This window comes from Scyliorhinus canicula, chromosome 5, assembly GCF_902713615.1.
Source record: "Scyliorhinus canicula chromosome 5, sScyCan1.1, whole genome shotgun sequence".
Taxonomy (NCBI): domain Eukaryota; kingdom Metazoa; phylum Chordata; class Chondrichthyes; order Carcharhiniformes; family Scyliorhinidae; genus Scyliorhinus; species Scyliorhinus canicula.
In genome coordinates, this window is record NC_052150.1 from 164,690,870 (window position 1) to 164,979,227 (window position 288,358).

Sequence of the window (288,358 nt, forward strand, 5' to 3'; positions counted from 1 at the left end):
CTATAGGAACATAAGAAACAGGAGCAGAAGTATGCTATATAGCTGTTTGTCTATTTGAGACTTAACTATCCTAAATGATGGAGCATCAACAACCCTCTGGGTTAGAGCATACCAAAGATTCACAACTCTTTGAGTGATGAAATTTCTCCTCATCTCAGTCCTGAATGATTAGCCCCTTATCCTGAAACTTTGCATCTTTGTTCCAGATTCCCTAGCCAGAGGAAACAACCTCACAGTATCTACCCTGGCAAGCCCTTCAGAATCATGTATGTTTCAATGACATCACCTATCATTCTTCTAAATGCCAGCGTATGCGCCCAATTTAATCAGCCTCTCATAGGACAATCTATCATCTCAGCAACCAATCTAGTAAATCTTTGCTCCGGTATGAAAATATCCTTCCTTCTTTGGGAGTACTAAACTGTATGCAGTCCTCCAGGTGTGGTCTCACCAAAGCCCTGTGCTTCTGTAACAATATTTCCTTATCCATATTGTGTAGCACGGTAGCACAAGTGGATAGCACTGTGGCTTCACAGCGCCAGAGTCCCAGGTTCGAATCCCCGCTGGGCCACTGTCTGTGCGGCATTTGCACGTTCTCCCCGTGTCTGGGTGGGTTTCCTCCGGGTGCTCCAGTTTCCTCCCACAGTCCAAAGATGTGCAGGTTAGGTGGATTGGCCATGATAAATTGCCCTTAGTGACCAAAAAGGTTAGGAGGGTTATTGGGTTCCGGGAATAGGATGGAAGTGAGGGCTTAAGTGGGTCGGTGCAGACTTGATGGGCCGAATGGCCTCCTTCTGCACTGTAGGTTCTATGTACTCTAATTCCCTTGCAATTAAGGTCAACATACCATTTGGTTTCCCAGTTGCTTGCTGTCCAGTGTGCTATTCCTTATATGAGTTCATCTTCTAAGTCTCTCTGAGCATCAACATTCACAGATTTCCTGCCTTATAAAGATCTTTGCTACTAACTCAATTATCTCATTCTGCAGTAGTGATATGGCACCTCCCTGGAAAATATGCATTGCAAATGAACTTAATCACTTTGTTGTACTTTCCTAGTAATTCCATCAAACCCAGGAAGTTCCTGTTATTTTTGTCGCAAAGAACCTGTCACATGAACCTTGGAAAGCAGTGTTATTTTTGGAAAGCTAAAGTATTATTGTCACTAGCTTCTCTAGAATGTTCTGCTGCTGTTTTGCCTTTTGTTTAGTCACAGGTTGAAGCTCATTGTCAATGCTATTACAGTATCCTTCTTTATCCTTTGCTCTGCTTTGACCTACATTCAGGAGGATTTGAAATAACTATTAGACTTTGCATGAGGCACGTGAATCTTTGATGAGATTCCAATTATTCAACCCCTCAAATGCTAAGGATGACTTTGGATTAAAGTCGAAGAGCTTACATAAGAAACAGAAAAACCCTGTCAATAGATTCTGAGTAAAGCAGCCAGTGCCACCTCAGGCCTTTTCAAGCTTTCTCTATAAAATTGTCTCTGAAAAATGGCAATTCTACTTCTCCCAAGGAAAATCCATTTCCTTCACTTTTGATCACCATTGATCATTAAGAGATTTTGAACTTTGAGCATTTGGTCATAAAGCAGGTTCAGAAGTAGCATTGCCAATGTCTATAATGGGAATAATAGAGGTCTTGTCATGCGACGGGTAGCATTCCTTGCCTCTGAGCCAGAAACTCCGTGGGTTTCAGTCCTGCCCCAGGACTTGGTGGTCAAGGAAGATGTGTTCATGCTGCAGCCAAGCTGGTTGACTACCAACCTGCAAATTCTTCCAACCCGTGCCAATGGAAGATGACAAGAGTGGGAGAGATTCCTTGTCAGCCTTCACTATCCATAGCTTCAGGCTACAACATGCATGTAGAAGTGCCTGTTGAGCAGCTTGGACTCCCCAGAGTAAACTGTAACACAGCACCATCATAATGGGAATTGTTTCATCTCTATCACTAGTGGCATGGTCATTATTCTGGTACAGATGAAGAATTTGTTGGGCTCTATGTGATTTTTGATCTGATTTGATTGATTATTGTCACATGTATTAGTAGACAGTGAAAAGTGTTGTTTCTTGCATGCTATACAGACAACACATACCGTACGTAGGGAAGGAAGGAGAGACTGCAAAATGTAATATTACAATCGTAACTAGGATGTAGAGAAAAGATCAACTCAATATCAGATAGGTCATTTCAAAAGTCTGATGGCAGCAGGGTACGTGACCTCAAACCTTTGTATCTTTTTCCTGACGGAAGAAGGTGGAAGTGATTAGGTCCGAGGTCCTTAATTATGCTGGTTGCCTTTCCAAGGCAGCGGGAATTATAGACAGACTCAATGGATGGGAGGCTGGTTTGCATGATGGACTGGGCTACATTCACGACCTTTTGGAGTTTCCTGTGGTCTTGGGCAGAGCAGGAACCATCAAGCTGTGATACAACCAGAAAGAATGCTTTCTATGGTGCATCTGTAAAGGTTGGTGAGAGTCGTAGCTGACATGCCAAATTTCCTTAGTCTTCTGAGAAAGTAGAGTCGTTGGTGGGCTTTCTTAACAATAGTGTCGGCATGGGAAGACCAGGACAGGTTGTTGGTAATCTGGACACCTAAAAACTTGAAGCTCTCGACCCTTTCTACTTTGTTCCCATTGATTTAGATAGGGGCATGTTCGTCTCTACGCTTCATTTTGTTGACATTGAGGGAGAGATTATTGTCGTCGCACCAGTTCACCAGATTCTCTATCTCATTCCTGTACTCTGTCTCCTCATTGTTTGAAATCCGCCCCATTACGGTGGTGCCATCAGCAAATTTGAAAATCGAGTTGGTGGGGTATTTAGCCACACAGTCATAGGTGTATAAACAGTATGGTAGAGAGCTAAGGACACAGCCCTGTGGGGCACCGGTGTTGAGGATGATCGTGGAGGAGGTGTTGTTGCCTATTCTTACTGATTGTGGTCTGTGGGTTAGGATGTTCAGGATCCAGTCGCAGAGGGGGGAGCCGAGGCCCAGGCCACAGAGTTTGGAGATGTGTTTCGTAAGAATAATGCTGTTGAAAGCTGAGCTGTAGTCAATAAATAGGAGTCTGACATAGGTATCTTTGTTATCTAGGAATTTGTTTCCCTTGGAAGTTGAATTCGGAGCCATCTCTGTACTTTTCCTCTGCTGTCTCTGCAGTGACTGTCTTTAACAAAAATAATTCACAGGATGAGGGCATTACTGGCAAGGACAGCATTTATTATCCATCTCTAATTGCTCCTGAGGAAGTGGTGGTGAGGGTGAGCCACATCTTTGCAGTCCATGTCATTTAGGTACACCCACAGTGCTCTTAAGAAGTAAGTCACAGGATTTTGACCCAGCGGCAGTGAAAGGAATCAAGTCAGGATGGTGAATGACTTGGAGGGGAACTTACAAGTGGTGGTATTCCCATGCACCTTCTGCCCTTGTTCTCCTAGGTCAGGTTTTTCAAACTCAGGGTCGCGACCCGCAGGTGGGTCGTGGGTGGGTGTTGGGAGGGTCGTGGAGCGATCGCTTGTGGCCTTCCTGACTGTGGGAAGACGTTCCCAACTGCTACAACCAGCTATGTTGGCTGCAGGCAGTCCCCGATTAGTTGTGGTGTTTGAGGGGGCAGGTAGCGTGAGGCTGGGCTGTGTGCTGGTCACTGCGAGCAGAGCGGTGGGGGGGGGGGGGGGGGGGGGGAGAGAGAGAGGGGGGGTGGCTGTATCCACATGGACACGATGCAAACAGTGGTGGCCCAGCTTGGAGCCCCGCTCTATTGCTCGTCCTTTGCACGTTGCTCAGATCGTTCCCCACCACCAATCAGCAGTATGCAACCAACGGCTCCATGGTCAATCTGTTCAACGGCCAGCACAATGTCCACTTTGCACTCCCACGGTGGTAAGTACTGATCAGGAAGTGGTCTGTGACTAGGGTGGATACAGTGAGAGGAAGCCAGGCCAGGTTTGTCGGAATACGTATTAACCAAGGTCAGTCAATAGGGCTGACATATGTGAACACTGGAAGAAACCTACAGTCATCACTTTATGTCGAGACTCTCTGGAAAACAAGAAGTAAGTGCTTTTGGTGAGAATGGAGCAGAAGGTGACTTGGATGTTTGGATAGTGCAATGCAGTGGAACCAGTAAGAAATAGTGTGACATTGTCTGTGTTGACAAGTTACTTCATCTCCCTTAAAGTCGTAGTTTGTAAAGTAAAAACAGGATTGTACTTTTCCTATAATTGTTTACATTTCTAAAGAAATGGGAATATAGTTAAAACAAAGGTTGTGTGTCAATGTAAGGATGCACATTTTCAACTGAAGTTGTTTTAATTTTTAGCACTAAAAAGTCATAAATTTGGAAAAACTAGGTCTTAGAAATAAAGTTTCAAAGTAAAAAAATGAATGCCGGCCGCGACCGGCCTTTAAATATGAACGATGAGTCTTTCTGCCAGATGCAGCGGCAGAGGGAAGTTCACGCGTCCAGCATGTCAATGCTTTGGGTGCAAAATTATAGAGATGAGATTCTTCCATTTTGTAGCTTCCAGCAAGCAAGCAACAGGACTATGTGAAGAACTGAAGATGGGTCATTTTGTAATAAGGTAGAGAGGTCCAGAGATACAAACAGACCAGAATCTCACAACTAAATCTACTGGAAAGAGCTTCTCAGGAGAGTCCATGGTAGGACAAGGCAATGTTGGTGTGAGCTGTATCCCAAGCTCCAGGTTCTCTGATGAACAAACAATTAAGAAGAAACTGAAATCGGGAGCAAAGCAGTATAAAGATGATTTCTTGAGGTATGGCTTTAATTGTGCCAATGCAAATCAGGATGCAAAGCCCATGTGTGTTACATGCAGGGAAGTACTGACAAATGAAGTTTAAAACCCTCAAATCTTCAAAGGCATTTGAAGACTAAGCATGGAGAGTTCGTGGACAAATCTCTTGATTTTTTTCAAAGCATGCAGCAAGAACTTAAATTGTCAGCTGAAGTCCTTAGCAGAGATGTAACATTGAATGACAAAGCAAGAGAGATGGTGAGGACCAAGTAGGCCCTTGTGCCGCATTAAAAGTAAGCAACTATGGTGCCTCATGAACGTCGGCCAGCATGGGTCCCGAAGGTCCGCCGGTTGGTAAAAGTGGGTCCCAGGGAGAAAAGTTTGAAAAACACTGCTCTAGGTCAGGCATTGTCAAACTCGGGGGCACAACCCGCAGGTAGGTCGCAGGCGGATGTCGGGAGGGTCGCGGAGCCGTCCGTCGCGGCGCTCCCGATTGCGCAAATCTGCGCGCAACAGCCGCAGCAGCCAGCTGTTATAAATGCCGGCTGCAAGTGGCCTACAAAATGGCTGCAAACATGTAAACAAAAATGCGGCCGCACTGCGCAAGCGTGCCAGATCATCGGCGCACATGTACAAAAGTATGCACATGCGCGCCGATGATTGGGAACGCATGCGCATTGCAGCCGCTTTTTTAAAAAACGGTCGCAGCTTTTTGTTTTACAAGTTCGGGAGGGGTTTATTCATTTTATTCATTTATTTTATTCATTTAATTTTTATTTTTTTCATTTATTTTATTCATTTTATTTTTATTTTTTTTGACAAGTTGGGGGGGGGGGGAGTTTATTTGATAAAATTTTACCAGAAAAAAATGCAGAACTTTAGGCAGATGGCGACTCCATACTTTACGACCTTCATCCAACAGGTTCCATTGGAGGAGTGTGTACGAGGGCCAATGGGACCCAAAACTATTTCCTCCATTTTTGTCAGCAGCAAACAAGGTAAGAGAAAATGGTGGGTCGCGCAGGTCGGCCGGTGTGGGTCCCGAAGGTTGGCCATTTGAGTCCCCGGAAAAAAAGTTTGAAGAACACTGCTCTAGGCAGTGGCGGACTGGCCAGGGTGTCAGCTTGCCCGATGGCAAGTGGGCCCCTGATGAAGTGGGCCCCCTATAGCAAATAAAAATGCAACAAAGAAACAAACACAGTTTTAGTAATAAAAAGGAATAAGAAAAAAAAGAGAACAGGACACAAATAAGCAGTGCATGAAAAGGAACGAAGCAGGGGAGGTAGTGGAAGGATGTGGAATAGGGGGGCCCAGGTCGGGCATAATTAAGGAAATTCCATGTTTTCAGCAAGAGTGTGTGAATTTAAAGATAAAGTTACAATTCGTGATTTGAGATGGTCGGCAACTTCAAAGGCTATCAAGCAGTAGTCTTGGTTCAGCCGGTACATCGGTCCGGGGCCCGGAGAGCCAAGAAGGGGCCCGTGAATCTCTGAAGGGCCCTTAAAAATTATAATTAATTAGATAAACAAATCTCCAACTTCTTTCCTGAGATTTGTATTCTAACTTAATAAAATATAATTGTTTTTAAAAAGAGCAATACCAAATAAAAATGCAATAAAGAAACAAACAAATAATCACTCAGTGTATGAAGGAACGAAGCAGTGTTAAACAGATGTGAAAAGGAGTGGGGGGGGGGGGGGGGGGGCTGGTTCACCCGGGTCGGACATAGTTGGAAATCCACGTTTTCAGCAAGAGTGTGTGAATTTTTATTTTTAATTTTTATTTAGATTACCCAATTATTATTTCCAATTAAGGGGCAATTTAGCATGGCGAATCCACCTACTCTGCACATTTTTGGGTTGTGGGGGCGAAACCCACGCAGACACGGGGAGAATGTGCAAACTCCACACGGACAGTGACCCAGAGCCAGGATTGAACCTGGGACCTCAGCGCCGTGAGGTGGTTGTGCTAACCACTAGGCCACCGTGCTGCCTGAGAGTGTGTGAATTTAAAGATAAAGTTACAGTTCGTGATTTGAGATGGTCGGCAACTTGAAAGGATATCAAGCAGTACATAGTGTCGTGAGGTCACCGAAAAGGAGAAGCGGTACCTTTGACCGTGAATCATGAGGTCAAAGATATTGAAGTGATAAGCCATGATCAGTAAACTCAAAGGGTTGCGACTTGTAAAACTACACTGGTATCAAACTGGACATGTTAACTTTGGTCGTGGGACCATTCTTAATGTCTTACTATAGTCGGACCAAACTTCTAAGTTTCAACAGTTGTCTCAGTTGCTTGCTGGTGTGAACACTGGACAGTGGATTGTCTCCTCTTCTGAAGCTGCATAGGCCACAGTAGTATTGACTAATGCACATAGCCTATTGAAGTGCAAGTAAGTTATTTTATATTTTTTTATCAAGTAGGGGTTTATCTGGCGTTCCTTCAAGTTATTCTCGCAATCATCAATATTCATTTTTCCCAATGTGGGCTATTTTTAATTAAGTTTTTATTTCAGGAATATTACCCCTATCAGCATGGAAAAGAAAAAGCATAAATCTGGGTCACTAAAACGCAAAGAACAAAAAGAAGCAGAAAGGAAGGAATCAGCCAAGCGATGCAGGCCTATTACAGAGTTTATAATACCACAAGCACAATCCACATCAATGTCCAGTTCTGCAACAAATAATCAAGAAGCAAGAAACAGTGCTCATGGTGATGATGCAATGACATGTGAGTTACAAGAACAGAGAAGAGCTACTTTGAATGTAGAGACAAATACAAGTGCATCCATTACTAATCAACCCAGGCCCAATATTTCTTCTGGCTTCCTTGTTCCGGTATCTGTACTGCCTGTAGTTGCAACATCTGAACACATAGCTTCAACTAGTGACAGGGAATCAGATATTCCTTCAAGCATAAATGACTTGGTTTCTGAAGCACATCCTGTAAATGAACCTACGCAAGAAAATGAAAGATCAATTACTGGAATCTTCCAATATCCATCACGAGCAAAGCTAAAACAGTTTTTTGCTGAACATCCACTTCAGCCACTTGATGATCTGCCATTTGATGCTCGTTTGTATGAGAGGAAAATTATGAATGACTCAGTCCCAAGAAAATGGCTAACATATAACAAAGAAAATAGATGCTTATATTGTTCATACTGCTTAGCCTTTGAGTTTCCCAACACTTGTAATCCATCACCCTTTGTACGTGGCTTTAGTGACTACAGGCGTATTAGCCAGAGCTTGACTTTACATGAATCGACAACAACACATGTCAGAAATGCTCAGCAATATATCAGTGTGGTTAATGATGGCACCTTAGATAAATTTTTTGCAGCATCACTAATTAAAAGGAAAGAAGAAGTATTGAAGCAAAGACGTATTGTCATGAGGATTATAGACATCATAAAGATGTTAGGCAAGCAAGCACTTCCTTTTCGAGGTCACAGAAATGAATCGGCCTACACTCTAGATAATGAGGTTCTGAATCATGGCAATTTTTTAGCTACAGTGCAGTTGATGGCAAAATATGACCCCATTATGGCAGCTCACATTTCTGCAGTGCAAAACAAGTCTAAACAAAGAATCAAATGATTAGAGCAACAAGGAAAGGCTCAAAGTAAAGGCCGTGGTGGACTTGTTACATACCTGAGTAAAACAACTATAAACATGTTAATCAAAATTATGAAGAATATGATACAAGAAAGAATTAGTCATGAAGTTTCTCAAGCAAAATATTATTCTATTCAGGTTGATTCAACACAAGATAATTCATCCATCAATCAGTTTAGCATTATTATTCAGTATGTGCTTAAAGGTGTTATCTGTGAGCGACTACTTTCAGTTGTGCCAAGTAATGATGGTACAGGACAGGGACTTTTTGATCTATTGATTGAAACATTACAGCATCTTAAAATTGACCCCCAACAATGTTTATCTGATAGCATAGATGGCGCTACCATGGCCAGTATAATTGTTTACAAAGTAAAATTGCTGATGTGGCTGATCAACATGTTCATATATGGTGCTATGCCCATGTCTTGAATTTGGTGATAACTGAAACAACAAAATGTTGTGTGCCTGCAGTTTCTTTTTTCAATTTGCTCCAGAATATAGCAACTTTTGTGAAAGCATCATACAAGAGAATGGCTGTATGGATAGAAGTTGTTGGAAAACATCTAGGACAAGAAAAAATGAACCGATTAAAGCTAATTGGTGAGACCAGATGGTCAGGAAAATCCAATGCAGCAACAACTATATTTGGACGTTTTGATGATGCCGCTGCCAGTACTTTCGTAAATCTATTGACATGCTTATCAATGATACAAGATTCAGAAAAGTTTGATGCAAAAACAAAACATGAAGCAAATGTTTTATTTCAAATTCTTCAAAAGTTTGAAACCATATTCACAGCATTTACTTACTTGTATATATTTGAAACTACAAGCCCGTTATCAAGTTATCTACAGACAAGTGGTTTAGATATGTTTACTGCATGGAGTTTGGTAGACTCAGCTACAACATAGTTGAAGGAACAGACAAGAACGTTTGATAATGTTCACAGCAAGGCTTTGGAATTTGTAAATAAATGTAATGACAGGATTTCACAGATGAATTTGGATGAAAATCAAACATTGGAAATTGATGCGTTGGAAACAGCATTGCCAGTTAAGAGGCAGAGGAAGAAGAAAAGAATGGCAGATGAGTTTGTTGATGATAAAAGAAATTCCTCAGATTCTCTAGCTGATTTTCGAGTACATGTGTTTAACCTAATAATGGATCGCATTGTCCAGTCACTAGAATCACGCTTTGTACAACACAAACAGTTGTATAAAGATTTGTCCTGCTTGGACCCAGCAAAGTTTAAAACTATTGCAGAGAAGGGCCTTGAAGATGAAGCATTGGAATGTATTATTAAGCTGTTTCCACAAATCAGCAAAGATCAAGTAATATTGGAATTGTTTTCTTTTGCTTCAAACTTTGATGTATTAAAGCTATTGCTTAATGATGGTGAGAATATGGATTCCAGTTGCAACAATTGTAAAATTTGCAGCACTTGCCCATCGTGTGTACTAAAAATTCTGGCATCCAACATACTTCATGACAAGGCATATGATAACTTTTATGAACTTTATAAAGTCATCTGCACACTATCAGTTACTCAGGTCCAATGTGAGAGGACATTTTCAAAGCTAAAGATCATAAAGATAGGTTAAGAAATTCGCTGTCTGAGGAGAATTTGGAATCATACATGTTGCTATCCATTGAAAAGGAATTGTTAGATGAATTGGATGTGAAGCAATTATTGGCAGAATCGCACAATCATCTAGCGAACACAAATGATTGCTCTTAATATAGTGGACTGCATGCGATGATCTATTGTGCTTTTGAACTATCTGTTAATGTGTAAGTTGTGCAGTAAACTTTAAAAATATCAACCAATTACTTAAAATTAAAAAAAAATTAAAAATTCAATTATAACATTCTGTATTTACATTTGGTATCTACTGCCAGTAATATGTACAGTACATGTACACTGTAATTACTAAGAAATACACATTTTTTCCACAAAAATTTTAATTGTACCCTTTTTTCCATATGTATTTTTTGAAAATTTGATTTATTCGTTATGAAAATTAAATGATAGCATTGTAGTTGTGGGTAGGCCCCCCTTTGTCTCCTGGCAACCAATATTTTTAGACCCAGTCCGCCACTGGTTATAGGTGGTTGAGGTTGTAGAAGTTGTTGTTAACGGATTTATCTTTTCCTCATGTCTGTGCCTTTCTTTGAGAAGTCAGAAGGTCAGGAAAGGCACAAGCCGAATGCGTGTCTTTCTGTGCACAACTCTTTTGAAAGACAGAAACGAAAACAAAATAAGATACAGGAAAAACATCAGCAGGTGGGCAGAGAAACAGAGTTAACCTTTCGAGTCCGGTATGAATCTTTTTCAGAACTGGACTACTGGAGACGAAAACGTCAACCCTGTTGCTCTCTGCCCAAAGGCTGTCGGAGTTTTTGCAGCATTTACTGTTCTTATTTCAGATGTCCAGCAGTTTTTATTCTGTCCAAGACAGGATGGGCCGAAAGGTCTCCCGTGCTAGATTTCGTGGCAATGAAGAGTGCTGCTGCCTGTCACTCGTGGGCTCGTTGAGGATGGACGACTTGATCCGTGTTGCTGAGAAAGTGCAGAACGAGCCCGTGAGCAGCGGATGGCGCCACAGCTTCAAGGCAGCGGAGCCGGGCCGCGCCTCACGGGGCGGGGTGGGGGCGGGGTGAGGAAAGGGTTAAATTGGCCCGGGGGGGGGGGGGGGGGGGAAGCTGCTTTGAATCGAGCTGAGGCTGGAGCTTGGTGCAGGCGGCAGCTGGAGATGTAGCCCAGCGCCACCACCAGCAGCAGCATTAAATATGGACGGTCTCTCGGCTGGACTGGTCTCGGCGTCCGCCTGGTCTCACTGAGAAATCCAGGGAAGGATGAGCCAGTTTTCTCGGTCCGCCGCCCTCCTGCTCTGCTTACTCGGCTGCAATGTGTGGAAAGCGGTCACTAAAACCTTACGGGAGCAACGTGCACAAGGTAAGTGCTGGCAGAGGGGAGGGTAGGGGGGATAACTCGAAGTGTTTTTCCAGTGGGCTCGGCGACTCCTTTTTATTGTCATTTGAACAAAAAAAACCGGGAGGGAGGAGGAGGGGGATCGGCTGAGGTGGGAACAATAAGCAACGTTTCTCTCCGCCTGTTGTTTGGGGGGGGGGGGGGGGGGGGGTGCTCAACCTTTTCAAGGGTTCCTATCCGGCCCATTTTCCCTCAAAAACACCGATGATATGTTTATGTAAGATAAAGTTGCAGCAGGAACGCTGATCTGAGATATTAGGATGCTGCAGGGATTCGTTACACTCCGGGAAAGCGCTCAGTCGGTACAACCATTTCATCGTTTTAATAATAAAATTAAGGGTCGGTCTGAGGAATATTTTAAGGGATTGTGAATTATATTTTGGGGAATCCAGATGTGCAATCCGGTGTACACTGTAAAATAAACCAATTGCTCTTGAAGTTGGACGTTAATAGAGGATCACAGCCGCATTTCCTGAGCGTCGGTGCAGGCAGGAGCTTTCACCTTTTAAATCCTCGTCTCTAGCGCCTTGTTCACACCATTGACGCCTGATCTTGTAACACGTCCTGTGTCAGCACCAGAAGCAGCCACAGACCAATGTCATTTTTAAAAAAAGTTTGTGTGTTTGGTGTGTTTCTGGCATATTGCGTTTTGCTGTGAAGCCTTTTCCTCCCCACAAATATACAGCTGAGGGAATCTATCCAAACCACACTGTCATAATTGTGTGATGTGGGCTCATCCACGCATGCAGTTTCAAAACAACAGTGGACGTGAAATATATACATCATATTGGCTTAAGCTAAAGTATTCTTCTGCTCGAGACACCCCGTGTGTTTCGTTGCGTTTGGAAGTTAGAAAATGGCAAGTACATATAATACATCCCAAAGTTAAAAATGAATCACTTTGACTCTGAAAAGATTTTTAGGGCCTAGCATGGCTTGGTTTTCCTGCACCATGATGGATGCCAGTGAAATTGTATCTCTGGGTCCAATGACTTGTCTTCTGCAGGTGAATCTTGGGAATTTCATAGTGGCATCATTTATGAATTTATTACATGCAGTAATGTGGATTGAAAAGATGAATGTGGCCTAAATTAATTTATTCTGCTGCTGATACTTAGCCCACGTTATATTTTCTCCAAGAGTAACAAGTTAATAGTGGTACAGCAAATTCCAATATATGGTTATGTCCCCTGTCCCTTTTTTAGTGAAGTTAATTGTTGGAAATTAGTTTGCAGGAGGAAGAAAGCAGATTTGGAAAGGTACCATTTTAAAAATGTTGAATTTCTTTGGCGTGTGTGCTGCTGGGAATGTCAAACCTAAAGTCAATTAAATATTTAACAGTCTTCATAAAGATAAGAATGAATCATAACTTATAGCGAGAAGACCTATTGGCAATTTCATTTGTTGAAGATTTTAGCATGTGGTGAATGTACTTAATGTAATTCACACTGTATGGTATTGTGTCCTTGTGGGCTGTCTGTGAGCCGTTGCGCGGCTCTGCCCACAGGGGGAGATGAGGAGCTTGTACAGGGCTCCACCCTCTGCTCCGCCATGGCTCTGCCCATGGCCCCTCCCACTACCAGAAGTATAAAGTGCTGCAGCCTTGTGAGCCTGCCCTCAGTTCTTCTGGTCGCAGGCAGGCTCAGTTGTAAGTCTATTAAAACCACTGTTTACTTCCAATCGTGTCTCGAGTGAATTGATGGTCACATCATAGCATTAATTACCCATAAATGGCAAACAGTCGGGACAGTTGTGCAAGTAGAATACATGCTCTCTGGTAGTTTCTACTTCAGCAGTTCATTATTGAATGGAATATTCATAGAATTTACAGTGCAGAAGGAGGCCATTCGGCCCATCGTGTCTGCACCGGCCCTTGCAAAGAGCACCCTACTGAAGCCCACGTATCTACCGTAACCCAATAACCCCCACTTAATATTTTTTGGACACTAAGGGCAATTTAGCATGGCCAATCCACCTAACCCACACGTTTGGACTGTGGGAGGAAACCGGAGCACCCGGAGGAAACCCCTGCAGACTCAGCACAGACAGTGACCCAGCCGGGAATCGAACCTGGGACCCTGGAGCTGTGAAGCAATTGTGCTAACCACTATACTACCGTGCTGCCTGTGGAGTCCATTTCTTATATTTTGTTATTGGGAGGTAGGGAATTTTTATTGTCTGTTGCTGAATTTTTATTGCCAAACCATAGTTGACTTGAAAAGATGGTAGGTCTGCTGGAACTGCATGGATCGTGCTAGAAATGGCGCCTGTGACAATGATGAAAGATCAATGGTATATGTCCAAGTCAAATGAGGATGCTTGACTGGAGTGAAACTTGGTGATCGCAGTATTCCAATGGTTTTGCTTGTGGAGCCGAAAGCTGCTGTTCAAATAAGCTTGGTGAATGGTCGTAGTGTATCCTGTTTATTACCTACAACAGCCAAAATGTGCTGCTGGTAGGGGTGGATGGTGTGTCCAGTCGTGGGAAACATTGTATATGATAGTTACTCCATCTGAGGTGAAGGAACATGAAGTGAATTGAGGCCCTTGGTCATGAGTCCTAAGTCAATATAACTACAAGTGTTCTCTTCACATTTCCTTCCCTGGGAGGACACTACTAAAACAAACAAGTAACCTAGCCAACTAAAGGCACATGTAAATGTTAAGCAGTAACTTCCATTCTCGTCACTGAGACAATGACCTGTGGATTTTACAAGTTGTGGAAGACTTGCGTTGTAAATCAGCAAATTAACTTCTGGGGAAATTTTTTAAATAATGCATAAATAAAAGTTTTGGTTCCAAGAACTGTTTGAATGGCCCTCGTTGACTGTAGAACATGGCATAATTTTCTTCCCATTCCATGGAGTGTGAATAAAATGCTTGCACCCCAACCCCCAAATTTTGAGTAGCCGAGTGAATGAAGGTGCAAGTAGAGAATTGAAAGTCAGAATTTGCATCCTCTAACTGGGTCACTCCCCTAAATCCCATTTTTCTCTTCTAAGATTGGATGAGGTTACTTCTGAAACTCCCAATACTATGGCCATATTTTAAAATCGCTCCCTTCAAGAAAATATTCATGATACAATCGTTTTCTATTGTATTATCCACTTACTGAATTCTTCTTTGTGATAGAGATCTGCGTGGTGCAATTCTCTTTAGGCAGTAGTGTAAAATGGATGATAGTTAATCAGGGGAGATGATGGCACAGCTGTATTGACCTAGGTTTGAATCCCACCACTGCAGATAGTGAAATTTGAATTCAATGCAATAATCTGCATTAAAAGTTCAATAATGACCATGAAACCATTGTTGATTGTTGTTGTAAAATCCTATCTAATGTCCTCTATGGAAGGAAATCTGACATCCATTCCTGGTTTGGTCCACGTATGGCTCCAGTACCACAACAAAGTGGTTGACTCTTAAAATACCTCCTGAAATGACAACGCAGGTGGACAAAAAATGCTGGCCTTGCCAGAGACAACCACATCTCAACCGCTTTTTGTTTTGGCCTTGAAAGTCCTTACAAATCCTACAAAAAGTCAGTGACGGGGGCAACAAGTGAGAGAAAATTTGCTAGAAGTATATTCCAGCAAGGTATTTCAAAAGGAACAGAGTAAATAAAGTGAGCATTGGACCTCAGTAAGAGTGAGTCTGGGGAGTTAATGATGGAAAATAATTGAACAGATTTTTTTTTGCATCTGCCTTCACTCTAGGGGAAACAAATAACATCCCAGAATTATTTGTAAATCAGAAGGTGAAAGGGAGGAAGAACTTAAAACAATTACAATCACTAGGGAAAGAGTATTGAGAAAATTATTAGAACAAAAATCTTACAAATCCCCAGGTCCTGATGGGCTTCATCTTACGGTGTTAAGTGGCTGCTGAGTGGATGCATTGATTTTAATGTTCCAAAATTTCCTAGATTCTGGAAAGGTCCCATCATATTGGGAAAATAATGAATGTGACTCCTTTCTCGAAAGGAGGGAGACAGTAATAGGAAAGTGCAGGTCAGATGGCTTAACATCTGTCATGGGGAAAATGCTTCAATCTATTATTAAGGAGGTTATAACTGAGCTCTTTGAAATCTTAATGAAATCAGGCAGAGTCAACATGGTTTCATGAAAGGGAACAAATAACGGGGATAAGTGGAACCAGTTGATGTGTTATACTTGCACTTCCAGAAGGCATTTGACAAGGTGCAACATCAAACATAAGGGGCTTGATTCTCCGTCGGCAGGATCCTCTGTTTCGCTGGCAACATACTCGCCCGCATGGATTTCCTGATGGCGTGGAGATGCCCACAATGGGCAACCCCATTGGTCGGCTGCCAGTACTGAGAATCCGCTGCCAGCGGGGGCGTGCTGCACCAGACAACCGGTGCGGCAGGATGGAGAAACTTGCCAGAGAAGTTATGTGGTAGGGGTAGCCTATGAGCATTGATAGGGGATTAGTTAGCGAACTGGAAACCGAGCACAAGCATAACTGCGTCATTTTTGGGTTGGCAAGAGTGGAGTGGCACAGGAATGAGTGCTGGGACCTCAACTATTTACAGTTTATACCAATGACAACCGAATGTATGGTTGTTAAATTTGCTGATGACACAAACGTAGGAAAGTAAGTTGTGAAGAAGACAAAAGGAGTGTGCAAGGGCACAAGATAGGTTAAGTGACTGAGAAAAATGTTGGCAGGTGGACTAGAATGTAGGAAAAGGTGAACTTGTCCACTTTGGAAAGAATAATAGAAAAACAACGTGTTATTTAAATGGACAGAGATTGAGAACTGATGTACAGAGGCATCTGGGTGGCCGGCTATATGATTGACAAAGTTAGCATGTAGATATGGAACGTAATTAGAAAAGCAAATGGAATATTTTCTTCAATTGCAAGGGGAATGGAATATAAAAGTAGAGATGTTTTGCTATAGTTGTACAGGGTGTTGGTGCGATCATTTCTGGAGTACTGTGTACAATATTGGTCTTGATATTTAAGAAAGGATATAACTACATTAGAGGCATTTCAGAGAAGGTTCACGCAATTGATACCGCGGGGCCTGTATCCATTTAGAGTTTGGGTGATCTTGTTGAACCATAATAAGATCCTAAGGGAACTTGAGAGCATGGATACTGGAAGGATGTTTTCCCTTGTAGATGTGATCAGGACTAGGATGCACACTTTATAAATAAGGTGTTGCCTATTAAGACGGAGACCAGGGGAATCTTTAAAACACTCTTTCCCAGAGGGCGGGAGAGACAGGGGGCGGGATTCTCTGTTGGTTGACGGCAAAATCGGGAAACACGATTGGGCAGAGAATCGGTTCTGACACTGAAATGGCGACAAGCACCGATTTGACGCGAAATTGCAATACTCCGTTGTTCGATAGCAGTGTCAATGCGTTCCAGAATGCACGTACAGTAAATGCCATTTGCATATTAGCGGGCCCGACCCGGTATTCTCTGGGCCCTCCGCAATTCTCCACCTCCAGTGGCCCAAATTCCCGACGGCACAGTTCAATTGTGCTTTTAAAAATCATGAAATTGCATCATGGCTGATGAGGGAGAGAGAGGAGGAAGGAGGCGTCAACGTGGGCTGGCTGGTGTGCGGGGAGGCCCTGCCAGGGCAGGGGGGACAAGGCCATGGGGCAGGGGTGACCCCCCCCCCCCTAGACTGAGGCGGTGCCCAGGCACGGACCTCCATTGCAGTGGCCTGCAAGGCCGACATCTTGCTGCACACCCCACTGACTATTTGCCTTGGCCCCTGGCTTTGAAGAGTGATACTGGCTGTATGGGTACCCGTACCCCACCCTCCGCCGTACCTCTCACCACCCAAGCGGCCACCACTCATAGGCGGGGCATCAGGCGGCCCACCCAGGGCAACACCCACTGCAATGGGGCACTAGGTGGGGGCCGCAGAGCCTACTGCTAGCAATGGCAGAGCCAGCTGATGGTACACCTAGCAGCAGGTATGGGCACCAGGACCAGAGGCCCTTATATGATGGTCACCAGGACCAGGGGTGCGGAGATGGGGGCGGGCATGCGAGGGCACAGCCTGCAGTGCCAACTGGGGCCATCATGTAGCCTGATTCACCTGATTGGACACAGGGGTACGCACATGTCGGCCCCTACATACAATGGTTATTTCATTTCAATCAACAATGGTGGCCTTTCTGCTGGTCACTGCAGCCTTGGGGGATTCTGTGTGGCTGTATGAGCTGGCGCTGCTTGAGGAGCAGGACGTTGCAGGATGGAGAGCCGGCCACCCATCAGGTCGAGGAGGTGGAGGTGCCAAAGAGGCCTTGTGTGTATCAGCAGCGCCTGTCATTCAAGGACCTGCCGGACTAGGCATGCCGTTCAAAACTTGGGCTCAACAGGGAGACAGTGCAACAAATCTGCCAGATCTTGGTGCATCTGGAACTGTGGCGGAATGGGGGAGAATATCCACTCCCAGGGGTCGTCAAGCTGACAGTCACCCTGAACTTTTACACCACGGAGTCCTTCCAGGCGCTGAATGGGCATTTGTCCAGGATCTCCCAGAGCTCGGTGCACAAGTGCATCCGCACTGTATTGGAGGCTCTATATGTCCAGTCGGCACAATACATCCATTTCAATGTGGACCGAGCCCACCAGGATGCCCAGGCAGTGAGGTTCGCCACCATTGACCGGATGCTCTGAGTCGACGGGACGCATGTACCCCAACGAGTACCTGCAGATGACAAGCTATTCTACACAAGCCGAAAAGGGTTCCCCTTGATGAACGTCCAGCTGATACGTGACCATCGGATGCGTGCCATGCACGTCTGCACTCGATCCCCAGACACTGTGCACGACACCTTCATCCTGACACACTCGCCGATTCCCGACATAGAACAGTACAGTACAGACCCTTCGGCCACGATGTTGTGTCGTTCATTTATTCTAATGTAATATCAACCTAACCTACACCCCTTCAATTTACTGCTGTCCATGTGACTGTCCAAGAGTCACTTAAATGTCCCCAATTATTCTGACTCCACCACCTCTGCTGGCAGTGCATTCCACGCACCCACCACTCTGTGTAAAGGACCTACCTCTGATATCTCCCCTATACCTTCCTCCAATCACCTTAAAATGTTATGTCCACTCGTGACAGCCATTTCCACTCTGGGGAAAAGTCTCTGGCTACCCACTCTATCCATGCCTCTCATCACCTTGTACACCTCCATCAAGGCACCTCTCTTCCTTCTTCGCTCCAGTTAGAAAAGCCCTCGCTCCCTCACCTTTCTTCATAAGACATGTCCTCTAGTCCAGGCAGCATCCTGGTAAATCTCCTCTGCACCATCTCCAGAGCATCCACATCCTTCCTATAATGAGGCGACCAGAACTGAACACAATATTCCAAGTGTTGTTTGAGAAGTCCCCTCCCACCCCCCGGGCTTGCTCCGTCCTCCACACCTCGCCGTCCATATCTCCATGCGGTTCTACAAAAACTGGCGCAGACTTTGAGTGCGGTGCCAGAGGAAGATCATGAGGATGGCCTCCACTGTGTCTGGTCTCTGCGGCTGTAGAAGTGAACTCCGGGGGCGGGGAATCGGTTGAAGAGGCCTTCTGGACCAAACGTGGTCTAAATGTTTGGGCTGGAGACGACAATGGGCTTGCACCTAGTAAGAGATCGGGCCCGTTTGTCGAAAGATAATGGCAGGAACCCACTGGGCACCACCAGCAAAATTTTGAATGAACACCGGGCCACCAGGTGCAAACTGCCATTTTCCTGCCGTTCTTGAGTGCTGCATAATTTGTGCCAATGTCCCCAGTCAGTCTAGTGTCTTTTCTTTAGGCCCTGTTTGAACAATGCATTGGAAGCCGCATGGTACGGAGTGGTGCGGATATGGCGTTATACCGTCATCTTCATGAACCTCGCAAACTCCTCACTTGTGAAAGTCCATTATGAGCACCTCGGGGAGGCCATGCGTGCTGAAAGACAAACGCATCCTCTTGATCGTTGGGCCACCTTCTCAATGTCGGCGTCGCGGCCTGACCACCAGAATTAACTACGGGCCAACATTTTCATTTTGGTCACACCCGGATGCCCATTGTACACGTCCTTTAATATCCGCTCCTGTCTTTTTTCCAAGACAATCACACGCGTCCCCCACAAGAGGATACTGTCTTCCATGCTAAATTCTGACAGCTTGGAGGAAAATGCCCGCAACTCGCCTGGGAGCTGTCTATGCTGCCCACCATACAGGACTATGTGCTGAACCTTTGACAGGACTGGATCCGTTTGGGTCCACTCACGGATCTGTGATGCCGTGACAGGCAAGGAGTCCATAAAATTTAGGGTTGTAACCACCTCACCTGTCTTGGGGGTCAACATGGGGCCAGTCGACAAAGGCAATCGGCTCAGTGCTATCTGGCTTATGCTCTACAGAATACTCGTAGGCAGCGAGCAACAAAGCCCAGCGCTGGATCCATGCGGAAGCAATGGGCGGAATTGGCTTATCTTTGCGGAAAAGTCCAAGCAGAGGCTTATGATCAGTCATGATAGTGACGTGACGGCCATAAACATACTGGTGGAAGGGTTTCACCGCAAAGACCGCCGCCAGGCCCTCCTTCTCGATCTGCGCGTACCTCGTTTCCGCTGCAGTCAATGTGTGGGAGGCGAAAGCTATCGGCCGCTCAGCTCCATTCTCCACCTTGTGGGGCAGGATGGCTCCAATACCATACGGGGATGTATCACACGTGATGAGCATATACTTTTCGGGATCATAGTGGGTTAGTAACCCAGATGACGACGATTGCTGTTTCACTCGCCGGAAAGCGGTTTCTTGCAGCTGACCCCAAACCCAGGTGTGATTCTTCTTCAGCAGAAGGTGCAACAGGGCCAGCGTAGTTGCCAGATTGGGGAGGAACTTCCCGTAATAGTTCACGAGGCTGAGAAAAGAACGAAGAAGCGAAGTGTCAGTCGGGGCGGAGGCCTGTTGAATCACACGCACCTTCTCTGCGACGGGGTGCAAATCTTCGCGGTCCACCCGATAACCCAGGTAGACTACTTACTTAATCTGAAAGATGCACTTTGTATGACGTAAACACACTCCAGACTCTGAGAAGCATCTATAAACACAGACAGTGGATACTCTAAAGGGCAACCGTGTATACGCATACAGGCCCCTGTGTGTATTAATAGTTGCATATGGCTGGGAGGCAGGGTCCAGCTCCAACTGGAGGTAGGCATGACTCGTATCCAATTTTGGGAATGAGTCTGCCTGCAAGCTTTGTGTAGAGTTTTTCTATGTGGGGCATTGGGTATCGGTCGAGCCGGAAGCCGTATTCACTAAGTTTATAGTCGCCATGCAAGCGAACCGTGGCACCTGGCTTAATTACTGGTACACCTGGCACTGCCCAGTCAGCGGAACGGACGGGCCTGGTAATACCCAAGAACTCCAAACGAGTGAGCTCCGCTTCTACCTTCTTGAGCAAAGCGTAAAGCACCGGGCATGCCCGGAAATAGCGCGGCGTGGCTCCCGGTTCAACCTGGATTCTGGCTACGGCCCCTTTCATCTTCCCCCAAAGCGGGCTAGAATACATCTGGGTACCACCATTGTACCTCCTGATAACCTTCCAGAACCTGTTTGAAGGATGTGCTGCTGCAAATGGTGCAACCAGTCCTGACCCAACAGGCTGGGCCCGTGGCTGCGCACCACAATAAGTGGGAAACGCCTCTCCTGGCGTCCATAAGGAATAGGGGTTGCCCGGTGTAGGTGGCCAACCTGGCCTGTGTATCAGTTAATGTAAGGGTCTGTATACAATGCTTGATGTGGTTGAATGTCCTCTGGACAATTACTGAGACCGCTGCACTAGTGTCCAACTCATACGGTCACTTTAATGGGGGCCACACGGGGAGCTGCCATACAATGCAGCTGCAGGCAGCCATGCTCCGCCTCCACATCCTCTGGCGTAGTCCCTGCAATTTCATCCAAATGGAAGGTACGGCCCCTGGGCTGGCCCCAGTTTCTGTCGGAACGACGGCGCCTCCGGCACCCCAGGACCTCTGTCCGCGATGGGGTCGGCGCCCACAAGTCCGACACGGACATCGTTCCTCGTCCATCGGTTCTGGAGAAGGCGGCCACTGGCATCGATCTGGATGCTGCCCCGCTGAAGTTACAGCAGGGTGTGGGGAGATGCTTTTGGACGGAAGGGGCTGCGTATCAAGGCGTGCGCCTCCATTCCCTGTAGCTCCAGCACTCCCCGTTCTGCGCTCTCTCGGGACAATGCTACCTGAATGGACTGTTGAAAAGTCAACAATGTCAGCTCGTCTGACAACTTCCTCTGGGTGGCCATATTGTTAATACCGCAAACTAAACAATCGCGTAACATTTCTGACAAAAGTCTTACCATAGTCACAGTACTCCCCAATCCTGCGTAGTCTGGATAGAAACTCAGCAAGGGATTCTCCTGGGGTCCTCACTGCGGTATTAAATCGGTAATGCTGGACTACTGTGGACTGGGTAGGGTTAAAATGTTGCCCCACTAAGGTCACAAGTTCATCAAACGTCTTGGTGCCTGGCGCAGCTGGATATGTCAGGCTCCTAATCACACCAAACATGTGCGGGCCACAGGCGGCGAACAAAACGACCACCTGGCGCTCGTTTTTGGTGATGTTATTCGCCCAGAAGTAGTGACACATCTGTTGTCTGTACTGGTTCCAACTTTCCAGCGCAGCATCAAAGACATCCAAATGTCCATAAAGAGGCATGGTGCAACAGTAAAAATCTTCCAACCTGTATCCAACAAAAATCCGGGGAGGTGGCTTCAGCAGTGTAGACAGCTATTCACTTTAACCCTCATCCCCAGTTTTGTGAGGTCCACAAAGAATCCAGCATGAGTTTGTAGAATCGAAAAGAAATAACTTTATTTACAATTTTTTTTATATATACAACAGCAGTACTCCACCACTGCTCTCTTCTCCAGCTGGTTCCACACTGACCAGCTTTGTTTATGCAGGTGACGCTGCGAATGATTTCTCCGCCTTCCTCATTTGGGGAGCTCATACTCACTAAGGATTGTGGGATTGCCATTAGTCCCCAGCCAGTAATAATCTAAGTTATAACCGTCAGAAAGGAATGTAATCCCCCATTGGTGTTGCAGTTCAAAATGTTTAGTAGTTATGTGCGGAAAGTTGATTCTGGTACTTGTGCAATAAAATCCTCTTCAATGCATCACAGATGGATTATATTGTTATCTTTGCATATCAGTGATCATAGTACAGAAAGAGGCCATTTGGCCCATCGAGCCTGCACCGACCATCCGAAAGAACACCCTGCCCAAGTCCAATCCCCCGCCCTATCCCATAACCCCACCTAACCTTTGGACACTTGAGGAGCAATTTAGCATGCCCAATCCACCTAAGCTGCATATCTTTGACCTGTGGGAGGAAACCGGAGCACCCGGAGGAAACTCACGCAGACACGGGGCGAATGTGCAAACTCCACACACAGTTACCCACGGTTGGAATCGAGCCTGGGTCCCTAGTGCTGTGAGGCAGCAGTGCTTGCCACTGTGCCATCCTTAAATTTATTTCTACATCAAAAACCTATGGGTATAAAAGCAGTGAATCTTACTGTTTTTCTTGGGTTTCAGGAGGAAGAAAGAACTTTCATTTATATGGTGCCTTTCACAGCCTTGGGATGCAGTAACAGTAGTTCACTGTGGCAGAAAATCTGCGCACATCCAAGTTCTCAAGCAACATTGATCTATAAATGACCACAATCTGTGACAGTGATGTTGATTTAGAGACAAATTGGGTCAGAACTCTGGGGAGAATTATCCCTACTTTCCTTTGAACAGTACCATGGGAACATTTTTATCCACTAATGGAAAATATTCCACTGCCAAACATTGATCTTTGTTTAAAAACACTCCCTTCATGACCTCCCAATGTCACACAGTATTTGCAATCCAAATGACCTTTTAAACTGCAGTAAGACAAATGACCAGTTAATTTGTTTAGTGATGGGTTGATGATTATTGTTGATTAGGTGGATGCCAGGAAAACTGCTCTTTAAACATCTATTGCATACATCTGAGCAGACAGCTGGCATCTGTTCAAAACCGAATCGCAATAGTATGGAACATCAAAATAGGCCATTCATCACAGCAAGTCCATGGTCCACTTGTGCTTCCTCCCAATTTTCCACACCTAAACGTACCATTGTAACTCTTTCCCCTTCTCCCTCTTGATTGTTGAGTATCCTTTAAATGCGAATCACTCCCTGTGGTGATACGTTCTATGTTCCCACCACTCTTTGGATGAAGGAATTTCTTCTGAATTCCCTGTTGGATTTCTTGGTGTGACCATCTTGTATTTGTGCCCTCCAGTTTTGCTCTTCCCCACAAGTGGAAAGATATTCTCTGTATTCCCTCTAATAAAGCCTCTTTCTTAATTCCACAGACCTCTATTAGGTCACACCTCAACCTCTTTCTCAAAGGAGAACCCAGCTTTTCCTGATGTAAATTCCCACAGGTGTCCAGTATCATCCTTGTAATTGTTCTCCAGTGCCTCCATATCCTTTTTGTAATATGACTGCCAGAACTACATGCAGTTCTCGAGTGTCATCAGGTTTAGTGTAACTTTCCTACTTTTCGGCTCTCTCCCTATAGAAAGAAAGTCTTGTGCATGCTTTGCCTTTTTATGGCCTTGTTAATATGTGACACAATCTTTAGTGGTTCGTGTATCTTTAGTTTCCCTTTCCCACACCTTGATTTGTACCTTTCAACTAATAAATGGCTGCTCTTTTCTCCCTAGCACTGTACTACCTCGCATATATCTGTGTTGAACTTCATTTCTCTATTCTGCAAGTTTATTCATGTTTTCCTGTGATTTGTGGGTGTACTCCTCAGTATTGACTATCTCTTCCATACCCCCCCCCCCCCCCCCCCCCCCCCCCCGGTATAAAAATGATTTTTATATCTGTTTAATTGTGAAAATTGTCTATATAAAATCAGTCAACAGAATTAGCTAATTGAACTGGAATGCATATTAACTGTCAGTCCCGGTTTCAATCCTAGACGTTGGATTGGCACTATAATTGGCCTTACTGTTCATAGGTTAGAAAATATTAAAAGATTGATTTCTTGGTTCTCTTTTTATGAAAAGGAATGTGCATATGTCAATTTTACGGGAAAAATGGAGGAAGGAAAATTGGGGAAATAAAATCCTGTTCTATAGAAATGGGGGGGGGGGATAAATAATCAGGGATTGGGGAAGTGTACAAGGTGGTAAAACCCTACCATCAATAATGTTTTTGACATCCTAAACTTATGTATAAGACTAAAAATATAAGCCGCTGGGGAAGGAAAGTACTCTGTCTCATCTAGTCATTGCGATGAAAGATAGTGCATCTCTGGGAGTACTTAATCTGCTCTGGTCTTGACCCATTTTCCTATCTATCCTGAATATTCCATCCAGCTCATGCCTGTTTGGCAGCTAGTCTGCTGCTCACTATCTATTTATATTAAAGATCAAATGCCCTGTTCTTTGGGGAGCTGCAGTGACTCTTCTACATTGATCATGGACTTTTTCTTGTGTTTTAGCTGAGATGTAAAAGAATGGTGATTTTCCATAATTATAAGGTCAAAATGATACATTTTCTGTTATTGCTAATCTTTAAAGTTGATGACTCTTATTAGTACCTACACTTTGACAACATATTTGTAAAAAAAAGGGGTTGGGCGGCAAGTGGTGCCAGTGAACCTTAATTGCATTTGTGAGTCAAATGGACTCAAGTCGGTATTAACAGTGACAATGAAAACTCTATCTTGGTATATTAAATGTTACTGGTTTGAGGAATGAGCTTGTAATTTGACAAGTTGTGCTCAAATTACCTGCAAGTGTTGTTACTGAAAACCATGTGGTTTCTCTAATCATGCAATGTCTTTGTTTCACTTTTATGGACAGTGAGATCCAAGGACTAGTTCATCTGCTATTCTTAGTGGAGGTTTATTTGCTTTTGCATATTTGTATTGTGTATGATACATAAAGACAATTATGATATTTGGATAGACCGTCAATTACTTGATTTAGCTACACATTTAAATGGTAAGATCTGATTTTGAATGTTGAGAACAGTGACCATAAGTTCATAAGATATAACACCAAAATTAGGCTATTTGGCCCATCACGTCTGCTCCACTATTCGATCATGCCTGATTCTGGCCTTAACTCCACCATCCTGCCCTTTCTCCATAACCCTTCAACCTATTACCTATTAAAAATCTGTCTAACTCCTCGTTAAATTTATTAATTATCCCAGCATCCACTGCACTCTCGGGTAGTGAATTCCACAGATTCACAACCCTTTGGGAGAAGTAGTTTCTCCTCGACTCCATTTTAAATTTGAAATGAAAATCGCTTATTGTCACGAGTAGGCTTCAATGAAGTTACTGTGAAAAGCCCCTAGTCGCCACATTCCGGCGCCTGTCCGGGGAGGCTGGAATTGAACCGTGCTGCTGGCCTGCTTGAAAAGCCAGCGATTTAGCTTGGTGAGCTAAACCAGCCCCTGATTTGCTACCTAAGACTATGACCTGCAGTTCTAGAATGCCACACGTCTACTTTATCAATACCTTTTATCATCTTGTATACCTCAATTTGATCTCCCTTCATTCTTCTAAACTCTATATAAACCTGAACTGTTCATTCTCTCTTCATGCACAAACCACTCATCTCTGGAATCAACCTAATGAACCTCCTCCGAACTGCCTCTCATGCCACAACATCTTTCCTCAAATAAGGGGACCAAACTGTGCACAATACTCCAGGTGTGGTCTTACCAATGCTCTGTATAGTTACAACTCTATTCCTTTAGCTATAAAGGCAAACTTTTTGCGGATGCTTGAAATCCAACATCAAAACAGAAAATGCTGTTTTTAAGCACTCTGGTTTGCCAATATCTGCAATATCTGGGGAGAGAGGAACAGCGCTAGCAGGTCAATGTGGTTTCATCACAACTGAATCTGAAACATTAACTCTCTTTCTCCATGGATGCTAGTGGACCTGCTGAGCATTTCTATAACGTTCTGTTTTTGTTTCCCCATTGCAAGCTGGTTGATTTAAAGCTGCAAGCATCAACTTAGCTTAGTTAATAGCTCAGCTGGATTCCAATTGAATTTGCATTCACAATACTAATTCAAATAAATTCTATTTTAAAGGAGTCACTATTTCTTTTTACTTTGTTTTGTTATTAGTCTGAATGTGATTGTTATTTAGTCTAAAAACAATATAATATTGAAGGAAATGAACTAGAAATAGGGTGTGCTGTCTATCCCATGTTGAAAGGGGAAAAAAACTTTAGTGTCTTTTATCTCTTCAGTGTCTTTTATCTCTTCAGTATATGCCATATTTCTTTATAGCCGATGATCATAATACTGCAAGTTTCATACTTTTAAAACAACATATATAATGTATCTGAAAATATTTTTTATTTTAACTGCACTTTATTGTTTAGTCCTACTTTTAGAATTTTAGAATTTTATGAATAGAAGTTAAATTTTCAATCTATATGATCTATGTACGGTTGCATACACCCCTTGGGTCGGTTGAAAATTAAAAGGAAACAATTGTAAAATTTCATTTTGATGTCATAAGGATCTTTAAAATGTTTTCATTCTGAATGGAATTTGGCATTCGCCATAAGAAAATTCTATTATTTAATTGACCTGTTGAAGTGCAGTTACTATCCCAGCACGTCAAATTACAATAGAACATAGAACATAGAACAGTACAGCACAGAGCAGGCCCTTCGGCCCTCGATGTTGTGCCGAGCAATGATCACCCTACTTAAACCCACGTAACCCGTATACCCGTAACCCAACAATCCCCCCCCATTAACCTTACACTACGGGCAATTTAGCATGGCCAATCCACCTAACCCGCACATCTTTGGACTGTGGGAGGAAACCGGAGCACCCGGAGGAAACCCACGCACACACAGGGAGGACGTGCAGACTCCACACAGACAGTGACCCAGCCGGGAATCGAACCTGGGACCCTGGAGGTGTGAAGCATTGATGCTAACCACCATGCTACCGTGAGGCCCTTCAATCTGATTTGTTTGTTTTTTTGGAAGCTGTGGAATCCAATCCCAGAAACAGAAGTTTCAGAAAATATAGTTACTTTTGGGAAAAAATGGTATATCCATGAATAATTGTACAAGGAGCTGCCCTACCCTTATTTCTTTTTTATTCATTCATGGGTGTGGGCATAAAAGGCTATGCCCATTGCTAATTGCCCTTGAGAGGGCAGTTAAGAGTCAACCACATTGCTATGGGTCTGGAGTCACATGTTGGCCAGACCAGATATGGGTGGCAGATTTCCCTCCCAAAAGGTGAACCAGGTGGGTTTTTACAACAATCGACAATGGTTTCATGGTCATTATTAAACTTTTTAAATTCTAATATTTTATTGAGTTGAAATTCCAACACCTGTCCTGATGAGCTTCGAACCCCTCAGGTTCCCAGATCATTATCCTGGGTCTCTGGATTCTAGTCCAGCGACAATCCCATTCTGGCACCACCTGCCCTTATATTGGTTCACAATCTTATTGAATGCAATTAAGGAACATAAGTGCCCTCTTTTCTGATCTGTATACCAAACACTTTCAGAGTACACTGTTTTAAGATTTATTTTCTGTGTCTGTCATAAGCATTGTATGAAAAAGGGCTAAATTATTGAACAATGAACTGGAACTATCCTTCCAAACGTCCTAATTCTAGGAAATTGCAAGTTACTTTGAAATTAAATTGTTTTGGGCATTGTGTGAAGAAGAAACTGCAGGTACACAACTGGTTTTGTCAGAACTGGTCCAATCTCATTATTAAATTTTAGTTCTCTTGGGTGAAAACTGGGTGCATACTGTTTTGACAGACATAAATAATTTGACCAACGTTCTGGTTCTACTGAAGATGTTGCTGTTAAATCGAGCATACTGCACAGATTGACACCTGTCTCAGTAATGGAGCCAAGGGATTTTCACATCTTGATGGAGGAGATTGTGTTACTTTTTTCTCGTTTCATTTTTCTTTTTTTCACCTCTTTTTAAAAATACTGTGTGGATGATATTGCGATGTTTTTGTGCTGTGGTAACTCGCATCAATAGGTTTGTATTGACTGAATACTATTTTTGCTTCAAGCTGCTAATTCTGTCCCATACCCCTGAATTCCACAACAGTAGCTTTCTGCACAGACTCCATCATTCTCCAACAAAATAAATGTGCCCTGAAACTTAAACAAATCACAGCCAACCAACAAACAAGACTGGGGGAGTTGTTTGGATGTTGAGTAACCTCGAGCTCCGCTAGACACCGTACCTACATAAAAAACTTCTAGTAATGGGTATGTTTTGCAATTGTGTAAAATATCTCTGCGTGATGCCTTGGGAATGTCACTTATATTGCTGACTTTCTCTTGCATATTCAATCTTTCATATATATCCCAATTTCAACCATATATTTGTTAATATGCACTGGTGGTGTAAAAAAGTTACAAATGTGTTGGTATAGAGACTGTAGTCTAATTTTAAATATCAGTTTATGTTGATGGAGCTGATATGGCTTTCCAGACTATAGGGAAATTAGACTTGTCTCATTGATCTGGAAGGATTTGAATGTAATCAAACACATAATCCTAGAGTCACTGACCTAGTTACGACAAGCTCAATAAAACATGTAAATAGTAATTCCTTTAACATATGGAAAAGTTTCTAATTATCACATTGTTTTCACCCTAATTTTATATACTGAACCATGAATGTTATGACACCAATATAGAGTATGAAATATCTATGACAAGATAAAATGAATTTATACAAAACCATGATTAGTCCAAAATTAGAGTATTGTGTGCATTTTGGTCACCCCATTCCAGAAAGCATACAGAGCAGATGTTATGAAGAGAGATTTCAAACAATTTCCATTGGAGCAGAGAAGGCCAAGAGATTGAATATAATATTTTTAAATTAATAAGTTAGACTATTCCTAATGTTGGGTAGTCTATGATAAAATAGTGTCAATTTTAACATTCTAAATTATCACTGAATGTGAGCGGAACAGTGAGAAGAAATTTATTGTACCAAATATTGGAATTTTTTGTTACAGGGAGTGGTTACAGATCCCTTCAGTGTTTATAAACCCCTTTGGTTTCATATATGGAAATCAAACCAACTGTGTTGAGGCGAATTGTAATAATAATGCCAGAAATATTGGGGAACAATAGTAAAGAACAATAATGGAATATTTAAAACTATTCAACATGGTGAAAACATTAGGAGAGAAGTAAAAATAATTAGGAAGGCAAAGAAGAACAATTAAATTATTAAAGAACATTAAACAAAATAGTGAAATATTTCAGAGGCAGTTTTTAAACAAGGGGGAAGGCATTAGGCAACTAAGGGACAGAGAGAGTGGGTAACTAAGTGACAGAGAGAGTAACATGATAGTGATATGAAAGTAACCAGAAAGATTAATTATTTTGCATCAGTATTTATTAGGGAGATTGATCAGGTCAACATAAAACGAAAAGATGAGATTCAAAATTATATAAATGCACTGAAAATAAGGAGGAAGGATAATCAAACTCAGGATAAAACTCTTGATCCAGATGGATTATATCCATGCATCTAAAAGGAATCTAGGAAGAGTTAGCAAAGGCCTCTAGGAAGAGATAGTTGTCACGATTCAACAGAAAAATTTCTTATGGTTGGTTTTTCAGGGAGTGTTCCACTGGCTTTGCCGGCGAGTTCCCCACCGCTATCCAATGACACTTGGGGTGGGATTCTTCAGTCTCATCCACCCACCGACCAGAAATTCCCACCCAAGGTCAATGGAACCTTTACATGGTCTGCGTCCCATTTCTGGCTGTGTTGTGTTCGAACGAGAGCACAACTTGGCCAGAGAATTGTGCCCAGTATGTTAAAACATTTAATAATATGTAGAAACACATGTAGTTGCTGAAGACTAGCAGATAGCTAATGTTATCTCTATATATTTCATAGAGCGCGAAAACATGTGAAGGGAACTATAGGTCAGTTAGCTTTCCTAAGTGGTAAGAAAATTGATGGAATCCCTACTAAAATAGCAAAACATCTAAGAACCATAAATATAATCATAAACAGTCAGCATGGATTTCTAAAGACAAATCTTCAGCAACCTCATTGAATTCTTTCACAAAGTAATGTAGTAGATCTAATTTAGTTTCCCAAAAGACCTTGATAAAGTACCACAATAGGCTAATGAAAGGTTTGAGCATGTGGAGTCAGCGGACAAGCAGCAGAATGGAAGGGAATGCTATGGTCATTGTTATGAATTAGAACTTAGAACAGTACAGGCCCTCCAGCCCACGATGTTATAGAATTATAGAACAGTACAGCACAGAACAGGCCCTTCGGCCCTCGATGTTGTGCCGAGCAATGATCACCCTACTCAAGCCCACATATCCACCCTATACCAGTAACCCAACAACCCCCATTAACCTTATTTTTTAGGACACTAAAGGCAATTTAGCCTGGCCAATCCACCTAACCCGCACATCTTTGGACTGTGGGAGGAAACCCACGCACACACGGGGAGGACGTGCAGACTCCGCACAGACAGTGACCCAGCCGGGAATCGAACCTGGGACCCTGGAGCTGTGAAGCATTTATGCTAACTACCGTGCTGCCCACGACCATTTATCTTAATCTAAGATCAACCTAACCTATACACCTTCAATTTACTGCTGTCCATGTGACTGTTCAAGGGTCACTTAAATGTCCCTAATGACTGACTCCACCAACCTTTGTGTCACCGGCAAACTTACTCACCCACCCTTCCACTTCCTTATCCAAATCATTTATAAAAACCACAAAGAGCAGAGGAGAATAGATCCCTGCAGGAAGCCACAGGTCACCTATCTCCAGACGGAATACTTTCCATCCATTACCACTTGTTGTCTTCTTTCGTACAACCAATTCTATATCCAGACAGCCAAATTTCCCTGTATCCCATGCCCCCTGACTTTCTGAATGAGCCTACCATGGGGATTCTTATCAAATGCCTTACTGAAATCGATATACATCACATCCACTGCCTGACCTTCATCAATGTGTCTCGTCACCTCCTCAAAGAATTCAGTGAGGCTTGTGAGGCATGACCTGCCCCTTACAAAGTCATGCTGACTATCTTTAATCAGACTATGTTTTTCTAAATAATCAATAATCCTATCTGAGTCCTTTCCAGTATATTGCTCACCACAGACGTAAGACTGAATGGTCTATAATTCCCAGGGATTTCCCTATACCCTTTCTTGAACAAGGGAACACCATTCATCTCCCTCCAATCATCCGGTACTACTCCAGTGGAGAATGATGACGCAAACATCATTGCCAACGGCGCAGCAATCTCCTCCCTTGCATCCCGTAGTACCTTGGGATATACGGGTATATCCCGTCTGGCCCAGGGGACTTATCTATCCTGATGCTTTACAAAATTTCAAGCACATCCTCCTTCTTAATATCAGCCTGTTCAAGCCCATTAACCTGGTTCACGCTATTCTCACGAGCAATAAGGTCCCTCTCTCTCTAGTGAATACTGAAGCAAATATTAATTTAGGGCCTCCCCTACCTCCTCAGACTCTTAGGCACAAGTTCCCTCCACTATCCCTGATCCGCCCTACTCTCGCTCTGATCATCCTCTTATTTCTCAGATAAGTGTAGAACGCCTTGGTGTTTCCCCTAATCCTTCCTGCCAGGGCTTTTTCATGCCCGCTTCTAGCTCTCCTAAGTCTATTTTTGAGTTCCTTCCTGGCTACCTTGTAACCTTTTAGAGCCGTGCCAGATCCTTGCTTCCTCAACCTTACGTAAGCTTCCTTCTTCCTCTTGACTAGAAGCTCCATTTCTCTTAACATCCAAGGTTCCTTCACTTTACCATTCCTTCCTTGTCTCAATGGGACAAAAGTATCCAGCACTTGCAGCAAGCGCTCCTTAAACAACCCCCACATTACTTTTGTGCATTTCCATGAGAACATCTGTTCCCAATTTATGCTCCTGTCTAACTGCAGTATAATCTCCCTCTCCCAATTAAGTACTTTCCCATGCTGTCTGTTTCTATCCCTCTCCATGACTATGGTAAAGGTCAAGGAGTTGTGGTCACTGTCACCAAAATGCTCTCCCACCGAGACATCTAACACCTGGCCTGGTTCGTTGCCAAACACCAAATCTAATATGGCCTCCACCCTAGTTGGCCTATCTCCATATTGAGTCAGGAATCCTCCTGGACACACCTGACAAAATCTGCTCCATCTAAACCATTTGCACTAAGGAGGTTTCAATCAATTTTGGGGAAGTTGAAGTCAACCCATGACAACAACTCTGTTACATCTGCACCTTTCCAGATCTGCCGCCCAATCTGTTCCTCCATCTCTCTGCTGCTATCGGGGGGTCTATAGAAAACTCCCAATAAAGTGACTGTTTCTTTCATGTTTTTGACTTCCACCCTAACAGTGTCACTCCCCCTCCTCTTTTACCTCCTTCCCTATTCTTCTTAAAACATCTAAACCCAGGAGCATCTAACAACCATTCCTGCCCCTGTGAAATCCATGTCTCTGTAATGGCCACAACACCGTAGTTCCAAATACTGATCTATGCTCTTAAGTTCATCTCCCTTATCCCTGATACTCCTTACATTGAAACAGACACACTTTAACCCATCCCATTGAGTGCAACTTTGCCCTATCAACTGTTAGGGCAGCACGGTAGCACAGTGGTTGCTTCACAGCGCCAGGGTCACACTTTCGATTCCCGGTTTGGGTCACTGTCTGTGTTGGTTTCCTCCAGGTGCTCCGTTTTCCTCCCACAGTCCAAAGATGTGCAGGCTAGGTGGATTGGCCATGCTAAATTGCCCTTTGTGTCCAATAAGGTTAAGTGGGGTTACTGGGATAAGTGGAGGTGTGGGGCTTAAATGGGGTACACTTTCCAAGGGCCAGTGCAGACTCGATGGGCCAAACGGCTTCCTGCACTGTAAATTCTATGTCTATCCTTCCTTACAGACTCGCTGCATACTATTTCTGCCCGTTCAACAGCTACCCTATTCTCTGATCCGTAGCTCTGGTTCTCAGCCCCCTGCCAAACTAATTTCAACATTCCAGAAGAGCTCTCGCAAACCTCCCGCCCTGGATATTGGTGCCCCTCCAGTTTAGGTGCAACCCGTCCTTCATGTACAGGTCCCACCTTTACCCCAGAAGGCATCCCAATGATCTACATATCTGAAGCCCTCCCTCCTGCACCAGCCCTGTAGCCACGTGTTTAGCTGCACTCGCTCTCTGTTCCTTGCCTCACTAGCACATGGCACCGATAGCAATCCTGAGATTACTACTCTGCTCGTCCTGCTCTTTAGCTTCCAATCGAACTCCCTAATATCACCTTTTAAATCCTTATCCCTTTTCTTAGCTATGTCGTTGGTGCCAACGTGCACCACGACTTCTGGTTGCTCACCCTCCCCCTTAAGATGTAGACTTTAAAAAAAAAAATTAGAGCACCCAATTCAGGGGAAATTTAGCGTGGCCAATCCACCTAACCTGCATATCTTTGGGTTGTGGGGGCAAAACCCACACAAACACTGGGAGAATGTGCAAACTCCACACGGACAGTGACCCAGAGCCGGGAGTGAACCTGGGACCTCGGCGCCGTGAGGCAGCAGCGCAAACCACTGTGTCACCGTGCTGTCCAAGAATCCTGTAGACTTGATCCGAGACATCCCTGACCCTGGCACCCGGGAGGCAACATACCTTCCGGGAGTCTCGTTCGCGACCACGGAATCTCCTATCCATTCCCCTAATCATTGAGCCTCGTATCACTATTGCTTTTCTGTTTTCTCTCTCTCTCTTCCCCCCCCCCCCCCCCTCATTCCCTTCTGAGCCACAGAGCCAGGCCTTCCCCGGTAGGTGTTCCCCCCCCCCCCCCCAACAGCATGCAAAACGGTGTACTTGTTTTGACCTGAACCTTGGGTGTGGCTACCTCCCTGTAACTGCTCTCTATCACCCCCTCTGCCACATGGATGATCTGAAGTTCATCGAGCTCCATCTAATTGGGCGTTCAGTTGTGTTCGGGTGGTGGGCATTAATCAGAGACTTGCCTGTGTTTGTTTATATATTAACAGTCCGAAACTTGGGTTGGAGGTGCTTGGTATGTACCATGTCCCCCAAAACTAAAATGTTTGTAACTATATAAACCAGTGTTCTATCCTTCACCACCTGGCTCTCAAACTAGCTGGCTGTAAAACAGAGAGTAGGGATAACGAGTGGCAGGAAGTGGGGTCCCACAATGATCAGTGCTTGGTCCACTGTTTACGATTTATATTAATAATTTAGTCTTTGTAATCAAAATCACTTCCTAAATGTGCAGGCAATGCCAGATTGCATGGTGGGGTGGGGTACGGCAGAGGATAGTCAATACAGACGGGTACTGCAGCAAATTACAAGACCTTGATAATTATATGCAGATTCTACAAGTTTAAGAAACAAATTTCAGCATAGACAAGTGTGGGTATGACATTTTGGCAAGAAAAATACGGGGGTCACACAATATATGGAAGATAAGAATCTAAATCAGGCAGAGAAGCAATGGGATCTCAGAGTAGAGATATGCAAACTTAAAAGTAGCAACACCGATTCAAAAGGTCAGCGAACCAGGCACTCGGGTTTACTTCGAGAGGGATAGATTTGAGATGTAGTGGGGTTATGCCAAACTTGCTACGAGCATTGTTAAAACCAGATTTGGAGTACTGATTATGACTCTGGTCACCATTAACACAGTAACTCCTGCCGGCGACCTTGAGGACATCGGGGATGCTGGCACGAATGCACTTGGCCTGTACTGCAGCTGCCAACACATGTGCAACTGTACCTAACCCCTTTCTGGTCACCAAGCGGAAGGAGTTCTGGTGATTGTAAGTTGGATTGCTATCTTCACATCCAGTGTCCCCTTTCCTCCTTCATTAAAAGGCTATGTTTATGTTAACAAGTTGGACAAGTGCAGGGATTTCCTGTACAGTCTTGTTAGCTCAGTTAGTAAATAATGAAACACTTGATCCCACGGTCATTGTTTTGATCCCTACATTGGATGATTATTGTATTCTTAAATATTTTAAGAATTTTTTATTTTTTTATGGGAACTTTCGGTTGTACAAATGTTGAAGCAAGCCATTAATAAATTTGCAATTGTTGGCCGGAATTCTCCATCTATTCATACCGGCGGGATTATCCGGTCCCGCTGCAGTAAATGGGGCTGGATTCTCGATTTCAGCGGCTAAATGCCTGAGAAATTACGGGAGTTTTACAACGCCAAAATCGGCACTGAATCTTCACCGATTCCGGGACTGGTGAGGGGCTAGCCTGGCTTTACCTGCTGATACGGGCGCAGAATGGCCGGGTCAGTGGCCGCACATAAGCACGTCGGCGGAGCGCCGGCCACGCGCAGACCCAGCCTGCCCACCTGTAACCCCCCTCACCAGTCCCCCCTGCCCCTGCCGAAGACCCCCCCCCCACTGGCCAGCGGACGGCTCCCCCCCTCGATTGTGGCAGTGCTGGACAAAGTCTGCAGCTGGCACGCCAAGTTTACGAAAAATGAGAGGGCACGTGTCCCACGCCGTCGGGAAGTCGGCCCATCGGGGATGGGATGGAGCATCGGGGGAGGACCTTGGGTGACGTCCTGAGGCCGTCTCGACGGTGTGTGGAGTACTCCTACTCCTCGAGTACGCCGTTTTTGAGGAGCTGGAGCATCGGAAAAAGGGCACCACCCCTAATTTCGGCGTAAAAATGGATTATTTGGCCGATTGCCAATCGCGATTTCAGCATCGCCGATCGGAGAATCCCACCCATGGAGTTTTGGCTGAGTGCCAAATTCTCTATTCTCTCTGGCAGTGGTGGCAGGGCAAACTCATTGGAAAATCCCAGCCATTATTTTTGCCATTACAAGGCCTAACTGTTAAAATGGTTGCTCTCTTAGTGGTTACAATATTTTCACTATTACCTACTTTAGTTGTAAAGGAGGCAGACACCAATCTGCAAACAATGCAGAGCTGCACCTGAAAGTATCTCAATGCAGGCTCTGACCCGGACTGCAGGGACTGGGGCTCCCACCTGGGGCTAACATTCATGGCGAGGGCAGGGACTGGGACTGTTTCCTGCTGTGGAGACCGATAGGAAGCCATGCCTTATTTCCTGCCCCTGACCTCATTAATGTATCTGGGGGTTTAGTGCTGGATTCAGTGGCAGGGTGGGCTTGATTGTGCATGTCCTGCCGTCATATATCTGGGTGCCATATTGAAAGGTGCCCCATGTCACTAACCCACCATTGTAGAAAGAAAATGGACCTCCTATCTCTTGGATGACACTAAAACTGGAAGATCCACCTGATAGATGCTCCTCCCACCCACTGCTGTGGTGTTCCAGGGTTGCTGGTGACCTCCATCGCGAAGTCAGGAAGCAGCCCCACATGTTATTCAGGTAAGTCCTGAATTCTGCATGCCACAAATGTCATCCTGGTAATCTTCCATACTTTCTCTAATACAATTGCATCCTTCATATAGTGTGGTGACCAGAACTTCAACAATGAGTAATTTATACATCTCCATCATGGCCTCCCTGCACTTGTTTTCTATGCCTCGGCTAATAAAGGCAAAATATACCATTTGCCTTCTTAACTAACTTATCTGCCTGTCCTGCTGCTATCAAGGATCAATGGACATGCACTCCTAGGTCCATCTGGTCCTCTTACTTCCTAATGTCCTACCCTTAATTGTGTATTCCCTTGCCTTGTTAGTACTCCCAAAATGAATCACCTTACACTCTTCTTTTCAGGGTTAAATTCCATTTGCCACTGTTCTGTCCATCTGACCTGCCTGTCATCCAAGTCTTTCCTCCTTGCCATTTACCACACCAATTTTTGTGTCATCTGTGAACATACCCCATTTTCCCATTCAGATCATTAATGTACACGACAAAGAGCAAGGGTGCCAACACAGATCCTTGTAGTACAGCATTGAACACAAGCTTCCAGGCACAACAACAACCTCTGACTATCACCCCCCACCACCACCACGACCTCCCGGCACTAAGTCCATTTTGGATCCAATTTTCCAAGTTGCCCTGGATCCCACGGGTCCTTACCTTCCTGATCAGTCTCCCATGTGGGACCATGTCAAAAGCCTTACTGAAGTCTATGTAGACTACATCAATTCACTGCCCTCATCGACACACCTAGTTAGATAAGATGTCCCCTTGATGAAGCCATGCTGAATATCCTTGATTAATCCTTGCCTTTCCATGTGGAGATTAATTCCGTCCCTCAGATTTTTTTCCAATAATCTCCCTCTCCAGATGTGTTCTGGTCTGGTGTGTTTTCCCGCTGGTGAATTAAAATTCTGAAAGATTTTGATAGAATAGGTGCAGATTTTGGTTGCGCAAAACTAGAGGCTATCAAAGAACAAAGAAACATACAGCACAGGAACAGGCCCTTTGGCCCTCCAAGCCCGTGCCAACCATGCTGCCCGACTAAACTACAATCTTCTACACTTCCTGTGTCCGTATCCCTCTATTCTCATCCTATTCATGTGTTTATCATGATGCCCCTTAAATGTCACTGTCGTCCCTGCTTCCACCACCTCCTCCGGCAGCGAGTTCCAGGCACCCACTACCCTCTGTGTTTAAAAAAAAACTTGCCTCGTACATCTACTCTAAACCGCGCCCCTCGCACCTTAAACCTATGCCCCCTAGTAATTGACCCGTCTACCCTGGGGAAAAGCCTCTGACGATCCACTCTGTCTATGCCCCTCATAATTTTGTAGACCTCCATCAGGTCGCCCCTCAACCTCCATCGTTCCAGTGAGAACAAACCGAGTTTATTCAACCGCTCCTCATAGCTAATGCCCTCCATACCAGGCAACATCCTGGTAAATCTCTTCTGCACCCTCTCTAAATCCTCCACATCCTTCTGGTAGTGTGGCGACCAGAATTGAACATTATACTCCAAGTGTGGCCTAACTAAGGTTCTATACATCTGCAACATGACTTGCCAGTTCTTATACTCGATGCCCCGGCCAATGAAGGCAAGCATGCCGTATGCCTTCTTGACTACTTTCTCCACCTGTGTTGCCCCTTTCAGTGACCTGTGGACCTGTACACCTAGATCTCTCTGGCTTTCAATACTCTTTCGAGTTCCACCATTCACTGTATATTCCCTACTTGCATTAGACCTTCCAAAATGCATTACCCCACATTTGTCCGGATTAAACTCCATCTGCCATCTCTCCGCCCAAGTCTCCAAACGATCTAAATCCTGCTGTATCCTCTGACATTCCTCATCGCTATCCGCAATTTCACCAACCTTTGTGTCGTCTGCAAACTTACTAATCAGGCCAGTTACATTTTCCTCCAAATCATTTATATATACTAAGAACAGCAAAGGTCCCAGCACTGATCCCTGTGGAACACCACTAGTCACAGCCCTCCAATTAGAAAAGCACCCTTCCATTGCTACTCTCTGCCTTCTATGACCTAGCCAGTTCTGTATCCATCTTGCCAGCTTACCCCTGATCCCGTGTGACTTCACCTTTTGTACCAGTCTACCATGAGGGACTTTGTCAAAGGCCTTACTAAAGTCCATATAGACAACATCCACTGCCCTACCTGCATCAATCATCTTTGTGACCTCTTCGAAAAACTCTATCAAGTTAGCGAGACACGACCACCCTTTCACAAAACCATGCTGCCTCTCACTAATACGTCCATTTGCTTCCAAATGGGAGTAGGTCCTGTCTCGAAGAATTCTCTCCAGTAATTTCCCTACCACTGATGTACGACTCACCGGCCTGTAGTTCCCTGGATTATCCTTGCTACTCTTCTTAAACAAAGGAACAACATTGGCTATTCTCCAGTCCTCCGGGACATCACCTGAAGACAGTGAGGATCCAAAGATTTTTGTCAAGGCCTCAGCAATTTCCTCTCCAGCCTCCTTCAGTATTCTGGGGTAGATCCCATCAGGTCCTGGGGACTTATCTACCGTAATATTTTTCAAGACGCCCAACACCTCGTCTTTCTGGATATCAATGTGATCCAGGCTATCTACACACCCTTCTCCAGACTCAACATCCACCAATTCCTTCTCTTTGGTGAATACTGATGCAAAGTATTCATTTAGTACCTCACCCATTTCCTCTGGCTCCACACATAGATTCCCTTGCCTATCCTTTAGTAGGCCAACCCTTTCCCTGGTTACCCTCTTGCTTTTTGTGTACGTGTAAAAATCCGTGGTATTTTCCTTAACCCTATATGCCAATGACTTTTCGTGACCCCTTCTAGCCCTCCTGACTCATCGCTTAAGTTCCTTCCTACTTTCCTCATATTCCACACAGGCTTCGTCTGTTCCCAGCCTTCCAGCCCTGAAAAATGCCTCCTTTTGCTTTTTGATGAGGCCTACAATATCTCTTGTTATCCAAGGTTCCTGAAATTTGCCGTATTTATCCTTCTTCCTCACAGGAACATGCCGGTCCTGAATTCCTTTCAACTGACACTTGAAAGCCTCCCACATGTCAGATGTTGATTTACCCTCCAACATCCGCCCCCAATCAAGGTTCTTCAGTTCCCGCCTAATATTGTTATAATTAGCCTTCCCCCAATTTGGCACATTCACCCTAGGACCACTCTTATCCTTGTCCACCAGCACTTTAAAACTGACTGAATTGTGGTCACTGTTCCCGAAATGCTCCCCTACTGAAACTTTTACCACCTGGCCAGGCTCATTCCCCAATACCAGGTCCAGTACAGCCCCTTCCCTAGTTGGACTGTCTACATATTGTTTTAAGAAGCCCTCCTGGATGCTCCTTACAAACTCTGCCCCGTCTAAGCCCCTAGCACTAAGTGAGTCCCAGTCAATATTGGGGATGTTGGAGTCTCCCAGCACACCAGCTCTGTTGTTTTTACTCTTTTCCAAAATCTGTCTACCTATCTGCTCCTCTATCTCCCGCTGGCTGTTGGGAGGCCTGTAGTAAACCCCCAAAATTGTGACTGCACCCTTCTTATTCCTGATCTCTACCCATATAGCCTCACTGCCCTCTGAGGTGTCCTCCCATAGTACAGCTGTGATATTCTCCCTAACCAGTAGCGCAACTCCGCCACCTCGTTTACATCCCCCTCTATCCCACCTGAAACATCTAAATCCTGGAACGTTTAGCTGCCAATCCTGTCCTTCCCTCAACCAGGTCACTGTAATGGCAACAACATCATAGTTCCAAGTACTGATCCAAGCTCTAAGTTCATCTGCCTTTCCCGTAATACTTCTTGCATTAAAACATATGCACTTCAGGCCACCAGACCCGCTGTGTTCAGCAACATCTCCCTGTCTGCTCTGCCTCAGACCCATACTGGCCCTATTCCCTAGTTCTCCCTCAATGCTTTCACCTTCTGACCTATTGCTCTGGTACCCACCCCCCTGCCATACTAGTTTAAAACCTCCCGTGTGACACTAGCAAACATCGCGGCCAGGATATTTATGCCTCTCCAGTTTAGATGCAACCCGTCCTTCTTATACAGGTCACACCTGCCCCGGAAGAGCTCCCAGTGGTCCAGATAACGGAAACCCTCCCTCCTACATCAGCTGTTTAGCCACGTGTTTAGCTGATCTATCTTCCTATTTCTAGCCTCACTGGCACGTGGCACAGGGAGTAATCCCGAGATTACAACCCTAGAAGTCCTGTCTTTTAACTTTCTGCCTAGCTCCCTGAACTCCTGCTGGGGTAGTTACCCAGAGAGGGATGTCATGGTGGAGCACCCTATCACAGGGAGTGGTTGAGGCAAACAATATAGATGCTATTAAGTGAAGGTTAGATAAGCATGTGATGAGAAGAAAATAGAGGGCTAGCCTGAGAGTTAACTGGTGAATGATGAGAGGAGGCGTGACTGGAATGTAAAAGCTGACATTGTCTGGTTGAGCTGATCATCCTGCTTCTGTGCCATATATTCTGTGCAATTTTCTGCAGGATAATTCTTTGGGCTCCAAGTTAAGTCTGCATATAGGTGTACAGACATGTGTGCACCAGACTTTTCAGCATTTGTGAATGGAAGGGTGGATTACAATAGAAAAAGCATCTCACTCCTAATTGTATTTTGTAACCTATACACTTTCTGATCTTGGAACAGTGATTCTTAATGAACAGAGTGGGGTTTGTTTAATCAGAATAGAAAATGTTGTGAAAATAGAATTACTGTTAATTTTTGACCAATCTAATCTGCCAGTAACCTTTTAAATTACTTGCAGTATTTGGTTCAGCTTACTGAGCTCCTTTGCACTCAAGCCCTTTCAGGTGAAAAGTGGTCTAATTTCCCAATGGTTATGAAGGTCAGAAGCTCCATATTTACATGATTCGCATTGAATTTAACATTTAATCATTCACAGCACAAGAGCTGCTCCAAGAAAATCACTTTTAGCCATGACCATAGCGAAAACTATTTTCTACAGTGTTCCACAGCAGCTGGAATGCTTAAGGCCCAAAAACCTCACATGTTGTAGGTAGCTATCTACTGTCTTGGTCTGTTTGTATCCAGAGCTGCCTTCTGTCAAAAAATCCAGGAATATGTGTGGTAGCAGTCATTTGTCCTTGATTTCCATTCAGTTTCTAATCATCCAGAACAGTCAGTTGGGGGGCGAGAATTTTTCTTCCCCCCCCCCCCCCCCCCCCCCCCCAACTTCCTCTGCCCAATCATTCTGGGGGGGGGGGGGGGGCTCACTTCCTCCGCCCAGTCATTCTGGGGGGACAAGAAAAGGTCATGGCCAAATTCTTCTCAACTTTGCCCATTGCCTGAAGTATGGTGATCCTCTGGTTAAAGCAGCCTATGGTCATCTGGAACTATGGCGACTTTACTTTATAAAGCCTGCATCCTATCTGGGATAGATGGCTCACTGTTTAATCATTAGCTTTTTTTCTTTGTTGATCTTGATCTTTGTGACTCGCCAGTGCCTCAGACAATTTGATTGACCTCAGATGCTCAGAAAGCATATGCAGCTTGCTTATGAGAGAAATAAAGTCCTATAGTCTACCACCTGTTATCTCATCTGTCTTTTCTACTATAGTGTATTAACTAGATTCACCTCAAAATGTTGCCAGGTCTTTTTGACTTCCAAAGAGAAGATTGAAGCAGTCATCACTCCACTCATCTTGGCAGATGTAGTATTTGTCAATTTTCTTGCTGCAAATAATATTTGGATAAATATTATTCGTTGGTAGCTTGGTTTTTGTGTCCCCTGATATGTTCAGTTATCCTCATCTGCACATTCATAGTTTGGGTTTGCATAGCTTGGACCCACATGGAATAACATTAAAATTGTAACAGCGAATGAGGTTCATACTGGTGTTTATTCCCCCTTCCCCGCAAGCACTGCTCCTAATAGTCTCCCCATAACCCTTTTGTTGTGGATATTAACAGGGTCTCTTGCTTTATTGATAATTCTAGTTGTACATTTCACAGTCTTGCAACTTTTTTGAAATAAATGTTTCTCCAGCTCTCTCTCTAATCTACTTTAAATTGCACTTTTATGTCTCTTATCCATGAGATCCCTCAATCACTGGAACTAGTCTGTTGTCATCAACTTTCCCATCCCATATCTTCCCCAATAATCTTGTATATCAAATCATGGTAAAAGTGTTCTAAAAGACCATGTACAGCACATCCATTAAATTTTTTTCCCATCCAAAGTATCTTGATTCTTTTCTGAAACCTGTGTTGCTTGTGTCTAGTTATATTCTCCTCATCTAGAAATTTAGTCCTTCAATTAGACAGCCTAAACTTTCCTCACAACAGAGATTAAACTAAATTATTCTGTTATGTAGATTGGCTCTGTCTACCGTTTTGAAAATGGGTACAATATTGTTCCCTCTCCATTCAACCAATGCACAACATTCAATCTAACCCTGAAATATTTCTTCCCTAGTCCTTCTGGATTCTTGGGTGTAACACATCAGGCACTGACAGTTTGAACTCCTTTGTCTTAACTAAATTTGCCAATACTTCCCTGTTTATGTGTAGTTTTTATATTGCAGTAGTTACTGTATGGCTTGTCTCTAGCTAATTCAGGATTTACCATTTCCCAAATATTGGGGTGAATTTTCCGTCAGCGAATTCTCCATTCTGCCGGCAGCGCACCCCGCCCCAGGTTTCCCGGTAGCGTGGGGTGCCTACAATGGAAAATCCCAGTGGCGGGAACGGAGATGCCCGCTGCCAGCGATGGTGACGAGAACCTACCCTCAGGGAGGTCTCCGAGGCAAAGTAATTCGACTCCGGGCACTAGGTAACTTCGGCGTAGACATAGTCAAGTGAGATTAATTACTCACTTGAAAGGTCGCATTTTTAAATGTAGGGTGGTTTAATTAAAATATACTTTTTAAATGAGTACAGCTGAGTGATGAGGAAGATCAGCAAGATTTATAAGCTCAGGTATGCAAGTCATTACAAATATGAAGGGAGGAGAGAGTTGATTACAACGGACAAGTTCAAGGGGTTGAGGGGTCTCGTGGAAAAGATTAACTACTCACTTGAATATGCCAATATGGATCACGGCCATTAAGGGCGAGATCCAGATCCCGACGCCTCGCTAGATCTCGCAAGGCGTAACAGGCGTCCTAAATCTCATGAGAGGCGTCTGATGCAATTTAATGGAGGCTGATAGATCACGCCCTCTCTGTTCTTTGTGCATCCCTGAATTAATAATCTTTATTAGTGTCACAAGTAGGCTTACATTAACACTGCAATGAAGTTACTGTGAAAAGCCCCTAGTCGCCACATTCCGGCGCCTGTTCAGGTACACAGAGGGAGCATTCAGAATGTCCAAATTACCTAATAGCACATCTTCGGGACTTGTGGAAGGAAACCCACACAGAGACGGAGAACATGCAGACTCCACACAGACAGTGACCCAGCCAGTAATCGAATCTGTGACCCTGGAGCTGTGAACCAACAGTGCTACCCACTGTGCTGCCGGTGAATTGGATTGCTGATGATTGGCAGTCATACCTTCAGCTGACAAAGCCCTAAACTTCCATTCCCTCATTCCATCTCTACCTCTCTCTTAATCCTTAATCATTTAAAACCTACTTCTTTGGTTAGATTTTTGGCCATCTTCCTTCGTAGCACCTGGCATGGTTCAGTACCAAATGTTGCTTGATAACAGTCTGGCAACATGCCTTGCACATTCAACTATGGTGCAGGTGTCATAAAAAAGTTGTTCAATTTTCATTTATTTTTAAACTCATCCATGGCCTTGTGAAACTGGAAGTTGTTGTCTTTTTTTAAAACAATTTGATTGATATGTTCCTTGTGTGGATTATAGGACTTTTTACCAACCAATGAATTAGTTTAGGACAGGATTGATGGACCAACACTGCTTTATTTGATTGTCCTTTTTTTCTCCTATATTTGAAATGTACATGACTCATTTTGTTCTACGTACTGTGATGGAGGTCAGAAAGGGATCTTTGCATGTCAGTGATTGGGAAGCTACTGACATGTGGCCTTGAAAGAGACTGCAGTATAAACAGTTAGTTATAATGGTGAGGAATGAGGATGTGAAGAAATCGAGCGGGGTGGAAGAAGAGCTACGACATGGTGGGGGAGGGGCAGACAGGAAAGGACAGTATCCATTTATCCTTATCATGTGAAATGGCTCAATTCGCCTAATTAATCAATTGAAAGCAGCATTGAATTCATAGGCATGTGTTTGGTTTTGTTCCTTGCTACATGTGTCCAGGAATTTACATTCTCATTTTGGTTTGAAATTAGGAATAATATTACTGACTTGGAGCGAGAAGTGCATTTATCATGGTTGTTAATAATCTATTGACTGCTTAAACTTATTTTACCCCTTTTTTGTTTTGCATAACAAGGCTTTTTGCAAAACTAATACTATAGAAAATAAATAAAAATAATACTATTTGGGGTTCGGCAACAAATGCTGGCCTAACCAGTGAAGCCTACATCCCATAAGTTTAAAAAAACATGTTGTGCAGACCTCACTACAAAACTTAATTCAGAATGGAGTAGGCATTTCTTATCTTTCACTCTGTCACATAATAAACTTACTGTAGTGCTGTGCAGAAACCACTTGAGATCGTGGAAAGGGAAGCATAAACCTAATCGCTGTTAAAATTAAGAGCAACAATTCCATTTATGTATGGAAAATAGATTAATGTCAAGTAAAATTATTTGTTTGATTTAATTTTTTAAAGTAAAGTACTTGGTGACTCCCAGCTTTAGCTCAACTAGTAGCTTCAGTATGCGGGGAGTTGAGAAAATTTGTTTTTCAAGTTTGAATTGCACATAATACTGAGCCATTATCCCAGTGGATAGCAAGGCTGGAATATTTCCATTGCAGCCTTCCAGCTTATGTTAATGTGAAGCATGTTCTGTAAGGAACAAAATCAGCCTGTGTTCAATTCCAGATGTCCTCTCTAGGTTTTATGATGGGAAATATTTTTCCTTGCAGTGGCTGAATGATCTGAGCTTCACTAAATGAGAGGCGCATCGATTGAAAGCACAAGATGACATGGTTTAGGAATAGCTGAGAACTGCCTGTGGATGACCTTATTCTGCATCCAATTCTTTGACTAACCTGACCACCAGGTACAGCTCCATCTGTGTCACAAATTCCTGAATATGTAAGCTCCAAGGGGAACAAAGGCTTTACCATTTGGACTTTTAAGAAGAAATGCAGAATCATTCTAATTCTTCACAGCAAATATCGGGATGAATCCTTGATAGAATGGGTCCATGCTTTCTAATTTGAATGTTACATTAGCCTTGTAGAGTAGGAAAGGCTGATTCTGACAATGGGGTAGTCAAGCATTTTTTCACTGTGGAATGAAAGAGAGTATAAATGATATTCAGTGTAATATCTAGGCTCGTGTTCTCTGGAGTTGCTTTCCAGTAAATAGTCATGTGCCGAAGTCTGATTCAGGGCTCATACGATTGGAATTGGTATTGTTCAATGTAGGAGGCAGATGTTTCTTGACCTCCATTACCACAATAACAGATTGAATTTATATAACCCCTGTTGTATCTTGGCTATATCTTAATATTTGCAATGAGGAATTAGAATGATCCTCTCCCTTATTAAAGGTCACGTGAAAAAGCATTTGCTCTACTTGGAAAGCGACACACCATGGGATCTTGCAAATTTAGTGCACAGCTGCACTGGTGATGTCAGGTTAGTCTTAACATTGGATGCTGTGTTAAAAGCTGAGGTGGTCATCTGCAGGCATTTACCAGCTAGTTGTGAGCTATAACATTTTGTGTTTTCCTCTATTCATCACGACCCCCTAAGGACCAGCTCAATTCAAATCGGCTTTTGCCACACAATGCATGCAAGGTACTAAACTGTGGCAGAAATAATTATAAGGACTCTTTGTCCTCTCCACGGCGCAGGCGGAATTTTGAGCCTGTGTTAGTCGTCAGCGTGAATAGCGACACAGTTAGAAAATATGGCGAGAATCGGGAAACGTAATTGTCGCCGGCTAGATCGCGTTTTCTGATTTACTTATCCCCACCCCCCCCCTTCGCTGGTGGTGTAACGAGAATCCTGCCACAAGAGGGCCAGAAAACATATTTTACTATATTATAATATTATTTCGTGAGACCTCCCCCCATTCACTGAATATTCATCAGCCAGCGTGATTTACAAACACTGTATAAAATCGAGAATCTGGTGGCATTACCTCCAAGAGGGATATCTGAGGTGAGTGCTTAGGCCGCCATTACCCTTCAGGGTGCCAGTCACAGGGGCAGTGGAGAGGATGCGGGGGACCCAGATAAATTCAACTTGGGGCTTGGGGGGGTTGTTCAGTATCGGAATCTAGGTTTAAGAGGGTCTGGCTGCGCTTCCGGTGTCCTCCTTATAGAATCATAGAATTTATTTAAGCCCTGTCCCATAACCCACTAACCCGACCTAACCTTTTGGACATTAAGGGGCAATTTAACATGGCCAATCCACCTAACCTGCACATCGTTCGACTGTGGGAGGAAAGCGGAGCACCCAGAAGCAACCCACTCAGACACTGGGAGAAAGTGCAAACTCCACACAGACAGTCACCCGAGGCTGGAATTGAACCTGGTACCCTGGAACAGTTAGGCAGCAGTGCTAACCACTGTGCCATCGTGCCACCCTTGCTGGGCTTGTGGTGATATAACTGCTGAGGGATTGTCAAGGCCACGGGTTGTGAAGGCCAGGCTGTCGTGATTAGTAGCTGCTGTTCAGGTTGGAAGGCTTGTTTAACCCGCAGCCCTTGCGAGCTGGGTGAATGAAGTGCCAATTTCAGTCTTCACAGTCATCAGCTGTGCCTCGTCTGTCACAAGCGGAAGTCAGTTGGCCTAATCAGGTCCCTGATCCTTCTTGGTGAGTGTATTGTACCAACTTAGTCAGCATTGCAATGCTTGAGTGTGCCACTGATTGGCGCCCAATTTGTCACCATTTTGCTTCGCTGCCTTTTTGTTAAGATCAAGCGTCAGATCCAAGCCCAAGATGAAGTGCAATGCCTTTTCTTGTCAGTTTGGGTCTTGTATGTCTCTCTTGTGAAGTCCATGAATTGGATTCAATTTGAATTTGAATTGTTTTTTTAGGAATAAGCAATCGGTTGGATTAAGGGCTTGCCTTTACCACTCTGTACATTGGCTCTGTAACTTTAAGAATGTAGTAAAAAAGAACATTTTTAAAAAAAGATCAAAATAGTTGAAGCCCAGCTGCTAAGCATTGACCTTCAAGGCTCATACCCGCATCTACACAATAGAGATGCTATTTCCCCCCAATACAAGGCATTATAGTGAATTCATTCATCACCCCGCTCGGGATGACCGGGAGGGGGGGGGGGGGGGGGGCGGTGGCAGTGTCTCCTCCTCCTCCTCCCCCCCCCCGGTGAGGTTAGCATGCATGTCCATTTGAATACTCTCCACTGCCGTCAAGGGTCGGAGTCAGGTGGAGTTGAGGGGCAATTGTGGGGAAGTAGCTATTGTGGACAGGGGAGGGAGTGAGGCTCATTGGAAAGCCAATCACATGGGTGGATATCCCTGATTCTGAGTGGGTGGAGGGTCAGGGCATTGTCAGGACAACTCACTGGTCACTTTGTTCCCTTCTTTTCCATTTTTTTTCAATCTGGAGAATCATGGAGCCTATTGAGTTGGAAATTATTTTGATTGCGATCAACCAGCAGCAGTGACATCAACGTGCTTCTGCACGTGGCCATAACCTGGGGGAGGCAGGGCTCATTGATCTTCTGGGAGCAGGGCAAGGGCCACCCCACCGGCCATGGGTGTTTCTCTGTAGAACTTCTACCGCCACATGTCAGAGGCCGAGTGCTGGAGAAGACTTTGTCTGTCCCAGGAGAAAGTTGACCACCTGTGCCAGGTGATGGCTGGTCACTCATTGCCTGTGGCCCTGAAAGTTACTGCATCTCTGAACATCTATGCTCTTTTCAGGGATACACGGGTTAACTGTACGGCATTTCCCAGTTAGCAGTGCCCAAGGACATAAGGGAGGTCGCAGATGCACTATTTGCGAGGCCCACGTGTGCATCAACTTAGATCAGAACCAAGCGAGCCAGGGCCATGAGCTTTTCCCACATAGCGGGTATGCCCCTGTGGAGGGGGACGGGGAGGGGGAGAGAGCCCTCCAATACAGCCCACAGAGCGCGTCCTACATCAAAATGGTCTGCTGCGCTCTGCACAACCTGGCACTGCAGCTGGGTGAGGCAGTGATGAAGGAATGCCACATCTCCTCTGATTTTTTAAAAATAAATTTAGATTAGCCAATTATTTTTTCCAATTAAGGGGCAATTTAGCGTGGCCAATCCACCTACTCTGCACATTTTTGGGTTGTGGGGGCGAAACCCACGCAGACACGGGGAGAATGTGCAAACTCCACACGGACAGTGACCCAGAGCCGGGATCGAACCTGGGACCTCAGCGCCGTGAGGCGGTTGTGCTAACCACTAGGCCACCGTGCTGCCCGTACATCTCCTCTGATGAGGAGAATGTCGAAGAGGGCAGTGAAGAGCAACTCACAGAGAGGGAGGAAGGACGTCAGGGGATGGCCATGGGGTGTAAGGTGATGGATTCCCTCATTTGACTCTGTTTGGTTACAACCAGGACTAGGGTATGAAGACCTCTCCCAAATTGGGGTCTCACTTCTCGCTACTGTGGGGCCTGCGAGAGGTCATTGACATGGTTGGTTGCTCCATTCATGAGCAGGGCGCTGCAGTACCTGACCAGACCCTGCCGAAATTGATGATGAATTGCAGTGAGGACAGCACGATGTTCATCTTAACCTTTGTCTGACTCCTGCCTGACAGAACTGAACATGATCTATCGTGAACTCAACGATCCAGGGACATAAAGAGGCAGAATAACACATTTTACCTAGTACTCGTTATCCAAGGTCAGGGGTCCCGGTGTGTTTTGCCAGCTCTTGCAGAGGTGGACAGATTCTCACAGGTTTCCAGCCAATGGAATCCTCATGACAAGAGAATGCTGGTGCACATGAGAGGCCTGAACGTTGGTGTGGGGGGAAACTTTCCATGGATGGATGTGGGGGTTCCTACGCCAAGAGTAACATGCCATTTAAAAAAAAATATTTCTTGGGTGGCACGGTAGGTTAGCATTGTTGCTTCACAGCGCAAGGGTCCCAGGTTCGATTCCCGGCTTGGGTCACTGTCTGCAGATTCTGCATGTTCTCCCAGTGTCTGCGTGGGTTTCCTCTGGTTTCCTCCCACAAGTCACGAAAGACTTGCTGTTAGGTGAATTGGACTTTCTGAATTCTCCCTCTGTGTACCCAAACAGGTGCTGGAATGTGGCGACAAGGGAATTTTCGCAGTAACTTCATTCCAGTGTTAATGTGAGCCTATTTGTGACAATAATAAAGATTATTATTATTATCATGAGAGTCGTTGGCTGGGCCAGCATTTGTTGTCCATTCCTAATTGCCTTTGAACTGGTGGCTTGCTGGGCCATTTTTGTGGGGGGCAGTTAAGGGTCAACCACATCGCCGCGTGGATCTGGAATCGCATGTAGGCCAGCCCAGGTAAGGAGGACAGATTTCCTTTTCTGAAGGAAATTAGTATGTGAACCAGATGGGTTTTTACGACAATCAGCAATGATTTCATGGCTAGCATTAGACTTTTAATTCCAGATGCAATGGTGGGATTAACTATATTTTCCATGTGGATGGTGGGAGAGACATGGTGCTGTCATTTTCACACCGCACAGGGATGAAGTGCTGAGTTTGTATAGGGGTTTGCAGAGCTGGAGCCATGACACGACACAATGGGTGATAAAACTGATTTTTAATGCTAGCTATTTATAACAGTGGTGCCTTTATTCGAATAGTGCTGAGGTTCACTTGTGCCACTAAGTGCCTCTCATTTGTTAGTCTTCCTCACCGTCCCGCTAAGTCTGGGTGTATCCCCAGGATCCACAGCTGAGGTTGAGGCGGCTCATTGGCATCCACATCCTGTTGCCTGAGATTACCTTGGCAGGCAGGGGGTACTCTGATGTTGAAGGAATTGGCCTGCTTTTGAGCAGCGCGGGTGTTGCTATGCTGTCTCCCTCTGTACCGGGCTGAGGTTTGTCGTTCAGAGAGGGAGATGTCGGATGGGCTGGACACCCTCGGGGTCTCCTGGGCTGCGCTCATGCAGATCGTCTTCCCTTCGGGTGCCTGGGCTCCTCCGTGAGATAGTAGCGCAGCTGGAGTAAGATCCAGAAGCCCCGCTGTCTTCTGGCGCTGACACTAGTGCCTACACCATGCAGTTGAAGCCCTACACTATGGTGCTCATGCCCTCAGCCACGGAGGTCATGAGTTGAACTATGGAGCCGACAATCCCCGCTACGGAATGCATGTTCTGCGCCAAGGTCTCTACTGCGGATGCCAACCCCGCAGTGTTGGCCTCATTGGGTGGGATTGACGACAACATCTCCTCGGACAGAAGGTGATGGGACTCGTCCAGTCGGCCTTGAAGTCTGAGAAGGGATGCTGCAATCCCTTCCTGATACTCGCTCACTGCCATTGCAGCTCCAAGACGACCGTACCTAGGGACACGTCCCCAACCTGGAGCCTCAACAGAGCCCTGGGCTCCAGCATCCTCCCGAATGCCAGATCCCTGGATCGTACCTGCCTCCACCTGCTGTGGATGACGTGCTTACCAGTGAGTGACCCAGAAGCATGCCTACTAGGTGTGAAAGGGTGCAGGTGACAGCTGTGACGCCTCTTCAGTGTTGATCTCCGCCCCTGCTCCTTGCTGGTGAGCTCAAGGGCTCCTTCCTCAAATGGGGTTGGGATCTTGAGCTCCAGCATCATTCCGGCCGGCTGTGCCTGCTCACACCTGTTATGCTCAAGTTCTGGGAGGCCCCTGAGAGTACTGATCAGCAGTGATGCAGGCTTTAAGACTTTGCAAAAGTTTTGTGGAGCATTCACAGATTGAAGTAATAAATATCAGATTTTTACGGGTGCTCCACAGTAGATTCTTGTGTTTTTTTGACTTGATTCTCCACTTGGTCAAAAGGAATATAAGCATATATTGTTTCATAAATGTGAATTGTGTTTTTTAATCAAAGGGGAGATGGTGGCATAATGGTAACATAACTGACTAGTAATCCAGAGGCACATGTTAATGGTTAATCTGGGACGTGTGTTCAAATCTCACTGCAGCAGCTGGTAGAATTTAAGAACAATTAATAAACCTGGAATTGAAAGCTTGCCTCAGTAATGGTGACCATAAAACTTTCATTGTTGCCATAAAAATCCATCTGGTCCATCAATATCTTTTTTTAGGCTAGGAAACCTGCCATCCATACATGGTCAGGCCTGCATGTCACGCTGACTCTAAAATGGCCGAGCAAGCCACTCCACTCGAGGACACTTGGGGGATGGGCAACAAATACTGGCTTTGCCAATGTTGCCCACATCTCATGATGGAATAAAAAAAGACAGTAAATAATTCTGCGACAATATTTTCAATTAGTTTCTATTTGCATATACACTTTTAGCATAAATATCGAAACCAGAATATTTCTTGAGCCTTCTGATTTTGTTTCCCAAACTTCCTGTGGGCCAACATTTATACATCAAGGGTAGCTATTGCTTTTGCAAAACCTGTGTTCCTCATAGTTGTAAAGTTGGTGCAACTGAGTGGAAAACTGGAAGAATAGGAACAACCTCAGTCTAAATCCAAACCATTTTTTCTGTTTTTTCTGGTTTATGACTGCTTCAATGTAAAGAAAGAATTGACACATCTTTACTTTGGTGTTGTAAGGCTGGCTCCAGTGTTTTTTATCTGACAATTGATTACACATGCAGAACTGTGATGATGCTGATGCTTCCTGTGTACATGGCTGAGTGATCTCAGGCTGCAATGACCTAGTTGAAACAGATGACCAGTTTAAAACATTGAACTATTCTCTTTCTTCCTGGATTAGATTTATGGCGCTTCTTTGCGATCTAATTATTTGCGTAGTTAAATCTTTTGCATTCTGTCAGGTTACAAAAATAAACATTAAGATAAAACCTTTGGCATGGTCATTAAATTTATTCTGACCTGAGATCAAATATTCAGTAGCTTTTTATGTTTCAAATCGTTACATAAATACATTTTTTTTAACCTAAATTGCAACTAACTGAGTACTCCTGTTATACAAATTAATTAGTCAACCTTCTGAACTTCGCTTTATATGATTTTTTAATTGTCTTTCTAGATATACAATTTATGTTTATCGGTGGTTAAAGAATTAAACACGAATTGGATGCAAAATGTTCCAACTGTAAATGGGTAACTTTTGATGATGCAGACATGAAATATTGAGTGCGAGTTAAATCCAGACCGTTACTATGTCAAAGAGATTAGAACCAAAAATCATAAATTGTAAGATTTACGATTGCTAAATTTTTGGGACTCCGTGACAACGTTTTCATGAACGAGGCTTGGCTACTACAAAGGAAACTGTGACCTTCTGCACACACTCTCTGCTAATGTTTTATTGCATGGGGCTGAATAGAGCATTCTTGTTACTGTAATTCACTCACTAAAATTGACACAAGCCTCTTGTGTTTTCATAGCTTTCAGATAGTGGAAGAATATACAATTAGTCAGGCAGTTTGACTTGAGCTCTTGCTGAAAATTAAACAATACAGGAGATTTTGCCTGATTGTGGAACCTGTAACCATACCTTTGTTACAATAAATAATATAGGGAGTGACAATTCAGTGACTCTCCTAATGCTACCAAATTAACTGAATCATCAATTTATTGAAGAGATCAGTTAGCCCCCTTTTTTTAATATCTTTTTATTGTCCCAGGTAGGCTTACATTAACACTGCAATGAAGTTACTGTGAAAATCCCCTAGTCGCCACACTCCGGTGCCTGTTCAGGTACACTGAGGGAGAAGTGCGAATGTCCAATTCACCTAACAAACACGTCTTTTGGGACTTGTGGGAGGAAACCAGAGCAACCGGAGGAAACCCACGCAGACACTGGGAGAACGTGCAGACTCCGCACAGACAGTGACCCAAACCGTGATTCTAATCTGGGACCCTGGTGCCATGAAACAATAGTGCTAACCACTTTGCTACCGTGCAGCCCACGTCATGTGGTGTTCCACTCTATCATTGGGAATAGAAAAATAAAGATCTTTTGTTGAATGGGCTCTGCCCCCTTTGAAGTTCTAACTAAGACAAAAGGCATTAAATGGGCATCATTCACCATTTAAATCTTAAATAATTAAAGATTGTAATTGTATCCACATGTGAATTGATTAGTTTATCACCATAATTTGAACAGCTTTAAGTTTCTGACACTTGGATGAACTATGAGACTTTCCCTCATGAGGTGAAAAATATATCTTGATTTAATACCAAAACAAATTAAGTAGTCTGTCTCGATACGTCTCCAGGAGGGCTGTGATCGCAGAGGGTTGAATGCGAATTCAGCCTGCAGTGAAATATCACTGCACCTAAAGGTATTGGTGCTGATCCTTACACTTGCTGTGCCATTGTTCTGCACTCCTGACTTTGCTGAAGTATTCAAAGTCAGAGCCAGGTCAGCTATTATAAATACTTCCCAGGCATCTGTGTCAGTATAAACATGTTCATAGCCCCTGATGGGGGAAAGGTGGAGGCGATTAGGAGAGTAAAATGTGGCACTGATGAGCCGCTTGTGGACACAAACCAGTGTCACTGACACAAATAATTGATACTATTGCCGATCAGCCAGCATTCAGTGAACTGCTTTTTCTGATATGGCAAACAGTCCTGGTTACTTGGGCACCCTGGTGGCCTTCCCATGACTCTGCATCTTGCTATGTGCTTGCTTTTGGCACCAAATCACAGAGGAGTACTGCTTATGTTTCTTAGCAGCTAGTAAGCAAGGCAAGAATACTGCGAAGATGCATTCCTTAAGAGACAGCCAGAGACTCAAATAGGCTGTGTCATATTGGACATGATCTCCCGACAGAATCTGCTGGAAAGAGCTGCTCAGCAGTCCAGCGCAGAGCAGAGCAGTGCTGGTGTTAGCTGTGTGCAGAGCCTCGGGGCCTCTGGTTAACAACTTACAAAGAAGAAACTTAACTCTGGAACAAAGCAGCATCAAGATGATTTCATCTTCAAGGTGTTGACAGCACCTTACCAACTGCTCCCGATGTTCAAGACCATGTGGCTCCTGACCTTATTGCAGCCTTTGTCTAAACATCGACAAAATAAGTGAACTAAGAGAGGAGATGAGAGAGATTGCCCTAGAATCGAGGCAAAATTTGACTGTGAGTGGCATCCAGGAGCCTCAGAAAAATTGGAGTCAATGGAAATCCAGGAAAACTCTCCCACTATACCGAGCAGACATAATGGTGGTTGTAATTGTTGGAGGTCAATCATCACAGTCCCAGTGCATCGCTGCAGGAGTACCGTAGGTAGTGTCCTAAGCCCAACCATCTTCGGCTGTTTATCAGTGACGTACCTTTCATCATAAGGTCAGAAGCGGAGATGTTAGCTGATGTCGATCGCGCACCATTCACGATGACTCAGCTACTGAAGCAGATCTGGACAACATTCCGGCTGGGCTGTAAGTGGCAAGTAACATTTATGTCACACAAGTGTCAAGCAGTGACCATCTCCAACAAGAGTAAATTTCCCCACTTAATGATTTCCCACGGTCTGCTCACCATCTACAAGGCACAAGTCAGGAGTATGATGGCATATTCTCCACATGCATGGATGAATGCGACTCCCAACGACATTCTTTTCAAAATAAATTTAGAGCATCTAAATTTTTTTTCCAATTAAGGGGCAATTTAGCGTGACACCTGCACATCTTTGGGTTGTGGGGGTGAAACCCATGCAGACACGGGGGGAATGTGCAAACTCCACCGAGACAGTGACCCGGGGCCGGTACCAATGACATTCTTAAACTTGACACCATCTAAGATAAAGCAGCCCGCTTGATCGGCACCTCATCCACCAATACTTGATCCACCACCAGTGCACAGTGGTAGCAGAGTGTACCATATACAAGATGCACTGCAGCAACTCACCTGGACCCCTTCAGGGTAGTCATCCGCTGTAGCTCAGCCTTGCATTTCTCCCTCAGCAGGGCTTAACCCATCGCGGCACATGCACTGCTGGTCTCGCATCTTCCTCTAGCTGTATGCAGTAGGTGAACGGTAGGGTACCAAACCCTTGAAATACCTCCAGATGTGTCTCGGAGATAGTCTCCACCCAAGGTGTGTCAGGAGGTGGCCATGCAATCTGCCGTGTACACCGTCTTGACTAGCCCAAGCTCTTCACAGGCCTGCACCCCAATGAGTGATTCACGCTCCGTAGCGATCACATAGATTCGTATTTTGTGCATTACGTCTTTGACAGTGTCATCGAGCTCACATTTGTCCAAGGTTGGGAGCTGATGATCATTGTAGTCCTTAAGGTTCATTCCTGCCGGAGCGGTGTGAGGTATGATCTTTAGCCTCTGCTCCACCTAGACCAGAATCAGGTTTGCTCTTGTATCAAGCTTGCACTTGATTGCCGTTCCATTGAGCATTATTGGGATCATCCTTCTGTCCTCCATGGTTCCCACATTTGCCTCACTGTGACTGTAGACTGCAAGCCTCACTTTTTTAAGGCCGGCCGAATCACTCGACTCATTCTCCATGACCATATCCACACCAGCCGATAATTGTTCTTTTTTTCCTTTTCTGGGCTCGTCTTCTGCCCGATCAACTACGCATTGGCAAGCAAAATGATCCTTCCTGCCACACTTGTAACAATTTCTGTTGAACGTCGGGCATCACCGCGGAGAGTGTCTGTTGCCACAACTTTGGTACAAAATGACGGATGTGCCCCCCCATTGAGACCATGGGCGGAATTCTCCGACCCCCTGCTGGGTCGGAGAATTGGCGCGGCGCGAATTGCGCCGCCCGACGCCGGGACACAATTCTCCGCAATGGTCAGCACGGCGCCGGTTGGGGCATGTGCCGACTCTCCGGCCCGGGCCGGCACGCTGATCTTCTGGGCTTGATGGGCCGAGCAGCCGTCCAGAAAAAGCTGAGTCCCGCCGGCGCCGTTCGAACATCCTCTGAGCCGGCGGGACCTCGGCGCTGAAGGGTCTGGGTGCGGCCTGTGGTGGGTGGGGGTGGGGGGGGGGGGGGGGGGTCCGACTCCGGGGGGCCTCTGTAGTGGCCTGGTCAGCGATCGGGGCCCACCAATCGGCGGGCTGGCCTCACTGCCCCCCCGGCCTCCTTTCCTCCGCGCTGGCTCCTGTAGCCCTGCACCATTTAGCATCGCGGCCGCCGCGGAGAAGAAGGCCACTGCGCATGCGCTAGTTGGCACAGGCTCAACTGCGCATGCGCGGACCCCGTGGTGCCGAGTTCAGGCTGGGATCGGCAGCTGGGGTGGCGGAGGCCGCTCCAGCGCCATCCTAACCCCCTGTGGGCCGCGGAATGGAGTCCCAGAACAGGCGCAGATGCCAGAATAAAACACTCTCGTTTTTACTCCAGTGTCGGCACTTAGCCGCCAGTTGGGAGAATCCCGCCCCAAGTTTCTTCCAATGTCTCATATCAGTGTGTTCAAAATGCCCGCCTGTAACGGGACCGCTATTTGTGTTCGGCTGTGTACCAATGCGTTCAAAATGCCATCCGAATCAGGACAATGTTTCTTGCTGAACTGCGTCTCAGCATTTATGACACCAGCATCGCTTCCCTTATTGGCACCAACACTTGCTGTGCTGAAGCCCCGATGCGCTGCATAGAGAGCTCACTTACCTGGCGCATTCTGATGGTGGTATCCAGCGTCAGGTTGTCTTCCCTTAACAACCGTTCTCGTAGCGCAACATCGAAGATCCCATAAATGATCTGGTCCTTGGTCATTGAGGATTGTAACTGGGCCTTTAATCGCAGATCTGTCTCAAAGTTGTCGAAGGAGTCCTTGTCTTTCTTGCCGCGGGAACGGAAATCGTTCACAAAGTCATTTTTCTGAGGAGAACAGTGGAGATCCAAAATTCGAATCACCTTGTAGCTCTGCTCTTCGTTCTCCAAGCCGAACAAATTGTACAGCTCAAGCGCTTGAGAACCTGCTGTCGTTAGCAGCAACGCAACGCGCCTTTCATCTGCCAGCACCTGTAGGCCATGGGCCAAAAGAAGGAGTTCAAACTGCTGTTTAAAAATGCACCAGTTTGAGTCCAGATTGCCTGAGACTTGAAGCCAATGGGGTACCGTCAAACCATCCATCTCACACTTCATCATCTTGCAAAGCATGGAGTGCCAAATTCATAGATCATCCGGTTAGTAGAGCGGTTGTTCATCTAGTTTCTTCTATTCCACCACATGGTTTGTCTTTTTGTGGTTACCTTTAGTTCTTCAGCACGCCTGGTACCATGTTATGTTCTATGATTCCCCTGACCATGAAGGCCCTGATCATGAAGGCAAACATAGAACATAAGTATTTATTCTTGATACGCAGAATGGTAGTCATGCAATTCTATGTACAAACAATTGTGTCACGTTGTAGTGAAGCTAAGGGGAGATGTGACTGTTCCATTGTCCGTCCTACTACCAAGTGCCCCTGTCTCACCCGTTCCCTGTGTGTGTGTGTATTATAGGATATGCCTATGCGCGTATCACCACTATCTGCTGTTTCTTATGTTCACATGTAAAGGTGTGTTCTGCAAAAGTGCCTTTCCAAGTGGCTACTTTCTTGAACTGATCTGAGCTCTTACAACTGAAGCAGACTGTCAAAAATTATGAGATTTTAACAGAAAAGACCTCAGCACGTTTTGAGAAGTCACTTTAATCTGCAATGTTTGGATTATAAATTTTAAACAACTTGAGTCTAAACATCCATTATTACAATATTCAAAAACTATATTATCCCAATTCACCACAACGGTGATACATTGAATATGCCTAACTCTATTGTTTTTAGCCGAATGAGAAGAAGTAGGGTGCCTTTCAATAATTTTTCTTTGAATTGTTTCTGCCAACTACTGTTGAGCATTCTTTCTGTTCACTTTGTCAATTTTTCATTTAAATTTAAAACTTTGCTCATTTTAGTTCATAGCTAAATGGTTGAGGACAGCTTTACATTGTAGCTAGCGCATGACAAACCATGTACCTAAGGAAATGGTCCAATGGCAAAATCCATCCTTTCTGTCTGGAGGCTGGTATGCACTGTGGAAAAGCTGCTGACAGGTTACATGTGGAGAAAATTCAATATTCAGTGACTGTTGGCCAGCTGGCGTGTAGCCGACGCTCGCAAAGTTTTACCAGTGAAATCAAATCTTTGGCAGTCTGCTTCAGTTGTAAATTGAACCAACTGTATTGCAAAAATGGTTTCTAGTTGACATCATGCACATTTTGTTTTTCTTTCCTGCTCCCTGGATCCAGTTTCAGATAGCAACTCCCGCACATTTAATATTCATAGAATCCAGTTGCCCATTATATGAAGCAAATCTTTTGTCTCCTGATTTATTGTGAAAGCAATATTCCATGTGAAGGATGAGTGGAAGTTAATAGTGCTGCCTATGATTCTGACATCCAGATCAGTTTCTATTTTCCTTGTTATGTAGTTGGAGTAATAATTTATTTTTTGACTATAGATTTTTTTTTAATTGTTACAATTCATATCTTTTCAAACATTGTTTCTATTGTGATTTTATCTGTCCCACTCATGATCAAGTTTAGCATGTATTGGGTTGTGCAGCCCAGAGTTAACATTTTCGCCCTCTTTGCAGCATTGCACTGGAACTATATTTTCAGTGTTTCTGGCCAGTTAAAAAGAAAATTTAAGCAGTGAAACCACTCCATCCAAATTAAGGTAACTAATCACATTTCTTTGTTTTTCTCAAAGCAAGGATATTTGACAAAATCCACATGGAGTCACTTTACCCAATTCAAACTTTGAAGTGTCCCTCGGTTAAGCCAATAACTGATTACCAGCCATATCCTTGATCTCCTGAAGTCTCTCCATGAGAATAGTATTTGTTATGGTGTTTCTTTATTTGCGCACACTAGGAGTGAGAAGGTAAATGGGAAAATACTGAGAAGGATGCTGTTCCCTTATGAAGGAGAACTGTCCATCAATCTTGGTTAAAAGAATTACCAAAGCAACAATGCTGTACAGTACCTTACAATAACAGAGATTTGCGTAATTCCCATAGGTTAGAATTCAGTTAGAATTGCAACATGGAGAGTAAATGCCAGGAAAGACAAGTTGAGTAGAGTTGCTGGTCTCTCTACTGTATATTGCCTGTAATAACAGTGTAACCCTGAGGTGAAGTTGCCAAAGTGGTGATTGTTTTGCAGTTGTTCATTTGCATTTTAAATATTTTGGTGCCAATCGAACTGAGCAACTTGGAATTAAATTAGCATTCAAAATTACAAGGGGTTTTGATAATGGATTGGAATAAACACTGTTTTTCTACTCTCATGAGGTCAGTAACCAGAGGACACAGATTTAAGAAAATAGCAAAAAATACATAGATCGATGAGGAAAATGTTGTTACGATATGGAATGCATTGTCTAAAAGGATATTGGAAGCGGGTTCAGTCGGAGCTTTCAAAAAGGGAGGTGGATCATTACTGGAAACAGCAGTGGAGTGGCATTTATGAGCAGGCGCAAGTATGATGGGAGAAAAAGCCTCTTTTGGTGCTGTATGATTCTATAAGTAAACTGTATTGGGTTATCAAAGTTTCTGACTGGAGTTTCTAATACTAATCAATATCCAACAATCTCCAGCATTCAGAGCATTGTGCCAGTGTCTTCACAAGAACGACAATCTCTTCCGAGTTTAGGGCAGATAGTTCTACACAGGACAAAGATGCAAACAGGCCTGTGCATGATAGCACCTCTGGTTAAATATCCTTCTGATGCTCTTGGTGTTCTGGCTCATGCCGTGGTGTTATGGAGATAAGGCGGGAAAGTGGAGTTGAGAATTATATTCTATCAGCCATGATTTCATTGAATGGTGGAGCAAACACGATGGTCCGGGAGGCCTACTTCTGCTACGTGCTATGGAGCTATCGCGCAAGAAAATGGAGAATTAAATATACTTGCCCTTTCTCTGCTTGCACTGTTGTTTCTGAACAGATTTTTTTCCAAGAAATTAAAATACTTCTAAAGGTAGGCAAATTAATATTTCAATGATGGGAGGCCTCTGAGCAATGGGTATTAGGTGCTTGCAAGCTGTGTTCCTGCCTATTGGAGTATAATCTGCTTATTTGGGAGGAAGAAAATGTCTTGGATAATTGGACGTTTATTGAGAAGGCCACTAGGAAAGAACAGAAATTGGAATACCATAAACCCCTGTGCAGAACGAGTGGATATATTTTTCTTCTTTTATGCCTACTCTGTAAGGTGTCAAGGACACTCAAACAATGTTTAAACATTAAAAAATCACATAGCTAGAAATGAGGTTCAGTGCATTTCTCTCAAAGGTGTAATCTGTAATATTCCAACATGCTCCCATTATTATTTTGAGTGATAATCTAATTTCGTAACTTGGTGGTAGATCCTGTGGGTGCACAATTTTTAGTTTTTGGCATTGTTGAGCACTGAAAGAATGCAATTTTCTCATATGTTGAACCCGTTATTTTATTTTTGAGGAGGCGGCATGGGAAAATCTAAAGCTTGTCTTCAAAAAAATTATTGCAACCTTCCTCCCTCAGTTTACAGCATGTTTAGTTTTGAAGGAAGGCTTGAAATGAGAGCTGACATAAAGAGAGCTCATTAAGGCCATTTTTACCAAAGGTATTCTGAATTGGGCTACTAGGATGTGCATGGATGCATGTGCCTCTTTCAATCCTGAAAATCTACGGCCCTGCATGCAATCAGTTTTATTTATCTAATTAGATGAATCTATTAGTGCATTCTTAAGGAGAGATTATTTCATTATTTTTATTTGGAAAGAGATATGATAATGAAATGAAAATCGCTTATTGTCACGAGTAGGCTTCAATGAAGTTGCTGTGAAAAGCCCCTAGTCGGCACATTCCGGCAGCTGTTCGGGGAGGCTGGTACAGGAATTGAACCGTGCTGCTGGCCTGCCTTGGTCTGCTTTAAAAGCCAGCGATTTAGCCCAGTGTGCTAAACCATCCCCTATATATAATTTTAATGCTGTTTACGACTGGAAAGGTACAATGCAGAGCACCATAATGGTTTTAAAATTGTTTTTTCTGTAACCAACATGTATGTAGATAGAGAAGATGACAAGTGATTATAATAAAACATGCCTGTCGTAGATAGCGTTTTTTAGATTTTTCAATTCTATTATGGAATAGAATTATGCATTATTTATTAACTGGCTTTTAATTAGAGGAGTGTTTTAATTTGATTCCAAACCATTGTTGACTGACTGGGATTGAGAACTGAAAGTGTATTGAGAGACTAACAGGGTTACTTGAACCCTTTCTAGTTTCCAGACTACTTTTTCATTTGAGTGGCTGGAAACTGTTAACCAAGTGAATGGCACTCAACAACAGAGAAAAAAACCAGTGGGAAACAATGAAGGCCTAATTAATGATGAAGTTTTGCACTAATAGAGTATGAACATCAATCATTTTCACCTACCATGAAGCATCTCCTTAAGCATGAAATACATGACAATTGCTCACCAGGAAGTAATATTAACAGACCTCACTCCCTTGATGGTTTATTCAGTAACTCATTGGTTCCTTTCTTATACCTTTATTAGATCATTATATCTAGTATACATCTAGGGATGAAAGTGGTCCTGCATATGTGCTGTTGGCCCATGTCTGTTCTGGTCTTTGCCGTTCTGGTGGGATAGGTGCTGGAAAGGGTATGTTTTGTATTACTGCTACGTGCAGAGGGAGTGTTACATTTTTAGCTGCAAAACCAATTGTGGAGGGTGTGCTGCATGCACAATACTTCTGTTCAGGGAGAAATGGATGCAGCGGTGGGGAAATAATAAAAATACATATGATGAAAGAGGCTAAATGAGGTTACAGAAAGCATCTTTTCCTCTCTGTTAATTGTGCTGCGCATTGTTAGTTTGAGATTTTTGTGCTGACCACTTGGGTAGATGGGCGCGATCTACCCAAATGGGGTCAGAGTCCCATAACGAGCGCGTATAGCCAGCTGTTTTCTGCCGCTTAGAGCGCTGATAAAACCCACGCTACCGACCGGCACTTTTTTCCCCATTCATGGCCTCAGTGGGAAATTCCCAGACGAGGCTGCACTTTTTCCCGTTCCCTACACAGGAGCTTCGCTCACTGGAAATCTGCGCAGGAGGAGGTTGGATGACATTTTTAAATGGTGTCCTGATCTCTCTCTCTCTACCCCCCCACCCGAACCCACAACTTGCCTATAAGGGGGTCCTCTGTCTCCCCCACACCCTTCTGCACCCACACAGGGCACCCTGGGCCCGATCCCCAATGTGGAAAAATGCCAGTTTAGCATTGCCACCCTGACAGTGCCACCTGGGCACCTTGGCAGTGCCAGGGTGCCAAGCTGATGGTTCCAGGGTGCCACCCTGTCCAGATGGCAAGCATCTAGTGGCCTCATCTCCCCGTTTGTGGACACCAGCACTGAACGGCACTCGCCCAAGGTCTCCAAGGTGAAGGAGTTAGATCCCTGCGCCTTGGGTTGGTCGTGGGGATGCATTTTAAAATGAGACTAGCTGTCTCACTTTAATATGTAGGTTTTCTAAAATGTGATCTACCCACAATGAGCAAGATTCACATTGCAACGTTGCGCGAGATCGTATTAGATCTTGCAGGGTTTGGTGAACCGGGTAGATCCTAGAAGAGGGATCTACCGGCTGCGCTGCCTCTCTGAAGTTATTTGGCTGGTAGATCGTGCCCTTTGTTGTGTTAATCCATGAGCTGGATCTCAACTGCTGTCTGACTACAGCCAACACAAAACTTGTGTTTCTGAAATCTTGTGCAGTTTGTCAAAATTTTGAAAGGAATGAACTGACAATACCCTGCTCTCTTCTAATATATTCAGTATGTCAGGAGTAACAGTCAGGAGTAGGGAGCAGATCCTTATGAACTGGTTTGAGGATGAAAGTACAGTGCCGTAACTTTCCCCAGACTAGTGGATGTGTACAGATTAACTCCCATGATACCTGATCACCAATAATGCTCACATTCTCATTCTAGTGCACAAAGTATTTTGCTGAGTGTTGTGAAGTAAGGAAGATTGTTTGCTCAGCTCCTTTGGGCTACTTGCTGAATACCATCCTCGGCTGGTAGGAGCAAGAAAAAAAGTAGATGATTGATAAAACTCATAGCTCTGGAGTGTTGTGGTTCATTTTTCAAACACTTTTGATTTTATAATTTTTGTGGCATTTTGAGGGTTTTGTTGGTGTTCTGTTGACAGGAATTTGGAAATTGTCTTGAACGGATTATAGGTTTATTTTTCTGTTGACTCTTCTGAGAATTTGCATCTTAACCCAGTTGTTCTTGCCAGGAGTTATTGATTTGTGCCATTTGTTATTAAGTGCAGATGATAATTAATCAGGGTCTTGCACTGTGTGTTAGTTAATATTAATGCAAAGCTGCTTTGCTCAACCAACATTTTATGGAAGTTTGATGACGTCCAGTGCATGCATTTCCTTCTGTGTTTGAGGTTGAAAGTAGTCCGTGCACAAACTGAAATGGGAGAGTGTTGGCCATTCCAATCGAAATTTGTAACCACCCGCCCTGCCCCCACGTTTCCTTTGTGGTGATTATGATTTATAGGGGCAATTTTAACTGAACCTGTTGGATGAGAAACTGATATGATTGGATCAATCATCCGTTTTACACCCCGTTCAATTTGACTTTCCTGTTGCTTTAATCGGGTGGTGTGTAAAACAGGTGGACCGTCTGATTGCCTGGGGAGCACCGGAGGCAGAATAAATTCCAATAACCCCAAATGTCTGTCCTTTTTATAATTGGTTCATTTGGAATGAAATTGTGTTTTTGAAATAAACAACACTCATTATCCCATGCCTTTCCAAATGTTCATTTAATTTCACCCAGCTTTGTGAACTTTAGTTCTTGAGATTCAGTAGCCTTGATTTTCAAACAATCATTGACTATTTTTTAATAACTGTAAATAATGTTAATAAAAATGAGATTCTGTTGACATCAGCTTCTTTCCATTCTGCTAACTTTGTTACAATACCTCTTCTCTATATTAATTCCTAGATTGGTCAAAAATCTTACATTTAGAAATTTAGTTGATATTTATTTTGTTCAGTGACAGAACAATGACATAATGAGAGTCTCACTGCACTGGTATTAAAATCGGAGATGTTCTGTTTAAAATTGAACAAATTCTCCTATGGTTGACATTTGATTGTTTTGCAATGTTCTTGGTAGCTTGAGGCCATTACGACAGGAGATATTGGGCGTGATTCAGCGGACTTGAGCTAAAGTTCGCTGAATGGCGCGTTTCGCGGGCACCGAGAAACATCTCGTTATTCAACGTCACTTTGCCATTTTCCTTGGCCTCAGAGAAGTTCTCTCCACTGAGGCCGCATGAGGGATTTCTTGCTGGGGAACTGAGGTCCGCCAGCAGGTAAGGGAGCTCGTAAATCGGGGTGCCAATTTGGAAGGCTTCCCCGATCATCTCTTCTTTCCTCCCCACCTGACCCGATCCATGGCAGTGCCAACCTGGCACCTTGGCAATGCCACAGCCAGAATGCCAGGCTGGCAGTGCCAGGGTACCACCCTGCCCTGTCCCCAACCACCCAGGGGTCTCCAATGGCCTGGGAGACCGTCCGAGATGCTGTAGCACCTGGTCCATGTTTGGTGAGCCAGGACCAAAACAACACCATGACGAGGTCTACCAGGCACAGCTGTTGAGTCCCACGCGTTCGGTGAATCGGCAAATGTATATTTGCATGAGCCATATGGGCTATTTAAATATGCTGATCTGGACCACGTCCAGTGGGGGTGAGGTCCAGATTGTGGCAAGACATTTTGATCATTGCAAATTTCGCAAGTGGCCTCTCGCAAGATTCAATGGCCTCATCCCGACACCAAGTCGAGCACGATGAGGCAGCTGCATCACGCCCGTTGTGTAATGTGTTAAACTCTAATCAGTAAAAGGGAATGCTGTAATATTTGATGTGAAATAATAATTGATCTGCTCTTCATGTCAACTGTCAAACCGAGGACACATCTGCATCTTCCAGTGGTTCAGCCAAAGATGATCAGGTTGTTAGCTGTGGCTTGCAAATATTCCTGCCTTGGTGAACTTTAAATAAAAAAAATAATTTTTCATTACTGTCACAGCAGTCATTATGTTTGCCCACACAATTCCTTGCATTCCGAACAAGACACTGCCATAGTCATAGAGGCCTACAGCACATAAAAGGCCCTTTGGCCCATCGCGTCTGCACTGGTCATAAATAAGTATTCTAATCCCATTTTCCAGCACTTGGCCTATAGCTTGTATGCCTTGGCATCACAGGTGCAGATCTAAATACTTCTTAAATGTCATGAGGGTCTCTGCCTCCACCAGCCTTTCATGCACTGAGTTCCAGACTGCCACCACCTTTTGGATGAAAAAGATTTTCCTCACATCCTCGCTCATTGGGCACGATTCTCCAAAATGGAGACTAAGTGTTCGCGCCGCCGTTAACGCCGTCGCATTTCACATCGGTGCGAAATGAGCACCGGGACAACCACAGGGGGCCAGCATGGCACTGGAGCGGTTCATTCTGCTCTAGCCTTGTATCCTAGCGCGGACTGGGGCGGCGCCAACCGACGCATGCGTGGTACACTCGCGGAAAGCTCCGGCCCCGGCGCAACATGGCGTGAGGGTTCTGGGGCCGGGGGGGGAGGGCCAGACCCCATCGGAAGCCCCCCCCTGGTGAAGGAGCGCTTTTCCCCGCCCCACAGGCCGCCCCCCCGACACCTCGCGCAGAGTTCCCATCGGCAGCGTCCAGGGGTGAACGGCACCGGCGGGACTCTGCCGTTTCCGCGCGGCCGCTCAGCCCAGCCCAAACGCGCCGGCGCAAATGGCACCGATTCTCTGCACCTCGGAGAATCGGCCACTGGCATTGGGGTGGCGCGGTTGCGGCGATTCTCCAGCCCGGCGTGGGGCTCGGAGAATCGCGCCCATTGTGTGAGATACCTTTAGGATATTTTAATGTAATGAAACTTGGAGGCAGGATCTGTTTTGAGAGACGAGTATGGAGAAGTCTTCTGGGTCCGTTTTATACATTTGCAATTATTGTCAAACTTGGTTGTAAATTTTACTAAGTTAGCACAAGGGCATTGAAAGATTTTTTTTTGATGGAATTTAACACTTCAGTAATACAAGCTAAAATTGATTCTTTGGTAAAGCTTTAGGTTATGGAAATACTTTTATTTTTGTTCTGGAAGCTAAGACGTGCTGCACTGGTGTTTCTTTGTTCTTGTTTGGGAGTCATGCAGAAATGAGGGGCTGTACTTCAGGCCAGGGTTCAAGAGAAATTTCATGCCTGCCTGTGTCATAATAAAACTCATTCTCCATTTGTCATGTCAGCATGGCAGACTGGATTGAATGAGCGTGTGTTTAACTACAGAAAGCGTCTCCTATTACAATACATTGATGAAGTCTTGCCATCTGTGCCTCTTTTGAAAACAGAGCAGGATGTATTTTTTGATGTTTTGTTTTGAATATTTTTTTGCTTGACCCACTTGGACCTCATTTCAACAAGCAAGTTCTGGAATTAATGTGTTGCTGGTGAGAGGAAGCTGAAAATCAACAGTGAATTGTTATCAATCACAGAATTGGTAAAGCACAGAAGGAGGCGCCGGCTCTCTGAATGAACAAGTTACCTTTTTCCCTGTAACCCTGCATATTCGTCCTTTCTGGGACAATCCAACTTCCCCTTGAATGCCTCAATTGAACCGACCTCCACCACAGTCTCAGACAGCGTATTACAGACCCTAACCACTTGCTGCATGGAAAAAGTTTCTCCTTGCGTCTCCATTATCAAGTTATTTTAAATCTGTGCTAATTACCTACAATTCTATGCTTTTGCGTTCTTGATCCCTTCACCAGTGGGAATAGTTTCTCCTCATTTGCTCTGCCCATACCCCTTATGATTTTCAATCTGCATCAAATCTCCTCTCAACCTTCTCTTCAAGGAAAACAGTCCGAACTTCTCCAATCTATCTTAATAAGTGAAGTTTCTTATCCCTGGAGCCATGAATCTTTTCTGTACTTCTCTAATGTATTTATATCCTCACAGACGGAGACAGTGCAACGTCACTAGACTAGTAATAAAGAGGCCCAGGCTCTGAAAATACTGGTTCAAATCACAACATGGCAGCTGGTCGACATAAATTCACTTCATTAAAAAAAATCATTTAATTATTTAAAAATCTGGAATCGAAAGCTAGTGTCCATAAAACACTTGGTATATTTATCACAAAAGGTTAGTTCAGCAAGTGATCAGGAAGACATTTCTGATTCTAGAACGATGGGGGTTATCTTGTGAGGAAAGGTTGAACAGGTTGGCCCTCTACCCATTTTAGGTTTAGAAGAATGAGAGGTGATCTTATTGAAAGACATAAGATCCTGAGGGGATTTGATGGGGTGGTTACTTGATAAAGTTTTCTCCTTTTTGGGGACACTAGGGTTTTCTGACTGCAGAGGCAGCTTGCCATTGGCCGGAGGTGGGATCTTTCAGTGCTGCCCATGTCTATGGCCTTTTGCATTGTTTACCAATTACGCTGCCAGGGAACCCGCCGCAGGGGAGGGGGACTGGATGATCCCGCCAGTGGTAAAGGGCTGGAAAATTCTACCCTAGATGGAGGGGACACAATTTGAGAATGAGGTCTCCTTTTTAAGATGAATATCAAGAGAATTTTTTTCAGGATTGTTAGGCTGTGGAATTATTTTCCCCCAAATGGATTGGGGGATGAGTGATTGAATTCATGCAAGGCTACGTTAGACAGGTTTTTGATAATTGAGGCTTTCAGGGGGCAAGCAAAAAAGTGGAGTTGTGATCATAACCAGATCGGCCTAGATCTTATCCAATGGCGCAAGAAACCTGAAGTACTGAATGGCCTATTCCTAATCGTATGCTCTGAAATGCCATTATTATTATAAATACCATCAATAGCGTTACTCTCATCAACCCGCGCTATTATTTCTTCAGAAAACTTCAGGTTAATTAAACATGATTTGTCTTGAGGAAAGCCAGTATGGTATTTGTTAACTAGCATAGTAAATGACATTAACCGTACAATTTCAAACAGAATAAATGCTAGAAATATGTAACAGCTCAATCACCTGTAAAGTGAGGAGTATGGGCCTCCTCAAAAATATGAGAGCTGCTTCATGCAGATCAACTAAACAAAATAGGGTGAAGGGGATGAACATAATGGCTGAAAAATTGTGCTTGAAAGTGATACAAAATAGTTGATGAGCCTGAAAGATGCGTCTAGCGCTTGCTGGAAATTGGGCCTGAGATTTCATCCAAATAAAGCCAACGAGCTCTAGTAAGCAGTGAACGTGCCATATAGCAGCTAGGTCCTGGGAGAAAGGAGGAGGTGACCCAACTGGGCTCATGCCCAGGCTATGAGCAGCCTGCAGCATTGTTTGGAATTAAAACCACTAGTTCTGAATAGTCCTGTTCCTTCTGGTTCCACATGGGTGTTAACTGTGACTTAGCTCTCAGTAAATTTGACCTGACGGAAAAGGTTGAGTTCAAGTATAGGCTGAAACTCCAGTTTTGCTGGCCTTCCATTTAACCTGCTGTTTCAACCTACATATGCTGTGTTGTATTGGACTATTGAGCAGTCTGTTCCTTCAATACTCTTGTGTTTTCCGCACAACAAATATCGACAGCAAACTTCTCCCTTCACCCTGCCTAATCAGATGTTATGAAAAATTGTAATTTAACATTTCTAAGACCTGTGGAAACTGAAATTTGTTGCAAAATTTCAAAAGACAACTCAATTTTTCTTTGAAGCTGAGCATTCTAAATTCACTGTTGCAATCTCAGCAAGATAACAAGGCACTTCTCCACAGCAGTTTTTATGTCCAGTTGCTCCCCTCCACATGCTCCCTGGGTCTTCCTAATCTCTCTTGGTTCAAATAACCTATCTGCTAAAACTGGGTCTAATCCTTGATGTGTTGGGTGCTCTGGATCTGTGAAACACATATAGGCCACCAACACTTAAAATAGTACAACACTATTTTATTAAACTATAAACTGTTTTACATACTATTACTGTGGGTTAACACCATGTTAGATTAACTAAAGACCTGTGCCTGTCCTAACCAGTCGAATCACTCAGCACGTGGTGAGAATCTGTGCTATAAACTATAAGCTCTTGTGCTTCTGAAAGGCTGCATCCCAAATGAGCGGGAAAAGTGATGCCCTCTGTCTTTATAGTGAGTGTGCTCTAACTGGTGATTGGCTGCGGTGTTATACATGTTGATTGGTCCTGTTGTATGTTCATCAGTGTGTGTGTCTGCACCATGATATACTGGTGTATATTATGACAATCCTTTTACTTTTAAAGACCTCTTTCAAAAAGTCTATAATTTTTTTGCATTAAATATATCTGCACTTTTAACCTCTTGAGGTGTCTAAAGGTCTTATACCAGGTTTCAGTTTACCATTCCTGAATATTTTCCAGGGCCTTGTATCTCCCAGCATGTATGGCGACCAAAACCTAAAACTATAGGCTTTGGCTAACCATGGTCTGTACTGAGAATAAAATCCATAATTTTTATATTTGCTATGATCATTTTATTTGCTTTTCTTCTGCAAATAGTTTTCTGTCTTTGTAACCACCCTATTAATTCCACTTGTCTTACTCAGCGTTTACTCAGAACTGAGGGGAGGTCTGGCCGCCATCTCCACTGACAGCGTGTTGCCATCTGCAAACTCTGGGCATGATGACAATTATTCCTTTCCCAGAGGTGAAGTATTTACAATGAGTCATTCCACCAGCACACTGGGTGTAAACAAAGCTCGTTAAAATGGAGACTGGTAGATTTTATGGTAATGCAACTTATATTTAAGCCTAAACTATGGTGCAGGTACCCCTGAGACCCTCTTACACCGCCAGTGTGGGAGCTTGGCAAGATCAACATTAGAAGTGAAGACTTTTAAGATTCAGAGTGACTTTGTGCTCCAGAAAACAAAACATTTTAATTGCTTAAATGTTTTGTAATGCTTTTTGGGAACTGCAGTGCCTTAAATGTACAACACCCCTGCCCCCAGAAAATAAGTTCCGAAATTTGTTGTAGCTCTGTGATTTGCCTGTATACTTTGAAATTGGAACATAACATGGTGTTTCCTGGAGCAACAAATGTTAATTGTACTGTATGCTGTGCTATCAAGTTAAACACTTGAGCTGTCCACTGTCTTGTTCCCCATGGGAAACGTAACAGCTTGCTGAGATTTGTGTACAGAGGGGTTTTTTGTTGAAAGTAAAGTCCAAAAGCCAAGCAGTTATGCGCAGTTCTACAATATGTTAGTCTTGGTTTCCAGAGAATTTAAGTGCTGAGGAATAAAATGGCAGAATCTTGTAAGACTGCAGGACATAATTATGTTTCAGTGGAGTTCATCAATCTGAGCATGCCCTGAAAAGTATAGTGTTGTTAAGTGAATGTTCGTGCGCTTCCAAAACATGTCATTTAGTAAGGTTTATATTTCAGTCGTAATCCTTGATAGTCAAGTGAAGTAAAACTGTTAAGTGGAACTTCACAACTGACACAGGAATAGAGGTTTCAAAACTCCAATGTCTCTTTTCCTGCCGTCCCGGTCTCATCCTGCACTGCGGGGCTCCTCACGTGCAGCCTTGGGGCGGGCATTCCCACCAGGGGCACTTTTAATAGGAAAAGAGTGCAGATAGGGAGAGCCAGGAATGACCCTGCTAATCCTGCCCAGAACTGACTTTTTAAAATTTAGATTGCACCCCTAGTGTTAAGAAGCACTTTGTCACGCACAAGTTGATCTGCAATAATCATTGGAGACAATGGTTTATAGTGATGAAATAGATGGGCCAAATGGCCATCCTCACCTATACATCCCTTTTGTGAAGTAATGGTTGTCTATGATCACAGGGAGTTTTCTGCCTGTGAGAAAAATTATGTCTGTTTAAAGCTGTGCTACGGTATTAGGGCAAGTGTTTTAATCTTGCTCACAGATGCCAGTTGCCTGACATCAATCTGATAAATACTAGTACAAAACACAATTTGCAATGTAGCAACAGAACAAGGGAATTCTCACGCAAAGCAAACTGCCTGAGGTTGTTTGAATTTTTCGACATATCTCAGTAAAGACATTCATGTGATATGCTAATTGATTGCTGGCAGTTTGAGTAAGTATTAATCTCTTTGTAAGAAACTATTTTTTGTTTGTTTTTTAAGCATTTAACTGAAATTTGCAGTCTAAATTGAAAATTTCCCAGCTTCCAGCAGGGTTTTCAGGGCTCCACTGCACCAGGAGATGAATTTAACTAATTAAAGAAAGCAGCTTAAACCAGTTATTCTGTAACTGGGGTCAGCTAACACATTAGTTTCGGCAGGATGCAAACAGACAGATTTAGCACAGACTGTGACTTTAGAGCCCTGGGGGTTGGGTGATTAGGGAGCTAGGTGAGGAGGGAAAGTGGGCGTTTCTTTGGTTTTGTCTTTTTAAACTTTTGCACCCTGTCCATGGGTGACGGTTTCCCGGCTCATCCTGGGTCTTCTCCTGCATGCCCGGTCCGTGAGGTCCTGGTACAATGAGCGGCGCCGGTACACATGGGGCCCCATCGGTGCTCCAGCTCCCATAGGGCAACGTGTAGAAGGGCAGCTCCCGCTACGGTGGCCAACATCGCTGGGTGATGCCCAAACATAACGGTCTGCAGGGGTGAGGGTAGACGACATGTCATCATTGCCCATACTCCCCTCCGCAGCTAGGTGCCATAGGCTGCATGGTCGCCACTGTTGCCAGCTGGCACCTGGTCAGGCAACACCCTCTCCCCATCCACAGGCACTCCCAACCCCGGCACCTCCCGCTCCTGGGCACCCCCATCCCCGACACTCCCATCCCCGGCACTCCCATTCCGGGCACCCTCGATACCCTCCCCGGCACCCGCAACCCCCCCCCCCAAGCCACGGCCGTGCCGTCTCCTCTCCGTGGCCACCCCACACCGACCCATACCACCTCGCTCGGCGACGTCAGCCAGCACGACTGGTTGACGCTGTTTCAGACCTACTTTAATTTACGCTGGCGTGACCCGCGGTCATGTCGGCGGGACATTGGCCCATTCGGGACAGCGATTTGCAGCAGCCCTGGGGTCCATCGCGTCGTGTCGGTTCTCGCCATTCTGAGAGGCTCCCGGGCTGCAGAATATTGCGTTGGAGCAGCGGGATGCATGCCGCATCCCAGGGATTCTCCAACCCGGCGGGGGGTCGGAGAATCCCGCCTAAGATGTCAGTTGTGGGAGTCCTCTTTACTCCTACCTTGTAGTTTCAATTCTAAAGGAAGAGATAATGAGAACTTGTCCGAAAGTACGGTGATGATCATGGATAATTTGGATATGCATATTGACTGGAAAAATCAGATGAGTAAAGGTAGTGCAGATGAGTAGTATAGGATAGTTTCTTGGAACAGCCCATTCTGGAGCCAACCAGAGAACGGGCTACACTAGACCTGGTACTGTGCAATGAGGTCAGAATAATTGATAACCTTATAGTGAATACATCCCTAGGTAAAAGCAATCCTAAGGTAGCCTTCTCCGATTCCTAATGCGCTTACATCCTAAGTTCAAACGTTCTGTTTTAAGGCGAGAAGAGTGAGCCCTAGACTAGTATTTTAAACTTAAATGGGGGTGATTATGTGGGGATGAAAGTGAATGGAGAAATGAAGTTACGGTCAGTCGAGGTGTAGTTGCAGACATTCAAAGGATTATTTCTGAATACACAGAATAGATGCATTCCAATGAGAAATAAAAATTCATGTGGGATCCACCATCGGTGGTTAACTAAGAAAGTTAAAGACTTTAGAAAAAGCATACGTACAATTGTGCAAAGATTGAACAGAATATTAAATAAAAGTAAGTAAAATGTCTATAGTCCCAGATGACCATAGGCTGCTTTCCCCTTTGAGGAGGAGAACTGACTGGTGGCAATTTAACTTGAGTATCACCACACCTCAGGTGAGGGGTAAGGTAGGGTCGGTACGGGAATTGAAGCCGTGCTGTAGGTCTCGCTCTGCATCACAAACTAGCTGTTCAGTTAACTGAGCTAAACCGGCCCTTGGGCAGAATATAAAGAACAGAAGAGTAACAAGGTTAATAAGGAGGGAAATATTACCTGCGAGGAAAAAGCTAGCTCGAATTATCAAAAACGATAGTAAGTGTTTCCATAGATAATTGAATAAGGGAGTTAACAAAGTTGTTCCTATAGAAAGTGAGTCTGGGGAATTAATAATGGAAAATAAAAAGATGACAGAGTATTTGAACAGGTACTTTGCATTGTACTTCACTATAGAGGATTCAAATTCCATCCTAGAAATAACCATAAATCAGGAATTGGGAGGGAGGAGCTCAGGAAAATTACAATCACCAGGGAAGTGATCGTTAGCAAACTGTTGGAACTGCAAGCTGACAACTTCCTGTGCCCTGATGGGCTTCATCCTAGGTGCTTAAAAGAAGTGGCTGACTTCAGGTGGTGGCCATGAGCTGTTATGGCTTGTTTAGCACAGTGGGCTAAATCGCTGGCTTGCAATACAGAACAATGCCAGCAGCGCAGGTTCAATTCCCGTACCGGTCTCCCCGAACAGGCTGAGTCGAGTGTATCATCGTCGCCAATCTCACTGCCTGTGGAGCAGTTGATGGAATTTATCAAAGGGCTGCTTAGGCACCATCAGCAAGAGATGCAAGAGGACTGGTCCAAGACCATTGAGGGAGCAGTAGCCCCTCTTTGCGGGACTTTGGAATGGGCAGGGAAGCATTTAGAGTCACAAGGTGCAACATTCTGAGAGGTGGAACGGGTGGTATCTGGATGTTGTCATTGGAAGCAGAGATGGCGAAGCTGGGACAGGCCTGCAAGGTGTTGAAGACAAAAGGTTGAGAATCAGGAGAATTGGTCCAGGCGGCAGAACTTCAGAATCGTGGGACTAATCGCCGGAGAGGGTGGAGGGAATGAGTGCCACAGGCTAGATGTCGAGGTTGTTCATGAAACTGTTTGAGGAGGGGGTTTACGACAAGGGCCTCTGTCACAGTGACCGGTGGGCCCTATCCACCTCAGGGCCAAGAGCTGGGGAGCCACCACGTTTGGTGATCATCCGGATGCACACATTTCAGGAAAAGGAGAGCATTCTGAGGTGAGCGAAGTCAGCGCAAGACTGTAGCTGGGAGGTCAGCAGATTCGGATCTAACAGTGTATTGGGGCCAACCTGGTTAAACGCCAGGCCGGTTTTAATAGGGCCAAGGCGGCGCTCTTTCGGAGCAAGGTCCAGTTTGGGGTGTTGTACCTGGCCAAACTTGGTGTGACATTCAATGGCAAAGAGCATTATTTCACAATGCCGGAAGGAGTGTGGGAAGGGAGAGGGCAATGTGCTGGTGATACTGTTGACTTTGTGGCTGGGTGAAGGAGAGAATGGAGGGGGAAAACATTTTGGGTGGGCCCGAACAAGCGGGGAGCTTGGAAGTGGGGAGAGTTTGAGTCAGGTTGGGCTGGCGAACCTTAATAGAGGGGGGGTGTTCAGAAAACCCCGGTGATGATAGTGACGTGGAACATGTAGGGCATGAATGGTCCAGTGAAAAGGTCTTGGTTGGTCGCACGCGGTTTAGAGGCAGATGTGGTCTTCCTTCAGGAGACACATCTGCGGGTGAAGGATCAAACACTGTTAAGAAAGGAATGGGTAGGGCAGACATTCCACTTGGGGTTTAGCTACAAGTCGAGGGGAGACACGATTCTGCCCAGTAAAAGGATGGTATTCGTAGTGGTCACTGAGATGTGGGATCCACGATGTAATGGTGAGTGGGGTCTTGGTGAGGTCACCGGTTCTGTTAGTGAATGACAATGAGCCCAATTGGTATAACGTGGATTTTTAAGATGTTGGCATCCATCTTAGACTTGGAGTCACATCCGTTGATAATGGGGCACGAAGTCAATTGCGTGTTGGACCCCAGGATGGATAGGTCGAGTGCCAAGTCAGGTATGGCAAAGGAGCTGAGGGTCTTTATGGAACCATTGGGGAGGGGGTGGACCTGTGGAGGTTTAGGCATCCGGGAGAGAAGGAGTTTTCTTTCTTCTCCTATGTACATCGGGTATACCCCTGAATAGATGTTTCCGAGGTTTAAAATGGGCTGAGCTCAGAAACCGTCGTGGAGATACGATTTGGTGCTCCAGTCAGACGAGAAGGCCTGTGAGAGAGTGGCTTCTATGATAAAGAACTGTGTGGAGTTCAACCAAATTGGTGAGGTCACGTCCTTCACGTTTTGGGAGATGTTGAAGGTGGTGGTTCAGGGGTAGGTTACACCGGGGCAGCACGGTAGCACAAGTGGATAGCAATTTGGCTTCACAGTGCCAGGGTTCCAGGTTCGATCCCCTGGCTTGCGTCACTGTCGGTGCGGAGTCTGCACGTTCTCCCTGTGTCTGCATGGGTTTCCTCTGGGTGCTCCGATTTCCTCCCACTGTCCAAAGATGTGCAGGTTAGGGGGGTTGGCCATGCTAAATTGCCCTTAGTGTCCAAAAAGGTAAGGAGGGGTTATTGTGTTACAGGGATAGGGTGGAAGTGAGGGCTTAAGTGGGTTGGTGCAGACTTGGTGGGCCGAATGGCCTCCTTCTGCACTGTGATATTCTATGCGCTATGTTCTGCCCTATAAGGCCCACAAGAACAAGGTTGAGATAATGGGGAGACGGAGGTTGGTGGGTGCCATTGTGGAGGTGGACGATGGTACTCGTTGACCACAGCCAGGGAGTTGTTCACAGAACGGAAGAAGTTTGATCTCATGACACGGAAGGCAGGCGGTGGGGCAGCTTCATCACTCAAAGGGAGCGTTTTATGAGTTTGGGGAGAAGGCCAGCCGACTGCTAGCCCATCAGTTGGGGCGACAGCCAACCATGAGGGAGATAGTGCAGGTGAGGGATGGAGCACGAGGGTTGGAGACTATGCCGGAGCGAATAAATGAGGCATTCGAGGTCATCTGCTGAGGGCTGTTTGGGACTGAACCCTGAGGGGAGGACGCGGAAAAGGGCATTCCTTAGATGGATTGGTATTCCCAGAGGTGGAGAGGGGGAAGGGACAGGAATTAGTGGCACCATTGGTACTGCAGAAGATAATGGAGTGCATCGGGTTGATGCAGTCGGAGAAAGTGCTGAGGCTGGATGACTTTCCGGTAGAATTTTATAAACATTTTTTGGCAGTGTTGAAACCCCATCTCCTGGCGATGTCTAACGATTTGTTGATGCGGGAGGGGTTGCTGGCGACGCTGGCGCAGGCATCAATCTCTTTGATTCCAAAAGAAGGATAAGGATCCAGTGGAGTGTGGGTCTTGGTCCATCCCCCTGTTAAACACTGATGTGACGCTGCTGGCGAGGTAGCTGGAGGGGTGTGTGCACCGGAGGTGGTTTCGGAGGACCAGACAGGCTTTGTTAAGGGGGGACAGTTGACGAGCAATATTAGAAGACTGCTAACTGTGGTAATGACTCCATCTCGGGTTAAAGCGACAGATGTTATTATATCAATGGATGCGGAGAAGGCCTTTATCTGGGTAGAATGGAGGCACTTGTTTGAGATACTGGGGCGGTTTGGGTTTGGTCTAATATTTATTTTGTGGGTGTGATTGCTGTATGCCGGCCCCACGGCAAGTGTGAGGATGAACATAATGAGTTTGGGTTGTTTTACGCTTCATGGGGGCACAGGGCAAGGATGCCTGCTGCTCCTGCTGCTGTTTGCGTTGGCTATTGAGACTTCAGCTAATGTGCTTTGGGCGTCAAGAGACTGGAAGGGCATTGAAAGGGGAGGTATGGAGCATAGGATGTCATTATATGCAGATAATCTGTTGATTTTTGTTTTGAATCCATCTACCAGGGGCTGGTTTAGTTCAGTGGGCTGAACAGCTGGTTTGTGATGCAGAACAAGGCCAGCATTGCGGGTTCAATTCCCGTACCAGCTGAGAATTCTGAATTATCCTTCTGTGTAACCTGAGAATTCTGAATCGTCCCTCAGTGTACCCGAACAGGTGCCGGAATGTGGCGACCAGGGGCTTTTCACAGTAACTTCATAGCAGTGTTAATGTAAGCCTATGTGTGACCATGAAGATTATTTATTTATTTTACTGCCATGTACGGGGAAAATAATGGACTTACTAGGGAAGTTTACTTTTCTGGTTGTAAATTGAATGTGGCAAAGTGTGACGTATTCCTGGTGAACACCCAGGGGAGGAGTGCTAATTTGAGAGCCCTGCCATTTAAACTGGTGGAAACAAGGTTTTAGAATCTGGGAATTCAGGTGGACCATGATTGGGCCACAATGCATAAGCAGAATTTGGCAGGTTTGGTAGTGGGGGGGTAAAAGGGATTTGAAAGGTGGGATACCGTACCACTGTCCTTAGTGGGAAGGGTGCAGACTGTAAAGATGAATATTCTCCCGAGGTTTTTAATTTGTTTCCTGTCCTTCCAAAGGTGTTCTTTCAGAGGGTAGAAAAGCTAACCTCGGAATTTCTGTGAGCAGATAAGACACCCAGGATCCGGAGGATTTTTGTGCAGAGGGAACGGTAAATGGAGGGGCTGCTGGCACTCCCAAACCTGCTATCTTATTGTTGGGCGGTAAATGTGGAGAAGGTGCAACGGTGGGGAGAGATGGGGTCGGAACGGGTACAGGTGAAGGAGATCTCCCATGTGGGGGTGTGCTTAAGGGCCCAGGCGACACGCCCCCTCCTGTTCTCCCTGGATAGGTATACCAATAGTCCAGTCAGTCATGGTGTCGTCCTTCAAGGTACGAAACCAGCCAAGGCAACACTTGAGAGTGGATGGTATGCTGGCCGTAATATGTGAGAATCATAGTTTCATGCCAGCAGGGTTAAACGTGATGTACCGGAGTTGGCATAAGGAAGATGTAGAGCGGATAAGGAATACGTTCGTAGCAAGGAGGTTCGCGAGACTGGAAGAATTGCAGGAGAAATTTCACCTGCCACTTGGGAGTGAATTTAGGTGCAGACGGGTGCAGGATTACGTATTTAAGCACCTACCCTCATTCCCTTAGCTACCAAAGTTTTTTTTTTAAAATTTAGAGTACCCAATTCATTTTTTCCAATTTAAGGGGCAATTGTGCGTGTTCAATCCACCTACACTGCACATCTTTGGGTTGTGGGCGCAAATCCCACGCAGACACGGGGAGAATGTGCAAACTCCACACGGACAGTGACCCAGAGCCGGGATTGAACCTGGGACCTCGGCGCCGTGAGGCTGCAGGGCTAGCCCACTGCGCCACCGTGCTGCCCTATCTACCAAAGTATACACTCTGGATGAGCTAGGCTGTTTGCAGATATTTATGGGTGGATGTTGGAAACCGGGAATGCACCAGTGGAGGAGATACGACGGAAATAGGTGGAGGAGCTGGGAATAGAACCTTTGGGGGGAGGGGGTGGGGTGACGTCATCCTGTGCCAGGATGTGGCTGATGCAGTTTAAGGTGATGCAGAGGGCCCATCTGACTTGGGCCCGCATGAGTGGGTTATTTCCCGAGGCTGAGGCCAAATGTGAGAGATGCCCGAGGGGGACCTGCGAATCATGTTCATATGTTCTGATCTTGCTTGAAGTTGGAGGGAGGATTTTGGACTCTATTTGTGGCCTTTGTTGTAGATTGTAGGGGTGAGGACTGAGCGATGCCCATTGGTGGTGATTTTCAGAGTTACCAGAGCTACTGGGGGGGGGGGGGGGGGGGGGGGGGGGGCGATGTTGTGGCCTTTGCCACTCTGACTGCCTGGCAGTGAATCCTACTGCTTTCGAGATCGGCAGCGCCACCGAGGGTGTCAGCGTGATTGGGGGATATGACGGAGTTCTAACAACTGGAAAATATTAAGCTTGCTCTTGGAGGGCCAGAAGAAGGATTTTATGTAAGATTGAGGCGGTTTCTGTCTCCATTCAAGAATCTGTTTGTCGCCAGCCGTTGTGGAGGCCAGGTATGGTGTTAGTAAGCAGGGAAAAAAGGGAAAGTGACAAACTGATCTCTTCTTGATTGTCTGATTTGTTGACTGTTTGGAATAAAATATATTTTTCAAAAAAGTGGCTCACGTGATAGTTGATGCATTGGTTTTAATTTACCAAAAGTTCTGGATTTGTAGAAAGTTCCATTGGATTGGAAAATAGCAAAAAGGGAGAGAGACTGAAAGCAGGAAACTACAGGCCAGTTAACTTGACATCTGTCATAGGGAAAATGTTAGAAGGTATTATTAAAGATCTTATGTCAAGGCGATCGGATAGAGTCAACATGGTTTTGTGAATGGGAAATCATTTTTAACCAGTTTATTGGAGTAAAATTGTCAATTCTGGCAGAATGAAATGAGAAAGAAGCATATTATCTAAATGGTGAGTGATTACTGAGCTCTTTTGATGTTGCGGGGACCTGGATATCTTAATATATGATTCGCTAAAGGTTTGTAAGCAGGGGACAACAAGTAACTAAGAAAGCTAACAGAATTTTATCGTTTATTGCCTGGGGAATTTAACCAAACTGTAGGAAGGTTATTCTTCAGTTATACAGGACACTTGTGAGATCACAACTGTAGTACTGTGTATAGCAGGGGTGGGCAAACTTTTCCGTGCAAGGGCCACATTCAAAAATTCACAATTCACAAAGGGCCGCATAGTATATTAAGTAAAATAATTACTTCACCCGGTTATGATTCTGGGCGCCTCATAGAACAGTACAGCACAGAACAGGCCCTTTGGCCCTCGACGTTGTGCCGAGCAATGATCACCCTACTCAAGTCAATGTATCCACCCTATACCAGTAAGTAACCCAACAGCCCGCCTCCATTAACCTTAAAAAAAAATTTTAAAAAAAAAATTTAAAAAAAAAAATTTTTTTTTTTTTTTTTTTATGACTTGGCGGGCCGCAGAAATACCTTTGGCGGGCCGCATGCGGCCCGCGGGCCGTAGTTTGCCCACCCCTGGTGTATAGTATTGCTCCCTAATACTGTTTAGGCTAAATAAACTAATCCAAGGAATGGCCAGGTTGTCTTACAAGGAAAGATTGATGTTGTGGCTTGTTTCAGCTGAAATTTGAAAGAGTAAGAGGTAACGCGATTGCAACATGTAAGATTTTGAGGGTTCTTCACAGGGTGGATATGGAAAGAATGTCCTAGAACAAGAGGTCACTGTTGACTCATAAGGGTGCACTTATTTAAGGCGGAGAATTATTTTCACTGAGGGAGATAGTTTTTGAAACTCACTTTCACCGTAGGCAGTTGAAGCAAAGTCTGAATGGTAGATAATTCTTGACAAACAAGGGGGTGAAAGGTTATGGAGGTAGGCAGGAGGTTAAAATTCAAATCAGCCATGATCTTTTTGAATGGTGGAGTAGGTTCAAAGGGCAGCATGGTCGACTCCTCAATTTGTATGTTTGTTTGGTTTGTTTGTAAGTATGTTCATATGTCCAAATCTGGACCAATATTAAGGGACTTCACCTGCCTTTAGCATTTATTGCAAAACCCAAGCACAATGCTAACAACTTCCTAATATTCACCAATAACATGTGGTATCTTGTTTCATGAAAATGTAGGTGGCAAGAATCCAAATCCTAAAAAGGTTAGGGGAAAATATCTGTGGAGAATCACTGAGAAATAGCAGAAATGGCCCTTCTTCAAAGAGCCAACTACCCGCTGATGTTATCAGTATAGATAGGCGATCTTCACAACCCCATGGTTTTTGAAGTGTTTGTCGTGGGTATTGATCAGGCTGCATTCTGCAGTTCTTCATGCAATCCTTCAAATTAGTGTTTTTCCATTTTTTTTTTCTTAGGACTCACTTTTGTCAACCGGCCAACTGGTATTTTCCCTGTTCATGGGAATTCTTGTTGTGTACCTGCTTCCTATATCTTTTTCAGTCAGCTAGAATTAACAAATATTGTTGGGTGTACATTCTGATTTTGTCTTCTCCCAGTAAACCTTACTGGGCAGTAGTTCTGATGAAAGATCATTCACCTGAAGTGTTGATACTGTTTCTCCCCACAGACACTGTTAGACCTACCGCTTATTTCTCCTATTTTTTGCCTTTATTTGATTTCCAGATTCTGCAGTATGCTGTGGAATTGTTTTAACCATTTCCTTCCATGAGAAAGATGTTGAAACAGAGTTGGTTGTTTTATTTCTCATGCTAATGGATCTTATTAGTGCGAAAGGTGGACACTTTTAGTCCTGTTTTTATGAAATGGCAGTCTTCCACTCTATCATTTTTAATTTCTAGAAAATGGGAATAGCATCCCTTTTGGAATCTTGCCAACTCAATAAACCTTTTGGCAAGAGCATTTTCAGTAAAACAAATATCAAATTGTGCAAGTACTAGTTGGGCACATGTTTCCAGCACTGCTGGATGAATATAATTGGTTGACAGCCCATAGTCAAACTTAACACATCTGTTTTTCAAAATCCAGTAGCTACAAAGCAAATAGTCAAACTTAACAAAAAACAATATGCATGAATGCACATAGGAGTTTAATATCATTTTATATGTTTTGAAAAGGATCCCTATCAGGCCTATCAAAGCTTTTGTTTGGAATCTGACTTGATATGTGTGGTTTAACAGCGTAACCAATATGAATTCTGGAAAGTTAACAGCACACCATATATTGAAATGGTTTTAAACTCTGCTGTGCTCATATTAGTTATAAATCTTACTCCCTGATATGGGGCGGGATTCTGCCGTAATCCGCAGGGCGGGCAACTCTGGCAGGACGGAGCGGCGTGAACCACTCCGGCGTCGGGCCGCCCCAAAGGTGTGTAATCCTCCGCACCTTCAGGGGCTAGGCCCACCCTGGATTGGTTTGGGCCGGCGGGAAAGGGGCTTGGCGGCATGCCAACCGGCATGAGAAAGATGCCGGAGGCTTCCTCCGCCAGCCGGTGCGAGTTGGTGCATGCGCGGGAGCGCCAGTTGTGCTGGCGTCATCCCCGTGCATGCACAGAGGGCTTCATTTCCGCACTGTAAATGGCGGACAGCTACATCCGGCGGTATGGAACAATAGAGTGCCATCGTGGGGGCAATTCCCGGGGCCAAGTCTGCCCGCGCCACCAGGTCCCGCCGATAAGGGACCTACTCTAATTTACGCCGGCGGGACTGGCAAAAAATGGGCGGGACTTTGGCCCATCGCGGGCCGCAGAATTCGGGCAGCCCTGGGGCCCATTGGGTCGCGTCGGTCCCCGCCATTCTCGGAGGTGGGTGGCGCGATTCACGCCGGGCCGATTTTTGAGGGGGCCGGAGAATTTGGAGGATGGCGTGGGCCGGATTCACGCTGACCCCCGGCGATTCTCCGACCCGGCGGGGGGGTTGGAGAATCCCGCCCATGGTAACTCTTACTCCCTGATATGGTAACTATCAGGTGGCAACATCTTGAGAGATCATTCTGATGGGCAGGGACGTGATCGCAGAAAGAGGGATCGCTATGAGAGTGAAGGGTATGAATAAGGACACTGGGTGAAGAAGGTGCTAAGGTAAGTGAACAAAGATCGGAAATTGGTTTGTAGGGTATGAGGAGCCATTGGATTTTTATAATATATGGGATGAAGAAAGTAATAGCCTTTGAACATTTTAAGGACACTGGCTACAACACTGAAAATAAGTTGTAGTTTATGGAAGATGGCAGTATGAGACTTGCTCCGAGTAGAAAAAATTGAATAATAGAATCTTGGTCGAGGCAAGCATTTTAATTATGAAATTGGTCTTTGTGATGGTATAGCTGTAGGGAAGGTACCTTGTTCAGATAAAAGAAACATAGTGACAGAACAGAAAATGGTGTGAGGGGAAATTGCACAAATATTGAAGAAAATCAGACAGAGCTGCTGCATGATGCCAGTCTCAATCACTTGTGCAGATACATTATCCTACACTCTGCTGTCTCTTTCCTCATTGTGTCAAACATCTACTGCCGTGGAGACACTGGGCAGACGGTCTGCGCTGCTGGGGAGTCTCTCAATTTTACTGTTTGACTTTTACTTTGTTGGTGTGGTCAACTTGTTACTCGGTGCACGATTACCATTGATTCCAGGTAGCTCTGCAAGACAATAGCTTTATCAATGAGGTAGTCCTAGCTAAAAGGGCAGCATTAAACCTTCAGCTTGCTGCTAGTAAGCTGCACTATTTTAAGCTGTTTAAACTCTGGAGTGCATCGAATACTGATGATGGCCTCGCGTCAACAGAAGACCTTCAAAAGATGCTAAACGTGGTTTAATATACTCGTGAAATGCATTTACAGTTGATTGCTGGATTTTACAAGTAACTGTTGCATCAGGTGAAACTTTACATGGCTGAATAAATTAAATAATTCTCAGTAAATTTTTAACCTTTCCCTACCTCATTTCTATGTCCTTCCAGAACAGTGTTTTAAGCAGCAGAGTCCATATTCATTTTAATGGAAGATCATTGGTGTGTTTATCCTGAAAACATGGTACCTATCGCCTCATTCTAATGCAGTTAATTTACTATTGGCATTTTGCATATTCAAAGTGCATATTGTAAAATGAATTGTAAGATGTTTATCTCCAACCTCGTATTGGGCAGGCTCATTCTGATGGAACTTAGATTCACCCACTTCATTTTTTGAAAAAAGTAATAAAATCAAATGTGCAAATCCATGTATCCATTTCTGTTCTTTTTGACCATTGTTCGGATTAATGGGAGGGGAGAGGTGGAGAAAAAGAGCTAGTTTGTTTTCAATAATCCATTGGTGACCCAACTTTCTCAATAACCTAATTTGGTAACTTTTTCCATATATTTATAACATGTTAGAGAAAACAATTTCTAGTTGGTTACCAAAAGACTTTCCCTTTTATAAATAAATTTTAAGTGGGCTGTGCAGACTCGATGGGCCGAATGGCCTCCTTCTGCACTGTATGTTCTATGTACCCAATTCATTTTTTCCAATCAAGGGTCAATTTAGAGTGGCCAATCCATCTAGCCTGCACATCTTTGGATTGTGGGGACGAAACCCACACAAACTCGGGGAGAATGTGCAAGCTCCACACGGACAGTGACCCAGAGCTGGGATCGAACCTGGGATCTCGGCGCCGTGAGGCAGCAGGGCTAACCTACTGTGTCACCGTGCTGCCCTAAGACCTTCTCTTTTAAATGTACGTCTTATGCTTCATTTCATCTTTGCACATACCAGAACAATGAGCTTTTCAAATCCACTTAACAGTCCTAGCTTTCTCTGTCAAATAAAAATGTACCAAATTTGCTCCTCCATCCTATAAAAACATCTATTCAGTGGGAAATGACCTACATTCAAGTTATCGCAACTCTTGGATCTGAGCCCATATTGAACTGAACCTCTCAGTAACCCATGCAAAATGTAGTCAAAAAATGAATAACTCAATGACTTGTAATAATTAACTGTTAGTCTCTAACATCAATCTGAATTTTCTTCATTGTCAATGTATGTGGCTAACAGTAAATCAATTTGACATTAATCAATTAAATTCACACAGCCAGTCATTAACATGAACCATTAGCAAATTGTTTTTTCTACAGGGTAAAATAATTTACAAATATGGTGGGCTGAATTTCCCGCTGCCATTGTTGAAAGCAGGAGTCAACCCTGCCGCAGTGGATGGCAAGATTGCAGGGCGGTAGTTAGTCAGAGGGAGCTATTTAACAAGTTCCCACCGGGACTCCTGTCGAATCGGGTTCAGCGGCCCGCCCCCAAGAGCTGCTGGCCCATCGAGAGGGCCAGCTCATCGCCAATGGTCACGAAAATTCAGCCCAGCATTTTTTGACCCTTTAAGTAGTAGCTCATGATTTTGACTGCTCACGAGGATGAGGAGAGCAACTGGACATCTCCCCTGATTCAAGCATTGAAGTAAGCTTCCAGAAGGTCACCTTCCCAACAATTCAACTTGGGAGTTCGTCATTCAAGAAGTACAGTGTCCCTAGGGTTATGGGCAGTATCCCTAGGGTTAGATGTTAATTGGGTAGTGAAGAATCAGCTATTTCTATTGCAGCAATTGTGAAAATTATTCTCCCTCCCTGATCCGTCTCCCCAAAGCATTCTCTAACTTGAGCACCATTGCTGAGCCCATTTCATGCGATTTCCTACTGTTAAGATTAAACTGTGCTGCACAGGGTGGGAAAGACTTGGCCAAATAAAATTAAGTATTCTCAATAAGAATGTGATTCAATCTTGACCTTCTCAAATGGCAGGAGTGTCAAATAGGTTTGAGGAACCATGATTGAGATGTGAATTGACTTGCTCCTTGAACCAGGAAAACAGGGAGAGTGGGATTCGTGTTCTGCTACAATGGTATATTAATTAATTTTGGAATTATATTCTGTGTAATTTAATAATAATCTTTTATATTCTGTGTAACTTAATAATAATCTTTTATTGTCACATGTTTGCAGTTACTGTGAAAAGCCCCTAGTCGCCACATTCCGGTGCTGGTATGGGAATTGAACCCATGCTGCTGCCAAGTTCTGCATTACAAACCAGCTGTCTAGCCCACTGAGCTAAACCAGCCCTTTAAACTCTTGAACATCAAGGATATAGGATATATAGGTGGGTTACTAATGCAATATTTCTCAATTTTAAATGATGGTTTAATATAGAATTGGAACAATGCTGAATACTGGCAGACAAGTATTGATTTTATTGATTTATAGACATTATCTAAAGGGGTCTGTATTTTAAGTCCTTTTCAATACCAGCTTACATTTATATATGATGTGGAGATGCCGGTGTTGGACTCGGGTGAGCACAGTAAGAAGTCTTACAACAGCAGGTTAAAGTCCAACAGGTTTGTTTCAAACACGAGCTTTCGGAGCACTGCTCCTTCCTCAGGTGACAAACTTTAACCTGGTGTTGTAAGACTTCTTACTGTACATTTATACGTCTTTACTGACGCTTTTAATATATAAATCATCTTGAAGTTTCACAAATCATAATGGAGAAGCTCAGGAAGGGAGAGGGTAGCAATCAATTTAATTGGAGGAGTGGATGAATTTTGAAGCTGGAGAGAGTTGAAGTTGTGAAGGGAATGCACACCTGATCACAATAAAAAGCAGTGGGGGTTGCGGGGGGGGAAATGATGTACTGGAAGAAATGGAATACATGTCTGGACAACATTGTGGATATACGGTGAAGGCAAGCAGGTGTGGTGCCAGTATAGGTCAGCAAGGGATATAGGGTAAGTGTGGCTGGATGCTTTTGGCAGAATTTAGTGCAAGGGGAATGTTATGATTGGTGGAGGGAAGGAGATCAACAAAAAGAATAGCCAAAACTAGAGTTCCTAAAAACATGCATGGTAGCGAGATTTCTCTGGTAAAGGGGCCAGAGGTGGCAGTCTGGCATGTGACAGTGCTGTTCGTACATTATCTGCTATTCAGTACATTGCTTTTGCAGGGGATGATTTTGTGCCTGCATTAACGGTGAGCGGGGTTGCCCCTCGTGTTTGTCAGTGGGTGGAGGTGGGGAGCGGGTGGGGGGGGGTAGGGCTTGCGTATCTTAGCACAAATCAGGGTGTCCTTTAAAAACAATGCCCTGATCAAGGCCAGCTCCATCAGGCACTACCCTGGCAGCATGAGAGCGAAAACCCCATCTCCAGATTTTTGCTGCGCACAGTGCCATAGAATCTGGAGTGAAAATTCCAGCTGCCGTTGGTTGTCTCGCCTCAGCCAGTACTCGCATGCAAAATTCCGCCCATAGTGTTGGTGCTCATTTATTTCGCGCTTCTCTCTCTCTCTCTCTCTCTCGCTCATTTCAAAAAAATTGTTGCGCTCCTTGGTGAATCTATTGATGAACACGTGTCTGCGTGGATCTCATTCTCACAACCCAAAAAGATGTACAGGGTCGGTGAATTGGTCACGCTAAATTGCCCTTTAATTGGGAAAATAATAATTGGGTTCTCTAAATTTAAGTAAAAATCTATTGATGAACACAACCAAATGTCAGTGAAGTAAAAGAAATGCAAAAGGGAAGGAAAATTTGCATACAAGTTTTGAGGATGTGCCTGGAAGGGATATGAAACCGAAAAATGCATGTGCTTCACATTATAATGCAGTCTTCTAAAGAAGGGATTTGAGTAATAAATATTTTATATGAATGCTTTAAATTAGCAGAACATATTGGATGCCAAGAGTTAAATCAAAGGCCAGCTTGTTTTGTTGACTCTTAGTACCTCACCATAAACCTGCTATTAGATCTGGAATAATGCCTTTAGCTCTTGGATAGTTAGCACATTACTACTAATCCAGGTAATAGTGTATGTATTTGCATCATGTAGATCATTGGATACATAGAGGATACTTCATTGACTTCACAACGTACAGTATTTCAACAACTTGACAGCATAACCACTGTATAGAAATAAAGCTCTCTTATATTAAGGTAAATTATTACAGATTAGATACAGCAGTTGCACACAGTCATGTGACTGCAGTTGTTTTGCTGCCAGTAAATTTTTTTTGAGCTGTAATAGTTTAACAGCATTTGTGGAGAATCACCGGGCTGGGCACGAATCATGCGCCGTCACCCTAACGCCTGTCCGCCGATTCTTCGGAGAGCGGAAAATCAGCGTCCACTTGGTGTCTTACCCGGTGGGAGCTCGGTGTGCATTCTTCCCGGGGCCGGCTTGGTGTGGGGGGGGGGGGGGGGGGGGGGGGGGTTGGGGGGGGGGACTCTGCTGTGGCTTGGCCCGCGACTGGGGCCTACCAATCGGCGGGTCGGACTGGAGGCCTCTCTTGCACCGCGCCAGCCCCTGTAGTCCTACGCCGTAGGGTTGTTGGGTTGGGGCCAATGCGGAGAAAGAAGCCATCGCGCTTTTCAAGTCTATAGATTATTTGCAGCAATTACTATTTTTATTTATCTTCAAATAATAAGTCTACTTTTGCTGTCCACATAGCCACTGTCAATACAAAGTTGAATAAAATTCCAATAAAATTCCAATAAAATTCCAATAAAATTGTTGGGTTACGGGTATAGGGTGGATATGTGGGCTTGAGTAGGTTGATCATGGCTCGGCACAACATTGAGGGCCGAAGGGCCTGTTCTGTGCTGTACTGTTCTATGTTCTATGACCCTGGTTTAAAAAGGTGCGGATGGGATCAACCTTGACTGAAATGCATCTAACTACAGTTAATATCCAGCTGAAACCCATTGTCTAGACTCGCATTAGAAGAATGGCGTTTAATACAGCATCTGTAGGGAGAGAAAAGAGCTAACGTTTCATGTCCAAATGACCATGTGTCAAAAAACTTTTCTCTCCCCACAGATGTTGCCAGACCTGCTGAGATTTTCCAGCATTTTCTCTTTTGGTTTCAGATTCCAGCATCCGCAGTAGCACACAACTTCACAGATAATTTATTTAATAAAAGCAAATTACTGCAGATGCTGGAATCTGAAACGAAAGAGAAAATGCTGGAAAATGCTCATCTTTCATTCTCACTCCACATTATAAATATTTCCCACTTTCTCCATCTTGTAGCTTTGACATAAAGTCATCTGGACTCGAAACGTTAGCTCTTTTTTCTCCCTACAGATGCTGCCAGACCTGCTGAGATTTTCCAGCATTTTCTCTTTCGTTTCAGATAATTTATTTGGTGGGAGAGTAAAGGAGGCCAGTATCCATTTTTGCAGTGTTGAGGAGGACAGTGTTTTTCAAACTTCTTTTTTTTTTTACTGGGACCCACTTTTATCATCCTTCGGAACCCACGGCAGCCGGCATTTACGACCCATGCTGGCCGATATTGGCGACTTACGCCGGCCGACTTTATTGCCACACCATTATTGCTTACCTACTGATGTGACCATCAATTCACTCGGAACACTTGGAAGTAAACTGTGGTTTTAATAGACTTACAACTGAGCCTGCCTGCGACCAGAAGAACTGAGGGCAGGCTCACACGGGTGCAGCACATTATACTTCCGGTAGTGGGAGGGGCCATGGGCGGAGCTGAGGGTGGAGCCCTGTACAAGCTCCTCATCTCTCCCTGTGGGCAGAGCCGTGCAACGGTTCACAGACAGAGCCCACAAGGACACAATACAATACAGTAGACACAATACAAACAGTGTGAATTACATTCACCACATTCACCCCTGTAAAAAAAATCAAGTCCGCGGGGGTGACGGGTCTACAGGTTGAGCTGGTCCGGTGGTCGCGTCGTCCTTTGGGATCGGCGGAGCACCGGGATTGCAGCCTCTTCGGGTGGCTGGGTGGTGACAGTCGGTGTGGATACGGGGGAGGACTCCGGGGGTGTTTCGGTCCGAGCTCCGTTCCTGACCGGTGTGACGGGCGCAGGAAAACTATGGGCGTGGGGGCGCAAGGCGTGGGTGGTTGGGTGGGGTGTAGTGTGAGGGGTACCTCGGCGGTGGTGGTGGAGGATCCTGAAGGCGCCAGATCCCGGAGGGAAACTATGTCCTGACGGCCGTTGGGGTATTCAATGAAGGCGTAGTGGGGGTTCGAGTGAAGCTGTAGTACCCTCTCTACTAGTGGGTCAGTTTTGTGTGTCCGGACGGGCTTCCGGAGGAGAACCGGGCCCGGTGTCCTCAACCAGGATGGGAGCAAAGCCCCCGTGGTAGTGCCCCCAGGGAAAACAAATAGTCGCTCGTGAGGGGTCTGGTTAGTGGCAGTGCACAGGAGGGACCTAATTGCATGGAGCGCGTCGGGGAGGACCTCCTACCAGTGGGAGGTTGGGAGATTCCTGGACCGGAGGGTCAGTAGGACGGTCTTCCAGACCGTCGCGTTCTCCCTCTCCACCTGCCCGTTACCCCTGGGGTTATAGCTAGTAGTCCTGCTCGAGGCGATGCCCTTGTCAAGCAGGTACTGATGCAGTGTGTGAGAGGTCATATCGGGGCACGGGATGGCAAAGGGGAAGCGGGAGAATTCATCTATGACGTTGAGGAAGTACACATTTCGATTGGTCGAGGGGAGTGGCCCTTTGAAATCGATGCTCAGGCGTTTAAAGGGCCGGGAAGCCTTTACCAGGTGGGCCTTGTCTGGTCTATAGAAGTGCGGTTTGCACTCCGCGCAGATCAGGCAATCCTTGGTGATGGCTTTTACCTCCTCGGTGGAGAAAGGCAGATTTCGGGCTTTGACATAGTGGGCGAGCCGGGTGACCCCCGGGTGGCAAAGGTCGTTGTGGATAACGTTTCGGCGGTCGACTTGCGCGCTGGCGCATGTGCCGCGGGACAAGGCATCTGGGGCTCGTTGAGCTTCCCCAGTCGATATATGATGTCATAATTATAGGTGGAGAGTTCAATCCTCCACCTCATGATTTTATCGTTTTTTATTTTGCCCCTTTGCGAGTTGTCGAACATGAAGGCAACCGATCTTTGGTCGGTGATGAGCGTAAACTTCCTACCTGCAAGGTAGTGCCTCCAGTGCCGCACGGCTTCCACAATGGCTTGAGCTTCTTTTTCGACTGAGGAGTGTCGAAGTTCCGAAGCGTAGCGGGTTCGGGAGAAGAAGGCGACTGGTCTCCCTGCCTGATTCAGAGTGGCGGCGAGAACGACCTCTTAGGCGCGCTTCCCACCTGAAAGGGATTCGTCCACTGCCCGCATGGCGGCTTTGCCAATGTCCTCCTTGATGCAGTTGAAGGCCTGGCGGGTCTCTGCTGACAGTGGGAATAGTGTGGTCTTAAATAGTGGGTGGGCTTTGTCCGCATACTGGGGGACCCACTGGGCGTAATAAGAGAAGAATCCCAGGTACCTCTTGTGGGCCCTGGGACAGTGAGGTAGGGGGAGTTGTAAGAGGGGACTCATACGGTCCGGGTCAGGGCCCAGGACTCCGTTTTCCACGACATAGCCGAGGATGGCTAGTCTGGTAGTGCGGAAAACGCATTTGTCCTTGTTGTAGGTGAGCTTGAGTTTCTGGGCGGTTTGGAGAAATCGGTGGAGGTTGGTGTCGTGGTCCTGCTGATCATGTCCGCAGATGGTGACATTGTCCAAGTACGGAAACGTGGCCCGCAGCCCGTACTGGTCCACCATTCGGTCCATTGCTCGTTGGAACACCGAGACCCCATTCGTAGCGCCAAAGGGGACCCGGAGGAAATGGAAAAGGCGGCCATCTGCCTCAAACGCCGTGTAGTGGCGGTTCTCCGGGCAGATTGGGAGCTGGTGGTAAGCAGACTTCAGATCCACCGTGAAGAATATGCGGTACTGGGTGACCTGCTTCACCATGTCTGCAATTCTGGGAAGGGGGTACGCATCGAGGTGCGTGAACCGGTTAATGGTTTGGCTGTAATCAATACCATCCGGAACTTTTCCCCGGTCTTGACGACCACCACCTGAGCTCTCCAGGGGCTGTTACTGGCCTCTCTGACTCCCTCACGTAGGAGCCGCTGGACTTCAGCTCGGATGAATACTCTGTCCTGCAGTCTGTACTGCCTGCTGCGGGTGGCTACTGGTTTACAGTTAGCCGTTAGGTTAGCGAAGAGTGGAGGGGGGGGTCTAATTTTTAGAGTCGCTAAGCTACATATAGTGAGAGGAGGTAGGGGTCCGCCAAAGCTGAGTGTGAGGCTCTTGAGGTTGCATTGGAAATCGAGCTCGAGTAAGAGTAGGGCGAGAGGTCGGGGAGTACGTACAGCTGGAAATTAGAGTAGCTGGCGCCCTGACTCGTTAGGGTCGTGACGGTGCGCCCTTGTATTTGGACCGAGTGCGAGCCCGGGGCTCGCAGGGAAGATAGGGAGCGAACAGCGTCTTACCAGGTCAGGATGTACAAAGCTCTTTGTGCTCCTGGAGTCGAAGAGGCATGGTGACTTGTATCTGTTGGCTTGAACGGACATCATCTCACTCTGGAGGTGCTTCGGACGCGACTGGTCCAACGTGACTGCGTTGAGTTGTGGGTAGTCAGAGGCTCGATCCGCAGTGCTGGAGTGGCCCCGTGACAACTGTCCGCGGATGTTGTAGTCGTCGAGGTGAACATCTGGTGATGGCCAAGATGGTGGCCCCTGTTGATCGCACGTGGCGGGTGACGAAGAAGATGGTGTCCAAGATGGCCGCCCCCGTGGATCGCACGTGGCGGGCGGCGAAGAACATGGCATCCAAGATGGCGGCCCCCATGACTCGCACATGGCCGGCCACGTGGGGGAGGATTGCCAAGATGGCGGCCCCCATGAGTCGCACATGTCGGGTGGAGGTGGAGTCGGCAGACGCGCTGCAACGTTGCGGGGCCTGTGGGCCTGCGAATTGGGGGAGCAATTGTTCTGGACTGCGGGGGAGTTAGAGGGTTTTGATTTCGCCAGGCATACTCTGGCATAATGTCCTTTGCGACCGCAGCTGCTGCAGGTCGCGTTGCAGGCCAGGCAGTGCTGCCGTGGGTGTTGGGGCTGGCCACAAAAATGGCACGCTGGCGCTCCATAGTGGGTGGGTGGCCGCGCGGCGCAGGCATGGGGCAGTCGCTGGTCGGGGATCCACGATTGGGTCGCTTGGTCTGCAGGGAATGAGTTGAGACTTTGAAACGCGACCTCCATAGTGATTGCTAGCGCTACCGTGTCCTCCAAGTTCTGGGCCCCTTTATCGAGTAGTCGCTGGCGCACATAGTTAGACCGGACCCCCACAACGTACACATCACGGACAGAGAGTTCCATATGCTGGGAGGCAGTTACAGCCTGAAAGTTGCATTCCCGAGCAAGGGCTTTTAAGTCGCGTAGGAAGTTCTCTAGCGACTCTACGGGGCGCTGGCGGCGGGTAGTGAAAATGTGTCGCGCGTAGACCTAATTTACCGGCCGCACGTACAATCGGTCGAGCATAGCGAGGGCCTCAGTATAGGAGTCGGTACCATTGAGTTGTGTAGAGATGCAATGGCTCACCTGTGCGTGCAGTAGGCTGAGCTTCTGCTCCTCTGTAGTCTCGGAGGTGTTCGATGCAGCCAGGTAGGCCTTGAAACACCGGAGCCAGTGTAGAAAAATGTCCTTCGCCTCTGCTGCCTGCGGGTCGAGTTCTAGTCGATCAGGTTTGAGGGCTGATTCCATAGTAGTTTTCTTAAGTGTATTAAATTGACATGACCATCAATTCACTCGGAACATGATAGGAAGTAAACTGTGGCTTTAATAGACTTACAACTGAGCCTGCCTGCGACCCGAAGAACTAAGGGCAGACTCAGGCTGCAGCAGTTTATACTTCCGGTAGTGGGAGGGGCCATGGGCAGAGCCGAAGGTGGAGCCCTGTACAAGCTCCTCATCTCCCCCTGTGGGCAGAGCCGCGCAATGGCTCACAGACAAAGCCCACAAGGACACAATACAATACAGTAGACACAGTACAATACAGTGTGAATTACATTCACCACACCTACCTCCCATGCATTGACTCTATCTACACCTCCCGCTGCCCGGGGAAAGCGGGCAACAATATCAAAGAACCTTCCCACCCGGCTTACTCACTCTTCCAACTTCTTCCATCGGGCAGGATATACAAACGTCTGACAACACGCACAAACAGATTCAAAACAGCTTCCTCCCTGCTGTTACCAGACTACTAAACGACCCTCTTATGGACTGACCTGATTAATACTACACTCCTGTGTGCTTCACCCAATAGCTATGTATTTACATTGTGTACCTTGTGTTGCCCTATTATGTATTATTTTATTTTATTTTCATGTACTAAATGATCTGTTAGAGCTGCTTGCAGAAAAATACTTTTCACTGTACCTCGGTACACATGACAATGAAGAAATCCAATCCAAATCTAATGTATAGTTTTAGCAGCAATGCTAGGAACTGTGGCACTCTGAGATTGAAATTCAGATATCAGTCAATGAAGTCCAATGCTCCTTTGATAGCCTGAATTCCGCTTGCAATGTCTGCAAATATTCCTTGCACTTACTGAATTCAAAATATGATCAAACACAAGCTCCCTCTTTGTAGCAGCATGACCAAAATCTTTAAAGCTTTTGTCACAACTGAAGTAATGGGGTGGAAAGATATTGGGGCTCTTACCCAGAGATTTGATGTTAAAAACTTATTCTGTTTCAGAGGAAAATGTTAACATTGAGTTCTATATTTGGCTGCAATGCTGATTTTTTACTTTTGAGCTTTGGTTTCCTTCAATTGGCAATGTGTAATGGAATGTTCAGACCCAAATATTTTTTCCATATCACGATGAAATACTTTCTCTGCCATATTGTCCCAAGATTGTTCTTTGGCAGACATTGCATTTAATTAACTCCAGTGACACAGAACACACAAGTGGCTGGGGATTGACAAAGACACCAACACTATTCTTAGTTTAGAATTAGTTCATCAGCACAGTGATGGAAGGGGTCCTCGACAGCGCTATCAAGTGCCACTTACTCAACAACAACTGGCTCACTGATGCTTAGTTTGGGTTAGCAGGGCCACTCAGATCCTGGCCCCATTACAGTCCTGGTTCAAACATGAACAAGAGAGTTGAACTCCAGCAGTGAGGTGAGAGCAACTGCCCTTGACATCAAGGCAGGATTTGAACAAGTATGGCATCAAGGAGCCCTAGCAAAAGGAGTCAATGGCAATTGGGTGGGAAACATTTCACTAACTGGAGTCGTACCTAGCACAAAGGAAGACAATATTTGTTGGAGGTCAATTATCTCAGTCACAGAACATCACTGCAGGAGTTCCTCAGAACATAAGAACTAAGAGCAGGAATAGGCCATCTGGCCCTTCGAGCCTGCTCTGCCATTCAATGAGATCATGGCTGATCTTTTGTGGACTCAGCTCCACTTTCCCGCCTGAACACCATAACCATTTATTCCTTTATTTTTCAAAAAACTACATCTTTATCTTGAAAACATTTCATGAAGGAACCTCAACTGTTTCACTGGGCAGGGAATTCCACAGATTCACAACCCTTTGGGTGAAGAAGTTCCTCCTAAACTCAGTCCTAAATCTGCTTCCCCTTTTTTTTTAGGCTATGCCCCCTAGTTCTGCTTTCACCCACCAGTGGATACGATCTCCACGCATCTATCCTATCTATTCCTTCATAATTTTATATTTTTCTATAGGATCCCCCGCATCCTTCTAAATTCCAACGAGTATAGTCTCAGTCTACTTGACCTCTCCGCGTAATCCAACCCCATCAACTCTGGGATTAACCTAGTGAATCTCCTCTGACCACCCTCCAGCGCCAGTACGTCCTTTCTCGGGTAAGGAGTTCAAAACTGAACACACACAAAAAGCAAAACAAAGCGTGTGCTTGGCCCGACCATCTTCAGCTGCTTTGTCAGTGACCTTCCCTCTATTATAAGGTCAGAAGTGGGGATAATTGGTGCTGACTACAAAATGTTCATCACCATTTTTGATACATTTACTCCTGAGATACTGAAGCAGTCCATGTCCATGTGCGGCAAGACCTGCACAACATTAAGGCTTTGTCTGATAAGTGGTAATTAACAGCCAAGGAATGAAAAAGATGGGCGGGATTCTCCGACCACCCCACTCCCCTGCCGGGCGGCAGCATGAATCCCGCCCCGACGCCGGCTGCTGGATTCTCTGGCGCCGGTTTTTAGGTGGGGACGGGAATCGCAACACGCCGGTCGGCCCGGCGATTCTCCGCTCCGTGATGGACAGTCCCGCCGGCGGAAATTACACAAGGTTCTTACCGGCGGGACCTGGGTCTGTGGGTGGCCTGCGGAGTCCTCGGGATGGGGTGAGGGTTCGGGGGGGATCTGGCCCCTGAGGGGAACCCCCAACGGTGGCCTGTCCCGCGATCGGGGCCCACCGATTTGCGGGTGGGCCTGTGCCGTGGGGCCACGGCCGGCGCGGAGAAGAAATCCCCTGCGCATGCGCAGGAATCACGGCAGCGGTTCTGGGAACACGCTGACGCTCCTGCGCATGCGGCAACTTGCGCTGGCTGGCAGAGGCCCTTCGGCGCCGGTTCGCACGGCGCCAACCACTGCAGCGCTGGCCTAGGCTCCGAAGGTGCGGTGGATTCCGCAGCCCCGGGCGGCCCGATGCCGGAGTGGTTCACGCCACACTTTGGCGCCGGTATGGCCCACCCGCCGGATACCGGCGAATCCCGCCAACTCTAACAAGCGAGAATCTAACCATTTCCCCTTGACATTCATTGGCATTACTTTCTCTGAATCCCAAGTTATCAACATTCTGGGGGTTACCATTGCCCAAACATTGAACTGGACCAGCCTTCTAACTACTGTGGCTACAAGAGTAAGTCAGAGACTGGGAATTCTACAGAGAGTAACTCAACTCCAGTCTCCCCAAACAAAGCCTGTCCAGCATCTACAAGGTCCAAGTAAGGAGTGTGATGGAATAATCTCCACCTGCCTGGATGATTGCAGCTCCAACAATGCTCAAGATGTTTGGCACCAATTCGGGGAAAAAGCAACCCGCTTGATTGACACCCAATCTACAACCTTTTTAAAATAAATTTCCAATTGAGGGACAATGTAGCATGGCCAATCCACATCCCCTGCACATCTTTGGGTTGTGGGGATGAGATCCATGCAGAGACGAGGAGGGTGCGCAAACTCCACACACAGTGGGATTGAATTTATGTCCTCAGTGCCGTGAGGCAGCAGTGCTAGCCATTGCGCCACCGCGCTCCCCCCCCCCCTATCTATAACCTTAAAGTATGAATTTCCTCCACCACCAATGCACAGTGGGAGCAGTGTGTACCAACTACACTGTGCACTGTAGTAATTCGCCAAGGCACTTTCAACAGCACCTTCCAAACCCACAATCTCTACCATCTAGGCAAAGACACAGATGCACTACCACCTACAAGTTTCCCTCTAAACCACCACATACCATCATCTTGTCTTAGCTGTTCCTTCGCTGCCACTGGCTCAAAGTCTTGGAACTTCCTAAAATCATTAAGAACTGCAATGGTTCAAGAAGGCAGCTCACCACCACTTTCCCAGGTCAGTTAGGGATGGGCACGAAATGCTGGCCTAGCCATCAGTGCCCTCATTCCATGAAATAATTTTTAAAAACCGTATAGAGCAAAGATGGTGATGCTGTTTAACAATAATATAAAGGCCAAATACTGTGGTTTCAGAATACAAAGTGCGGTTTAACAATATCTGTCACTTGCATCACATTCTGGAATGGAATCCCTTTGGATCGAAGTGTTCTTGTCGATGTCCATTTGGAGATTTGTTAATAGGTTGAACATTAGCATTGTACTTCCAACTGTATATGATTGAAATTGCCTTTCACAAAAGACTTCCTCAGCTGAATTTGTTGATTTGATCTGAATAGTTTTTAAAATTCTAATTTTGCAACATTAATTCTGATGCATACTGAGGCTATGGGTAATGCAATGACTGCTAATCTGTTTTATTTTGAAGAAACTAGTCAGGAATTAATATGTGCAGGTACAGAGATTTAGTCCTTCAAGCAATTAGAGGTTGTGAGAATGCAGCTGCCTTGGGCAGATTCATCTGATGGATCCCCAAAGACACGGCATCTGCTTTTTTGATTGAGACATCTAGCAAAGGAAGTCTTGCGAATATGCCTGACTGCAAATTTTTAAGTAGTAGCATTGAGAATTGCAAAGGTTAGCAATCCCCATTATCATGGATTTAATGTTTAGAAGTAGCAATGATACCGTTCAGGTCTATGGCATTTCAGTATAATGACTGTCATCTCTGTGCTTCATTGCAGCATCTTTGGGTGTTAAAAATATTAATCCACAAATGTATTTTCAAGTACCATTCAAAGCAGAATGACCGTGTCAGATGGGTGATGGTTGTGTTACCTCCCCTTCCCTCTTTGTTACTTGAGTGCACTTGATTTCATGAGCAATCTGCTCAGTTGTCAACCTGATATTCACTGCCCTACTTTACTGACCTACAAATGGAGCTGCTCGCCCATTTATTTGAACCTTATTTACGAATAGGAAGTTGTTTTTTGTTCCCTTTTGATCTATTTTGCTGTGCTGCAGGCTGAGGAAAAGGACATTGAATTTGACAGTTCAGAACAAAATTTGTGACTATTAAGCCTACATGTCTGAAATGCAAACCACATAAAATAGAAGAGTAATGTTTGAGTGGTTTGTGAGCGTTCTGAACTGAGGGATTGCACTGAAATTCTGTGACTCCCGTATCACTTCGTCATTTTTGTGCTTGCACCCTGTTTTCGGGGCTACGTAAGTCACATGAGTTGCTGCAGGCAAAGCATTTTTACTATTCTGACGCCAAGTTGAAACTAAAGCTCACTCTTTTGGATGTCAAAAAGATTGAAAAATGTAAACGCAACGAGATATCAATTAGGTGATGATGAGTGGATAGGTTAAAATTGAGGAAAGACTGAAGATGAGGATTTCTAGTTTTGATATCTGGGGCAAAGAATAAACAAAGGGTATTTTGTGTTCCCAAGTATGAAATGCAGAACATCGCTCATGTGTCTTATTGTTTGCATTCTCACCAAGATCTGTGTGTGCCCATCACTAGCTTTCCCCCCCCTCTCCACTCTTGAGGGTCTTGAGCCAGATTGTTTACTCTGGGTGAGAATTATGCAGGCAGGAGGCAGCTTCGAGCGGCAAGGGCAAACAAAGCCATTGAAGGACTACATTGACATTTCTCTCTACAGAACAATCTTAGAACAGCTTTGTGCGTGGAAACTTAAATGCATTTAAACATTGGGAAAGGTTAACCAAAGCATCCAGCAAAACATAAGGGCAAAGATGGAGAATTCATTTTTATTTATTTTGTTTTTAAAGTTAATTTTTGTTTTCCACAATTGTTTAAATGAATTGTGACTCATTTGTTTATTGTTTTCATTGGAAAGACTGTTGGAAATATGTTGGGATTGGTTGTGCTCGTTAATGAATCAAGATGATTTGATAGATGCTCATGCAGCTAAATTGGAATTAAGCCTAAATTGGGATATGGCTGATCTCCATATGAATGAATGCACCAGATGTGTCTCGAGTTGAAAAGCAGATTGTTGAAGGCTGTTAATATTCTCACCAAAAAATCCTTTCTGCAGATACAGAAAGAGTTAACTGTAAATAATGGCATTAAAAAGCTGATACTTGCAGGCCTGATCTCTATTCTTGCAGCACAGTGGCTCACTCCGACTTCTGTGTTAATGTAGTATTTTTATAAATGATTAATGCACTCCCTTACTGGGGTAAAATTCCTCTAACAAAACAGAAGATTGTCAATGCTGACAATTAAAGACTCGATAGTTATAGGAACTTGTGATTTTAAAACATGCAATTTCATTATCAAGAATGGTAAGGAAATATAGTTATTCTCTTTTTTTTCTCTTCTTTTCAAAAGAGTAGCTTCGTACATCAAAACCTGCATCTGCTACTTGGGAGAACAGTTGGTAATTTGAGATGGGGGATAAAGGAATATGAAGGAACCTAACAAGGCACCAGGGAAAATGTTTTTGCATCTTTTACATTGAGTAATGAGATGGATGGGGGAAGAGAGTGGCACTGTGTTCTGGTGTGGTGGTGGGATTGCTCAGCAACAATTGGCTTAATTTGACCAATGGCAGCTTTTGCAGAATAACCTGAAGCCAGTAATGTTTTTTCTTCTTCATTAATTTTAATGATGGACCAGCATTTATTGCCTGTCCCTCACTACCCTCCATTTCAGAGGACATTTGAGAGTCAACCACATTGCTGTGGATATGGAGTCTCATGCTTTTACAACAACAATGGTTTCATGGTCAGCATTTTAGGTTCCAGATTTTATATTTCACTATCTACCATGGTGGGATTTGAACCTGGGAACCCAGATCTTGCTCTGAGTCTCTGGATTGCTAATCCAGCGACAAAGCCATTGTCCCACTGTCTCCTCTGACATTTAAACAGTTTTTAAGGTGTTTATAAATAAAAATAAATTATGGGTGAGCAGTTCTAGGAACATAGGGGCAGGAATAGGCCATTCAGCCTTTGAGCCTGCTCCGCTCTTTAAGCAGATCATGGCGGATCTTTCCCCTGAACACCATCTCCCTACACCATCCCCGTATTCTTAATGTCACTGGTATCAAGAAATCGGTAGACCTCTGCTTTGAACATACTCTGACTGAAAAATCATAGCCCTCTGGGGTCGTGAATGCCAAAGGCTGCATCCACTGTCGAGAGGTGGCCAGAAAGGCCTCAGCAGAGGAGGTGGGCTGAAAGCTCACTCTTTTTCTCTCTCTCCTGGAACAAATCTATTCTCGTCTTCAGAAGACAACCTTACTAGAAATCTACCAGTGAAGTAAGATCTCCAATAATTGAAACATCTACAACATTTGACCGTTTCTACAAACCTGCCAAATCTGCCGCAACATTTAAAAATCTACACCTCAAAGACCATCAGGAGACATTGAACTGTATATTCTTTGAACTTTTTAATTGGACTCTTAACTTCCCTTGTCTCTGAAACGTGTGTGCGTGCAGGTATATGTTTGTGTGCTCTGAAACATGTGTGCATGCTCATATAATTGTGCGAGGACTGAGTGTTTGACGATATGTTTTTATTCTGGTTTAGTGGTTAATAAATTTGCTCTTTCTTTAACTCCAGAAAGTCCCATTTGGGCCTAAATAGTTAGATACATTCTGATTTGAAAAGGCATATTTCATGAAAAATAAGTTTTTATTGTGACCAACTGAGGAGATTAAATAAGAGGGGAGCCAGTTAAATCCTTCTCACAACACTACATATCTTCTATGTCCGGTTTATCTCTGAACAATGCAGTGATTATAGTAGTTCCAAATCTACAACAGGTTCATTTGCAATACTTTAAAACATCTCAGAATATACAGTGTTTTATACACATGCATGGTTGCAGCCAGAACCCAGGTCTTTTAGTGGGCGGGATTCTCACATTCGGCGGCAGTGTCCATGCCGTCGGAAATGCCGTCGCGTTTCACGATGGCATGAACGGGCCGTTGGGAGTACCGATTCGGCACTCTACAGGGGGCCAACACGGCGCTGGAGCACACCGCTCCAGCCTCCCATCCCGGCGTGAACTGTGCACCGCGCCAACCCGCGCATGCGCAGTAGCACCGGCGTCAGAGAGGACATGCGCAGTGGCGCCCATGAGCTCTCAGACTATCCTTGCTCTCCTTGCTGAATTGTTCAAATGCCACCATTCAATTGCAAGTTGTAGCACAATGTCAGATGCTGATGAATTCTATAACTTGCTGGGAACTCTGCAAGCTGACCGGATGGTCTCCGACCCACCCTATTGCTAAAATGCTTGTCCGGAATGTCGATGACTGACTGAAATGATCGTTGTGCATTTTGTGGTAGGATTTCTGTCCATTTGCTTTGTAAGTCATGAACGAGAAGAAAATGTTCATTCCTCGGACTTGCACTTTTCCAAAAATAGCTATTAGAGTTGTTACCATGGTTTTGTGGCTCATGGGGCTGTATGCTTCACCTGATGTCTATGTATTTACATTGTATATCTATTGTATGTCCTATGTTTTTCATGTATGGTACAATCTATCTGGACGCAGATCAATACTTTTCACTGGACCTCGGTAGACGTAACAATAGATCTAAATCAAAATCTAAAAGTCCCCTCAGGCAATGAGATTCGTGGTTGTGCACTAGTTCACTCAGTCACATAGTCTTCAACGATGTAAGATGCTTCATTATTATTGACATTGTCTGCAATAATGGTACGGCTCAACATTTCAGCTGCCCTGTTGTGAGGACCTGCAAGATACTCAACCATAAGTTATTTTGATGAAGATAATCTGCTTCCTTAAACATACTGAGAGTGCAGTTCCAATTGCATTTCCTAATGCCATCTGTTGTGACACATATTTCCACTTGTGGACTCAGATGCATGAGGGTTGCTGGAGATGCAATCTTCACCTCTTAACATTTCAAAACCAGTTTGCTGTGTGATTCTCCATTCCCAATGGGCATCTTTGTGCAGTAGCTTCCAAAGAGACTCTGCAGCCTCTGTGCCCTTAAAAGTTGGTAGAACCAAGGAACGATGCCAACGCTATGTTAGACAGTGTTGTAAGTGCATGAATGGCTTTCACATCGTCATGGGTCGGCTTTACTCCAGCTGATATCAATCTGTATCCAGGATTCCACGAATTTGCATTTGTCTTTGTAAAGCATCAATTTATGTTTAGTGAGTCGAGTGAGCTTTGCTGGTACGGGTTGATAGTGTTCTGGATCCAAGCATTTCCTTTTTTTTTGCAAGCTTATCTCTCAATCAGCAACTTAATTTGATGCAACCAACAGCTATAATGAATAATAATAAGTACGGTTTTCCTCCTTTGTTTAGGATGAGGACTTTGGGGTATTTTTTTAATGTGGGGAACTTGCCAGTGTATTTTTAAGCCATATAAGTCCTTCTTAGTTGCTGTTTACATTAAACATATATTTTAATGGAAGGAACACTACACACATGCCATCTCATTGATCGCATTTATCCTGCCCTTGCTGTAAAGGCCCTTATGTGATCATAGGTAAACCAGGAATAGACAGAAAAAAATTGACTATCTCCACTTAGATTTATTGTAATCTCACCAGAGCCAGGGAAATTTCCAATCTTAACAACTGGAAATGAGCTACTAAGCAAGTGTATCCAGTGTTGCCCAATTTTTAAAAAACATTATTTTAATTGAATCTGGGTGTCTCCGGCAAGGCCAGCATTGTTTGTCCATTCTTCATTGCCCTCGAACTGAGTGAGATTTTAAGAGTCAACCACATTGTCATGGATCTGGAGTCACACGCGGGCCAGACCAGATAAGGACAGCAGATTTAAAGGACATTAGTGAATCAGGTTGGTTTATACTACAATTGACATGGCTTCATGGTCACCATTAAACTTTCAATTCCAGATTTTGTTTTATTGGATTCAAATTTCACCATCTGCCATGACTGGATTCGAACCCGGATCCCCAGAGCATTACCCTGTGTGCCTGGCTTACTAGTCCAGTGAGTGACAAGACCACTACACCACTGCCTCCCCAATGAATCCCTGGAAAATTGAATGGAAAAGTAAACATGCTAAACTGCATGCTTAAAACAGAAGAAAATATCTTACACTTTTTTTTAGCGTTATAACAGCATGTGTTTTTCTGCAGCAAATAATTGCACATCAAAATTGGATTAAGACTGGTAAAAGTACAGAAAGAGGTGCAAAGAATGCAATGGAATCCAAATTTTTGAAAGCTCAAAAACCTCCAGGGTAAGAGAGCATAATGCCTTAGAAAAATAACTGAAGAAAGGAAGTTTTTGCTTCAACAGTGTAAGATGAATAACTATCAACTGATTGACTAGGTTGGGATTGTTCTCGCTGGAGTTCAGAAGAATGAGGGGGGATCTATATAAATATTTTTATTCTCCTTTTTCATATTTTCTCCCGTATTTACACCTATCAACAGCAACAGATATGTCAAACCCCATAACAATAACAACGATCCCATCTGCCCACCAACCCCCAAACATCAGCCCGCATGTTTACATAAACAAATTACAAAAAGGAATCAGGGATTACCCATAGTCATCCTTAATATACACAGCCCCCCTTCCCACCAACCCTGCCACCCATCCCCCCCCCCTCCCCCCAACTAATGTTCGATGTTATCCAGTTCTTGAAAGTGCATAATAAATAATGCCCATGACTTGTAGAACACATCCGAGCTTCCCCTCAGTTCAAACTTAACCTTCTCAAGGGTCAAGCATTCCAACAGGTCCCCCCGCCACGCCAGGGCACAGGGTGGAGAGGTTGCTCTCCATCCCAGCAGGATCTGCCTTCGGGCAATCAACGAGGCGAAGGCTACGATATCTGCCTCTGCACCCGTTTCCAACCCTGGCTGGTCCGACACCCCGAATATGGCCTCCCGGGGACCCAGGTCCAGTTTCACGTGCACCACCTTGGAAAACCTAAAAACCTCCTTCTAGTACTCCTCTAGCTTTGGACAGGACCAAAACATATGAACGTGATTACCAGCCCCCCCCCCCTCCCAACGCTCAGGCACATCTTTTACTCCTTCAAAGAATCGGCTCATCCTCGCTCTTGTGAGGTGCGCTCTATATACCACCTTCAGCTGTATCAGCCCCAACCTCGCACCCGAGGTGAAGGCATTTACTCTCTGGAGCACCTCACACCAGAACCCCTTCTCCATATCCTCTCCCAACTCTTCCACCCACTTTGCTTTTATCCTCTTCCAAAATAGCTCTGTACACCGCTGACACTACCCCCTTCTCCAGTTCCCTCGTCGTCAGCACCTCCTCCAGCAATGTGGAGGCCGGTCCCTCCGGGAAGCTTGGTATCTCCATCCTGGCAAAATCCCGAACCTGCATGTATCTAAGTAATTCTCCCTGCTCCAGCCCATACATCGCTTCCAGCTCCCTCAATCCTGCAAACTGACCCCTGAGAAACAAATCTTTTAGCGTCTTAATCCCCTTCTCTTCCCATTTCAGAAAACTTCCATCCCACTTCCCTGGCTCAAATCTGTGGTTCCCCTGAATCGGCATTTCCCTTGACCCTGCCCCCAACCCAAAGTGTTGGCGAAACTGCCTCCAGATTTTCAATGAAGCTACTATTACCGGACTCCCTGAGTATTTCCCCGGAGCTATTGGGAGCAGCACTCTTGCTAGTGCTTTCAGTTCCGACCTCCTGCACAAACCCTCCTCCATTCTGACCCACTGGGAATCAACCCCTCTGACCCAGCACCACACCGTCTCCACATTCGCCGCCCAGTAGTAGTACATCAGGTTCGGGAGACCCAAACCCCCTGCCTGCCTTCCCCTCTGTAGCAGCACCTTCTATGAGGGGGGATCTCATAGAGACTTATAAAATTCTAACAGGACTAGACAGGGTAGATGCAGGGAAGATGTTACCAATGATGGGTGCTCTGCATTGTACCTTTCCAGTCGTAAACAGCATTAAAATTATATATAGGGGATGGTTTAGCACACTGGGCTAAATCGCTGGCTTTGAAATCAGACCAAGGCAGGCCAGCAGCACGGTTCAATTCCCGTACCAGCCTCCCTGAGCAGGCGCCGGAATGTGGTGACTAGGGGCTTTTCACAGTAACTTCATTGAAGCCTACTTGTGACAATAAGCGATATCTGGGGCTGTTTAGCACAGGGCCAAATCGCTAGCTTTGAAAGCAGGCCAGCAGCACGGTTCGATTCCCGTAACAGCCTCCCCGAACAGGCGCCGGAATGTGGCGACTAGAGGCTTTTCACAGTAACTTCATTTGAAGCCTACTCGTGACAATAAGCGATTTTCATTTCATTTCATTTCGGACAGAGATAAGGAGACATTTCTTCACACAAAGCATGGTGAGCCTGTGGAATTCATTACCACAGGAAGTAATTGATGCTAAAGAGAAAATGCTGGAAAATCTCAAGAAGGTCTGGCAGCATCTGTAGGAAGAGAAAAGAGCTAACGTTTCTAGTCCGATGACTCTTCGTCAAAGCTAACAGACAGGGAAAGTGGGAAATATTTATACTGTGGAGTAAGAATGAAAGATGAGTCATAGCCACAGAAACCCTGGGAAACCGGGTGCTAATGGCCACAGAAACCAAGGGGAAAGAGTGCAGTTCCCAGAGTGGACAAAAGATGTGAAAGGTCAAACAGCAGGGAAACTAACATCAGAGGATGAACTGTAGATGTGGGGGGAAGGGAAGGGGAAGCAATCTCTCCGATATAGAGGAGACCTCATTGGGAGCAGCGAATGCGGTAGACCAAATTGGAAGAGATGCAAGTGAAACGCTGCTTAACCTGGAATGAGTGTTTTGGGCCTGGGATGTTAAGCATGGAAGAGGTAAAGGGGCAGATGTTGCACCTTCTACGATTGCATGGGAAGGTGCCATGGGTGATGGGAGAGGTACTGGGTATGGTGGAGGAGTGGACTAGATTGTCTCGGAAGGAACGGTCTCTGCGGAATGCTGACAGGGGGTGAGAGAAGATGTGTTTGATGGTGGCATCACACTGGAGTTAGCAAAAATGGCGCAGGTTTGCATATACGGAGGCCGGTGGGATGAAATGTGAGAACGAGGGGGACTCTATCCTTGTTCTGGGAGGGAGTGGAGGGGGCGAGGGTAGTGACGCGGGAGATGGACCGCACACTGTTGAGGGCCCTGTCCACAACTGTAGGTGGGAAATCACGGTTGAGGAAGAAGGAACACATTTTCGAAGCACCATTTTGGAAAGTGGCATCATCGGAACAAATGCGACGGAGGCGAAGGAGTTGAGGGAAAGGGATGGTGTCCTTACAGGGTGTAGAGTGCGAAGAGCTGTAGTCCAGATAGCTGTGGGAGTCAGTGGGCTTGTAGTGGATGTTCGTGGATAGTCTGTTGCCGAAAATGGAGACAGAAAGATCAAGGAAGGGAAGGGAAGTGTCTGAGATGGACCAGGCGAAGGTGATGGAGGGGTGGATACTGGAAGCGAAGTTGATGAATTTTTCCAGGTCCAAGCGAGAGCATGACGCGGCACCAAAATAGTCATCATAACTGCCATTTAAGCATTCCTTCACAGTAATGCTGCTGGACTCTGCTGATAATACGTAGACTTGATTATTTAAAGGATAAGTAAGGGACAAGCTCTCCACCTTTTGGAATAGAGGGCCTTATACTAATTGGCAAGATGTAAACCAGATTTTCATGAACCGATGTTGCAAACAATTTCCTGGATGCTAGTTCATCTACACCAACATGTTCGTTCTGTTGATGCAAGGCTTTGATGTAAATGTTGTCCACTAAATGTTTGCCTGGATTTGAGTCACATTGGTGAGACATCAATGTTATAGCATTAGCATCTCATTAATTGTGTATTAGGACCTAGATAACACAAATGGTGCAAAATTCAGCATTGAACCCATGAATCAAGATTTTTTTTTAAAAATGTACAATCAATACTAGATAGAATGTTGAGAACAGAAGCAATTTCCATCAAACATAACACGCATTGTACAGGGAATTATTTCTGAAACCTGATGAGTCATCACTTAATCCAATTTTTATTCCTGTACGCAGCATCATTTGTTTCAGCAAATTCTCAATCAAACCTCAAAACATACATGACAAAATTGGTCCATCTTTAGCAATTTTAAAATGCTGCAACAAATTTACTGTACTCTCAGAATCATAGATACATAGAAGATAGGAGCAGGAGGAGGCCTTTTGGCCCTTCGAGCCTGCTCCGCCATTCATCACGAACATGGCTGATTGTCCAACTCAATAGCCTAATCCTGCTTTCTCTCCATAGCCTTTGATCCCATTTTCTCCTCAAGTGCTATATCCAGCTGCCTCTTGAATATATTCAAAGTTTTAGCATCAACTACTTAATAAAAGCAAATTACTGTGGATGCTGAAATCTGAAAAGAAAGAGAAAATGCTGGAATATCAGAGCAGGTCTGGCAGCATCTGTAGGGAGAGAAAAGAGCTAATGTTTTGAGTCCGATGACTCGTACCAAAACCAAGCAATTTTTTAGGTATTGTTTAAGTGCTTTTCTATTTGCTTTCAAGCTTTGCCACATAACTCTACAGATTAGTAGTATTTGAAGTATAGCAGAGCGTGGCATATATAAGTTGCTGAAGTCGACGGCACTCAGAAGGTAAAACTGGCGATTGAATACTGAAGTAGGCATGCGCAAAAGAAGTCCCGTTTTGGGGACGTATAATTGGCTCTTTCTTGGCACCTGCAGCGCCGAGAACGACCCTGCTATAAAATGGGACTGTTGGTTTTTTCCGGCCTCGTTTGGGAATGCCCCACACTTGCCACACTTCCTGCACTGATGAACTCAGCATTAAATCTGCAATCTTTTACCTATAGCTCTTGCTCTAAACCACCCCAAATACTGGAAGCAATTTGCTTCTATCTATGCTGTCCTATGCTTTTTAAACTTTTTATAAAATAAAAGCATTTACTTATCTGCATTCCAACAAAAGCCCTCCTTCATTGAGATGGGTTACCATTTTGAGTATGGATCTTCTGTATGTTTTCTCCTTTAGGTTACAGTTTGATGCATTTTGAGTTTTTTCAAAGCATCTTTTAGATGAAAAATAGAAGTCCTTGTGCTGCCTATTCTAGCTCCTTGAGTTATCTTTTTCCACTGCCTTTTACCAGCACCATTTAAGATTTTCCAATTCTTATAGGAGTGCCTTTGAAATGGAAATTCCGCCCATTGTGGACAGGATCACTTTTTGACAAATCTGCATATTAAAGCGAGACAGCTAGACTCACCGTTTGCAAATTCCTGAGGTACCTGAGGCTTTGGGATCTTCGCCTCCGAGACCTCAGGTGAGTGCGGTTTGGTACAGGTCTCCACAAACGGGGACCAGACAGAACGGCACTTATGTGAGTCTCCCAGGGGATAGAAGGCCCCTAGCTGCATGCCCTTTGAACAGGGTGGTACCCTGGCACTGATGCCACCTGGGACCTTGGCTCTGGCACCCTGGCAGTGCCACCTGTGTGCCAGCCTGATACTGCCATGGTGGCACTGCCATCAGGCATAGGTGATGCCAGGTTGGGGCATGGGGTGGGGCCAGTGGACCCTACCATAGTGCGTTAGAGCTGGGGGTGAGGGGTCAGTGGTCACTTTCCCCACTAAGGTCCCTTGTACAACGTGAGTCATGTTGTATAGCTATGTGTTTCCTGGCGCTGCGAGTGCAGCTAAACACATTTGCTATGTGAATTTGATCCCAATTAGTTGAATCGCGCCCTAGGTCTCGTATGCATGCACCTTTTTTCCAAATGGACTTTCAGGGGCAAAGTATAATGTAGATACAAGAGAACGGTCCACAGAAGTTTGATTAATGTTGCACTTTTGTAGTCAATATTTCATGAAAATTTGTCTGCAAATCATTACACCTCTGTCAGCACAGCATAAATGAGTCCATAAAGCTTCAATGTCAACTCCTGACCTGCATAGTAGCAGCAAAAGGGTCTTGACTATGTTTGCTGCACTGACCTCCTCCTGTTTATGTGTGATCACTGACGTAGAATTTTATAACCGTTGTGAGGGGATTGTGCGGCCCAGGAAACATGTATTGAAACTTCTTTTTTTATGATCTTTTAAGGGAGATTGACTATAAATTCCAAGTACTTAACTCTCCACCCAAATTAACTGTGCCAACAGACCCTTGTTCTATTGAAACCGTTTATTCTACCCAAATTCACAAGAAACAGTCCCTCGTTCTATTTGAATTGTTTACATCATGATTTTTGTTTTGCGATCTGTTTTCAGATCAGTATGATAAAGTTCAGCGATGCAAACCAACCTTTTTACCTTGCCAAGGTATAAAATTGTATATATACCCTGGGGAGGTTCATCCAATTATAGCCCGCCTGTTGGACCAAATTAGTTTAAATGTTGAAGACTGCATATAGCAAATGTCTTTATAGGTCCAAGCAAGTTTTTTTCCCCCACTAATAAATACAACACACTATTTTCTCCCATTGGTTTAATTATGCTTTTTATGAGGACACGGGAGCAATGTCATGTGTTGCAGTATACAACTGTGGGATTCAAGCATCAAACCAGTCTGAAAGCTAAACAAAAACTTCATTTCTATCTTGCTTGTTCCATCTGAACCTACCTCAGAAAATTGGTCCCAGTAGAGAGTTTGCAGATCTCTGGCTATGGAAGGCACATGGGAAAGGAGATAGTTTAGCAGAAGATGTGGGAAAGGATACAGATGAATTAACCTTCGTGAAAGGATGAAATCAAAGAGAGGTAGGGCCAATACTTTAACTGGTTCATGAATGCAGAAAACCCAAGAACAAAGACAAAAGTGGTAGCGTAAAAATCAAGGAATGACAACTAGCAAAAATCTGAATAGCATTGAAAGGAAGGACACCCAGCAAAGCATTAGGACTGGATGAGATACTAGATAAAGTGTGGACCTGCCGAGATGAATATGGGATTCAGATTCTCAACAAGCCACCCAATTCTATTATAACTGAGAAGATCCCAAGGGCATGGAGTCAAAGCATTTCGGTAACTATATTCCAAGGGAAGGGAAATGCTCAAGGTTGCAGGTAAATTCCTGCCACATACCTTCCGTGGTGTGAGAGAGAGTCATTGTCCAGAGACAGAGATAAACAGTGAAAGTGCATGAGGTCAATTAAGATTCATGCCTGGAAGGAACACCACTGATGCCAGTTTTGTTTTCAGGCAAGTGATGAAATATCGGTAAGGCCATTGCAACATGAAGATTGTATGTATGACTGTGCACATAGAGCCTGATAAGTATGTGCGACTATTAAAAGACATGAACAAGGAGTGTCAGACAAGAGTAAGAAGCAGTGCAGGGAAGGGAGAGAAAGAGACTTTCAGTTTCAAAGTTAGATTGTATCAAGGATCGTCCCTGAGCTTGTTAATTTTCCTGATTGCCATGGATGTTCTCACTGAGCAAGTGAGACAGCAAGTGCCATGACCAATGATGTTTGCAGATAACATTAAGCTAGGGGCAGCAGGGTAGCATGGTGGTTAGCATAAATGCTTCACAGCTCCAGGGTCCCAGGTTCGATTCCCGGCTGGGTCACTGTCTGTGTGGAGTCTGCACGTCCTCCCCCTGTGTGCGTGGGTTTCCTCCGGGTGCTCCGGTTTCCTCCCACAGTCCAAAGATGTGCGGGTTAGGTGGATTGGCCATGCTAAATTGCCCGTAGTGTCCTAATAAAAGTAAGGTTAAGGGGGGGTTGTTGGGTTACGGGTATAGGGTGGATACGTTGGTTTGAGTAGGGTGATCATGGCTCGGCACAACATTGAGGGCTGAAGGGCCTGTTCTGTGCTGTACTGTTCTATGTTCTATGTGGTGGGGCTGATTGAAAACATGACCGAATATCTAGAGAAAAACATTGGAAGACTGATATGGAAAAGAAATTATGGACTCTCAGTTTGTGCCTAGATAAAAGGGCCAGAGTGAAGGTGTAAAGATTATGGATAAAGTCTTTCAGAAACTGAGTAGTTTCAAGTACCTGGGGGTTAGTGGTGGCAACATAGAGAGTGGAAGTGGAAATTAAGGAATGGATTAGCTCAGGTTGGAGTAATTGGTAGAGGTGCAGTGGAGTGTTACGTGATAAAGTATCGCCAAAACTAAAATAAGAATCTGCCAGACATTTGTGATACCAGCTATTGCTATATAAGGCCCAATTTTAACACTAAAAATAATCTTTATTGTCACAAGTAGGCCTAAATTAACACTGCAAAGATGTTACTGTGAAAAGCCCCTAGTCACTACATTTCGGCGCCTGCTCGGGTACACTGAGGGAGAATTCAGAATGTCCAAATTACCTAACAACACTTTTGGGGCTTGTGGGAGGAAAGTGGCGCACCCGGAAGAAATCCACACAAAGGGACAATCAAAACAACTCAGAGTGTGTTCTGGGTGGGATTAGCAGGATCGTTCCCAGCCCTTTTAGCACAGTAGCAAGAAAGGACAAACTCTGGAATCAGCACATCAGGGTTCAATAAAGATTTTTGAAGTATCGCAGAGAGTAGCCAAGAAGAGATTGGAATGGTATGGTCATCTGTCGTGGAGAGAGGGAGGAAATATGGTGAGATGGGGTTGGAAGAGGAATGGATGACTGACTGGAAGAGATGGAGAAAGATGATCACCCAGCATTGTGGTGACCCCAAGTAAAATACGAGAAGCCTGAAGAGGAGGATGAAAGTGGCTTGCAATAATGCCCTTTATTCCTGAGTTTCAGTTCCTTGTCAGACTTTGACGATAGACACTGAATACATAGGTATGCAAAGACTGATGTTCTGATTGTGATAAATTTAGCCGATAGAAGCAGTGAGTGCAATTGTTCCTTCCCTCTAATTTGTCTCAGGTGGTAGTAACATTTTAAAAAAATTCTGTAAAGAAACTACTCCTGCACCTGAGCTTCATAGCTTATATTAGTGCTGGACTTGTTGCCATAGAAACGGATCCTAGATCAGTATAAAGAGCAGGGTTTTTTGTTTATCCAAGCAGCTTTTACAATGTCTTTATAACAATGACAATACTGAACAAGGTCATTGATACAAGGATGGACCAGGGTAGATAGAAGTCAACTTGTCAAGGGGCCAGAGGTATAAGATTAAGTACAAGAATGGAGTGCAGGAGAATAATGTAATTCACTTCTAGTTTGAATAATTGAGGCAGAAAGCAAGACTAAATTAGGTAGGAAGTGAGGGAAAAGTGTTTGAATGGACATGAACAATATGGTAAATTGGATTTGAATTATTTGTTGCATTAGATGGGCCAAATGACCTGTTCCTGTGATGTTACTTCTGTGCATTTCTATGGAAGAATTTGACATAATTTTTACAGCAGTTACAAGAACATAAGAAATAGGAGCAGAAGTAGGCCATGTGGCCCCCTGAGCCTGCTCCACCATTCAATATGATCATAGCTAATCTTCTGCCTCAGCATTATTTTCCTGCCTAATCCCATATCCCTTTATTCCCTAGAAACCAGAAGTCTTGAATATACTCAATGATGCAACATCTACAACCCCCTGGGTTGTAGAGAATTTCAGAGATTTACAACCTTTTGAGTGAGGAAATTTCTCATCATCACAGTCCTAAATAATCAGCCTTTTTATTCTGAAGCTGTGCTGCCATGTTCCAGATTCTCCAGACAGGGGAAATAACATTTTTGTGTCTACCTGTCAAGCCCCTTCAGAATCTTGTACATTTCAATGATATCACCTCTTATTCTTCTAAACTGTAGAGAATATAAACCCGATTTACTCGGCCTCTTTTCATAGGAAAGCCCTCTCATTCCAGGTAGTTAATCTTTTATGGTAATGCCTCCAATGTAAGTACATCCTTCATTAAAGAGGGAGACCAAAACTGCACATTCTACCTGCGGTCTTACCAAAGCCTTGTACAATTGTAACAAGACTTCCTTATCCTTGTACTCCAATCCCTTTCCAATGAAGGCCAACATGCCATTTGTCTTCCTAATTATTTTGATAGCTGCAAGAACATGGAGGTACTCATACAAGGAATAAAAAGTCCCTCTGAACATCAATATTTAAAAGTTTCACACCTTTCTACTTTTCTGTTCTTCTGAACATTGCCTTCCAAAATGGTGCTCCGATCTGCGAGGAGAAATCACTTTAGGTGTGGCCTCGGCAGAGAGAATCTCCTGGAGGCCAAATAAAATTGCAAAATGCCTTTGAATAGCAAAATGTTTCGCAGCACAGCAGGCACCAAGAAACGCCCTGCCAAACATGCCCGAAACCAAACAGAAATGTTTAGGGCGAATCAGGCCCACTATCTCTGCAGCGACCTCTTTATAAACTCTGGGAGATATAGTCTATCAGCTGCTGGGTATTTTGTCAGTTTTAAATCCCTTAAATTCCTCTAATACTTTTCTTTGCTGATATTGATTACTTCACTCTTGGTTGCCTTCTGTCTGAAATTGAGTTGGGGATAGTAGCAGGTTGACAAAACATTGGGCGCGATCTTCCGGCCTCGTTGCGCTCTAACTCAAGCGAAATGAGACCGGTAAATAGCAGGAGAGGCCAAAAACAAGAACCGTGCCAGTTACCAAACAGTTTGCAATGCAACCAGCCCACTCCCAAAGGCAAATCTGGATCTCACTGTAGCACAGCAAGAAACCAATTAACACCACTTAAGCCCAATGTCCATCCAATTAATGAGAGTAACCTTGTATCCAACAGCCTCCTGTCATTTAGCAGCCTCTCCAGGAAGTGCTCACACTGGAGCCGATTAGTACGCCTTTTGAAAAATGTGAACCTGGCGGAAGGGCTTCTGTGGGGAGCTGAGGAGGTGAGTAACCATGTTTGCTCACAGGGAAAGAGCCCTGGGGTGCTGGACTTGCCACTCCAGTGCTCTGTGGGGTGGGGGTGGGCCTTTACTAGGGATGGGCGACCTTCCGCAGTGGTGGGCCGCCATAGGATGGGGGAGCGCTGGTGGGCAACTGGGCGACAACCACTCCCAGCACCACCATGCCAACCCTTGATTTGTTCACAAGTTCTGGGGCCACCCTGATCCCTGCTCCACTGACCACTCATAACCCCCATCAACGACCGAGGCCTCTGGCCGTGCGGCTGTAGGCTATCACTGATGGGGAATTGGCAGTCATGGTTAAGTGAGCACTTCACACATCCCAAGTGAATTTCCATGGGTGGGTGGGCCGTTTAGTGTGTGGGAATAATTGTCTAGAATTCCAATCACACCTTGATGAATGGACACTGCCTGAACACTGCGGGAGGTAACCCCACACATTCAGCAGCTAACATCGAAACACCCAGGGGAAGGGACATGGCTCCGGGGACATGTCCACGGTTGGAGGGTAGGTGCCACGGGTTTGGGGGGGGGGGGGGGGGGGGGGGGGGAGGATGCCTGGAGAGATGGGCCAAGGGTTTGGACGTTAGGCAGCTCTGCGGAGGAAAGTAACAGATGCATCATAGTGGTTGTGCACAAAGGTGTCTAATGTGTTTTACAATCCCCCACTCTCCCGATGGTGCCGCACTCCCAACCTCCCCTCCCCCGGGGCTCTCGGTGATCCTCAACATGCTTGGCCCTCCTAGCTCTACCGCTACATCTAGGTGTTTCTGCAGGATGCACATCTGAGATGGAGGCAGCCAGCTGCTTATCTTGTCCTGCGGTCTTCGATGCCCCTGGCGGGTGTCCTCTGGGGGCTCTGAGGCCGAAGGGCCCCGGCACTCTTGTCGACGGCATATGCACAGCCTTGCCGCCCTGTCCCGTGTGCAAAACGCAGCCACAGAGGGGTGGAACTCGAAGAGCTGATGGCCACCATCGCCACTCCATGGGATGGATCCAGGTAGCCACCTTGCACCCCCTCCTCTCGGACAGTGCCCATAGGGCCCTGGGGTTCACCTTGGGACAGAGAGGCAGTTGATGCGAGCCCCGGCTGCCCCTGCATCATCTGACTCTGCCAGCCCTGAAGGCTTCCTGATGTTTTCATCATCGTGTCAACGCCCTCGGCGATGCTCCTCAGTGACTGGGACATGTTCTGCAATGCCCACCTGTGACTGGTACAAGATCCACAGCGCCTCAGCCATTCTCATCTGAGAGTGGGACATGTCCCGCAGCACCTCATCAAGGTCGGCCTGGTACTGGGTGGCATGTCCCAGTGATTCGGACATTCTGCCGAGACTGGAGGACCTGCAGGAGAATGGACATGTGGGAGGGATGGGTCAGTCAGTAAGACAATAACTACTCGCGTTTGACAGGTTCCCTTGGTGTAGCCCGGTGGTTCCTCACCTCTATGGCATCCGCCAGCCTCCACGTGGGTGACTAATCTGTCCTCGGCCACTTCAGTCACCTCCAGAGTACAGTTCTTGAAGGAGGTGAGGATTCTTAACTTCCGCCAGACTGGGCCCTCTCCTGATGATTATGGCAGAGCTTTTCTGGAGGAGACCTAGAGGGAGCATCGGTAGCCACACGCATGATTCACACTGGTAGGGAGGTGGGGGTTGCATGGGGAGGTGGGGGGTGGATGCTCCCTTGTGGGGGGCGTTGGTGTCTACTCACTCATGCTGCCTAAGGTAGGTCGTTGACCTTCTTATGGCACTGGAGGCCAGTCCTCCTAGTCACACTCCACGAGCTCACATCGGCCGCCGCCTCATCCCAGGCAGCACTGGCTGCCATGTGGCTGACTCTCCTGGACCCTTGGGGGAACAGGATATCCTCCTGGCCTCCACAGCGTCCAGAGGCCTCTCTCGGTAAGCGTCCCCGAATCTTGGGGCTGGTCTCCTTGGCACCATTATTGCGAGCTGGCTGGGGTTGGCCGAGCAAGTGCAGCTTAGGTGCTGCTCGACCTTGATGGCGGGGGACTGGCAAGCATGGTCCCAGCGACTCAGCTGGTGAGCCTTCATTTGCAGCGAGAAGCCCATGAGGCCTCGTTAAGTGAACCAATTAACATTGAATTGTATTGCCGGCCTCGCTGGGCCGAGCGTCGGAAAGCTCGCGGCCAGTCCCGCTCGCTACAACACTTAGAAATATTTACGGAGGATCACGCCCTTTATCGCAATGGCTTCCTTCCACATATTTTCTGCATAATTTGAAGCAACTTGTGACTGTCTGGGTTAAGGTGAACCTACCCAGGCACTCTCAAATTAAAAAATTATACCCAGATATGTAGGAACCCCTCTTCCTTTAATAAGAAGCACAAAGCCACCCAGTGAGGAAACATTTATTCCACTTCCTATTTTATTTTCCGTCAAGGCAATGACATATGTTAGGATTAAACTGTTGATAACAAACTCTCCGATTCTTTACTTAGGAAGTCATGCTTTTGCATAATTTTGGAGGTTGTGGCTGTGGGAGGAATATCGCAGTTAAGGTTAATCTTGCTTTTGCCTAGTGCTCATCAGCACCCCTTGAATAATGATCTGGACTATTTTTGTGGTTTTCAGCCTAGCCTGAGAATTCTGCTGTACTTGGAGATCAGCTCATTCAGCAAGGCTTTGGATCAAACTCTGATGTATGTGACACAGCACAACATTATGTGAGCCATCAGGATCGTTTCCATAGAAATACTAATCCTCGCAGCAGGAGCTTTCTTTACTGTTGGGTGTAGTGATACTCTTGTGCTATTTATGTGTTCTTCTCTTCTGCTTATCTCATAACCATTGATTACAGAGCAAACCACTCCACATTTTCAATCTTCAGACACCTGCACATGATGTTGCATTGGAAGGCAGGCAGCTGATGGAGTGTTTTTATTCAAATTAATAAACGAACAGGAAACAAATATGACATTAGAATCTTAACATATTCCCAGTATAGTTCAGAATTTTACACTGAATTCATTTCAAGGTGTTGATTACATAACTTGCCAAGTCGCTCTCACTTTATAAATGATGCCTCAAGTTAAACAGCATAGATCTCAATAGTGATATTTAGGAAGTGGCAATCTAAAAGTTAGGTGATGGTCAAATAGCTATAGTACGAATGATATACAGATATATGGAATTGGATGCAAATGGAAGCTTGTTCTTGGTCGCAGCGTAACACATTGATATTGTGTAAAGTCTTTCTTTGAGTCAGCATGGTATAGCACGAACTTCATTGTAAGGGTATAAAGATGTGTGAGGCAAGGTTGCTTTGTTTGTGATAAATGGAAGATAATGATGAAAACTGTCTTGAATATTTAAGCAAATCATAGCATTTGCAGTACACAGTGCAGTGAATGTTATGGAAAAGAACCAGTCCTTGCGTTGTTTGGTTGAAATGCAGAGTATATTATTGTAGCCTAAACTCCGTGGGCGGGATTCTCTGAGCCTCCACGACGAAATTGTGCTTGGCGTGGGGGCGGAGAATGGGGCGTCAGACCGGAGAATCGCCACTAGTCGCGGGCGCACAGTTGACGCGGTGCCGGTCGAGGGCCATTGAATATAATAATAATAATAATCTCTTAGTGTCACAAGTATGAAGTTACTGTGAAAAGCCCCTAGTCGCGAAGAGGCCCCCGCAGCGATTCTCCGCCGACAAGTGGCCAAGTTCCCGCCGGCGTGGTTCACTCATGGTTCCACTGGCGGGAGCTCAGAGTGGCGGCTGCGGACTCAGTGCGCGGCTGCCCGGTGGTGGGGGGGGGGGGGGGGAGGGGGGGAGAAATCCAGGACGTCCAGGCTTGCTATCGGGAGTCACCGATCGGTGGGCGCGCCCACGGTCTGGGGGAGCCTATATTTAGGGGGCCGGCCCGCTGTGTGGGTCCGTCATGTTGCGTGGGGCCACCGCCGCAGGCAGCCGCCACGTGCATGCGCGAACCCGCGGACGGAATTGCAGGGCCTCTTATCGGCAGCAGGAGCTGCGAGGACTACTCCGGGCCCCTGCTAGCCCCTTTCAAAACAGAGAATCCTCTGGACTTTCTCCAAGAAAGTCCAGAATGATTCGTGCCCGTTTTCTCGCGTGCGTGGGGACATAGCCCCATTATTGGAGAATCCCACCCCATATCTAAGACTGATGTTCAAAATAACTTGCTAATTGAACTATTCAATGTTTGCTTTTCTACAAGTATTAAGAATTCTAAAGGAAAAAAAAATACTGCTGATGCTGGAATCTGAAACAAAAGCAGAAAATACTGGACAATCTCAGCAGGTCTGACAGCATCTGTGGAGAGAGAAGGCAGCTAACCTTTGGAGTCTGGATGACTCTTTGTCAAAGCTGTTCTTGCATATAAGAATGGTTTGCAGTAACCACACAGAGTGCCACACCTTTACAAACAAAATAAATACTGATATTGATTCATCAAGATTGAATGCATTTCTACAGGATATTGAACAGGATAATAGGACTGGCACACTAATTGTAAGAGTGTTTTATTTATTTTGGCTGTTATTTCAATTGTACATTGCTTACAATTAAGCTAAGTGATGCAAAGTTTAAGTTAATTGCACTGCACTTTCAGTATCTTGTAATACATCTATTATGCTACACTGAAAATGTTTACTTGAAAAATGAAAATGAAAATCGCTTATTGTCACAAGTAGGCTTCAAATGAAGTTACTGTGAAAAGCCCCTAGTCGCCACATTCCGACGCCTGTTCGGGGAGGCTGGTACGGGAATTGAACCGTGCTGCTGGCCTGCCTTGGTCTGCTTTCAATGCTAGCGATTTAGCCCTGTGCTAAACCAGCCCCTGTAGACCCTTGCTTTCGATATTAATTTTCTCAGAATAATTGATAGAAGCAGATTATGTTTTTGGAATCTCAGTTTTGACCCATTAAGGTAGTAGATTTGAAGATCCCATAATATAACTACATTATTCAAATATTCATAAAATTATTTTGGTTTCACTTCAGCCACGTATTGTACCGCAGAGTAATTTTTCCCCTTGCATGTATAAATCTCAGGTTTGGTCTCAGCTAAAGAAGGTACTAAGCATAGTCCAGGCTGTCCCCCCCTCAGGACATGGGGAAATTGGAGTGAGAATTATCACAGGCTGTTTCACATGTGCCAAAAGTGGCTGGAAACAGGCTTTCTCCCAACCCTCTCATGGAGAATAATGTGTGCCACAGGTGGGGATGGAGGCTTTTATGAAGATGGAGGCAAAATTTGAATTTTTTTCCAAGCCCAGAGGCACAGAAGCCAACTGTAATACTCTACTTACACTCGGCTGAGATCAACCGACACATATGGGGAATCAAGCCAAGGACATTCCTGTTGTTATAAGCTCTGTGTTACAGCAGATGGTGTATTTACCAAGCAATCCATGGGGGAAGAATTTTATTTTCCTATGTTATTCCTACTCGGGTTGCACAAATGTTACGCCCAAGTAAAACCTTTTGGTGGTTCAACTGTGACTCATGAATCAGTTAGAGCTCTACAAATCTGTTCTGAAGTGCATGCACACTGGATATAGTAAGTTTTATAATGAATGGTAATCAATTCTTTTCAGTATTTAGAAACTGGTTGCTGAACAAAGGTAGCAACATAGAAAGATTCACAGCAGAGATGAAAATCATGCAGCCCATCACATCTGTGCTGAACATTGAATACCTCTCCACTCTAATCCCATTTTCCAGCTCCTAGTCCATAACCTTGTGCTTTGCGGCCACCCAACTGCATATCCAAGTGTTTTTTTAAATTAAGAAGGGTTGCTATCTCGACCACCTTTCAGGCAGTGAGTTCCAGACCTCCTCCACCCTCTGGCTGAAAAAAGTGCTTGACTCCCCTCTAATGCTTCCAACAATTATTTTAAACCTGATCATTTGAATCAGAGGCACCTCGCCCCATTGGAGAGTGATACTACTCCTCAAGAATGGCCACAGTGAGAAGGCAGGCCTCCTTGATCCACTACAGCCAAAATGGGGGTTTAACCCACATCATTGGTATTATTCTGCAACATACTCTAGCCATCTAACCAACCCCTGGCTATTGACCTCTCTGCTAACAGAAACTGATCCTTTCCACTCTTGTCTAAGTCCCTCGTAATTTTATCCATCCAAATTAAATTTTCGCTACCCACCTCTATTCCAATGATGACAACCCCAGACTCTCTAATCTTTCTCCATAGTAAAACTCTACATTCCTGGCAACATCTTTTTAAATCTCTGCATCCTCTCTAATATGACCACCTCCTTCCTGTAATCTGAACTGTACACCGTACTCTAGCTATGGTCTAACTAGTCAGGTGTACAGTTCAAACATAACTTACCTGCTGTTGTAGACTATGGGCAGAGTTTTTAGGGGTGGCATGATTTCCCTCACTATCACCTGAAGAGTCAGTGGGGAATGCATCTCCACAGGCACTGGCTACCCCACAGCAATGGAACACTCTGTGAAGCATTAACTGGTTGAAACTGGTATTTCCTCCTTTCACTTGTGAAGGAGACACGCCTCTGAGAGCTGCCTTCAATCTGATTGGCCAGCAGTGCCATCAGAAGTGATAGCCACTGCTAAGGCTAAAGGTAGTACTCCTATTCTTAAATCCAAGATCAAGGATGACAGTGAGTGTGCAGGGTCCTTTGAGGGGGTGGGGGTAATGGGGAGAAGGCTGTGGGTGTCATGCTGGCAAGACCTGGTGGGGAGGGAGCACCTCCTTTGGGGGGGGGGGGGGGGTGAGCATCCAATCGGGAAAGAGGACCACTGATGGAGGTGCCCCCCCCCCCAATCCAAGGCCTGAGAAGTGTGATATGCTGGGTTTCCGTCACCTCACCATTTATTTTGTATTCCCATTTGTCGTTTCCAAATGTACTGCCTCCTATTTCTCCTGATTGAGTTCCATTTGCATCTTTTTTATGCCCACCTTGCCAGTCCATTGCTTCCACCTTATCAACTAAATGCACAATTTTATTTGATCTGCAACCACCTTAATGATACCATTTATCATTGGTGTTTACCATAAACGGCAAGGGTCCTAGTTTGTAGCCATGGGGAAATGACTTTAGAAGTACACCTGTTGACAATTACCTTTTGCATCCTGTCACTAAGGCAGTTTTCGATTCACCTTGCTACTTTCTCATTGATCCCATGAGCATTTAATTTTCAAAATTCTTGTTAAAATGCATATAGAAGACATCAAATGCATTACCCTCATTGACCCTCCTTCTTACTCACACAAAAAGTCCAATCAAGTTAATCAGACACGACCTTCTCTTTAAAAAAAAATCCATGCTGACAGTCCTTGTTTAGTCTATATCTCTTTAAATAATTTATACTTTTTCTCAGAGCTTTTTCCAATAATTTGCCCATCTCTGAGGTCAGGTTGACTGTCCTGCAATTACTTTGGCTATCCTTTCTACCCTTTTTTAAGCTCAGTTTACTGGACGGCTGGCTCATGATTCATGATGCAGAAGCCAAAAGCGAGGGTTCAATTACCATACCGACTGAGGTTATTCATTAAGGCCCCTCCTTACTTACCAATCTCGCCTGCGGTGTAGTAACCCTCAGGTTAAACCACCCGTCAGCGCTCTCAAAAATAGGGCGCAGCCGAGAATCCTCTGGGACTTCGGCAACTTTCATGTATCTTTTCTTTCTTTTTTAAAAGAAATCTGCAATAAGTCGAACGGTGGCATGCAAAATGAAGCTAGTAATTAGTTGAACTCCTACCAAGACCGTTGCACTCTGCCTGTTCTCCAGCACCACCCCTATACCTGGAGAAAATTGAACCCAAGCCCCCACTATTTCTTCCCATGCTGTGGTAGAAGTGTGGCCGAGAAGTTTTTGAACAATGAACTTTGTAAAGCTTTCTGTAATGGTGTGGACAGTGACCTCTTTCAGCTGATGGTGCTGCTTATTGCTTCAAAGTCAGCAGTGTTTTGCCACCAGTATATTGCACTAACGTCCAAATTTGCAGTATTTTCAAATCCTGCTTGGTCGTGAGTAGGTCAGGGTTTTTTTTACTGTTAACACTGCATCATCACAGCCTCTATTGTAGCGAATGTTACCCCACTGATTCTTCTTTGCTCAGTGTTTCTCTGCAGGACTTCCCTTTGTTCTGGTGGCAATCTGTCATCTTGCAGCTCCTATTACAGCTTCTGCTTTGTGGTTTGTGATAATTAACCTTTATGTTGCTATGGTTATAATACCCCCCTCCCTTGAGTATAGTCAGGCCTCAGCATATTAAATGGAAAGGGTAGGTTGAGTGGAGCCACCCTAGTAATGTTGCATGTGTTCTCCATGGGGCCTTTTTCATTCATACTACCGTATTCTAAGTGTGTTGCCATGGTTACACCAGTTTTAACTGCAAGTGTTGCTAAAATCTATTTGCAAATAGATGGGAAGAGCAGGGGGATAGTTATAATTTATGAATGATATTTAATTGTCAAGTCAACAACTTGTATTTTTCCTCCTGAATGTGAGTGTGTGTTCTGTTCATGCGGGGAATAGGTTGATAGAAGCCGAATAAAGCCAAGAAGATTGGCTAGAGGAAACGGACTACATGACTGAAAGGAGGTTATTTTATTTAGGCAGGGCAAAGGATAGCGGAGAAAGCTGTGAGCCTATCAGCTCCTGTCTCTTTGCTTACCTAGATTGATTATTGTCTCCTAGTGCATCAAGTATAAGGGGCACAGGGCAGCACGGTGGCCTAGTGGTTAGCACAACCGCCTCACGGCGCTGAGGTCCCAGGTTCGATCCCGGCTCTGGGTCACTGTCCGTGTGGAGTTTGCACATTCTCCCCGTGTCTGCGTGGGTTTCGCCCCCACAACCCAAAAAAAAATGTGCAGGGTAGGTGGATTAGCCATGCTAAATTGTCCCTTAATTGGAAAAAATAATTGGGTAATCTAAATTTTTTTTTAAAAAGTATAAGGGGCACGATCTACTGGTCACATTGCGCTCGACTGGGAGTACGGCATATCCGGTAGATGCTTGGAGAAGCTCCCGTGGGCTTCCTGGCAGCCAGTACACTTGACGACATTGTCCAGATCTTGAGAAGCGTCAGAATCAGGACCCCGCCCACAATGGGCATGAGAAAACTGTGCTCGCTTAAGTCGGTTATAACCTGGCTTCAGCGAACTCGCCCAAGATCTACCAGTCTCCCAGGTAGTCCTCAGCCGGGTGCTGTTCAGTACTGGTCCACACAAACAGTGACCAGTCAGAATGGCACTGGGGGTCGCCCGGGCCATGGGCAGGGTCTCCCGAGCAGGGGAGGGGGCCACCCGGGCCATGGGCAGGGTCTCCCGGGCCATTGTAGGCCCCTGGGTGGCCCTCCCCTGGAACATGGACACTGTGGCACTGCCAAATTGTCTAGGTGGCACAGTAAAGCTGGCAGGAGCACTGTCTGAGCACTGCCAAGGGTTTAAAAGTCTTCACCCCCAACACCAACTCCTCTGCTCTTGAAGCACCGCCAACCCCATTCTGCCACCTCTTGCATTCTTGTCCTACTTTGTTGCCTCTTTGCGGTCCTTTGATTCTGGTCTTTTTGACCCCTCCTTTTTCCAACATTGGTAGCAAAGCTTTCATGAATAAACCACTCTACTCTCTCCATCATTAGTCCATTACTGAATCCACAGTCTGAGTGCATGTTCTCCCGTCTCATTAATGAATCCTAATGATTCATGTCTGGAAAAGCAGAATAAACTAACCTAAGGCATCCTAATCTGCTTGACTCCTGGATTCCTACATTTACCCAGATATTCAGCAAGTAAAGGCTCATTTACTGAGGTGGCCTGTGATCGTAGAATCATAGAATTTATAGTGCAGAATGAGGCCATTCGACCCATCTACTCTGCACCGGCCATTAGAAAGAGGATCCTACATAAGACCATTCCTCCACCCTATCCCTGTAACCCAACCTAACCTTTTGAACACTAAGGGGAAATTTGGCACAGCCAATCCACCTAACCTGCACATCTTTGAACTTGGGGAGGAAACCGGAGCACCCTGAGGAAACCCACACAAACAGTGGGAGTACGTACAAACTCCACACAGTCACCCGAGGCTGGATTTGAACCCGGGTCCCTGGAGCTGTGATGCAGCAATGCTAACCACTTTGCCACCGTGTTGCCCATATGATGGTGAACCTGGGGAAGATATCTAGTATAAAAACCCAATTTTTAAAAAAAAATTTAGATTACCCAATTATTTTTTACAGTTATGGGCAATTTTAGTGTGGCCAATCCATCTACTCTGCACATTTTTTTGGGTTGTTGGGGCGCAACCCACGCAGACACGGGGAGAATGTGCAAACTCCACACGGACAGTGACCCAGAGCCGGGATCGAACCTGGGACCTCAGCTCCGTGAGGCAGCTGTGCTAACTACTAGGCCACCGTGCTGCCCTATAAAAACCCAAATTAACAACTGGCATTGGAATAGTCGTTCAGGGGTTGTGCAGTGAGGGATACAGGAGACACAGATGGCAGAATAGATGCTTTTGTTTTTAAATATGAGGGAGTCAGTGAACATTTCTATAATGGTGATGGGAAGGGGAAGCAGGTTGCTAGTGAGAGCAAAAATTAGATTGGGACTTGCCTTTTCTTCAATGATCAAATAATGGGGTTTGGTAAAGTGGTCAGTAAGAGATGGCAGTCAGGCGATTTACACCATGTGTACTCCTTAAGAAAGTCCAGAGTGATTCTCCAACCTGCAGGGGCTAGCAGGGCCCCGGAGTGCTCCTCGCAGCTCTGGCTGCGGATTTGGGGCCCTGCACTTCCGGTCGGGAGTCCGCGCATATACACGGCGGCCTGCGGCGGCCGCCCCATGCGACATGGCGGACTCATATCCCGGACTCTGATGCAAGAAGTAGGTCTCCCCGAGATCACACACGCTCAAGGATCGTTGCTGCCCAATCACTTGCCTGGCAGTCCATGAGGCACCCCCGGCGAAGGATTCAAATTTCATAATTTTCATCATTGATAATTTTATTTCAAATTTGATGTAAATAACTTGTCTCCCAGTCACCTTGGTGACATCTGAACTCGAGTCACCAGATCATTAGTCCAAGCCTTTAGATTGTTAGTCCTATAAAATAATCATGGTTCTACTGTACTAGGTGCTGTCTTTAATTGCTTTTTTGTTACAGCTCAGTTAGCTGGAAGGCTGGTTCGTGATGGAGTGCAATGCCAACAGCGTTGGTTCAATTTCTATACTGGCTGAGGTTATTCATTAAGGCCCCCGCCTTATTTACCAACCTTGTCCCTTGCCTGAGGTGTGGTGATCTTCCGGTTAAATCACCGCCAGTCAGCTCTCTCAAAGAGGGGAGCAGTCTTTGGGACTTTGGCAACTTTTGTGTTTATTTCATTTTTCAAGAAAAGGAATCAGTAATAATTTGAACGGTGGCATACAACTGATAGAAATTGACTTTTCTAGTCAGCTATAGCCATGAGAGTAAGGGAAGATGATAGAGGTTTAATTGAGAACTCATTAAAAATAATTAACTGTAATCATATTAAGCATTACTTCAGTGCAACAATAGCTGGGAATCCACTAAGGGTTAATCCAGATCATACACTCTAATTTCTATAATTTCTTAGGTTTCACATTAGCAAATTGCTTGAGATTGCAAGGTCAGTGATGTCAACTAGCTAAAAGGCCGCATTGTACGGTACAAATTGGGCGGCTGTCCAGTACGAGTAGTTTCGTTTCTATAGTAACAGTCTAGGGTTGATAATTTCTTAACAAAAACTGTGTTTTTCTAATTAAATTAGCAAGTGATGGAATGAGAAATTAGCACCAATATATTTAATTACATATATCTCTTAAATTGATGGACAGACAGTTTGGCCGAATTGGGTGAATCATAAATTAGTTAAAGCCAATCAGAAGTAAAAAGGAGGCCAGATCTTAAGATAATAACCTCCTTAACAATCACTTACCGGGTTGGAAAATCTCATTCTGGAATCACCCTATCTATATTTCTGAAACCTATGTCTTTGCTGCTTGCTTTTGCTAAATCACCATCTTTCTTTTGTTTAAATCTCTTAGTTATGTTATCCTGTGTATTATGATTTGAAGAATTACCACAATCTATAATTGAATGAAAACTCAACTACTGTATTCACTAAAGACAATCAATCTGGCCAGCTTGCTGCAGGGCTAGTCGGAACTTCCTAAATGTTGTATTGAAAACAGGTTTACCAGTGTCACAGCTGACAAATAAAGTACAAGTGGACTTAAGAACAGACGTGACCTCTTGTTATTTGGAAACTGAGAAGGGATAACGGATATTCAGGGTTCCGAATAGACACAGTGATCCATCAACAACTTAAAGCTGGAACTTAACTTAATTCCTACCCAGACCTAAATATTCATAATAGACATCGTTATAGAACATAAAACTGTACAGGACAGTACAGGCCCACTTGGGTGGCAACTTTCAGAGATCAATGGGCATGAACGCCGAGATCTCTCTGCTCCTCCACATTCTTCAGAACCCTGCCGTTAACCCTGTCATCCGCATTCAAATTTGTCCTACCAAAATGAATCACCTCACACTTATCAGGGTTAAACTCCATCTGCCACTTTTCAGCCAAGCTCTGCATCCTATCAGTGTCTCTTTGCAGCCTACAACAGCCCTCCACATTATCCATTATTATTATTATTATTCTGGTACTTAAATCTGCACAGTAAACTGGAGCTAGCTATTCTGGCAGGGGACCAGAATACAGTGTTCTCACCTTTCGAAAACTGATTTGAAATTCACCCCAGCTGAAAACACTTGTTCCTCCCAGGATGTCTAATGTGATATTAATTTGAAAAATATTTTCTGCTAGTCTGCTAAATGACAATAGCTATAAGGCCATATTTTAGATATATATTTAATGCTCCTAATTCCTAATGTCTGAGTCCACAGCACAGAAATGATCCATTATTCAGCACTAGTGTTGAGTCCTATATTATAAATATGACTACTCTTCAAAAATATTTTGTTGGCTGTGGAGCACTTTGGAATGCCCTGAGGCACTTCCTAAATTCAAGTTTATCTTGGAATCATAGAATTTGCAGTGCTGAAGGAGGCCATTCGACCCATCGAGTTTGCACTGCCCGTTGGAACGAGCATCTTATTTAAGCCCACACCTCGACCCTATCCCTGTAACCTAGTAACCCCACCTAAACTTTTTTGGACTCTTAAGGGGCAATTTAGAATGGCCAATCCACCTAACCTGCACATCTTTGTTCAATTGCTTTGAAGTTTTTTCCCTTCTTATGAATTACACAAAAGTTGTAAGTGTGAAGTGGAACTGTTATGCTGTTGTGTAGTGTGAGATTGTCTTTTTTTTTTACTTGGCTAAGGCGTGTTTGTTTATTCTAAACAATGAGTTTTTACCTGGAATCCAATCCATGCTGTGTCTGACCTTCGTGCTGAAATTTATATTGTCTGTCTAGTGCTCCATACTGCTAACATCTGCCACCCAGAAGGCCGCAAGATATCACATTAAGGACCCCACACCTAGGAAATACAAAAAAACTTGTAAATTACAGACACCTTACCGACTTGCATCAGCTATCCCTTTTTGTATGCATCTTTCCTGAATTTCAAAATGGCTACTCAAGATACTGTGTTTTTTTTAATATTCCGTTTAATGGAAAGTTCTTTCACATAAGTTCCACAAAGGAATATAAACTTCTCTCCAGGTACTCCCAGTAAAGAACTGTGCCAGAGTGTGGTTTTGCTGCCATTATGAATGATGGTTAAAGAGCTCCTCCTTCCACGAAAGCTTATTTTTTCACAAAACCTACTGGTATCAGAATATATAGCTGACCCATATATTGACCTCGTGAGGATTTGAGGACGGGGAGAAAGCTAGCTGCAAGTTTGACCAGCAGTAATCCTTAATGAGTGAACATTTTCAATGAACCTTATCCCATGATTATAGTTGTAGCAGAGCTTGGTGCATTGTAGGCTCCCCTTTATTTTCATTTGTGATTGTTCGTGGACTCTGCATACATCCTATATATTTTACCATTAAAGTTATTTGAGTGTCCAAGCACCTTTTCTTTGTAGGTGCCTTTTTTTGCGAGTGCCTCCTCCAAAGATTTTTTTTTATAAATTTAGATTACCCAATTATTTTTTCCAATTAAGGGGCAATTTAGCGTGGCCAACCCACCTACTCTGCACATTTTTGGGTTGTGGGGGCGAAACCCACGCAGACACGGGGAGAATGTGCAAACTCCACACGGACAGTGACCCAGAGCCGGGATCGAACCTGGGACCTCAGCGCCGTGAGGCGGTTGTGCTAACCACTAGGCCACCGTGCTGCCCTTCCTCCAAAGATTTAATTGTACATGCACGTTCTATGGGAGGGCACATTAGCACAGTGGTTAGCACTGTTGCTTCACAGCGCCAGGGTCCCAGGTTCGATTCCCGGTTTGGGTCACTGTCTGTGTGGAGTCTGCACATTCTCCTTGTGTCTGCGTGGATTTACTCCGGGTGCTCCGGTTTCCTCCCACAAGTCCCAAAAGACGTGCTGTTAGATAATTTGGACATTCTGAATTCTCCCTCCGTATACCCGAACAGGTGCCGGAATGTGGCAACTAGGGGCTTTTCACAGTAACTTCAGTGCAGTGTTAATGTAAGCCTACTTGTGGCAATAAAAATTATTTATTCAAAATCAGATTTGATCAAAAATAATGAATACTGAAATTTCAGTGGAAGTTGAATTCAGCCTTTTTGCACTTATTTTATCAATTGCAGAAAATGGACACCAAAAATAAAGACAAGAAGGGTACAACTGCTGATTTAAATTTAAGTCTGTTGGACCCCAGGCAGTAAGGCCAATGGATTAAAGAAAAAAAAATTGAAACAGAAAATATTTGAAAATAGAGGGCAAACAAGGATGGGGATTAGAAGCTGGGCTAGCCAGGGACACCCACATCTCGTGAAAAAGAATTAAAAAATAATAAACTTGGTGTACACCATGTGGCTCCATTGCACACATTGTTTTGCCCCATGACTGAATAAACAAACTAATCACTTAGATCGGTTCCAAAAATTGGCCAGAAATAGCAGTAGATTAACAGATCGGAAAGTGCAGGGACATTGTCCCTTTGGATGCATTAATACTGTTTAAACTCTCTGCTATTGTTGTAGCAGTTGGTGGTTTCGTTATTGCAACTTTTTCTTTTAAGAAAAGCTTGTCTCACTTGTGTTGTGTTGCACATCATCATTCTGAGCACCATAAAAAGCAGCTATAAATTGTGCCTCAGTTTGTTTGACATGTTAGAAGTTAAATGTTTTTCAGTGAAGACAAAAATACCTTTTCAATCTAAAGTTTTGTAATCCATGCTTTCTGACTGTATCCTCCTCTTTTCTTTTCAGAGGTGACGTTAAAAGTCCATGTGAGTGATTCAAGTACACATCAACCTTTGGGTAAAGCCTTCATTGAGATTTTTACCAACCAGACCTCATTTGCCTCCGGATATTCAGAAGCCGATGGGGTAGCCTTCATCACGTTCAGCTACACCCTTGGAGTTCAGCTGCTTATTGCTGCAACAAAAAGTGGTTACGTCCCAAACTCCTCACCATGGCTAGCCACCAAACTGCCCTGTGAGTTTGATATTTTGTACTCTCTTAATTAAATAAAACGTTTTGTATACATATCTGCCCCTTTTGTGAATAGGGAAAGGCCAAAGGATTTGATTTATTATCACGTGTACCGAGGTACAGTAAAAATTATTGTTCTGTATACAGTCTAGACCGTTCATTCCATACATGAAAAACATAGGACATACATAAATACAGAATGTAAATACATAGAGACAGGAATCGGGTGAAGCATATGGTGTGTAGTACTACTCGGTAGAGAAGATGTGAGAAGAGATCAGTTCAGTCCATAAGAGGGTCATTCAGGAGTCTGGTAACAGCGGGGAAGAAGCGGTTTCTGAACCGGTTAGTGTGTGTTCTCAGACTTCTGTATCTCCTGCCCGTTGGAAGAAGTTGGAAGAGAAAATATGCCAGGTGGGAGGGGTCTTTGATTATGCTGCCCGCTTTCCCAAGGCAACGGGAGGGTAGACAGGGTTAATGGAGGGGAGACGGGTTTGCATGATGGAGTGGCCTGTGTTCACGACTCTCTGTAGTTTCTTACGGTCTAAGCCCAAGCAGTTGCCATACCAGACTGTGATCTAGCCAGATAGCAAGCTTTCTATGGTGCATCTGTAAAGATTGGTAAAGGTCAATGTGGGCATGTCGAATTTCCTTAGCTTCCTGAGGAAATATAGGCGCTGTAGTGCTTTATTGGTCATAGCGTCAATGTGGGTGGACCAGGATAGTTTGTTGGTGATGTGCACACCTAGGAATTTGAAGCTGTCAAACATCTCCACCGTGGCACTATTGATGCAGATAAGGGCGTGTACGACATTTCACTTCCTGAAGTCAATAACCAGCTCCTTAGTTTTGCTGATATTGTGGGAGAGATTGTTGTCGTTACACCGTGCGATTATATTCTCTATCGCCCTCCTGTACTCTGATTCATCATTGTTCGAGATCCGACCCACTACGGTCGTGTCATCAGCAAACTTGTAGATGGAGTTGGACCCTTTGAAAACTTGTGAAAAAAATTTGGGCAGCACGGTAGCCTTGTGGATAGCACAATTGCTTCACAGCTCCAGGGTCCCAGGTTCGATTCCGGCTTGGGTCACTGTCTGTGTGGAGTCTGCACATCCTCCCCGTGTGTGCGTGGGTTTCCTCCGGGTGCTCCGGTTTCCTCCCACAGTCCAAAAATGTGCAGGTTAGGTGGATTCGCCATGATAAATTGCCCTTAGTGTCCAAAATTGCCCTTAGTGTTGGGTGGGGTTACTGGGTAATGGGGATAAGGTGGAGGTGTTGACCTTGGGTAGGGTGCTCCTTCCAAGAGCCGGTGCAGACTCGATGGGCCGAATGGCCTCCTTCTGCACTGTAAATTCTATGATATCTATGACCCAAATTTTGCTGATGTGTTCAGCAAGATGTACACAATGTGCAAATGATTTCCGCATCTCTGAATAGGTTAAATAGTGGGCAAGGGAATATTGCTCTCGCAGCTTGATTTTACTTTGGGGGGGGGGGAAAGTTTTTCATATGATTGCTGATTCAAAATTCACCATTTTCTAAAATGTATTAATCTCTGCAACTTTATTCAATTGAGTAGCCGCAATGAGCTCTGGAATTATGCATTGTTGCCCTCATAAAGAATAATGAACGTTGGCTTAACACGTGTTTTCACACAACACTCAACACACTTACATTAAGGGGTCTCTCATTTAAGGTGGTGAGGAATTTCTTCTCTTTGAGGGTTTTTATAGTGTGCTAAAACATAAACACCCTCGCTTGCCCTGAAAAGCTACTTTTACAAAGATGGAGTTTCATTCCCTCAAAAGAACCTTTTTAAATTAATTTTTTTCAAGTTTGTTCTATGATTTACAGATTTTCTTAACCCCACATGTATGCCACTATCAAAACACTGGAGGTTGCCAGTTGACCAGAACTGGACCAGCCATTTGGCTGCAAGAGCAGGGTAGAGGCTGGGAATTCTGCGGAGAGTAACTCCCCTCCTGACTCCCTAAAACCTGTCCACTACCTGCATGTTAGCACAGTGGGTAGCACTGTTGCTTCACAGCTCCAGGGTCCCAGGTTCGATTCCCGGCTTACATCACTGTCTGTGTGAAGTCTGTACGTTCTCCCTGTGTCTGTGTGGGTTTCCTCCGGATGCTCCAGTTTCCTCCCATAAGTCCCAAAAGACGTGCTGTTAGATGAATTGGATATCCTGAATTCTCCCTCTGTGTACGTGAACAGGCGCCGGAATGTGGTGACTAGGGGCTTTTCACTGTAACGTCACTGCAGTGTTAATTTCAGCCTACTTTTGACAATAAAGATTTATTTATTTTAAAAAGGCTCAAGTCATGAGTGTAATGGAATACTCTCCGCTTGCCTGGATGAGTGCCGCTCCAACAACACTCAAGAAGCTTGACATTGTCAAGGACAATGCAGCCTGCTTGATTGGCACCCCATCCACCACCCTAAATATTCACTTCCGCTACTATCGACACATTGACAGCAATATCATTTTGTAGATATTAATACGTATCACTTCACCAGCATATTGACCACAACACAAATGGTGGATCCCAAATGTGAGTCAGGAGCGGGAATTCCTGTCTAAGGGAGTCCATGCCTGTGACTCCGCCCCTTGCCCATAAAGAATGATGGAACTTTTGCTTCTTACAGATGATGAGAAAACCACTGGAAATAGCTCGGGTTAATCCAAATGTTTTCCTGGGAGTTCACTCTGTTTCCTACCAATATTGTGCAGGAAATTGAGTAAATTTTCTGACTCTATAATTTTTAAACTAACCTTTTTAAACTGGCTGAGAGCCTGATTAATTTCACATTGACAATCTGAATAGGAGACAACGTTAGAGCTATTATTAAAGCTTTCAACAAGCCACTTGGATCAATTCAAGATAATCAGGCAGAGCCAGCATGGTTTTGTAACAGGGAAGTTATATTTAAACAATTTATTGCAGTTCTTTGAATAAGTAATAGGTGTTATGAATATAGGAGAATCATTAGATGCACTGTACTTAGATTTTCAGAAGGCATTCGGAGATGCCTCATCATAGGTTACTGTGGAAATACAAGCTTATGGTGAAAGGGGTAACATATTGGCATGGATAGAAGATTGGCTAGCTAACAGGAAATAGAGCAGGCATAAAGGGGTCATTGTTTGAACATAGAACATAGAACAGTACAGCACAGAACAGGCCCTTCGGCCCTCAATGTTGTGCCGAGCAATGATCACCCTACTCAAACCCACGTATCCACCCTATACCCGTAACCCAACAACACCCCCCCTTAACCTTACTTTTTAGGACACTACGGGCAATTTAGCATGGCCAATCCACCTAACCCGCACATCTTTGGACTGTGGGAGGAAACCGGTGCACCCGGAGGAAACCCACGCACACACGGGGAGGACGTGCAGACTCCGCACAGACAGTGACCCAGCCGGGATTCGAACCTGGGACCCTGGAGCTGTGAAGCATTTATGCTAACCACCATGCTACCGTTGGCAGAATGTAACAAGTGTGCCACAGGGATCAATTCCGGCCATAATATCCTGAGGAGACTTGACGGTGGATGGGGGAGAATCCAGAACTAGGGCCACTGGGGCTTCAACTTTTTACAATTTATGTAAATGATTTAGATGATGGGGCTTATGGTACGGTGGCTAAATTTGCTGATGATACATAGATAGGTAGGAAAGTAAGTTTTGAAGTGGACATGAGAAGGCTACAAAGGGACATACGTTAAGTCAGTGGACAAAGATCTGGCAAATGGAACATAAAATAAGAAAATGGGAAGTTGTCGATTTTTGTGGGACAAATTTTTTAAAAGCATGATCTAACTGGTGAGAAATTGCAAACTCTGAGATGCAATGGGATCTGGGTGTCATAGTGCATGAATCGCAAAAGGTTAGTATGCAGGTGCAGCAAGCAATTAGGAAAAGATAATAAAATGTTATAATTTATTGTGAAGGGAATTGAATACAAAAGTAGGGAGGCTATGCTTCAGTTATGCAGGGCATTGGTGAAACCACAACTGGCATACTGTGTACAGTGCTGGCCTCCTTATTTAAGGAAAGATGTAAGTGGATTGGATGCAAATCAAAGAAAATTTACTAGATTTATATCTGAAATGGCAGGTTGTCTTGTAAGGAAAGATATCCACTGCAGTCTTGATGAGCAAGAGGCCACTTGATTGAAACATATAGGGCAGGATTCTTTAATAATGGGGCTATGTCCCCACGCCCTGGTGAAAACCTGCGTCAACCACTCCGGCGTCAACAGCACCCGAAAGTAAGGAATTCTCCCCTTTCTAGAGGGCTAGGTTGCCACTGGAGTCGTCCCCACAGCTGCAGCCGGCGCGGAACGGCCCGCACGAGTCCGCGCATGCACGGACCGACCGCCGTATTTCCACACAGGCGCGAGGGTTCCCTTCCCCATGCCGGCCCACGGGCAATATGGCGGAGCCCTACAGGGGCCTGGCACAGAGTAAAGAAGGCCCCCACGGAACCAGCCCACCTGTCAATCGGTAGGCCCCAATCGGGGGCCAGGCCACTGTGCCCCCCCCCCCCCCCCCCCCCCGCCCCAGGATTGCCCCTGCACACTCACCTTCCAGGTCCTGCCATGTGGGAGGTGAGTAATCTACGCCAGCGAGACTCGGCCAAACTCGGTGGCCACTCGGCCCATCGGGGCCTAGAGAATCGGTGGTGGGAGGGGGGGTGCTGTCAACGGCCCCCGACCGGCGTGATGGCGATCCCGCGGGCGCCCGAGAATGCGGAAGCCGGCGGTGGGGCACGAATCTCGCGCACCCCCCGGGGATTCTCCGACCTGGCGCCAGGTCGGAGAATCCCGGCCATAATATCCTGAGGAGACTTGACAGGGTGGATGGGGGAGAATCCATAATTAGGGCCACTGTTTTTTTTTATAAATTTAGAGTATCGAATCAGTATTTTTTCTTTCCAATTAAGGGGCAATTCAGGTGGCCAATCCACCTACCTTGTACATCTTTGGGTTGTTGGGGTGAAACTCACGCAGACACGGGAGAATGTACAAACTCCAAACTGACACTGACCCGGGATCAAACGCGGGTCCTCAGCGCCGTGAGGCAGCAGTGCTAATAACTGCGCCACTGTGCAGCCCTTGCTAGGTCCACTGTTTAAAAATAAAGGGTCATTCATTTAAAATGGATATGAGAAAAAAAAATTTCTGAGGGTTGTGAGACTTTGGAACACTCTTCCTCAAAAGGCGATTGAGGCGGAGTCTTTGAATATCTTTAAAGCAGAGGTAAACAGATTATTGATGAGCAAGATGGTGAGAGGTTTATCCGGGTGGGCAGGAATCTGGAGTTGAGGTACAATTCAATTTGCCATGATCTTATTGAATGGTGCAGCAGACTTGAAGGGCCAAGTTGCCTACTCCTAATTCGTATGGTCTTATAAATCTGAATTTATCATTTTAAAACAGATGTTGCAGAATTGATTCTGTGCTTGTGATCTTTTTTTGAGATGTGGAAGGAGAAACATTTAATATGGCAATTGCCAAGCACTTTCTGTTGGAATATTGGAACTGATGGGCTCTGTTTGAATGAGTGGCAAGAAATCCGGGCTTAGTTTCCATTTGTATTTCTTCTGCTGAAAGTTAATGTAGAATCTTGGAAATCCCATTCTCAAAATTCGGAACTCTTGAACAAACAAAATTGTGAACAAAATAAATTGTACAACATGTGGTTTTTTTTAAAGTCAAAATTAGCATTGCTGGGTTAATGTAACATTGGGGGATTTCAGTTTCTTTGGCTGCTACTAGCTTCAGATATCTGGTGGGATTGATGCTTCGTTTTGTCCCTTTTTGGCAGGTGCTACTGTAGTCTCAGAAAAAGAGAACATTCAGCAATTTTGCACACTCCATCTGTATTTATAAGTTAGTAATTAGTGTATAAACTGTAGAACATTTGGCACAGGAACAGTCGGTTGCTAATGAGTTTGGCGAGAAGCATAACATTCGATTCACTCATGTACTTGTATCATGAACCTGACCTTGAATGCCTTGGGTTATATTGGTTTAACTCTACTCGGTCTTTTGTTTTGATAACCAGAATTGTAATGCAAAGAAAAATACAAGTGCAAATGAGGTTAGCTTTAGTAAACAGAAGAGCTGATTTGATTTCTTCCTCGGGATATGGTGCCCATGCTGCCTTTGTTTAGCTGAATGATGTTTCCTGTTGTGCTTTCATCTGTGGGACAGTTTCATAAGAGCCACAGCGGATACTTGTGACAGTCCTTTACTTCTCCTAAATATATTTGAGCACCAATTTCGTTTTTCATCTAGTTTAAACATTAATTTAGAATTCTAGCACAAAACTTATCAATACGCGTGTCTTCCACAAATCATGATACTGAGTGTCTAAAGGTGCTGAAATAATTTTGCTAAATCCAATTGTGTTGTATGAGATAACTATTCTACAGGGTATTCTAAATGACACAATAATTTAACGTTGTTCCTTAGCAGTGTGTTCCCAGTGTAGAATGACCTTGCTTTGAATATTAACATCTGCAACATCCAGAAAATTCACTGGGGATTACCATCATTCCCACGTTCCCTCTTCATATTCAACTAAATATATTCTATTCTTAGCATCATAACTACATTAAAAAGCAACCTTTTAAAAAAAAAAGATACACAAACACCAGCTATTGGAACCAAGTATTAATAAGACATCTTTGATAGACCAGAGGTTTACCCCTCTCATGTAAATCCCTTGCTTTGTGACAAAGCTTATTGGTGTGCTCAAAATGCACCATAAGAAGCAGATTACAGCAGCGCACAGTTAGTTACAGTGTAATTAAAGTTGGTCAACCTTTCAGACATTTGTGGAAGCACAATAAGTAGTGGCAATGGAGCAAAATAAATTACTGCTAAAAAAAAGGCATGTCGAAGCTTTTCGTCTTTACTCAAGGGGACATAAATTTAAGGTGAATGGTAGAAGATATAGGGGGGATGTCAGAGGTAGGTTCTTTACCCAGAGAGTAGTGGGGGCATAGAATGCACTGCCTGTGGAAGTAGTTGAGTCGGAAACATTAGAGACCTTCAAGCGGCTATTGGATAGGTACATGGATTACGGTAGAATGATGGGGTGTAGATTAATTTGTTCTTAATCTAGGACAAAAGTTCGGCACAACATCGTGGGCCGAAGGGCCTGTTCTGTGCTGTATTTTTCTCTGTTCTATGTTCATCAGGACACTTCAAGAATACCAATATAAGGGGGAAACAACAATTTGTACTGCATGAGAAGAGAGTGCTGATTGGTTGGCAAGTGGACTCTGGTAGGGACGTTGCCATGGAGGATGCACCAGCTGATGGTGGCTGACAGTTAATAGCCAAGATTGTTTGAAAGTTAAACCAGGCAGCTTGATCCTGATGGGTCAAGGCATTGCCCAGGAAGGAGTCAGCAAATAGCTGTTGCTTATTTTATTTGGCTAAAAACAGACGCAATATGTGTAACTGTTTTTTCTGTCTGCAAAGAACAGGATCCTGTGTATTAGCCCAAATGTCTGCACTTTCTTCTCGTACAGTACAAATTGTTGATTTCCCCTTTTAAAATGGTATTCTTGTAAGTATCCTGATGAGTGTAAGACAAAAAGCTTCTATTTTTTTGTCAGCAATACTCTTCTGAACAACCAAACAATAAAATTAATTGATTATTACACTGACCTCAGACAACATAATATGTAAGTAGTATTTTGAAACCAAATCATAGAAATCCCTACAGTGCAGAAGGAGGCCATTTGGCCCATTGAGTCTGCACCAACACTTGGAAAGAGCACCCAGTCCCCCACCCTATCCCTGCAGCCCCAGCCAACCTGCATATCCCTGGACACGCGGGCAATTTAGCATAGCCAATCCACCTAACCTGCATATCTTTGGACTATAGGAAGGAACCCACATAGACACTTAAGAATGTGCAAACTCCACACAGGCAGTCACCCAAGGACAGAATTGAACCCAAGTCCCTGGTGCTGCGAGGCAGCAGTGCTAATCACTGTCCCACCATGCCGCCATATATCTAAAGCAAGTTATGAATGTACAGCACTGTAGGAATGATGCTTTCCTAGCTTGTTCATCTTGTACTAATGCTGCATTTCCCATCTTTCTCGGTTGTAATAGCTTAAAAATGCTTATTTGCCTACTCTCAAAGTTACTTTAGCCTACCTCCAACCTCATACCAAATTATAAGTAAGTTTAACTTTTAGAGCCAATTCCCTGATGTTTACTTAGTTTGAAATAAAGCAAAAAAAAAGACTTGCATTTATATAGTGCCTTTCATGATCATAGGATGCCCCACAGTGTTTTACAGCCAATGAAGTGTAATCACTATTGTATGGAATGCTGGCCTTTTTTGGCTCAATTATCTGTTGTTTTTCGAGCTCGTTTAGCTGACAAGCTAACTCATGTGCCTCTATAGTTGGCTCTTGATATTATACTGCTGTTTTTGTTTCATGGAGATGGTGAAAGGAAGGAGACCCCATCTCTTGTGGATAGCGCTTATGCTTCTTGTTAATGTAACTGGTGTAGTTTAAATTTTACTGTTGTCATTTGACTACATAGCACTACATTTCAAAAGTAATCGGTTGTAAAACACTACTTCTGAAGATGTGATGGAGCTCGATCAATACAGGTTCTTTCATTATTTTTACTTTGTTATAATAGCTGGTACTCACTGGCTTTCAGGGTTTGTAAATGTCATTAGTGTTTCCCTTTGTGCTATTTATAGTCGAGGTAAAATCATTTTTTCAATGCTCCTGGAGCTGAGTTGAAATCAATGGGTGGAAAATGTAGATAGTGTGTCAAGTTCTTAAATAAAAACGAAGTGCTTGAAAAATTGAACTGGGCTGGAAGCATCTGTGGAGAGAAGCACAGTTTACATTTCAAATCCAATATGACTCCTTAATAATAATCTTTATTGTCACAAATAGCCTTCCCATTAACGCTGCAATGAAGTCACTGTGAAAAGCCCCTAGTTGCCATATTCCAACACGTGTTCAGGTACACAGAGGGAGAATTCACAATGTCCAAATTATGTAACAGCACATTTTTCAGGACTTGTGGAAGGAAACCGTAGCACCCAGAGGAAACCCTTGCAGACACAGGGAGAAAGTGCAGACTCCGCACAGATAGTGACCCAAGCCAGGGATCGAACCTGGGACCCTGGAGCTGTGAAACAACAGTGCTAACCACTGTGCTACCGTGCCACTGTTCTTCACAACATTATTAAGTGGTCACATTTTTAACATGTGCTATACACCAGAGACACGAAAATGAAAAATTGCTACTGGGAACATTTTCCCCTCATCACGTGGTGCCAGAGTATTTTTTAATGCCCATCTGACTCGCAGAATGAGTCTTTGTAACATTAGTTCATCTGGAAGTGGGCACCTTTGACAGAGCAGCAGTCCATCACCTTAGATTATGAGTTGAAATCTGATTATGTGGCTTAAATCAGCAAGCGTCTGACGGAGAGATGAGCATGCTGCTAACTTGAGCCAAGCTGACTGCTTTGGAGTCTGTGCTGACAAAAGATGAGTAGATGGCTGCTAGGAGATTCAGCTTGTGATCAGTGAGGAATAAATATGAATAAGCTTCTAACCCAGTACGTGAACCTGGAAGTCTTGGCACTTGATGTAAGTATTTCACTTTGTGAATGTGCTCAATACTGTTGCAATTCCTTTTGAGGGTTGGCCATCTGCAATGTAATGTTCTTGAAGATTATAATCGTGCTGTAACACTGCATAAAAAATAAAATAATGGTTCACAGTTTATCTTCGATCGTTCTTTCACAGAGAGCATCCTTCTCCAGTTATGCTCAGCTAAAACAAACTTCCTATGAGGGTAATCTGCTCTCCAAAATCTTCACCAGCATTATAGTATGATGTGGAGATGCCAGCATTGGATTGGGGCGAGCACAGTAAGAAGTCTTACAACACCAGGTTAAAGTCCAACAGATTTGTTTCAAATCACTAGCTTTCGGAGCACTGCTCCTTCCTCAGGTGAATGAAGAGGTAGATTCCAGAAACATTTATATAGACAAAGTCAAAGATGCCAGACAATGCTTAGAATGCGAGCATTTGCAAGTAATTAAGTCTTTACAGAGCCAGAGAGAAGGGTAACCCCAGGTTAAAGAAGTGTGAATTGTCTCAAGCCAGGAGAGTTGGTAGGATTTCGCAAGCCAGGACAGATGGTGGGGGTGAATGTAATGCAACGTGAATCCAAGGTCCCAGTTGAGGCCGTCCTCGTGTGTGGAACGTGGCTATAAGTTTCTGCTCAGCGATTCTGCGTTGTCGCGTAAACTGAAGGCCGCCTTGGAGAACGCTTACCCGGAGATCAGAGGCTGAATGCCCTCGACTGCTGAAGTTGTCGCGCATCCTGAAGGCCGCCTTGGAGAATGCTTACCCGGAGATCAGAGGCTGAATGCCCTTGACTGCTGAAGTGTTCCCCAACTGGAAGGGAACATTCCTGCCTGGAGATTGTCACGCAATGTCCGTTCATCCGTTATCGCAGCATCTGCATGGTCTTGCCGATGTACCATGCTTCGGGACATTGGTCAACCGGGACCTGGGATTCATGTCACATTACATTCATCCCCCACCACCTGGCCTGGGCTTGCAAAATCCTACCAACTGTCCTGGCTTGAGACAATTCACACCTCTTTAACCTGGGGTTACCCCTCTCTCTGGCTCTGTAAAGGCTTAATTACCTGCAAATGCTTGCATTCAAAGTATCGTCTTGCATCTTTGACTTTGTCTCTATAAATGTTTCTATCTAAATTTTTCTGGAATCTATCTCTTCTTTCAACTAAGGAAGGTGCAGTGCTCTGAAAGTTAGTGATTTGAAACAAACCTGTTGGACTTTAACCTGGTGTTGTAAGATTTCTTACTGTAATTATAGTATTGCATTCCTGTTCCTGATGAAGTACCTCATACAACTGTAGAACTGAAGCAGACCTGTGCCACCTTCACCTTTAACCCATTCGTGCCAGTGTACAAGCACGGCACTGTGCTGTCTTTCCCATTCCGCCAATGTATTTGGGAACATTGAAATTCCTGACTAGATCAACTTGCTGCAGCCTGGCCTGGCAAGGAAATGTGTCACTTGTGCTTAAATTAACATCAGGCTAATCAAACTAATTGTTTTTAAAAAAAGGTGTTGAAAACCATGCATCTGTGTCAACTTTTATCCTTACTTGGCAGAAACTTTGTTCTAGCATATCTGCCCCATGCATGTTAAAACATTTTCCCTAAGCTGATATAAATGCTATGATGTGGAGATGCCGGCGTTGGACTGGGGTGAGCACAGTAAGAAGTCTTACAACACCAGGTTAAAGTCCAACAGGTTTGTTTCAAACACGAGCTTTCGGAGCACGGCTCCTTCTTCAGGTGAAGAAGGAGCCGTGCTCCGAAAGCTCGTGTTTGAAACAAACCTGTTGGACTTTAACCTGGTGTTGTAAGACTTCTTACTGTGATATAAATGCTGACCATCTAACTATTAAGTTTCAAATGAAATTTACATTGAGAACCTAGACAAGCCCTGAAACCGAGGCAAACTTGGCTTATAAGGAAGCCGTTAGTTAAAAGCATCAATTGTCAAAGCCTCCTCAGTTCCAATTTTACCTAAATACTATTGGTCAAGTGTTTTAAGAATTTGGAAGGGTGATTGGTGGAAGGATTTAGTCACCCAAGATGCGTCTCTCATGACCAGTATTTGCAGTCCTTGCTGCTGTTGACAATACTCTTGAAAATTGTCCATTAGGCACACTAACTTTACATCCTAAACAATTGCAGCTGGAATAATACAAACCTAAAACATTTCTCTGCTAAGCAAGACCAGATTTTGTGAATTTTGAAAGGAAAGTTCAAGAGATTGAGATAATTAGACTAGCATACCATGTATTAATTAGATGGAACTACTTCTGTACCATTTCAGTTTTATCCCTGCAAAGTGTTTCTAAAAACTTTAACCTCTACTACTGACAATTTCTAATGCAAAAATATACAACAACAAATCGAGTTTAAATTGTGCTTAATTAATGGCTAGATTGAATTAGAGTGTGAGGAGTGTAAATTATTACCTTAGGGCTGGGAAATACTGGGAATAATGAATGTTAGCCCTGAACTTATTTTGAACTAGATTTCGAGAAATATTTTTAAGAACAATTTTTTTATGTCACTTTCAAATTATTATGTTTGAAATGCTGCATCTTTTCCCAAGAAAAATATGGCAGCTGGTAAAGGTTTGAATTAAATTTTTGGAGGAGGAGGAGGATGATCAAATTTGTAGGGTGCACAGTAAGCTGTTTCTTTTTTGTGATTTTTATGTTTATAAAATATTGGTTAGATAGATCCATTAAAGGAAAGAGAGGCTGGTGTGTACAAAACAATGACCTTGTAGTCTCTTTCGTTAAAAATTAATTGACTGGAGAATGTTAATTCACCAGGCTGAAAATAGCTTGTATAGAGCCAGTCGACGGATATGGCTATTCATACAGTCATGGGTCGCCAATCATCCATAATGCCGTCATGCCCTTCACTTGTAAATTGCAAGATTGTGTGAAACCGTTGTTTATAGTACATTATGATAGTTTAGGCAACCTAGTTGCCGTCCAAATTAATAATCATTCCAGAATTAATGAACCAGAAGTTTGTAAATCGTAATGATGCAGGATTTTGCAAAACGGACATTTCTTTTTGAAATTCTGTATTTTCTAGCTTCCTGCAAAGCAACGAAGGTCCAACTAATATTCATATCTTGATTTATTTATTTTTCAGTGTTTTCATGTGTGAGCCTGCTTCTACATCCTGAACGGTCAGCAACCCTAATGGTGTATGAAGATATTGTTCAGATTGTCTCAGGATTTCAGGGTAGGTACTCGAGGAATATGACAAATAATTTCAAATGATTACTTGAATATTGTTATCAGAGACCTGCTTAATAATATTACTGTTGCTGGACTCTGGGAAATACCTTTGACTTGGCACCAGATTTAAATTAACATCTGGAAAACTGAGATTCATGCTACAGAGATCAAACTTGTAGCAAGTTTTCTTTGATGTCAACGGTGAATGACATCACTTCATCGTTGACCACAACATTTATTTTCCTCTAGTTTTATACTTCTAAATCGTAATCCATTATGTCTTTCCCTTTGAAATTGCATTTTCTGAAATCATGCCGTTGGTCCTTCGCTGAGTAGTCAACAGAATCTGATATAGGGGACATATGTTTAAAGTACATGGGGATAAGTTTAGAACAGTTATGCGAGGCAAGTATTTTACACAGAAAGTAAATATTGGGAACGCGCTGCCTGGGGAGGTGGTGGGAGCAGGTACGTTAGCAGCATTTAAGGGGCATCTAGAGCAATACATGAATAGGGTGGGAATTGTTGCTCGTTTTACTGGAGTGTGATTAACACGCCTCCATTTAAAGGCCGTGTGCTTAACACTGCTATGGCTCTGTATATGTAATTATGCTCGGAGTCGCCAGGTGCCGTATTGAGACACCGTCACAAGTATATCAAGGTCAGGTTCAAAGTAATAAATCTGTACACCGATTAGTAAGTCCAAACGATTGATATTTATTATAACAAATATAATAAATACACATGCATACGCTAAAGAGACTAACTTACTTCTAATACTAAACAACTAAAATACTTATCTAGACAGGAACAGGCAAGGTCAGGGGACAAGGCCTTCGTCCCGATCTTGGTCTGCAACTCTCAGATTCTTAAAGTTGTCAGGATCTAGCAAGGTCTGGATCACGTAGCGATCGTTGTATTGGCACTTACAGTTCGATGGCTGATGGCTCAACGGCTGGTGATGGAACTGGAGTCAGGATGCGATGTAGCAGCAAAGCAGAGCAGAGCCGGAGCAACAAAACAGCAGAGCCGGAGCAACAACAGATCGAACCATGTGCGGGGTCTATTCTTATAGATCCTAGAAGTCTGTGCCCCCTTGGGGCGGTTCTTTTACCTGCCATGTATCGATTGGGCCTTTCCCAATCGATATCTTCCAAACCCCCCAATCTGAGGGTCGTTCCTCGATGGGTGGGACGGTCCCTATGGTTCTTTGTGTTGGTTACTGTGGCGCCATTCTGTCTGGGCGTCTACGCAAAAGTGTCCATTGATACTTAAATGTTTCTATTGTGCGGGGTCTGGATCTGGATCACCTCATTACTATGCAGATCTGTTCCCATTTGCACCTTTGGTTGAAACTCTGCACCTGGCCAAAAACTGGTTTCTGTACGTGCAGAATGCAAATTAGTCTTCTGCAAACTGCTTGTCCTTGCTAAGACTGTTTTTCCCTGCAGCCTTAGCAGTTCTCCATTTTGTAGCCCAGTGTCCATCTTAGATGGCTACAGAATGGAAGGATACGAACTGCGTAAGTGCATACAGTTTTAGTTTAGGCAGGTTCCATGGTCGGTGCAGGCTTGGAGGGCCGAAGAGCCTATTCCTGTGCTGTTTTTGTTTTGAATATTGACTGTGTTTTCTCCCCACACCCCTAAACCCATCAATTTACATGTTATATGTATGTTATGGATGTTTTTATAGATGGGGTTGAGTTAGGCATATTGTGGGAGAGGGTATTCCTCTGATTTTGGATTGTATGTGTGCACCCGCCACGTTGGTACCAAATTGACTTTGAGCAGCATCAAATTGTACTGCATCCTGTACGACCAGCTCCAGGGTCCCAGGTTCCATTTCCGCCTTGGGTCACTATCTGTCTGCACGTTCTCCCCGTTTCTGCGTGGGTTTCCGCCGGGAGCTCCGGCTTCCTCCCACAGTCCAAAGATGTGCAGATTAGGTGGATTGCTAGGCGACAGGTAGAGGGATTCCCTTTGCTGCCCTCGAAGGAGGCGATGGACAGAGTGCTTTCGGGGGTGTGGGTAGGAGAGGGGAAGGTGTCTGACATCTATAAGGTAATGCAGGAGGTGGAGGAGTCGTCAGTGGAGGAGCTGAAGGCTAAATGGGAGGAGGAACTCGGGGAGCAGATAGAGGACGGGACTTGGGCGGATGCCTTGGAGAGAGTCAACTCTTCCTCCTCATGTGCGAGGCTTAGTCTCATCCAATTTAAGGTGCTGCACCGGGCCCACATGTCCGGGACTAGGATGAGTAGGTTCTTTGGGGGTGAGGACAGGTGCACCAGATGTTCGGGGAGTCCAGCGAACCACGCCCATATGTTCTGGGCATGCCCAGCACTGGAAGAATTCTGGAAGGGGGTGGCGGGGACGGTGTCGAGGGTGGTTGGATCCAGGGTCAAACCAGGGTGGGGACTCGCGATTTTTGGAGTTGCGGTAGAGCCGGGAGTCGTTATCCGCCTCACCCTTGTAACAGGAGGGCTACTGCCTGGCTTCATCTTCCAACTTCTGTCCAGTGAGAAGTCTTACAACACCAGGTTAAAATCCAACAGGTTTGTTTCAAACACTAGGGGCGCGATTCTCCCAAACAGGGAGAAATCGTAAGGCTGGCGTCAAATCCGGGAGGGTTTGACGCCAGCCTCCCCCTCCCCGACCGGGAACCGATTCTTGTCCCCGGTCGGGGCTAGTATGCCGCGGCCGTGAACTCCGGCATCGCGGTCTTAACGAAATTCGTTAAGCCCGCTTGCCAGAGTTTGCGCCGGCTGACGTGTCACATGACGTCAGCCGCGCATGCGCGGATTGGAAGACTCCAACCCGCGCATGCGCGGATGACGTCATCGCGCATTTGCGCGAAACCCGCGCATGCGCGGGCCGGGATGCCCCTCAGCCGCCCCGCGAAGTGATACAGCGGGGCGGCGAAAGGACAAAGAGTGCGCGGGAATCGGACCCGCTGCCCGCGATCGGTGCCAACCGATCGCGGGCCCATGGCACCCTTGGCACGGCCGTGGTACTACCGTGCCAATCGGTGCCATGGTTGGCAAGATCGGGACTTTACGGCCGTTTTTACGAACGGCCAGACCAGGTGTGTTTGCCGTTCGGAAAAACGGCCGTAAAGGGCTTGGAACTCGGCCCATCAGCCAGCTGAGAATCGCTGCTGGCCGTAAAAAAAACGGCGGCAGCGATTCGTATCGGGAGTCGGGCGTGGTGGGGGGGGGAGGAGAATAGCGGGAGGGCGTCGGACTAGCGTGGCCGTAAAAATTTACGAACCCCGCTATTCTCCGCACCGTCGTGAGTGCGGAGAATTGCGCCCTAGCTTTCGGAGCACTGCTCCTTCCTCAGGTGAATTCATCTGAGGAAGGAGCAGTGCTCCGAAAGCTAGTGTTTGAAACAAACCTGTTGGACTTTAACGTGGTGCCGTAAGACTTCTTACTGTGCCCACCCCAGTCCAACGCCGGCATCTCTACATCATAACTTCTGTCCAAGCACTGCCTTTCTGCTAGCGATGTGGGTTATCATAGCACTCGCTCTCTCTCAATAAAATACTTCGAGAATTTCTGGAATAAATGTTGATATTGTGTTGAAGTCTTAAATAAATCTCCCAGAAAGTGTCTCCATGTACGACAAATCCTCCAGTAATGAGTGAACAGTGAAAGCTAGGCATGCCAAAGTTCCACGCTGCCTTTTTTTAATGAGCACTGGCAGGTGATTTAATTGTCAATCAACCCCTTAAAGCTGCCGTTCCAAGCACATACTTCAGCTGCTTTTTCGAGATGCTGTCTTGCAGCAAAAGTGGGCTAAACCAGCACTGCAGCTCAAGTTCCCATCTTTGGAGCACAGTAAGAAGTCTTACAACACCAGGTTAAAGTCCAACAGGTTTATTTGGAATGACTAGCTTTCGGAGCGCAGCTCCTTCATCAAGTGAGTGGTACACATCATGGTCATTTTGGAGGTTCTGTAAGCACCTAAAGGCAGCCAAGGAAAATCACCTCATTGTATTTTAATTGCACCAAATTTTCTTGAGCAGAAACGTTCTAATAGAGAAAGAAACGGCAACCTTAGTCCAATGAACATCAATAAGTGGTAGATTTTGCATTATAGTCCTGAACATTATTGAATTTTATGCAGTATTGAACTGTTAGCAAAGTTGGGAAGTATACATTACAAATATACAGATTACTGTGAAAAACACCCAACTGGAAGGACAAGTATTTTGCTTTGAATTCAGACTTTATATCCTGCGTGAAGGCAAGCATCCAGCAGAGGGCAGTAGAGCGGAGCTGCTGACTGGCTGTTGCAGGGAAAATTTGCATCAGTGCATTGCGGTCACTGCATCCAGAACGTGTACCTGAGCAAGACACCCTCCGTGTTCAAGTGAAGGCAAGCATCCAGCAGAGGACAGTAGAGTGGATTTGCTGATTGGCTGTTGCAGGGAAAATTTGCATCAGTGCATTGCGGTCACTGTATCTTGAAGGTGGTTTGTGGAGGAGCTGTTGTCCAGTGACAGTTAAACCCCAAACACTTCTTCAGTGTTTCCATCCCTACCTCCTCCTCTAACCAAAAAAAAACAATCACTGTAAGGATCCCAGCCGAGCAAAGATAAAGAGGGAGACTCGAGGGCAGGTAGAAGTAGAAAGAAGTTGAACCGTGATGTCACAGCCTGCAGGTAAATGATTGGCTGGTGAATGGTAAGTAGTTTTTCTTTTCCCTGAGGTGTTCTTGTGTGGGGCGTAGTGGTTGCTGAGTGAGTGCTTGCTGAGAAGGGGAGTAAATGTTTTTAAAACTTACTGTTGGGAGTTTCCAGCTGAATCCGGTCGGAGTGAGGACAGTGACTGCTGGGTAAGTAGTAAAGATTTAAATTGTTGGCGCAGGCCCATAACAGCTGATTGCTGTTCTTGTGTGGGGTGCAGTAGTTGTTGGTTAAGTGTTTTATTTTTACCTGTATTTAAGTTGGGCAGTTCCTAAACCCCAGACACGACACTCCCCCACCCTTCCACCTCCTTTAACCTAAGGGGTAGAGTGAATAACAGGTAAGCTCTTTCTTTCTTTTTCTTTTTTTATCTTTAGGGGATTGCAGGGAAGGCAGTGCAATGCTCCTCCTGCAGAATGTTGGAGGTGAGGGACGCCGTCAGTGTCCCTGGGAAGTGCACCCATCTCCAGCTCCTCAGAAACCTCGTTCGGGAACTGGAGCTGGATGAACTTCGGATCATTCGGGAGGCAGAGGTGGTCATAGATAGTAGCTTCAGGGATGCAGTTACTCCGAAGAATCAAGATAGATGGGTAACGGTGAGAGGGGCTTGGAGGAAGGATCCTCTGTGGTCGTCCCCTCAGTAACAAGTGTACAGTTTTGGATACTGTTGAGGGGGACGACCTACCAGGGGTAAGCCACGGTGAACGGATCTGTAGCACTGAGTCCGTCCCTGTGGCTCAGAAGGGAAGGAGGGAGAGCAGGAGAGCAATAGTTATTGGGGACTCGATAGTTAGAGGGTCAGATAGACGGTTCTGTGGCAGCGAAAGAGACTCGCGGATGGTATGTTGCCTCCCGGGTGCCAGGGTCCATGACGCCTCGGACCGTATTTGCAGAATCCTTAAGGGGGAGGGGGATCAGTCACAAGTCGTAGTATACATCGGTACCAACGACATAGGTAAGAGAAGGAACGGGGATTTAAAACAGGAATTTAGGGAGCTAGGGTGGAAGCTGAGAGCCAGGACAAACCATGTTGTCACCTCTGGTTTGTTGCCGGTGCCACGTGCTAGTGAGGTGAGGAACAGGGAGAGAGTGCAGATAAACACGTGGCTGCAGGGATGTTGTAGGAGGGAAGGTTTCAGGTACGTGGATAATTGGAACACATTCTGGGGAAGGTGGGACCTGTACAGACAGGACGGTTTTCACCTGAACCAGAGGGGCACCAATATCCTGAGAGGGAAATTTGCTACGGCTCTTCGGGAGGGGGGGTTAAACTAGTTTGTCAGGGGGCTGGGAAAACGAGCTGTAGTCCAGAAGCCAATGTTGAGAGTAGTGAGGTACTGAGGAGGGTATCAAGGTCGCAGGAGTGTACCGGCAGACAGAAAAGTGGGTTGAAGTGTGTATACTTCAGTGCAAGGAGCATCCGGAATAAGGTAGGTTAACTTGGAGCGTGGATTGGTACTTGGAACTACGATGTTGTGGCCATTATGGAGACATGGTTAGAAAAGGGACAGGAATGGTTATTGGAAGTTCCGGGGTATAGATGTTTCAGTAAGAGTAGGGAAAGTGATAAAAGAAGTGGAGGAGTAGCAATGTTAATCAAGGATAGTTTAACGGCTGCAGAAAACAGTTCGAAGGGGATCTGCCTCCTGAGGTAATATGGGCCGAAGTTAGAAATAAGAAAGGAGCGGTCACATTGTTTGGAGTTTTCTATAGGCCCCCAAATTTAGTAATAGACATGTGGAGGAAGAAATTGCAAAACAGAATATGGATAGGTGTGGAGGTCTCAGGGTAGTTGTCATGGGTGACTTTAACTTTCCAAATATTGATTGGAACCTCTGTAGGTCGTACAGTTTGGACGGGCAGTTTTTGTACAGTGTGTGCAGGAGGGTTTCCTGACACAATATGTGGATAAGCCGACAAGAGTGGGGACCGCATTGGATTTGGTACTGGGTAATAAACCGGGCCAAGTGTTAGATTTGTTTGTGGGCAAGCACTTTGGAGATAGTGACCACAATTCGGTGTCTTTCACTATTGCAAAGGAGGGGGATAGGGCCATTCGGCAGAGCAAGGTTTATAATTGAGGGGGGGGTAATTATGATGCAATTAGGCAAGAATTAGGGAGCATAAGATGTGAACAGAAACTGTCAGGGAAAGGCACAAATGAAAAGTGGAGCTTGTTCAAGGAACAAATACTTTAGTCCTTGATAGGTATGTCCCTGTCAGGCAGGGAGGAAATGGTCGTGTGAGGGAACCATGGTTCACAAAAGAGGTTGAATGTCTTGTCCAGAAGAAAAAGGAAGAGTATGTAAGGATGAGAAAACAAGGTTTAGTTGGGTCGCTTGAGGGTTACAAGGCAGCAAGGAATGAGCTTAAAAAAAGGGCTTAGGAGAGCTAGGAGGGGGCATGAGAAGTCCTTGGCGGGTCGGATCAAGGAAAACCCCAAGGCTTTTTACTCTTTTATGTGAGAAATAAAAGAATGACCAGGGTGAGGGCAGGGCCGGTCAAGGACAGTAGTGGGAACTTGTGCATGGAGTCAGAAGAAATAGGAGAGGTGTTGATTGAATACTTTTCTTCAGTGTTGACCAAGGAGAGGGGCCATGTTTTTGAGGGTGAGTGTGTGATACATGCGGGTAGGCTGGAGGAGGTAGATGTTCTGAGGAAGGATGTATTAGCAATTTTGAAAAACCTGACGGTCGACAAGTCCACTGGGCCAGATGGGATATATCCAAGGATTCTTTGGAAGGCAAGGGATGAGATTGCAGAGCCTTTGGCTTTGATCTTTGGATCCTCACTGTCCACGGGCAAAGTGGCAGAGGACTGGTGAGTGGCGAATTTTGTTCCTCCATTCAAGAAAGGGAATAAGAATGACTCTGGTAATTATAGGCCAGTTAGTCTTACTTCGGTGGTCGGTAAGTTAATGAAAAAGACCCTGAAGGATAGGATTTATGACCATTTGGAAAGATGCAGCTTAATCCGGGATAGTCAACATGGATTTGTGAAGGGTAAGTCTTGCCTCACAAATTTGATTGAATTCTTTGAGGATGTAACTAAGTGTGTAGATGAAGGTAGAGCAGTTAATGTCGTATACATGGATTTCAGTAAGGCATTTGATAAGGTTCCCCATGGTCGGCTCGTGAAGAAAGTAAGAAGGTGTGGGATAGAGGGAAATTTGGCCAATTGGATAAGTAACTGGCTATCACATAGAAGACAGAGGGTGATAGTGGATGGAAAATTTTCAGACTGGAGACCAGTTACCAGCGGTGTACCACAGGGATCAGTGCTGGGTCCTCTGCTATTTGTTATTTTTAGCAATTACTGGGGCTGGGTTAGTTCACTGGGCTAAATCGCTGGCTTTTAAAGCAGACCAAGCAGGCCAGCAGCACGGTTCGATTCCCGTACCAGCCTCCCCGGACAGGCGCTGGAATGTGGCGACTAGGGGCTTTTCACAGTAACTTCATTGGAGCCTACTCGTGACAATAAGCGATTTTCATTTCATTTCATTTCATTTCATTACTTGGAGTAGGGGGCTGAAGGGTGGATCAGTAAATTTGCTGATCACACCAAGATTGGTGGAGTAGTGGATAAGGTGGAGGGCTGTTGCAAGCTGCAAAGAGACATTGGTAGGATGCAGAGCTGGGCCGAAAAATGGCAGATGGAGTTTAACCCTGATAAGTGCGAGGTGATTCATTTTGGTCGGACAAATTTGAATGCAGATTACAGGATCAACGGCAGGGTTCTGAGGAATGTGGAGGAACAGAGAGATCTTGGGATTCATGTCCACAGATCTCTGAAGGTTACCACTCAAGTGGATAGAGCCGTGAAGAAGGCTTATAGTGTGTTAGCGATTATTAATAGGGGGCTTGGGTTTAAGAGCCGTGGGTTATGCTGCATGACCCTGGTGAGACCACATTTGGAGTATTGTGTGCAGTTCTGGTCACCTCATTATAGGAAGGATGTGGAAGCATTGAAAAGGATGCAAAGGAGATTTACCAGGATGCTGCCTGGTTTGCAGGATAGGTCTTATGAGGAAAGGTTGAGGGAGCTAGGGCTTTTCTCTTGGGAGCGGAGGAGGATGAGAGGCGACTTAATAGAGGTTTATAAGATAATGAGGGGAATAGATAGAGTGGACGTTCAGAGACTATTTCCTCGGGTGGATGTAGCTGTTACAAGGGGGCATAACTATAAGTTTCAGGGTGGGAGATATAGGAGGGATGTCCGAGGTAGGTTCTTTACTCAGAGAGTGTTTAGGGTGTGGAATGGACTGCCTGCTGTGATAGTGGAGTCGGACGCTTTAGGAACTTTCAAGCGGTTATTGGATTAGCACATGGAGCACACCAGAATGACAGGGAGTGGGATAGCCTGATCCTGTTTTCGGACAATGCTCGGCACAGCATCAAGGGCCAAAGGGCCTGTTCTGTGCTGTACTGTTCTATGTTCAACTGATTTGATTTGATAAAGCCAAATGGGTATTAGCTGATTGTAATCAATTTGGTGATAGTGTAGATATGATTTTAAGGCATCCAGCTATTTGAATCAGTTCAAAGAACAAAGAAAATTACAGCACAGGAACAGGCCCTTCGGCCCTCCCCGCTTGCGCCGATCCAGATCCTTTATCTAAACCTGTTGCCTATTTTCCAAGGATCTACTTCCCTCTGTTCCCCGCCTGTTCATATATCTGTCTAGATGCATCTTAAATGATGTTATCGTGCCCGCCTCTACCACCTCCGCTGGCAAAGTGTTCCAGGCACCCACCACCCTCTGCGTAAAAAAACTTTCCGCACACATCTCCCTTAAACTTTCCCCCTCTCACCTTGAAATCGTGACCCCTTGTAACTGACACCCCCACTCTTGGAAAAAGCCTGTTGCTATCCATGCCTCTCATAATTTTGTAGACCTCAATCAGGTACCCCCTCAACCTCCATCTTTCCAACGAAAACAATCCTAATCTAATCAACCTTTCTTCATAGCTAGCACCCTCCATACCAGGTAACATCCTGGTGAACCTCCTCTGCACCCTCTCTAAAGCATCCACATCCTTCTGGTAATGTGGCGACCAGAACTGCATGCAGTTTTCCAAATGTGGCCTAACCAAAGTCCTATACAACTGTAACATGACCTGCCGACTCTTGTACTCAATACCCCGTCCGATGAAGGCAAGCATGCTGTATTCCTTCTTGACCACTCTATCAACCTGCCGTGCCACCTTCAGGGTACAATGGACCTGAACTCCCAGATTTCTCTGTACATCAATTTTCCCAGGACTCTTCCTTTGACCATATAGTCCACTCTTGAATTAGTATTTTGCTGCTGGGCCAGAAGGTACATAAGATTGGGGTGAAATTTAGTAGGGATGTCTTTTTTCTGCCTTTTGAAAAAATACATTTGTGCAAATGGTGGTATCCGCATGGCCTCATGTTTTGAACGACAGGGCCAGACTGCAGCTAGATTAAAATACTTCAAAGGAACAAAAATGTAAACATTAAATGACTAGCAACTGAGATGGGTTATTTATTTACTTTATTACAAAGTATAGAAAATTCACTTGGATATGGCTCAAGTACTACATTGTCAATTGGACCAGCAGCATGAAACACGTGGGCCGTGGGCAAACTTCGCCTGCAGACACGTTTAACCCAGTCCATGTAACTTTGCAAGTTGTGTATTAGGAAGGGAGACTTGCTGAGTTTTGGAATAAATGGGTTTCTGATTGGTTCACTTAGAATCTATGAAAAGGCATTACTGGGAAGCATCCTCGGGGCACATGAGGTTTAAAAGTCTTATAGAATACATGTGAATTTTAATCCTAGGCTATGGGCTATGTTTCCCCTCAAAATAAATTGTTGTTTACAGCCAGTTTTTTTTTCAATGCAAGGGTACCTTTAACAAAATGTTTTTTTTTGCTCTGGAGAACACAGGAGAGGGCCTGCAAGGTGCCTCCTAGGCTATTGCACAACCGTATACACATGCAGCTTACATAAATGTTAGTTCAAGGTTACAATTTTGCCATTTTTGGCTGAGAAAGGAAGTAAACCTGCATTAGCTTTCTAGAATGGATAAAGAAGCAGATGAGTCTTCAGTAGCGTTATAACTGCCTCATTACGTCCAACTTGGTGACGGTGGTGGTAGCACCCAACATTGAGCTGGTTAGTTAGGCAGTCAAGTTGTTTCTGAACTTGACCTTGGCTGCTGTTGCTTTTAGATGGTTCCTGAAAGGTCCGTGTCTTATCTAAGGTCACTCCAAGGTGCAATGAAGTTGTGGTGTTGTTTTAACTTGCAGCATTCACTTCGATGTTACGCTCTTTATTAGCTTTTGCCTTGTAAAGATGGGATAAGCTGGATATTGTTTTTGCAGGCTTGGCTTGAGTCGCCATGTGTTGCAATATTTTTCCACACTTTGACAAGTCCTCATTTTGAGTAGTGACGTGAAAGAAGTACAATTTGTTTTGAAAATGGTACTCTGATGGTGTATGGAACACTCAAGTCAAACACTGATGGAAAGCAGACACAATCATAGTATCCAGCAGAGGTTTTGCAGCCTTCAGGTTACTCCATGGTGTAACTAGATGCAGTGTTAGGCTGTAGCAGTAGATTCCTGAAATAAAAACAGAAAATGCTGGAAATACTGAGTCAGGCAGCATCTGTGGAGAGAGAAAGCGAGTTGGTGTTTCATCAGAACCTGGTGATCTCATTGAAACATATAACAATCTGAAGGAGCTCTATAGGGTAGATTCTGAGAGATTGTTTCCACTGGCTGGGGAATTTAAAACATGGTAACAGTCCCGAGGTATGGGGCTGATTATTTAAAACTGAGATGAGGCAAAATTACTTCACTCAAAAGATTGCGAATTTTTGTAATTCTGTAGCCCAAAGGGTTGTAGATGTTCCATCATCGAATACATTTAAGATTGGGATAAGCAGATTTTTGGTTTCAGGGAATCTTGGGATGCAGAGAGCTGGCAGGAAACTTCTTCTGAAGTGGCGTTAACTATGTTTTTCTCTCCACAGATGTTGGCAGACCTGCTGATTATTTCCAGAACTTTCTGTTTTTATTTCACATTTTCAGCATCTACAGCATTTTGCTTTAAAATGTATTCATTGTTTTATGTTTCAATGTTTTAACTTGAAGTTTAATGCTTACATGGTGATCTGTGATAATTGAATGATAAATCCTAATTATTTTAATCCATAGGTGCACTCATTCAGCCTAGAGTCCAGTTCCAGAGAAGGTCTCTCAACTTGCCAAAGAACTCAACCTATAGAAATCTGATAGCTTTTCTTACAGTAGCTGTCACCCCTTGGGAAGTAGACAATTTCCCGTATTTACAAGGAATTGATGTAAATCGAACAGGTAAGGCACAGAGGTTTGGCAGTGCAATCTCTTATTTAGAGTTAAACTGCAGTAGGATCTCTTAATATTGATCTCTTTTTAAATTTATCTCACCCACTTCATGAGTGGTACTGAAATAACTGGCAATTATTTTGTTGCTCTATACTGCTGTTATAACTTTAGTTAAGATGATCATACATTTACAAGTTTCTTCGGAAAGATTCAAACCACCTTCATTTTGGTGTTCACACAAACAAAAGTAATATGAAAGCAATTAAGATGCGCAAAGTGAAACTTGCTTCATTATCATTGGGCAAGGTGCGGTGGTGGTGGGAAGGAGAAGGGGTAGAGTGGGGTAGGATGGAGGAGGAATCTTGTAAGGGGTCTAGTTTGAGGGCTATGGTGACGACAGCATTGCCAATGGCCCGAGTAGGTATTCAGGGAGCCCAGTGGTGCAGTCCACGGTGAAGATATGGAATCAGCCGAGGAGGCATTTTAGGATGAAAGGGATGTCGGTGCTAACGCCGCTGTGCGAGAATCATGGGTTTGAGGGGGGGGGGGGGGAATGGATAGTGTATACAGGAGGGCGGAGGGAAGTGGGGCTGGTCAAGGTGAGGGATTTGTATTTGGAAGAGGTGTTCGCCAGTCTGGAGGAGCTAAGGAAAAGGGTAGAGCTGCCAAGAGGTAGTGGGTTCAGGTTTTGGACTTTGCACAAAAAGTCTGGAAGGGGATTGCCGGGATACACCCTGCTGGAGCAACTGCTGTTTCCGGATAGGGAAGGGGAGGGAAGAATTGGGGATATATATAAGTGGCTGGGGGAGTAGGGAGGCGGGCAGGTGGTGAAGATCAAGGAGAAATGGGAGGCGGAGTTCGAATGGAGATCAATTGGGTAATATGGAGTGAGGCACTGCGAAGGGTAAATGGGACCTCTTGTGCAAGGATGAGCCTGATACAGTTCAAGGTGATGCACAGGGTGCATATGAATCGGGCGAGAATGAGTGGGTTCTTTCAGGGGGTAATAGATGAGTGTGAGAGGTGTGGGCAGGGGCCAGCGAATCATGCGCACATGTTTTGGGGTTGTGAAAAATTGGGAAGTTTCTGGGCGGCAGTGTTCACGGTCTTAGCCAGGATAGTGGAGGAGGGAGTGGACCCAGAACCTTTGGTGGCGATATTTGTAGTCTCGGAGAAGCCGGAGCTCATGGAGAGGAGGAAGGCCGATGTCTTGGCCTTCGCCTCTCTGATTGCACGGCGGCAAATTTTGCTGGAGTGGCGGTCGGCATCGCCACCGGGGATAGCGGCTTGGTTGTGTGACCTGTACGACTTCCTGCAGTTAGAGAAGATAAAGTATGAGTTAAGGGGCTCAGTAGGGGAGGTCGCAGAAAGAAAAAGGTGGGGGATGTTTGTCACCTCGTTTGGGAGCTGTTCGTCGCGTGGGGGGGCAGGCGGTGATGGGGAGGTGGAGCGTAAAAAAGGTGGAAAATCTGTACAAACTGTATAGTTGATTGTTGGGAAGAATGTTTCCCGGAGTGTTTATTTACTGTAACCTACTTTGGTACATGTTTGAATAAAATGCATTAAAAAAAAAAGATGTGCAAAGTGATATAGGGTGTGATTATTCGGCCACGCCCTCTGCAGGAATCTGCATGGATGGGACGGGGACACGCTGGGCAATTCATGCCACGCCGCCTTGGCACCCGCACGCGATCATCCCACCCCCCCCCCCCAAAATGGCGTGTCGCGTTTTGCGACAGGCCGCTCGGAAAATCGGCACTCCGGTTGAGCGCCGATTCTCCGGCCTGGACGGGCTGAGCGGCCTGCCTAATCCAACCGGTTCACGCCGGCACCTACCACACCTGGTCACTGCCGGCGTGAACAGCGCGCGACCATTGCGTGTGGGGCCTGTGGGGGGGCGAAGGGAGGATCGAGCACCAGGGAGGTGCTCAGGAGGGGTCTGGCCCGCGATCGGTGCCCACCGATTGTCGGGCAGGCATCTCTGAAAGACGCACTCTTTTCCCTCCGCCGCCCCGCAAGATCAATCCTCCATGTCTTGCGGGGCAGCGGAGGGGAGGACGGCAACCGTGCATGCATGGGTTGGCGCCAGCCAACCTGCGCTTGCGCGGGTGATGTCATTTAGGCACCGCCGGCCGCGTCATTCAGGCGGCGCCGCTTTGACGCAGGCGTCACGGCCCAGCGCGCGAGATTGACGCGCCGCCGCTCCTAGCCCCCTGGGGGTGGGAGAATAGGGGGCGAGGAGCGGCCTCCGACGCCGGAGTGAAACACTCCGGTTTTCACTCTGGCGTCGGCACTTCGTCTCCCTTTGGGAAAATCCTGCCCCCAATCTCCGGGTGGCGGAAAAATCCCGCCCATAATCCCTGACAGTCGATGGGAATTTAAATAAATTTAGAGTACCCAATTCTTTTTCCAATTAAGGGGCAATTTAGTGTGGCCAATCCACCTATCCTGCACATCTTTGGGTTGTGGGGGTGAAACCCATGAAGACACTGGGAGAACGTGCAAACTCCATACAGACAGTGACCCTGGGCCGGGATTCAAACCCGGGTCCTCAGCGCCGTAGGCAGCAATGCTAACCACTGTGCCACCATGCTGCCCTCAGAATGCAATGATGACTGCCCTTTGTTGTACAAAACCATATCCCACTCTTTCCCATTATGGTTTGTAATATCAGCCGTGAAGATTTCGAGCAGTGGTATTCATTAGAAAAATAGTGATGGCCAATTGGGGTATTGAAAATTTTAATTGGGCTGCAAGTAGAATTTCAAAGAAATACGAGTGCCGGGTGGATGGAGTAGTTGTCACATGGGGAACCCAAAAATAAAAACCCTGTTGTGTTTGCTTCCCGGCTCCCAGGGGTTCCCTTGTTGTCAGAAACTCAGTCCCTGATCAAAGAACCTTGCATTAGAAAGGTAGGGAGGGAGTGGACCTGCTGAGAACTAACTCCTGTCCTTTCTTTGACTCCATCTCCCTTCCCATGACTCATCCTTCCATCTCTTAGTAACTGGTAATCTGATCCATCACAGATCCTGGACCTCTGATGGGTGAATTGCTGACAGCTGCTATGACTCTCCCAGTGGAACTGATGGAAATGAGCAGCTAGCCCCCTTTGATTGGTTGCCAGCTCTCGGAGGGTGGGATTTCCATCTCTTTGATCCTTGACCCCAGCAAAGACCTGCCACTAGCCCTTTGAATGCCTGGCTAGCACCTAATATGGAAGACCTTTCCAAAGAAGGCATTCCAGGCGGTGGGCAATACAACCTCACCTGGGTAAATTTTTCTCTCTTGTCTTGCATGCCGCAGGAATAACGAGTGCCCTGATGCCACTGATTTCGAGATAATCCCAAAGATTAATAAAAAAAATACTTATTGGCTAAGCATCTAAATCAATATATCACAGAATTTAGGCTCATTGACAGGATGCATGCTCTGCTAAATAGGATGAAATATATGCTATACAGGCCTAAATATAATTCTATCCTTGTCCTAGCAAAATTGTCAATATTGTGAAAATGTGCAACAGTGAGACTTACATTTCTCTGCACCACATAGTTCAATAACAATGCATGTCGCGTGCATGATATTGTGGACTACGTTAGTTCAGCAAAATCATGACTTTTCATTTAGAAATTAAGTTAGATTACAAAGCAAGTTAGCATTGTTACACTGAATTTGTGATTGATGTAAGTTCCACCTTGAAGCACTTTGAGAGTGCACGTTCTTGTCTGGTTGCTACGGCATTCATTTGGCTGCAGCCAGTCTTGTGACCGTTTAAGTCACTAATGCAATCGAGCAGAGACCACCAATGACATTCGCAAACACAAGTGAAAGGACAAGTGTTCAAGGCTATTCAATTCAAAAAGCAACATTTCCGTTCTTTTTGTGCTGGAGTTAGGAGAAGCTCTTTGGTCCTGTGAACAAAAACTGTGCAGGGGCACCTCGCAAAGCATTACCGTGTTTTTGTTAGTTAGCTGGAATATCGACGTCAGTGTCCATTTTTTTTATTCCCTCTGAATGATTCTTAGCAGGCAGATCTTTTGAAGCCAACAAACTTGAAACTAATTATTTAAACTGTCCATTAATTTCCTTACAGCATTTGTCTTCTCAAACTCTAAACTAATTGGGACTTCTCGAGAACCACATACAAGTCATTGTGACTATGTTATGAATTCTGGTAGATAGGGTGAGAAGCAAAATAGTTTATTACAATAAAAATTGATGCATGGCTAATATCCAGTCGACCATGTAAGAATATGTATTCCTAAATCAGAAAACGCTAAGTTTAAAAACAAAAATCCCTGGACGTCAATTCTCTGGGGTATTTTAAGTAATGGTTTGGTGCACAATAAGCACTTGAAAAATCCTCCGCTTACTCAGTGGATTTTGGAGCATTTAAAATCTGCCAAAAATAAAACAAATATCCCAAGATCATCTAGAGTTGCTCCTTCTTGCAAGACTGCACCCCTTTATTTTTGAAGATGTGATTTTTAAACTTTGACCTGACTGGACGTTCTGCAATTTAAACTGAGACAAAGCAAACTGTTTAAGATTACCACGCCACATTCCAAGGGGGAAGGTTGGAAACCAACAAATCGCCCTCCGCGAAGTGTGAAGTAAGAGAGATTTCCAAAATCCAAACACCCATCCAAACCCTTAACTGGTTAAGGTAGAGACATTGAAAATGCAAAGTATTGGATATTGAAACCATGGCTGTCTCATATACCCGTACCAGCCTCCCCGGACAGGCGCCGGAATGTGGCGACTAGGGGCTTTTCACAGTAACTTCGTTGAAGTCTACTCGTGACAATAAGCGATTTTCATTTCATTTTTTTCAAATACACCAAAACCTCTTGGAAATGCACAATAGGAGAAGTATTTCAAGGCAATATGCCAGTCAGTAGAATGAGATTGCAAGTGAAACAGATGGTGTCAAGTAATCCTTCAACAAATGACACAGGCTGAGGGATGCTCTCTCTCCCTCCCCTCTGTTGGTAATTGTCGCTCAGTTAAGAGATGGAAGAAGAGAAGCCATGTATGTTAAACTTTATATATACTTTATAATGCAATAAATCTAGTTTGTAGTAAAGTCACATTATTTTGTTGGTTAATTAAACAGTAAGAAACTTCAAGCAGTTCCACTAAAAAGTTATCCATGAGAATTGAGTGATTTGCACACACACTCTTATTCATAACAGCTTTTAACTTGAGATTGGACCGGAGATGCAATTAAGAATGTAAAGAGCTGGGACAGACAGATCTGTGCAGAATCTCTTCTTTTTATTGCTGTATGATACTATGTATTTGCCAGGACCAGTTTACCAATTACGTTACCAATATTGAAACTTGCATTAGATAATCTTTAAAACCTCTTCAAAATAAAAATGAGCATACTTTCTGAACCTTACTCATAATTTAAAATTTCTGATACCAAAATCATCTTCCGTACTAAACTTTATCCTCTCGCAGGTAATAATATTTATAGCATGTTTAAATAAGAACTACGCAGAATACTTTTGTTGAGGTATAGGCAACAGCAGCCGCATGTATTTATATAGCGCCTTTAACATAATTAAGCATCTCAAGATACTTCATAGGAGGGTTATAAAACAATATTTGACACCATATTTGGGAAGTTGGCTAAACAGCTGGTTTGTGCTGCAAAAATAAAGGGGTGCAGTAGCATGGGTTCAATTCCCATACCGGCAGAGGTTATTCATAAAGGCCCACCTTCTTAACGTTGCCCCTCGCCTGAGGTATGGTGATCCTCAAGTTACCACCGGTCATCTCTCACTCTCAAAGGGGAAAGCAGCCTCTGGTCATTAGGGATGATGGCGACTTTACCTTATCTGAGGCAATATTAGGAGTGATGGTATAAAGTTGGTGAAAGAGGTAGACGTTAAGGAGCATCTTAAAGGTGGGGGGGGGGGGGCAAGGAGGCACTGCAAGCTTCAGGGAGGATATCCTCAAGCTTAGGGTCTACAAACCGAAGGTGCGGCCACCCAATGGTGGAGTAATTAAAATCAGTTCCATTGAAGAGTGCAGATATCCCAAAGTGTTGAGGGGGCTAAGGAATATTACAGTGATAAGAAGGGAGGAGGGATTTGAAAATAACATTGAAAAATGTTTTAAATCCATGTATAGGAGTGACTGGAAAGAGATTGGGAAATAATGTAAGTCAGCATTCAGTAGGGTAACGGGTGAAAGTTACGTCCAACAGAAAGAGTGCAATTTATTTTTTCCTTCCGTTAATCCAACCTAGTCTCTTATTGTCTTTTGCAATGCAGCTGAGCATAGCGACCCTCAAGAACAACTCTTCCTGATTAGCATTTCACACAAACACATGCCAATGTTCATTATCTAATGTAGTTGGTCTTAGTGTGGATGAGAGTAGCTGGGGATCTGAGATTGTAAGTTTTGAGCTAGTCTTCTACAATGAAGTCTCACTCTGTTCTTAAGATGTTCTTTCACCTTCATAATCTGCCCTATCACTTCCATGCATAATTTATAACAAGGAAACTGCAAGTCATTTGCCAATTTTGCAAAAATAACATTCTTAAAATAAGTAATTCAAATTTAATTTGCAAATCAGCCTTTAACAGAAATGTTTAACCTGTTGTCCACTGTTTTTGAGTGCTACTTTCGTCTCTCAGCAGTATATTTCTTCAAATTTGAAGAGAGTACCAGTGGCACATTGGCATAGCAGTGTTGACATTGGCTATTATCCGCAATTTACTTTCCATGCTACTGATAAATATTAGCAGCTTGGGTTTAAGATTGTTTACTTGCTAACATTAAGCAAAAAATAAGCACGAGCATTTGATAAAGTTAGTAGGACTTTGCATTTCTTAAAGTAAGGTGAAATGAAATCAAGACTGCATCACCTCCTCCTTAGGAGGAGCTGAATTGTCTATCCTTCACGAGGTGTGGGCATGGCTGGCACGGCACTACCCGAATTACCATTGAACCATGTGGTGTAGGTGCACCCACAGTGCTGATAGGGAGGTTGTTCCAGGATTTTGATCCAGTGACCAGGAAGGGACGTTGATATCGTTCCAAGTCCAGTTGATGTGTGGCTTGGGTTGGAACTTGTTCCCATGCAATCATGCACCGTAATTTCTCATTACACAGGAATGATAACTCATCAAGCTGGAGAGGGAGAGAACTTGCATTTCAGCACATCTTTCACAACCTCAGGATGTCCCAAAGTGCTTGACAACCAAAGATGTACCTTTTGAAGTGTAGTCACTGTTGTAATGTAGGAAATAGTGCGGCTAATTTGCAAAACCAAAAGTCCCGCAGTAGCAATGAGCTAATGATGAGAGAATCTGTTTTAGTGATGGTTGAGAGATGGTGACTGGCAAGCATCATGTAAAATGTGCACCTTGTTCCTTTATTTGTGTTCACAGTTTTTGATATGTAAGAACAACAAGGACTACCAGCGGCTGTCCAAATGGAACTTGTGATCAAAGCCATGCCCACTACGATAGCCATCAATTTAAATGCAAATCCTAACACCATTACTATATCCTGAATTGCACAAAATTGAAATGTGACCTATTTCTTTCTGTTTAAAATAAGATGCATTAAATTGTGAAAATGTGCCGTTTTTAATAAGTTCACTGAGCTATTAATGCAATGCTTTCAAGCAGTGGGGAGGCAGTGGCACAATGGTGTTGTCACTGGATTAGTAAACCAGAGAGGAAGAGTAAAGCTGGGGATCCAGGTTCAAATCCTGCTGCTGCAGTTGGTGAAATTTGAATTCAATAAAAATCTGGAATTGAAAGTCCTAATGATGACCATGAAACTATTTATGATTGCAGTAAAAACCCATCTGGTTCACTAATGTCCTTTAGCGAAGGAAATCTGCTATCCTTGCCTATTCTGGCCTACATGTGACTCCAGACCCACAGCAATGTGGTTAACTCTTAACTGCCCCCTTAAGGGCAATTAGAACATAGAAAAATATAGCCCTTCAGCCACGATGTTGTGCTGAACTTTTATCCTAGATTAAGAACAAATTAATCTACACCCCATCATTCTACCGTAATCCATGTACCTATCCAATAGCCGCTTAAAGGTCCCCAATGTTTCCGACTCAACTACTTCCACAGGCAGTGCATTGTTAGGAGTTCAAAGATAGTTTTAATGGATATTTATTTGTATTGCTAAACATTACAAATAAAGTATAGTTTTAAGTGGGTTTAATTTAATGTTTCTGTGCCTGGAAAGGTAAAACCTGTAATTGGATTTATGTTGAAACATATGTGTTTGTACATGTGGGGGTTGGTTAATGTCCAGCTGTGTTTGTATTGTGTTTAGAGAGGGCTATGGCGTGAAGAGTAAATTGAAGTAGCAGTCATTGCTTTAGTAACTGGAAGCCCTTTCAAAGGTAGAAGAGCTTTGAAGTTTTAGCTGGATATATTGCAGTTGGAGACAGGACACCTGGAAGTGAAAATCTCGCAACACTGCCAGGAGACGCTTGCCAAGCCAAGGGAGTTGCAAAGATGCAGGTTTCGTAAGGAAAAAAGATGTAGTCCAGGTAACCAGGGAATTTGGATGGAAAGTGTGTCTCGGATGACTGAAGTTCAGAGAACACAGGCAAAGGTATTTCGTAAGAATTCAAGGAAGAGGAAGCAAAGTGTCCTCAGTTAAAGAGACAATTGCAGTAACCAGAGTTAATGTGGGAAAGCTGACTACAGAGGTAAATCAAAGGTTTGATGCCACTTTACCAGAGTCTGGAAATCGAGTGTTAAAGCATTTGTAAATGGTTTGTACAACAGTCAAGACAAAAAAATGCTAAAGGAGTCAGTGTAAAACCTGGACTGAATTCCCTGTTTAAAGTGGAGCAGAAGTTTTTGTTTAAAAGTGTCATTTGAAAAACCTGGACTGGACTTTGGAATGCAAACTGTTAAGGGAAAGCATTATTATGAGAGAAGATTTTAAAGTGTGTTTTTGGGAGTGGAGTTTGGAAACTCATAACATCATCAGAGGGATTCTGAGGAGAAATTCACAGATACTAACAGGTTCAGAGCAGAGTTGTGTATTTGACTGCTGTGCTTAAAAGGGACTTTGTGTTACTGAGACCATTGTAGCTTAAGATCTACTTTTTAATCTATGGTCGCGGGCCAGTGTCCCCCACCCCCGGGGGCCCGCTCACGCCGCCAATCCCGCCGCCACCAGAGGTGGTTGAAATCACGTCGGCGGGATTGGCCTGTCAGCGGCGGGACTTCGGCCCATCGCGGGCCGGAGAATCGCCACAGGGGGCATGCCAATCGGCGCGGCGTGATTCCCACTCCCGCCGATTGCCGGGTGGCGGAGAATTCCGGCCACGGCGGGGGCGGGATTTACACCGGCCCCGGGCGATTCTCCGACCCTGCGGGGGGTCGGAGAATTCCGCCCCTGGTCTTTTGAGCCAGGATTCCATTCCAAAATCTTCCCTTCTAGTTATAACGTTAACTGGGTTCGTAAAAACATCATGTGCATCTGGTTTACTTACTCAGACAACGTTTACTGCAGAGTGGAGCAGTTGTTGAGAAATGCAGCTGCTTAGAGGAGTCTATTTGTGTAATTGTGCATACTTTTATGTTGTGTGGTTTGTGAACCATACCTTCGCCTGGCAGATTTTTATGTTTAATTTAAAACCGAGACAGAGAAGATGGATAGTGACAGCTAGCACTTGTTATTCATATTCTGAGCATTGAAGATGACCTGCTTCCTTAAACCTCCAAACAGTTTACCTGACTAATAGCTGCACTCATTTTTTTTGTTTTTTTTCCCATTATATTATATGATGTGTTTAATCTTTTTATTACTGCTAATGCTATCTTTTCTTTTACAGGAAACAGCAGCAGGTTTGAACTGACCCCTGTCACAGCAGTGAGTGTTCATCTGTTGAATAGTGATGGAACTGAAATCCAGGTGAATGGTCCCATCTGTGTGACCATTCCCCTGCCAACCAAAAGCTCCTTGAAGCATAACGATCCTCTTCCAGCCTGGAAGTTTGATAAGAAAATTGGTAAGCAATCCAGAGTCAAATCTGAACAAGAGATCTTACTGTATGTCTGTTCTCCAAGTGCAGTGCCATGTATAATACGAAAGGTTAGATATTGGTTTTCCTTAACATTAAATCCTGTTTTTGGCCTTCCTGCAAGTTTGCCTATTGCCATCCTCGTATACAGTCTTCATTCTCTTAAACTCCTTGCCTCAGTTAATTGGGCCACTGCAGTTAATGCAGCAGTTTACCTGCAAGACTGTGAAGTGTTGTCCCTTACTCACTTGAGGTCATTACAAAAAATTAGCTGGTTGTAGGAACAGGAATGGCATTTAGTCCCTTGAGCCTGTTCCACTATTCCATTATCTGTGACCTGACCCCAAATACCTGCCTTTATCAATTTCCTTCAATATCTTTGAGTAATCAAAATCTATCAAACTCAAATTTACAGCTAACAATCAATCTAATATCAATTGACATATTTGGAAGAAAGTTCAAAATTTCTACCACCCTTTACCTGTAGACGCATTTCCCAATTTTATAGCAAAAAGGTCTGGCTTCAACCTTTAGACTATGCTCCCGACTCCTAGACTCTCCTTAATATCTATTCTTGTAATTTAACTCTTGGAATTTGGGTATCATTCTGATAAACCTATGCAGCACTCCCTGCAAGAACAATATATCTTTCCTAAAATGGGGTGCCCAGAACTCCTCGCAGTACTCCAGGTGTGCCTAACCAGGGTTTTCTAAAGCTGATGTTTTACTTGTACCTCTTTGTGTTCTAATCCCTTCTACTCTTCATGTTCCATTAGACTTTTTGATTATTTTTTGTAACTGTTTATGACATTTAAATGCTCTGTGCGCCTGAATTCCTCAGGCCTCTTTGGACCTTCACTGCTTCTAGCTTTACGCCATTTAGAAATTAGCTTGTCCTATCCATTTAAGGTCCAAAGTAGATGACCTCACATTTGCATATCTAGAAATCCATTTGCCACAGTTTTGCCCATTCTCTTAATCTATCAATATCTATCAATTGTATAGCAAGATGCCTCACCCAGGAGGTGAAATACCAACTACTACTCACTCCCCATCAAGCATATCTCATCGTGAGATATTTCCATGGTATTGCTGATAGTTACAAAGGATTGCATTCTCCGGACTGTCTCACTCGTTCTACTTTCTGAAGGGGACTACAAGAGGGCATATTAACGAAAGAAAAGGAAAAAGATGGAATTGAAAGTGCAGTTTATTTGAGGCATGTCCTATAATTATTTCTTATTGAAAAAATGCTTCTAGGTGTTCTCAGTAACTAAATTGTTTTGCACTTTTTTTTAATCTAAAGATTAAACAGCCTAAAATCTTACCTAACATTTGCTTGGAGATTTCCATTTCCCTATAATGTTTGGTTGTCCCATTATTTTCATTTGAGCCGTGTATATCATGAGCTAAAATGTCACGTTTCACATTTTAAATGGTGCCTCAGATGACTGACATGTTAGTAATTTGAAACCATCATTATGTGTGTTTACATGTATGGAAATAAACCGGAATGGACATAAATATGCAGTTGACCCTGAAGTAATTTTGCTTCAGTGCAAAAGGTAACAACATTTGGTTGTGCTAACGCTTGCGTTTGTATCTCATTTCCAAATTGTTCTACTTCACATTTTTACCAGACACATTAGACCTGTTGTACTTTGTTGCCTGGGTGTCAGTAAGATGGTACCTTATAATGAGGCCCCAATTAATTTTTGTTGAGCCCCCATAGAGAATACACAATGGGCTCTCAATGGGACCATATTTTCATCAGCTCTTTTCCTTTTAGTTATAGGAAGCTATCTATTGCCACGGTGTTTTTTACATCAGAAGTTTTTGTTGGTGTCCCAATCGTAGAATCCCTTGAGTGCAGAAGGAGGTCATTCAACCCATCAAGTCTGCCCTGATTCTCTGAAGGCGCACCCCAACCAGGCCCATGTCCCTGCCCTATCTCTGTAACCCCAACTAAACTTTTGGACACCGAAGGGGCACTTTCGTATGGCCAATCCACCTAACCCGCACATCTTTGGACTGTGGGAGGAAACTAGAGCACCTGGAGGAAACCCATGCAGACACTGGGAGAACGTACAAACTCCACACAGTCAGTCACCCGAGGTCAAAATTGAACCCAGGTCCCTGGTGCTGTGAGGCAGCAGTGCTAAACACTGGGCCATCATGCTAACCTGTCTAAGTATGGTAATTATTCTTGTATATTTTTATTCTTTCAGTAATTGCTACTCCAAGTACTTTTCTGTCTTTTCAGTCATCATAATTGCTCTGCTTTTTGATAAATATTTGTTTCTTGCTTGTTTCTGTTCTTGGTGCTTTTCCCTTTCTGCCCAGCTCTCTGTAGCTGACTCTAGTAGTCAGTATAAATTGCCAACTTTCCATTTGAAAATGTCAGGTGAAATGAGATTGATTGATTATGGCACTAAGTATGTGGTCGTGAAAAGCCTTTTGAATAATGTGAAGAACAGGAAATGTCAAGCAAAAGTGTTTTCAAGTACAACAATGGAAAATAGTGCATATTAAATTTCAAGCCAAGCCAAACAGCTTGCTTAGTAAAAGTTGCAATGGTAAAAAATAATGTGTTAATATGTGCAATTAGATTTCCACCGCTCTGTTGAGTTTAATTGCATCGTAACTGAAGGTGAAGAAACTATGGTCACACCAAGCATTTGTAAGGATTTGATTGTAGTAAGCATAAATTCAGATAGTACTTTTTTATTTCTTGCTAGCAGAGCTTATTTTGCCCACCTAAAGGGAAAATGAAGCCAGTTGATGCTGCATTGTATCCAAAGTTGCAGAATATTTTGGCTATAATAAGCATTTACTTGCCTCAAGTCCTAACATACAAATTGAAACAGAAATTGGATGATTGTTTTTCCAGTGCAGTAAGCTGTTCCTTTAACCTGACTTGTAACCTTGTTGGCTTTAGTTTCAAGATGTCACCTGATACATGTTGCGTATGTTACCTGTTCAGTTGCCTAATGGCTTAAAATTCAAAATCTAATGCGGTAGCCACTGCTGATTGCCCGTTGAGATTGCATTTTTGTTGTCACTCCATATTCGTCTGTCATAGGAATTTAGACAACATTAGTTGGTTCTTCTGCAAACTCCATTTTAAAAATTAGAAACCAGTTTATTTTTTTAACTGACTTTGTTCTAAAATCGCTCCCAACTCCAAAAGAAATGCAACGTGGCCTGAGAGGATGATTGGAAGGAATCATACATTATGACAGATATGGCCATTCAAAGAATGCCATGAAAAGGTGAGTAGGTAGGTAGCCACATTATGACAGATATGGCCATTCAAAGAATGCCATGAAAAGGTAAGTAGATAGGTAGCCTTTCTTTCTTTGTCACAAATCCTAGTAGCCTTGCCAGAATAATATAATTTAGAAGAAGTGAGGCCCTAAGAGGAATGTTTCAACCTCTGCCAAACCACATCTGTTAAAAACATTATCTTGGATACTGGCCACATTTAAAACTGTAATGCCTGCTAAACATGCAAGTATTATCCCAAGTAGCAGCTTTGCAGACACTGCTAATGGAGGCCTAACTGAGATAGGCATAAGAAATAGTCACAAAAAAAAATTAGAATATCCTTTAACTATTACTGGAAATGTTCCTCGAGAAACATTTGAGGGCAGCATGGTAGCACAAGTGGATAGCACTGTGGCTTCAGAGCGCCAGGGTCCCATGTTCGATTCCCCGCTGGGTCACTGTCTGTGCGGAGTCTGCACGTTCTCCCCGTGTCTGCGTGGGTTTCCTCCGGGTGCTCCGGTTTCCTCCCACAGTCCAAAGACGTGTCCCTTGGATGTGATGACGTATCCAAGGGTAGTTTTTTTTAAAATGGCAGCAGAGATTTTTTTTAAAAATTCGCTCATGGGATGTGGACGGCGCTGGCTGGGCCAACATTTATTGCCCATCCTGAGGGCATTTAAGAGTCAACCACATTGCTGTGGATCTGGAGTCACATGTAGGCCAGACTAGGTAAGGGCGACAGATTGCCTTCCCTAAAGGAAGGGGGGGGGGAGAGGGAGCAGTGGCAGATCTAGAGGGCACATACTAAAACCAGGGATGTCCCCCACTTAAGATGATGATTAGGAGAATTTTTTACTGAGGGTTGTTATTCTTTGGAACTCTCTTCCCAGAGAGCAGTGAAGGCAGGGCCATTGTCCTACTTTGCCTTGAATATATTCGGATTTCCATTACAATATGCAATTTAGTCATCAACTGTCCCTCCGTTTGAGGATGAAATCTACTTGATCACTAGTTATTGGCAGAAGTCTTCATGGAGCATGTGTATGCATAGCATATATATGTTTTGTTACACTCTCTCTGTAGACAAGCTGGTTTAGCTAAGTGGGCTAGACAGCTGGTTTGTAATGCAGAACAAAGCCAGCAGCGCGGGTTCAATTCCCATACCAGCTTACCCAAACAGGCACCAGAATGTGGCGACTAGGGGCTTTTCACAGTAACTTCATTATTATTATTATTAAAGATAACTTTTGAAAAGAGATTCAAACACCCAGCTCCTAGCTGAAAGAATAAAGATTTCACATTTTTAATCCTTTACTGAAGCAGTTGACTAAACACAATCTCTGTAGCCGACTTATATTTCAATCTCTCCTTTTATACTTGAAGACACCATGCACGCCACAGATTTGCAGTCCTTCCAGCAAAATGGACTTAATCCTTAATACCCAAAAGAAGTGGCTGTCAAGATAGATGCATGAGTTTTAATTTTCTAAATTTATCTTGATTCTGGAAAGATTTCCTCAAGTTGAAAGATAACAAATGTAATCCTCTATTCAAGAAAGGAAGGAGACAGAAAGAGAATAACTACACACCAGTTAGAGAAAATACTAGAATCTGTTATTAAGGAGGTTATAGCAAGGTACTTTTTGTAATCTTAATGTAACTAGGCAGAGTCAATATGATTTTGTGAAGGGGGAATCACCTTCGACTAATTGAGTTCTATGAGGAAGTAACAAGTAATGTGGATGGAAAGGGGACCTGGTAGATAATATACTTGGATTTCCAGAAGATGGTCAATAAGCTGCTACATCAAAGATCACTAAGCGTTAAAAAGTTTATGGATAGAGGACTGATTGGCTAACAGGAAACAGAGAGTAGAAATAAATGGGGCATTTTGCTGTTGGTAAGACGTGGCCAGTGGAGTGCCTTGGAAATCAGTGCTGGGTCTGCAACTATTTACAATCTGTATAAGTGGCTTGAAGGAAGGGACAGAATGTATAGTTACTGAAGTTGCAATTGACGCAAAAATAGGTAGGAAAGTAAGTTGTGAAGAGGGCAGAAAGAACCTACAAAGGGATTTTGATAGGTTAAATGAGTGGGCAAGAAAATGGCAGATCGAGTATAATGTTGGAAAATATGAACTCGTTCCTTTTCGCATGGAGAATAGAAAAGCAGCACATACTTAAAAGGTAGGAGATTGCAGAGCTTTGAGGTATAAGAGGGCCTGGGTGTCCTGGTACATGAATCACATGAAGTTAGTATGGAAGCACTGATTAGGAAGCCAAATTAAATGTCATTTATTGCAAGGGAAACTGAATATAAAAATAGGGTGATCTTGCTATAATTGTACAGGACATTGGTGAAACCACATCTGGAGTACTGAGTACAGTTTTGGTCTCCATATTTGAAAAAGGGCACAGGAACAGTTCCAAGAAGGTTCACTCAACTGGTATTAAAAACAACACGCTGGAAAACTCAACAGGCCTGGCAGCATCTATGGAGAGAGAAACCGAGTTTGTTTGAATCTCAATATGACTCTTCTTCAGAAACAGTCATATTGGACTCAGGTTAAGTCTGTTTCCCTCTCCACTGGTACTACCAGAACTGCTGAGTTTTTCCAGCACTTAGTTTTTATATCAGACCTGATCTTCAGCATCTACAGTATTTTTCTTTCTTATATCACGTGATTGTTTCGTTGAGAAGAAGGGGTAATCTTATGAGGAAATGTTGGGCCTGTACCTTGACCACTGCTACTCAAAAATCAAGGGCCCCTACCGTTCCGTCCCCCAACCTCACTTGGGAAAATCAGACCATAAGATGGTGCTCCTTATCCCAGCATACAAGCAGAAACTTAAGCGGGAGAATCCAGCTGAGAAAGTTGTGTAGTGCTGGTTCGAGGAAACAGAAGAGCTCCTACGTGACTGCTTGGAAACAGTGGACTGATCCATATTTAAGAACTCGCCGACCAGCCGATGTGGCAATGCTGCAGGAGACTCGCCTGAGGGTGAAGGACCAGGTGAGACTTAAAAAGGGCTGGGTTAGTCAAGTGTTTCGCTCTGGATTTGATGGAAGGGCTCGGGGGGTAGCGGTGTTGGTCAGCAAAAGGGTACGTTTCCAGATGGAGAAGCTGGTGGCAGATCAGGGGGGTAGATATGTGATTGTGACAGGGACGCTGGAGGATAGATTAGTGGAACTGTTAAATGTATATGGTCCCAATTGGGACGATGTGGGATTCGAGAAGAAGGTGTTTGGGGCCATTCTCGACTTGGACACACACGAGCTGATTGTGGGGGGCGGACTGGAACTTGGTGCAGGAGCCAAGGCTGGACAGATCACGCCCGCGCTCACTGGTCCCATTGGGGGGCAAAGGCGCTGGCTGGGCTAATGGTGGAAATGGGAGAGGTGGACCCTTGGAGGTTCCTGCACCCAAGGGAACGGGAGTACTCGTTTTTCTCAGCAGTCCATAAGATATACTCGCAGATCAACTTTTTTGTGGTGGGGAAGGCATTGCTGGTTGGGGTCAAGGGGTCGGAATACTCAGCAATTGCAGTGTCAGATCATGCTTCGCATTGGGTGGATATGGTACTGGAGAAGGGGGTAGCGCAGAGGCCGGGGTGGAAACTGGATGTCGGGCTTTTGGGGAACCAAGCGTTCTCTGAGAAAATTGAAACGGTAATTAAGGAATATGTAGGTTTCAACTGTACGGGTGAGGTGTCGAAGGCAGTTGTCTGGGAGGCTCTAAAGGCGGTGGTGAGGGATGAGGTAATTTTGTTTAAGGCCAGGGTGGACAAAGAGGAGAGGTTGGAGTGGCAGAGGATAATAGATGAGATGTTGGAGGTAGATAGGAGTTATGCAGAAGATGGGGACCCAGCGAAGCTGGAAAAGCGGAAGGAACTACAGGCGAACTTCGACCGATTGTCCACCAGGAAGGCGGTGCGCCAACTGAGACGAGCAAGGGGTGCAGTTTATGAACATGGAGATAAGTATTTTAGCAGGTCAGCTCCGGAGGGAAGCTGCGGCAAGGGAAATTCTTCAGGTGAGGGATAGTGCAGGGAAGTTGGTGGTGGCTCCGGAGCTAATCATTAAGGTTTTTGAAGAGTTTTACGAGAGGTTGTACAGGTCAGAGCCACCCGGGGGAGACCGTGAGATGCAGGAATTTCTAGATGGTTTGGAGTACCCGAGGCTAGGGGAGGGGGACAGGGCTACATTAGATGGAGCAATAGTGAAGCAGGAGATAAAAGATGCGATTTGGAGGATGCAGTCGGGGAAGATGGCAGGGCCAGATGGGTTTCCGGTGGAATATTATAAAAAATTCAAGGATAAGTTGGCACCCCTGATGGTGGGAATGTTTGAAGAGGTGATAGAGATGGGGGTGATAGAGGGGGTGTTGCCACAAACCTTGGGGCAGGCATCGATTTCACTGTTGCTAAAAAAACATCTGACTGAGTGTGGGTCGTATAGGCCCATATCACTTCTGAATGTGGACGCAAAAGTATTGGCGAAGATACTGGCGGGTTGGCTGGAGGAGTGCCTCCCGAAGGCGATAGGTGAGGATCAGATGGGGTTCGTGAGAGGGAGGCAGCTTTTTCCGAACATTAGGGGGGCTTTGAATGTCGTTATGGCACCGGCGGAAGGGAAGGAAACAGAGGTGGTTGTGGCATTGGACGCCGAGAAGGCGTTTGACCAGGGAGAATGGCAGTTTTGGAGCGGTTTGGGATTGGACCAAGATTTGTGAACTGGGTAAAGCTTTTATATAAGGAGCTGAAGGTGAGTGACCGCACAAACAACATCAGCTCGAGATACTTTTCTCTCCACCACCGTGGGACGAGGCAGGGATGTCCTATGTCCCCCCTCCCCTGCTGTTTGCACTTGCGATTGAGCCGTTGGCCATCGCATTAATAAGTTCGGGAGCATGGAAAGAAATAATGCGGGTGGGGGGATAGAGCGTAGGGTGTCCTTATATGCCGACGACTTGCTGCTGTATGTGTCGGAAGCGAGTGCGTCGATAGAAGGGATATTGGAGCTACTGCGAGTATTTGGGTCTTTCTCAGGATACAAGCTGAACCTGGACAAGAGTGAGTATTTTGTAGTGTCTCGGCCAGGGGTGAGGGCAGGGGTGGGGGGGCTGCCATTCCGTCGGGCAGGGACTCACTTTAGGTATCTGGGGGTGTAGGTTGTCTGGGAGTGGGGGAGGCTTCGCAGGTACAACATCACTAGTTTGATGGCGAGAGTGAAAGCCGATTTGGCAAGGTGGGATGGTCTCCCTCTGTCACTGGCGGGTCGGGTACAGGCGGTTAAAATGAATGTGTTGCCGCGATTTCTGTTTATTTTTCAATGCCTACCGATTTTCCTGCCAAAGGCTTTTTTCAGGGAGATTGAGGGAAGGATTACCTCGTTCATATGGGGAGGGAAGGTGTATATGGGGAGAGTGAGAAAGGTGCTGCTACACAGGGGAAGGCAGGCAAGGGGTTTGGGTCGCCTGAACTTGATGTACTACTACTGGGCGGCGAATGTGGAGAAGGTGCGGAGCTGGTTCAGAGGGGTCGATTCCCAGTGGGCCAGAATGGAGGAGAGTTTGTGCAGGGGGCCGGGACTGAAATCGCTAGCAATAGTGCCGCTCCGGATAGCTCCGGGGAAATACTCAGGGAGTCCGGTAATAATAGCTTCATTGAAAATCTGGAGGCAGTTTCACCAACACTTGGGGGTTGGGGGCAGGGACAAGGGAAATGCCGATTCGGGGGAACCACAGATTTGAGACCGGGAAGTGGGATGGAAGTTTTCGGAAATGGGAAAAGAAGGGGATTAAGACGCTAAAAGATTTGTTTCTCAGGGGTCGGTTTGCAGGATTCAGGGAGCTGGAAGCGAAGTATGGGCTGGAGCAGGGAGAAATGTTTAGATACATGCAGGTTCGAGATTTTGCCAGGAAGGAGATACAGAGCTTCCCGGAGGAACCGGCCTCCACATTGCTGGAGGAGGTGCTGACGACAAGGGGACTGGAGAAGGGAGTAGTGTCAGCGGTGTATGGAGCTATTTTGGAAGAGGATGAGGCACCACTGGCAGCGATCAAAGCAAATGGGAGGAAGAGTTGGGAGAGGTTATCGAGGAGGGGGTCTGGTGTGAGGTGCTCCAGAAAGTAAATGCCTCCACCTCATGTGCGAGGTTGGGGCTGATACAGCCGAAGGTGGTATACAGAGTACACCTCACGAAGGAGAGGATGAGCCGATTCTTTGAAGGAGTAGAAGATGTGTGTGAACGTTGCGGGGGTGCGGGGGGGGCTAATCATGTTCATATGTTTTGGTCCTGTCCAAAGCTAGAGGACTACTGGAAGGAGGTTTTTAGGGTTATTTCCAAGGTGGTACACGTGAAACTGGACCCGGGTCCCTGGGAGGCCATATTCGGGGTGTCGGACCAGCCAGGGTTGGAAACGGGTGCGGAGGCAGATATCGTAGCCTTCGCCTCGTTGATTGCCCAAAGGCTGATCCTGCTGGGATGGAGAGCAGCTTCTCCACCCTGTGCCCTGACATGGCGGGCGGACCTGTTGGAATATTTGACCCTGGAGAAGATTAAGTTTGAACTGAGGGGAAGCTCGGAGGGGTTCTACAAGTCATGGGCGTTATTCATTATGCACTTTCAAGAACTGGATAACATCGAACATTAGTTGGGGTGGGATGGGTGGGAAGTTTAGGAGGGAGGGGGGCTGTGTGTATTAAGGATGACTATGGGTAATCCCTGATTCCTTTTTGTCATTTGTTTATGTAAACATGCGGGCTGATGTTTGGGGGTTGGTGGGAGAATGGGATTGTTGTTATTGTTATGGGGTTTGACATATCTGTTGCTGATTATTGTTTATTGTTGGTGGGTGTAAATTAAGAAGAAAATGTGAAAAAGGAGAATAAAAATATTTTTTTTTTAAAACGAACTCAGCGACCAACGTAAATGAGTATGCCACCACCGTCCCAGACTTCATCAGCAAATGTGTGGATGATTGCGTACCAAAGAAAGCATTACATACGTTCCCCAACCGGAAACCATGGCTAAATCGGGAGATTGACTCCCTACTGAAGGACAGGTCTGAGGCGTTCAAGTCAGGCGACCCTGACCTATACAAGAAATCCAGGTACGACCTCCGCAAAGCCATCCGGGATGTCAAGAGAGAATATCAAAGCAAGCTAGAGTCACAGACTAGCATTACAGACTCTCGGCGGTTGTGACAAGGTCTAAACAAAGCTGGCTACAAAGCGAAGCCGAGCAGTATCTCCAGCAGCAGCGCACCCTTCCCCGATGAACTCAAAGCATTCTATGCTCGGTTCGAGCAGGAAACCATCGCTCTTCTGTCGAGTGCCCCAGCAGCCCACAACACACCCATACCCACCGTCACAGCTTCCGAAGTCAGATCGGCCTTCCTGAAAGTGAAACCTCAGAAGGTGGCGGGTGCGGACGGGATCCCTGGTCGTGCACTCAGAGCCTGCGCGGACCAGCTGGCAGATGTGATCGCGGACATCTTTAACCTGTCCCTACTCCGAGTGAATGTTTGTGGATGTCTCCTCCGAATCCTCCTCGATGGTTGTTATGAGTGAGTTTCCAAAGTCCAATGCGAAAAACATGACTTAACATCTTCTTTCATAATTATGCATTCTGAAATCCAGACCAGACTTTCCAAATGACACTTTTAAACAAAGCTTCCGCTCCATTTTTACCAGTAAATTAGTCCAGAATTTCACCCAACCCCTCATTAGGATTTCCTTACCTTGACAGCCGTACAAGCTGTTCACAATTGCTTTAAGTCTCAATTCCCAGACTATTAAAATCAAGCCTTTCATCTACCTCTGAAGTCTGCTGTCACTTTAAATCTAGTGACTGTGATTGTCTCATTAACTCAGAACACTTTGTTTAATTTTCCTCGAATTCTCCTGAAGAATACCTTGGTCTCTGTTTACTTAACTCACGTCATCTTAAACGCTTCCTTTCTGTCCCAATTTCCAGTAACTTATACTTTAGGAAGCCTATCTCTTTGCAACTCCTAACCTGTCCGGTCTTTCTTATGACAGAGTTGAGAGATGTTTACTCCCTGAGAACTTGTCCCCAACTGCAATCAAATTAACCAAGTTAAAACTTAAAAAACTGCTGGCCTATTTATTCTTCATGCTGTAGCCCTCTCTCAGCACAATAATAATAGTATAATAATAATCTTTATTGTCACAAGTAGGCTAACACTGCAAAGAAATTACTGGAACTTAACCAACCTCCATACATACAAACACCTTTATCCAGTATAAATCAAATTATACGTTTTACGCTTCCAGGCACCAAAACATTAAATTAAACACCCTTGAAGACTATGGGTGAGATTCTCCGCAAATGCGGAGAGTCGTAAAGGCTGCCGTGAAACTGGCTGTGTTTCACGGCAGCCTTCACACCCGTTCCCGGGACCCGATTCTCTCCCCCCCCCCCCCATCGGGGCTAGGAGCGGGACCCCGGGAATCACGGCGTCGCGGCCTTAACGACCGTCGTTAAGGCCGCGCGCCAAGATGACGCGCAGCTGGCGTCTGACGTCAGCCGCGCATGCGCAGGTGATGTCATCACGTCATTGACGGAACCCGCGCATGCGCGGTTCTGCATTTCTCCACCGCCGCCCGACAAGATGTGGCAGCTTGATCTTGTCGGGCGGCAGAGGGGAAATAGTGCGTCCCTTTTGGACGCAGACCCGACGATCGGTGGGCACCGATTGCGGGCCTGTCCCCTCCCAAGCACAACGTAGGGGCTCCCGCCCCAAACGGGCAAGCAGCGTCCGTTTTTACGACGGCAGCAAGCAGGTGTGTTTGCTGCCGTGAAAAAACGAGCATAAAGGCCCGGCCGCTCGGCCCATCAGCCGCGGAGAATCGCCGCTCGCCGTAAAAAACGGCGAGCGGCGATTCGTGGTGACGTGGGTCGGGTGAGGGGGGGGGAGAATAGCGGGTGGGCGCAAAACCGGCGTGGGCAGCGGAGAATCACGCCCTATACCTTATTTGAGATGTTTACAATAAAAATACCTTACAACAACCTTTGTTTTTTTCACTCGCAGTCACGCCCTCCTGTCCATGATCATCTGAGCCAAAGCTCCTCAAGCCGCAGCCACTTAACTGCAGGGGTGTTTGCCCTGGATCACACAGGTGTCCAGGATTCCGTATATTCTACAGTCCCATATTCTGTAGTTGCAATGTATTGCCTGCCTTACCATCTTTATTATGTGTTCATTAATTGGTTTATCTTAATTTATAAATAATAAACCTCACTACTCCCAATACATTTTGACTTAGCACCTTACAATTACTAAGAAATTACACAGTTTTGAGAAATAAATGAGCAAAATACTCACCAATCACTTAATATTTTCCTTATGATGTCACCATTTATTTTTCTCTGAACGCAATTGGTCCAAGGACTGGACTGTATAGCGCTTTAAGCTTCTAGCTACATCTCATCCCCTCGACATCTTTCAGCCTCTCGTCGGGTCTCTCCGTCTCATTGTCTCGTACTTTTTTAATCACTCATCAATTTTCTGAGTTTCCTAAATCTACCACCAGCAGTTAAAGCCTGTTCCAATAATTATTCTTCTCCCAGTTTTTGGCTGTGTTATCTCACAAAGTCGAGCAACTTTTTCTCTCTCCTGTCCACACGCAATTGTTGTCTGTCTGCGATATTCATTCAATTCTAGGTGTTGTGAAGCAGACTATTACACAAAATAATCTCAGGAGACTCCGATGTAGAATGATTGTTTAATTTGCCAATGCATTGGAAACGCGCCACCTCAGAGAGACCATCTCTGAAGCAGGACCCTCCCGCAACTGAAAAACCATGGGATATTTATACATTGATAGTCATATAGGCAGTATATTACTTAAATTCCAACATTGCCTGTTCTAGGTCTAGATTAAACAATTTGCAGATTCTCGCAAGGCAAAATGTCTGTTATCCCAAGAATTATCTGTCTTCCCAATCTCTTACAGGCTCCTCCTAATCATTTCCTAGTGCATGTTGCTACCAGGTTCGGCTAGCTTTGTCTGCTCAGTCAGGTCTTTGAGGTAGACAGAGGTCAGCAGACATTGAAGCTACTGATATGGGTCCTGAAGACGTACATAGAACATAGTGCAGAAGGAGGCCATTCGGCCCATCGAGTCTGCACTGACCCACTTAAGCCCTAACATCTGAGGTTAACTGATACTAGCTAGTTGTTTAAGCACATAAGCATCCAGCCAGCTTATGTGATAAATTATATCACCCAGCTAACGTGCTGATCACCACATCAGCATGTTAGCTGGGTGATATCATTTATTGTGAATGTGGAATTTTACTTAACCTTTCCTAATATAATTATATAGTTTTAAATCTCTCTAAAAGTCCCTTTAGCACACCGTAGAGATTCCCTCGTCATTTTTTGATGTGATCATTTAATCCCTAAATAAACCATACTCATTATCTACCGTAATAAAGTGTTGTGATATTCATTATTCCCTTCTAACCTAGGGAAGCCTGTAACCTGATCTCCAAAATGGCTTCCTCTGACCATGGCAAAGTGAAGCATATTAACCTTCCATCCATTCAAATTAGCTACCCTTGACCCTAACTCTCTTTCATCTTTGATGTAAATGGACAGTTTACAATTGTGTGTGTCATCTACAGACACATCTACGTCGGCATAATAGTCAAAGGGTATTTGAATTATTTGGCATCTTCCTCAAGTCTGAGGCATGCTTCCTCCTATCTCTAATGTTCTTCTTCAATATCTTGAATTCACGAGCTGTTGCACAATTATTTCTTTCTGCTATGCAAACTTAAATTTGAACTTGGTCTGTATTTATACAGGTAGCAGTACTTAGGTGTGACTCTACTAACCTTGGGCGAAATTCTCCGACCCCCAGCAGGGTCGGAGAATCGCCTGGGGGCGCCTAAAATCCCGCTCCCGCCGTGGCAGAGATTCTCCGCCACCCAGGAAGTGGCGGCGGCGGAATCTCACCACTCCGATCGGAGAGGCCCCTGCGGTGATTCTCCGGCCCGGATGGGCCGAAGTCCCGCTGCTGGGAGGCCTCTCCCGCCGCCGAGGTTTAAACCACCTCTGGAACGGCGGGCTCAGCAGCGCGAGCGGGCTCTGGGGTCCTGGGGGGGGCGGGGGGCAATCGAACCCCGGGGGGTGCCCCCACGATGGCCTGGCCCACGATCGGGGCCACCGCTCAGACTCCGGGCCAGTGCCCTGGCTGCACTATGTTCTTCCGCGACCGCCACGGCCTCCACCATGGCGGAGGCGGAAGAGAACCCCACATCGCGCATGCGCCGACAGTGACGTCAGCGGCCAGCTGCCGCTGACGTCACTGTCGGCGCATGCGCGGACCGGCGAAAGCCTTTCGGCCAGCCCCGCTGCCAGGGGCGCCGGTTTTTTGCGCCGGTCTTCTGGTGGCAGCCACCCCGGCGCGGGGCTGGCCCCCAAAGGTGGGGAGAATTCCCCACCTTTGGGGAGGCGCGACCCCTGAGTGGTTGGCGCCACTCCCCTACTCCGGGACCCTCCATCACGCCGGGTAGGGGAGAATGCCGCCCCTTGTTTGTGACTGGCAGCAGTTGCCAGTTCTAGATTTTCCCGTTCGATTTTCAAAGTCCTTTTTTTCTTCTAAGAACAGTTTTATAGGATGTAATAGATTTGTAGTGTAGCAGAGGAAAATGCACATAATTCCCCCCAAAATTAGCAGACATAGGGGCTTCTAGTGACGTAATGTAGGGGGAGAATGCCCATGAGATAGCTCACACTAGAGTACTGTGCATTTTGCCCCTTTTCTTAGTATGAAGGATTGTTTACTTTCAAAAACCCACAGAATTGTTATAATAAAGAGCTTGTACAACTGAAATTCCCAGAAAAGTTGGGGAAAAGAAGGCTGAGAGCAGAGGCTCATCGACGGAGTCTGAGGCCTCCCGGGGCTCATTGGCAGGTAAAATGGCAGAGTCCGGTTCTGAGACTCTATCCACTCCACTAATGGTCGAGGTGCTTTTGAGTACCTCATAGAACAGTACAGCACAGAACAGGCCCTTCGGCCCTCAATGTTGTGCCGAGCCATGATTACCCTACTCAAACCCACGTATCCACCCTATACCCGTAACCCAACAACCCCCCCCCCCCCCCCCCTTAACCTTACTTTTATTAGGACACTACGGGCAATTTAGCATGGCCAATCCACCTAACCCGCACATCTTTGGACTGTGGGAGGAAACCGGAGCACCCGGAGGAAACCCACGCACACAGGGGGAGGACGTGCAGACTCCACACAGACAGTGACCCAGCCGGGAATCGAACCTGGGACCCTGGAGCTGTGAAGCATTTATGCTAACCACCATGCTACCCTGCTGCCCCCCTCGACGAAAGAATTTTAAAAGCATCGACGTATCATATCAGAAGACCTCAGGAAGTCAATTGAAAAGGCCATCGACTTCATTTGAGCGAATCAGACCATGGAAGCCTAGGGAACCACGATCGAAGATATGGAACTGGCCCTGTCAGACCGCAGCAATCATATTGCTTTGCTGGACTCTGGGGCTGGGCTCTGTTTTCAGAACTATGTCCCCACGCCGTCGTGAAAACTGTGGTCTTTTATGCCAGGAAAACTGGCATCAAAAGGCCACAGATTCACAGCCTTGCTGAGAGCTAGCAGGCAGCTGTCGTGGCGCTCTCAGCTCCAGCTGCCGATATGGCCCCCCACACTTCTGGGTCAGAGGCCGCACATGTGCAAGGCGGCAGCCTCCAACGGCAGCACCGTGCTTCATGGTGGACCCAGCCTGCAGACCTGGACCACAGAAATAGTGCCCCCAAACGGTCGCTCGCCCGATCCGGACCCCCTGAATTGGACTGAGCCCATCATGCACTTCGGCCAAGGCTTCATCCTGAAGATCCACCCTGTGCGGTGACGGTGTGGTTCCACAGCTTCAAGGGAGAGTTTTGAGATGGGCGAAGGAACACCATAACATTTAGTGGGAAGGTCACTTCATCAGATTCGATCAAAACCTAGTGCGGAGTTAGCAAATAAGAGGGCTGCGTTCAATGGAGTCAAAGCCACCCTGTAATAGTAGAGTCCGGTTCGGTTTGGTCTACTCAGCCCAGCTCAGAGTAACTTTGAAGGGGAAAGACTATTTCCTCGCCGCACAGGGTGAAGCGGACATTTGATTAAAAAACACAAGTTGGCTGCAGTGTAATTGAGTTTTCTGTTCTGTTGGTGGGCATGTTGAAATGTTACATTGTTGGGGTTTCATGCTTGTTCTTGTTTGTCCTTGTTGGGGTTGAGGTTTTATAGTTCTTGTTTAGATTTGTGTGTTTCAACTATGTGGAGTTCTGTTTGTTAAGAGAATACATAGCTCCCTTTTGGAACACAAGGTAGGTGGGGTTTTGGTATTTTGATGTTTCTAACTGTTTTCTTTATCTCCAGTCAGGAGCCTCCCTGCTAAGGGGTTCCCTGGCAGTGCCAGCCTGGCACCCTGGGGCTTCTAGTCTGACACCCTGGAAGTGCCACCTAGGTGCCAGCCTGGCACTGCCAAGGCGCCCAGGTGGCACTGCCAGCTTGTGGGGCAATGGTGTCACAATCTCTCACTACAGCGGGGTATTCTGGTGAGCAGAGCTCTCCATTGTAAATGGGCTATGTGCGGACTCAGCTGCGTGTTTCCTGTTTAGGCCCCTTATTCAAAGTGAGTCGTATTGAATAGCCATGTGTTTCTCAGCCCTGCGAGTGCCGGGAAACATGGGGCTAAACACGCTCATTTGTGTCAGCAGTTACCCAGAAATTAGTAGTCACTAGACACGGTGACTGCTCACATCCACAATAATTCCAACAGAAGAATATATGAACCATGATATGTACTACTTTGTTCAAAATAAAGCAAATACCCAATCAGAATTTGAACTCCCGCACCATTTATTCATGCTTACTTTGTGCTGCAAACTGTCTATTTGATGCCGAGCATTTTTAAGGTTTCCTTGGAAGAAATTAATAAGCTGAATATGGAAACTTCTAACATAACATTTTAAAGCATTGATAAACAGAGCTTTATATTACAATATTGGCTTTTTTCCTTTCCTTATTTAACCTTAGTAAGAAGTCTTACAACACCAGGTTAATGTCCAACAGGTTTGTTTCAAACACTAGCTTTCGGAGCACTGCTCCTTCCGCAGGTGAATGAAGAGGTATATTCACCTGAGGGAGGAGCTGCGCTCCGAAAGCTAGTGTTTGAAACAAACATGTTGGACTGTAACCTGGTGTTGTAAGACTTCTTACTGTGCTCACCCTAGTCCAACGCCAGCATCTCCACATCTTATTTAACCTTGGCACAGGTTTTTTAAACATTTATCATAAACATAGTTTGTAAATTAATCAACAACACTGTGATAGGGAAGTGTTGGTAAAACTATACAGTGCACTAGTTAGACTGCACCTGAAAGATTGGGAACAGTTTGGGTCCATTTATCAAGGGAAAGATGTATTGGCATTGGAGGCAGTCCTGAAAGGTTCATTAGGTTGGTCCCGGGTATGGAAGGATTTTCTTATGAGGAGAGGTGAGTAGGTTGGGCCTGTAATCATTGGAGTTTGGAAGAATAAGAGACCTTATTGAGATTCTCAGGGAGCTTAACAGGATAGATGCTGAGATGTTGTTCCCCTTGTGGAAGAGTCTAGGACCAGAGGGCATAATCTGAGTAAGGGGTTATCCATTTTAAGACCGAGATGAGGAGGAATTTATTCTGAATCTGCAATTCTTTACTGCAGAGGTCCTGTAGAGGTTGGATCATTAAATATGTTCAAAGCTGAGATAGACAGATTTTTAATCAGTAAGGAAATCGAGGGTTATGGGGTTAAGGTGGAAAAGTTTATTTGAGGATTATCACACCAGATCAGCCATGACCTCGACGAATAGTGGAGCAGACTCGATGGGCTGAATGGCCTATTTCTACTCCAATGAATTATGGTGATAACACCTGCTGCATGCTTGTAGCATAATTTACAACAGCACAAATGTGTACGCCTGGATATTTAACTTTGCTATTTGGTAGGTATATATGAATGAGAAATTACAGCTTATTACACAGCGAAGTGTAGACTTCCCACGATCACTGTTACTTTAACCATCAGTGGGATGTGCTCACATCTTGTGGCAAGGCTACCAAATAAACCCAGATGGCATTCTATGGGCTTTGGTGGTGGGGGAGGGGAGGGCCTCCTTGCCGCACACCCTCTACCTAAGGCATAGAACCTACGGTGCAGAAGGAGGCCATTCAGCCCATTGAGTCCACACCGATACTCCGAAAGACCACCTTATCTAGGTTCACTTCCCGCCCTATCCCCGTAACCCCACTTAACCTTCACATCATTAGACACTAAGGAGAAATTTAGCATGGCCAATCCACCTAAGTGGCACATCTTTGGACCGTGGGAGCACCCGAAAGAAACCCTCGCAGACACGGGGAGAACCTGCAAACTCTACACAGGGAGTCACACAAAACCAAAATTGAACCCAGGTTCCTGGCGCTGTAAGACAGCAGTGCTAACTACTGTGTCACCCTGCCGCCCATATGAAAAGGTCTCCCTAGAGCAGGGGTGGGCAAACTTTTCCGTGCAAGGGCTACATTCAGAAATTCACAATTTTTAAGGGCCGCATAGTATATTAATTAATAGTCCCGGTTGTAACCAATTAGCATGCGGCATATACCTCAGCGCTTCCCCCGGCGGCATCCTGCCTTTAGCCCTCATTTTCTCTACTTTTCAAAAATGGCGCTTCACCCGGTTATGATTCTGGGCGCCTCATATAGAACATAGAACAGTACAGCACAGAACAGGCCCTTCGACCCTCGATGTTGTGCCGAGCAATGATCACGCTACTCAAGTCAACGTATCCACCCTATACCAGTAACCCAACAGCCCCTCCCCCATTAACCTTATTAAAAAAAAAACTTTAAAAAAATAAAATAATTTTGGTGGGCCGCATAAAGGCCTTTGGCGGGCCGCATGCGGCCCGCGGGCCGTAGTTTGCCCACCCCTGCCCTAGAGGAAAGAGCTGCCGCAGCTTTAAACCCTCCTGTTCTGTGTGCTGGTGTGGGCTGGTTACAAAAGAGACATTTGAGCTCACCTGACACTTTTTTCTGTGTACTTTTCATCACAAATTCTTCACAGTGAACTGTAGAATTACACTGGCCCAAAAGATAATTGCTGTCATACAAAGTCAGCTCTTGGCTCCTCAGTGTGTTTTATATACTCTTGGCAATATATCTGTCTACGTCTCCTAGCGAATCTAAGACTGTTCTATTTTTACAACGCCTCATTTGGCGGGGTATGGATTGGGTTGTTCTGGTAAGGTACTCATTAAATTCCATCCTCTTCAGTCAAGAGTTGCTAGACAACCTGTTCTCACGGGTCTTTGCTAACAGTTTTGTATAAACGACTAGTAGAAATACACAGCAGAATTTCTGAAAATGGCTTAGTCTCTGAGATTAGTTACCGAGCCACTGGGAGGATAGTGAGCAAGAGTAGAATGTCATGGGCGAAATTCTCCCCCCCCCCACGACGGGTGGGAGAATAGCGGGAGGGCCTTCCCGACTTTTTTGACGCCCTCCCGCTATTCTCCCCCCACCCCTGCCGAAATCCCGACACGAATCGCTGCCGCCGTTTTTTTACGGCCGGCAGCGATTCACAGCTGTTAGAAGGGCCGAAGTCCCAGCCCTTTACGACCTTTTTACGAACGGCAAACACACCTGGTCCTGCCGTTCGTAAAAACGTCGTGACCACCTGGAAAAAAATAACCATGGCACCGATTGGCACGGCAGTACCACGGCCGTGCCAAGGGTGCCATGGGCCCGCGATCGGTGCCCACCGATCGCGGGCAGCGGGCCCGATGCCCGCGCACTATTTGTCCTTCCGCCGCCCCGCAGTATCAATACGCGGGGCGGCTGAGGGGCAACCCGGACCGCGCATGCGCGGGTTTCGCGCAAAAACGCGATGACGTCACCCGCGCATGCGCGGGTGGAGTCTTCCCACCTGCGCATGCGCGGCTGACGTCATATGACGCGTCAGCCGGCGCTAAGTCCGACAAGCGGGCTTAACGATTTTCGTTAAGCCCGACTTGTCGGAGCCTCCGACGTCGGGCTGCTAGCCCCGACGGGGGACCAGAATCGGTCCCCCGTCGGGAAGGGGCGCGATGCCGTAAAACCCGCCCGGGTTTTACGGCAGTTTGACGATTTCTCCCGTTTTGGGAGAATTTCGCCCCATATGTTCGTACAACAGCATGCTGGAACAGCAATCTTTATATTTATCTAAACTTGTTTTTTTAATGACTAAACATTGAAGGTTAAAATTAGAAGGATGTTCTGCATTTTAAACTTCATCCTGGGTGTGTACTGTGAAAGCAAAACAAGAAGAACGCGCTTTCAAAAAGTTGACATGGGCCTAATACGTTGAATGACCTGCTGTGATGGTCTATTCTATTTTATATTTACATCACAAGTTTTGTGAAAATGACCACAAATTTTAAATTATGAGCTATAAAATATTTTTTATGTAATAATGTACTTTGACTATGTATAATTTATATTAATAATAGATTTCTTGCCGAATGCTCTAAGAGCAACATTGACAACTCCGTTCCTATACCGTTTTAATATTGAGACCAAGCATTTCTTTTAGGATATGTGTGCTTTAGTTAGATTAATTTGTTCAAAAATCAACGTTGTGCCCATTTATCTAAAAAGAAACTGGCAGAATTATCTTCTGATAATGCAATGTCTGAAGTAAAGTTACAAAATAAAGGAAGGTGCCTTTAATTGCTTTACTGAAAAAACTGTTAAGATTTTTGTGTCCTTTGCGGAGTCCAGATCCCAGTCAAGGACATGATATATGGGGCTATAAATTATTTGACGGCGCACCACTGATCTCAAGTCAGTAGTGCCTTGTGATCAATGTTGTGTTAAGTTTATCAATTAGCTTTTTTTTAAGGCGGGGTTGGAGGCTAAAATTATTTGGCTAAGTGTTCTGAAACACAAAATAAACTTGTAGGACAAGGGACCAAGAATAGTGGAGGAGTTATGGTGTAATTTTCCCTCTGATGTCTTGTGGCCACAGCATCACATGGCCAAGCCTCCCTAGAATGGTTTCAATCCAGCTGTACTGCACCATCAATAGGACTTGAGACATGAGGAGCTGCAGCATGTAGAAAAATGAGTCTGGATGGGGAGCAGCAAGATATTTAATTCTGCAAGCCCCCCCAACCCAGGCACTCTAGCCTTACAGCAATTGACTTGTCTAGTAAACAATGCCAGTGTAGCACATCCAAGGATCACAACATCCTTACGAAAACTGAGATGCTGAATGTCTAAAATAAAAGGAGAAAATGCTGAAATATGCAGTGGGTCGGGCAGAATTTATCAAAGAACGATCGATGTGAAACGTGAAGCCAAGACATCCTTTCCTCATTGGAAAAAGACCATGGGATGGCAATGAACTGGGAAAGTCAGCATAAAAATAAACAAATGGAAATCATATCCTCCTGGCAGGGCTCCAAAATTAGTCACAATTCCAAATGAAGGTTAAACTATTGGAACCCTGCAGAAGATGCAACTAATCCTGGAATATTGGCCTCATCCAGTTTACTGCACAATGAATGTTTATTTAGAAAAATCATCCAGTACTTGAAAAATGAAAATCGCTTATTGTCACGAGTCGGCTTCAATGAAGTTACTGTGAAAAGCCCCTAGTCGCCACATTCCAGAGCCTGTCCGGGGAGGCTGGTACGCGAATCGAACCGTGCTGCTGGCCTGCTTGGTCTGCTTTAAAAGCCAGCGATTTAGCTCGGTGAGCTAAACCAGTACTTCCCCGGAGCAGAGAAACTACGACATCTTCTTCGCAGCTTTCAACACGTCATTGATGAAGATGAACACCTTGCCAAGGCCATCCCTACACCCCCACTACTTGCCTTCAAACAACCACGCAACCTCAAACAAACCATTGTTTGCAGCAAACTTCCCAGCCTTCAGAACAGCGACCACGACACCACACAACCCTGCCATGGCAATATCTGCAAGACGTGCCAGATCATCGACATGGATACCACCATTACACGTGAGAATACCACCCACCAGGTACGCAGTACATACACTTGTGACTCGGCCAACATCGTCTACCTCATACGCTGCAGGAAAGGATGTCCCGAAGTGTGGTACATTGGCGAGAACATGCAGACGCTGTGACAACGGATGAACGGACATCGCGCAGCAATCGCCAGGCAGAAATGTTCCCTTCCAGTCGGGGAACACTTCAGCAGTCAAGGGCATTCAGCCTATGATCTCCGGTAAGCGTTCTTCAACGCAGCCTTCAGGACATGCGGCAACGCAGAATCGCCGAGCAGAAACTTATCGCCAAGTTCCGCACGCATGAGTACGGCCTCAACCGAGACCTTGGATTCATGTCGTATTACATTCACCCCCCCCCCCCCCCCAACTGTCCTGGCTTGAAACAATTCACACCTCTTCAACCTGGAGTTACCCCTCTCTCTGGATCTGTAAAGACTTAATTACCTGCAAATGCTCGCATTCTAAGTATCGTCTTGCATCTTTGACTTTGTCTACATATATGTTTCTGGAACATACCTCTTCATTCACCTGAGGACGGAGCAGTGCTCCAAAAGCTAGTGGTTTAAAACAAACCTGTTGGACTTTAACCTGGCGTTGTAAGGCTTCTTACTAGAAAAATAAAGGCACCACATGCCAGTCCCTTAGCTATGCCTAATTTACAGGTGTCAATTTACTCGTCCTCTTGGTGGGCTGATTTGTTTGTTTTTCTTCTAACTTTTATTTCTAACTGCAACATGGTTTGGGTCAAGGACTGTGTCTCAGTCCTCAGTTTGAATCCTGCCCTATGCCTGTCTTATTTGTCCATATTCTCACGGTTTGGCCTGACTCTCGGACTAAATTTAATGCAGCCTGTCTTTGCAGTAAACGTGGCAGCTGAGCCCACTTAATTCTGGCAGAGTCCCGTGTCAGTCACCCAGTGGGGCAAAACTTCCCCGGATTATGTTGAAGATTTGCAACGAACGCCAATGGGATGTCAAATAGGCTCAATAATGAGCCAGTTGACACCCACTATTCCTGAGCCCACTGCGATCTATTCCTGGCCCTAGGATTAAATGGGTACGCATGGCTTTCCAATGCTTCCCGAAGGTAACCCTCACTCGGTTGGGTTTGCTAGTAGCCTCCTGGAAGGGCCCCTCATCAGGTACTCTTATGCCGGATCAAAGGGCCTAGCATCAGGAAGCAGAGGTCTTTGGAAATCACCCTCCTGCCCTTGCCTCTGACATTCCCTGGCTCCTGAGACCCCCCAACTCACGATTCGTATCTCGCCCTCACCCAACTATGGACCAGAGATCCCTGAACAATTCCGAACTTCTGGTATATGGATCGCCGGCAGCTGTTGACGCTCCTGCTTGAGGAATGAGGAGCTACTGGCCCCTGATTTGGCTGGTGGCACTCTGTGGATGGGACTTCTGTTCTGTCGCGGGAGACCAAAATCATTGGTCTGATTTTGTAGGGCCTGACAGTGACCATAGAAATGTATGAAGAGCAGTTGGTTCCATGAGGCCTCCCTGTGGAACTGAAATAGGTTCCCCGATGAAGATCCCCATCAGCCCAACAGAAACCCTGGCTTCTGAAGCAGAAGCTTCAGAGTGCAATACAATTGACACAGCAGCATGAGCTAAGAACTTTGCATTCTCCTATATTGTCTGCTAGTGCACATGACGGTAGAATAAGTCCAAATAGGGAATGGGTGGTAAATAGCTGATCAGGGTTGAAGAGTGGAGGTGTGTTGATCTTCAGTTTGGCGACTAAGTGAATTTGGTGTGCAAAACTTCCACCAGATTTTTTAAAAATAAATTTAGAGTACCCAATTATTTTTTCCAATTAAGGGGCAATTTAGCATGGCCAATCCACCTATCCTGCACATCTTTGGGTTGTGGGGGTGAATGTGCAAACTCCACACGGACAGTGACACAGGGCCGGGATTTGAACCTGGGTCCTCAGCGCCGTAGGCAGAAATGCTAACCACTGTGCCACCATGCTGCCTATTCCACCAGATTGAGTGGGTGTGCAGAATCCATAATGGGGTAGATTTTACATGGCCTGCGCTAGTGAAAGACTTGGATGGGGATTCTCCATTGGCTGACATCGGAACATGTGATTGGGCGGAGAATATGTACCGTCGCCAAAATCATGGCGGTGCGATTTGACGGCAAATCCCAATTCTTCATTACCTCAACAGCGGCATCAATGTGGTCCGGATATACACCATTTTCATATTAATAACGGACCTGACCCAGTATTCTTCGGGCCTCTGCGATTCTCCACCTCTGATGGGCTGAGTTCCCAATGGCGCAGTTCACCGGTGCTTTTAAAAATCGTGAAACCAGCATTGTGGCTGCTGAGGGAGGGGGTACGGAAAGTGTCCAACATCGCCATAGTTTGCTGACAGTTGTGCTGCGGGAGGGGGGCTGGATCTGCCAGGTGTATATGCGGCTGCAGCTTGTTAGCCTCCCGAGTGTCAATCATGGAACCGGCAAATCCCGCACCATTTTTCATTGGAGTCGACTGTGTTCCACGTGGCGCCAGTGCTAACCCCTCCACAGTCGCTGAATCGCTCCAGGTTCAGCGTCAAACTTTTACTGTCGTCAAAGTCCATGAATCCTGGCTGGGATTCTCCGAGCCTGTGCCGGCTCGGTGAATCTGAGTTGACGCCAGGTCGGCCCGCAACGCCGGGCTACATTTCTCCGCCAACCGGAGAATTGCCGCCGCGCGTGCGCGCGATCGACACGGCGCTGCTCGGGGGCCGTTGAAAGAGGCCCTTGCTGCGATTCTCTGTGGTCGACCGGCTGAGTTCCCACCAGTGTGGTTCTAACATGGTTCCACCCAGCGAGAGCTCGGACCCATGGCCGCGATGGCCATCCTGGTGCAGGGGCCGAGGGGATCAGACTCCAGGGGGAACCTCCACACTCCGGTGTTTACGCCAGCGTCAACACTTAGCCGCCATATTACAGAATCCCGGCCCCTGTGTCTGCATTAACACATAGGCCGGGATTATCACCCAACCGGCGGGCAGGCCGTACAGGTGCCAAAGAGTGCCGTGAACCACTCCGGCGTCGGGCCGCCCGGAAGTTGCGGAATCCTCCGCACTGCCAAGGGCTAGGCCGGTGCAGGAGTGGTTGGCGCTGCGCCAACCGGTGCCGAAGGGCCTCCGGCAGCCGGCGCGAGTTGGCGCATGTGCAGGGGTTTCTTCGCGCCGGCCATGGCGGAGCTTTACAGAGGCCGGCGCGGAGGGAAAGAGTGCCCCTACGGCATAGGCCCACCCGCCGATCGCGGGCCAGGACCCTGCTAACCGCCCTCAGAGTCAAGTTCCGCCGGTATGGACCTTGTGTATGTCGCGCTGGCCGAAAACAGGCGGCCGCTCGGCCCATCAGGGCCCGGAGAATCGCCGAGGGGGGGGGGGGGGGCACTGCCAACGGCCCCCCCCCACCGGCGTGACATGATCCCCGCCCCTGCCAAAAACCCGGCGCCAGAGAATTCAGCAGCGAGCGGCAGGGCGGGATTCACGCTGCCCCCCCAACCCCCGGCGATTCTCTGACCCGGTGGGATGTCATAGTCTCAGGAAAGGAGACTCCCACCCTTGACATCCAAATTATATCTTGTTTTTTTCATGCCTTTGTGCAATATCACGAAAAGCAGATGCTTGATAAATTTGCCCATGAATGCTGCATAGAATAGTGTGTGCTGAGACACTGGTCTGAGCAGCACCTCCTGGTCACAGAGCCTAAAGAAATGAAGAAGTTGTTGTACCTCTCCCTCCCTCCTCACCTTGGGGGGGGGGGGGGGGGGGGAGTGGAGAGAGACATGAAGGAATAACTGAGCAAAAATACAGTTTAAGAACGGAGGTATAAATAAATACACTTTAAAATAATCGAGTCAGAGAAATTTTAATTACTCTGCCTGAGAGAACAAATCTCTCCAGTATCTGTTTATAAACTAATTAAAAGAAGACAAGCTCTGTTCTGGACCTGCAGGTTCTCTCGAGGCAATTAAAAGTTGTGTCTGATTATGATGTTATAACAGAAGTGTATTTTATATTATAGAACTGTTGTGAAGAATTGCTGTGTAAAGTGCCTGTCTTCAATGCAGTATCCTATGGACATGACAGCCCTCTTTTTTTCATGAGTTAACACATTTTGCTTTATGCTATCATTTACTTTTCATTATTGTTTCTAAATTTTGTTTTCACCAGATGCGAGTAGATCTGAAATCTGCTTTCTAGTGTCATGTTGAATTATTTAACAAATTTCAGTATTCCTGAAATTATCGAAGACTGGTTCAAAATTGACCTGTTCTTAATAACAAAACCATGTTAGTGTGCGCATGGGGTGGTAATCATTCTGGAATAATTGTGAAATTTTCAGTGCCACAATCAAGCCTCCGTCTGGTTTAACATACTTTATAAATAACCTTGTAGTTCTCCCTTAAACTTCTGTCTGATGCCTGCAATTGCTTTCCTGATTTATATCCAAATGAAGTTGGGTATAGTGATTCATGTAACTCCTGGGATCAGTAATTTGTGTTAAGCAGGAAGCCATCTCTGACCAGAACCTGGGAGAGTCATTGAGATGCAATGAACAATTTGTCACAAATGATGTTGCCAGAGGTATGAAAAGTATTTCAAAGTAAAGCAACATTCATTAAAGCTAATACTTTAATTACACTGCTCCAGCCTTAAAATTATCGTGATTTAGATTTTTTTTTAAAAAGCCATGGTAAATTGATTTGTAGATTTTTATATGGTTGTTGCATTTTGGCCATTAATTTCCTTCTGTCAATTGTTCAGCAAACTTTCTAAAAGTGATCGGCTTCCTAAAGAATTCAATTTAAGGTTGCTAAAGATGGTCTTGGGACTGCTGAAGTGAAAGTGACAGGTCAGTGCAGGGTTTAGTCAAATGTTAAGTGCTGCAGCAAGTAATTAAGACAAGCTTGATGGTTCTTCAGTTAGCTTTGTATTTTCATAAAGGTTGGTACTGGCACTCTCATAAGGGTACAAATTGCAAATCTGTTTCACTGTAGCAGTTGTATACCTAACTCCAGAAAATAGCCACATGTTTACTTATTTTACTAAATTCTGGAGTTGTGCATGGACAGTGTTTCCCTCCCACATTATAAAGGACGAGAGAGTGTAATTAATTGGAGAGGGATTAATACTTTTTCACTCAAGGATACAATGTTGACAGGTGGTCTAATTTAGATCTGCAGGATAATGAAAGGTTACAACACAGGAGGTTATTCTAGTTTTCTTTAGTCAAAATCACATCCTCAGCTCTCAGTCTTTTATGGCTGCTTTGTCCTGTATGGTTTCGAGCTTCTTGTGTGGTGTTGGAGCGACGCTCATTCAGGCAAGCGAGCTAGAGTATTCCATCAAATGCCTGACTTGCGTAATTGTAGTTGGCAGAAAGGTTTTGAGGAGTCAGGATGTAAGCTACTCGCAGCCAAACATGCAGCCTCTAGCCTATTCTTGTAACCACAGTATTAATGTGCTTGTTCCAGTTAAGTTTCTGGTCAGTAGTAACCATCAGGATGTAAATGACGGGGGATTCAATGATGGTAATCTCATTGCATATCATGGGGAGACTATTGTTGGAGATCGTCACTGCTTGGCGAATGTATTATTTGCCACTTATCAGCCCAAGTGTGAATGATATCCAGTTGTGCTTCATGCAGTTGGCTCTAGGCTACTACTTCAGAACTCCAAAGGCAACATTCTACGGCTAATATGATTGGCCTTCAATAGCACAACTGTGTTCCTTTGTACTAGGTATTATTCCAGCCAGTGGAATGTTTTCACTGATTTCCATTGACTCCAGTTTTGCTAGGGTTCGTTGATGCTACAGTTGGTGAAATGTTGCCTTGATAAGTCACTCTCATCTCAGCTCTCAAATTCAGCTCTCGAAGTTTGAAGCAAGACTGTCATGAGTTCTGGAACAAAGTGGTCCTGGGATGAAGTGAATGTAACTTGTTAGCACTGTCAACGGCACCTTCAATTACTTTGATGATTGAGAGTATGCTACTGTGATAGTAATTGTTTAGATTGGACTTGTCCTGTTTTCCTGTGGACAGGACAAACCTGGGCAATTTGCTACATTGTTGAGTAGATGCTGGTATTGTAGCTGTACTGGAACAGTTTTGCTAAAAGTGCAGTTAGTTCCTGAGCACAACTGTTCAGCACTACAGTCGGAATGCTGTTGGGACCCAACATCTTTGCTGTATCCAATGCACTGAGCCATTTCTTTCTCAATTGTATGAACTGATTTGGCTGAAGGCTCACACTTTTGATGATGAAGATCGTAGAAGGAGGCTAAGATGGATTATATATTTGGCCCTTCTGGCTGAAGATGGTTGCATACAATAAGCCTGCTTCTAAGATCTTCATCATCAAAAGTGAGAGTCTTCAGCCAAATCAGTTTTGCAAACACTTAACTGAGCTTACACCACTGAGGAAGGGAAATTTCATGAAGTCTCCTGCTCTCGTTATTTGTTTAATTGTTGACCAGAATTTATAATTGGATGTGGCGAGACTGCAAAACTTCGATTTGATCCATTGATATGGGATTTCTTAGCTCAGCCTATAGCATACCACCACTATCGTTTAGCATGCATAGAAACATAGAAAATAGGAGCAGTAGGAGGCCATTGGGCTCTTCAAGCCTACTCCACTATTCAATATGATCATGGCTGATCATCCAACTCAGTAACCTGTCTTCACCCCTCCCCCCATATCCTCTGATCCCTTTAACCCCAAGAGCTATATTGACTCCTTCATGAAAGCATACAATGTAGCATACTGCTCCCTGAGGTAATGAATTCCAAAAGCTTGCCATTCTCTAGGTGGATATATTTCTCCTCACTTCAGCCCTAAAATGTTTTACTCGATCAGTGAGGCCTGAGTCTTTTATTTCATTCATCATAGAACGTGGGCGTCGCAGGCGGAGTCAGCATTTATTGCCCATCCCTAATTGCCCTTGAGGAGGCAGTTAAGAGTCAACCACATTGCTGCGGGTCTGGAGTCAAATGTAGACCCGACGGCAGATTTCCTCCCGAAAGGACATTAGTAAACCAGTTGGGTTTTTATGACAATCGACCAGGGTTTCATGGTCATCGTTAGACTTTAAATTCAGATTTTTATTGAATTCAAATTTCACTATCTGCAGTGGCGGGATTCGAACCCGGGTCCCCAGAGCATTACACTGGGTTTCTTGCTTATTAGTCCAGCGACGGTACCACTATGCCACCACTTCCGCCAGTTACTGTGCAAATCCCCTAGTCGCCACACTCCGCCTCCTGTTTGGTTCAATTGAGGGAGAATTCAGTCTGTCCAAATTACTTAACAGCACGGGCTGGATTCTCTGCTCCCCGTCTCCGAAATCCCATTCGGCGACAGGGCGGGGAATCTGTTTTGGCGCCAATATCGGGAGCAGTGGTGGTTTTTGCATTCTCCACCCCCTGAAAAGAGTACAGCGCACTGATTATCTACGGCCTCCGGCCATTGCCTGAGACCCACCCAGCGATGCTCAGTCCCCGACCAGCTGAGTTCCCAACGCCGTGGGTCACGTGTGCTCACACTGTCCGGGAAGCTCGCGTGGCACCTGCAGACGAAGTCCGGGGCCACGGCAGTCAGGAGTGCCGATCCATGGGCAGGGGGGCCTTCATTTGGAGCTGGGGGCACTGTGGGCGGGGCACGCAAGCGACCGTAGTGGGGCACTACTTTTGCACTCCAGGTCCACGGGCTGAGTCCTCCATGCTCTATGGAGCACGGCGTGGCCTCTGCAGGCCGCAGCCGTGCACATGCGCGGCCATGGAACCGGAGGTGTTCAGGGCCGTATCGGCAGCTAGAGCTGTGAGCTCTACGCTGCCTCCCTGCTAGCCCCCAGCAAAACGGTGAATCAGTGGACTTTTTGCACCAGTTTTCTTGACATAAAAGACCACCATTTTCATGCTGCTTTGGGTACTTAGGCTTCAAAACAGAGAATCCAGCCCCACGTCTTTTGGGACTTGTGGGAGGAAACCAGTCTCCCAGAGGAACGTGCAGGCTCCGTGCAGACAGTGACCCAAGCCAGGAACCGAACCTGGGACCCTGGCGCTGGGAAGCAACAGTTTTAACTACTGTGTTTCCGTGCCGCCATATTTCTATCCAGCTCAATACAATACCCCAATCCTATGCACTTTAAATTTACATGTTAATCTCTTATGTGGGACTTTGCTGAAAGCCTTCTGAAAGTCCAAATACACCACATTCATTGGCTACCCTTCATCAACACTATTAGTTACACCCTCATCAACTCTTCTAGTTACACCCTTGAAGAATTCCAGTAGATTTGTCTAGCATGATTTTCCTTTCGTAAAACCAAGCTGACTGTCCAATTCTGCCACTGTTTTCAAAGTGCTCTGCTGTAAAATCTTTGATAATGCACTTCCCCACTGTTGCTTTGTGCAAATTTATCGTATTACTACAAGACCAAAAACGCTTCACGCTTTGATCCTCTGCTTACTTTTAATTGTAGTTTCAGGAAATTGTGCATCAGAACCCCGGGTGGGATTCTCCAAAGCTGCACCGGTTGGGAGAATCGCCAGTCCCGCCATTATATCGCGCGACACCGGCCCGCCATTCTCCCAACCGGCAAGAATGGCTCCGTTGAGGTCGGCGCTGCGCCTGCCAGAGAATCGCCTGAGCCACTCCGATTCTCCGGTCCCCGTCCCCCCCTCTATTCAGCGGCCCGGATGGGCCGAAGTCCCGACGGGTCACGCTGTCGCGGTTGACGCCTGGTAAATAAATGAGATGAGGAATAAATTGATGAGGAGCAAGGAGGTGAGCGGCCCTTGTCCCGGAGTTTTTGCGGACATGCCGGTGCTGGGGGGTGGGGAAGGCTTCTCCGAGAGCGCTGCCACTCGTGGGGGTGGAAGTACAAAGAACTAAGAAAAGTAAAGCACAGGAACAGGCCCTTCGGCCCTCCAAGCCCGTACCGACCATGCTGCCCGTCTAAACTAAAATCTTCTACACTTTCTGGGTCCGTATCCCTCTGTTCCCATCCTATTCATGTATTTATCCAGATGCCCCTTAAATGTCACTATCGTCCCTGCTTCCACCACTTCCTCCGGCAGCGAGTTCCAGGCACTCACTCCCTTCTGTGTAAAAAAAAACTTGCCTCGTACATTCTCCTCTAAACCTTGCCCCTCGCACCTTAAACCTATGCCCCCTAGTAATTGACCCGTCTACCCTGGGGAAAAGCCTCTGACTATCTACTCTGTCTATGCCCCTCATAATTTTTTAGACCTCTATCAGGTCGCCCCTCAACCTCCGTCGTTCCAGTGAGAACAAATCAAGTTTATTCAACCGCTCCTTATAGCTAATGCCCTCCATACCAAGCAACATCCTGGTAAATCTCTTCTGCACCCTCTCTAAAGCCTCCACACCCTTCTGGTAGTGTGGTGACCAGAATTGAACACTAAAGTCCAAGTTTGGCCTAACTAAGGCTGCAGACATGCCCGGGGGAGGAGGGGTGAGGAGGATGTCTGCGTGGAAGGCTGCAGACGTGCCCGGGCGTGGTGGGGGGGTTTGAGGAAGAGGTGGCCTATCAGTGGGTGCCACATGTCAGGACGGTGACGAGGACACGCTTGCAAGTTGAAGTCTCGTTGATGGACAGAGGCCACTGGCACATCAGTGAGGAGGAACGGTGTGAACTGGCCGGTGGACGGACACAGTGTATGGAGTTAGGCTGGCTGCGTGTCTGCAGTGAGACCAGGCCACTGGGGCACACAAGTATCCCATGCCACCTGGCTGTCGAGGTGTCCAAGCACCTCCGTGGAACATGTTGTTTCTCTTGCCCCCCCCCCCACCCCCTGCAGATTACCATGTATGCTAATCAGACAGCGATGTTCACCCCAGTGGTTGGAGCCGCTGCACTGCAGGTGGCCATCCGGCAGCGTAGACTTGACAGCTCAGAGAGGCTGCGGCAGCAGCGGCTGTTGCTGCTGAGGGGGTGGCCGCAGAGGGCCCCGTCGTAGCTGCACAGGCTGCAGGCGCACACTGCCGGAATGTCTAGGAGGATGCTGAGGGAAACAATCACCACCAGATTGTTGGGGATACACAGGATACGGGCACTGATCTCGATGGGGCGCGGGGGGGAGGAGGAGGAGCAGGTGCTGGTGGTGCCAGGGCACCACAGGGGCCCAGCAAGGCCTAGGGTTTACCGTAACCGCATGTCCTTCGAGGACCTACCGGACAGGGCATGCAGGAGGAGACTATGGTTCAGCAGGGAGACAGTCGCACATATATGCCATCTCATGGCGCACCTTGCACCATGTGGAACGGGAGGAGGACATGCTATCCCAGTGACCATCAAGGTGATGGTGGCCCTAAACTTTTATGCGACCTGTTCTTTCCAGGTGCCGAGTGGGGGCCTATCCGGGATCTCACAAGCATCGGTTCACAGGTGCATCCGGACCATGACCGACGCCCTGTACGCCATCGCTGACAGGTACATTCAATTTCCCGAGGACCACGCACAGCAGGAAGCACGGGCATGTGGATTCGCCAACGTGGCCGGGATACTGATGGTCCAGGGTGTCATCGGTGGTGTGCATGTCACCATGCGCCCACCTCCAGATAACAGGGAAGTGTTCTTGAACAGGAAGGCACATACTCTATGAACATTCAGATGGTCTGCAACCCTCACATGAGGATCATGCACGTATGCGCACAGTACCCCAGGAGTGTGCATGATGCCTACATTCTGACTCAGTTGTTCATCCCAGCAATGTTCGAGGGATGCCCCCCCCCACCCCGGCCGAGGGGCTGGTTGCTGGGTGACAGGGGTTACCCATTGAGGTCGTGGCTGATGACGCCAATACGGAAGCCACAGACCAACGGGGAGACCCTATGCAACGAGGCCTATTCAGCAACCAGGGGTGTGGTGTAGAGGTGCTTTGGACTGCTGAAGATGTGATTCAGGTGCCTGGACCGCTCCGGAGGGGCCCTGCATTATCACCCCGACAGGGTCGGTCGCATAGTTGTGGTCTGCTGTGCGCTGCACAACATAGCCATGCAGAGGGGTGATATCCTGATGGAGGAGGCACAGGGAGGACCCGACGGCAGTGGAGATTCCGCAAACGGGGAGGGGGGAGGAGGATGACGAGCATCAGGGTGGGGTGGGGGGAGGGGGCCCCGGGCACAGCCACGATCTGGGTGCTGGATATGGCCGGGAGGCTGCACGATGGCTCCGTCGAGGACGGCGGGCAAGCGAGGCGTTGGTCGCCATGCGGTTCACAAACTGCGGGTAAGGGATTCGCTGAACACTGGCACTTGCACCGCCATTCGCGCACACGGGCACCACTGCACTTCTGCACCGTGCACACCCCACCACTTTCACATCACCTTGCGACTGCGGCACTGCAGGATTGCATTACGTTGACAATTGTGTGAGCGGGTGTGATCAGTACGATGTTGAATGATGACAACCCGCTCTCCGATGAGCTGTGAGCTCAGAATTGTTAGACAATGTCTGACTCATGGCAATAGCTGAACACCACCTCGGTGGGCACTGCATGCGTCACGGAAACACCATCACATGCCCATGTGGGGTAGCTGGCGTCGGTATGCTGAGGACGACGGGATTTGGTTGGGGGGTGAGGGAGGGAACACACATCCAGCATCACCGTTGCACCAAACGTAAACCCCAGCGCCACTCGATCACCCTCAAGAGCCCACTGGCACCGGACATAGCACAGCGTCTTCCAAATTCAGTGTAACAGTGACTTTAATCATTACATTCACAGGCAGGTGCCCTAGCCTCGACAGCTAAGCTGTGCCCTGCACCCGTGCCAACTTACTAAGTGTCTAACTTATTTGCATTACGGGCCCTACCACTACGCCTTGGTGTATCCCCAGATGGTACAGCAGGAGTGGAGGAGGACTGCTGAGAATCCCGCCCTGCAACATGGCTCCCCGTCAGCACGCGTTTCCTGGAGTGGCCCGGCTTCGATGGGCCAGGCTGCTCGCCGGGCATGCTGGATGGCGTGGGGCCACCCTGTCCTGCCCGCTGCCCACCAGATGCACCAGGGACGGTGCGGGGGGAGGCAGAGTGTTCAGGGACCTCCCTTGCTGGAGGTCCTCCTCCTCGAGAGTCCTGATGTATATGGAGACCCAGGGACTGAACAACGGGATGACGGCTGTCTTCCAGCATCTGCAGACGCAATTGGAGGAGTCCATCGCGTCCAGGAGCAGCGATTGGTGCTGCTCATCGCAGCCACCCAGGCCGACACCGCACGGGTGGCGTCCGCAGTGGAGGCAATGGGGGAAATGGTTTCGGCCAAGGGTCAGGTTCTGCAAGGCGTTGGGCTTTATGTGCACGCGTCATCCATGGCCCAGTAGGGGGCTGCCCTCTCACAGGCAGCCATCTTACAGAGCCAACAGGTAATTGCCAGAACCACCTCCTCCCTCGGGGAGCCCGGTGGCCCCCGGGCCTCACTGTGGGACGGAGGTGCGATCGGAGACATGCGCGTCGCACCACCAACACCTGGCGCTGCCAGTCCTGGAGGCCTGCTGCGGTATCGACCAGGGTCCGAGCGTTCACACGACGGAGCCCAGGGAGTGCGACATCCCTGTCAGGGAGTGAGCAACCTCTACCTGTGAGTGCCCGACGCGATCCAGCACGTGTGTCAGGCGGCCGATGCTCTCAGCGATGGACTGCTGGGACTGGGCCATGGCCTGCTGAGACTGGGCCAGACCCCGGAGCGTGGCGGCAATGTCCTGTTGGCTCTGTAAGATGGCTGCCTGTGAGAGGGCAGCCCTCTACTGGGCCACGGATGACGCGTGCACATAAAGCCCAACGCCTTGCAGAACCTGACCCATGGCCGAAACCATTTCCCCCGTTGCCTCCACCGCGGATGCCACCCGTGCGGTGTCGGCCTGGGTGGCTGCGATGAGTGGCACCAATCCCTGCTCCTGGACACGGATGGACTCCTCCAACTGCGCCTGCAGATGCTGGGTTGTTCAGTCCCTGGGTCTCTATATACATTGGGTCTCTGGGTGGGTCCAGTAATTCCAGGAACCCGGGAACCGTCTGGGCGGCAGCTGGGTGCTGGGCCTGGGCTGCCCTCCAACCGTACAGCCCCTTGGCTGCTCCAACCTCCACCTGCTGTACCGGCTCAGCAGTGTGGTGCACACCAGACCGTGACCCAGAAGCCTCAACACTTAATTGCCCAACCGAGGTGAGTGTATCTGGGATGGTGGATGTTGTGGGTGACAGCAGTGCCGCAAACTCGAGGTCCTCATCTGTCCACAGGTCTGGTGTGTCCTGGGCCGACTCTTGGACCGAAGGCACATGCGGCCCATGTCATGTTCCGTGTCCGTCGACTGTCTGGCCGTCCTCTGTGCGTCACGGTCCACAGTCCCCGTCCTCTCTCCGTCACTGTCCTGGCTCAAGGCCCTCTCTTCGTGCGACTCACGGCCATCAGTGCCCTGACTGTCCTTCCTATGTCCCTCGGTGTTGTCTCTGTCTGTCCTCTGTGCGTCCCCCTCCAGTGTCCCGGCCTGAGAAGATGGCCGTCCTGTCCGTCTTCCTTCCACCCTCTGCCGTGCGTCCCTGGGTGCGGATGAGCTTGCGGCTAGATGGCGGGGTCTTGTCCGAGAAGACTCTGGACGATCGGCCCCTGGCCCTGGGGAACACAATGATGCATGGTTCATCAGACACGCGGAGTCGGGTGTGAGGTGGTGGAGGGGGGCAGTGTGAGGGAGGAGAAGTTAGGTAGTGGAGGGGGCAGTGTGGGGGATGAGGGGTTAGGGATTGGAGGGGCCAGTGTGAGGCAGGCAGTGTGAGAGGGAGGGGTTACGGGGTGGAGGGGGCAGTGTGAGGGGGTGGGGTCAGAGTGTGGGGGTGGGGTTAGGGAGTGGAGAGGGCAGTGTGAGGGAGGCAGTGTGAGGGGGTGGGGTCAGTGTGCGGGGGTGGGGTTAGGGGGTGGAGGGGGCAGTATGAGGGGGAGGGGTCAGAGTGTGGGGGCGGGGTTAGGGGGTGGAGGGGCAGTGTGAGGGGGAGGTGACGGGCTGAGGGGGAGGTGACGGGCTCCGACCTGGCATGGCGAGATGTGGTTTGGGTGGGGGGAGGGGCGGGATCTGACCCAGGGCACTCAGAGCGGCATGTCAGCACTCAGCCATCGCGTTGTCTTGGGTCCTGTGCGCGGATCGCGCACTTTAAATGACGCTGCACTTGCGCCACGCCCACCGAGTTCCTCGCAGCCCCACTGCTGGTCCCTTTTCGGGCCCTGAATCGCTCGTGCCCGCAGCCGTTTCGCGCCGTCGTGAAACGCGACTGTGTTCATGACGGAGCGGGCACTCTGCCGCATTAACGGAGAATCCCGCCCCCCAAGTCTCGTTTGTTATTAAATGGAACTCCTTGTGTTTACTTCAAAATGAATTGCTCAACACTTATCTATATTAAGTTGATGTTCCCCTTGTCTGCCCATTCCATTATGTTCATGTCCTCCCAATCATCTCCCCTTGAAGCCTTTAACTGTCCACTTTCTTGGAACTCTCCATTTATTTTCATTCCGACCTATTCTAACATAGACCACGCGTTCTCTCAAAACTCCAGAGCTGTCAAGGATTTTTCTTTCATCCCCTCCTCTTTCTCATTTACATGGTACCTTGCTGTGACATCAACAGATGCATATATGCCAAAGGTGCCCAACTCTCACATCTTTCTTGATCCCTTAACTATCTCCTTTGTTATCAATCTTCTTTTCCATCATATAATTCTGGAAAAGTCTAAACCTCAGCCTGTTCAACATAAAATAAACAAATACATCTGCTTGAGCTCCAGCCGCAGTATCTGCTGATTTGCTACTTGTTCCATTCCCTTCCTCCAGTCATTATTTCACGCTGAAGCAGACTGGAACTTCAAAGTCCTATTTGATCCTGATCTGCATTTCAAATTGCACAGCTTCTCTAGCAAACATTGCCTACACCCAGTAATGCAACACTGCTGACCTCTTCGCCACCTCTGCTTGCTGCCACTCAAACTTACCTCCAGAACTAACCACAGCAATATTCTCTCTGTTGACCCTGATGAAATGAAAAAATGAAATGAAAATCGCTTATTGTCACGAGTAGGCTTCAAATGAAGTTACTGTGAAAAGCCCCTAGTCGCCACATTCCGGCGCCTGTTTGGGAAGGCTGTTACGGGAATTGAACCGTGCTGCTGGCCTGCTTGGTCTGCTTCCAAAGCCAGCGATTTAGCCCTGTGCTAATCAGCCCCTCCCTCAGCCTTCCATAAACTCATGATTACCCGAAGCTCTACTACATGCATTTTAATCTTCACTAACCTCCGTTCGCCCATCCGTCCTTGTACGTTTCCCTGTTCTTCTTCAACTCACTGTTAACAGTAGAGTCTTCATATGCATTGGTTCGAATTTTGGAAATTCTCTTGCTTTCTTGTCTCTTGTCTTCACTTTCTACATTTTCTCCTACCCTGTGCATCAGCCCAATGTCAGAGCCCTTATGTCCCAGCGCACCTTTTCTAGTATGCAAGGATATGCCTCCAATTCTGATAGATTCAAAGTCATTACTATACCTCAGCAGGATTGGTGCTGCACAATGAAGGCAGCTCTGTACAGCCAGGTGAGAGGAAATCAAACTCCATTTCTTGAACATTACGACTCTCCACTTAATTTTTGTTGAACTGTAAGTGTAATAGGAAACTATAATGTCTTCAACTCTTGCCCATTAAAATAATGTAATCCTTCACTAACGGATTTCCGACAAGTTGATGAAACAGAGAAATAAATTCAATTGTGTTTCTGGTGCTCGCTCACTGCATTTATAAAAAGAAACACATCTGTCGCCCTGCTGTAGTCTGCTTCAAATGTTATATGCCTGTGTTTCACATGGGGACAAAAAATCCAAGAACGGATGATGACTTAAATGAAAGGAAAATAATGTGGGTGGAAAATGAGTGCAGTCTGAGGCCCCTGATCGACAGTAAATTGAAGCTATGGCGGTAATGTCCAATGGCAGTGAATAAAGCAAATCAGATGTTGCAATGTATTAAAGGTGAATATTGAGCCAAAACTGAGGTAATCCTACCACTTCATAAATCATTGCTCCAGCTGCACTTAGAATACCGTGTACAGTTATTGCCACATTACAAAAAGATCATTACAGTTATTGAAAGGATATAGAACAGAGCAAGCATGTTCTCATTGGAAAACAGAAAATTAATTGAGAGGTAATGTGATTTCTGTTTTAGGGTTCTAAAAGACTAGATAATGAATATGAACCATGATTAACTGCTTCACCTTGTACAGAGCAGTAGACTCAGAGGACGTGGCCTCTGCTTGAAAGGGGCAAATTTAAAACGAATCCGTAAAAAGAGTGGTCCTGAAATTATTGCAGTGGATCATCTTGTGGCGGGCTCCATGAGTTCAATTTTTTTTATCCCTTACCTTCAGTTCTAACTTTCCCCTGAAAAGTGCTTAAAGTGAAAATATATTACGGGTGTAGTCAGGGTAGCAAACTACCTGGGACCTTGGTGAACGACCCCAAGAGCCTATATTCTTAACCAGTGAAATTTTTAAGATTCCTGAAGTGGTAGCTTGGACATCTGATTATTTAATCAAAGTTTATTAAAATATCACATGCATGCAGTTGAAGTATTTTGCCTATAGACCATGACACAATCTCCCAGGGTGTACGCGGAGTAATTTGGGGGTGGGGGGGAAGGCACTGTGTTAAGCAGTTGATGTGTGTTCCTTTGTTTTTTTGCTTTGGTTTTTGTCCTTCGTGTATGGCTGGTGACTTTGTTGTCATCCTGCCTGTTTCGAGTTCTCCGGTGGTTGGTCTGTATTTGGTTTGGTTTACATGTGACGGACCTCTTCTGGGCTGAACTGTGCCCCTCTTGGGTGGGTGGAATGTTTTGCTCTCTCTCCTCCACTGTGCTCCATGTTGGAGTGGCCTTTTCCATGGGCTGGGCTGGTGTTCCCGTCCTCATTGTATTGTCTTCTGTATTTGATACTGTCAATGAACTAAAATATTTGTAGGTTGTTTTTGCAGCTTGCTCCTGCTGGTGGCTGCAAATGCCTGAAGGCTGCTGTTGCTGTTTCCTTCTTTTTCTGCACCTAGAAAGAAGGACAATTTTTTCTAAGATGCCTGAGTCATGGAACATCGGGCCCAGGGGGTGCATGGGTCTGGAAGGCAATCGGTTTGAGGCAAGAAGGTGCTGTGGGACCTGGTGCGCGACATTGATCCAAATGAACCACCTGATGAGGCCGTTGTAAAAATTATTTGGCAGATTTCTGGTGCTTTTCTGCTAGTGTGGTGTGGTGAATGCTGCATGTCACGTCACCACGGGCTGGAAGTCAAGGATGTTCCTTGAGTACTGGTGGAGTATGTAGATGGCAGGATTTGGTTTCGGTGAGATTGGGCCATGTGGAAGGGCCTGCACAGCTGCATCTCGTAACATGAGAATGGTACGTGGAACAAGTCACACATTGATGGACAGATCATTTCTATGACTAAAGTTCCAGACATGATAACACTATCTCAGGCTTATTCTCCAAATCTGTTGAGGAACGTGCAATTGGTGATACTGTGTGTTTGTTTGCTTTTTGTGAAAATTAACTGATATAGCTTTGTACTGGTACCAATATGAAATGGTAACGTTTCCTGTTATTCCCAACTCTCAAGTGCCTACTCCGTGGTACACGTGCCGTGCCTTGGAGAATGATCAGTGCATCACATTTCATGGTATTGCTATATTTACTCGCTATAAATATGGCAGTCAACAAGGTTGCCCTTTTGTCTAGATATTGATATTATATTGCTTTCAGGGTCGCCAGGTATCAAATGATACCACCACAAGGTTCAACCGGATATCGATCAAAGACCCAACAATCAGTTAGTTAGTTCAAGTTCAATAATACTTTATTTACACACAAGATTAACTAAGACATGCAACATATACTCTATGAGCTAAATTACACCCAACACTATGACAACATGTGCTTAACTTCAGGCACCCGGCTTAGGTCAGAGAAACAGTGGCCTTTGTTTGAATCTGAATCTGCTGGGTCTGGAGAAGTAACTGCGGTTCAGCTGGGCTCATCCGTCTGGTAGCGATCGTTGAATTTGGAATTGCTTCTGGTCGTGGTGCTACAGTTGCCGGTAGACGGTGCCGGAGCACCAGGTCCAAAAGAGATCGAACACATGGCAGTGTCTCTCTTTATCCTTGGGGGGGGGGGGGGGGGGGGGGTTTGCACTCTTTTGGGCGGTCCTTAGGTTTGGACCCAATAATTCAGCAGACTTCGATCACTGCCTTCTGTTGCACGTTTTACTTGAGTGTATTATGCGTTTATTGGAGTGTATTAACACGCCTCCGTTTAAAGGCCGTGTGCTTAACACTACTACAGCTCTGTGTATGTAATTACTGCTCGGAGTCGCCAGGTGCCGTATTTAGACACCTCACAAGTATATCAAGGTCAGGTTCAAAGTAATAAACTGTACACCAATTAGTAAGTTCAAACGATTAATATTTATCATACAAATATAATAAATACGCATGCATACGCTAAAGACTAATACTTATTTCTACTATTAAACGACTAAATATTTATCTAAGTAGGAACCAGCAAGGTCAGGGGACAAGGCCTTTGTTCCTTTCTGGACTACACCTTCTGTTCTCTAATAGTCGGCTAGAGTATAAGCAATGCCGGGGTCACGTAGCGAGCGTCGTTTTGGCACTTACTGAACGATGGCTGATGCTCAACGGCCGGTGATGAAAGACAGGATCTGGAGGTCGGAGTCAGAAGCGGAGCCGGAGCAAAAACAGCAGATCTGGGCCGGAGTCAAAACAGACAGAACCATGTGCGGGGTCTACCTTTATAGGTCCCCCAATGTCCGTGCCTCTTCGGGGCGGGCCTTTACCTGCCATGTAGCGATTGGGTCATTTCCCAATCGATATTTTACAAATCCCCCAATCTGAGGGTTTCTTCTCGATGGGTGGGGCGGTCTCTATGGGTCTCTGTGATGGATACTTATGGTGCCGTTTCGTCTGGGCCTCTCTCAAAAGTATCTATTCATATCTAAATGTATCTATTGTGCTGGATCTTGATCGCCTCATTACTATGCAAAGCGTTGTTGCCATTTACACCTTTGGTTGAGATCTTGCACCTGGCCATAAACTGGTTTCGATACATGCAGAATGCTAATTAGCCTTTTGCAAACTGCTTGTCCTGGCTAAAACTGTTTTCTCCCTACAGCCTTAGCAGTTCTCCATTTTGGTAGCCCAGTGTCCATCTTAGGTGGCTACACTTCGATCTGAGCCAATAAAGGGGCGGGTGCCTTGATGGCTGGGCATGTCCTAAGCGGTCATTGACCTTGGCTGTTTATGCTTCCTGAGTAAAGGGAGTGGCGCCGATGTGCCGGGAATTGTTTCGGATACCTGAGTACCAGTCCTTTGTCTTAGAGAAATGCGTCATCAGAATGCAAATCATCTGGGGGTTTCCATCCTGTCTGGTTCTCTGCTTACAAATATACATTTCGGCTCTGAGCCTGCCTGAATCTTGTATTGGCCATATTTCCCTCGAGTCTTTGCAAATGTCCATGTTTCTTTATAAGTGGCCATCCCAGGTGGCTACAATGGAAACCTGAACAGTTTGCCTGACTTTTAGGAGCATCAACACCATAGAGACAGCTGCCAACAATCAAACACTAAAGAGCAGGCCTCCAGCACACGGGGTCCTCTTGCAACCAACGGGCGAGGATGTGGATCGGGGTGGACACCTGAGCCACGCCTCCCGAATGTTCCTGGCAGAGGTCTGGGGTCTAGGGGCTCCTGATGTAGCCGGGGGTGAGCAATGTTTGCCAGCACAATGGGCTCGCTGGATACACTCTCTGAGAGTAGGTGAGACAGTAATGGTAAGGGGTGGGGGGGTGGGCCGCTTGTGGGATTTGAGGGTCCCACGATGTAAGCCCTAACTGATTGTCAGTCTCTATCCTCCGATACCTTACAGAATCAAAATGGAGGGTGTCGTTCCTGCAGCGCTGCCCTCGCAGAGGCTGGAGAAGGCGGCGGCAGTGACGAGGCAGCACCCCATGTGCAGGGGCCGCTGCACTCTCTGGAGACCTGACCATCCATCAGGCTGAGGATAGCCAGAAGCCAGCGACGACCCAAGGTGTGTGGGTGTCATTGTTTTTTCAATTAGATGATGGACAACATGTGCTGCAGAAGACTCCATCTCAGGAGTGAGACAGTGTGGCACCTGTGCCAGTCCTCGTGGATGTCCGCATGGCATTGACACCTCATGGAGGAGGAGGAGGAGGATAGCCGTGAAGGTCACCACAGCCCAGAATTTTATGCCACCGGTTCATTTCAGAGCTCGAGCGAGGACCTGCGCGGCATTTCTCATTCTATAGCCCACATGTGCATTCGGGAGATCCTGGATGCCCTGCATGCTCGGGCATCATACTTTGTCATCTTCAACCTGGACCAGACCTACCAAGATGCCTGAGCTGCAGGATTCTCTGCCACCGCTGGGATCCCCCAGGCCCAGGGAGCAATAGATGGCCCACATGTCGCACCGGGAAATCAGGAGTGCCCTTTATTAATGTTCAGATTGTGTGTGATCACTGTCTCTGTATCATGCATCTGTGTGCCCGCTACCCAGGGAGAGTGCATGACAGCTACACTGTAGGGTATTCTGAGATCCACGACGTCTCCAACTACCAACCCAGGATGACGGCTTGGCTCTTGGGTGACGAGGAGAACCTGCTAAGGTCCTGGCTGATGAAGCCGGTGCAGAGGCCTGACCAAGATGGAGATCTGATATAATGAGGCCCATGCTGCTAACCGTGCTCTCATTGAGCAGTGCATAGGACTGCTGAAAATGCAGTTCCAATGCCTGAACCACTCCGGTGGTGCCCTGCAATACACCCCCCAGAGGGTCTCCCGATTGGTGGTGATCTGCTGTGCTCTCCACACGTGGCACAGTAGCGGAGGGACATGCGGCCTCATCTGAGGAGGAGGTGGATCAGACAGGCCTGGAGGTTGAGCACGGGGAGGAGCTGGAGGATGGAGGTAGTGGCAAACATCTTCCACGTCCGGAGGACTAGGGAGGCCCTGATTCTCACAAGATTCTCATAGGACAAGGCTATGTCCTGCAGCTCAACCACCCCCCCCCCCCTCCCCCATTTCCCTCCTTCCATCCCCCATTTCCCTCCTCCCATTTCCCTCCTTCATCCCCCATTTCCTTCCTTCCCCTACCCATCACGCTACTCCTTCCCCAACCACCCAGTTCCACCCTCCAATGGCTAGTGTAACATCATTTCAGGGTGATGGGCCTGTGTCGGCAGGTCAATATATGTGCTGATCACTCGCTGTGAGGAAAGTTCTGGTGCTCCTCAAGTTTCTGCAAAAGTCTGACTCCTATCTTTCTGCTTACAGCGCGTTCACACCCATCCTCTGAACGGGGTCTGCATCTGGAGCGTTTGATCTTGGACCACTGTGCCCGGAGGGTGGGGGGTGAGGAGGACAATAGAGTGTGGGGGTGCCGGCATGCTTTCTGTGAAGATTAACATGACAGAGGCTTCACATGTACCAGGTGTTACATGTTTTAATAGTGACCATTTGACATTTCCGTTCCCCCTAGCTACAGATAGCTTGCCAGCAGGAATCGACTAAAGTGTGGCCTCGGCGGGGAGAAACTCTGAGGCCAAAAAAACGGCAAGATAGCAAGATGATTCTCAACACTGCAGCCGCCAAGAAACACCCCGTCAAATGTGCCAAAAAGCAGACTTTTGTCTGCTGAATTGTACCTATGATGTCTGCAAGATATGCAGTAATGGCAGTCCAGGGAGACAGTTTTGTTTGGGGATGTTTAGCACAGGGCTAAATCGCTGGCTTTGAAAGCAGACCAAGGCAGGCCAGCAGCACGGTTCAATTCCCGTACCAGCCTCCCCAAACAGGCGCCGGAATGTGGCGACTAGGGGCTTTTCACAGTAACTTCATTTTTCCCGAACAGGCGCCGGAATGTGGCGACTGGGGGCTTTTCACAGTAACTGCATTTGAAACCTACTTGTGACAATAAGCGATTTTCATTCATTTTTTATTCACTTAAACCCTGAAAGGTTGTAAAAATCTATGCAAATGAGGAATAATTAACTTAAACGATCGATTTATGGAAATGAGAAACGGCTTAGAAAGGTTCTCTGGTTTCAATTTACCTGGGTGTTTGCTGAAAGAAACTTTTGTTGCTGTTTGTCCTTGTAAAAATAGCAGTTAGATAAACCTGCACTATAAGATGAGTAATAAACTAATATCATCATTGATTTGTGGAATGTGAATGAGACTTAATCTCAGTTTGGATTTTGTGAGGAAACAGAAAGATTGCTGAGTTCAATGCTGGTGGGAGAATCTGCAGGGGCCTCACAGAGTCTTGCAAAATAGAAAATAATCATCTAAATTAGCTGGAAAATATTGGATAAGTAAGCAGAAAAAGGAACTGGGGTATCCAAAGTCAAGGGATGGTGGATGAAACCTTTACTTTCTGAGAATAGCTGGCACGGAGGAGAATTCTCCAGAGCATATTTATGGATCATCCCTGAAGAAGTAAATAACTATAAGATTGATGTGTTTTAGAGCATAGAACATAGAATATCACAGTGCAGAAGGAAGCCATTCGGCCCATCGAGTCTGCACCGACCCACTTAAGCCCTCACTTCCACCCTATCCCTGTAACCCAAAAACACCTTTTTGGAAGAGAATTCTTCAGGAATTAAGAACTAAACCTGAGTGCATAACATACTATGTTGTTAAATTAATACTGGTTGTTTTATTTCATGTTTTTATACAAGGCAGTTTGTATTGTTTTAAAGAAAAATGTAATCTTGCGGTGTAGTTCTGTTGGTTAAAACTAGATATTCAGGTTTATTTTTAAATGATAACGGTATCTAACTGGCTCGCAACAATAGGGCAAAAAGAAGGTGGGTTTACTTAAAAGGTTGACGACACTCCCAAGTAGAAACTTCACCAGGTCCAGGTAATGTGATTGATATTGTGTACATGGATTACAACGGCATACAATAAAGTTCTTCATTCATTCATTCATTCATTCATTCATTCATGTATGCTCTTACCAAAGGCACTTCCTTGGCTTATTGTCTGCTGATATTTCATCCTATGCCATTTTTCTTTGCCAGAGGTGGTTTGCCATTGCCCTTTGCGCTCAGAGGCAGGGCGAGGAGGCAGGTCCTCAGGCTACCTAACCAGAATAGGAATTGAAACTGTGCTGTTGGCGGTAATCTGAATCGCACACTAGCTATTGAGCCAAAGTACCACAGAATAAAATTGAAGTCAGTGGGGCTAAAAAGGCAGTTTCTGTGGATAAAAATGTTGGCTAAAGGACAGAAAGTAGTGTAGTCATAAATGGTTGATTTCCAGATTGGAGGCAATTGGAGTGATATCAGTGTTGAGACAACTATAAATAAATGGACTGGTCCTGCATATAGAGGGCATAACTGCCAAATTTAATGTCATTTTCAAATTTTTTTAATGTAGTAAACATTGAAGAGGGTAGTGGCAGACTTCAGGATGGTGTGCACTGCTGAAATGGCAGACACGTGGCGGATTAAATTTAATGCAGAAATGTGTGAAATTATTTATTTTGGTTGGACACATGAGGAGAGGCATGAGGATAGTACAATTGAAATACTCTTTAACTAGGATATGAAATCTTGGTTTTATAAATAGATGCATAAAATATAAAGCAAGGAAGTAGGGCTAAACCTTGACCAAACGATGATCAAGCCCAGTTGGAGTGTTGTGGCCAATTCTGACACCACACTTCAGGATGTCAAGGCCTTTGAAAGTGAGCAGAGTAGATTTACTAGAATGGAAACTATGACATAGGACTTCAGTCAAATGGAGAGACAAGAGAAGCTGGAATTGTTCTCCCAAATCAGAAAAGATTGAGGGGAGATTTAATATAAGCACCAAAATCATTTAAAGTTTTGATAGAGCAAATCACAGAGTTGTTACATCACACATCGAGGGCCGAAGGGCCTGTACTGCGCTGTATCGTTCTATCTATCTACAAGGAGGCTTGCCATCTCTGTGCCAGCTCTCCATATAAGCAATTTTAACCGGTGGGCTTCTGGTAGACAATAGTAGGGAACCACATTGGCAAATTTCTCAATTAACATGATGAGGAATTAAGGATTGGAAGAATTTTATTACAGACCTTAATGGGCTCCATCCTGTTCTCAAATTCACCTTTGAAATGGAACATCAAATGAGCTCCCTTTCCTCGACGTGCTGTTGAGGAATCTGAAAATGATTTGCCAAATACTGTCTACCACAGCACACTTTCACTGGTTAATATATGTATTGGGATGCCGACCGTTTCATGTGCTATATGTTTGGCTTTATCGGCAACCTCCTAAATAAGGCCCGAGCCATTTTCTCAAGATGTAAACCTGATGCTGAAATGGAGCACATCAGAGCTATCCTGCGGCATAATGAAATTAAATGAAAATCGCTTATTGTCACAAGACTACCCTGATCAGATCATTGCTCAGTGTATATCACGCAAACTCATTAATGGACCCAAGGCTGCCACTTCTGGTCGTATAAAGGTCTACTGATTATCCCAGAAAGGGCAAGCTGTCTTAAAAATGTGAACGATGGTGAAGTGAACCTTTCCACGCTGTCACTCTGCAGTAGTAATTGGTTAATCTGACTTCACAGACTATGTCATCAACAAGTGGGAATTTGAATATGTACCAGACAAGCAAACATTTTTGTTTGTGTAGTCCGCTTGGTCTTACGCATGATTCTTTGATCCATTTCTTGCAACCGCCTTCATCGTGACATGGGTGGCAACATCTTTCTGAAATTCCCAGTTCTCCTCTAAGACAATGCTGCCATCAAGACAAAAAGACATTTTGCCTACCACAAAAATGAGTAATGTGATATATGAATTTCAATGCCAATGTCATACCGGGTATGTAGGCCATACAGCTCAACGACTGAAGAATTGTATCAAACAATAATGGCTTTTTGCAACAAAGTACTCATTGTACTCAACCACTTGATGCTTGCAAAACTCAGAGCACCGTGTCCAACACAGGATGTGATTCTGCGGTTGGACAATGCTCGTTAAACAATCCTGACTGTGCTATGACTTAAGAATTGAACTGACAACAAATTTAAGACATCCAGTCAGGCTCACAATGTGACTTACTTATGCATGCTAGAAGCTACATTTGTTCACAAACAGGGCCCTGTCCTTTGCAAACAGAAAGAACATGTTTACGCATTGCACCTTTTTTCAATGCCTTGACCAGTCATCTTTAATGGCACAGTGGTTAGCACTGCTGCCTCACAGTGCCAGGGAACCGGGTTGAATTCTGGCCTTGGGTAACTCTGTGTGGAGTTTTCACATTCTCCACGTGTCTGCGTGGATTTCCTCCGGGTGTTCCGGTTTCCTCCCACAGTCCAAAGATGCGCAGGTTTGGTGGATTGGCCATGCTAAATTACCCCATAGTGTCCAAAAGGTTATGTGGGGTTATGAGAATAGGGTGGGGCGTGGGCCTATGTGGGGTGCTCATTTGGAGGGTTGGTGCAGACCTGGTGGACTGAATGGACTCCTTCTGCACTGTAGTTATTTTATGATTCTAACCAGCCTGGTTTGAATTTAAGCAAAAGCTTGGCAGTTAACTGTTCCCTGTTGCATTCTGAATGATGTCAAAGTTACTATCGATGATGAAGATGAGGAAGATCCATGTGACAATGCAGGTGATTGGGACAAATTATTTGATGAATCAGAGTGAATTTGAAGGATTTTAACACGAAGTGTTATAGATAATTTGTTTATATTGCACTGGATGCAAAATGTATAATTCCTAATGTTATACAATGAATATTAATTCACCAGGGTCAAAATCAAGCATGTGTCAACTCCTCAAACATTACCCTTGTAAAAGTAGGCCCTGCGATTTTAGGCCTAAAAGATTGGTCTTAAGAATTCAACACAAGTATACGTTACTCACATTTACTGCACATTTCTAAGTGGAATTGCTACGAAACATAAGGCTATAAAACGTGGCTTGCGTTTAATGAGGTGCCTGAACAGGGAACATGCGGCCAGGGCCACACAGCCCAGTTTTGTACACTGAGGAGCTCTGCTGGCCGGAAATTCTCACTGCAGTGAGAGATCGGGACGCTATTTAAAAATGGCGGCATGATCTCCAAGGCCCTCGAAGTGACCAACATCCCCGCACCCTCCCCAACACTCACACAGGCCACGCTGTGCCTGATCACACCTGCTCAAAAAATGCCAGCTTGGCATCTTGAATGTGCCAACCTGGCACCCTGGCAGTAGCACAGCAATGCCAGTGTGCCACTCTGCCCAAAGGGCATTCACCTGGGGGCTTCCGATGCCCTGGGAGACGACTGCCATTCCATCTGGTCCCCATTTGTGGAGACCTCTACTGAACTGCACCACGCTTGAGGTCTCTGAGGCGATGGAGATAGATCCCACGCCTCTGGTAACTTCGGAATCTGCACATTAAACGGAGACTAACTGTCTCGCTTTAATGTGCAGCTTTTCTGTGGCAGAATTTACATTGCAACATCTCACGAGATCGCATTAGATCTCGCGAGGCATTGTGAACCTGGTAGATCTCAGGGGAGAGGTCTCCTGGCTTCTACCGGCCTTGCTGCACCGCGGTGAGCTGCTTTTCGGGCGCAAAGTGGCCCATTAAATCGTGCCCAAGGACTTGGCAGAATAGTTATTCTGAACATTTATTCTGTGGCCCCTCCATACAAACTCATGACTCCACTCCACCTTACACCTCATACTCCCAGACCACCTCCATTTCAATCCCGCCTCTCGTATATCCCCAGGTGACCTCTATATCGCCTTACTCTGGTTAGACCTAAGGAGCCGTGTGAAGATGATTTTTTTTTTAAACTGCTAACACTTAAATACAGCTCTCATTCATACAAAAAAATTCCCAATCATGAAACCTATTTAGATCTTTTAAATCTTCTCACGTGGTTAATCTCCTATTTTTTTTAAGAACCCTTTATAAGCAAAGTCCACATTAAATACAGCTAGTTTTTTCATAGTCTCTTTAAACTGTGAATCCAACTGTGAACTCAAAACCCCCTGCTGAGATAATTGGAGCCTCTGAAACCAAGCAATCATAATGGCCTAATCGCCCTAGGGGAAATATAAATTAAGACCTCTAATGAAACCACATGATCAGGTGACCTATCAATCAAAGCAATCCAGCAGGGTTTTTTCAACTCTGACTAACTGCTTCAACAAAGAGCAAAGAATTTTTTTAAATTTGCAGCATTAAATTTGAACAGAGCTTATCTGTCACTCATGAGCATGTGTGTCTAATACAGCAATTTCTGACTCTCACACTGGGTTACGGCTCCTGTAACAGTTAGCTTGAACTCGGCTGGAAGTTCACATGGCCCTGCTGTGTTTGGATTTCTCTCCTGTGTGAATCATACCGTGCCCACAAAAAATGTAATTTGACAGAAATATGGGTGAGACCTCTGGATCTGAGTAAGATCCTCAATTGCTTCTTGTCAAATGGTATAGGCTCCTCAAGTACTTTAGTAATGGAGAAGGGGATGCAAATTTGTCAATGGGCAATTGCAATGCATGAACATTTGCTATTTTGATAACTTTGTAGCATGAAAACAGTCCTATAGCATGAACCCAGAACAAAGCCAATTTAATTTCCCTTATTTTCAAGTATTACTGTCAATGAATGTTTTCATAGAATTATTTCATGGATACTGCTATAATGATAGTATTCTGTGCAACTAATCAGACTGGCAAATCAGTCACAATGGACAATCGATTGATCACTAAAGGTTACATGTGTATGCCAAACATTCAGAGCCGTGGCCTATTATGTTCTGCATTTTAAGGTGTTGCATTACAACATTAAAGATAAATATATTGAGAAAGGGCACACCTATTCTTTATGCAAATGCTATATAACGCACTGCTCAGGGTTATAGTGCACTCTGGTGTTGGGAGCTGTGGCTCCTGATGTTTACCTTATACAAATCTGCTGAATGTGTAATTGAGAGAAAATTTTCATATCCGTAGGTGACTCTACTTATTTCAGGAAGAGCTAGAAAGAAGGCTTGCAAGGCACCCTTTGTCAAGCTTGGTTTGCCTTGCTAAAAGATTTGCTAACTTGAGAATATCTAGGTGGTTTTGATTTTTGAGCAAATAGATTTGGTATTTGGTTTTAATTGTCAAGAAATGCTAACAATATTGACTTGTTCTTTATAGCATGGGTGTGCTACGCGTATATGCCCTCTATTGGTCAGTGAGAGGTTTGCACAAATGTAAAGCATTTCTGAATGATTGGGAATGGCAAATATAAGTGATGGGAAATAATCTATATCAGATGCTCAGTTCAGTTACAAATTATATGTTGAATTGCCATTATTGAAGGATTTATGTTAAGCTGGACTTCACACTGACTATAATGCCATATCCAAAGTGAGGGGAAAAGCTGCTGCAGAGTCAATTTTTCAAAATGCTGGTTTCCATCTACCTTCCAATAAAATAAATCTTGGCTTCTTTTAGTTTCCTTGAGGAAATTGGGTGTGTTTCTTTACAAGGATGCCCAGTTTTCCAGTATTAGTCCAAAGGAGGAAATTCATTTTGGAAAAAATGTGACTATGATTTGAATCGAAGTTTACTTTTTGCTTCCTATTTCTTTAGGTGCTTGGTTGAAGAGTGGATTGGGACTTGTACAAAGAGAAGGGGACTATCTCACTTGGACTTACTTTGCTCCACAGTTGGGTTACTGGGTTGCAGCCATGTCCCCTCAAAGCCCAGGTAAATAATTTGAAACAATTGTAGCCAAGTTTGAAGATAGCTCTAGATGGTGGGGGTTGAAATTAATGGACTAGAACACTGAAGTACTGTATTGACATTTGAACAATATTGAAAATGCAGATGGTTAATAACTATAGTTGCTATTTTCAAAGTCCCAAATACTTCATAGTAAATAATAGTATTCTACTTTTTTTAAATTTCTACGTGATAAAAAGGGCATCTATCACCTTCACAAATCTAGTCTGACGAAGTTTTCTAAATGATGCATTTCAAAGAATATAAAAAGCTATTTGATATAATTTAATTTGCACATTTTAGGTAATATGGGTCTCGTTGGAGGCAGTGACGCCTCTGTCTATCATACAGCATTCCTGTTGGCCATTCTTGGAGGGATGACTGTCATTCTGCTGGTTCTGCTTTGCTTACTCATCTATTATTGCAGGTAACCTTTCAGAGGAAACTGCTTTTTAGCAATAAAGCAGAGCACCTCAAAATAACCGGTTTCCAAAGAATGAAGTATAATCTAGAGAAGTTGAAATCTTAATTTCTAATAGGCAAAATGCTGTTTCTTGCATGATTCTTATTGTGATTAATTGAAAAATGCTTAGTAGCAAAGCTATATGAAGCTTAAAAGATTCTTAATTTTACTGCAGTAATTTTCAGTTATTGTAATGTATTTTATCCAATATGCTGTACCACAGTGTGGTAGGAAAATGCTCCATGCTGTGATTCTTCAATGAGTTCCCAATCTCAGCCATACTCTCAAGGATGCATCTTTTGGCTGAAAAATTGTTTGGATTGCCAGAATAAAATAGAGGAGAAACGAGGGTAATTTTCTTTTGTACCAAAAAAGTTTTATTGAAATATATGTTCATTCGTTATAGTAAACAAAGTTGACATTAATAATTTTGCATTACTACAAAAATCTCACTTACTTAAAACAAAGATTATTGGGTGAATTTTGCAGAACTGGAGATCCTTCGAGAGAGAGAGAGCTTTTGTTAAGAAAATATGTTGAATTTTTCTGTATCATCTGTTGCAACAAATATTTTTGTGATAGTTGGGATTTGTTTATCGACCAAGTATATCTGCTTCCTGTTATTAGATTTGTGTTTGCAAAGTATAAATGGATAAAGTGTAGCCATCATAAGTCTGTTTATTTAAGTAATCGCTAATTGCTTTTTAAATTGCCAGATAGATTTTCCTTGAAACGTTTTCATAGATCTAATTTATCCTTAAACCAGTTCCAGTTAAACTTTATTTTTTATTATGCAAAGTGATTTACAACACAGTCTAAAATACTCTCTCCTTCCCAACCCATTCATTTTTCTTACAGGAGAAAATGCTTAAAACCCCGTCAATACCACAGGAAAATTCAGCTGTCGTCTGCATTGGACAGCTCGAAAAAGGACCAAGCAACTTCCATGTCTCACCTCAACTTAATTAGTGCAGTTCACATGGAACTGGTATCAACCAATGGAGAGGCAGATGTTCATACACCAATGCTGAAACCATCATATTGTACTTCACGAGAATTCAGTTCGAGGGAAGACTTAATTTCACATAAAAACCTATCCTTGAGAGAGACCTTAAAGGGGGATTATTGTATGTCTCCCCCTAGAAACTATCGCCTCAAAATGGCAAGATCAATTGATGTCTCTGAGGATTTTGAATCTCCTGTGAGGGAAGACTATAGGAAAAGCTACAATTCAGTTGCTGCCCAGCCACTACTAGATAAAAGAGATAGAGAAGTTCAGGCTTCAATAAGCCTTCTTTCCACTGACAGTAAAAGTAGTATCCGAGAACCAGATTACCAACTGCCGTATGGTTCCGACAAAGCACAAAAGGTGGATAGAAAAACAACTGATTACATGATGTCCCGGTCAGTTGACCACCTTGAAAGACCAACCTCTTTTCCTCAGCCAGGCCAGTTACTCTGTTGCAGTTCAGCAGATGAGGTGAATGACAATGTTTATAGAAAAGTGCTACCTACATTGGTCATTCCTGCTCATTATATGAAGTTGCCTATGGAATATCCGTCCTTGGGGCAGCCTTTGACTGCTCCAGCAGAACAACAGCTAGAGTTGGAAAGGTTACAAGCAGAGCTTTCTATTTCTCACCAACAGGTACATCCACATTCGCAACAAACATTATCACAACAGCAGCTTCAGGAAACAGAAGGTGGAGATTGGAGTCCACAATCATCCGCCATGTCAGAATCTGTATCCATCCCAGCATCACTAAGTGAAGCTGCAATGGCTCAGATGAATGGAGAAGTCCAACTCTTTACGGAAAAGGCACTGCTGGAACTAGCTGGAGGAAAACCTCTCCCTCACCCTCGAGCTTGGTTCGTTTCCCTAGATGGCCGTGCAAATGCCCAGGTTAGACATTCTTACATTGACTTACAGAAAGCTGGAAAAAATGGGAGCAATGATGCAAGTTTGGATTCCGGTGTGGATATGAATGAACCAAAACCTTCCCGAAAGGGAAAAGAAGCACGGGAACGAAATCTTTCTGGCAGTATGACATACACGAGGCTGGTGTATGTGGATGACATGGAGCAGAGTGGTAGTGAAAGTGGCACAGCTGTCTGCAGTCCAGAGGACAGCTCAATGAAGCCACTCATGGAAGGATCAACTGAAAGAGATAATAGCACAACAGGTGGATTACAAAATGAAAATATACAGAGAATTGAAGAAATTGAAGAATGTCTTCCAGCTAACTCGCAACAGACAGAGATTGTTGATACTGATGATAAAATGATGAATAATGGAAGTGACCGCATTAATGACAATGACCAAATCAATGAGAATGATGACAATGACAGCACTGAAGACCAAGACGAGGATAAAAAAAGCCCTTGGCAGAAACGGGAGGAAAGACCTTTAATGGCTTTTAATTTGAAATGATCATTTACAGGTTTGCCAGCACTGGAGTTTAAAAAATAAATGGTTGCCAAATATTTTATGAACGTGTTTGTTCAGTTGTGAGAATTTGAGATATTTGAAAGAGGAAAAACCATGAATATATTTGAAAGGAAATCTGAATGCTGTGCTGGTCTTTCAGCTATCATGGGGGGGAAAGTTCAGGTAGTTTTCCAAGCAATTGTTGCTTGACTGAAGGCCAATGAGACAGCCAGATAATTATAGAAAGACAATGTCTTCAAATTTATTTTTGCCATAAATGGCCTATTGTATGAAATAATCAATTCCATGCCAGATATTTTACCTGAATATCCCAGTAGTGAAGGCAGTATGATGGATTTCTACTTATTTGCCAGAATTATACTGTAAAAGTGTATTAAAGGACATACATAAATGCTGTGTCCGCAGTTATAGAATATTTGAAAGAAAGGCTATGCATTGCTGCTTTTAAAATTATGTTGCTGAATTTACTTATCATGTCTGATGTTTGTTGTAAACTATTTTCTTTAAGATTGTTTATTCTCTTAGACTTAATATTGTTAGAGCATTTAGCTACCAGTATGCTGTGAATGACCATACTCAGTGATGGCAGAAGCCACTGATTAAAACCAAACTGTCCTCTTTCTTTAAAAAAAATCTTGTCCGGTATTCTCCAAGTGCCTTCATGTTTTCCACTAAACAAACTCTTATTTCAATAGTACTTTTCTCTAGACTCTTGAAATTCTGCTTTTCAAAATTGTCAGTTTTTTGACAGTTCTTTAATGATTTGCATGCAATCATCACCCAGTTGTGCTTTTTTTTGTCATGCTTTAAATACAGCCGTATACTGTAGATAGTAATGTGTGTTGTATTACTGGTTTTGCTGTTGAACTACAGGTAGACTAGAGAACTTTTACAGAGACATGAAAGTAGCCATGACTGATATTCTGTATATATTGTATGTTTGGCTGCAGTTGAATATTTTAATTGCTAGCATTCCCATGTCATTCCAATCTGGGATAATTGAGTGGTCAAGACTGAGTGATCAATCTGTTTAAGCCAACATTTTATCCTTCTGTATCATTTTACAGTGCCAGGATTCCGTCTCTGTTCAACCTTTTTGGATTGGTTGCTTGTTTCTATAAAGCTAATTATTCAAAATAAACTTGGGTAAAAGCTGAACTTTCTTGTATTTATTATTTGAAAGGTTTGCCCAGTCAGTCTTATTTTTTTAGCCCTGTATTTATATCTTTCATTATACACATAGAAAAACAATTTATATTTGAGGGTTTTGTTCTTGGTCTACTGACTGTGGCCGAATGAGAAGTTATGTTGAATATTTGCTTACTCAGTGACCACAATAGCTGTTTATAAGATTATAATAAATCTATATCTGGAATTATGTTCTTTTTTTGTCTCACTAAAAATAGACAGTTTAAAATATTGTGATTTCTGTATTTTATGGATAATATGTTAATGTATGTTTGAAGGTAATTGCATATTGTGAAAAGCTAAAAATGTCATGGGTACTCAACACTTAGACAGCGATCCTGATGGCCAATGTGCCAAAAGGCTTTCCAGCCCTGATCCCTTGTCAATATGGGGGGGGGGGGGAAAATCCAATTACTTGGAGTGGCTGTTTTCTGTCCTTGACTATTTCTGCTTTCTGGGCTGGAAATTTACATTTTGTAGTCTGGTCCACTGTTGTATGGTCCACCATATATACATCAACAATCTCCTAGATTGAACATGTATGTATGTATGTAGGACCCGGGATCAAGGGGGCACACACGGTAGTATTGTGGATAGCACAATCGCTTCACAGCTCCAGAGTCCCAGGTTCGATTCCGGCTTGGGTCATTGTCTGTGTGGAGTCTGCACATCCTCCCCGTGTGTGCGTGGGTTTCCTCCGGGTGTGCAGGTTAGGTGGATTGGCCATGATAAATTGCCCTTAGTGTCCAAAATTGCCTTTAGTGTTGGGTGGGGTTACTGGGTTATAGGGATAGGGTGGAGGTGTTAACCTTGGGCAGGGTGCTCTTTCCAGGAGCCGGTGCAGACTCGATGGGCCGAATGGCCTCCTTCTGCACTGTAAATTCTATCTATGTAATCACCGAGAGCTAAGGGTTCCTGGGTTTGTTGGAGTTTTCATCATTGTCCAGAATGAGCAGCCAGAGCTTCAGACCCGAAAGAGCAGCTTTAAAATAAATGTCATAGACACTGTCAGGTCTGTTTCACTGACAATTGTGGTGTTGCAGCTTCTGACCTTAGGACCACTTTGTGGTTTTGGTCTCCTGTTTAAAAGCCATAAGCTGCCTGAAAGTCAGGAGCAGCCCGAATACCTTATAAATACTCCGAGCTGGGCCTGGATTTTGGGTTGGTCGATTAAAGAGGTACATACCTTCATTAGGGAGTAGCTTTGTGGGGTTGTAAAACTGACAACCAACTCAACTCCTTACTTGGTGAGTTACAATAAAATAGGGTCCCTCATTCCTCTGGCTTGAAGTTTGTAGATTGTTTATAATTTGAACGCAAACAAAAAGTACAGCTGGTGTATATATGGTGGGGCAGCTCAGTAACACAGTGGTTAGCACAGTTGCTTCACAGCTCCAGGGTCCCAGGTTTGATTCCCAGCTTGGGTCACTGTCTGTGCGGTGTCTGCACATTCTCCCCATGTCTGCGTGGGTTTCCTCTGGGTGCTCCAGTTTCCTCCCACAGTCCAAAAGATGTGCGGGTTAGGAGGATTGGTCATGATAAATTGCCCTTAGTGTCCAAATAAAAAGGTTAGGTAGGGTTACTGGGTTACAGGGGTAGAGTGGAAGTGTGGGCTTAAGTGGCGTGCTCTTTCCAAGGGCCGTTACAGACTCGATTGGCCAAATGGCCTCCTTCTGCACTGTAAATTCTGTGACTCTATAAGCCTCTCGTGTCTTAAATGGATTCCAGTCACACACACAAAAAGCCTGTTATTACTAATACCAACCCAGTACAAACATTACCCAAATACAGATTTTTAAAAAATTTACAGTCCAGAATTTCTTCAGATATTTTAAAAATAACCGAAACATTATGAATAAACTGAACAGAAGCTTCTTGTGAATACACTGCATGCTATTGACCCTTCCTAGACAATTATAATCACCACTGCTCAGACTGCCTTCAGCTGGCAGATTAACAGATCTCAGCAAAATATACTATGTTAAAGCTAGGGGGCGGATTCTCTCAGCCCAGGGCCGGGCCGGAGAATCGCTGCGAATCGCGCCACACCGCCGGGACATGATTCTCCGCAGAGCATGGAATCTGTGCCGTTGGCGGTGCCAGCTGGGGGACGCTCTATGGGATGGACCGAACGGCCGTAACAAAAAAACCCGCCGGCACTGTTGTAACCTGCTCTAATCTGGTGGGACGTCGGCGTGGAAGGTTCCGGGGACAGCCTGTGGGGGGGGGGGGGTTCCGTTGTGGCCTGGCCCGCGATCGGGGCCCACCGATCAGCGGGCTGGCCTCTCGGCCCCCTGTAGGGGCCAGAATTGCTGATCCTGAGGCCAAGTTGATGCCGTCGGAAAATGCAACCACATTTACGACGGCGTCAACACTTAGCCCCAGCATCAGAGAATCCCGCCCAGGGCTTTGGGTAAGACTGAAGCCTTCAGGTCATGTGTAACAGGGAAAACAAATTGCATTTATATAGAACTTAAATAAGTCCTCATAATATCCAAAATGCTTTCCAACCAGCAAATGACTTTTGACGTGGTCCCTGTTGTTAGGTAGATTAACGAGGCAGTCAATTATAAACTGCATAAAGAGGAAATGAATGATTGATCAGTAGATTTGATTTTGGTAGTGTGTTGAGGGAGAAATATTGCGCAGAACACTACAAATTGTACAGTTGAATCTTTTAAGTACAAACAAGCAGACACAGTCTCCATTTAACATAACATCCAAAATATTGCATTTCCGATAATGCAGCATTCCCTTGATGTTATAGTGAAGTGGAGCTCAACTACATAACCGTCTCATCCAGGGAGCGACTGCTACCAGCTGTGGCAATTTGCCTCTACAGGTATTAAAAGCTAGCTAGATTAAACCATGTTAGTGTGAAATATGTAATTTAAATTTTTAAATTTTATTTAAAATCTTAATTTGGACAGTTCTATTTGGAGCTGATGGTCACCGCTTTTGTCCCCTCTGAGACTGCTTGTGTCTCCGACACTCCGACCATCACCTCCTTGGCCAGTTCCCCGGACAGCAGCAGGCGCATGGTGGTCTGGATCTCCTGGGAGTTAATGGTGCTGCGGTGTTGTAATGGGCCAGGCGGGTAGCCTCACCAGCAATGCGCTCGAAGATGTCGTTGATGAACGAATTCATGATGCCCATGGCCTTGGAGGAGATTCTGGTGTTGGGGTGAACTTGCTTCATCACTTTGTAGATCGAGTAACTCTCCTTCCTGAACTTCCTCCTCGTCTTGATATCCTTGGCTGGAGTTTTCCTCAGAGCTTTCTTCCCGCCCTTCGACTTTCTGACCCACAGACAACAATCAGTAAGAATAAACAACAACACCTCCACCACAATAGTTCTCAGTACCAGGGCCCCACAAGGATGTGTACTTAGCCCCATACTATACTCCCTGTACACACACGACTGCGTGGCAAAATTTGGTTCCAACTCCATCTCCCATGTTTGCTGACGATACGACCATAGTGGGCCGGATCTCGAATAACGACGAGTTAGATTACAGGAGGGAGATAGAGAACCTAGTGGAGTGGTGCAGCGACAACAACTCTCCCTCAATGCCAGCAAAACTAAAGAGCTGATCATTGACTTCAGGAAGCAAAGTACTGTACACACCCCTGTCAGCATCAATGGGGCCGAGGTGGAGATGGTTAGCAGCTTCAAATTCCTAGGGGTGCACATCTCCAAAAATCTGTCCTGGTCCACCCACGTCGACGCTACCACCAAAAAAGCACAACAGCGCCTATACTTCCTCAGCAAACTAAGGAAATTCGGAATGTCCACTTTAACTCTTACTGACTTTTACAGATGCACCATAGAAAGCATCCTATCTGGCTGCATCACAGCCTGGTATGGCAACTGCTCGGCCCAAGACCGCAAGAAACTTCAGAGAGTCGTGAACACCGCCCAGTCCATCACACAAACCTGCCTCCCATCCATTGACTCCATCTGCACCTCCAGCTGCCTGGGGAAAGCGGGCAGCATAATCAAAGACCCCTCCCACCCTCTTCCAACTGCTTCCATTGGGCAGGAGATACAAAAGTCTGAGAACACGCATGAACAGACTCAAAAACAGCTTCGTCCCCGCTTTAGCCAGACTCCTAAACGACTCTCTTATGGACTGGCCTGATTAACACTACACCCCTGTCTGCTTCACCCGATGCCGGTGTTTATGTAGTCATATTGTCTACCTTGTATTGCCCTATTATGTATTTTTTAATTTTATTTTATTTTCATGTACTTAATGATCTGTTGAGCTGGTCACAGAAAAATACTTTTCACTCTACCTTAGAACACGTGACAATAAACCAATCCAATCCAATCTGCCAGCTTTCATCAACCATCCTGAGGCTCAATTTTACAACCCAAATAACTCTGGCTGTTTCTCTTCAGTATTTGGTACATTCTCCTGTTTATTTCTAGCTGCTTGCATTGCTTTCAATTTGCTCATTACCTGCCTCTTAAATTCAGGGACTCAATTATTTTGACTCAAATATGTACAATCAACAAGGTCTTAGAACCATAGAATCCCTACAGTGCAGAAGAAAGTTATTCAGCCCATCGAGGATGCACTGACCCTCCAAAAGGACACTCTAACCAGATTCACTCTCCAATCCAACCACCTCACCAGGGGCAAAATTCTCCGACGCCCAGCAGGGTCGGAGAATTGCCTGGGGCCGCCGAAAATCCCGCCCCCGCTGTGGCAGAGATTCACCGCCACCTGGGAAGTGGCGGCGGCGGGAACCACGCCACTCCGATCGGCGAAGCCCCTGCGGCGATTTTCCGGCCCAGATGGGCCGAGGTCCCGCCGCTGGGAGGCCTCTCCCGCCGCCGAGGTTTGAACCACCTCTGGTGGCGGCGGGATCGGCGGCGCGACCGGAACCCCCGGGGTTCTGGGGGGGCGCGGGGCGATCGGACCCCGGGGGGTGCCCCCACGGTGGCCAGGCCCGCGATCGGGGCCCCCCGCTCAGACTCCGGGCCAGTGCCCTGGGTGCACTCTTTCTCCGCCGCGGCCGCCACGGCCTCCACCATGGCGGAAGCGGAAGAGAAACCCACATCGCGCATGCGCCGACTGGTGAAAGCCTTTCGGCCAGCCCCGCTGCTGCTGCCGCCAGTTTTTTGCGCCAGTCTTCTGGTGCCAACCGCTCTGGCGCGGGGCTAGCCCCCAAAGGTGCGGAGAATTCCCCACCTTTGGGGAGGCCTGACCTCGGAGTGGTTGGCGCCACTCCCCTACGCCGGGACCCCCCGTCACGCCGGGTAGGGGAGAATCCCGCCCCATATCTCCATTACTTAGCTTACATATCGAGGAGCAAATCAGCATGGCCAATCCACCTAACCTGCAAATCTTTGGACATCACATTTCATTTTACTGTACAAAGGAACATCCATCTTTGTGACTGCAGCCCCTATCAATATGAATCTGATCAGCCTTTCAACCTCAGGATGCACCAAAAAGCATCTACCAAGACCAACACTATGGTCCCATTCATTTCTCCACATGAAACATTGATTTAAATGGTAATAGCCATTCTTGGCTTTTCCTTCCTCACTGATTGATTGGTGGTTGTTGTGGTTTGATTGTTAGTAGTAAACAGTCTTTGACCAGGGTGTCCAAGCAGAATTATAAATCTTTTGTGTACTGATGTACAGCACGGTAGCACAGTGGTTAGCACTGTTACTTCACACCGCCAGGGACCCGGGTTCACATCCCAGCTTGGGTCACTGTCTGTGCGGAATCTGCCCCTTTTGGCAGGGCTAACTCTCTGCCAAACTCAAAAACTTTTTTTTTGATTTTCCTTTTTAAATCCTCCCGATTGATTTCTTCCACCTGCAGGACATCTTTTGCAAATGCAAGGGTCGTTTTGAGTCATTCCCAATTCAATATTTCAAACCCTGAAATAATGCAATCGATTCACACACATTCACTGTCTTTAAGTTCGATAACCCCAAGACAGACAATATCCTGGCCACGAGCCCCCAATTTGTTACGAACACCCAGTCGGCCCTCAACAAGACTAAGATACCACGTAACTTTTTAACATTTTAAGGCGGTGCAGAAAGATCAATTCATTCTAGGAGTGAAAATATAAGAAATAGGGCTTGGTTATTTTATAAACAAACTTTATTAATACAAAAGAAAAAACAATATTTAATCTCTTAAACTTCAACTCTACCACAAATAGATTACATGTAATTTCTTAACCTTAGCATAATACGGTCCCATTAAACATTACACTAGATAACAAACAGCTCTCTTCCCATTTACATAGACAAGGAAAGATATTTCTTTTATTTATGAAGCAATTCTCTGCTGTAAGCCAAGTTCCTTTAGAACCCTTTTCAAAAGTCTGTAATCTGGAACAGTTTCCTTCATGACTTCGCTGGATGATCTCCACAATTTCTGTCTTAACTATGCAAAAAAATATTGTGAATGTGTGTATATCAATTGCATTATTTCCAGGTTTGAAATATTGAATTGGGAATGACTCAAAATATTGTTCTTTTTGTTTTAATAAAACTTGTTTATCAAAAATAATTCTCTGTCACTAAACTCCCAATTTGAATTCCTTAATGACTGTTTGCCCACTACCATTTGTACAAAAGAACATCTATGCCATTCACATGCACCTAAGCTTCCTTAGAAATAGGTCAACAGACTCTGTGATGGGCTGATGGCTGGTCAAACAAAGTTGTCCCGAATGACACAGGATCTTTAGTGGATTAGCCTGGCTGAATGTATCCTATAAATTCCCACTAACTAACTACATCTGAATGGGACAAGGTAAATCGATGTGTGGGCGTATCCCTGTAACTCTGCTGCTAGCAGTCTTTTTAACCCCTAAATTGCATGTTACATTTTGGACCCATGTTCTGAATATCTCCCCATCATGATGAGAGGAAGGAAGGAGCTTACGTAACAGCGAGTGAATTAGTCCACCTCCCTCCCCTTTCCCTACTACAACCCTCCAATAATGAAGCAATGGAAGCTGCAGCGCGGAGATTGCATTCCTTCTCCAGACTGAGCAGGTGATCAGAATACAAAAAAACCCTGAAGGTAAACACGTGGCTCAAGGAATGGTGCAGGAAGCGGGGTTCCATTTCATGGGACGTAGACATCAGTTTTCGAACGGGAGTGATCTGTACCGTTCGGATGGTCTTCGCTTGAACCGATCTGGGACCAGCATTCTAGCAGAAAGGATAAATAGGGTGGTCACAAGGTCTTTGAACTAGAAAGTGGGAGGAGGGGGGGGGGGGGAAGGTAAGGAAAGTGTAACACTACGGGAAGTATAATGGTTAATGGGATGCAAAGCAGGAGGTTAGTACATAGAACATAGAACGATACAGCGCAGTACAGGCCCTTCGGCCCTCGATATTGCACCGACATGGAAAAAAAAACTAAAGGCCATCTAACCTACACTATGCCCTTATCATCCATATGCTTATCCAATAAACTTTTAAATGCCCTCAATGTTGGCGAGTTCACTACTGTTGCAGGTAAGGCATTCCATGGCCTCACCACTCTTTGCGTAAAAAACCCACCTCTGACCTCTGTCCTATATCTATTACCCCTCAATTTAAGGCTATGTCCCCTCGTGCTAGCCACCCCCATCCGCGGGAGAAGGCTCTCGCTGTCCACCCTATCTAACCCTCTGATCATTTTGTATGCCTCTATTAAGTCACCTCTTAACCTTCTCTCTAACGAAAACAACCTCAAGTCCATCAGCCTTTCCTCATAAGATTTTCCCTCCATACCAGGCAACATCCTGGTAAATCTCCTCTGCACCCGTTCCAAAGCTTCCACGTCCTTCCTGTAATGAGGCGACCAGAACTGTACGCAATACTCCAAATGCGGCCGTACTAGAGTTTTGTACAACTGCAACATGACCTCATGGCTCCGGAACTCAATCCCTCTACCAATAAAGGCCAACACACCATAGGCCTTCTTCACAACCCTATCAACCTGGGTGGCAACTTTCAGGGATCTATGTACATGGACACCGAGATCCCTCTGCTCATCCACACTACCAAGAATTTTACCATTAGCCAAATATTCCGCATTCCTGTTATTCTTTCCAAAGTGAATCACCTCACACTTCTCCACATTAAACTCCATTTGCCACCTCTCAGCCCAGCTCTGCAGCTTATCTATGTCCCTCTGTAACCTGCAACATCCTTCCACACTGTCTACAACTCCACCGACTTTAGTGTCGTCTGCAAATTTACTCACCCATCCTTCTGCGCCCTCCTCTAGGTCATTTATAAAAATGACAAACAGCAACGGCCCCAGAACAGATCCTTGTGGTACGCCACTTGTAACTGAACTCCATTCTGAACATTTCCCATCAACTACCACTCTCTGTCTTCTTTCAACTAGCCAATTTCTGATCCACATCTCTAAATCACCCTCAATCCCCAGCCTCCGTATTTTCTGCAATAGTCGACTGTGGGGAACCTTATCAAACGCTTTACTGAAATCCATATACACCACATCAACTGCTCTACCCTCGTCTACCTGTTCAGTCATCTTCTCAAAGAACTCGATAAGGTTTGTGAGGCATGACCTACCCTTCACAAAACCATGCTGACTATCCCTAATCATATTATTCCTATCTAGATGATTATAAATCGTATCTTTTATAATCCTCTCCAAGACCTTACCCACCACAGACGTTAGGCTCACCGGCCTATAGTTACCGGGGTTATCTCTACTCCCCTTCTTGAACAAAGGGACCACATTTGCTATCCTCCAGTCCTCTGGCACTATTCCTGTAGCCAATGATGACCTAAAAATCAAAGCCAAAGGCTCAGCAATCTCTTCCCTGGCTTCCCAGAGAATCCTAGGATAAATCCCATCCGGCCCCAGGGACTTATCTATTTTCACCTTGTCCAGAATTGCCAACACTTCTTCCCTACGCACCTCAATGCCATCTATTCTAGTAGCCTGGGTCTCAGCATTCTCCTCCACAATATTATCTTTTTCTTGAGTGAATACTGACGAAAAGTATTCATTTAGTATCTCGCTTATCTCCTCAGCCTCCACACACAACTTCCCACCACTGTCCTTGACTGGCCCTACTCTTACCCTAGTCATTCTTTTATTCCTGACATACCTATAGAAAGCTTTTGGGTTTTCCTTGATCCTACCTGCCAAAGACTTCTCATGTCCCCTCCTTGCTCGTCTCAGCTCTCTCTTTAGATCCTTCCTCGCTTCCTTGTAACTATCAAGCGCCCCAACTGAAACTTCATGCCTCATCTTCACATAGGCCTCCTTCTTCCTCTTAACAAGAGATTCCACTTCTTTGGTAAACCACGGTTCCCTCGCTCGACCCCTTCCTCCCTGCCTGACTGGTACGTACTTATCAAGAACATGCAATAGCTGTTCCTTGAACAAGCTCCACATATCCAGTGTGCCCAACCCTTGCAGCCTACTTCTCCAACCAACACATCCTAAGTCATGTCTAATGGCATCATAATTGCCCTTCCCCCAGCTATAACTCTTGCCCTGCGGGGTATACTTATCCCTTTCCATCACTAACGTAAAGGTCACCGAATTGTGGTCACTGTTTCCAAAGTGCTCACCTACCTCCAGATCTAACACCTGGCCTGGTTCATTACCCAAAACCAAATCCAATGTGGCCTCGCCTCTTGTTGGCCTGTCAACATATTGTGTCAGGAAACCCTCCTGCACACATTGTACAAAGAACGACCCATCTAATGTACTCGAACTATATCTTTTCCAGTCAATATTTGGAAAGTTAAAGTCTCCCATAACAACTACCCTGTTACTTTCGCTCTTTTCCAGAATCATCTTCGCCATCCTTTCCTCTACATCCCTAGAACTATTAGGTGGCCTATAGAAAACTCCCAACAGGGTGACCTCTCCTTTCCTGTTTCTAACCTCAGCCCATACTACCTCAGAAGAAGAGTCCCCATCTAGCATCCTTTCCGCCACCGTAATACTGTCCTTGACTAGCAGCGCCACACCTCCCCCTCTTTTGCCCCCTTCTCTGAGCTTACTAAAACACCTAAACCCCGGAACCTGCAACAACCATTCCTGTCCCTGCTCTATCCATGTCTCTGAAATGGCCACAACGTCGAAGTCCCAGGTACCCACCCATGCTGCCAGTTCCCCTACCTTATTTCGTATACTCCTGGCATTGAAGTAGACACACTTCAAACCACCTACCTGAACACTGGCACCCTCCTGCGAAGTCAAATCTGTGCTCCTGACCTCTATACTCTCAATCTCCTGTACCCCAAAACTACAATCCAGGTTCCCATGCCCCTGCTGAATTAGTTTAAACTCCCCCAAAGAGCACTAACAAATCTCCCCCCAGGATATTGGTGCCCCTCCGGTTCAGATGTAGACCATCCTGTCTATAGAGGTCCCACCTTCCCCAGAAAGAGCCCCAGTTATCCAGAAATCTGAATCCCTCCCGCCTGCACCATCCCTGTAGCCACGTGTTTAATTGCTCTCTCTCCCTATTCCTCATCTCACTATCACGTGGCACGGGCAACAACCCAGAGATAACAACTCTGTTTGTTCTCGCTCTGAGCTTCCATCCTAGCTCCCTAAAGGCCTGCCTGACATCCTTGTCCCCTTTCCTACCTATGTCGTTAGTGCCAATGTGGACTACGACTTGGGGCTGCTCCCCCTCCCCCTTAAGGACCCGGAAAACACGATCCGAGACATCACTTACCCTTGCACCTGGGAGGCAACATACCAAACGTGAGTCTCTCTCGCTCCCACAAAATCTCCTATCTGTGCCCCTGACTATTGAGTCCCCAATTACTAATGTTCTAATCCTTTGCCCCCTTCCCTTCTGAACAACAGGGACAGACTCCGTGCCAGAGGCCCGTACCCCATGGCTTACCCCTGGTAAGTCGTCCCCCCACAAGTATCCAAAACGGTATACTTGTTACTCAGGGGAACGACCGCAGGGTGTCCCTGCACTGACTGCTTCTTCCCAGTCCCTCTTACAGTTACCCATCTATCTCCAGTCTTTGGTGTAACTACTTCCCTGAAGCTCCTATCTATGACCCCCTCTGCCTCCCGAATGATCCGAAGTTCATCCAGCTCAAGCTCCAGGTCCCTAACACGGTTTTTGAGGAGCTGGAGTTGGGTGCACTTCCCACAGATGAAATCAGCAGGGACACTGACGGCGTCCCTCACCTCAAACATTCTGCAGGAGGAGCATTGTACTGCCTTCCCTGACATCACCTCTAGATTTTAAAAAAACTAGAAAAAGAAAAAGAAAGGAAGAGCTTACCTGATATTACCTCAAACCCTGCTCCCGCTGAAAGTTAAGCAAATTTAAAGGCACTCACTCACCTTCACAACAGGCCCCTGCTCCCGCTTCCCAACCACCGTGGGGTGGGGGGGTTGGTTACAGGAGGAGGTAGGGTGGGAAACACTCACGAAGTGTTTCGGGTTTAACTGTCACTTGCCAACAGCCCTTCCACAAACCACCTTCAACTTAGGCTGACCGCACTGCACGTATGCAAATTCCCCCAGAACAGCTGATCAGTAGCTTTGCTCTGCTGCCCTCTGCTGGAGGGGAAGTAGATGAAAAAAGTTAAAGGGAAGAACTCAGGAGATATTATTAATTGGAGGTGTTAGGATTCAAAAAGAAGGCATTAAAAACTACCATGAAGGCTTTTTACCTGAATGCTCATAACATTCAAAACAAGGTAAATGAGTTGACGGCATAAATCACCATGAATGAATATGATTTAGTGGCCATTACAGAGACATGGTTGCAGGGTGGTGATGACGGGAGTTAAATATCCAGGGGTGTCTAACTATTTGGAAGGACAGACAGGAAGGTAATGGAGGTGATGTAGCTCTGATATTTAAGGATGACATCAGGGTGGTAGTGGGAGACGATGTAGGTTCAATGGAGGAAAAGGTTGAATCCATTTGGGTGAAAATTAGAAGTAGCGAGGAGAAAAAGTCACTCATAGACTTAATTTGTAGGTCACCAAATAATAACATCACAGTGGCGTGGGCAATAACAAAATAACATGCATATAAAAATGGTACGGCAATTAACATGAGGGATTTTAATCTACGATTGGTCAAACCAGTTCTGTCAAGACAGCCTTGAGGAGGGGTTCATAGAATGTATCCGCGATAGTTTCCTCAAACAGTATGAAATAGAACCTACGAGGGAGCAATCTATTCTAGATCTGGTCCTGTGTAATGAGATAGGAATAATTAATGATCTCATAGTTAGGGATCCTCTTGGAAGGAGCGATCACAGTATGGTCAAATTTAAAATACAGATGGAGGGTGAGAAGGTAAAATCCAAGGGTTAGGTACGTTTTGGCGCAGCCATTTGGGAGCAGCCGTTTTGGCGCCAACCGTTTTGGCGCCGGACGTTTTGGCGCCAAAATAACATTTCTTTATTTGTGAATTAGCCTCAGGTGAGTTGGCTGCTGGTGCGGGTGCGTTGAGTTGGGTGCTGGTGCGTTCTATCACCATCTTTTTATATATTTTGTAACTAAACCAATTCGCATACCCATATGATGGCTGAGGCAGTATCAACGAAACGTGGTAAAGAAAAATTTGTTCATAACAGATTCCTTTACGTCTTTGACAAAACAAGCAAAGGTGACAGCGAAGTGAAATTTTGGCGTTGTGAGCAAAAAAAACCGGTGCAAAGCACGTCTCCATACTAAAGCTGCAAACGTGGTGAGGCAGCTGAACAGCCATTCGCATGATGCTTCTGCTGCACAAGTAGAGGTTGCACTCGTGAAAACTAAAATAAAAAAGAGAGCACAGGAAACCCTTGAGGCACCGACTGTAGTTGTTAATGAATGTTTGACAGACATATCCCAAGCTAGTCTACCAGCCATTCCTAATATATCTGCTTTGAGGAGAATGATAAGCAGAAAGCGTAATTATGTATTGAACGCCCCCACCAATCCAAGTGATTTACAACAATTGATTGTGCCAGAATGCTACAGGATATATGTCCCTCAACCAGGAGTGGAAGAAAAATTTTTACTTTGTGATAGCGGACCAGGTCACGACCGGATATTAATCTTCGGAAGACAGAGCTGGCTACAGCACTTATTGACATCTGATATGTGGTTTGCAGATGGCGCATTCAGTATTTCTCCCAGCCTCTTTTCTCAGATATATGTAATTATGGTAAAAAAACACGGAGGAGTTACTCCTACGGTTTATGCTCTTTTGCCCAACAAGCAACGCACCACATATACGAGAATGTTCGCATTATTGAAAGAAATCGAACCCAACTTGAAACCCAGTTCAATCGTCTGTGATTATGAACAAGCTGCGCACAGTGCTATGAAAGACATATTCCCTGATGTTCAAATAAAAGGATGTTTTTTTCATTTAGCTCAAAATATGCAAAAACATCTAGCTAGTATGGGGTTCCGTAGTTTGTATAACACTGATCCAGATTTCGCGTTAAAAGCTAAAATGATTATTGCCATTGCCTTTGTACCTTTGAACAAAATCGATGAATATCTGGATGCTTTAGCGACCCAACTGCCGCAAGAACTTCAAGATTTACTCAACTGGTTTGAAGATACATATGTTGGTCGTCTGAACAGACGAGGAAATGGTAGACGAACACCTTTATTTCGCCCTGAGATTTGGAACCTTTATCAGAGAACATTAAACGGGGAAGACCGCACAAACAATAATGCGGAGGCAGCCCACCGTCGATTGAAATATGAACTTGGCATGCATCATCCCACCATATGGAAACTAATTGATGGCCTGCGTAAAGTACAGAAAGGTAGAGATGCATATTATGAAAGGTTACTAGCCGGCCATGAACCGCCACAAAAACTAAAAAAGTATAGAGATGCAGATAAAAGAATACATGAAACTGTTCTTAAATTTGAAAACATGGATGCTATCGAGTACTTGAGGAGCCTTGCTCATAATTACCAAATGAACTAAACTAAAGGTTTTTTAACTTTAGTTTTTAACTAAATTAACTAATTTAAGGTTTTTAACTAAATGAACTAATTTAAGGTTTTTAATTTACAATAAAGATAAAAGAATACATGAAAGTGTTCTTAAATTTGAAAATTTGAGTACTTGAGGAGCCTTGCTCATAATCACCAAATGAACTAAACTAAATGAACTAATTTAAGGTTTTTAAATTTACTTGCAACAATTTGCAACAAGTTACTAGCCACAAAAACTAAAAGAATTTCTGTCGTCTGCGCCCAAACGGCAGCGCCAAATTGGCTGCGCCCAATTGTCCCATGGCGCCCAAACGGCTGCGTCCAAACGGCCGTGCCAAAACGGCCGCGCCCAATTGTCCCATCCCCAAAATCCAATACCAGTGTCTTGTGCTTAAACAAGGTAGACTACAAATCGTTGATGGAGGAGTTGGCTAAGGTAGACTGGGAGCAAAGACCTTATAGTGGGACAATTGAGGAAAAGTGGAGGACTTTCAAAGCGATGTTTCACAGTGCGCAGCAAAAGTATATACCAATGAAGAGGAAGGACTCTAGGAAAAGCCATGGATATCTAAGGAAATAAAGGAATGTATCAAATTGTAAGAAAATGCATACAAAATGGCAAAGATTAGTGGGAAACTGGAGAATTGGGAAATCTTTAAAGGTCAACAGAAAGCCAAACAGAGTCTGCACATTGAAATGAAATGAAATGAAAATCGCTTATTGTCACGAGTAGACTTCAATGAAGTTACTGTGAAAATCCACTAGTCGCCACATCCGGCGCCTGTGTGGGGACATTCAGGAGAATTCAGAATGTTCAATTCAGTTAACAAGCACGTCTTTCTGGACTTGTGAGAAAAAACTGGAGCACCCGAAGGAAACCCCCGCAGACTGGGGGACAACAGCCGTAACAGCCTTCCCGAACAGGCGCCGGAATGTGGCGACTAGGGACTTTTCACAAACTTCATTGAAGTCTACTCGTGACAATAAGCGATTTTCATTTCATTTCATTTCAATGTGCAGACTCTGCACAGACAGTGACCGAAGCAGGGGATTGAACCTGGGTCCCTATGCTGTGAAGCAGCAGTGCTAACCCCTGTGCTACCGCGCCACGCAAACAGATGATTTGGAGTTGGGGAACCAAGAGTAATGTGTCAAAGTTCGCAGATGACACTAAGAGTGAGCGATAGAGTAAAGGGGGCAAAAGACAGTAAGTCTGCAGAGGGATCTAGATAGTTTAAGTGAGTGGACAAGGGTCTGGCAGATGGAGTGCAATGTTGATAAATGTGAGGTCATCCATTTTGATAGGAATAACAGCAAATTATTGCTCATAGGAATAACAGCAATAACATAACTATTATTTAAATGGTAAAAAAATTGCAGCATACTGCCTTGCAGAGGGACCTGGGTGTCCTTGTGCATTAATCGCAAAAAGTTGGTTTGCAGGTGCAGCAGGTAATTAAGAAGTCAAATAGAATTTTCCCTTCATTGCGAGAGGGATGGAGTTTAAATACAGAGGGGTTATGTTGCAGTTGTATAAGGTGCTGGCGAGGCCACACCTGGAGTATTGTGTATAGTTTTGGTCTCCTTACTTGAGAAAGGATGTACTGGCACTGGAGGGGATGCAGAGGAAATTCACGAGGTTGATTCTGGACTTGAGAGGATTGGCTTATGAGGAGAGACTAAGTAGACAGGAATTATACTCATTGGAATTTAGAAGAATGAGAGCAGAAGATCTTATAGAAACAGACAAAATTATGAAGGGAATAGATAGGATAGAAGCAGGGAGGTTGTTTCCACTGGTGGGTGAAACTGGAACTATGGGCTATGGGCATAGCCTCAAAATAAGGGGGAGCAAATTTAGGACTGAGTTGAGGAGGAATTTCTTCACCCAAAGATTTGTGAATCTGTGGAATTCCCTGCCCAGTGAAACAGTTGAGGCTATCTCTTTGAATGTTTTTAAGGCAAAGATAGATAGATTTTTGAACAGTAAGGGAATTAAGGGTTAGGATGAGCGGGTGGGTAAGTGGAGCTGAGTTCATAAATGGATCCGTCATGATCTTATTGAATGGCAGTGCAAGCTCGAGGGGCCAGGTGGCCTACTCCTGCTCCTTGTTCTTATGTATTGTGAATAACTACTCGGATATATTCCTGTCAAATTAAGAATATTGCATTATGCTATTAAAATAAAACTTGTGCAGAAGCCCAGTGGGAGTATGTGGAGGAGGCCTCCTGCAAGGGGACCTCTCTCCGGGCCCTCGCCTTGGTGGCACTCCCATCCCCACCCAAGAAACACTCAAGCAGCCCAGTGGTGGTAGCCACCTTCCAGGCATGGAACCAACTACGGCAGCAATTCGTACTGACCGAAATGTCCGACAAATCCCCATCTGCAAGAACCACAGTTCACACCAGGACTCACCGACGCCACCTTCAAAATGTGGAGACAGGATGGGGGGGTCGTTGACAGTTAGGGACCTATACACTGACGGTAGGGTCACAACACTTGATGAAATGACGAAAGATTCCAAACAGCTAAAGGCAACAAACTCAGATCCCTGCAGCTTAAAAACTTCCAACGGAAGAAGACAAGGACATACCCGAGTCCACCATGATAGATATTATTAGAAGAGCTACTGGACGCAGACATCCTACACAGAGCAAACTAGTGACATGTACAAATGACTGCTAAAGAGGATCGACACCAAACTGGACACGGCAAGGAGGAAATGGGAGGAAGATTTGAGGTTTGTACTAGGGTGGGGGTTCTGGAGCGAAGTATGGCACAGAGTCAACTCTACCTACACATGCGCGAGGCTCACCCTAACGCAGCTAAAAGTGGCACATAGAGCTCACATGACCAGAACCCGAATGAGCAGGTTCTTCCCGGAGGTGATGGGTGCCAAGGAGGTCCGGCCGACCGCGCCCACATGTTCTGATCTTGCCCCAAACTTGCTGGGTACTGGACAGCCTTCTTTTTCGAGGCAATGTCCAAGGTGGTGGGGATGAGGGTGGAGCTGTGCCCGAGAGCAGTGGTTTTCGGGGTATCAGACCAGCCAGATCTCTTCATGGGGAGGAGGGCAGACACCCTTGCCTTGCCTCCCTGATCACCTGCCGTAGAATCCTGCTCGGCTGGCAGTCGACAGCACCACCTAAAGCTGCAGACTGTCTATCCGACCTCTCGGAATTTCTCCAAATGGAGAAAATCAAATTCGCCATCCGTGGGTCGGAAGAGGACTTCCACAAAACATGGGAGCCATTCATCCAACTGTTCCGGGACCTGTTTGTGGCCAACACATAAATAAATAAGTAGCCAGGGAGAAACAGCCAGGACAAGACAGAAAGAGGAAAGCAAGCGAGGGCAGCATGGTAGCATTGTGGATAGCACAATTGCTTCACAGCTCCAGGGGGCCCCAGGTTCGATTCCGGCTTAGGTCACTGTCTGTGCAGAGTCTGCACATCCTCCCCGTGTGTGCATGGGTTTCCTCCGGGTGCTCCGGTTTCCTCCCAAAGTCCAAAGATGTGCGGGTTAGGTGGATTGGCCATGATAAATTACCCTTAGTGTCCAAAATTGCCCTTAGTGTTGGGTGGGGTTCCTGGGTTATGGGGATAGGGTGAAGGTGTTGACCTTGGGTCGGGTGCTCTTTCCAGGAGCCGGTGCAAACTCGATGGGCCGAATGGCCTCCTTCTGCACTGTACATTCTATGATAATCTATGACCGGGGTGGGAGGGAGCAAGGTGAAGTAGCAAAATCCAGTAGCAAAAACAGGGGAGGGGTAGCACAGGGAAGACAACAGTGGTAGCAACCACAGCACGGAGAGGAGAAACGAGCAATGGCCGATGCCGGGGCAACTGCACAAAATAATGTGCCCCCTCCACCCTCGATAGATGATCTGTAAAAAGGGGGGAGGAAAGGCCCACCTCCCCCCACCCCCGGTCCGATTATATTTCCTAGATCCTATGTGTTTTGCTTTGCAAGGTATATATCTGTATTTATAACCTTTACAAAACTCAATTTGTGCTTTCTGATTTGTTGAATTGTTGTGGTGGGATCACCTACAAGACACACATGAATTAACATTATATTGTTGTTGCTCTTAATATTAAAGACCCATACTGCATATCATACTTTTCTGTGATTGGTACGTGGGCAGGGAATAAAAGGCCCAGAAACAGGAGTAACATCAGGGCCCATAACTTCTCTCTCTGGTCCACTCTTATAAATGACCTCGAGTTCATTCTAACTCCATATTTGCTATATTACATGAAAAATCAATTCCTTTTTACAAAGTATAAGGGGAGGTGAAATAACCGTCTTTCACCTTTGGAACCTTCTGCCCACACTTGTATTAAATGTTTTGCCTACCTGCTGGCCATAATCCCAAGAAAGGAGTTCTCCAAAAGTTCAAATAAGACACATCCACCGCATTTTTAATATGTACACATACTATCGAAATGTTCTTGCAATTTTGGTGATGTTAATCAGTGACCTACCTCTTATGCAATGTCTGGTTACAAGTCTCTGGGAATGATTAACTTGTACCTTTCTATGATTTTTCTAATCTACTTTCACAGATGTGGGTGTCACTGGCTAAATCTGCATTTGTTGACCATTCCTCATTGCCCTTGGGAAGATGGTGGTGGGCCACCTGCTTAAACCAACGTAGTCCATTTGCTGTAGGTCCACCCCCACCATGTCATTAGGGAGGGATTCCAGAATTTTGATCCAAAGACAATGCAGGAACACCTATATAGTTCCAAGTCAGGAAAGTAGTGGTCTCGTGCATCTGCTGCCCTTGTCCTTCCAGGTGGTGAAGGTTGTAGACTTGGAAAGTTCTGTTGAAGCTGCATGGTGAGGTGCTGCAGTGCATCTTGTACCTCACACATATTTCTGCCACTTTTCTGGTGGTGCAGCAAGTGGATGTTTGTGGAAGAGCTATCAATGAAGCAGACAGAGCAGCACTGGAAGGTGTCAAATGTGAGAGCTATTGGAGCTGCACTCATCCAGGCCAGTGGAGAGTGGTATCTATCAGAGAATACATCACTGCTGGTAAAGCGTCATGTGATGTGCAATGATGTCAGCATTGTGTTTGCGTGGGCTTTCATTTCTCCATCTTTCATTTCTCCTTAGATTGTACGAACAACATCCCTAATAAGACCTCTCATGTTTGAAAGAATCCAAGGTGTGGGCACCTTCCTAACTTTTCTCCTTGCGGCTAACAAAGAAATGCAAATGAAAACTGTCCATCTCGCACACATCACAGAATCACAGAAAATGCAGTGCAGAAGAGGCTCTTCAGCCCATTGAGTCCGCAGCGACACATGAAAAGCCCATAGCCTTGTATGTTATGGCGCACCAAGTGCTCATCCAGCTACCTTTTAAAGGATGTGAGGCAACCAACCTCTACCACCCTCCCAGGCAGTGCCTTCCATACTGTCACCACCCTCTGGGCAAAAATGTTTTTCCTCACATCCCCCCGAAACCTCCTGCCCCTCACCTTGAACTTGTGTCCCCTCGTGACTGAGCCTTCAACTTAGGAAAACACCTGACAACACCCCTCATAATCTTGTACAAATCGATTAGGTCGCCCCTCAGTCGTCTCTGCTCCAACAAAAACAACCGAAGCCTATCCAACCTCTCTTTGTTACTTAGATGTTCCATCCCAGGCAACATCCTGGTGAATCTCCTCTAAAGCCTCTCCTGTGCAATCACATCCTTCCTATAATTTGGCAACCAGAATTCATTGATGCTGAGGTTGGACTAGAACCGTGAGTAAAGACGTTTGGGCAATTTGCTTGCTGTTGAAGTGAGTATGATCTGGACTGCAGGGACCTCACACATAGAAAAGCTAAATGGGCTGTGTGGAATGGGGATTGAGAAGTCTGCCAACTCCTCATATTAGGAAAGATGCCAATTGTACCCCATAGCAAATCAAACATTGGAGGACCTAAAGGTGGCAACATTTCTCAGTTCGGTAGGGAATAAAACTTGGATGCAGCTCCAAAATTTAGTTCACCCAGCTAGACTGGGGTAAAGACCTACATCGAACTAATAAAGATTTTAGAGGGGCACTTCTCTCCTAGACCATTGATTACAGAAAAGTTTCAATTCCACCGCCGTAGTCAGGAAGAAGATGAAAGCATTTTACAATTCATAGTGACTTTGAGAATGTTAGCAAAATATTGCATGTTTGGTGCAGCACTCGATGATACTCTCTTTAATTCTTTAAAGCTCTTGTGGAAGTTGCATCATTGGTGGAGCTAGCAACAGCAGAAGCTTCACAGATTGGGGCTAGAGCAAAGATCCACAAAATGGATACCACAAGAAAAAAGGTGATATACCCTCAATTATGACACGAGAGAGTGTACTCGTAAAACGAAGGCGTTACTAAACACAGAACATCGCCAGCCAGGGAGATGAGTGCTCACTGAGTGCCGCCCACAGGACGTCACCTTATATCCGGCCCCTGGGAGGTGGAGCCGGAGGCGGAGTCCCCCGGGGTTCCAAACCTGGTCTTAAAGGGACATCACATGCATGATCTTAAAGGCACATTACCCATTCATCACATTCACCCCCTGTTTAAGAAAAACACAGAGTCCGTCGGGTGTGAAGTGGGATCACAAGTCCATTCTCTTTGGAGGCCTGATCGTCCTTGTCGACCTTCTCAGCTCGGGTGGTGGTGCAGCGGACACGGACGTCTTCGATGAGGGTACATCCGGGAGCACGGTGGTCGGAGCTTTTGTGAGGTGCAGGGTAGGGGTTTGGGGAGTAGGGAGGGAAGCTGGGGGTGGTGGTGACATCGCCGGCATGGAGGAAGGAGGAGGAGGCGCGAGGGGGGTGAGGGCGTGGTTGTTTGTGACAGGCGGTGTGGGGGTGCAGGGGGGAACATTGGCGAGGGGGGGAGCATCAGTTGGGGAACCAGTGAGTGCCAGATCCCGCAGGGAAACCGTATCTTGCTGTCCGTCCGAGTGCGCGACATAGGCGTACTGGGGGTTTGCATGTAGCAGCTGGGCCCTCTCGACCAGAGGGCCCATCTTATGGCTCCTCACGTGCCTCTGGAGAAGGACAGGTCCCGGAGTCGTCAGCCAAGGTGGAAGCGAGACCCCGGAGGTGGACTTCCTGGGGAAGACAAACAAGCTATTGTGAGGGGTCTCATTCGTGGCCGTGCAGAGGAGCGACCTGATGGAGTGGAGTGCCTCGGGTAGGACCTCCTGCCAGCGGGTGGTTGGGTGACTTCTCGACCGTAGAGCCAGAAGGACAGCCTTCCAAACTGTCGTGTTCTCCCTCTCACCTGCCCGTTTCCCCGCAGGTTGTAGCTGGTCGTTCTGCTCGAGGCGATGCCCTTGCTGAGCAGGTACGGATGAGCTCATTATTCATGAACAATGTACCCCGGTCGCTGTGGATATAAGCAGGGAAACCGAACAGGGTGAAGATGCTGTGCAGTGCCTTTATAACGGTGGCCGAGGCCATGTCGGGGCAGGGGACAGCGAATGGGAAGCGGGAGAACTCGTCGATGACGGTTAAAAAATAGGTATTGCGGTTGGTGGATGGGACGGGCCCTTTGCAGTCCATGCTTAGTCGCTCAAAGGGCCCAGAGGCCTTTACCAGGCGAGCCTTGCCTGGTTATTAGAAGTGCGGTTTGCACACCGCACAGATTTGGCAAGCCTTGGTCATGGACCTGACCTCCTCGGTGGGGTAGGTTAGGTTGCGGCACTTAAGAAAATGGGCGAGCCGGGTGACCCCCGGGTGACAGAGGTCTTGTGGCTAGCCCGCAGGTGATCCTCCTGCACGTTGGCGCACGTACCGCGGGACAGGGCATCTGGGGCCTCGTTGAGCTCCCCTGGACGATACTTAATATCATACGTGTAGGTGGAGAGCTCGATTCTCCACCTCAAAATCTTGTCATTTTTTAACTTGCCCCGCTGCGCGTTATCGAACATGAAGACAACCGACCGTTGGTCAGTGACGAGAGTGAACCGCCTACCGGCTAGGTAGTGCCTCCAGTGCCGAATGGCCTCCACAATAGCTTACGCTTCCTTCTCAACTGCAGAGTGCCGGATCTCGGAGGCGTTGAGGGTTCGGGAAAAGAATGCTACTCGCCTGCCTGCCTGGTTGAGGGTAGCAGCCAGGGCGACGTCTGACGCATTGCTCTCGACCTGAAAAGGGATGTTTTCGTCCACCGCGTGCATAGCGGCCTTGATAATGTCGGCCTTGATAATGTCGGCCTTGATGATGTCGGCCTTGATGATGTCGGCCTTGATACGGCTGAAGGCCGACCGGGCCTCAGCCGTGAGGGGAAAAATCATGGTCTTTATGAGTGGGCAGGCTTTGTCCACGTATTTGGGGACCTACTGAGCATAATAGGAGAAAAGCCCCAAACACCGTTTAAGGGCCTTGAGACTATGGGGTTGGGGGAGTTCCTTGAGGGGCCGCATGCGGTCGGGGTCGGGCCCTAGGACCCCGTTTTCCACGACGTAGCCGAGGATGGCTAGTAAGAGTACAACCATGTCACCCATGTACACAGGTTGGACACTCAGCAGGGGAATGCTGGAGTCAAATTAATACATGCAAAAACTGTGGCAAATAGGGCCTATTGCCAAGGCATGTTGGGTTCAAAAAACTTCCCCTTTACAAAAAATGTGCAAGAAGAAAAACAGATCTAATCAGATTATCCAAATCTATAAATTAATAGACAAAGTTCATGACCACTCAGAAGATGACATATCCGAGCAACTTCAGGAGCTGAAGCTAGGCGTCTTGTCAGTGCAGGACCATCAACAGCATTACTGGGCATTTCTAAGATCACACGCAGTTGAATTGTTAATACCTGAGATAAGTTATAATCAAAAGTTGAAGCACCTGCCTTTAAAACTATGAAATGTGATCCTGAGGATGTACACTGAAGAGGCCAAACGATTACAATTATGCATTCTGGTTAAAGTAGAAGAAAATAGACAGACGGTGAAGTTGCCTCTTCACGTTGTCCATGGAGATTTTCCTGTTTTATTTGGTAGAGTATGGTTGGTGAAGATTTGACTCAACTAGGAAGCAGTAAATCAACTAGTGCAATAACTTCTAGTGAAATATGAGAAGGTCTTCAAAGATTCACTAGGTTCTATGACTGGAGTTGAGGGGCATCTAAAAATCCAGCCAAATAGTCCAGCAAAATATCTCAAAGTTGGAACCATACCATACACCATTTGGCCAAAAGTTGAAAATGTCCAAATGGGAGTCATTGAACCTTTTGAACAACACCAATAGTTCCTGTATTGAAACACTATGGGCTGGATTCTCTGTTTTTGGGACTATGTCCCAACGCTGTTGGGAAAACTGTGGTCTTTAACGCCAGGAAAACTGACAGCAGAATCATAGCCACTACTCACAATCGGAACACACAAAGGTATGTTTGTTACAGAAGACTTCCTTTTGGAATAACATCTGCTCTCTTTTTCAGAGATCCATGGATCAAATTCTAAGTGGTCTGAATGGCGTGCAATGTTATTTAGGTTACATACTCAGCACGGGTTCAAGTGAACAGGAACACTTGAAGAATTTGAAAGCTACTTTGAAGCATTTACAGAAACACAAGTTGAGAGTTAAAAGGGAAAAGTGTGACTTTTCCCTTTGGTAATATCAAAGGTCATATCATCGATAAATATGATGTGGATAAATATGATATCATCGATAAATATGACTGACACGAGCTGAAGTAAATACAATGAGGTAAAAGCTGCCTTAAAGAAGTCAGAGTTGTTAGTTCATTAAAATTCCAAGCAGAAGTTGGAACTTGCTTGTGATGTGTCACCTATGGGGTTGGTGCAGTTGCATCACGCACAGTGCATTCAGGAGAGGAAAGACTGGGCTCTTGTAGATGGTGGACAGACCTTGGGCAGTCAGGAGATGAGTTACTCATCACATTCCTAGCCTCTGACCTGCTCTTCTAGCCACAGCATTTTCATAGTTAGGCCGATTCAGTTTTGGGTCAGGTGTGGGATTCAGCATTGGTAATGCCATTGGGTGTCATTAAATGTTGACAATGGTCATTGCCTCTCACTTAAGTGGAAATGACACTCGTACCACACATCAGCCAAAGTCTGAATGTTGTCAAGGTCTTACTGCATATGGGCATGACGTGTTTCAGAACCAAAGGAGTCCCAAATGTTGCAATTGTGTACAATGAACTTTGTCCAATCATCAGCGTACATCCCTACTTCTGACCTTATAATGGAGGGAAGGTCAGTGAAGCAGCTGAGGATGTTTGGGCCTCAGACACGACTCCGAGGATCTCCTGCGGTGATGTCCTGGAACTGAGATGATTGACCATTATTAAGCACAATCAAGGGGATTTTCACAGTAACTTAATTGCAATATTAATATAAGCCTACTTGTGACAATAAAGATTATTATTATCATCTTCCTTTGTTCCAGGTACGACTCCAACCAGCGGAGTGTATTCCCTCTGATTCCCATTGATTTCAGTTTTGCTGGGATACCTTGATGCTAAACTCAGTCAATTACTTAGTTGAAGTCTCACCACACCTCTGGAGTTTAGCTCTTTTGTGTGTGTTTGGATTAAGGCAGGCAGCACTGTGACACAGCGGTTAGCACTGCTGCCTCATGGTGCCAAGGTTCCAGATTCGGTCCCGGCTCCGGGTCACTGTCCGTGTGGAGTTTGCACATTTCTCTCCGTGTTTGCGTGGGTTTCGCTCCCACATTCCAAAGATGCGCAGGGTAGGTGGATTGGCCACACTAAATTGCCACTTAATTGTAAAAAATTAATTGGGTACTCTAAATTTATTTGTTAAATGTTTGGATCACGGCTGTAATGAGATCAGGAGCTGAGCTGCCCTGCTGGAACCCAAACTGAGCGTCAATGATTCGGCTTTTTCTGGGTTAGTGCCATTTAATAGCATTGTTGATGATACATTCTATTGCTTTGTTGATCGACAGTAGACTCTGATGGGCTGGGTTGGATTTCTCCTTTTTGTGGACAGGACGTCCCTGGGCAATCATAGAGTCATAGAATTTACAGTACAGAAGGAGACTATTCTGCCCATCGAGTCTGCACCAGCTCTTTGAAAGAGGCCCTACTTATTGTGAAATTGTTTAGTGTAAAAAAAAGTGTTGCTGATAATTCCTAAATGAACTTTTCCTTTTGACTTTCTCTGCCAACCTTTGATTTTAAAAAATGATCCTTTTAATTAGTTACCCATCATGCTTCTGGGTAAGACGATGGCAGGGTGGGGGAAGTTGGTGTTTTTGTATTCCCTTCCTGCTGACATATCAGGCACCCATGCTTATTGAACTGTTAGTGTGTGATCACAGGTCACTGGAAATGGACACTTCGCATTGCATCAACATGTTGAAACCTCACTTTGTCTAACTCTTTCAGGCTTTCAGCAGTATGAATGAAAGCATATATTACTGAAGGGAGAATATCAGCATTTAGAATGGAGAAAGGATTAAAAGGGAACAGCACGCATACACATGAGAAAAAGATTGAAAGTCAAAGATAGAAATTGAACAAATAGACAATTTGGTAAAAGGATGGGCACAGAAATTGAGAATCAAAGACAAATAAAACAAAGTAAAATGGGAACAAAAAATATATAGAGAAATAGATAAGGAAAATCAATATAAATAAATAAAGGAAAGAAAAATTGTTATCAAGCTCTCTAGGGAAATCCTCTGACTTTGACATGAGACAATTAGTGAACATTCCGCACCTCAAATGAGACAAGAAGCAGGATTAGGTTATGATTGGTAGGAACATTGCAGGTGAAATTAATTTGGTAAGTATAACATATACAGCAAAGCTATAATATACACCGCAAAGGAAATATGGAAAATATTCCCAATATTATGCTGCAAGTAATATTGGTAGGATATATTAATTATTGGAATATATCACATATTACACAGGATTATACAGCACTGAAACAGGTCATTCAGCATAACCAGTCTTTGCAGGTATTTATGCTCCAGTCGAACTTCCTCCCACCATTTTACATCTACACTTATCATCGTACCCATCCTCTCCCTCAAATGCTTGTTTAATTTCCCTTTAAATGCCTTTATACTATTTGTTTCAACCAATAGCTATGGTAGCATGTTCTTGTCACTCTTTGGGTAAAGAAACTTCTTCCGAATTCGCTGTTGAACTTCTTGGTGACTATTTTATACTTATGGGGCTGGATTCTCCCAAAATGAGACTGTGTCCCCCACGCTGGCACAAAAACGGTGGAGTTTTACTACAGAAATTCCTATCTAAAAGTTGAAAGAATTCTCAGCCCTGAAGGGGCTAGCAGAGATCCGGAGTAATTCTCGCAGCTTTTTCTGCAGATATGGGCCACACTGTACTCGTTGAAGTTTAGAAATATGAGGGGGGATCTTATTGAAACTTATCGGATACTGCGAGGCCTGGATAGAGTCGACGTGGAGACGATGTTTCCACTTGTAGGAAAAACTAGAACCAGAGGACACAATCTCAAACTAAAGGGATGATAATTTAAAACAGAGATGAGGAGGAATTTCTTCAGCCAGAGGCTAGTGAATCTGTGGAACCCTTTGCCGCAGAAGGCTGTGGAGGCCAAATCACTGAGTGTCTTTAAGACAGAGATAGATAGGTTTTTAATCGATATGGGGATCGGGGGTTATGGGGAGAAGGCAGGAGAATGGAGATGAGAAAAATATCAGCCATTATTGAATAGCGGAGCAGACTTGATGGGCCGAGTGGTCTAATTCTGCTCCTATGTCTTATGGTCTTATAGTTTTTACTAGAAGTGGAAACATCCTCTCTACATCCACTCTATCCAGGTCTCACAGTATCCTGTAAGTTTCAATAAGATCCCTCCTCATCCTTCTAAACTCCGAGTACAGACCCAGAGTCCTCAATCGTTCTTCATACGACAAGCTCTTCATTCCAGGGATCATTCTTGTGAATCTCCCTTTCCAAGGCGAGCACATCCTTCCTTAGATACGGGGCCCAAAACTGATCACAGTACTCCAAATGAGGTCTAACATGAATGCTAACATTGCATTTATCTTCCTAACTGCCAACTGAACCTGCACATTATCCTTAAGAGAATCGTGAACAAGGATTCCCAAGTCCCTTTGTGCTTCTGATTTCCAAAGCATTTCCCCATTTAGAAAATAGTCTATGCCTAAATTCCTCCTTCCAAAGTGCATAACCTCACACTTTTCTACATTGTATTCCATCATCCACTTCTTTGTTCACTCTTCTAGTCTGTCCATGTCCTTCTGCAGCCCCCCTGCTTCCTCAATACTGCCTGTCCCTCTACAGTTCATCTGCAAACTTAGCAACAGTGCCTTCAGTTCCTTCTTCCAGGTCATTAATGTATATCGTGAAAAGTTGTGGTCCCAGCACAGATCCCTGAGGCACACCACTAGTCATTGGCCGCCACCCTGAAAAATACCCCGTTATCCCTACTCTCTGCCTTCTGCTAGTCAGCCAATCCTCTATCCATGCCAGGATCTTACCCTTAACACCATGGGCTCTTAACTTATTTAACAGTCTCCAATGCGGCACCTTGTCAAAGGCCTTCTGGAAATCTAAATAAAACATATCTGTTATATTACTTAGAGTAATATTTGTTACTCATTTGTTTATGCCGAGATGTACTTAACTTTGATGATGATGAATACTCAAAGTCGTCCAGTGATAACAAATAATTTATTGAGCAACTAATCAATTAACTTGTGAGTACGATTCTTCAATACTTTTACTAGTAGTTAAATTAAACAAGATAGAATTAGATTGACTATGAATATTATACTTTGCACTCTGAGCTGACAATACATTCTGTTCTCTAGCCACAACACACCCGAAGAGAGCGAGAAAACAGATTGAGCTTGTATTTATACTCCCTGTTCGTGTTGCCCTCTATTGACCTTCTACTGTACTGACTACACATTAACTCTTCATGTATATACATATACAGAGATCACTACAATGCCCACTGGTTCTCCTTTGTCTAACTTCCTTGTTACTTCCTCAAAGAACTCTAACAAATGTGTCAGACATGACCTCCCCTTGACAAAGCCGTGCTGATTCAGTCCTATTTTACCAAGCACTTACAAGTATCCACAATCCTATCTTTAATAATGGACTCTAAAATCTTACCAATGACCGAAGTCAGGCTAACCGGCCTATAATTTCTCATCTTCTGCCTCCCTCCCTTCTTAAACGGCGGTGTTACCACTTTCCAGTCCTCTGGGACTCTTCCTGTTTCCAATGATTCCTGAAAGATCACCAACAATGCCTCGGCAATCTCCTTAGCTATCCCTTTTAGAACCCTAGGATGTAGCCCATCCGGTCCACGTGACCTATCCACCTTCAGACCTTTCAGTCTCCCAGAATCTTTTCCTTAGTGATGGCCACTGCACTGACCTCTGCCCCCTAGTTCTCCTGGAGCTCTGGTATCCCACTGGTGTCTTCCACCATGAAGATTGATGCAAAGTAACTATTCAGTTCCTCTGCCATTTCTTTGTTTCCTATTATTACTTCTCCAGCCACATTTTCCAGTGGTCCAATGTCAATTTTTGTCTCACTCTTAACTTTTATATATTGAAAAAAACTCTTTCTATCTTCCTTTATATTACTAGCTAGCTTGCCCTCATATTTCATTTTATCCCCCCTTGTTGCTTTTTTAGTTGTCCTCTGCTCGCTTTTGTTTTATAAATTTAGAGTACCCAATTAAGTTTTTCCAATTAAGGGGCAAGTTAGTGTGGCCAATCCACCTACCCTGCACATCTTTGGGTTGTGGGAGCAAAACCCACGCAGACAGAGGGAGAATGTGCAAACTCCACACAGACAGTGACCCAGAGCCAGAATCGAACCTGGGACCTCGGCGCCGTGAGGCTGCAGTGCTAACCGCTGCGTCACCGTGTTGTACTCCTCTGCTCACTTTTAAAGGCTTCCCAATCCTCTGGCTTCCTACTAATCGTCGCCACTTTGTATGCTTTGTTTTTTGCTTTTATGCTTTCCTTGACTTCCCTCGTCAGCCATGGATGCCTTGTCCTCCCCTTAGCATGTTACCTCCTCCTTGGGATGAATTTCTGTTGTGCCTCCCGAATAACCCCCAAAAACCCCTGCCATTGCTGTTCCACTGTCTTCCCTGCTCGACTCCTTTTCCAATCAACTCTGGCCAGCTCCTCCCTCGTGTCTTTGTAATTACCCTTATTTAATTGTGATACCGTTACATCTGATTGCAGTTTCTCCTTCTCAAACTGCAGGGTAAATTCTATCATATTGTGGTCACTGCTCCCTAAGGGTTCCTTCACCTTAAGTTCCCTAATCAAGTCTGCCTCATTACACATCAGCAAATTCAGAATTGCCTGTTCCCTGGTAGGCTCTGTCACAAGCTGCTCCAAAAAACTCTCTCTTAGACAGTCCACAAATTCCTTTTCTTGGGATCCACTGCCAACCTGATTTTCCCAGTCCACCTGCATATTAAAGTCCCCCATGATTATTTTAATATTGCGTTTTTTACATGCCTTTTCTATCTCCTGATTTATTTTCTGCCCCACATCCTGAGTACTTCTAGGGGGTCTGTACATAACTCCCATCGGGGTCTTTTTATCTTTGCGATTCCTCAACTCTAACCACAGAGATTCTATGCCTTTTGATCATATATCGCTCCTTGCTATTGATTTAACTTCATTCCTTACTAATAATGCAATCCTGCCCCCTTTCCCCATCTGCCTGTCCTTTCGATAGGACACATATCCTTGTTTATTTAGATCCCAGCCCTGATCCCCTTGCAGCCACGCCTCTGTGAACATCGTACCAGCCAATTTCAATGTGAGCAACAAGCTCATTTACCTTGTTCCGTATACTGCGTGCATTTAGGTACACCTCCCTTCTCACATTTGTCACCTTTTTTGCTCTGCGTGAGGGTGATGTTCTCTTACTTTTATTCTCAATTTACCCTTCATTGTGACACCTTCTCAGCTAATGCTCTGTATAAAAGCAAATTACTGCAGATGCTGGGATGTGAAACCAAAAGAGAAAATGCTGGAAAACCTCAGCATGTCTGGCAGCATCTGTAGGGAGAGAAAAGAGCTAACGTTTCAAGTCCAGATGACCCTTTGTCAAAGCTAACGCTCTGGTTCCCACCCCCCTGCCATACTAGTTTAAATCCTCCCGAGTGACTAACAAACCTCCCAGCCAGGATATTGGTGCCCCTCCAGTTTAGATGCAACCAGTCCTTCTTGTACAGGTCACACCTGCCCCGGAAGAGATCATAATGGTCTAGAAATCTGAAACACTACCTCCTACATCACGAGTTTAGTCACATGTTTAGCTGCACTATCCTCCTATATCTAGTTTCACTGGCACGTGGCATAGGGAGTAATCCTGAGATTACAACCCCAGAGGTCCTGCTTCTTAGCTTACTGCCGAACTCCCTGAACTCCATCTGCAGGACCTCATCACTCTTCCTGCCTGTGTCATTAGTACCTATCTGCACTACAACCTCTGGCTGTTCACCCTCTCCCTTCAGGATGTCCTGTGTTTGTTCAGAGACATCTTTGACCCTGACACCAGGCAGGCAACATACCATCCTGGAGTCTCTTTCACATCCACAGAAGTGCCTATCTGTGCCCTTTACTATAGAGTCCCCATGAACTTTTTAAAAAATAAAAATTTAGTGTACCCAATTCATTTTTTTCCAATTAAGGGACAATTTAGCGTGTTCACTCCACCTACCTTGTACATCTTTGGGTTGTGGGGATGAAACCCACGCAAACACGGGGAGAATGTGCAAACTCCACACAGACAGTGACCCAGAACCGGGATCGGACCTGGGACCTCGGCGCCGTGAGGCAGCAAGGTTAACCCACTGCGCCACCGTGCTGTCCTGAGTCCCCTATAACTATCGCTTTCCTGTACTTTGTCTTCCCCTGCTGAGCAACCAAGCCAGTTTTGGTGCCACTCTTCAGGCTGCTGTTGTTTTCCCCTGATAGGCTATCCCGCCAGTATCCAAAACGGTAGACTGCTGTGGGGGATAGCCACATGAACAATGATGGAGTCAAGCATAAGAGGGGGAGGCTAGAGTCACAGGAGAAATGGGAATTAGGAGATAGTGAGAATGGAAGGAACTTGGGTGATGGGGGAGGTTGGAAGCTGGTCCCACTTACAAAAGGTTAAGAGCACCATTTGTTCAACTAGGAGAACGGTCTCTCTTTTAGGGAAGGGTCATGGGCTGTGTGGAAGGAATTTAGCAAAACAGTTGAGGGTAGATTGAAGGGACACCTGTTCAATCCATAGAGAACATGGCTCAGCTGAGTGCTTTACTCAATGGTCTTATTCCCAATGAATGACCTTTGCTCCTTTACTAATAGTGCGTATTCAGGCGAGAATTCATTGTGTTTAGGTGCTTCGGTGCTCGATGTTGAATACTACTTTTCCAAGGGGCTTTTCACAGTAACTTCATTGAAGCCTACTCGTGACAATAAGCGATTTTCATTTCATTTCAAAAGTTCCATCTAATAAAATAAACGGCATTGCAAAGTACACTTTGGGGAAATGATTATAACATTTGTTGTGACAAAGCTGGTGCTATAAACTATCAACAGACTGCAGTGCAACGGCAGGAGGATAATCAGTAATCTTGATGAGCAATTCTGTTCAACCTAAGTAATGTCTGCCTGAGATTTAAGGGTCACAAGTCTATTGTCCATCATCATTGTCACCTACGCTGTGCCTCTGGTAATATTGCAGATGTCAAAATAAAGGCAACTCACTGTGGTGGGATTGTGTGAGAATTTATCTAACTGAGGATCCAGATGTGACCACATGGTGGGAGTTCATTTGTGTCCCTTGAATAAATGTGGGACCTTGAATCATATAGGTTAGCTATTGAATCTCTGAGACACGGAGACGGATAAATGTTAAATATGTATATTTTTTTTCTTTTTTTTTAAATTTAGGGTACCCAATTCTTTTTTTTTTCAATTAAGGGGCAATTTAGCGTGGCCAATCCACCTGGCCTGCACATCTTTGGGTTGTGGGGATGAGACCCATGCAAACATGAGGAGAATGTGCAAACTCCACACGGACAGTGACCTGGGGCCAGAATCGAGAATGTAAAATATATTTACCAAACTGAGAAGTATATACAATAAGTGAACACCTGTGCAACCATTGTGCATTCAGACCTTCTTAATCTTTCTGACCCATCGGTATGTCCAAGTGCAACCCCAACATCTGCAGCAGAGATGGAGGCAGCTTGCTGACTGCTGTCTCCTCTTTTCTGAAATGATTTTGGTGGGTGTCCACTGTTGCTCGCTATGCTCTCCTTAATTTGCTCTGTTTTAATTACGTCTGCTCAAGAGTCACCAGGTATCTTTTCGATACCGCCACAAGGTTCAAAACCGAATACTGATCAAAGACTCAATACAAAGTTAGTAAGTTTGAAATCAATGCACATTTATTTACACACAGTCAATTATACTCATGCACAAACTCTACTCACTAAACTACAACTACAACTAAAAGCCTATACTTAGCTTCGGGTGCCCACTCAGTCAGAGGAACAATGGCCGTTGTCCGGTTCTGAAGCTGCTGGCATCGAACTGGTATAGAATAGCAGCTAGGAGCACCTATCTTGTAGCGTGCGTTGACTTTAGACTTACTTGGCTGGTGCTTGGCGGGTCTCTTGTCACTGAGAGCCAAGGCCAAGGTGAAGGTGAAGAAGAAGAGGGTGATCTGTCTTGTGGGCTCCTTTTTATAAAGGGGTTTCGCGCCCTTTTGGGCGGGCCTTGAACTTGGCCCCAATTAATTGGACCATGTCCTAATCATTTGTATTGATTTCTCCAATAAAGGGGTCGTTGCTTGATCACTAGGCGATCGATGGCCTGCCTTTATTTTAGTTTCCACTGGCGCCGGGGAGTCTGCTCTGGTACCGATTGCTTAAATGTTTCCCTTTTGTCCCCGGAGATAGCTCATTACTATGCTAATGACTTGTGGTATCGGTTTTGTCTGGGAGCTGCAAACTCCAATCCGCAGGCAAACCTTGTACCTGCTTGTTTTCTTAGCACTGTCCAATTTTCCCTTTACTCTTTGCAAGTGTCCATTTTGAAATTGGGACGTGGCCACCCCAGGTGGCTACAATATCTGTGGCCAGAAGCCTTGAGGGCCCTGGTCTGCTGAGGGTCTCCGCCACTTTAGAAGGTGCACCATCCTCATCCAGACCTGCTGGAGCTAATTGGGTAACTGGCAGAAGGGAGATGGAGCAGCAGGGCACGCTTCCATAGAATCCATTCAGTACAGAAACAGACTATTTGGCCCGTTGAGTCTGCACCGGCTCTCCAAAAGCACCCTAACCTAGGCCCACTCCCCCACACTATCCCTGTAACCCAACCTAATCTTTGGACATGAAGGGTCAATTTAGCATGGCCAATCCACCTAACCTGCACCTCTTTGGACTGTGGTAGGAAAGCGGAGCACCAGGAGGAAACCCACACAGACACGGGGAGAAAATGCAAACTCCAGTCACCCAAGGCCAGAATTGAACCCAGATTCCCGGTTCTGTGAGGCAGCAGTGCTAACCACTGTGCCGTCCCTTGTGGATGGATGCCCCCAAAGCGCTTGGTTGGTGCTCCTACTTCCTTTGGGTGCATGGTGTCCTCTCCCTGACTCCTTGAGGAGAAGGAACACCTGGAGGAAGGTCAAGGTGCCCTCTCCTCCTCTCACCTAACCATTGCTGGAGTGCACCCATGGTTAGTGATGGTAAGCAGGTACGAGCAAACATCTGTCAGAAACTGTTGGGCCTGGATCTCCAAGGCAGCTGCCACCCTTCCCATGGAAACTTCGCCATAGCCACAACATCTGACAGAACATAGATAGACTCCTCATCCTTTGTTTCAATCTGGTGACAGCCTCTGAACAACTCTGCTGCTGTTCCCCTGCCTGTTTTTTGCATCAACATGTCTCTGAGGGCCAATTCCAGAGCCTCATCATTGGACACATATTCAGCAGGCACCAGGTCTCCAGCAGGCATCTGTTCTCCAACCAGTGGCGTGCAGAGGGGGGGGGGGGGGGGGGGGGGGGGGGCGACGGTGCATTGGCCCCGGGCATCCATTGGATGGGGGCATCCAATCAGAGAAGGAAAGAAAAATTTTTTTTTTTTTTTTTTTTAATTTTTTTTAACATTTAGATTACCCAATTATTTTTTTCAATTAAGGGGCAATTTAGCGTGGCTAATCCACCTACTCTGCACATTTTTTGGGTTGTGGGGGCAAAACCCACGCAGACACAGGGAGAATGTGCAAACTCCACACGGACAGTGATCCAGAGCCGGGATCGAACCTGGGACCTTAGTTCCGTGAGGCGGTTGTGCTAACCACTAGGCCACCGTGCTGCCCCAGAGAAGGAAATAAGATAGTAATTTTTAAATTTCAGCGGTTATAAATCAATTTTTGGAGGCTCACCACACTGCAGAGGCAGTTGTTAGCCCTTTATTCCTTTAACATGGTGTACCCTTTCTGTCTAGAGAAAATGGTGCTGCTCCCCATCCCCCCACACGCATGCGCATGATGTACGTGGTGCAACCATCAAAAGCAACAAGCAGACATAGAACATAGAACATAGAATAGTACAGCACAGAACAGGCCCTTCCGTGGCTGTTCGTTCCTGCGTTTCCTCGAGTCATAACTCGTCTTTTCTTCAGCTTTTTGTGCATCTAGATTAGTTCTTTTACCTACTCAGGTCAGTGAATAGCTCTAGAACAGGTGCAACTACGTTTTTTATAGGTTTTTTTGGTGATATTTAATGAAATATTTACGTGGGATGTAGTAAGAGTGAAGCCTGGATGATCAGAGGACTGCTATGGCATTTAATCTCGGAATAGGAGACATTTATTCCTTAACATGCTAATATTCGAATACAGATACCACTAATTTGCAAGTCTATGACATAAATTGCACAAAATTATCAGTGGAGAATCAGTGTGAAATAATTTGATACGAAGGAACAAAGAAATGAAATATGGTTTATCCGTCTGCAACTGACCGATTGTTTACCATTTTCTTCCCATTTTCTCATGCGTCTTACGGTTTTTGAGATAGAAAATGAAATGTTACGAGTATTTTGTGTACAACCGAGTGGAGCACAGAACAGGAAAAAAAAGAGGGCCAGAGTCGAAGAAGAGTCCCATCAAAGAGGGGCATTAAATGCATGGATAAAAAGAAGTAAAGAAGAAGTAGGAGAACCTGGAGAAGTAAAAGATGATGTGGGTGCAGAGAAGGATTTTTCTGATACGTATTCAGCTCGGTCAGAACATAATACTCTCTCTCCTCAGTCTCGTTGTCAGGATGATGATCCATGTGAAGAAAATAAAGAAGATTTTAGCATATTTTTGCAAAGAAGCGATTTTGGCTGTTTGAAGAAACCGATTCCAGATCATTTGAAGATGACAATATTACAACATGGCCCTGAAAGATATCAGAATAAAAGTGGTCCATTTGCTGAGAAGGATGGGAGATCATTTTCCAAACAGTGGTTTGATAAAGTTTCAACAAACGGAGAAATTGTGGAGAGAAAATGGTTGTTATACTCTCCATATCAGAAAGCATCCTACTGTTTTGTTTGCTTTTTGTTTTCAAAGGAGCATTTGTCGTCTGTGTCAAACTTTGGAAAGGAAGACGGTTTCTCCACTTGGAGAAAATTAAATCCAACAATACTTGACCATGAGAAAAGCCCTTCTCGTAGAGCTCACATGAGGGAATACCTGAACCTCGTAGTTCGACTCCATCATTCAACTACGATAGATGCTGAACTTCAACAGCAAATGTCTGCTGAAAAGGAAAGATGGAAAGCTATAACTGAACGGATTGTCGAGGTTATATCCTTTCTGGCAAAACAGAATCTGGCCTATCGTGGACATCGAGGAGAAGGAATATCTGGGTTATCAGAGCCAGGGGAGACAGTCAGTGAAAATACAGGAAACTTTCTAGCAACAATCAGACTTTTGGCCAAATATGATGACATCTTAGCAAAACACTTGCAGAGAGGGAAAGAGAAACAAAAAAGTGTCACCTACTTGTCCAACAGAATTCAAAACGAAATAATCAATCTTCTTGGTGAAACTGTCAAGAAAAATATAATTTCTGAAATTAAGGACGCAAAATATTTTAGCATAATGCTGGATTCAACTCCAGATATTGCCCATGAAGATCAGGTTTCTGAAATTCTGCGTTACGTTCATATTGATGAAAACAGAAAAGTAGAAATAAAGGAGACATTTCTGGGATTTTTTCAAGTCAACAAGAAAGATGCAGTCAGCCTGGTAAATAAAATTCAGGAAAAATTGGAAGAAGACAAAATTTCCATGAATGACTGTCGTGGTCAAGCATATGATAACGCAGCAGTTATGGCTGGAGTGAGAGGAGGTGTTCAACAAAAAATTCTTGAAGTTAACCCAAAAGCTGTGTTTGTGAACTGCGAGAACCACAGCCTCAATTTGGCCTGTGTCCATGCAAGTGAGGTGCAACCTGTTGTTGTTACATTTTTTGGCATTCTAGAAAAACTCTTTACTTTTTTTTCTTCATCTACTTCTCGTTGGGAAGTGTTAAAATCATTTGTTACTCGGACTGTGAAAAGACAGTGTGACACAAGATGGAGTTCCAGCCATGATGCTGTGCAAGTAACCATGAAGAGTGTGACAACGTTATTGCAAGCCTTCAACACCTGCTGGAAGGAGAATTTTCAAGGGAAACTAAATCTGATGCAGGATCGCTACTGAACTCTATTCAACAGTTCCCGTTTCTAGCTTTATTCAATTTTTGGTACTCAGTTTTATCATCAGTGGAGAAAGTCTCAAACGTTTGCAGGATCCGAAAATGGGGTTCCATGAAGCTTCTTGTGATCTGAGAGGACTTATTCATATCTTGAATTTGAAGAATGACGAAATTATCCACAATGCAATAGATTTAGCCAATGAATATTGTGAAAATTGGGGAATACCAATTGCACGAACAAGGAGAAGAAGAATAATGCCTGGAGAGTCAGCAAGAGATAGTGGACTGACGGCACAAGAAGAAATGAATAGAGTAATGGTAGAGATTGTGAACAGATTAAAAACTGAAATTGAAGACCGCAGTGTCCGTCTTCAAAGACTCAGTGCCCGATTTTCTTTTCTTCTGAACTTAAATTCAGTAGTGATTGAAGATTGAAGATGAACAAGAAAGAGAGAAATTAAAAAAGGAATGTTCAGACTTTGCAAATTATTACGACAATGATGTGGTTGCAATTCAGTTATATGACAAAATTATTGATTTTGTGATGCTCCTTCGAGCTGGAGGGAATAGAGTTCCCCCTGATCCTAAAGATGCTCTGGTGTCTTTACTGCAGTATGGGAGGGATGTCTTTCCGACGCTGTGTGCTTCATACAGATTACTGCTTACAATCGCATTTTCAGTCGCAAGCTGTGAAAGGTCATTTTCAAAACTGAAATTAATAAAAACATATCTGAGGTCTTCTATGTCACAGGAGCGACTGACCAACCTGGCTTTAATAAGCATTGAAAAAGAATTTCTCACAGCTGATGTAAAAAGTGAAGTAGTTCAGGTGTTTTGTGACAGGAGGTATCATTTGGGGAAAATAACTTAATAAATTTGATTGATTTATATTAAAATCGAATAAAGCGTTTATTTCATGTTTCATCTGTGTTTATATATTCAAAATGTTTTCCTTTCTCATAATATTTCTCAGTATATTAGGCCTTATACTTGAGTCTTTGGGGCATACAATCAAGATTTGCCCCGGGCATCACCAGACCTCTGCACGCCACTGTCTCCAACCTGTCACAAATATTGGAGACCTCGGTTGCAACTGCCTCTGCCAGCTCAGGACCATGTCAGTGAGGTGATCACCAGATTGTGAAACTAAACCTACTCTAGAACTAGGTCCAACTGAAATGTGTGTATCTGCGCTGGTGGAGGGTGCGAGTGAATGCAGTGACTGTTCTTCATCAGGTAGTAGGTCCAACATTATGGATCACTCATAGTCATTGTCCACATGCGGGCAGTATATACGGGATGCAAAAAACAAAGTGCTGGACAATCTCAGTAGGTCTGACTGCATCTGTGGAGAGAGAATTGAGATAATGTTTTGAGTCTCGATGACTCTTTGCCTTTAATGAATTGACTTTTTCACTTCCAGGAGAAGAGAAGCCTCAATAACGCTCAGCAATTATTGGTGGGTGGCCAACTCTGTAATCCTCAGCAGCAATGAAGAAAAGCCCTCAAGTCAGGGAAAGGCAAGCGCCTCGGAGGAAAGTAAGAGTCCAATTGACAGAGGCAGGACAGGCAGAGAGTGAAAAGAATGTACGATCATCTCATCTCTCATAAGGCCTTCTGAAAAAGAGTCCCCAGCAATTTAGCAATCACAAAGCCTCTATGATGCCATGGATATCAGTCAAACCCAGCCACCTAGCGTGCACATTGACTATGTGATGAGTCATAATACTAACCAATTGCTTTCCTCCCTCAGATGAACCATCCTCCAGAGACAAAAGTGACCACCTGGACGCCAATTAACACCACAGGAGGCGCTGATGGCAGCTGCTCCCTCGTTGTACCCCCCCCCCCACCCCCTTTGCACTCATCATCAGTGCAGCTGCAGGCACGTTGGTGGGAAATAGACCTTTGGTTCAGTTGGTTGTGCACAGTGGTGAGGGCACACCACAATCACAGAAGGAGATGGTGGAGGCAGAGAGTGACAAGAGCGCCTTTATTCAGAGGATTGCTGGAGGCCAGGACCATGTTGAATCCATGGAGATGATGAGCCTCTGGAGTCATCAATCAAGTGGCGGGTGTTGGATGTCCACTGGGATAAGCGGGAAGATCTGGCGGAGATCCCTCTGGGTCTGCATGCCATGGTCCCTGCCATGGAGGGGTCCATGTAGAGCGTGAGCCCTGCACTGACCCTGAGCACCGAGCGCCCAGTCTCCACCATAGAGACAGTGGTGACGGTCATTGAGGGGCAGCTCCCAGGAACAGAATTGGGGTTTCCGGAGGTACGTTCGGACCTGCAAGCCCTCACACTGGCGATTGAACACTAGTCCAGCTTCATTACCCAGAACCAGATCCAACACTGCTCCATCTCTTGTTGGGCCTTCGTCACATTTAAACAAAACCGCCTCTGAATACGTTTCAAGAAATCCAACCCCTCTAAACTCTTTACATTGTGACTATCCTAATTTATGTTGGGCAAGTTGAAATCCCCTAGTATAATTACCAATTATTATCCGTACACACTTCAGTAAATTGTCAGCATATTTGCTCCTCTATTTTCTACTGACTCATTGGGGGCCGATAATACACTCCCAATAATATGGCTGCCCCTTTGTATTCCAAAGTTCTACCCATACAGCTTCATTTGAAGACCCTTCCAAGATATCTCTCCTCATTGCAGCAATTAATTCCGTAATTAATAGTGCAACACCACCTTCCTTTTTACACTGTCCTCAGTCTTGCCTAAAGATCCTATACCCTAGAATGTTAAGTTTCCAGTCCTGCCCTCCCTTAACTATGTCTCTGTGATGGCAGCAATGTCACAATTCCATGTGTTAATCCACGCCTTTAACTCATCAGCCTTACCTATTACAGTCCTGGCAATAACATAAAGACCATCCAGCATTGTCTTCGTCTCTTGATATTTAACATAGCTGAACTCACTGACTTGATTCCTTTACCATAGCATGATGGTCTCTATTTTACTAATAGTCTGTGCCCTCTCCTACTGCCAAACTAGTTTAAACTCCTCCCAACAGCACTAGCAAACCTACTTGCAAGGCTCTTGGTTCAATGTGGTTCAGGTGCAGACTGTCGCTCTTGTCTCACCTTCCCAGAAATGGTCCCAGTGATCCTAGAAGCTAAACCCTCCCTCCTGCACCAACTTTGAGCCATGGATTCATCTGCCCTATTGTCCTATTTCTATGCTCGTTAGCATTTGGCACCGGGAGTAATCGAGAGATTACAACCTTAGAGGTCCTGTTTTTAATCTACTGCCAAGCTCCCTGAATTCTTGATGCCAGACCTCATTCTGCATTCTGTCTATAACGTTGGAACCAACATGTACCACGACCTTTGACTTTTCACTCTTGCCTTTTAGGATGCCCTGCAGCTGTTCAGTGACATCCCTGACCCTGGAAATAGGGAGGCAACACACCATCCTGGAGTCAAGTCTTTGGCCGCAGAAACACCTGCCTGCTCCCCTGACTAATGAATCCCCTATTACTATTGCTCTTCATTTCTTCTTCATCCCCCCTGTACACAAGCATCACAAGTTGCCCCCCACCACCCCACTGTACACCACCACTACAAGTTGCCACTGCACCTCCCTCCCTGTACACAAGCACCACAAGTTGCCCCCCACTAGCCCACTGTACACCACCATCACAAGTTGCCCACGCTCCCCCTCCCTGTAAACAAGCACCACAAGTTGCCCATGCCGCCCCTCCCTGTACACAAGCACAAGTTGCCTACGCCCCCGTCTTCCCTGTACACCACCACCACAAGTTGCCCATGCTCCCCCTCCCTGTAAACAAGCACCACAAGTTGCCCCTGCACCCCTCCTCCCTGTACGCAAGCACCGCAAGTTGACCCCGCACCCCACCCCCCTCCCTGTACACAAGTTGCTTGTGGTGCCAGAAGTTTGGCTCTGACGTCACTCCTCCAGTGCATTCATCAGCTTCCAAAATGCAAAACCGATTTGTGAACGGGACTCCTGCACTACCTGCCTATTCTCTTGGACTGCCTGGTGGTCACCCATTTCCTTTTTTCCGCTTGTCCCTTGAGCTGTGTTGTGACCACTTCTTTAAATGTATTCTCCATGTAACACTCAGCCTTGGGGATGCGCCACAGCGTCTTCAGCCTCTTCTCAAGCTCCAAAACCCAAGGCTCCAGTTTCTGCAGTTGGGAGAGCTTTGAGTCTGCACCGAACCTCTGAAAGAGTACCCCACCTAGGCCCATTTCCCCACCCTATCCCTGTAACCTCATAACCCACCTAAATGCACATCTTTGGATACGAAGGGGCAAGTCAGTATGCCCAATCACCTAACTTAGACATCTTTGGACTGTGAAAGGAAATGGGAGCACCTGGAGGAAACCCACGCAGACACGCAGAGAAAATGCAAACTCCACACAGTCACCCAAGGCTGGAATTGTACCCTGGGGCGGGATTCTCCGACTCCCCGCCGGGTCAGAGAATCGCCGGGGGGGCGGCGTGAATCCCGCCGCCGCTGGCTGCCGAATTCTCTGACGCCGGGGGATTGGTGGGGACGGGAATCGCGCCGCGCTGGTCAAAGGCCGCTGGCAGTGGCCCCCCGGCGATTCTCCGGCCCGCAATGGGCCGAGTGGCCGCCCGTTTTTGGCCAGTCCCGCCGGGGTATGTTACACCAGGTAATTGCTGGCGGGACCTGGCTGCATGGGCTGCATGGGCTGCATTCAGGGTCCTCTGCGGAGGGGGGGGGGGGGGGGGGGGGAGGATCTGACCCCGGGAGGTGCTCCCACGGTGGCCTGGCCCGCAGTCAGGGCCAACCAATACGCGGGCGGGCCTGTGCTGTACAGAGGAAGACTGAGAGGGGCATATCAAAGGATAAAATGGTGCCAACTGGTTTTGTGACATTTTTGAATGTAATTATAATAGTAAGTGAAATGTTGAAAAGAGAACGATGCACAGGTCAGGAGGATTCCATCAAATGGCAAACTATTAGTCAGCAAAATGGTGCAGCAGAGGCATACTGGACTGTAACAATGGAGCCAATGAATTGAAACTGTAGTGATCTCTGTATGTGCATGTACATAAGGAGTTAATGTGTAATCAGTAGCCCCAGATGATCACTAGAGGGCCAGACCAACAGAGGTATAAAAGCAACCACATTGTGTGTGTCTCTCTCTCTTTTGGCGTATCATATTAGCTCAGATGGTTAGAGTAGTTACGCATAGTTACTGTAGTTAGATCTTGTTAACCTTATCACTAGCATCAATGTGACAGTAAAGATCTCACGCAATTATTGTTATAGTTACTCAATAAACCTTTTGTTACTATGGACAAGTTCGAGTCTTCTTCATCGAGATTCAGAAGACCTCTTCAGTAACCAAGGTTTGAGTAACACATATTACACTCAGTAGTAGTCAAAACACACAAAGAAGTGGAATAAAAGATGAAACAGGAATGTAATAAAAGATGGTACCAGGTCTGTTGGCTTTAAAAGAACTAGTTAGATTAGGTTAGACGAAAAGAGAAGAAAATTCAAACCGAATTTTTGACTGTGGAAGACTTCACAGCATATGGATCCTCAATGACTAACCAATTTGATGGAACTCGTTGGAGCTCCATGACAGTTGGAAACAACAGGTAATTTAAGTTATAATTGGAAATGTTTGAACAGATGTTCCAAATATTTATTGCAGCTAATGATTTGAGAACAGCCTCTGACACAACGAAAATAATGCTGCTACTCGCAACAGCAGGACATGAAGCTAGAGAAATCTATAATTGCTTTAATTACTTAGAAGGTGAAGACAACACCAAATTAGAAGTAATACTCAAACAATTTGAAGAACACGATTAAAGTCAGTCTGGTGAGATGCTGGAAAGATTTAACTTTTGTCATAGGTGCCAGAGAAAAGGAGAGCACATCATTAATCTTATTACAGACCTCAAGTTAATAGCACAAGGCTGTAATTTTGCTGATTTCAGAGACTCAATGATAATGGATCAATTAATTTCTGGACTATCTGATAAAAATTTGAGGGAAGAACTTTCACAAAAAAAATATCAAACTCTAGAAATGGCTATACAAAAATGCCTTGCTAATGAACAAAAACAAAATCAATACTTTGAGTCTTTACAAAGAATCAGTATCTAGAAAACAAAATCTGTAAAAATGGAGTAAATACTCACCACGAGGCAGAGGCAGTGTTGAAACTTGAGAAGGTGGATGTTCTGAGCCATCTTGAGCGTGTGCAGTCTGAGCAGTCCACACATGCGCACTCCCCAAAAATACACTTCTGCGCAGAAGCCGCGCATGCGCAGTTGTGAAAAGAGCGCCAGTAAAGGAAAATCGAATTGCAAATGCGCAATCGATTCCTATGCATGACATCACAAGCATCATGACATCAGAAGACCCGGACCATGCCTACTTAAAGGGGAAATGCTCGAAAATTGAAAAAATAATTTTAAAGCTACAAAACCAAACTTTTTTACCTCGAAAGACATAACAATGCCTGAACTTCAACCGGCAGTTGAAAATAACATCTGCAGCACCCTGGAACAAGCCATTTGCACCACCCAAAGTGAAGAGCACAATGACAAACTCGAAACCAAAGAAGATGATTTGTATATTGAAGAATACTACTCAGATATGGCTGAGTTGTTTGGATATGACCATAAAAGCATCAGCAACATGATTGAAAAGCTCAATACGACTCTACTCATGTCAGATGAATCCAATACAATGATGCAATGACAGCTACCTGTCAATCAGCCAAAAATAAAGTGACGCCACACAAAGTACTGACCGACTCCGTTGAGAGAGCACAGATCGACTCCAAAGAGAGAACACTGCACGACCACACAAAGAGAGTGATGAAAGACTCCACGGAGAGAGCGATGCAAACCTCCACAGCGAGCTCATTGACTGACTCCAGAATGGAAGCAATTAAAGACTCCAGAGCGCCAACCATGCACGCAGAAGACTATGAAGGTCTTTCCACCTGATCTGAGCAACCAGAAGCAGACTATGAAAGTCTACCAAGCTCACGTGAACAACAAAAAGACTATGAAAATCTACCCAGCACACATGAACTACGAGCAGACAATGAATGTCTACCCACTGTATGTGAGAATAGTGACACAGTGATCGCAAGCACTCGTCTGTACAGAAGCACTCAACAATCAAAGTCAACCAACATATGAGTCCAGTGAGAGCACATCAATTAAAACGTGATTTACTCTAAACTACCCACAAGAAAATGAAATCTTGAAGATTTTGACTCCAGAAGAGGAACACAAAGAAACCAAAGATGATTCAAATGAACCTGAAATTACTCCAAAAGAGGAGCACCAAGGAATCAAACAGGAATCACATCAACCACAAATGATTGATGTCACCAAGATCAATGCAACATCAGATGATTCGCACAATCCTCAAGAAGAAACGCTCAATGAAACTTCAGATACCACAAAGGACACTGACAGCAATAACTTTGAGAATGACTCAAATCATCCACATGAATCAGTCATTGAGAACAACAAGAACAACAACAAAAACCACGAGAAGCACAACAGAGACACGAACAGCAACAACAAAACCAACAAGAAGCACAACAAAGATAACAAGGATAACAACGAAAACAACAAGAAGCATAACAAAAACAATAACAGAAACAACAAATACAACAAAAACAACAAGAACAACAACAAAAACAGAAACAACAAGCACAACAAAAACAACAACAAAGACAGAAACGACAGGAACAACAAAAACAACAACAATGAAACAACGGCCGGTACAAAATGGTACAACTCTGCACATGAAGGACAATGTAACAGCACAGTTAAAAACAATGGAAAGAGTACAAAATAACATGGCATGACAACGAATCTTGCGAATTCATATCAGCCCCACAACAAACAAACAAACCAGCTTTCAAGGCAGATGACATACAGAATCAATACCACAAACACAGAAAAAAGTCTAGGTCAGACAACAAGGATGACATACAGAATCAATACCGCAAGCACTGGAAAAAGTCCAGGTCAGACAACAAAGATGTAACACAGAATCGCTACCACAAGCATAGAAAAAAAAAGCCAAAATCAAACAACAAAGTGATTCAACCATTTGAACACCTCACGATGACTTGTTGGGACTGAACCATCAAGCAAACGGAAAAAAGAAAACCTAAAAGACTAAATGTATTAACATTTGACTGATTAACTCATTGATTTTATGTCATGTATTTGCAAACTGCATCCATTATGTTTGTTCAATTTTCTTTACAACATACAGAAAATATGTAACACAAGAAAAAAAGGGGAATGTAGTGATCTCTGTATGTGCATGTACATAAGGGGTTAATGTGTAATCAGTAGCAACAGATGATCACTAAAGGATGAGTTTGAGTCTTCTTCATCGAGATTCAGAAGACCACATCCGTAACCACATGAGTAACACATATTACACTCACTAGTATATCAAAACACACAAAGAAGTGTACTAAAAGATGATACAGGAATGTAATAAAAGAGAAACCATTCTCTACTAGGAATGCAGTGAGACTGGCTTGTGTTTGTAAATATTTCTTGCCATAGCTCTTGGAGTCTGTGTTGAAACATGAGAAATGATTATTGGCGAGATTCTCTGTTTTGAGACTAAGTGTTGACACCAACGCAGAATTCGTGGGGCTGGATTCTCCGATCACTGATGCCGAAATTGCGGTTGGCGACGGGGCGGAAAATCTCCGATGACGACGAAATTGGGGGCGGCGCGCCTTTCACGAAAAGCGGAGTACTCTTGGAATATGCTGCACGCTGTATCCATGGCCTCAGGCCATTGCCTAAGGCCCGCCAAACGATGCTCCGTTCCCTACTGGCCAAGTTCACGACAGCGTGGAACTCTCACGGTCTCATCCGTTGGGAACCCAGTATGGCGGCTGCAGACTCAATCCAGCGCTGCCTTATTCGGGGTTGGGGGCACTGTGGGGGAGGGGGCAGTCAGGGGCTCGTGAACCGGCTGAAGAGGGGGACTATTTTTGCAGGCCGGGTCCACGGGCTGCGTCCGCCATGAAGCACGGCGCGGCCGCTGCAGGCTGTTACCGTACGCATGCGCAGCCATGTACCCGGCAATGCTCCAGGCCGTATCAGAAGCTAGAGCTGGGAGCTGTACACTGTCAGTCTCCCCCCACCCAGAGCAGGGAATCGGTGGCCATTTTGCAACATTTTTCCTGGCATAAAACACCACCATTTTCATGTCAGCGTGGAGACTAAGTCTCCAGAACGGAGAATCCAGCCCATGGACTTTCATGACAGAAAAACTGGCGCCACACCTGGACCGATTCCGCTACTGCTAAGGGGTTAGCACTGGTGCCACGTGGAACACAATCTATTACAATTAGAAATGGTGCAAGATTCGCCGGTTTCCTGATTGACACTCAGGAAGCTGACAAGCTGCAGCCGCATAACACACTGCTCTCCCCACACGCACCATCCCAGCCAACAAGATGGCAGAGAGGAGAGCCGAGCTGGAAACCCTCTTGGTTGTGATGAAGGAGCAGTGGTTGACCCTATACCCGAGCCCGGGAAGGACGCTGCCAGCTTCTGCCGTGACTGGCTGCAGGTGGCAGCGCCGTGGGCAACACCATCCAGATGGGTCAGCAGTGCCGGAAGAAACTACACAACCTCCACAGAGCAGCCAAGGTGAGTAGGCAGCACTGTGCCCCTTGCAGTAACCTGCATTCCACACACCCGTAACTCGACACCCCTCCCCACCCGGAGGATGGCCGAACCCCCACCCTGCACCACATGCCAGTGCTCATACCAGCCTCCATGGCTGGGTGCCCTGGCCACTGAGGCCACCAGCTACCCACCCCCTGGGCTGCATGAGTCAGGCTGTCAAACACTGTCATTTTCTGTTCTCCCCCCCCCCCTCCCCCTTAAGGAGAAGGCCGCCCTCAACTGCCAGAAGTGGGAGAAGACAGGAGGGGACCGCTGGACCTGTGACCCCCCACCGTGGCCATACTGAGGGCCCTGGACATGGTCGGTGGCCTGGAGGAATGGGAGGTCGCTTAAGTGGCACTCAGCGCAGGCAAGGAAGTATGACCCTGCTGAGTTGCGATTCACTGTGTGCCAACCCCCTTCCCCCATCAGCCTCACTCCCACACCACTCTCACGCCAACACCACCCCACTCACACTCTCACCCTATACCAACCCCACCCCCACACCACCCTCACCCTAGACCACCCACATCCCTACCCTCACCCCCACACAATCCTCACCGTGCATGATCCCCCCCCCCCCCCCCCTCCCGGTTGTGGTCTAATCATGTATCTTGTCTTGCAGGTCCTGCTGTGAGGGGCGGGTGCATTTGTCGTCCCCCGCCGCCAGCTGGTGTCACAGCCGGCGCCCCCCTGTGAGCTGAGCAGTGACGCTGAAAGCAGCTTCGACACCAGACCTCCACCTGAGACTCAAGAGACCCGGAGTTTGGGTTGGAGGATGACACAGATTTCCTATCACAGCTGTCTCCAACACCCTCCACCATCCCAGAGACACTCGCCTCAGTTGGGCACTTTCATGAAGAGGCTCCTGGAACATTATCTGGTGCCCACCACACAGTGGCCCCAGTACAGCAGGTGGACGTAGGAACACCCAAGGAAAGCGGACGGTCGGAGGGCAGGCCGAACCCAGGGACTAGCTGCCGTCCAGACATGTCTCAAGCTTCTGGAACAAACTGTCCCATCCATAGTGAAGATGCAGTCACAGAGCCAGGAACTACTTGAGGGGTTGTCGGCGAGCATCCAGCCCTGCAGCCACTGTTACAGGAGTTCAACCATGTGCAATGAAAGGAGGTGGTGCCGTCAATGCGTGCCATCTAGGCCAACACCGCACACTGGCGTCCAAGGTGGAGGCATTGAAATGAAAATGAAACGAAAATTGCTTATTGTCACGAGTAGGCTTCAATGAAGTTACTGTGAAAAGCCCCTAGTCGCCACATTCCGGCGCCTGTCCGGGGAGGCTGGTACGGGAATCGAACCGTGCTGCTGGCCTGCTTGGTCTGCTTTAAAAGCCAGCGATTTAGCTGAGTGAGCTAAACCAGCCCCTTTGAGGGCAGCGGTTTTGGCTATGGATCAGCATGTCCAAGGCCTGGGGCATTCTGTGCAGTTTTCTGCCTCAGAGGCAACTGCCTCCCAGAGCCACCTGGACATCGCAGCGGCGCTTCTGAGCATGGCCCAGTCACAGCAGGCCATGGCTGGGAATGTCGATGGCATTGCCCAGGCACTGGCCAAGTGGCTCAGACACAGAGGAACATTGCCCAGACCCAGAGGCAGATGGTGCAGTCACTGGCTGATGTGACACAAACTCAGAAGGTAGTGGCATAGTCGCAGCGTGATGTGGTGCAGTCCCAGATGGAGGTGGGCCACTCCCTGTGTTCCATGGCCGCGAGCGTGCAGACACTGGTCGCGACCAGCGCTGGCCTCCAGAACTGGCAGCGGCAGGTGGCGGAGGAGCCTCAGGGGATAGCTCCCCTTGAACTCCCCATCCCATGGAGTATCCCGGGGGACATCGGGCACCCCGAGGGACGAGGAGATGATGGAGCCCGTGCCAGTGACTCCCGCAACGGAGGTGCCGGAACACGCAGCACCTCGGACTCCTGTTCCTGATGTATCTGGTGGGTAGTGGGCAGAATAGGGCGGCACCACCTACCTGGGACACCCGAGCAGCAGCCGGGCTCATCCAGGCATGGTCGCCCCAGAGGACAGCCGCCAACGGGGACCCAGGTCACTGGGCAGGAATCACAGCAGGCTATCTCCACTCCTACTGTACCTTCTGGGGAACCACCTAGACGTAACATTAGGACCCATAAAGCCAGGTAGTTAGACACCAGTAAAGTTAGCATGAGTGCAGGGCACAGTTTAGTTATAGGGGCTAGGGTACAAATTCATTTATATTCATGCACATTAAACACATGTTGACACCGTTACAACCTGCCTCAGGTGTGTGGGTTGGGCTGGTCTGGGCTGGTCGGAAGTTGGGAGGGGGGAATGGGCGGACACTGTGGGTGGCATGTGCTCCCCCCAGGCCATCCCCACCACCGTCACCCCAAGGATCCGATGGGACCATGTAATGGAATGACCAGCTCGCATATTGGGATCACCCAGGTGGACGGTGGACAGTGCTACCATGGCAGGACGTTGTCATACAATGCGGAGCACCAGAGCTCATAGCAGAGTGGATTTTCATCATTCTCCATCCCATGGACCAGACCCACTATTACTGCCAACCCAGGGCCCCCACCCCGTAGTGCACAGGTATCCATCACGGGGGGAGTTGCAGGTGGGGGGGGGGGGGGGGGGGGGGGGGGGGTGGCCGGGAGTGGGGAGTGAGGGGGTCTGCGGTTGGGGTGCAGTATCTGTGCCCCTGGCCAGTTCCCCCCTCCTCCTTCCCCACACCCCACAAGGTGCATCTGGAGGTTATCAGAGTGTCCTGTGCGCATTGGCTCTGGCACACACGTCTTGCGGCCTCCCCTGCTTGCCTGGGCCCCGTGTCCTGCCCAACTTCCCCATCCCCGCGTTCTCCTTATTGGATGAGGCCTGTTCCTCCTCCTCCTCCAACACATTGCCCCTCAGCTGTGTGATGTTGTGGCACGCAGCAGGCCGCCATGATGTGTGTGATCCTCTCAGTATCATACAGGTGGCCCGTGAAGCACCGCACGATCACACTCCTGGTCGCTGTGTGGGTTGTCATTGTAGCGGGTTTCTGTGTCAGTCTGTGGCCTCCAGATAGGCATCTTCAGGCACAACCGCAGTGGATAACCCGTCACTCGGAGCCTACCCACAGCCGGGGAGCAGCGAGGGGGTGGGGTGTCTTGAACATGTCAGGAATCGTCAAGTGTGCCAGGATGAAGGCGTCGTGCACACTGCCCGGGTATCGGGCGCAGATGTGTTTTATGCATATCAGTGGCACATTCATTGAGTGGAACCCCTTTCGGTTTGTGTACAGCGCCCTATTATCCGCAGGTGCTCGTAGGGGTGCATGCATCCCGTCGATCACCCCCTGGACCCGGGGCATCCCATCGATGGTGGCGTGCACCACTGCCCAGGCATCCTGGTCGGCTCGGTCCACATTGAAATGGATGTATTGAGACACCTGGACATTAGGGCCTCTGTGATGGCACGGATGCACCTGTGCACCAAGGTCTGTGATAGCCATGACACGTCCCCACTCTGTGCCTGGAACAGCCACTTGGAGCAGGTGTCCTCCGCTATACCCCCAAGGTGCCAGGTGTGCCACTATCTGTCAGATACATCGCACTGTCTCTCTGCTCAGCCAGAGTCTTCGATGGTCCTCCGGCAGGTCCTCGAATGACAGGCAGTGCCGGTACACACCAGGTCTCATGTGGTGCCTCCTTGGCACCTCCTCCTCAGCCTATTGGGCAGCCTGCTCTCCAAGCTGGGCAGCTGCCACCTGTCCCTCTGCTGCCCGCTCCACTGCTGGCTGCTCCGCTCCTGGCCGCTCTGCTGCTGCAGCTTCCTCCGCCTCCTCGAGCAGCTCCAGCTTGTGCAGCCGAGGTAACTAACAGGAAGGCCATCATTGCTGGTTGAATTCCAATGTCCATTGTTTGCAGGGTGTGAAAGGCCAACATGTTAGCATGGTGCATACACACCCCCCTGTGCCAGCCAGTTCTACCAGGCTACATGGTGGCCCCAGTTGGCACTGCGGGCTCTGCCCCCGCATTTCCCTCCCCCCACAATTCTGCACCACTGGCCCCGTCGGTGGCCAGCACTTTGGGGGCCACTGGCCCTGGCGTTCATCCCTGATGCCAGGGGTACCATTGGTTGGCACTGCCCTCGGCAGTGGTATGCACCACAGCCCCCATAGAGGCTACTGCGGGTGTTGCCCTGGGTGGGCAGCCGATGGATGGTGGCCAAGTTGGGGGGGTGGCAGAGGGGGTGTGCAGAGGTGGGGCTGTCCATATGGCCGTTGTAACTCTGCAGAACCAGAGGCCAAGGTGGGTGGTCAGTGGTGCACAGCAAGATGGCCGCCATAATGGCGGATCTGTGCCTGGAATGCGCCCCAGTCCTATGGGGGGTCACCCCGGCCACTCAGCCCCTCCCCGGCCCTGGCAGGGTACCCCAGCCAGCCCGGCCAGTGTCCGGCCTGGCAGCCCACAGTCGCTCCTCTCCATGTCCTCTCTCTCTCAGCAGCCACCATGCTTTTTAAAAGGACAAGTGATTGCACCACTGGGAACTTGGGCCATCAGAGGAGGAGAATTGCGGTTGCCCATGAGAAAAGCTGGTCGGGCCCGCTACTGGTATGCAAACGGTGTTTACTGTACGTGCGTTCCAGTATGCATTGACACTGCAGTCGAGGTGACGGAGAATCGCGATTTGGCGTCAAAACGGCGCAAGCCGCAGTGTTCGCGCCGGAACCTATTTCTCCACTCAATCGCGTTTAGCGATTTTGCCGTCGGCTAACGGAGAGTCCCGCCCATTGAGTTTGTGACATTGGCAAGAACATTCAACAGATCAAAAGGTTTGCACAAACACTCTTGAAACAAACCTTGCCCATGTTTTTAAAGTTAGATAACAAAAGGACTGATTGAAAAACAAGATGGCAGTAACTATTGTCAGTTTGCAGAGAAAAGGCTTTTAGCCATGGCTCAATGGGCAGAACACTTACTGCTGCCTTGCGGATGCAGACGCTGCTCAGGGAGGATGCTGCACAAGAGGAGCCTGCCCCAGACGAGCGAAGGTCAGCCGGTGAGGCTAGAAAGCCGGCCATCCAACAGACCAAGGAGGGGCCGCAGAGTGGGTGAATCAGGCCACGCATTGTTCTTTCCAGAAGCATAAGATCTGCCAACGTTGCAGCTAGTCCCTGGGATCGGGCAGCCCACCGAATGCCTACTCCCTCGGGTTCCTAGCTCCACCTGATGTGCCGCGGCATGTGCGATGTGGACACCAGAATATTTCCCAGGTGCCTCTTCGCTAATATGCCCCACCGAGGTCTCTGGGATGGTGGAGGGTGCCAGTGACAGCAGTGATGAAAACTTAGACTGGTCCTCCAGGGTGTTCTGCGGTCGTGGCTGGGGGAAGGGTACCCCAGACGGGATGGCCTCGACAGATGGCGATCCTGTAAGACAAAAGGCAGGACACACGGTAAGGTCCCGGATAGAGGTGGTGTGAGGGAGAGAGGTGTTTCACTAGCTGCAAGGACATCTCTATGAATTTGGGGCTTATTTGGTTGACCCACGCCGATGTCTGCCGAGGAGATAACCCTCTCTTCCACCTCTCTGGCTAGCTCCATCACCCTCTGCTCACCGGCGCTCAGTATTCGCAGGTCAGGCTCGCCCCTCCGGTCTTCTGCCGCTCTCAATATTCATGGGCCGTCTTCTCCTGGATGGACAAATAATGGACATTGTGAGACACTTGGATGTGGGTTACACGGGGAGACCGTAGCTGGTGGCCTGTGTGCGCAAGGCACCTGGCCATAGGGGATGGTACAGGTGTTGGGGTTTGGTGAAAGGTGCGATGTTACGTGAGGGGGGGGTGATGTGAGGGTGATGCCAGGGTCACAGAGGTAGTCACTCATCTGTGCTGACCTAAGGAGGTTGTACATCTTCTTCCTGCACTGCAGGCCTGTCCGCCTGGCAAGGGCTACAGCCCTCACCAGCTCTGTCACCTTCACCAAAGCCCAGTTCAGGTTGGTGGACATGAGCCTGCTGCCTACCCTGTAGAAAAGGATGCCCCGCCTCTCCTCCACATCATCCAACATCCTGTTCAGCTCGCCATCTGTGAACTGAGGAGCAGGGCTTCTCGGGGCAGTCTTCCAGGCCAGAATGAGAGTGTGCGGGGACTGGAGTGCTTACAAGGATCCCCAGCTTGTCAAGCTCTCCAGTGCCAATTTCAGTACCAGCAAATCTAGCGCCAGCGGGAATTTAGATCATAGATCAGAGAATCATAGAATTTACAGTGCAGAAGGAGGCCATTCGGCCCATCGAGTCTGCACCGGCCCTTGGAAAGATCACCCTACTTAAGCCCACACCCTATCCTTGTAACCCAGTAACCCCACCTAATCGTTTTGGACACTAAGGGCAATTTAGCATTGCCAATCCACCTAACCTGCACATCTTTTGACTGTGGGAGGAAACCAGAGCACTCAGAGGAAACCCACGCAGACACGGGGAAAACGTGCCGACTCCATTAGTTTCAAACGTGTCGACTCCACTTAGTTTCAAGTGGGCAGAGTGCTGGCCCATTTGCATGCCCTGAATAGCTCTGGGGCTGGGCCCCCCCAACGGGTATGGGAGCCTCTCCTAATTCTGTCCCGGCGACAACACTTGTCTCTGAAATAGAGAATTTTGCCCCAGATCTATAATTGCACCCGTTCTTGTTGGGCTTGTCATGTGTTGGCTAATAAATGTTCTCTTGAATGCAGTTCAAGAATCTTTAGCTCTGTGTGCCCTTCACACTGTTTCTATCACAGTTGATTTTAGGATAGCTGAATGATTACCACCCTATTGCTTTTGCACCCAGAATTTAGAGAATCATACAGTACAGCCTATCAAGCCTGCACCAACAAAATACAATTCTAAATCTACACCAATCCCACTTCCCAGCACTTGGCCCATACATAGCCCTGAATGTTATGACATTTTCAAGTGTTCATCCAAGTACTTAAAGATTGGGAGGTTTCCTGCATTCCAGATTCCCACCACACTCTGGGTGAAAATCTTTTCCTTCGAATGCCCTCTCAACCTCCTGCCTTTCACTTTAAAATTATTCCCACTTGTTACTGACCATTCAACTAAGGAGAACAGCTGCATTCTATCCACCCTGTCCATGCCCCTCATAATCTTGTACACCTCAATCAGGTTCCCTCTCAGCCTTCTCTGTTCCAACCTCAGAAAACAACCTGAGCTTATCCAGCCTCTCTTCAAGCGAAAATGCTCCAGGCCAGGCAACATCCTCGAGTACGCTGTTTTTGAAGAGGCAGAACACCGGAAAAACGACGCCGATCCCGATTCCAGCGTAAAAACACATTCTCCGGCCAATGGCTGAGCGCAATTTCAGCGTCAGCCCTTAGTCTCAAGAATGGAGAATTCCACCACCTAAGTTGTAAAAAATGCTACAAAAGCACTTTTCTATCTCTAAAATTGATTGCTCTCTTCCACTATCCAGCTCAATTGATCTTCACTCATCTGGTTCCACCCTTACCTATCTGATTATAACGAGCACATCTCCATATAGCAGAGCCATTTCCTCACACACGCCACCTTCCTCACCACTCACCACACTCCTCCTCCCTCGCCTCCCATACTCCACCTCCCACTTTGTTACCTCTAGATTCCTCAAGGGTCTATGATTCCACACGCACTCCCACCTCTGATGATGCTGATGATGATGATGCTCACACTCTGCCCTCTATATTTCTACAGCCTTGCCTCTCTGTGGTGAATGTAATTCACACTGTATTGTATTGAATGGTATTATGTCCGTGTGGGCTTTGTCTGTGAGCCGTTGCACGGCTCTGCCCATAGGGGGAGATGAGGAGCTTGTACAGGGCTCCACCCTTGGCTCTGCCCATGGCTCCGCCCATGGCCCCTCCCACTACTGGAAGTATAAAGTGCTGCAGCCGTGTGAGCCTGCCCTCAGTTCTTCTGATCGCAGGCAGGCTCAGTTGTAAGACTATTAAAACCACAGTTTACTTCCAATCGTGTTCCGAGTGAATTGATGGTCACATCAATTTAATAGTCTTCGAAAACTTGAAGAAAACTACTATGGAATCAGCCCTCAATCCTGATCGACTAGAACTCGATCCGCAGGCTGCAGAGGCGAAGGAAATCTTCCTACACTAACTTTGGTGTTTCAAGGCCTACCTGGCTGAATCGATCACCTCCAAGACTACAGAGGAGCAGAAACCCAGCCTACTGCACGCACGGGTGAGCCATCGCATCTCTACGCAACTCAATGGTACCAACTCCTATACTGAGGCCCTTGCTATGCTCGACCGATTGTACGTGCAGCCTGTAAACGAGGTCTACGCGCGGCACATTTTCACTACCCGCCGCCAGCGCCCCGCAGAGTCGCTAGAGGACTTCCTGCACGACTTAAAAGCCCTTGCTCGGGACTGCAACTTTCAGGCTGTAACGGCCTCCCAGCATATGGAACTCTCTGTCCGTGATGTGTACGTTGCAGGGCTCCGGTCTAACTATGTGCGACAGCGACTACTCAAGAAAGGGGCCCAGAACTTGGAGGACACGGTAGAGCTAGCAACTACTATGGAGGTCGCGTTCCGAAGTCTAAACACATTCCCCGCGGACCAAGCGACCCCATCGTGGACCCCCGACCAGCGCCTGCCCCAGGCCTGCGCCACGCGGCCACGTGCCATTTTTGTGGCCAGCCCCAACACCCACTTTCAGGTGGAGAGCGACGCCTCAGAGGTCGCTCTCGCTGCCGCTCTGAACCAGGCAGGGAGACCAGTAGCTTTCTTCTCCCGGACCCTCTCTGCTTCGGAACTTCGACACTCCTCAGTCGAAAAAGAAGCTCAAGGCATTGTGGAAGCCGTACGGCACTGGAGGCACTACATCGCAGGTAGGAGCTTTACCCTCATAACCGACCAAAGATCGGTTGCCTTCATGTTCGACAACTCACAAAGGGGCAAAATAAAAACCGATAAAATCTTGCGGTGGAGGATCAAGCTCTCCACCTATAATTATGACATCATATATCGACCGGGGAAGCTCAACGAGCCCCTAGACGCCCTGTCCCGCGGCACATGCACCAGCGCGCAGGACGACCGCCTGAAGGCTATCCACAGCGACCTCTGCCACCTGGGGGTCAACCAGCTCGCCCACTATGTCAAAGCCCGAAATCTGCCTTTCTCCACTGAGGAGGTAAAAGCCATCACCAGGGATTGCCCGATCTGCGCGGAGTGCAAACCGCACTTCTATAGACCAGACAAGGCCCACCTGGTAAAAGCTTCCCGGCCCTTTGAACGACTGAGCATCGATTTCAAAGGGCCACTCCCATCGACCAATCGAAATGTGTACTTCCTCAACGTCATAGACGAATTCTCCCGCTTCCTGTTTGCTATCCCGTGCCCCGATATGTCCTCCCATACAGTCATCAGAGCCCTGAACAGTGTCTTCACCCTGTTCGGTTTCCCCAGCTACGTATACAGCGACAGGAGTTCGTCCTTTATGAGCGACGAGCTGCGTCAGTACAAGGGCAAGGGCATCACCTCGAGCAGGACTACCAGCTGCAACCCCAGGGGGAATGGGCAGGTGGAGAGGGAGAACGCGATGGTCTGGAAGACCGTCCTACTGACCCTACGGTCCAGGAATCTCCCGATCTCCCACTGGCAGGAGGTCCTCCCCGACGTGCTCCATGCAATTAGGTCCCTCCTGTGCACTGCCACTAACCAGACCCCGCACGAACGATTATTTGTTTTCCCTAGAGGCACTACCACGGGGGCTTCGCTCCCATCTTGGTTGAGGACACCGGGCCCTGTTCTCCTCCGGAAGCACGACCAGACACACAAAACGGACCCACTAGTAGAGAGGGTACTACTGCTACACTCAAACCCACACTACGCCTTTATTGAATACCCCGACGGCCGTCAGGACACCGTTTCCCTCCGGGACCTGGCGCCTGCAGGGTCCACCACCACCACCACCATCGCTGAGGTACCCCTCACACTACACCCCTCCCAACCCCCCACGCCCTGCGCCCCCGCGCCTATAGGTTTCCTGCCCACGCCCTGCGCCCCCACGCCTATAGGTTTTCTGTGCTCCCCTTCGCCCATCGCACCGGTCAGGATTGGAGCTCGGACCGAAACACCCCCGGAGTCCACCCCCATACCCACACCAACCGTCACCACCCAGCCACCCGAAGAGGCTGCAACCCTGGTGCTTCGCCGATCCCAAAGGACAACTCGGCCTCTGGACCGGCTCAACCTGTAGACCCGTCACCCCCGCCGGACTTGATTTTTTTACAGGGGGTGAATGTGGTGAATGTAATTCACACTGTATTGTATTGTATGGTATTGTGTCCTTGTGGGCTCTGTCTGTGAGCCGTTGTGCGGCTCTGCCCATAGGGGGAGATGCGGAGATTGTACAGGGCTCCACCCTTGGCCCCTCCCACTACCAGAAGTATAAAGTGCTGCAGCCGTGTGAGCCTGCCCTCAGTTCTTCTGGTCGCAGGCAGGCTCAGTTGTAAGACTATTAAAACCACTGTTTACTTCCAATCGTGTTCCGAGTGAATTGATGGTCACATCACTCTCCACTGCTGATATGTTGTCATATTTTCCTGTCTAACAATTAGTCTTGGATGATCTGCATTTTCCACCAGATAAAGACTGAAGGGTTCAGAGGTCAGGCCGCATTGCGGACGAAAGTGACAGAGGCGTCATAATCGTTGTGCACAAGGGTGTTTAATGTATGGTGAGACTGAAGCGATTCCCACACAATCTGCTGTCAAAATAATGTTAAGCTTATCTCGTTTACAGCAGCTGGTGCTGCAAAAACAAAGGGCGTAGCTTAATTACCGTTAACTCTTCAGCCTTTGATACTAGGCCCTGGGGACACACTGCGGTGTTCAGATCTCACTCAGCCTAAGTCAGGAGGTTGGGCGGAACAGAATCGGGTGGATTGTTAATAAGAACTTTGGAGCAGAGTGGCAATCTGACTTAATTGCCACTCCATCCAAAGTTATTGCCCTTTTACTTTTCGTTTTTGTTACTTTCTCTCACACAGTCTTTCTTTCACTCTCTTTCTCTGTTCCTGTACTTTATTGGACATTGAACACGCGCATTTTAATTTTCTTTTTCTTCTCAAACCTTGCGCTGTTAATTTTACCAACCTTCAATCTTATTATACAAGAAGATCCACAGCTAATTTCCCTGTTCACTTAAGTCCAAGATATCAGGTTTCCTTTGCTGTGATTTCTTCATCTCACACTTTCAGCAATTTGCAGCGCAAAGTATTGTTGAGATTAAACAAGTATGGGATAGTTCAACTAATGGTAGATGAAGAACACTTCTACAGAAAATATAATCTACTTTCTACAGCTGTTGCCATAAACTCTGTAACTTTGCCACCAACTCTATCTTCCTCCATGCCACTATCTCCAGCTACGGCACACTGAAATGTGACTAAGATGCAATTCCAACCATATATCCACAACGTGGTAAAAACCACCCACCTCCACCAATTGCCTCCAACTCCGCCTCAGTCCATCTGCAGCTGAACATACGTTTGGCACTTACAGACTTGACTATTCCAATGCTCTCCTGGCTGACCTCTCATCCTCCACCCACTGTAAACCGCAACACAAAAACTCTGCCAGCTACATCAAATTGCTTTCTTTCCTATTCACATTTGTTGCAATTCTCAGGTTTCTAAAATTGCTGGGTTTTTAAAATGAAAGAAATCATGTGGCATGTTCTGAAGTCTGTCTGACAAAGGTGTGGGTGATGTTTTTGTTAAAGATTATAGAGAGGCCTGGATTGTTTTTATGAGACAATGGCAGCTCCATGTCTGCTTAAAGTAGTCTCCAAAGTTCCAGGAAGGAGTTAAGAGTGTCAGTTTGTAAAGTATGATTTAAACTAACCATTCATTCCAAGATAAAATAGAGTTGGGATCTCAAGGAAAGTTAATCAGCATTTCTACCTGGATACAAGGCCGATGGGATACATGTTGCAATGGCGATGAACTTTGAGGGAAATCATTTCAAAGATATCTCTGAAACTCTTAGGCTGGCAGTCTGCTGGAAGAGAGAGAGCAACTAGAAGCCAACAGTCTCCGGTTCACCAATGGCTGGGAGCTCGCATATGAATTGAAAGAAACAATTTGTGAGGATATGAAACAAGGCTGGAGGATTTGCCCAGCTTGAGTTAGAGAAATAATCTCCAGGAAAAACCCTCCCCTTGAAATACAATTCTGGGATTAAAGATTACCAGGCTGCAAAATGAAAACATCAGAAGGAAACTCTCAGGAGTCGAAAATCACTTTGGACTGCGTCCAGTAAAATCCAACAAATACTTAGAGACAATGCAAAGTACACATCTGAAGTACATTTTCCGGTTGTGTTAAATCATAACTTATTCTGTCCATTTTCCTTGGCCTATATTGGAACCCAGCAATCCCAATATCAGGGTTATTTGCGGGTCCAGTCCAGATTATTTATAGCTCCAATCCAGATTATTGCTGCTTCATTAGCAGATTGCAAGTCGGGTCCGAGCTATGTGTGAGTTCATTTGCAGGTCGGGTCTGGATATTTTGCAGATTCTTTGCAGGTCAGGTCCAGGTTATTTGAGAGCAGGATATGGATTAACTGCGGCTCGGATCAGGATTATTTGAGGGTCGAATCCAGATTATTAGCGATCAGATTCAGATTATTCGCGGGTCAGGTTCAGATTATTAGTGGGTTGGGTCCAGATAGAGTCGGGGTTATCTGTGGGTCGGGTCCAGGTAGAGTTGGGGTTATCTGTGGGTCAGGTCCAGATAGAGTCTGGATTATCTGTGGGTCGGGTCCAGGTAGACTCTGGGTTATCTGTGGGTCAGGTCCAGGTAGAGTCTGGGTTATCTGTGGGTCAGGTCCAGGTAGAGTCTGGGTTATCTGTGGGTCAGATCCTGGTAGAGTCTGGGTTATCTGTGGGTCGGGTCCAGGTAGAGTCTGGGTTATCTGTGGGTCGGATCTAGGTAGAGTCTGGGTTATCTGTGTGTCAGGTCCAGGTAGAGTCTGGGTTATCTGTGGGTCGGATCTAGGTAGAGTCTGGGTTATCTGTGGGTCAGGTCCAGATAGAGGCGGGGTTATCTGTGGGTCAGGTCCGGGTAGAGTCTGGGTTATCTGTGGATCGGGTCCAGGTAGAGTCTGGGTTATCTGTGCGTCGGGTCCAGGTAGAGTCTGGGTTATCTGTCGTTCAGGTCCAGGTAGAGTCTGGGTTATCTGTGGGTCGGGTCCAGATAGAGTCTGGGTTGTCTGTGGGTCAGGTCAAGGTAGAGTCTGGGTTATCTGTGGATCGGGTCCACATAGAGTCTGGGTTATCTGTGGGTCGGGTCCAGGTAGCGTCTGGGTTATCTGCGGGTCAGGTCCAGGTAGAGTCTGGGTCATCTGTGGGTCGGGTCCTGGTAGAGTCGGGGTTATCTGTGGATCAGGTAGAGGTAGAGTCTGGGTTATCTGTGTGTCAGGTCCAGGTAGAGTCTGGGTTATCTGTCGCTCAGGTCCAGGTAGAGTCTGGGTTATCTGTGGGTCGGGTCCAGATAGAGTCTGGGTTGTCTGTGGGTCAGGTCAAGGTAGAGTCTGGGTTATCTGTGGATCAGGTCCACATAGAGTCTGGGTTATCTGTGGGTCGGGTCCAGGTAGAGTCTGGGTTATCTGTCGTTCAGGTCCAGGTAGAGTCTGGGTTATCTGTGGGTCGGGTCCAGATAGAGTCTGGGTTGTCTGTGGGTCAGGTCAAGGTAGAGTCTGGGTTATCTGTGGATCGGGTCCACATAGAGTCTGGGTTATCTGTGGGTCGGGTCCAGGTAGCGTCTGGGTTATCTGCGGGTCAGGTCCAGGTAGAGTCTGGGTCATCTGTGGGTCGGGTCCTGGTAGAGTCGGGGTTATCTGTGGATCAGGTAGAGGTAGAGTCTGGGTTATCTGTGTGTCAGGTCCAGGTAGAGTCTGGGTTATCTGTCGTTCAGGTCCAGGTAGAGTCTGGGTTATCTGTGGGTCGGGTCCAGATAGAGTCTGGGTTGTCTGTGGGTCAGGTCAAGGTAGAGTCTGGGTTATCTGTGGATCGGGTCCACATAGAGTCTGGGTTATCTGTGGGTCGGGTCCAGGTAGCGTCTGGGTTATCTGCGGGTCAGGTCCAGGTAGAGTCTGGATCATCTGTGGGTCGGGTCCTGGTAGAGTCGGGGTTATCTGTGGATCAGGTAGAGGTAGAGTCTGGGTTATCTGTGTGTCAGGTCCAGGTAGAGTCTGGATTATCTGTGGGTCAGGTCCAGGTAGAGTCTGGGTTATCTGCGGGTCGGTTCCAGGTACAGTCTGGGTTATCTGTGGGTCGGGTCCAGGTAGCGTCTGGATTATCTGTGGTTCAGGTCCAGGCAGAGTCTGGATTATCTGTGGGTCAGGTAAGGGTAGAGTCTGGGTTATCTGTGTGCCGGGTCCAGCTACAGTCTGGGTTAGCTGCGGGTCGGGTCATGGGAGAGTCTGGATTATCTGTGGGTCAGGTAAGGGTAGAGTCTGGGTTATCTGTCGTTCAGGTCCAGGTAGAGTCTGGGTTATCTGTGGGTCAGGTCCAGGTAGAGTCTGGGTTATCTGTGGGTCGGATCCTGGTAGAGTCTGGGTTATCTGTGGGTCGGATCCAGGAAGAGTCTGGGTTATCTGTGGGTCGGGTCCAGGTAGAGTTGGGTTATCTGTGGGTCAGGTCCAGGTAGAGTCTGGGTTATATATAGTTCGGGTCCAGGTAGAGTCTGGGTTATCTGTGGGTCAGGTCCAGGTAGAGTCGGGGTCATCTGTGGTTCGGGTCCAGGTAGAGTCTGGGTTATCTGCGGGTCAGGTCCAGGTAGAGTCTGGGTTATCTGTGGGTCAGGTCCAGGTAGAGTCGGGGTCATCTGTGGTTCGGTCCAGGTAGAGTCTGGGTTATCTGCGGGTCGGGTCCAGGTAGAGTCTGGGTTATCTGTGGTTCGGGTCCAGTTAGAGACTGGGTTATCTGTGGGTCGGGTCCAGGAAAAGTCTGGGTTAGCTGTGGGTCAGGTCCAGGTAGAGTCTGGGTTATCTGTGGATCGGGTCCAGGTAGAGTCTGGGTTATCTGTGGGTCGGGTCCAGGTAGAGTCTGGGTTATCTGTCTTTCGGGTCCAGGTAGAGTCTGGGTTATCTGTGGGTCAGGTCCACGTAGAGTCTGGGTTATATATCGTGCGGGTCCAGGTAGAGTCTGGGTTATATGTGGGTCAGGTCCAGGTAGAGTCTGGGTTATCTGTGGGTCAGGTCTGGGTAGAGTCTGGGTTATCTGTGGGTCAGGTCCAGGTAGAGTCTGGGTTATCTGTGGGTCAGGTCCTGGTAGAGTCTGGGTTATCTGTGGGTCGGATCCAGGAAGAGTCTGGGTTATCTGTGGGTCAGGTCCAGGTAGAGTCTGGGTTATCTGTGGGTCGGATCCTGGTAGAGTCTGGGTTATCTGTGGGTCGGATCCAGGAAGAGTCTGGGTTATCTGTGGGTCAGGTCCAGGAAAAGTCTGGCTTACCCGTGGATCAAGTCCAGGTGGAGTCTGGGTTATCTGTGGGTCGGGTCCAGGTAGAGTCTGGGTTATCTGTCGTTCGGGTCCAGGTAGAGTCTGGGTTATCTGTGGGTCGGGTCCAGGTAGAGTCTGGGTTATATATAGTTTGGGTCCAGGTAGAGTCTGGGTTATCTGTGGGTCAGGTCCAGGTAGAGTCGGGGTCATCTGTGGTTCGGGTCCAGGTAGAGTCTGGGTTATCTGCGGGTCAGGTTCAGGTAGAGTCTGGGTTATCTGTGGGTCAGGTCCAGGTAGAGTCGGGGTCATCTGTGGTTCGGTCCAGGTAGAGTCTGGGTTATCTGCGGGTCGGGTCCAGGTAGAGTCTGGGTTATCTGTGGTTCGGGTCCAGGTAGAGTCTGGGTTATCTGTGGGTCAGGTCCAGGTAGAGTCTGGGTTATCTGTGGATCGGGTCCAGGTAGAGTCTGGGTTATCTGTGGGTCGGGTCCAGGTAGAGTCTGGGTTATCTGTCTTTCGGGTCCAGGTAGAGTCTGGGTTATCTGTGGGTCAGGTCCAGGTCGAGTCTGGGTTATCTGTGGTTTGGGACCAGATATCGTCTGGGTTATCTGAGGGTCAGGTCCAGGTAGAGTCTGGGTTATCTGTGGGTCAGGTCCAGGTAGAGTCTGGGTTATCTGTGGGCCGGGTCCAGCTAGAGTCTGGGTTATCTGTGGTTCGGGTCCATGTAGACCCTGGGTTATCTGTGGGTCAGGTCCAGGAAAAGATTGTGTTAGCTGTGGGTCAGGTCCAGGTAGAGTCTGGGTTATCTGTGGTTTGGGACCAGATAGCGTCTGGGTTATCTGTGGGTCAGGTCCAGGTAGAGTCGGGGTCATCTGTCTCCAGGGTCACCAGGGGCTGGTTTAGCTCACCAGGCTAAATCGCTGGCTTTTAAAGCAGACCAAGCAGGCCAGCAGCACGGTTCGATTCCCGTACCAGCCTCCCCGGACAGGCGCCGGAATGTGGCGACTAGGGGCTTTTCACAGTAACTTCATTGAAGCCTACTTGTGACAATAAGCGATTTTCATTTTCATTTCATCTGTGGTTCGGGTCCAGGTAGAGTCTGTGTTATCTGTGGTTCGTGTCCAGGTAGCGTCTGGGTTATATATAGTTCGGGTCCAGGTAGAGTCTGGGTTATCTGTGGGTCAGGTCCAGGTAGAGTCGGGGTCATCTGTGGTTCGGGTCCAGGTAGAGTCTGGGTTATCTGCGGGTCAGGTCCAGGTAGAGTCTGGGTTATCTGCGGGTCAGGTCCAGGTAGAGTCTGGGTTATCTGTGGGTCAGGTCCAGGTAGAGTCGGGGTCATCTGTGGTTCGGTCCAGGTAGAGTCTGGGTTATCTGCGGGTCGGGTCCAGGTAGAGTCTGGGTTATCTGTGGTTCGGGTCCAGTTAGAGACTGGGTTATCTGTGGGTCAGGTCCAGGAAAAGTCTGGGTTAGCTGTGGGTCAGGTCCAGGTAGAGTCTGGGTTATCTGTGGATCGGGTCCAGGTAGAGTCTGGGTTATCTGTGGGTCAGGTCCAGGAAAAGTCTGGGTTAGCTGTGGGTCAGGTCCAGGTAGAGTCTGGGTTATCTGTGGATCGGGTCCAGGTAGAGTCTGGGTTATCTGTGGGTCGGGTCCAGGTAGAGTCTGGGTTATCTGTCTTTCGGGTCCAGGTAGAGTCTGGGTTATCTGTGGGTCAGGTCCAGGTAGAGTCTGGGTTATCTGTGGTTTGGGACGAGATATCGTCTGGGTTATCTGCGGGTCAGGTCCAGGTAGAGTCTGGGTTATCTGTGGGTCAGGTCCAGGTAGAGTCTGGGTTATCTGTGGGCCGGGTCCAGCTAGAGTCTGGGTTATCTGTGGTTCGGGTCCATGTAGAGTCTGGGTTATCTGTGGGTCAGGTCCAGGAAAAGACTGGGTTAGCTGTGGGTCAGGTCCAGGTAGAGTCTGGGTTATCTGTGGTTTGGGACCAGATAGCGTCTGGGTTATCTGTGGGTCAGGTCCAGGTAGAGTCTGGGTTATCTGTGGTTTGGGACCAGATAGCGTCTGGGTTATCTGTGGGTCAGGTCCAGGTAGAGTCGGGGTCATCTGTCTCCAGGGTCACCAGGGGCTGGTTTAGCTCACCAGGCTAAATCGCTGGCTTTCAAAGCAGACCAAGCAGGCCAGCAGCACGGTTCGATTCCCGTACCAGCCTCCCCGGACAGGCGCCGGAATGTGGCGACTAGGGGCTTTTCACAGTAACTTCATTGAAGCCTACTCGTGACAATAAGCGATTTTCATTTTCATTTCATCTGTGGTTCGTGTCCAGGTAGCGTCTGGGTTATCTGTGGTTCGGGTCCAGGTAGGGTCTGGATTATCTGCGGGTCGGGTCCAGGTAGCGTCTGGGTTATCTGTGGGTCAGGTCCAGGAAAAGACTGGGTTAGCTGTGGGTGAGGTCCAGGTTGAGTCTGGGTTATCTGTGGATCGGGCCCAGGTAGAGTCTGGGTTATCTGTGCGTCGGGTCCAGGTAGAGTCTGGGTTATCTGTCGTTCGGGTCCAGGTAGAGTCTGGGTTATCTGTGGGTCGGGTCCAGGTAGAGTCTGGGTTATCTGTGGGTCGGGTCCAGGTAGAGTCTGGGTTATCTGTCGTTCGGGTCCAGGTAGAGTCTGGGTTATCTGTGGTTCTGGTCCAGGTAGCGTCTGGGTTATCTGTGGGTCAGGTCCAGGTAGAGTCTGGGTTATCTGTCGTTCGGGTCCAGGTAGAGTCTGGGTTATCTGTGGTTCTGGTCCAGGTAGCGTCTGGGTTATCTGCGGGTCAGGTCCAGGTAGAGTCTAGATTATCTGTGGGTCAGGTCCAGGTAGAGTCTGGATTATCTGTGGGTCAGGTCCAGGTAGAGTCTGGGTTATCTGTGGGTCAGGTCCAGGTAGAGTCTAGATTATCTGTGGGTCAGGTCCGGGTAGAGTCTGGGTTATCTGCGGGTCAGGTCCAGGTAGAGTCTGGGTTATCTGTGGGTCAGGTCTGGGTAGAGTCTGGGTTATCTGTGGGTCAGGTCCACTTAGAGTCTGCGTTATCTGTGGGTCGGGTCCAGGTAGAGTCTGGGTTATCTGTGGGTCGGGTCCAGGTATATTCTGGGTTATCTGTGGGTCAGGTCCAGGCAGAGTCTGGGTTATCTGTGGATCGGGTCCAGGTAGAGTCTGGGTTATCTGTCGTTCGTGTCCAGGTAGAGTCTGGGTTATCTGTGGGTCAGGTCCACGTAGAGTCTGGGTTATCTGTGGGTCAGGTCCAGGAAAAGACTGGGTTAGCTGTGGGTGAGGTCCAGGTTGAGTCTGGGTTATCTGTGGATCGGGCCCAGGTAGAGTCTGGGTTATCTGTGCGTCGGGTCCAGGTAGAGTCTGGGTTATCTGTCGTTCGGGTCCAGGTAGAGTCTGGGTTATCTGTGGGTCGGGTCCAGGTAGAGTCTGGGTTATCTGTGGGTCGGGTCCAGGTAGAGTCTGGGTTATCTGTCGTTCGGGTCCAGGTAGAGTCTGGGTTATCTGTGGTTCTGGTCCAGGTAGCGTCTGGGTTATCTGTGCGTCGGGTCCAGGTAGAGTCTGGGTTATCTGTGGGTCAGGTCCAGGTAGAGTCTGGGTTATCTGTGGGTCAGGTCCAGGTAGAGTCTAGATTATCTGTGGGTCAGGTCCGGGTAGAGTCTGGGTTATCTGCGGGTCAGGTCCAGGTAGAGTCTGGGTTATCTGTGGGTCAGGTCCACTTAGAGTCTGCGTTATCTGTGGGTCGGGTCCAGGTAGAGTCTGGGTTATCTGTGGGTCGGGTCCAGGTATATTCTGGGTTATCTGTGGGTCAGGTCCAGGCAGAGTCTGGGTTATCTGTGGATTGGGTCCAGGTAGAGTCTGGGTTATCTGTCGTTCGTGTCCAGGTAGAGTCTGGGTTATCTGTGGGTCAGGTCCACGTAGAGTCTGGGTTATATATCGTTCGGGTCCAGGTCGAGTCTGGGTTATCTGTCGTTCGGGTCCAGGTCGAGTCTGGGTTATCTGTGGGTTGGGTCCAGGTAGAGTCGGGGTCATCTGTGGTTCGGGTCCAGGTAGCGTCTGGGTTATCTGCGGGTCAGGTCCAGGTAGAGTCTGGGTTATCTGTGGTTTGGGTCCAGGTAGCGTCTGGGTTATCTGCGGGTCAGGTCCAGGAAAAGTCTGGGTTATCTGTGGGTCGGGTCCAGGTAGAGTCTGGGTTATCTGTGGGTCAGGTCCACGTAGAGTCTGGGTTATATATCGTTCGGGTCCAGGTAGAGTCTGGGTTTTATGTGGTCAGGTCCAGGTAGAGTCTGGGTTATCTGTGGTTTGGGACCAGATAGCGTCTGGGTTATCTGCGGGTCATGTCCAGGTAGAGTCTGGGTTATCTGTGGGTCAGGTCCAGGTAGAGTCGGGGTCATCTGTGGTTCGGGTCCAGGTAGAGTCTGTGTTATCTGCGGGTCGGGTCCAGGTAGAGTCCGGGTTATCTGTGGTTCGGGTCCATGTAGAGTCTGGGTTATCTGTGGGTCAGGTCCAGGAAAAGACTGGGTTAGCTGTGGGTGAGGTCCAGGTTGAGTCTGGGTTATCTGTGGATCGGGTCCAGGTCGAGTCTGGGTTATCTGTGCGTCGGGTCCAGGTAGAGTCTGGGTTATCTGTCGTTCGGGTCCAGGTAGAGTCTGGGTTATCTGTGGGTCGGGTCCAGGTAGAGTCTGGGTTATCTGTGGTTTGGGTCCAGGTAGCGCCTGGGTTATCTGCAGGTCAGGTCCACGTAGAGTCTGGGTTATATATCGTTCGGGTCCAGGTAGAGTCTGGGTTATATGAGGTTCGGGTCCAGGTAGAGTCTGGGTTATATGTGGTTCGGGTCCAGGTAGCGTCTGGGTTATCTGTGGGTCGGGTCCAGGTAGAACATAGAAAATAGAACACAGAACAGTACAGCACAGAACAGGCCCTTCGGCCCTCGATGTTGTGCCGAGCAATGATCACCCTACTCAAACCCACGTATCCACCCTATACCCGTAACCCAACAACCCCCCCCCACCTTAGCCTTACTCTTTAGGACACTACGGGCAATTTAGCATGGCCAATCCACCTAACGGGCACATCTTTGGACTGTGGGAGGAAACCGGAGCACCCGGAGGAAACCCACGCACACACGGGGAGGACGTGCAGACTCCACACAGACAGTGACCCAGCCGGGAATCGAACCTGGGACCCTGGAGCTGTGAAGCATTTATGCTAACCGGGGTCATCTGTGGTTCGGGTCCAGGTAGTGTCTGGGTTACCTGTGGGTCAGGAAAGGGTAGAGTCTGGGTTATCTGCGGGTCAGGTCCAGGTAGAGTCTGGGTTATCTGTGGGTGGGTCCAGGTAGAGTCGGGTTATCTGTGGGTCAGGTCCAGGTAGAGTCTGGGTTATCTGTAGGTCAGGTCCATGTAGAGCCGGGGTTATCTGTGGTTCGGGTCCAGGCAGAGTCGGATTATCTGTGGGTCAGGTCCAGTAGAGTCTGGGTTATCTGTGGTCGGTCCAGGTAGAGTCTGGGTTATCTGTGGGTCAGGTCCAGGTAGAGTTGGGTTATCTGTGGGCCGGGTCCAGCTAGATCTGGGTTATCTGTGTGGGTCCAGGCAGTGCCTGGATTAGCTGCGGGTCGGGTCCAGGTAGTGGGGTTATCTGTGGGTCAGGTCCAGGTAGAGTCTGGGTATGGGGCCGGGTCCAGGTAGAGTCTGGGTTATCTGTGGGTCAGGTCCAGGTAGAGTCTGGGTTATCTGTGGGTCGGGTCAGCTAGAGTCTGGGTTATCGGCGGGTTGGGTCCAGGTAGAGTTTG

General features: G+C 46.0%; 1 protein-coding gene across 1 annotated transcript; it reads left to right on the forward strand.

Moving 5' to 3' along the window:
- Window positions 1-11,090: 11,090 nt before the first annotated feature.
- Window positions 11,091-220,606, forward strand: fam171a1 (family with sequence similarity 171 member A1). Its single transcript, XM_038797952.1, has 8 exons — window positions 11,091-11,344; window positions 130,095-130,322; window positions 143,131-143,223; window positions 155,095-155,253; window positions 165,083-165,259; window positions 216,405-216,521; window positions 216,840-216,963; window positions 217,858-220,606. Exons 1-8 carry the CDS (start codon window positions 11,245-11,247, stop codon window positions 219,428-219,430), a joined length of 2,571 nt encoding a protein of 856 aa, XP_038653880.1. The 5' UTR covers window positions 11,091-11,244; the 3' UTR covers window positions 219,431-220,606.
- Window positions 220,607-288,358: the final 67,752 nt, after the last annotated feature.

Coding starts and splice junctions, on each gene's coding strand:
- fam171a1 (XM_038797952.1), top strand. CDS start 11,245: ATGAGCCAGTTTTCTCGGTCCGCCGCCCTCCTGCTCTGCTTACTCGGC. Junction 165,260..216,404: donor GAAGTTTGATAAGAAAATTG/GTAAGCAATCCA, acceptor CTATTTCTTTAG/GTGCTTGGTTGAAGAGTGGA. Junction 216,964..217,857: donor TTACTCATCTATTATTGCAG/GTAACCTTTCAG, acceptor TTTTTCTTACAG/GAGAAAATGCTTAAAACCCC.